The 253,026-nt window shown below is 40.4% G+C and overlaps 10 protein-coding genes, 1 non-coding gene and 1 pseudogene across 19 annotated transcripts; 6 read left to right on the top strand and 6 right to left on the bottom strand.

The window, feature by feature from the left end:
• Positions 1-26,735: 26,735 nt before the first annotated feature.
• On the top strand, positions 26,736-61,074 carry shisal1b (shisa like 1b). 2 transcript variants are annotated; one of them, XM_063877349.1, is made up of 5 exons: positions 26,736-26,980; positions 43,556-43,767; positions 47,044-47,260; positions 50,368-50,670; positions 57,496-61,074. In XM_063877349.1, coding segments are annotated over exons 2-5 (588 nt in total). In that variant the 5' UTR covers positions 26,736-26,980; positions 43,556-43,700; the 3' UTR covers positions 57,497-61,074. The 2 variants fall into 2 exon arrangements, with proteins under 2 accessions (XP_063733419.1, XP_063733418.1); XM_063877348.1 differs by lacking the exon at positions 57,496-61,074 and having other exon boundaries at positions 50,368-50,674.
• An 8,515-nt stretch (positions 61,075-69,589) lies between these two features.
• parvg (parvin, gamma) lies at positions 69,590-78,586 on the bottom strand. Its single transcript, XM_063910413.1, is given in 14 exon segments — positions 69,590-70,394; positions 72,384-72,456; positions 73,503-73,549; positions 73,552-73,603; positions 73,736-73,804; positions 74,103-74,164; positions 74,281-74,315; positions 74,390-74,445; positions 74,539-74,654; positions 75,794-75,937; positions 76,115-76,217; positions 76,837-76,901; positions 77,543-77,649; positions 78,337-78,586. Coding segments are annotated over 13 exon segments (960 nt in total). The 5' UTR covers positions 77,607-77,649; positions 78,337-78,586; the 3' UTR covers positions 69,590-70,320.
• A 597-nt stretch (positions 78,587-79,183) lies between these two features.
• On the bottom strand, positions 79,184-93,668 carry parvb (parvin, beta). 4 transcript variants are annotated; one of them, XM_063909388.1, is made up of 13 exons: positions 93,414-93,668; positions 87,440-87,529; positions 86,868-86,938; positions 86,640-86,742; positions 85,279-85,419; positions 84,568-84,683; positions 83,819-83,877; positions 83,685-83,704; positions 83,364-83,425; positions 83,207-83,275; positions 82,868-82,969; positions 82,698-82,770; positions 79,184-80,528 (listed from the first exon to the last, which is right to left on the bottom strand). In XM_063909388.1, exons 1-13 carry the CDS (start codon positions 93,520-93,522, stop codon positions 80,452-80,454), a joined length of 1,092 nt encoding a protein of 363 aa, XP_063765458.1. In that variant the 5' UTR covers positions 93,523-93,668; the 3' UTR covers positions 79,184-80,451. The 4 variants fall into 4 exon arrangements, with proteins under 4 accessions (XP_063765458.1, XP_063765459.1, XP_063765474.1 ...); XM_063909389.1 differs by lacking the exon at positions 93,414-93,668 and adding an exon at positions 90,784-90,900 and having other exon boundaries at positions 79,185-80,528; XM_063909404.1 differs by lacking the exon at positions 93,414-93,668 and adding an exon at positions 89,003-89,187 and having other exon boundaries at positions 79,185-80,528.
• A 785-nt stretch (positions 93,669-94,453) lies between these two features.
• Positions 94,454-100,827, bottom strand: hdac10 (histone deacetylase 10). The gene is made up of 20 exons (XM_063899500.1): positions 100,534-100,827; positions 99,502-99,636; positions 99,287-99,383; positions 99,099-99,196; positions 98,602-98,706; positions 98,452-98,520; positions 98,231-98,357; positions 97,638-97,703; positions 97,480-97,539; positions 97,297-97,386; positions 96,929-97,035; positions 96,789-96,856; positions 96,385-96,619; positions 96,147-96,237; positions 95,973-96,058; positions 95,810-95,866; positions 95,625-95,703; positions 95,158-95,346; positions 94,756-94,915; positions 94,454-94,640 (listed from the first exon to the last, which is right to left on the bottom strand). Exons 1-20 carry the CDS (start codon positions 100,590-100,592, stop codon positions 94,609-94,611), a joined length of 2,010 nt encoding a protein of 669 aa, XP_063755570.1. The 5' UTR covers positions 100,593-100,827; the 3' UTR covers positions 94,454-94,608.
• A 1,083-nt stretch (positions 100,828-101,910) lies between these two features.
• aplnr2 (apelin receptor 2) lies at positions 101,911-104,237 on the bottom strand. The gene is made up of 2 exons (XM_063912845.1): positions 104,074-104,237; positions 101,911-103,596 (listed from the first exon to the last, which is right to left on the bottom strand). The coding sequence occupies exon 2, from the start codon at positions 103,420-103,422 to the stop codon at positions 102,013-102,015; it is 1,410 nt and encodes a 469-aa protein (XP_063768915.1). The 5' UTR covers positions 103,423-103,596; positions 104,074-104,237; the 3' UTR covers positions 101,911-102,012.
• A 2,463-nt stretch (positions 104,238-106,700) lies between these two features.
• Positions 106,701-108,647, top strand: LOC134883037 (endonuclease domain-containing 1 protein-like; annotated as a pseudogene).
• A 493-nt stretch (positions 108,648-109,140) lies between these two features.
• On the bottom strand, positions 109,141-116,721 carry pus7 (pseudouridine synthase 7). 2 transcript variants are annotated; one of them, XM_063877334.1, is made up of 16 exons: positions 116,593-116,721; positions 116,285-116,398; positions 115,459-115,764; positions 115,279-115,363; positions 114,589-114,705; positions 114,351-114,495; positions 113,436-113,547; positions 113,271-113,348; positions 112,941-113,069; positions 112,064-112,189; positions 111,914-111,975; positions 111,674-111,834; positions 111,064-111,190; positions 110,766-110,867; positions 109,922-110,493; positions 109,141-109,701 (listed from the first exon to the last, which is right to left on the bottom strand). In XM_063877334.1, the coding sequence occupies exons 3-15, from the start codon at positions 115,752-115,754 to the stop codon at positions 110,360-110,362; spliced, it is 1,674 nt and encodes a 557-aa protein (XP_063733404.1). In that variant the 5' UTR covers positions 115,755-115,764; positions 116,285-116,398; positions 116,593-116,721; the 3' UTR covers positions 109,141-109,701; positions 109,922-110,359. The 2 variants fall into 2 exon arrangements, with proteins under 2 accessions (XP_063733404.1, XP_063733411.1); XM_063877341.1 differs by having other exon boundaries at positions 115,459-115,760.
• A 401-nt stretch (positions 116,722-117,122) lies between these two features.
• On the top strand, positions 117,123-117,196 carry trnat-agu (transfer RNA threonine (anticodon AGU)). Its single transcript has one exon. It is a non-coding gene; the product is annotated as a tRNA-Thr (tRNA).
• Positions 117,197-118,376: 1,180 nt separating this feature from the next.
• Positions 118,377-176,683, top strand: LOC134876073 (SRSF protein kinase 2-like). The gene is given in 17 exon segments (XM_063900921.1): positions 118,377-118,407; positions 118,640-118,706; positions 155,510-155,558; positions 155,561-155,672; positions 157,769-157,877; positions 159,780-159,867; positions 160,531-160,618; positions 160,828-160,934; positions 162,298-162,463; positions 163,923-163,948; positions 164,634-164,964; positions 166,361-167,350; positions 168,817-168,917; positions 169,417-169,524; positions 169,608-169,677; positions 171,554-171,646; positions 174,403-176,683. Coding segments are annotated over 17 exon segments (2,706 nt in total). The 5' UTR covers positions 118,377-118,391; the 3' UTR covers positions 174,588-176,683.
• Positions 176,684-176,781: 98 nt separating this feature from the next.
• adck2 (aarF domain containing kinase 2) lies at positions 176,782-181,615 on the bottom strand. The gene is made up of 8 exons (XM_063900932.1): positions 180,349-181,615; positions 180,073-180,219; positions 179,814-179,942; positions 179,332-179,427; positions 178,912-179,190; positions 178,198-178,326; positions 177,996-178,049; positions 176,782-177,655 (listed from the first exon to the last, which is right to left on the bottom strand). The coding sequence occupies exons 1-8, from the start codon at positions 181,210-181,212 to the stop codon at positions 177,515-177,517; spliced, it is 1,839 nt and encodes a 612-aa protein (XP_063757002.1). The 5' UTR covers positions 181,213-181,615; the 3' UTR covers positions 176,782-177,514.
• A 344-nt stretch (positions 181,616-181,959) lies between these two features.
• On the top strand, positions 181,960-220,010 carry si:dkey-82f1.1 (DENN domain-containing protein 2A). 2 transcript variants are annotated; one of them, XM_063875013.1, is made up of 20 exons: positions 181,960-182,020; positions 199,754-199,840; positions 203,009-204,040; positions 206,213-206,340; positions 207,678-207,790; positions 207,890-208,087; positions 208,356-208,449; positions 209,444-209,494; positions 209,624-209,811; positions 210,553-210,662; positions 211,366-211,435; positions 211,743-211,820; positions 212,519-212,659; positions 212,989-213,137; positions 214,713-214,890; positions 215,009-215,050; positions 215,188-215,293; positions 215,782-216,069; positions 218,618-218,704; positions 219,010-220,010. In XM_063875013.1, the coding sequence occupies exons 1-20, from the start codon at positions 182,001-182,003 to the stop codon at positions 219,039-219,041; spliced, it is 3,192 nt and encodes a 1,063-aa protein (XP_063731083.1). In that variant the 5' UTR covers positions 181,960-182,000; the 3' UTR covers positions 219,042-220,010. The 2 variants fall into 2 exon arrangements, with proteins under 2 accessions (XP_063731083.1, XP_063731093.1); XM_063875023.1 differs by lacking the exon at positions 181,960-182,020 and adding an exon at positions 184,862-185,219.
• Positions 220,011-220,530: 520 nt separating this feature from the next.
• LOC134859772 (transcriptional enhancer factor TEF-3-like) lies at positions 220,531-251,756 on the top strand. Of its 3 annotated transcripts, none has more exons than XM_063876475.1 (12): positions 220,531-220,724; positions 229,258-229,601; positions 240,167-240,231; positions 240,850-240,912; positions 242,282-242,416; positions 242,641-242,684; positions 242,977-243,038; positions 243,227-243,357; positions 243,693-243,866; positions 247,746-247,886; positions 248,855-249,007; positions 250,815-251,756. In XM_063876475.1, the coding sequence occupies exons 1-12, from the start codon at positions 220,708-220,710 to the stop codon at positions 250,926-250,928; spliced, it is 1,443 nt and encodes a 480-aa protein (XP_063732545.1). In that variant the 5' UTR covers positions 220,531-220,707; the 3' UTR covers positions 250,929-251,756. The 3 variants fall into 3 exon arrangements, with proteins under 3 accessions (XP_063732545.1, XP_063732536.1, XP_063732554.1); XM_063876466.1 differs by having other exon boundaries at positions 220,532-220,724; positions 240,850-240,921; XM_063876484.1 differs by lacking the exon at positions 220,531-220,724 and adding an exon at positions 221,809-222,026 and having other exon boundaries at positions 240,850-240,921.
• Positions 251,757-253,026: the final 1,270 nt, after the last annotated feature.

Raw genomic sequence — 253,026 nt, 5'->3', positions numbered from 1 at the left:
GCTGTTTTGCACTCCTCTGCACTCTGTCTCACTTCATCACCTCCCCCCTTTGTGATGTCAACAGAGACTCTTGAGCTGACAACTCAAATTGGTCTTGAGGAGAACAACAAATGCCATTTAAAACGGCAGCCTCTGTCACTGGGGAGTTTCGCTACATGTCTGCTGTCAAAGCCATTTGGGAAATTAACTGAAGAGTCCGAGATTTTTAAGGGCATCCGGTGGAAACTACCAGTAGTGCTGAGAGCAGGTTAAAGGCTTCTGTGTTTCGGTCTCTAACAAACCTGCATTTAAATTCAAATTGGGAATGATTTGGCTCACTTTTAACAGGCAGTCTGAGATCGATGGGCATGATTTAAAGTGTCAGGATCCCGTGAGGCCAAAGCTTTGCTCGGTGAAGCAAAAGATTCACTTTTGTGACCGCAGTTTTAAATGTAAATTAGAATCCTTACAATTAGCCCTGACAAAGACCCCATATACACATGGGTGGATGCTAGAGCTATCTGATCTAAAAGCAGTGTAAATACACCAAAGAACCAAACGGATTAAAATCTGACTGATCAAACCACCTCTGATATCTGAATTTCTGTTGTAAGATCCAGTACGTCACAGACCAGAATAGGTCATATTGAAGAGTCTAAATCATTGTACTGTGACTTATATTGATTAGTTAATTATTGAACATGTTGATCATCCGGCTTCATACTGTCTGTTGATTTATTATAAAAAAATTAGCATTAATGATTTGTAGAGTGGCTGCCTTATGGCTTCATAAATCATTGGTATTATTGACAGAAATCACACAAATTAATGCAAAACTGGTGGGGATGTAACTGTATATCTGCCATTTTTTGTCTTTCAGAATGTAGTCATGTAGTTTATATATCAATTTAGCCATTAAAGAATCATTTTAATGGCCGCTTTTCCGCTAGCTAATGAGGCTGTTTGTGTGAATGACAGAGCTAAACCCGTGGAGTGGCATTGCATCTGTCCATGCTCCATCAGTGTCATGTCAGCAGCAGAAATGATGCACGTCTCTGTGTCACAGCCGCACTAATTGGTTTGTTGACCAGGAATTCCAGCAAAGCAAATTAAATCTGAAATGTTGCTGATTTGCTTCTAGCAGATCAGATTAACAGGCTAAATTGTTGTGTAATACTGGAGTATACGCTCCCTGTTTTGTTATTATTCTTAAAAGCAACCCTAAGAGCACATATTACCCCTCAGCTCGCTATTCATGAGGGCTTATCAATTATCCATTTTAAAAGTTAATTCAGCGTTTGGCATTATAGACTGTTGCTCACAAAGTTGGAATACAATATTTTTCTCATGCAATGATTGCGACAGTGTGATTTATTCTCGATCGATAAAGTGTATATCTTCTCAAAACTTCATTCATCAATCTCTTCCAAACATATCACAGTGAAAATTTAATAGGAATAGAAGGGGAAGGTATTAACAGATAATATATTATTCTCACTTTATGGGCAACGGTGTATTGTGGCTGCATATGTTTAGAACTACGTTGACCACAAATGCTGTCGTGGATTTCCATTTAGGGAAATCATTTTCAGTATTGTATACCAGTCAGAAAGTTTGCAATTTTATATATATATATATATATATATATATATATATATATATATATACTGCTATGGAGACCACTTGAATCTATACCTCTACATGTATGACAGCCATTCCGGTGTTTGTTGAATTTCAACACAGATCAGTAGTTTATAGAATACAATAATAAAAAATAAAAAAAACATTTAACTCGAAGACAAACCTATTAATAATAAAAAAAGAAAATGCTGAAGTAGTTTTCATATTTTTTTCCGCTAGCTTTATATATATATACACAAATATATACATATATATACACACATATATTTACATATACATATACATTTATATATACATACTTACATACATACATACATACTTACATACATACATACATACATACATACATACATATCATTTTTAATCGATCCCATCTTTATTCGTGGTTTGAAATTGAAGAGTTTAAATGTGAAATTTAAACTACGCAAACACAATCGATCTACCCAAAATGTCAAAATGACGCATGACATAAGCAGGAGCTGATAAATTCATCAATACTGGCAGCTTAGTGATAACACTGCCAGCTAATAAAACATTGTCCTATTAAGCACTTTATTGTCTGGAACAAATCTATAGTTGACTTTTAGTACACACATTTTTACAAGCACATTTCAGCTATGAACACTGCTTCCTCACCCCTTTAACACAGAGTAAAAAAAAAGGATATTGTTCTTTCATCCCGATAAATAAGCTTTAAATGTTCCTGTGAGGTGCTTAAGTCTCTCAGTTTTAAAGATGTTCAGAGAGATGTGTGGGAGGCAATAAGCTGTGATGCTATATCATCATGCAGGTCCCAGCAGTTGCGCGTAGAAGTCATTGAAGGTCATTCATTACCTAATGCTCCTCTAGGTCAAAGTACATTAAATTAAAAAGGCTGGAAACTTGTTTCACCCCTGGGTATGTTTGGTCTAAACTTAACACCAGCGCGCACATTAAAACTGCGTGGTGTAATGAAATTGCCTCAGTCGTTGGAACAGTGTTCATACTCCATATCTGCCCAAGCAAACGAGGGAGATAATTAAAAGTGAAAAGAGATGGAGTACCATTTGCCAGACACCTTACCAAACTATGAGACCATCTATTAGGTTTGCTCGGCAGTCCTATCTTTGTTCATTTGTCCATTTAAACATAAATGTCATGAGCTAATATAAGCTACGACACAAACAGCAAACTCTTACTGACCTGAACTACCGTTTTATTCATGCCATGTCGGGTGTGAAAGGCGCCTCAGTCCAGTATTATGCAGACGCTCTAATGAATTTGCTTATAAAATTGTATTTCAAAAACAATTTCTGTTCCCAGAAAATTTCCGTTCCCAGAATATATTAAAAACTGGCCGCTTCATAGCAGGTTCACTGAGGAGTATTAAAAAACAAAGACACGGACAGCATGTGGATATGATATCATTAAAAGTTTCTGGTTCATACATTTCTAAACCAAATAATGCTAACTTCGAACCACATTCTCTTTATTTTTCTATAAGAACACCTGAATTTGGCCGACTCAATTGAACTCCCTGTGCACGAGTCATAGCTGGCCCTCTGGAGTGAATGTACCCAGAGTGTGGAAATTGACCTTTGAGTCATTCAAATAATTGACGGACATTGACTTTTTTGCAGAAAGACTGACCCTTCTGTGCTGCTAATGCCTAAATCACAAAGCTGTAACTGGAGTTTCAGGCTCAGCAAATCCACCCTTACTATGTAAATTCAGCCATGCAGTCAAAAGAAAGAGCTTTCAGAGAGGTGATGATGACCGTAGCAGCACTTTGTAGACAGGAATTTAATCCTGCTGGTACTGTGCAAAGTTATAGTTCTTCTAATATTGCAATATGATATTTACAATTGCACAAAGTTCTACATCTGAGGCAGGATTGTAGTTTTAGACTTCTTTGCTGCTGGCGTCCGAGAAACACAAAGAAAAATCATGAGGGTACAATAGTGAGGCACGGCTAAGACACATCATTTGTCAATCAATGTGCAAAACAATGGTTAACTTCCCCTAGCAACCAGGACAGCTTGTTTTTCACTGGCTACGGACAAGTGAGGGCAACACAAAACAAATATTTGCAATTCAGCTTGAAATGTTCAGCAATTTAAAATATATTCCTGGTGTCAAGACTTTAATGTGCCTTTGCATGCAGGTTGAGTTGAAAATAATTACTCCAATAGTAGCAATACATACCACCATCCAGGTTTCCATCTTTTCAAACCCTAGGGACTCTGCCTACATCCCACATAAGTCCCACAGCATCAGAGAAGCTGGGATAGAATTCACCTCAGTCCAAGGGTCATCATTCCTTGCCAAATACATACTTGAAATAACCGGGGATATCATACATCTTAAGACACAGGGGAAAACCTCAAATGTAGGTAATTGTGCCCTTCCAAACATGATACTACCTTGGGCAATGATAATGACATTCTCAAACACTAATACCTTTTTCTTCCCCTTGTTTACTTAATATAGATCTTTATGTTTAAATGAGAACCTCAAGAGCATTGGTTGGAAGTGTGAACACTCTAATGACATGTACTTACATGAATATCTAGTATATTTGCTCAGCCAAACATTGCTTTTGCAAGGAACAGAAAGACATGGGAATGTATTTTGCCTCATGACCAACGGTTGCCAATTTTGACTGCAAAGCCCTAATGTATTGATCCCCAGTTGAAAACAGCGTTTCAATAGGATTCCGATTTGACTCAAAATGGATTCAATACCCGAATTCCATTTATATTTAATATCAAACACTGACCTTTTACAAAACCTGGACTTTCAAGTCTTGCAGGATTATACAGCCTACATATTTAGGGTCCAAAGATAACCATTAAAGTGCCACCAGAAATATTGATTAGGCTCAATTAAAAGTACATTTCTGCAAATGATCTTCACGTACTTTCTACAAAACTAAACTCATTTCCAGTTTTATTTCAAGATTCGTTTTCTAATTGTTAGAATTTTCCATTTGCTTACAACTATTACATTGTGTTAGTCTATTGTTGTATATTGCATTACTGTCTCCTCCCCTGGACTAAAGGGTAATTGACATTAAATAACTTTCTTGAATACGGCCAGCTTGACTTTGTTGGCAGGTTGGCAGCAAAGGTCAAGCTAATTCTCTCTTAAACGTGAAGCGGGGAAGAAGTGGCAGGTATTAACATATTAATGGATGCTGCTCTCCATATAAATAGGCCTGGTGGATAGCTTAATTCTCTCACCAGTTAAAGGTCGGCCACAGTGCAGCTTGTCTGGGTTACATTAAGCAGAATACCAAAGACGCTAAAGGAATGCAGTGTTTTGACATCCAGTGAAGTTATTTTCACTCCTGTGTTTTTGTAGATTTTTGAAGAGTACTTTATGAAAGGTATAGTATTGTATACAATCTCTACATAATTTCGTGTTATTCTCAATGATACTCCAACATAAAATCCAAGCTCTCCCAAGTTTTATTTATTTACATACCCGCGACACGTTCCCTGGTGTGAATGTTTTTTTCATGCCCCGCTTCAATGGAAGCTGAAGCATGAAATACATTTTACATGAGCTGAAGCTAATCTGCGGCGGGCTGATTAGGTGCTAAAAAGGGAGTAATTCACCAGATAATGAATACAGCTCGATAAAAATGTTCTGCAAATGTCAATGATGACGCATAACCCCTCAATAACTGTCACATTTTTATTCTCCTTTTTCCCCTGGTGGCCATCACGTCTCCTCCCTGTGATTCAGAAAAGAATCAATGTGGGTAATGATGCCAGTTTTACAGATACAAAAGTGTGAAAAATGCATTTTAAACGCAAGAGCAGCCTTTAAACATCAGCAGCGATCTCCCATCAATCTGCCACATAGTAAAAAGAATGACTTCAATTTGGGTGACAGGGAGCAGGGTGCATGTTTCTCCCGTTTGCATGCTGGTTTCTAAAACCTCTCCTCGCAGTCCAAGAGATAATGATGTTGGATACACAGGGCATCCTTACATAAAACTGTCTGAACAAAGATGGATTTCTAACATTTAACAATGCATTCACGGGTTAGCTGAGAAAAAAGTCCAGCTGGTATCTCTCCAAACACACTTGGTCACACAGTCCAATCCAGGCAGCAGTGGTGGTGCCCATTGTCTGCTGAAGGCGAGGCGCTCAGGTGACATTATGACAGAAGCTTTTGTGTGCCAGTACTGAGACAGGTACTTTATTATGGAAAAGGCACAACGGCAGCAGCCTGTGGCTTCGCAGGGCTGTCAGCAAGAACCGCCGGCATGCACTGGCTGGGCAGATGTGACATTTAGGTGGCCCGCTGCACTGCTTGTCCCTGCTTTGAGCTGGAAGAGGAGATAATGACGTGGCTCACTCCCCTGGTTGGAGGTACACTATGTTCCCAATTCCACACACAACCTTTAACATTAATGTAACAATAGTTGTCACAGTCATTTATCATCACAAGCACACCTTCATGAGTTTCTCTGCACTCGTGTGGCCACAATCCCTCATGTCCTTGCTGAAGCTAGGAATCAATATTAAATGTCATTCAGACTGCATGCGTTCTCTTTCTTTTTCTGTGTGTTTCAGAACTGTGATGGGAGTGGAATTTGAATCAGCGGCTCGTAATTAAACAAAGAGTAGCATAACAAAGGCAGAAAACACGTTCTTGAGACTCACTGCGAGTAAGGGAGAAAATGAAGACTTCTCTCATTATCCTTGAACGTGTTCTGTACAAATAAGACTCCCTTTGTGTAGGTACGTGTAAAAAGCAAATTGCGGGAACACAATGTAATACGGGATTGTCGTTCTAGTTTTTGTCGGTTAATTGACATAGTCATTCAGTAAGGAAATTAGTGGCATGATTTATTGAAATTACACTTTAAGACAAAGCGCTGTGGCTGTATAAAGTGAGGTAACAATGCTGAGTGTAGGATACAATGCTGATGACTCCTTCACAGGCTATTTGGTGACTATCTTCTTTCCTTTTTTGTCTTCATACCCTGTAATAAAAAAAAAGTCTAGACTACCACCTAGATGTTTCTCTGTTCTTGAGATTGATACATCTGCAAAGATCCGATATCTTCTCCAAAATAAAACAATTATCAATCATGTAAACATCAAATCATGTTAAAGTCTCCTCCATTTTGTCCCACTAGTTACTTGGAAACAAGCAGGGAGGATATCGAGGCCCACTTCATTTGTGTTTTTCACTGTATGCGGTAGGTAAATGATGCTCTGTGCCCCCTCAGTCAGTTGGATCCTACTCAGATCAGAGCGGCAGAACAAGAGAAGCTGACTCTCCGTATGAGATGTGCGAGAGGAGGTGGAGGGGTGGTGTTGCTGTGTTGGGTTGTATACAAAATAGCGGAACAAAGTTTTTGAGTTGCTGAGACAGAGACGGAGCCCTACAGAGCCGTGGGGTTGCTATGAATCAGATTCAAGCCGTGCTATCAGAGAAGTCAAGCAGCTCATTATTACATGAAGTGCATATTAAAGGGGGATTATCGGAGTGGAAGTGGGCTCACAGCGTAATCCTCCTCAACAGGTGCAGGAGTGTTGATTACGGGAATGCAATGAGTGCCTCAATGATAGTTTTCCTCATTATGGATGCAGATAGTGAGGAAAAATCTGTTTTAAACATGACAGGTCTACAAATTATTGTAACTAAATTACCCAAACCACAATCTCTACACACAGCTTATAACATAGGACAAGGAACATATATATTGTGCTTTTGAACATTTTGGAAAAAGCAACCTCGTCATAACTATCCAGCTTTGAAAAAATACATTCGTTCCAATGTTCTTTTTCATTGCTGGAGTGAATGCTGAGTCAGTGTGACTGATTTCTAAATTGCTACGAGCACACGGTCGTTCTGAAGTCGTCTCCTCTGTTTGATTTAAAAAACATTCTCGAGGGGAATATATTTTCAGAGAAATTATGAATCATTATAATCATGAGGTGAAAACAGCAGACTACAGGAGAAACAGGGAAACCTTTTCTAACAAAAAGCAGCTCGAGCGCAACGAGGGCAATCCTCTACTCTATGGTTGTCATGGTAACTTTGTTAGACACTGGGAGAGATGAGGGATATGCATTTTCAGTCTTATTGGCCTTTTTTTCGCTCAATTACATAGTACACTTCGCATCTGTGCATGAGAGTATTTGTACACAATGTACATTCACACATTACCAGCGATCTGTGCACAGATTGGGTTCTAGACACGTGCGCGACATTTCTTGACTCCTTGAAATTATAGATTTCGACAGAGCAGCCAACCGATTGCAGCCTTTAGGGACCGGCATGTAAATAAGGCTTGTATGTGTCAGACAAGCTGTTTCAACATTACTAATCCTGCCATTTTGGTGAGGGCCCTTGCAGAGCCCAGCAGGACCAATACTGAACAAGCTACCAGATGGAGGCCCGACTGATGCATTCATGCCATAGGGCATGTACTGGCACAACGCAGTCGGGATTTGTCAGAAGTGGTGATAAATACATGGAAAGCTGTGGGAACCATTATGCCAAGAAGTGCTCATGAATTATACTTAGTGTAATGTATCAAGTGTACACAAAACTGCATGCATAAAGCAAACTCGTTCACATATAAACCAATACGAACCTTGTTGAAAATCAGTGTTCTGTAAAATACAATTAAAGCTGTTAGTATGAAGACAGGCCAGCTCGTCTAAATCAGCCAAGTTGTCTTCAGACATCATAGACCCACTCTCTTGAACCCTCTACCACATGAAATGTTCTTCAATGTGTTCTTTTAAAAGAAGACTTAAAACCTTCTCAATCTTTTTGTAAGGTTTGAAGTGTGAGGTTAATGAGTAAAACATGAATTCATAATCAAAAAGAAAAGCCAACAGCCTGCTGATAAAGCTATTGGTGATGTACTCAGCTGAGTTTGTAGTTCTGTTAGCTGTTAGCCATTGACCCTCTCCAAAACAGACCAAAATGAAGCAGAAGCTCCTACTGGTTGGTTAAGAGAAGTCAGGAATCAATGGAGGTGTACAAAAAGGAAAAAGGTCATGAGAGCACAGAAAATATTAGGGTATTTGGTCCAGTAGTGTGAGTTAGCCTCACAAAGACAGAGATATCACTGACACACACACAACCAAAAGATCTCCAGAGCATTATATTCTATGTTTCTTTATGTAATGCCTTCATGTCTTATATGTTCTTATCTTACATGTTTTTTTTTGCTGTTTTCTTAAAGCAGACTGTGGACTGAAATGCACTATGAAGCCAAGCTTATGGGAGCCACGTAAACACACGCCTCTACCAACACAACATCTTTCCCTAATCTACGGGATCACAATGGGAATTTTATGGTTATAACTCCCTCTCAACCCTGCCTGCTACGTTATCTCGGTTTGGACAGCTGGCAGTGTGGTTACCATGGAAACATGTTCAGTTTCTGACGGAGAGGGATAAGACACAGGGCAGTTTTATCATTACAGCTCAAGAGGAAACAATGGAAAAGAAATCTCAATACTTGTATGAAGGGCAGTTTTGTTCTTACAAATGAACAACTGCCGCTCATGATTGATGATGACTCACTGCCAGGAATGTGCAGCAGCTGTAAACTACGAGCGACCTCCGAGAAACTAATGCATTTCTGAGAGATATAACGTGTCTAGATTGCATGTTTTAACCGTTGACTAATTGCCTTACTGTTTGTTTGACTGTGGGCTGCACATGAAAACAGCCACAAGGCACTCTGCCCGGTTATTAGAAATACAAATATACCAAAAATGTTTTTAACAACCAAGAAAATTAGGGCTCGCACATAAGGTTCATATTTCCTCTTCCCTTTGAACTCCTATCAAACCTTCCCTTCGTTTTCTCCTTTTATCCCTCTTTCTGAATGGCAGCCATTTTGCAAACTAATGATGATTTGCAGTTAGATTCATAGGCTGGTTCAACCCCATTGTACCCCCTGTGGTGTAGAGCTGTAAATTGTTTGAATGAAACAGTGTGCTTATAAAACATATTAAAGTTTACTGTGGAGTTCAATGTGGATGATTGCTTTTAAGTCTAAACTGCTCCACTAAAAGGAAAACCTGCTCAAAGATTGTCCGTCAACTTTTGAGAAACTCTATGAATAAACTTACCATAATGACCATGTCCAGTACAGCCAATATGAATTGTTTCCAACAAATCAGAGAAACAGTGTCTGGAAATGTTATGAGGTTAGACTAAAGCACTCTTTTGTATCCCAGTCAGTTCCTAAATAAAATTCAATCCCACGTCAAATATAAGTTAAAGGGTCTTGAACATAATACTTTCAGCCGTCTGTAGTGTGCATTGACATTCAGATGGCAGAGCGCCTACTGCGGACACGCCTGCCACGTTTCAGAGCAGCTTTTCTAGGATTTAGAGAACTGATTTTATAAAATGGCTGTCATTATAAATCTTTAATGTGGCAGAGTGGTTTATGGCTACTAACACATGACTTTAACTGCTCAATGCCTGTTGAATCACCCTTGAAAATATTGCTTAATCTTGTTTTAATGTGACGTACTTATGTTCTATAAAAAGTCTGTAATAATGTAATCATATCTAGTAAAGAACGAGTGATTATTATGAGATGACAAAGCACATCTCGCCTGTTGGTTCACACAGGCTTTTAGATCAGGCCACACGTAAGCGTTCCTGACTTTAATGAGTATGACAGCTGTCTGAGATCTTCTATTACAAACAGTGTGGCACAGGTGTCTGCTTCCTCTCTGATTCATCCTGGTAATAATCTCTTTGACTTGCTGCTATTTCCAGACTAATTGATGTCTGAAAGCAAACCCAGTCAAGGTCCTAGAATAGAGCTGACTTCCACCCACTCATCTCGCAAGCAATCCATAGTGGCATTTGTCCAGTGCTGCTGCTCTCCTGTCGGTACGGGGGCAACATAAGACTACAGTATAGTACACTTGCATGAGTCACTACGGCCGTCTATTCGTGTCACACATACAAACACACAAGATCCCCCAGTGTGCATAGCAACATGAAAATATCAAAAGATGTTATGAGCAATTTTCTGAAATTGTCTAGAATCTGTGATGGCAAAAAGAAGCAGAGCAATTTTTCATTTCCTACAGAAGCATTTCAGAGACAAAACTTTCCCTCATGCTGTGAAACTGCTTTTGAGAGTGAAGTGCAATTGGACAGGAGGATGTCTGTCTACACGAGGGCTTTCTCTGCTGAGAGCAGATGAAAGAGTGTTATGGGGGCAAAGGTGGGCTGGATAACAAGTGGCTCCTCTGACCCTGCCTGCTGGCACTTTGGGCTATGTTCTTATTATACCCTCACCCACCCAGCCTCTCTGACCTCCCCCCTGTCAGCCTGTGATCCCTCTCACTTTTTTCCCCATGTGCACCCTTAGTTACAATGGTCGAAACTGGAGCACTCGAATTACAGTCTAGTGGAGATTAAAATAGCCAACATGTGCGTGTATGTGTGTAAGGATGGTACTGTTTTTGCGTCAGCCCTGCCATGGCAACCAGGCTTTGCTGGTGAGCATCTCCCCTTCTTCTTCAAACGTTTCCTTTCATTAACATCAGAGAAACCTGTCCACACCAATACTGCTAATTGGATTCTGTTTGCGGTGTGTAAGGTAATAATCACGCATCCTAACATGCAGACTTGAAGTAAACATGTTTAAATGCAGCACACGAGGGACAGCAGCGACTGACACTGGCACTACATGCAGGCTTCATTTGTTCCCCTGTCTCTTTATGTGCATGTACACGGTCCCTCTATTTACAAACCAGTCAGCTTCAGATATTACAAATGAGTGCCAGTTGGAGTTCTGTGAAATTGAAATGTAATATTAAAGAAGATTGCTGCAGTGATAAAGCAGAGGGGATGAACACTGTTCTTATTGACTAAATGATGTGAAGCATTGCTTTTTAAGTGGTACAAATCCAGGTAAAGTGTAGATTTCTGTGGAAGTGTTGGATGTGTTTTTATGCATTCAGAATATATGGAAACTCTGTGGATCAATGCACACATTTTAGAAGATGGTAAAGTCAAGTCTGCCTTTTCTTTGATGGATGTTGTGGTGGTCTATCAAGAGGAACATGAGGCTCCTCTAAATTCCACTTCTCATTCTTAATATGCCATTCCTGCATTTACTGGAGCCAATTTGAGGCAGCATAACAAGTCCAAACAGCGAACGAAAAGTCCAATATTCCTCTTATTTCTTAAGAATTATAAAGTCCTTTTACTGCTAATTACGTCACTATGTTTACTAGCCTAATTTGTGCTTCTTGCGTACGTGCCATGCAATGAAAACACACAAGAACAAAAGTTGCCGCCCTGAAAATGGACAATTAGCTGAAAAACTCTAAATTGTTCCATATAAATCGGGAAGGTTGGTAGTGTTTTTTTTTTCTTTGTAGGATGGGATTCATAGCCTAAGACTTTGAAGTATCCACAGCTACATATTAACATGGAAGGAGAGTCCAGTCCCAGCTGTTGAAATGTGTTGAAGAGCCAGAACTGTGAGTCCGCGCACATCATTTGTACTCAATAACAGCACAAGCTCTGGCTTCCTGTCATTCCTCTCTTTGTGAATTGAAAGGCATCAACAAGGCTGATATATTTTCAGCCAGCACTATAGGACCATGCCCAGCCCCCTCCCTCAGGCCTGGCTTCAGAAGGGGGCCCTGACATCCCACATCTGTCCTCTTTCAACCACATCGCCTGAAAGTTTAATTATTTCTGTTCGTCTGGCCTCTTGCCTGGGTCCGCATTGACATGGGAGACACAACCAGTAGCTACTGCCCACACTATCAAAACTTCTGAGGTCATGGAGAAATGAAAACCCTGCTGTTATGATAAGCTTCCTGTTTCCAAAATGGTTTCTCAAGTTAATAAAATAAATGTCACATACTTGTAATTCTTTGGTCAGATGCTGTAAGACTGATTAGAATCACATGTTTTCTTCTCCATAGTCCATTATATCCTTGCTCCATGTCCATCAATCGTTAGAGTTAATCCAACACTGCCTTTTACTGTCCATGTCACTCTTGATTTTATCCGGTCATTAACCCTAAATCATGCAGAATGTTTTTAGTGAGGTTCAGTGAGCACGCCGTATTTCTCAGAAAATGATTAAATGATGATAGGGACCGTGTAGAGAAAATTACACTGGTGTGGGTTCACGCAGCATATGGCAGCAGTGATATCGCCCACCTCAAGGAGACTAATAAAGAGCACTGCAGACTGAACAATTTACAACAAAGGAAGGTTGTTTTCAGTAAGTAATGTGCTTTTGGAATATATATTATTTTACTTGTTAATTTCCACCTGGCTGCTTGTATTCTGTGAAGCTGAAAGCAGCTGCCTGTCTATACCTGCACGCTGTCAACATTCATCTGCCACCGGCCCTTCAGCGAGCAAATCAAATTACACTCAGTTTCCTCAGATATTCAGGTGCATTTGTGCATGCAATTGACAAATCCTCCTTCTGATCAGTTCATGTTGTAATGGGTCTTTAAGGTTTGGCCACATTAAAAATCAAATGTTGAATGGTTTGTAAAATAATACAAGAACATTTACGAAGCAAGTCGAGTTTTAGGTAAAAATGTCTCCTATTTTCCGTGAGTCCAATGTGATGTCTACAGGTTGTTTATTGGGATCCACACCTTCATTAGATATATAGCTATAGACTGCTGGTTGGGGTAGCCAGATAAGTGCATTTGGTTATGAACAATGGACATAATTCTGTACATAAATTCTGTAAAAATGACTCTGGAAGATAACATTTCTGGGCGGGAGACAAACAAAATACTTGCCACAGTGAAAAAGTGGAGTATATTAAAGAAGGGATTGTGATTTTATCTGCTTTATTATAGCTGATCCATTAATATATACCAAAATTAGCCCTAATACTGGTAATCGAAATATGACACCTTGGTGATAAAAAGTTTGAAACAAGAGGGAATAAGAACCTGAAAGCATTACGCAATGTCAGCATGCAGTGGGCCTCCAATTGTTTGGTCATAGCCTGTGTGTGCGTGTGTGTGTGTGTGTGTGTGTAGGGTCTGTCTTCTGTCATGTTGATTTAATGTTCTCTGATTCATGACAAATCAAATTGAAATCACCTTGTCTGCTTTTTGCAAGCGCTCAGAAAGGGCAAAATAGTCTGTCTCTATGTGTGTGTGTGTGTGTGTGTGTGTGTGTGTGTGTGTGTGTGTGTGTGTCTCTTCTTCCTCCCACCAGCTTTAAAGCAGACACACATAAACAGAGAGACACAACACAGGCCCTGAGGTGCATTAAGACTGAAGAATTGACAGATGGAATCACACAGTGAGAACAGATGAAAGACAAAACACATTGCGTCTGTTCCTATGTGTTTGTGTGTGTGTGTGTGTGTGTGTGTGTGTGTGTGTGTGTGTGTGTGTGTGTGTGTGTGTGTGTGTGTGTGTGTGTGTGTTTATGTCAGTGTGAATTATCAAAGCAGATCCCGCCTTTCCTCGAGGCGATTCTAAAAACACTGTGTCACTGTTGGCTCAGCAGAGGTTTGAGTGTGAACACATTGCTATTATTAAATTTGCAGTATTCTTGTAAAGACCTCCAAAGCGTAAATGGGAAACACAAACATCTGGAGCTGAACACAAATGGCTTTTTTTAAGACCCTCACATGACAGATTATGGTGAAGTGTGACATAGAAACATAATTCTTGACTCATTTGACGCCACTTTGTGTAAGCCTTACGGTTGTATAACTGTATCATGTTGCTGAGTCATTTCACAGCTTTCAAAAAGCGTTCATCGGATAAATAATGAACAGGATATAACATATTTGCAAATCAGATTTTAATTTATCCCTCAGAACCTTGTAGAGTAATCTCCGAAAGCCCTGCAGGTGACTCAGCACCAAGGTCGATGACTCTTGAGCTCTAAAGTATGCATATAATTGTTGCTAATTCAAATATTGGCACAGCTCAAAAGACAGGAAAGAAGATTATGGATATCTGCTGTGATTGGTTTTGGGCATTTTGTGAGTAAATGACGTGCAAATGTAGCAGGTTTGTATTTATGGCGAATCCCTGGAAGCTAGAAAGTGAAGGAAACTTACGTTAGCAGAAAGGACGAGCAGACAAGCTGCTTGGGAACCATACAAATCTGCAAGCTCATGTTTTATTTACATTTGCAGATGTAACTGTTCCCTGGCTGTCAGATTTTCAGCTGCCTAAAACAGGCCAATTACAACCGTTTATCTAATATGGAGCGTTGTTGAGAAGTTGACAGAGGAACTATGTTGAAGCACTTTCTGTTAAAACCGCTATCATGTCAGTATGATATGGTATTTGTTCACTAAAAGAAGGACAATTAACGGCCCTTTAAGCTTTTGTGAGAAAGGGTTGGATACAGTTTTATAATAAAACAGAAAAGGACAATATTGTTTCAGACAAATCCTCTCTATGGTCTCCGAGATTTAAACGAGTACTGTTCAAAATGCAACGTATCTTGTTTTTGCAGTTATTTCTTGTGCTGTTTTAACACCATTTAATTGCTTTTCCCTGTACCCTGTGTTCTTTCGTGCCAGCTACTATAATTATATTGTTGCTTTCACAAATGATCCAAGAGTGGATGATTCATTACTGGATGATGTGACAGCTTTGTTTAGAGTAGTAATACCGGATGGAATAACAACTGCATGATTTTATGATGACTACCAAGGACACCAAATTGGAGAAAATAAAGGAAGGAAGCTCATTTAGAACAAATGCAGCCAGTGTCCTCTAATAGTCTCCACTTTATTCTATAGTATCAAAGGCTTTTCTGTGGATGCATATTGACTCCTCCAACAGAAGAAAACACTTTTTGTTTTTCTCCTCAGGGACTCAGAAACTCCACATTGGTAGGGGTTGGGTGTTTTACTCAAGGCCACTTAGGAAAAGCGAACACTTTATTTTGTAAGTTTGGACTCCAGCTGACAGGCTTTTTCTTTAGTGCACTTTACAGATATAACAAGAGTTACATTTTGCTGAACTTTTACTTGAAACAGTTTTAAACTGTGGTATTTTTACTTTAACTCGAGTCAGAGTACTTCTTCCATCACTGCATCACAGCCCCTTAACCACAGGCAACCCCTTTGTTGATGTGCCAAATTCACAGGTTAGAATACACTGGTATCATGAAGCAGAATTGCTGTAGCTGTAGTTTAATGCAGTTTAAAATACCGCGTACACTGAACAAGGACAGTGGTTCAATTACTATTGACTTCAACTTTGAGGACAAATAGAGATCTGCCCCCCTCACAGAAAGAAGTATTCTCTGTACATAGTGCACAATTGTAAAAACCCTCCCTCCTCTGAAGACGCGTTAGATGACAGCGAGTTATATTTGGCCCTAATCTGAAATTAACTTGTCATGATCGGTGCTCGTCATTATCTTACTGTCGTTCCGAAACAAATTGCTGAAGCTCTTCCACTCGTCGCTGCACTGCAACCATCTAGGATCATAACGGACTCTTCATAAATGACTTACAACATCCCTTGAGATCTCTGAAGCTGTAGGTCTACCTCAAAAGGAATTCAATAAATACCTTTCATTTTTACCTCTTTGTGAGAAAATTACAATTGTAATATCTCCCTTGAGTTCAACAAGCCTTTCCAGGTCTAAATCCGAATCTGGGTATCAGATCCTCGGGGGCCGAAGACGACAACATCCAGCAGACGAAACAGTCCATTATGTTGTATCTGAGGAGATCAAATAAAAAACGAGTATGTTTTCATTAGATCAAGAAAACATCAGTTGGTAAAGACACACATTAAAACCTATAAATGTAGCTGCATTTAGACAGCAAACCCTAACATCAAACTTAACATGGAGTCAGCCAGTATGGGATACTCCAGAGCCAGAATGAAGACAGAAAAAAAACATCCACTTTGCAAATGAGTAAGAATGGTTATTTGTGATTTAATGAAATGCCATCTTCACTACACTTAGATGTTCAGTATACAGGCTTCAAACATGCACTCAAACCATCACCATTATGTCAAAATGCCACAGAAGGTCTAGTGAATCAATAGTGTGAATGGATCAGTTCATGCATTATTCAGGTTATATATAGTTTGATGTTTCGCCACACAAAAGGCTATTCATCTTCAGTCCCTGCAGCTACAAGAGCTTTACAACACGAGAGGATTAACCTTTACTGTAGCAGCACTACATGTTTTAAGAGCAACATGGCTCTCTCACTGATCATAGATCTGATTTCAATATTCTCAAATTAGCTGCTTTTGGTGTCTGATGCCTCTAATTACAGCAGAGCCAGGCATACTGCTCAGATACTAGCCCTAGAAATGTCACTTCTTCCTTTTAACAATTAGAGCAGAACCATCTTTGTACAACCAGAACCAACTAATGTACCTAATTGGAGCTTGGGAAAAGTATATCCGTTTCCGATTAAACGGATCAAGTTTCAGAGAATTTAGCTTCAGGGTTCAGCGCATGAGAAGACAGTAGGGGGATTTTGTAATGCTGTCACGCACTCTGAGGTCAGAGGTCAGCTCATCAGTCACAAGTAGCGTGCTCCATGGGGGCCCACTTACATAGCAGGTCGCCTGATTTGATGCAACTAGACACACTCTTAGACACAGGAAGCCACTCACACACACAAGGGGGCTCTTGAGTTTGACTGAATAGCTGTCTAACGACCTCGTGCAATCAAATCAAACAGTTCTTATGCTGATTGACTATCAGAGTGCTGACAACTACTCCTTTAATCAACAAAAGTTTCAGAGACAAAATCTTTTCCACGGAGGACTCCTCTTTGATTATCTGATTTTCTAAATGCAGCTACGTACGGCACCAGAGTGTTTTTAGTTGATTTAAGCATCTATTTTGTATATAATGACTAACCCTTTTCAGCCCTGGATTCTAGCACTTCACATCAACAGGTTACAGAAAGGTTTGAGGATAAGTGCAAACTTTATTTCTAAAATGATTATTACGTTTTAGTTTCCAGAGAATAAACTTCCCACAGAAGTTTTGATTAGGTGATATACACTGCCTGGCCAAAAAAAAGGTCACACACTCTAATATTCGTTGGACGGCCTTTAGCTTTGATTACGGCACGCATTCGCTGTGGCATCGTCTCCACAAGCTTCTGCAATGTCACAACATTTATTTCTGTCTTGCATTAATTGTTCGCCAAGATCTTGTATTGATGACGGGAGATTCGGACCACTGCACAAAGTCTTCTCCAGCACATCCCAAAGATTCTCAATCAGGTTCAGGTCTGGACTCTGTGGTGGGCAATCCATGTGTGAAAATGATGTGTCATGCTCCCTGAACCACTCTTTCGCAATTTGAGCCCGATGGATCCTGGCATCGTCATCTTGGAACATGCCCGTGCCAGGGGCATGTGCCAGGGACCCGTGCCAGGGGCATGTTCCAAGAGGGAAGAAAAAATCCATTGATGGAAGAACCTGGTCATTCAGTATATTCAGGTAGTCAGCTGACCTCATTCTTTGGGCACATAACGTTGCTGAACCTAGACCAGACCACCTGCAGCAACCCCAGATCATAGCACTGCCCCTACAGGCTTGTGACCTTTTTTTTTTGGCCGGTCAGTGTATTAGATATTTAGTTATTTCATTATATATAGTCAAGCTTTGGAAAAAAAGCTAGGTTTTCTACGGATGGTAACCTTGATTTTATATATATAGTTGAGGTTAGGCATTCGGAGGATCAGGGTTATGATTGGTCGTGGTAAAACTAGTCTCATAAGCATTTTCCGAAGTTTTCGCACATTTTGATTGGTGGATGGTTTTTATAAAAATACGTGATGCTCACAGCTTCACATATATTCAATTTTAAATAAATGTACAACCCAACACTGACAGAGGGTTCTCATTGTGATTAGGTTGGTGACAATCTGTTTTACGAGTTATCTATAAATCTGTCCAGGAAAGACCGCAGTGTGGTGGCAGTGTTGTAGTTACAGAGGAACTTTGGAAGATCTCGTCCCAACAGCAACAGTGTGTCATTTGGCTGTTCCTGCCATCAGCTATCACATACTGATCCATTTTAAGCTCCTCTGGATAAGTATGTCTCTAAAAGCCTCACATATAAACATTACAGAAAAAGTCCTTTGTAGTGCGGACGGTGTTTTGTGCCCTTCCTGTAGAGGACTTCCTTTGAAGCCTCAATGGACTTTAACGTTTGTGTCATTGAGCTGAATAACATTTTAACACCATGACTGCTCCAATGCAAAATCCTTACTGCTCCCAGAAACAGAAGTGCAGATGATGGTGTATTATTTATTTCAGTTACCTGGTTTTCATCCTGGTTATCATTTTCATATAAGTTTATTCCAGTAAGAAACTTTATAGTTAGGTACAGGGTAAGCATTTTTAAATGTTTGTGGATTAGTATGTTGGCCTGAAGGAGTGTTACTCAGTTTCACCATGTTTCATCAATATTCATTCTTTGGCCAAGGATACTTGCTGGTAAAATAAAGTCTACCACGATACGATTTTGCTTCAGGGAGCTATAATCTATGTATATGGGACAATATCTTATGCCCATTTGATTACAAAAAGCAACTAAAATATGTTTCGCTAATTGTATTCATGGATTCTTCAAGAAATCAAACAGAAAGAAAATTATTCTTATTTGGCGCTAACTTCGGAGCTAACCTTAATTAGCCTGTGGATACCACGACACAGTAGCTTAGCGTGAGTCTTGAGGAGTTGTAGCATTTATTCACTGACAAATAAACAATACACCTGTTGCACTGATACACCCAGGTTTAAGTTTACTGCTACTGTACATCACAAATACCCTCTCTTTCAATGCAGACCAATAAACATTAAGCCTCTAGCACTGCTATCTACTGACGCTAGCAAGTCTTGCTGACGGCAAAATGAATCAATGTTTTTAATCAATCTGGTCTGGGCTGAAACTCAACAACTTTTGGATGAATGGTCATGAGATTTTGCACTTTTTCACCTATCTAGTAAAACCATACCATTCTTGGTTTTAGAGGATGAGCATATTTTGTTTATGTATTTATACTGAATGCATGTTGTTTGTCTATTACCAAATCACAAAGATTTATTGACAGACTGTCTTCAAACCAAACATGTTGTTAAAATAAATATATATCATGTTAAGCTTATCACTGTTTTTAACACACTGCCACCTACAGGAAGGTGGGGAATATACATCAAAGTGTTGATGTCTTTAAACGTCAACTCAACTCTAAAAGCACCAAGGCTAAGAGCAGATAAACAGAAATTGGATACCAGACGTTGCAAGGTTGAAAAGCCCTTAATTGGGTTTCTTGGAAGAAGGCGGACATGTTCAGGTCGGGAGGTCAGTTCGTGCCTTTATAAAAGACAACAAATACATACTGTTACACTTTTGGCTTCATCTGTCTGTTAAAGTGATGGCATTCAGACGTAGGTTACTTTAACCTTCATGTTTCTTATGGCGACATTTAGACATAACATTTAGAGGAAGATTACAAGACACAGAGCTGTGAATCACCGCCTGAGAGGCAGAGTAAGACTTCCAGGTTTGATAGATTTCACTGGGGCAGAGATAACAGGAGCCTCTCAGCCGGAGATTTGCAGCTTATTGTTGCTGTTCAACACTTTTTTGCAATAATGCTAGAATGATTTATATTTCAACCTAAAGTCTTGGGAGATATCCAAAGCTCCTTATCTGGTTATAATTCACAGCAGCACATTGTTGTAGCTATCAGGGTTGGCATGGTACTGAAGCTGGAGCTACAAAAAGCTGGGAGGGAAAGCAGAAACTTTTTAAAGTATCATTTGATGAAAAAAAGATGGAGCACAAATTAAGTTATTTGAGATTTTAAAACATTTGTTTTCATTTACAATACTGAAGGCAGCATTGCTTTTTGAATACATATTTCCTTCTGCTCGTTAGTGGATATCATTTATTCCTTATAACATCTCTGAACTAAAACCAGATTTGTATCTTTAATTCTGCTAATTATTTCCATTTATCACTCCTCTCATTTCTCTACTGGGGGCGTTTGTCATTGATCCCAGGAACCTTAGAAGCCAGTGACTGCCAGTTGTACAGGCTGCCGTCCGAAAGCACTGATTTATTTTATTATCAATGCTGTGAAGAAGAAAAATCCTTTGCAGCCAATGGTTCTGCTACAAAGTGCTTATATTTCCTGCATTATTTTCTCACTAATTATCTTGACCTAGACTGACATCAAAACCATTAATCGTTGCCAAAGACACGGTTGCTCTGGAGGTAGAAAGCTATTCAATTTGCAGAAAAAAAGGGCAGGATTGTTGTTCTTCTTAATTAACACAACACAGAAATAATGCCAGTACTTTATGACAGCATTAACACACTCTCGGCTGTGTCGGTGACAGTGACCATGATGAGAGAAGTGTGTTACTTTGCTTTGGGGGGTTTCCACATTAGTAGTGTTGCAGATATCAACATAAATTCATCTTGAAAGCTTTTCCCCAAAACCTCATACAAAATGTACGTGGACCTCAAATGTCATTAGTCTGTATCGTTTGGCTGACAGCTCCTCTCCCCACCGAGACTTCACACTGTTCTCTGAGGATGAAAAGAGCAGATATACTATTGACGGCCTGTAAATATTTTATGGAGTTGTTCTGTGTTGTCTGACATTTCTCTCTGCCTCGACATCTTTTGGGTATGTTGGAACAAATGATTTTAACAGCCTTGTTCCCGATTTATCTACCATTATAAAAAGTGGACACCGACTGCTGGCACACAATTTATAAATGAGTAGTATGTGGCTACAAAAGTGGTCATTTGGGTTATGTAGCAATTTGTCCATTAAAATTGATATGCATGTCTCTTCTGATTAAATCCCCCTAGTGTCTCCCCCCCCCCAAACACAAGACCATTTTTCTTATGTGTGTCACCCCTAAAACTCTGGCAGACTAAACTTTTCCCTAATATTTTAAGTTTAACATACATAAAGGTTAATTATGATAACTAATGTAAAGAATCAAAAAGTTCATATTTCTGTCATTTCAAAGACCAAATTTGTCTATCAAGCTTTTAATTAAATACAACTTTAGGCTGAAACTAACAATAAATGGGGCGAAGCCTGCGAGCTAGTTCAGGCAGTCAACTCGAGCACCAATGATGCATTCGCACATAACGCCCCTCGTCACTCTTGCAACCAACCAAACAGTCTCCTAATCTGGCGCTCTATTTAAGCTGTTGGATCTGCCTACCTCTGCCCCGACTGCTGTTTCCACGCTGCTAATGTGTTCACCTCGCTGCTGCTGCGTTCACGTTGGCGATGCTCGCCTGCCCCACCACCACCCCAGTTTCCTCCCCAGCTTCCACCTGTGGGCTCGGGGGGATAGATATCTAATCATCACTCAATGTTCTATGTTAATATGTGGAGCGATGAGGCCCGAGCCTAGACGCCAAACTCAAACTATATCCTGCTTCTAATTAACATATTAATGAAACACGTGAGTGGCTGACTGAACTTCCATTATTGAGTAAGTTCAAGTATCAATGAGTCATTTGAAATATCCGACAGGAAAATAGCAATTTCCCTAAACCAAAAGTTACATTTTTGAAATTACTTGTTTTGTTCAACCACCAATCCCTAATGCATAGATATTAAATGTACAATAACATAAACGCTGAGAAAAGAAACAGAGAGTCTGAAACCAGTGAGTGTTTTTGGATTTTTACATTAGAGATGACTATAGATTTACCAGAAATTAAAACAGCTCCCTTTATTTCTATTTCTAGATTAACCAATAGGTGTATGACCTTACTTCAGTCATTCAGCCATTTGAATAACAATTGTTTTCTAAATGACAAGTAAAAAGAAACGATGTTGCATTGAAGAAGTAAAGTAGTAACTTTTTGTTGTGTTTTGACGCTACAGATATTAGTAACTACATGATGATGGTGAAATGCTGTCAGAACAGAAGCAGTAACCTCGAAGCTGACCTCAGTCGTGGCAACGTGATGAAGGCTGCACAAGTTTGAAGTTTGGACGGAGTGACTCTTGAGAGCAAAGCCCTTTCAGTGTGATGCCAGGACTCATTTGTCACTGCCAATCCAGTCGGAGATGACATGAATTAGCCCTACCACTGATTCACAGAAAACAGTGCCAGGTATGACTCAAAGGTTGTCAGAGACTTCTGCTGCAGTCAAAAAAGTTCAAAGTAAGAAAACTTTAGGCTTTGAATATAATAAAATCCATCCCCCAAACAATAATTTTAAAATGCTGTTTAAAGTCATTTTCTGCAACAATAAAGGCTAATTTCTCTGTGTGTAAGAATGCGTATAATCTCCCTTTGTAATTCCCTCCAGACGTTGAATCTGGGGAGAAATGCAGCGTATCAGTTTAGAACAACAAGCATTCAAACAAGGCCATACAAACAAATGCCTGTTAAGTAGCACATTAGTGTGTTCACTGGGTTTGTTTGTTTTTTGGAGGAGGAAGAAATTTGATTATCATGCTATTTTTCAGACGTCTGAGCAGTGTATGACTTTAGTCTTGTAATTGCTGATGTTAAGTGACACCCCGTTGCTTTCAAGATGGGGGTTAAAGCTTTGCAACGAGCAACACTGCCTTCGAGGCAATTAAGAGGACACACTTCCCTGAAAGGAGGAAAAGCATGCAGAGCCACTCATCGTGGGATTTTCCAACAGAGAGCTGATGCTGTGTTGCCTTTTTTTCCTTTTCGTAAAAGTTGTGTCAGCACCAGCATGTCACATTCACATGAAGAGGTGGAGGTGGGGTGTCCTTACCACCCTCCCCGTAGTGGAGCCACTTTTCAAGCTTATTATTTATGAACAACACTGAACTGTAACTCATAAGGAAGAGTACGTGCTCATTTGGGTAATTTAATGGCTGGTTTTCTCTTCTTACCTATTGAATTTAATCAAAGCAAAAGCACAACAGCACCCAAATGTCCAAAAAGGTGCATCTTGTGAATGGTTGAGTCATTAAGAAGCAGTAAGGTGCACGTTTCTATTAGTAGAATCCATCTCAAGACGGGGGGACATGAAATGACATGTATGCATTTGCCTAATTCCCAATGCTTCCTCTGACCTCCATCTAGTGCGCTTAAGCAGGAACCCCTGAGAAAAGCTTGACAGCAACATTCACTCACTTTATTATCACGGGACTACAGTCATCAGCAGCAGGACACTAATTCATAGCTGGGCTACATTTTGCAACCTATATTAAAAATTATATAATTAAATTGTTCTGTAGAGGGGAGGCTGGGGCAAAGAGGAAAAAGTGACAAAGAGCATATGGAAAAGCCTTTTCAAAAAGTCATTTCCCTGCACTTGGACCATATAATACAAAGCTGAGCCCAAATCTCTTTTGTGTAGATTAAAGTCACATCTGTATCAAATACCCTGCTGCTTTAATGGTGGACTGTGTAAGCTGATCTTCTACATTTATGGATCCTCCTAATAAAACATTCAAAGAAATCTCCCGGCGTTTGGCTTAAAGCAAAAAAGGCCACGCTAGACAGAATAACTCCTATCATCTGAATCTCTGAGGGGCGGCAAAAACTTTGAACAGAAACACAAAAGGCAAGATTATTTTTCATCTGTGACGAGGTAAGGGTACAATACAAAGCCGCTTGTATCATTAATAAGCCCAGTTATGTGGAAGACCAACTCCTCTCAAGTCATGAATACACCCCTGCGGTGCGGCCGCTGACACAGAGGGCACACACCTGGAGATGAAAAGGAAAAACGACTGATCTATTTACAGTATGGAAGACAGTCAGTGTACTCTGTTTCTGATCTACAGTCATCAGAGGTATTTTCATGTGACTAAGTGCCGCCAGCAAACCGTCCGCACACATTCCCTGCTTTGCATTCATTTAACATGACCTCATTTCCTGAGTACATTTCAAGCCACTCAATATTTCATATGAGTTGTAAGAGAAATGTGTAATATTTACTATCCGGCGCTGTGGGTGAGCGTTCCATATAAAAACAGCAATCCTGGCAAGAGTTTCATCACAGCTCTTCTCTGTGACAAATAAAATCATCCCTTATGGTTTTTGTGATGGTTTCATGTTCATGTGTTCAGGTCACATTCAGTACAATATGAGTTCTGATTTCAGCCAGCTTTTAAAGTCTTTGTTTTTGCACTGAATGTTGGTAACAAAGAGAACAAAAGATGGCCAGTGGATGATTGTGCTGCATCAGAAATGACTCTGTGCGTTAGTTACTTCCTCCAAACACTCAGTCAACATCTTTGCTGTGCATACTTCCTACTGGATGATCATCATACGGCCCGATCTCGCCTCAGGCGTCACAGTCACCAGCTCCCTTTGACAGAAACTGTCCCTAATCAGAGCTGCCCCCTCCTGCTGCATGTTGCCACATGTCCCAAAGCAACACCCGCCAGCCGAGACCACACAATACCCATGATGCACCACGGGAGCACCTCTTGCGGCCTGGTCAGCGTGCAGCATGAAGATGACATGGCCATATGTTCATACCCTTGGGTTTTCCCGACTCTTTGGTGTGAACTGTCATGGTGTGGCCATGATTCATGACATCCTGACAATTTATCAACTGAATTAGGGAAGCTGTCAGGTTGGCCCCTGAATCACCTTTCAGTGATGCGTGTGACCCAATTGATCCACCGCTTCGTGTGCATATTGACCCAATATGTAGTGGACTCAGGGGAGACACTTAGGCTCTCAGGCTGCCATGTTACATCAGGAATGGGCAGCACACAGAGGAAAGACGGGGAATCACCGTTACAGCATGTACTATACACACAGGATGAGCTAGACCCAGCAGCAGGGTAATAATGGTTCTTCTTTACGCCTGTAAATGTTACAAAACCAGTTCCCAGTAGTGTTCCGTTCAGTGACGTAATACCTGCAGGCTTTGAGAAAAATTGAATTGAAGTTTTGAATATAACTAAGACCGTTTTAATTTAATTCTGATCTAAGTTAAGCACAGAAAGTGTTGATGAACATAGCTGGGAGGCAGCCATGAAGTGCCACAATTCCATAGTGACCTGGAGCAAGTCAACCAGCTCTTTGTTGGCACAATTTACCAGCACCTGTTCTGTCAACTCCTGTTTTTATAAGCAAGTGCAAAAGAGCTGCACTTAATGATGAATTTCTTTATAAAATTAATCAGTTTCCCCTCCTCCCATATTAATTAGTCTGTGAACTGTAGTCACAGCTTTCCGTAGACCAAAGGGAAGCCTTTGAATAGAATTAAAATAAAATCTGAAATCCTGACTTTTTACTTTCTAGCGTTGCAAATTGTTGCATTTAGAAACTCAAAGTTGCAAAAATGTGGTCTTTATTTTTTGCTCAATTACTTGAATTAATTGGTTTTCTGAAATTGATTAATTTAATAGTCCAATCTTTCAAAATTGGGTTCAATCAGTTGATACTAAAACTGCCGTTGCATTGATCGTACTCATATTAATGGTATTCTGTTTATTTCTGTTTCATATTGCTTCCTCTGGCCAAACACAGGGCAGTAACAGATGATGGTTGTGTACCATGAATGTAATTTTCTTTCGTACGTGACGAGTCGTGCAGTTTTCTCCTCAGCGTATCAGTTTGTTTATGCTCCTGACACTATGTTGCCTCTGTTTGTTTGTATGTTTGTACAGTGTGTATCTGAAATGAAATTGCAGCTGATTCATCGTCAGTCGAACAACCTCTGGACAGGGGGTTTGGGGAGAGAGGATATTAGATGAACTCTCAGAAGGATTCTAACAAATGAAGATCAAGACACAGAGTGAGATTGTGTATGCAACGGAGGGAGAGAGATTGAGGTTTTTAAAAGGCATTAAAATGCAGAGTGAGGGAAGTTGAGCAGAGAACTAACAGGAAGTATTTTCCCTCCAGAGGAAATAAAGTATTGTTACAGTAAAATCAGCTGACCTTGTGGTGTCTGTCGGGGAGGAATGCATGCATAGGAGACAGACAGGCAAATAAACAGGAGCTCATGTACAGAGGATCTCCCATCAGCGCACACATACACACACACACACACACACACAAGCGCTCTGTTCCTCCCTCCCTCTCTCACTCGCCCACTTACTCAGTATCGTTTCATCTGTCTCTCTCTCCCTCTCACACTCTCAGTTGCTGCGTTCTGACGGATGGGGATACACTGCCAAAGGAGGACTTAGGGGCGAGGAGAGAAGTGTTTCTTTTCTTCCCTGGTGTGTTTTCTTTTCTCTTCCGCCTGGCTTCCCCCTCATGAGCTGTTAATTCCAGCCCCAGTTACAGAGGATGAGGAGGATCTATTTGTGAGGAAGGGCGCAACAAAGGAAGAGGGGAAACAAGGAGCAACAGGGTGGTACATTTAGCCGAAGAGACCCGTCCCTATCCTCCAGGCTCGAGCAAAGGTGAGTGAGGAAAAGCTGCTTATCATTAAAGCAAACACTGGCTGCTGGTATTGTTCTATCCTCTGTTCTGTACGTTATCTCTAACAAGACATTTGCTTTTCAAAGCTTTTTATGTGCCTTTCATCCCTTAGTGTCTATTAAGGCTGAATTAAATGTCCTCACAGAGCAGTTCTTATAATTAAAAGTCCCTTTGTTAGATTTTATTTTAAGTCCCCAGGTCAATTAGGGAAGTTTCACTCTCGGTCAACACGACTGTATAAATTCCCCGAAGGCATACAGTACAGCTCTCAGGTGGAGTCTCGCTTTTAAGTGAGGTAACAACAAGCGAGAGGAAGGAAAAGGTGAGGACAGCTCGTCACTTTATACGGGAGGTAATTAAGCGGGACTGGCAGCCGGTAACTTGGAAACAGGCGTGCGGGAGACGCATGGTGGCACATGATAGGATTAAGAGGGAGCGAGGAGCAGAGGAGGAAGGAGATTCCCTTTGTTTATTCACACAAGAGTCCGCTCCTCCTGTGAAAAAGCCCGCTCTCGCTCATGTGTATGTGCGAACACTGGCCCAGGGGCCGCAGGTTTGAGCTTTGATTATATTGCATGACAAGGAACATTGTGTGGAACAAGTGTGTGAACAAAGAAAGTGTGTTAGTGGGTGTTTGTGGGTGTGTGTGCGTGCGTGCATGCGCATGGACAATACGTCTCTTGGGTGTGTATTGGAAGAAGTGAGCCTCTAAGGTAAGCCCACATGTTTAATTAACACAAGAGGAAGAAATCAGGCATGCTTTGAATAGTCAGACAAAAGGAGAATAGCAACAAAAAATAAATAATCACATTATGGCTCATGTTGTGGTTCCTTGTTGTGATGCCTGGGTGAAGCATTGTGTATTTCTTCACTGAAAGGATGAGCAGTTGTGCGTGCGATGAATGAGCTCCCCGAGGACTTTGTCAAGCTGTATTTATTTACAGTAGGTGATCGTAAAAAAATTCCTTGAAGACCTTTAAGCTCAACATTTGTAACAAAGCCTTCCAGCAGGTGGGGTGGAGGGCGGGCTGATAAAAAATGTATCAAAGCAAAGTATTGTGCTCTCAGTATATACACAGGTGGAGGCATGTAAGGCAATTATTCTGAACTGTGTGTGTTTTGACACAAAAGGACAGATATTACACCAGCCTAAGCCATGCTGTCCATTCATTTCAGTGACAGCAAAGTGTTGGTCCACAGTCAGCAGGATGTGTTTATACAAAAACCCCTAAAGTGAAGCTTTTAAAAAGGGATCATTAAGCAGCGGACAAGTGCAATGACCTACCCCGCTTTCTGTTTAGTCTGGACCTTGTGTGTTATACCTCCATAGCAGGGACCAAAGACGAGACAGGTCGGGACAGTTGGGTCCGTCCACAAGTCGACAGCAATGGGTAATAGGGCTAGACAAATAATCCACATTTTATCAAAATAGTATCGTTTGAAAGGCATACAAAGAAAAAAATTGGTGATAGGTCTACAAACAGTATTTAATCACTTAATAAAAAGGTTCTTTTCCTTGTGTCACCTTGACACACACACACACACACACACACACACACACACACACACACACACACACACACACACACACACACACACACACACACACACACACACACACACACACACACACACACACACACACACACACACACACACACACACACACACACACACACACACACACACCTCTCTGACTTTTGAGCCATTGACATTGAGAGGGTCTTAATATCTAGTGCACATTAATTCGCATACACAGTGTACGCAGGCAGAGTTACACATACACACACACACACACTCTCGCACCAGGGGAGGCGTAGCAGGGAGAGGCGTCGTGACCGGTGGCTTGGCAGAAGCCCTGAAGGTGAACATTTGGAGTGAGGAGCATTTCAAATTCAGAACAGATGATCAAGCTGGTGGAAGTGCAGAGTCGCTGGCGGCACCAGATGCAGACAATCTTTTGGCAGAGGAAGAGTTTTTGGTGCCTAAACATCACAAATAAAAAGTCAGAGGCAAGAAGCTGAAATTATTACAACTGCGTTATCGCTATCTCACGGATAGCGATAACGCTATAACCGGTTCTTATCACGGTTCAGATAAGGCAAAAAAAAAATAACCCTACTCTCAGCTTTGGAGAACGCTGTTTTGCGTCACTGCACACAACCCTGCCTTATATCCAGACGTATCAGAGTGCAGAAAGCGAGGTTATTTAGGAGCGGGGACAAACTGAAACTGTATTGCAGAGTCTATTTTTTGGTCATGGTGAGATTGAAGTGTGTCCCCAGTTTATCACATACAAACAGAAGACCATTTTTTGGCAGGAAATCGAACATTCCCCCAGTATCTCATATTCTCAAATTCCTCCAGTGTAGAAGAGTAATATCCGTATAAACTATCTTACCAAAGGTGTAAGAGCGACATGAACGTGTTTACCAGCTCCTTATCACTTATGTTCGGCTACATAACACTCTATTCTGTCTAATGTATTATGTTTAACTTCCAATAACTCTTATAGAAACACTTCCTTAGTGACTTCCACCCACTGAAATATGAAATAGAAGCATATATTCTAAATTAAAAACACCGGAGACTGATACCTCTGCTACACCTCTTAATGGCCACAAGAGGCAGAAGGGCTAAACTGAACCAATAACTAAACAACTCAGGTTTTCACTCTCAGTTTCATTGTCCACTTGACTTTAACCCTTTTAGCACTTTCACTGCACTTTCCCTGCTCTGTCTTGAGCTGCGGGTCTTTTGTGTAAAGATGGGTTTTTTTGTATAGCAGTTTAGAGCTGCAAACCACATTGGCCCGTTTGTGGGTAAACCAGCTGAAGCCCTAACGGGAGCACAGCAACGAGCAAAGGTCAAAATAATTTTAATAGCACTGCTTTTCTACTACCATATTATAACATAAGTTGACCATCATCGTTGCTTGTGGTGGTTATTTCTGGTTTGGTACAATTTTCTAGGCTCAAGATGAGGTCTTCAAATAGGCTGTATTTTTCGGGCCAACAGTCCTTAACATACAAATACTCAGTTATATCACCATCATATAAAACAACAACAAAAATCCATACATTTTAAAAGCCGGAGCAAATGCTAATCAATTAATTACCAATTACCAAAATTGCTGCCGATTAATTGATGGACATTTTGCAAGTAATCATCAAGACCTTCGGTTGAGGCTGAATGTTACCCATTGATCTTCATTTGTCTTTGCCTGATTCTCTTCTAACAATGTCAGAAGGTGACTAATGAAGTTACCATGATATGAACACGATCATTTTTCTGAGTGTGTTTTATAATTCAAATCTAACTAAGCTTAGTCTGCCTGAACTCGAATACAGTGTCTTGGTTTGTTTGAAAATCTGTTTGTGCAAGACCCAGAAAAAACTGCCATTGTGAAAGCCTTGAAATATATTCTGTGTTGGCTTTCCCGCTCTTCTGAGTCTCATCTTTTGGTAATGATTTCAAATACAACTGCAATTTAAATATCAGCTTAAAGGCTAAAAGTAAACCAGGGAAATATATTGGTTTTCACATCTGAACGAACAAAGGCTTCAATTTGCCTTTTTGAGTGCGCTAGATAACACTCTTATCCCCCCTCACTAAAAATCATTTTGAACTGTTTCCAGCCAAGTGTATATCTGATTTATAACTTTGAAAACGGCAATGGCAGCCAAATAATAATATACTTCACTCACTACAAACAGCAGCATGTCGTCACTGAGCGTGCACAGAAGTGTCTTGTTTTCTGATCTGCAGTGCAGAAAACTTGGCATTAATTTGGTTCATCTGGTCTGTCATCGTGACATCTCTCTCCCCGGGGTTCACAGCGAGTTTCCCAGCCCTGGGCTTGTGTGTGTGTGTGTGTGTGTGTGTGTACAGTATGTCTTTTTATATTCATGCAATTATTTGTGTTGATCTCTGTTTGTGCGCCTGGTGGAAAAGAAGGAGTTCAAAAGAGCAGAAGTGTGTGTACAGTATGCATAGCGCTGTGTGTATAGGTATGTGTGAGAGAGAGGCTGACAGCAGCAGGTTCCTTGATGAAACGTTGCTTTTGATGCCGGCTTCTCCTCCGCATCAGATTCCACCTAACAGATGATAATTTAGCGACGCACATCAACACACAGTGCCTAGGCTTTTCCCTCCATGTGGCCCCTGTGTACTCTTCAATGCTGTAACCATTAGATGCAGAGGCAGAACGCCAACTAGCATTTTCTGCTATTATATTGTCAACGTTAAGATCTGTAGCACCCCTCCTCGTGCGTGGATATATCCCGACCTCCGGGCTAACTGCAACACCTACAACACGGAAGTCAGATCTGTCTCTGCTTGTTTGCAGATGATAAAACTCCCATTTAATGTTTGCACAAAATGTCAATATGTCGAGATGCAGTATTTTCCTCTTCGATGTGTGTATGTACAATGCTTTGAAGTGTGTTACTGTGTTATTTTGGGGGGAAGGGGATGTTTTCTTACTGGCATCAGGAAAGCATTTCTGAAATGAGAGGCTGAATGTAATCAAAACTACAAGCTGTAGAAATTCAGAGACCCGGGGTGTGTGTGTGTGTGTGTGTGTGTGTGTGTGTGTGTGTGTGTGTGTGTGTGTGTGTCCAACACACAAAAAAAGAAAAAATGACATTGATTCAAACTCCCTTGAGACGTTTGTAATATTGACCGAAAAGAAACTGTTCAATCACACATGAATCAGGAGGGAAATGTAATACTGCCAGATTTGATATGCAAATTCTTATTTATGTTGCAGTATTATTGTTTATCCCCATGCATACACAATAAGCTCCATCTGTTTATATTGGTCTTTCAACAATTAAATTAAAACCTTAATTGAGGGAGGAAGTCAGGGGTCTTTTCTCTTGGGGGATTTTAACAGAATAACCATACTATTGACATATGGGCATGTACATGTTTGCATGCATGACCCCGCTCTAAATCAATCATCATTATTTCTCTGACCTTCGACCAAATCAGCTTTTCCACATGGCCTCCTCTTCGACTTGTGTTTGACCTTTCGGTGATCAGTGTTACATGTGACCTGTGATGATGATGGAACGACATCGTTCTTGCTTTGTTTGTTGTCTCAGAAGGAACATGTATGTTAGAGTTGTTGACACACTACTTTATATTCTGATGGTTGTCAGTTCATCTTACACATTTCAGAGTCAACCATTTACTTGCATTCGTAAGACCAGAATGGTAAAATACTTAAAGATAATACTTTATTTAACTAGATAACTAAAAGAGCTGGAGACCCATTTTCAAGATGTACCAAACGTGTGAAAACTAAACATACCCTTCAGGTCTTAAATATATTTGATATTGCTGAATTATTAATACTGATGCATTTAAATGTAAGCAGCTTTTTAGTATTATAGCATTTTGACGTGAAACCGTTAAATCAGCTATACTATTGGGTAGTATTATCTATTGCAATAAACATTATGCCATAACTGATGTTTTGAAGGTAGAATCTTATCATTTTTCGGGTAAAACGTTCTGTGGTGGAGTAGAAGTATAAAATAGGAGAACATCTAGATATTCAAGTAAAGCAGAAGTACACCAAAAAGTACAATGCTGGTATGCTACACCACTGTGGAGCCGTGTAAAACAGGTTTCTGTACTTCGTTTGAGAGCTGCAAACAAATACCTTTTGGCAGACAAGCGACAAGTTGTTTTTGTCACACTTTCAGCTACTTTGCCAGCAAACACAAAGACAAATTTAGATAATGCCAGTTTATTTTTATTTATAGTTCTTATTTTGTCTGCACTTTAGCATTGTTTATTTCTAATCATTTTCTTTGCCTTGTAATGTATTATGCTGCCGCAACACAAAAATGTCCCAGTTAGGGAAGTCATTCTTATCTTTTTATGTAATCTATGTTATAACTTTAAAGAAGGTTACATTACAATACTGTACTGTACTGTACTGTACTGTACATGCACCTACAACAGGCATATAGTACAGAACAGCCAGTTCAACACCAATACAATAAGGTTCATGCCTCCCAATCCACACTAACTGAAGTGCTCTGCTCTCAACAAGGTCCATATAAAGCTGTGTGTCTGCGTGGCCTCCCCCTCCGAGGTGTTGCAGGGAGGGAGCAGATACGAGTGACAGCAGAGATGCGTGGGGAGTGGACGAAGGGCTAAACGTCGGTCAGTGTCAGACAATGGATGTTGATTACAGAGCTGGAGGTGCAGCAGAGCCTCTGTCACTTTGGCTCAGCCGTGCAACATGAGGAGAAAAGCTTTTATCACCACATAAAAAGAAAATATATTTATATATATATATATAGAAATATATTTTCTAGCATAGGCTTTTCATGGGTGAAACATCTGGCTCTATAGCAACTAAATGCTCCACTATTTTTCTTCAATAATAGCTAACTATTGTCTGCTGTCTGGAGCCGAGCAGGTATTGTACAGTGAGCTTATAGTGGTTTATCACTGAAAACAACCTCATGGTGCAGTGGGTACACAATGATATAGAGGGGGAAAGTTAAGTTAATAATACCTGTGGGCTGAACAGAAAAACTGAAGTGTGAAGCTCTTATGAGGCTCTTTTAAAGCTTAGGAGAGCTTCAGATTCAGGTGGGAAATACCAGTTAATGTATCACTACAAACACCATTTTACATTGTGTCATTTGTGATGTTATTACAAAATACTTGAGTCAATCCCATTAGCTGAAGAGACACATTTAAAAGCTCCAAACATTTCTGGGGCACATTCACATTATGTTCTGAATAGTTTGACTAATAGATGGAAATGAGACACCACAACCATTAACAGCTTTAAAATGCACAGAAAACATATGGTTATTTAATATCCTTGTCTCAAAAAAGCAATACCTCCTCCTCTGAAAGACTATTGTAGTACAGTAAAGAGCCAGCAGCCATCATGGGAAAATCTCGGGGGTTTTCGCCCTCGCTCAAAACAGTACATTATTTCATCTTTTTCTTCCCAGCGGTGGAAGACCTCATTGTTAAAACCGAAGACACATTGACGCTGGAGTTGGTGTGAAGCAGGAAATGCATTAATGTGGATAAAAGCTGTGTGTGTGTGTGTGTGTGTGTGTGTGTGTGTGTGTCTGTGTGTGTGTGTGTGTGTGTGTGTGTGTGTGTGTGTGTGTGTGTGTGTGTGTGTGTGTGTGTGTGTGTGTGTGCCTGTGGGAGATAGGGCTTGTGTCTCTTAAGTCAGCCATCACTGAGCCTCCTGCTTTACATATTGTAATTGCACAAATCATAAAATCCTCATTACATGGGGTGTAAACTCAACTGTTATGTGTGTGTGAACATTGGTCTACATTTTAGCGCTGAACGTATGTGCTCACCATGCCGACAGAGATAATGTATTACTATAATCCATGAGTCATTATGGGCTCAAATGACTATCATATTTTTATACGCCTTGTCTCGAAATAATCCCTTTCTCCAATAATGACTAATAATTTAAATATATGCAATAATCACGTCCACGTGTTATCAGTAAATAACAGCAGGTAACTGCTAATAAGAACATTTCAAGTCACAGAAATCATTGCTTTTAGAGGAGACTTCAGAGATTTAGCAGAAATGTATCATATTAGAGCTCATGGTTGAACTCACTGGCATTCAGGGAGCATTTGAGGACATTATAGGAAGTTATTATTCACAGGAGATCCGCCAAACTCCTGCAAACCTGAGTTGAGCTCACTCTCCGTGGGTCAATATCAGGACAGCCTAATTAATGAGGTGCAATCCCACTACGAGGGCCAGTCGACCAACACTTCCAGTAATGATTCCTGGAACGGCCCTCAAACCTTGCATTTTAAGGTTTTTCTAACAGGCAATATAAACCCGCTGCCAAAACACCATTAGAGTTTGGATGAGGAACAGTGTGGATTATTATGGGTTCTCATCGGAGGTATTCTTGGCAGTACAGTGCGACCGCTGCCCTCATGACCTCTGTGACCTCAAGGTGTCCGAGAGCTCTCCACGTCTCCAAAGGGGATCTGTCAGGGCTATTTCTGGGCTATGGTCTGGGGTGTTAAACCTCTTAAAACAGACTATTGTTCAGGAGGGTTATCTGAGGGTAAACCCACACCATACGCTGTGTCCAGGAAACTATTGGATCAGACACACTCAAAAAAGTCACTTTGGATTATTATTTTTCCTGGTATTTATAGTGCGTTGACATTGGCAACGTGAGACAAAATAAAAACTGTATCTTTGTGAATTTGTAGCTACAGTATTTCATATATTGAAGTCTACAATATACAGGTTAATGTCACTTTCTCCATTTGTCCTTTGTTGCCTGCAGCCATTCCTCTTTATGTTTAAAAATGGTATTCTTGTTATAACAGTTTCAATTTCTATTCCATAATTGTTTAAAACTTTCTTGCCACATTTAAGGCCAAAGACCCTTTTTATATATATACATATCCAATCACAAAGAGATCATACTTTTATGGGAACAGGGTGTAACTTAAAACAAATCAAACAAGATATATCTCACATTAGTGGTTTTACTGTTACAGGCCTGTTTATTGTTTTGGTTTATTAGTACTGAATACCGTGAGATAGCTGTTGGACCAGCACGATATATTTTTGCAAGAGCCAACTCTCAGTTCAGTGTAGCTCCACAACCAGGGTGGTCTGTGGAAACCTAGAATATTAATGCACGCCAAAGGGGAGACAAGTAAGATTCAAAACACTGCTTTGTTTTATCTGCAGTTCTGTCATGCATTAATGTCCCATGTCATAGTTTTCTCTTTCTTCATTTTTGAAATTCCCACAAGGCTATTTGTCTGTGGGTGGAAGCTATTTTAAACCCAGGGGTCAGGCAGATGATGACGGGGAGCGTTTCCAAGAGAAACCAACTGAGCCCAGAGTGGGGTGTAAAAGCAAATGCAAACAAACAATGCTGGCTTGTGTCTGGGAGATACTGGTCTGTCTGTCTGCATCACAGACAACTAATACAGGATATGTCTCCCGAACCCCGGAGCCAAAACACGTCCAGTTATTCTGCATGAGTCACAGCCCCAGTTACAAAGAAAACTGAATTTGAGGTCTATAGTGGCGATGCGTTGACAGATGAGGTCTCTGTGTTTCCTGCAGGCTGCTCAAACCTTGACGGAGCTGCGATTGTTTGGAGCTGCTGCTAAGGAACAATTCCTGAAGTACTTCCTAAGGCCTTGAAAGTGACATTACTGCCACAGCTAGTCAAACTTAACTGAATCTTTTTGATCAAAGCAATTCTTGTACACTGAAAGATATGCTGCTGCACAGTAGGGTTTCTACTGAAGAATATTTTCAAAAATCTGTAATTCATAGACTACTTTTTTAAAGAATCTATGGATCGTTATTATCAATAGTCTGTCAAATGTTAACAAATCCCTTCAGTGACATCTTCAAATGGTATATTTTGTCTGCCAAGCAGTCGAAAGCTAAAGCGATAGAAAAGCAAAACCCTGGTTCGTTACTAAATGAACCTTGTGGAGGGATTGGTTAGTGAAGTTTTCAGAGCCAGAATAAACTTTTGACTGATAGTATAAGCACTGAAACAGATTCGATGTATGAATTACTTTTTGAGATGTCTTTAACTAAGTTTAACCAACAATTCAGGAAATACATACCAACTGCATACCTACTATGTTAAAGTCAAAGCTGATGTTGTCTTACACATAAAAGAATGATTCCATCTCTTCAAAACAGTGAGCTACACGGCTTAATCAAACAGTGGTACATCAGAAGGGTACACGGTGTTAGCCGGTACCCAAAGCCCAGTAATATGGTGCACCCTAGTAAGTCAAGGTTGGAAAAATGTACATGAAAACCTCTGCGACAGTGCTCCCCATCCCTTTTTACATGTGAACCCTTCATTTAAAGTGAGTATTGCTAATTTAGCTTGGTTAAAATGCCTAACAGCCCAGTGATTAATCAACTTAGTATTTCAGTGCTATCAAAAGACACTGCCTTTTCCTGTGATCCAACGTCAACAACCTTACAGTCTCCCTTACAGCATCCAGTGATCATCATGCTGCATCAGAAACAAGACTTCTGCAGATCTGCATTATATTAAATAGGTCTCTAAAAAGTTTCATCCCCCAGCTGACTTTGAGACCTGGATTGTATAATGAATTCAACTTATTAGACTCCAGTAGATGTCTCATTAGCCGTCTCTCCTTCACTGCATGCATATATTTACCGCCAAGCCAAAAAAAAAACAACTGTTTTCTTCCTGTTCATTTCTGATTCTGTCAGGAATAGACTCCTATCCTATCAGCTGCTGGATGATACTTATCCCTGGGGTGTTCTGACGTGTTATAATTATCCCTTTCACTCTTTCCATTTGGGGTTAAAACTTGAGGAAAAGGATCAGTTTTATTCTCCCATCACCTTGGATTGCTTATTCAAGCTGAAATGAGGCTGGAGCAGTGAACCTGGTGGAGGTTTATTTCCAGAGGGATGCTGATATTATCCACTACAGAAATATCAAATTAAAGTCCTCCTACAGTAGATTCTCCTAATCAATGTGACACTGTTTTTCCATTACTACAAGGTATTACTGAAGCTTCATAGGAAGAAGTCAATCAGAGTTAATACTCTGGTAAGATCTAGAGAGATACTCAGACAAAGACTTCTATTATTTCCAAGTCTGCCTTTGTGATCCAAATGGATGATGGAGTAAGAACGGTTTCCATCAACATGACAGCTCCCAGCAGGTAGAAACACAGCAAGCCAGCAGCAGATGAAACTTTGATTACAGTTCTTCTCTTGTGTTAAGCTTACAAACCATTACCAAGTCAAAAACAGTATAAGACCACCCATGTCGTATGATAGCTGCGCTCCACAATCCCATTATATTGCTGTATTAACTAAACTCTCCACAACAAGCTCTATGGCAACCCTTCTGTGTTATTCCCCCTTTTCAGATTGACTGTATTCATTTCCTGTACAATACACCGTTGGTGCTAATTATCAGACGTTAGATCTTCTGTGACGTAAATGTCTCCCAAGCAACATCAAGCCACCAGGCCAAAACACATTTCTGCCTCTGGGTTTAATTTACAATATTTGATCTGGAATATTTATTCAGGTGACTGATTATATAAACCAAAGAACCACCTGTGTCCATAAGTCAAATTTATGTGCAGCGCTGAGCTCCTGGTGATACAGCGCAAAAGTACAAGCAGTGATTCCCCTGAGAGTGCTTCAACTGCTTGTTATGCAAAGCTACTTGGGACTGTCTATTTGTAGCAACTAACAAAAAAAGACAAATACTAGATTCAGTTTTTATGGGTAGTTAGGAAATGTCTTATTCACTTTTTGTACCTTTTTTTTTTTTTTTACACTGATTTTGACTATTTAGATGAATAAATATACCCTGGCCCTTTAGGCCAATAAACGGTCTTTACAAGAAAGTACACACTGAGTCTAGATCATATTCCAGTAATATTCTACAGCAAGAGGAATTGTTTTTGACCTACAGTCAACTTTTTCGAGGAAATGAGTTCCAGAAAGATGATCCTTCCTAGTGTCGGACATCGGTTATGCAAGAAAAAACATGTTCAGGGTTTTCGTGTTTCAAACACGTTTGCATGGGTTATTTTTGTGCAGTATGCGTGACGGAGATATACTATCGTTATTGCCGATACCAACCATTCATTTCCGTGGATTATGTAACCTTTCCACATGAAATATACTTTCTTTTTCAGTCTCATTACAAATAAAGTAACGACCTCTGGGTATATTTACCCTTTTATTCTCTCAATGAGCTCCACGTATTGAAGTATGAAAGCTTTTTCCAGCTGTGAAATGAGAGCTATGGTATCATAAAGTTAAAGGGAGATAAAAGTTGACCAAGCTCACCAGCAGTTTGAATTCTCCTTTTAAGACAGTGCTTCCCATAATAATTGTGATGAAACCAGTTGTGCGAGAGAGGAAAGGTAAAAAAAAAAGATATTCAAAAAATGATTGAAGAGGCCCTGATGGTTAAATATTTTGATATAAAACATCTCTTCATTGTTTTATGTTACAAAGAAACTCATTGAGGTGCACCCTCTGACGGGGGGCCTGGTTTACATCCATGCAAAACGGTGTGAACATGACTTGGTCTTGTAAGAAACTCAACATAAACCTCTGACACTAAGGCCTCAGGCTGCCACTCATTGAACATATCGCTGAACACAATTCAACTCTCTGTGCCAATGGTGATCATTAGATCATCGCTCTAAATCTCCCAACATGGGCTGGTATCCTAATGGAGCTCTATTGGGCTGCTGAGTGAAGCCCTAATTTCATCACAAGCGAATGAAACCCAATTTATTACGATGACAGTCAAAGGCAGCATCAATTAGGCACGGGGCTCGTCGCAGCAGAACACTGATCGGTATTTGGACGCGAGCCCATCAGCAGAACCAGATATGAAATGCAGCCAGACACACACACACATTTCCCCGGGTGAAGTGGGAGTCACATCTCTAACCTGCACCTCAGTCCCGATGTCCACAAACTTGAGTGTTTTAGGGTGATTGATAACACACATTAACAAGGATTAAGAGCCAGCGTAGCAACAGACAGTATTTGTGTGCTCTGAGGAAAACACAAACCTAATAATGAGGCAGAAATATCCCACTACTATCATCCACACAGGAGATAAAAGGTTATGTTAATACTCAAAATGACAGGCCTAAATGTTTTAACTAAAAATGAAGGTAAGTTGAAGCAAGAGAGAATTCTCAAGTTGAAATCCTGCCTTTAAAAACTTGAAAGCTTCTTAAATAAAAGACTTAGCTGGACTAAATAAATAGTGATGTGTAGAAAGCACAATAACATGTTTAAAGTTAATGTTTGAACAAAGATAAGACTTACACAAGACTGTTCATGAGATGAGGAGACGTAGCATATCACTAATCTTAGAATAATCAAACATCTTCCCCTGCACATTCCCTCGTCAAACCTCTGACAGATTTTGGTCTTCTGCTGCGTGCTCGTGATAAAAAAAATGCAGTTATTTTCAAAGTGGTGGCTGTAGTAATTGGTCACTTAATATTTCCTTCTTATATAACAATAGAGTTATATGTGTGCTTTTGGTTCGCTAGGAATGCGTTCATTTTTAATATTTTTCCTCTAATGCAGCAGCAGCCGTTACATTTACTCTGAGTGGCTAACCCTGAGTTGTCATGGTCTTAATGTATATTTTATTTGGATCTCAGACATAAACAGCAAGTAGCTCCATCTGTGTTGCACGCCTGTTCAGCGGCGCAGTGTGTGAGCGATACACGGTGTACAATGCTGTGTATTTACATGTTCTACTCCACTACCATCAGGCTCGTTACACAGACCCTTCAAATCCACTTCTTCTTTGCAAACAAATGCAGCGCTGTGATGACGTGAACCTTGCCCTTGGACAGACAGTACAGCACCGGCAGTAACTTCACAATGATGGGACTCCGTGTGACCGAATACTGTGTTGTAAGAGACAACAGCTGCAGAAGGGAACAGGAGTCTGTGCAGAGGGGGACTTGAGAAGATGGGAATCCCTCGTTGAACTGCACATGTTGTCAACTGACAGTAGACTACACTCAAGCTCTCGCCAGAAGTAAAAAGAGAGGAAAACATAAAAAACGCCACTTTAACAAGTCTCCTGGGATCTAAGCTGCCTGGCTTTCTGAAGAGGGAACAGCTTGTCCGATCAAAACGCTTTAAAAGACTCCAGCGGAGGCATCCTGCTGTGCTCCACATACATATTCTGTCCATACGGTCTATGGAACAACTTGTATATTGGTTTGATCGTGTGCAACCCGTGCTGTTTGGATTACGTAAGAAAGCGTGGCAACAAGAGGGAGCTCGAACACATAGAACAACAGTAACTAACACAGCAGCTGACAGGCAGAGGGAGTCTCCAAGGTGTTTACACAGCTTTACTTTCCTCCGATACATTTGTTTATCCAGGAAGGCACGATTAAACAGCCACAAGTTTTTTCAGTAAAGCTTGATTTCACATTCATGCTGCTACACACCATGTTAATAACCAGCTAGGGGCTGCATCTCCCTCTGAGGGAACACAAATATATATCTATATTCTCTCAGGGGAAACCTCTTGGTTACTGAGAACAGGGTTTAATTTAGTTTAAATCGGGTCAGGTAGGATCCCATTTTTTTGCTGCAAGTCTAGGGTCTCTGTGTCCATATGTGTAATACCTATCTAAGCTCCATCAGACGTGATCATGTGATGTTTTAAGATCCTTCTAAGGCTGTTTGGTAATTTGGGGTGAATCCTAAGGCTTAAAGTACACAGATCAGTATATGTGGCCCTTTTCAGATCAATCGTCTTTTCAAGAACATAGAAAGTATTAATGCACATAGGGTTTTTAGAGGTGTGCATCACCCATCCTTTTCTAAATCTGAAGACAGCTATGCCCGCGTTCTGCACGGATTAGCCAGGTGTGCAGTGATGTGAAAGCTGTGAAAACTGTTAAGTGCTTCTTCTCTCACCACATTCTTTACAGCCTACTTAAAATCACACCAATACTTTCTGTGCAGCAAAGTATATACAGTATATAGTATGGCAAATATACATATTGGTGGGGAATATGTATCATTGCAGCTCTATGGTAATGTAATCACCTGTGTGCACCACTAACTAATTCACCTTCATCTTCTCCTCTTGATTATACCAACCACATCATCATCATCCCAGCTTCAAAGGTAGATGCTCTATGAAGTGATATATCACTTTGGGATTCTGACATGGTGAAAGACGATCACCTGTTCATGAGAACAAAAGTGGTGTCTAAAATCAGATTTCTCTGTACCACACTGCACTTTTTCACCAAAACATCTTGCAATCATTGGAGAAAAAGACAAACAGGTGGTGATGCAACATCAAACTGGATGTGATCCGCCATAGCAGCTCTTCTAAACTTCTCGTTGTTGCTCCATATATGTGGGTTTTCTTTCTGCTGTCGGCTCGTCAATAATTCAGGACTTGAGTTTTGTTACACATTCCATGCAGTTTCTGCAGAGAGAAGGTTTAACTTTCTTTGCACAAACTTGCAGCCAAAGCCCTCGGGGCCTTGGGGTCATTTGCAAATCTTGATTCTCAAGTTGAAATTGAATCCATGTCATAAATATTGGAGATTTTATGGCTTTAAAGGAGCAAATACACATTTTTCCAAACCATTTGAACACTACCTGGTATGAAGCTTGTGCAGATAGCTGGCTTTGATGTCTTGCATTTTAACCACCCTTAAATGTAAACAAACCATCCATTAGAATCCCTGTTTTCAGGCTCTTGCTGGGTTCCTCTGTCACATGTGGTGTCACTGATAACAGCTTTCAACATCAAGGTGATTCTGAACTTTACTAAAGTAAAGCCACTGCTAAATTCAAATGGTTCATTGACTGAGTTTGTAATAAATTACCATAAATATCACCCTTAGCTTATGCATGGAGAGGGACTGTTTACAAGCAATGTCCTCCGGTACTTTAAAAGGAATAATTAGCCAAAGAACAGGAACAAGCGTGGCTAAGCACAAAGTTACGCCACCCCATTAATCTATTTTAGCAACAGTGGAGGGACAGCTGTGACACAGCTTTAAATCGTCCCGAGTGATAGATGAAGAGTTCATGAACTCCCAGGATGCATCATTTACAGGCAAACTGCTCCTCAGCAGTTCTGCTATCAAAACTCTGTACTCTGTGCTGAAGGAGCAAGTTCTGTTTGGGTTTAAAAAAAACATTTCTCTAAGAAAACCACATTTTGCACTATAGCATTTCTTTACTGCCAAGTAATGTTACATAATGAAATATCTGCTGGCTATTAGATCATTTATTTTAAACTTAGTGCTCAAAAGGATCAAGTTCTGTATTCAATATTTTGAAGTGCTGACATAATGCATTAGTAAGCATTATTGTTCTTCCAGAAAGTCTGAAGAAAGGCGGCATTACTGATGCAACTCACTGTAATGCTTTTATGGGTTATCCGTAATAAAAAATAAAACAAATATAAGTATAATGTATTTATCATTGAAAAGTGAATCCTCTATCTGGTGATCTACATGCTACCTGATTATGAATGCCAGATCACACTAACTATTGCTATTGTTATGAACTGTTTGAAAAACAACAATAAGTCTTTTACTTTATAGTTGCTGATTAATCTTAGGTCAGTCAACTAAATAAATTAATCAACCAATCGTTTCATCCAATTGCCATATAATTCCCAAATCTTTCGGCTATATTTACAACAATACTCTACATCTACAACATGACATTTCCAAATCTAAAGTGCCAGCATGAAGTGCAAACCTCTCTGCCTGTCTAAAACAGAAGAAAAATGTTGTCACTATTGGGATTTTGTCCGGAGTGCCAATTTCAATTCAAATGAATGCCCAAGTCATCATATTCTCTAAACCTGAGGACAGATTTCGGAAGGCATGATGGGAGCTCACTGCCAGACAAGCTGTCCACACAGTGGGGAGGAACTTCCAGAAAGCTAAATCAAATCTCTTAATCTTTCCTCTCTCTGCTTGTCTTGTTCCCATCAGGAGTCCAGACTCCCAGCGGCAGCAGCCATGTGAGAGGAGCTGTCAACAAGCAAAAGATGCCCAAGCCCAGCTAAAGCAGAGCAGCCCCCACCCCCCCCATCCATCCCTCCTGCTCCTTCCCTTCTTCCCACATGAGGACGAGAAGATGACTATCACCAGCCGGCAGTCCTTTAATGTCCTGACGGTCATCTTCCTCCTGCTGTCCACTGCAGGTCTGTAAAGCTGTGTGTGTGCTTATCTGTCTGGCTCTCACAAGTTCATATTTCTTTAATTACATGGGCCTCCAGACACTCGTACAGATTTTCAGAGTGTTCCTAGATTGTATAGGCGTGCTCGAAGCAGCATCTATAACTTTGGATGCTCCAAAACGTAACAGTACTTCAATGAGTCAGCCAGCACGGCCATGAAATAAATACAGAAAAAACAACCTCAATAAACAGTTTTAGTAGGAGGTAGAAGTTGACAGCTGATGGGCTGAAGTTAAGTCAGAGACACTAAACTTAGAATCATTTATTGCCAAAAAATAAAGTGTACTTGGCAGGAAAAGAGCTAAACCTCAAGGTGCTGTGTAAACGAGGCCATGCTGCATAAAACGGTGAACCGAGCACATTATAACCTCAAAAGATACAAAGGGAAGAACCCAGCCAACACATCTCTCAGATATGGAACATACAGTACATTATGCACAAGGGAAAAGATGCCAAATCAAGTTAAAAAATTGACAAAATGGGGCAAGAGGAAAAAAAGGAGGGAAAAAATCAGCTCAAAAGCTAACAGGAGGAGAAGGTTGGAATAAAGCAATAATCATCAAAGTAAGAAAGGGAAGTCTGTTCATGTCCAGCTAATCAAAAGAAAAGTCACTCTTGTTTTAAATTCAGCATATCTACTTCAAATGAATTTATCAGCCCACAGAGACGGGTGTTATACCGGGATTTCCACACTTATCACACCCCATCTAAATACGTTTTTCTATTTTCTTCTCTGAATCCGATGATTAGAAGGGATTATAAAAGAAGATTTATTTATTTGAAACTAATGTCAATTCAATTGTCATTCAGCTTCCGTTTTATTGACAAATTTGCCTAAAAACTACAACATAAATGTGGAAAATATAGTGAAAATGTACATTATCAAGTTTGGTTTGACCAACATTAACAACAACATTTGATTTACAAAGATAGAAATCAAAGAATAAAAGCATATCACAATAGAGAAGCTAGAACCAGCAGGATTTTGATTGGTTGATTGATTGAACACATTGTTGTCCTATTGGTATGCTGATGGCATGCAGAATTTCTAACAGAGTGAAGTCATAATAAACTTCATGTGTAAGCAGCGACTGATGTTCACATGTGGATGGTTTTTAGCTGAGTGCTGGAGAGGTAGCCACAGGCAAGCCACGTTGAAAGCCAAGCTGTTAACTGTATCCTAAATATTAAGAGGTGTTAATGAAATTAAGCAGTTGCATGTGTTTACAACGGTATAGTTTCCAGCAGCTGTTGTTCATTTAAGAATCCAGAGACTTTCCTTGAACTATTTTTTTTTTTTTAAAGCTTTACATTTTGCGTCATTAGAGGTCTTTATGGTCCGCTTCCCATGTTGAGGGCGTCTGTTTCCTTACTGCCAGTACGTATACCGACAAACTGCTGACCCCTTCTTCACAAACAAGTTATAGGGTATAAATAACACGGGTTGATTGCAGAGCCATTGGACACCAATCAAAGGGTCAAATAAACAGTTTTCTCCTTGTAAAAAACACCCTGAACTCTAATCCTCCTGTGTCCTTCAGCACCGCTTCATTTCACCCCCACTGATGCTCCTGGCTGTCAATGGGAAGATGGCTGGCCACACCGAGCTCATTATAACCTGAAAGAGCCCTCTCCTTTCAAATGCTGATCGCTCCCTGTCTGAGATTACTGAAAGACTTCTATCACCCGGCAGCATAAGTGGACCTTGAACTAAATCACAGCGACACTTCTGCCAGATTTTAGGCTGCCCTGATGAAAGGAAAACACGGACGATAAAGACAAATCAGTTAGAGTAAAACTAATCTGGATGCACTTCACAGGAAACGGCAGGATTTTATTTATGTTTAGACTGAGAATGACCAAGCACAAATAAATCAAAGAGATTTATTTATTATGGAATCAGCAAATGACGCACATAAATAGAGTCAGATTGATCAGCATGGCTGATATCATCATAGGATTTAAGCTTTCTGGACCAGGAAATTACATCAGAGTATCACATAAAAATATATTTACAGGTATTTAGTAGCAATATAACCATTACAGTCTGGTCTGGAGCACACATGTTATTTTGACTTTAAAATGGCCTTCAAAGATATGTTGTTTACATTTCCATCTTCCAATTTCAAAGAGTAATTTAGGATCTGGATGTAATAGTCTCAAGTCTTTTTCAGCTTTTAAAACAACTCTCGGGTTGTTTTAGATACTATTTTCTAGGATAATACAATCTAAATTATCGTTATCTGATTTGTGGCATATTTTGTGTTATTATTTGTGTCTTTTTTTATGTTTCTCAGTACTCTTATTGTTCTTTATGTTGGCCATGTTGAAAAAGAAGAACTTTATTGATTAAATAAAATAAAATAACTAACCAGCAGTTTCTATATTAAACTATGCTGCTTACAGGGTCTGGACCATTCAATCTTCGTCTTAATATAGTAATATAAAGTAAGAGTCTCCAAACAAATGCTGATACTGATTGGTTTTGAAGGCTTGTGGGTACTTCCTGTTCCACTGCGATGTACATTTACTATCATCAGCCCCGTAAACTGACACTAATCATATCTGGTTCATTTCTCTGACAGATTGGTCTCAGCTGCTGCTAACGTGGATTGTTGATTTCATTTGGCATTATTGGTTGCCAGAATTTATATCAAAAACAATATTGTTTTTTCCTCCCCCCCTTTGAGGCGGAACAGATTTATTTTCTTATGAAGGTGCAGGCACTTGAATGTACCGCTAAAAATGAATGCAAAGGAGTACCATTTGTACAGCATAAAGGGTTTCCATCCAGAGGCACTGACCCTATGATTGCATAGTAACCTAATGATTAAGATTAACTGAAGGTTTCTGAGTCACTGTGTTCCTTTAATAATAACTGATCAGGTCCTGGGTGCTTAACGCTTCAACTCCTTTCTGATTATTTTTGAGAGTACAGTGTGTTTTTTACTGGTTCTAATCCTATACTATTACTATTGCATTCAAGTCACATTTTCTCTCAGGATAAAGAAAAACTAAAAGCATTCAGTAGTTTGTCGTTGAGCTGCTGCAGTTTGAAACGTATTCCCTCCAGAGCCGTTTTTCATCAATAATTCAAATAAGGTATTGTCATTTTTTCAGGGAAGAAAGAAAAACACAAACCCCAAAAGGTCATGAGTCACGATTCAATGTGTGACTGTGTTTTTGTTTCCTGCCATACTGATGTACCATCTTAATGTTTGTCCTTTCGCAAATCTACAGCCCTCTCAGCTCATTACCGAGTGTGTGAACCGTACTCCGACCACAAGGGGCGATACCACTTCGGCTTTCACTGCCCACGCCTCTCGGACAACAACAAGACCTACATGTTCTGCTGCTACCACAACCACACCGAATTCAAATACTGCTGCAACGAGGCCGAGTTCCAGATGATCATGCAGGTCAACCTCACCACCACCACAGCTGGTTACGCACACAAGTAAGCAAAAAAAAACAGTCACGCTGTCATGTGGCCCCTGAACCTCTTCAAGCACCTTCATTAGTCCTATTTTCCTTTTCTGGTTCAGTTTGAAGTTTTGTTTTTGTAATATTTTTATTCAAATACATTTGGTACATTGATAGGAACCACAGTTACAAATGTTACAGTTCAAAGCTACTAGTGATCAGCTTAGTCTCTACTATTGTACAATAATTTACAAGCCATACATAGTTGATCTTCACTTGAAGGCGTAGCTACATTATTTAAACCACCTTCATACAGTTTGAAGTTTGATGATGAAAAACATATTCAAGCCTGGAGGATGTCATGTTTTACAATGTCTTTCTGTTAAAGTTATGCTTGTGGACCAACAGGGGGTGCTTAGAAATGCAAATTAAGTTAATAAATAACTTTTAATTCATTCAAACTTCACTTTTTGATAAGGTGGCAGCCCTAGCTCAAACTGTATGCACTCATCAAGCCCTGTGACCAAGGCTGCTAATCTAAATGTGTGGGTTTAGTAACATTTAAGAAATGGCTTTGGATCTTGACCAAATACAACATGATTATGATGGGTGGTCAGGTATGTTGGAAAACAATTAAATCCATGGAGGAATAAAAACTCAAGCTTTGCAAGCACATGGGCCAAAGAAAATGCTAGAGACTTTTTGCTTGAATAACGATTCATTTACTATCATCACGGTTTGGAGTAATCAATTGACTGATGGCTTCAGCTGCAAAGCAAATCAGGCATTAGACTGAATAGCTACTTAGAAGCCTTCATGTCCAGAAGCAATGAGTAACATTTTAAGTGCTTTATTATTGGTTTTATTGTGGCCCTACTCAGAAGCTAATCCGTTCCTCTTTGGGCTATGATGAAATTCCCACCAAATTGCATGGAATTGTCTTTTGTAGTTTTTGAGTTATACTGCAATAATAAAAAGAAATGGGAAAACAGGCCAGCCTCTATGGCTTGTTAGGGATAATAAAGGGAAAATAGGTTGTGCTGAATCTTGAGTAGAGTGTTTTGGGAACAGCCTCAAGTGGAACAAACAGCTTCAGATATGACACTTCCTCAGATCCTATAAAAACAGCTGGTTATAGTATGCCTGCTCACAAACGCTTCACTCCCTCGACAGTATCGCGCTCATTGACACTGTCTGCCTCTTACTCAGAGGGTTTGTTGACATCGATCCGCATAGAGGCACTGACACCGGCACAGAGAAGAGCAGATGCTGAGAGCAGTTGTTGTGTTGTGTGGAACGCCTCCACTTGATCTTTCCCAAAAGGCAGGTGTTAAGTGCTGGCTTTTATATTAAAGACCACATGGTATCCTTTCACAGTGTAGTATGGACACCTGCAAGAATTGTTAATAGTTTATTTTACAGCACACACATACGTACCTGCCGACATGCTCATAGTCATTTTCAAAAAATCCCAATTTGGAATTGAAGTACATCTATGTATCCATCCATCCATCCATCCATCCATCCATCCATCCATCTATCTATCTATCTATCTATCTATCCCTCAATTTATCCACAGATTTAAGAATGAAGGACACAGACAAAAGGATCCTCTTGTTCTCAGCTCTCAGCCCTGTGTACTAATGCCCTCCCAGCATGCCTCTGTCTCTGATGGTTCACACTGCCCTGCAGCAGGTCATGATATTTCATTTTAGTGTCAGATGGCCTGTTATGCCACTCTTTCATCCGGGCTCACTGGGGCGAGGGGACTGCAGGTCTGATATTTACCTCTGGCCAAGCGAGTTAAACAGGCCATAACTGCTCTCTGCTCACACAGCATGGAGAAAATGTTATGATAGCTTCATATTTACTCCAGTTCAAGGTAACAATGAAGGCGTTTGTCCTCTGAGGGTTTCACAAGTCAGTGCTTTGTAGCTCTCCATTTAGTTGCAGAGTAGCTGAAAAGGATGCAGAATCAGAATAGATTCACAGTGGAAGAGGAGTTATTGCAGAATGAAATATTAGTAAAGCAACACGAAGAACTGCTAGAAACCTCTGACAGAAAATCAATTGCCTCTGCTTTCATTCTCTGAGGAAGCCGTGTAAAATATTGAACAACATTTGTTTTAGTTGTGTGTTCATGATCGATGAAGCAAAGGACTGTGCACAAATTCTTGCTAACCTCCAACCCAATAACACCTAGTGCCCCCCAAATTACCTGCAGACACACACTGTATTATAAGTAAATGTCTTGAACACAGAGGCGAAGAGAGGCAAAAGAAACATTTACTGTTGCAGAATGAGCCTGTCAAGGTGCTCATTCAAGCACCGCTGATGTTCATTTTGAAGCCACATATTTAGATAAATATCCGAAGGCCACATGTCTTTTTCAGACAGGAGCAGATTCACTTTATTTACTCAAGTAGAAAAACTTGAACTTCACTTTTATGTGAGAGTTTCAGTCAATACAGTCAAACAAATTGCAAACTGTGTTGTACATAAAAGATGGCTTTCCCTCTTTATAATTCTCTATTTTAAAGTACTTTCCTGTGTGATCTCTGTCTCATTCATTCTGTGTAATGGAATCCCTTTCAATTTGTGTGACAATTTCCAACTTGATGTCCTCAGCACCACAGATACAAAGACATCACACCCAGATATTTAGCAACCCTGTTTTGGCAAAATGCTGCTTCTCAAATTTCTCGGGAAGCTATTTTAGTGTGTTAACCTTGCTGTGCTTTATGGCTGTGGGTGGTCTACAATAAAGTTCAAAAGTACCACATAAATCAGGATGAATTTAGTAAAAAAAAAACAAAAATGTAGAAGAGTTGATGAAAGGAGAACAGATTTAGGGAGCCAGTATGAGATGGATTTAGAGGGGTCTTGTGCTAATGCCTTTGTTTTGCAATTTCATTTGTGGAATTTTAAAAAGCAGCAGATGGAGGGTTTCTTCAAAATGTATTTAACTAGTTTTTAATCAAGGGAGCATTTGGCAAACATTTGCATCTGGCAGCTCTGATGTAGCTTTTGGGATGTAAGGGTTTCTGGATGGTATACCTCTGAGCATGCGAGTGTTCATCACCATCTTTCCCAGATTAATAATGCTAATACCCCCCCCCCCCTCGTCTGTCTCTCCCACAGTAATTATACAGCCCTGGTCGGTGTGTGGATCTATGGCTTCTTCGTGATCGTGCTGCTGGCGCTGGACTTTCTCTACTACTCTGCCATAAACTATGAGCTGTGCCGGGTTTACCTGGAGAAATGGGGTCTGGGAGGACGATGGCTGAAGAAGGCTCGCAGTCAGTGGAACAAGTCCATGCCGGAGGAGAGTGAGACCCCGGCTCAAGCCCCGCCCATGGTCTCCAGCCACTACCAGCCCAGAAACAGCCTGAGAGGGGAGAGCCACAGCCCCACACTCCTGCCCTACAACACCTCCACCGCATGGTGAGTCACTGTTCGTCACATGACAACCGCCAACCTGCAGTTAGGCATGCATTTCTAATTCGAAGCTGCAAGAATCAGCAAATTGTGAGGTAAGATTTACATCATTAATCACCTGGGTAACCACAGCTGGTGACTGCATGGAAAAATCTCCATGGGAGCGCTGGCAGTGTGCAAATAATAATGTGTGCATTACAGACAGGTGCAGAAGCTGGACAATACTGTAGGGATTGTAGATGCTTAGTTACTTAGTTAATATATACTTTTAACTATTTTTGTCAAGTCAATTTTATTTAGAAAGCCCAAAACCTACATTTCTTCTTGGGGGTTCATAGGACATCCTGTAACCAGTTTTAGTTTTGTTTTGTCTTTAATGGACTTCCTTCAGCAAAGAAGCCAAATCAGGTCTGCTATTAATGCGTATGTTACTTAGTAATTAACATCACAGTGATGGCTGTTATTTTGTCAACAGAAAAGCCATCAGATGTAAAGTATGCATCATCATTAAAAGAAGCAGTTTCCAGTGAGTAGGATTTTCTGCCCTGACTTTATATTATTCTACTCTAACAAGCAAGTAAGTGCAGAGACTTGTTATTTAAAAAGGGATTCAAATGCCCCTATAAGAAATGTTCTCTTACTACATTTCTTTTTTTAGACGCAGGTTCCTTCTGTGTCTCATTTCCTTGTGTCTGTTTTTCTTTGTACTGGATGTTTTGTTACGTAGAGAGAGCAACATGGCAGGGAACAGCGTGTCTAGCAGGACAAATTAGAGCATTTCTTGCATACTTTTCCCAAGCCAACGGGGAGGAAGCTCAAACATCAGGCTCCCCGTTTACTCGAATTCCTTTTAAAGATACACACAGGACACACACACACACACACACACACACACACACACACACACACATGATAATAGTCTACCAGGGATAATGCTAAATCTGTTCCTGAAACATAGCAACTCACTGGAAAAGAATTCAGTCATTTCAATAGCTTCCCTCGGAGTGAGGGAAACAGACTTTATCAATATTTTAAGAATTCTGCCTCACCGCCCACTAATGGATACTTTTCAGCGAAGCATCTGATCTGTATTTGTCTTTCATCTCAGAATAGCTGTACTGCCTCAACATCAAGATCCTTTTAATGGACACATTTGGGTTTTAAGTCTGACCAGCTCATCAGGGAGCTGTCATCATTAATGAATGGACGAGAACAGAATAATGTGAAAGCTGCGCTACCCACCAGAGGCCCCTTACTTTTATTTAACCTGAAAGACTTGATCTGAGTCACATTAGAGCCCTTTCACAGAGTTGCTGTTGCAGAGCATCATCTCCTGTCCTTTCCGTTTATCTTTTTTATTACCTTTGAGAACAGTCACAGGAGTCTCAAGGTGTTTTTGGCTGCATGTGACTGTTGTTAAAACATACAAGATGATTTACGATGCCAGGAGGGAACGGTAACATATAACAGCCGCCGGGAACTTTTTGTTCTTTTGGCAGACAGTCTATGATACAGCCACACGATCATAGAGTCAGACATTTTTGTGCAGACAATTTTTCATGCAGTTCTCCATCTGCAGCACTTTGCTATCTGTTAAACTGAGGCTCAGCGTCTCTTCCTAGAGGTAGACATCTCTCTTGGGTCATGATAATTTAATGCGGGCAGAGGTTTGACAAATGGCTTTAAGAAGCAGTCTGGACTGTGTGCGCCATAGATAGGGGAGCTGAGATGCTGCAGAGGGATCCTGGGACTGCTTTACTGGTGCAAACATGGTTAACTAACACTAGACATACCCATGGAGCCTCCTCATTAGACATGAAGTCAGTTCGATGTGAAAGGACTCATCAATCCTGGACTGGTGAGGTTGACCTTTGCTGGCAGCTCTGCAGCTTTAACCAGAGGAAGTCTTTAAAATGGTGATAGAAATTGCAGCAAAATGCTCATTTATAAAGTGGGGAAGGAAAATGAGAGAATGTAAAGTTCATTGTTATTCATGCGGACAATGACTGATGGGAAATACTTACACATGGATAGCGGTGTGGGCTTTTTAATAAGCAGGAGCAATTCAACAAATAGCTACGAATATTATTAGATACTCCCCGTCAGAGAAACTGACAGATACTGGGAGCTAAATTAAGTCACCAGCAGTTTCTGGGGCAAGAATAGCCTAGAATAGACTTGGGCAGTCTCACAAAGCGAACCACTTCTCACAATCTAGATCATTCTTCTGTGATTTGTTTAATGTGTTAAGTTACAATGGGTGATACTGTATGTTCACCACAGCTGATGTTGCCCACACAGTGCGTCATCACATGGCCCTTGGTTTATTTGCGGGGGTAGAGATCTTCATCCCCCAGAGAAGACGTAGGGTAATGGCTCAGAAAACTGGGTCCACTTACAGTTGAACATCTGTTGGCCAAATGTAAACAAACAGAGATGGGGTCAAGTCCCACATCGGGCGCAGCAACATCTAAAAACAACCCAGTCGCACAGCAACTGAGGAATCCAGAACAAATGGTAACCAGTGCAGCGGAGAAATCCTCACAGCAAGTCAAGTATCAAAACGTTTTTCCACATGCATGATCTATTTCCTCAGAGAAAGTTATGCCGGCTGGTATATACTGCTAGAGCTCAGTGTGGGCGTCCTGCGAAACCGGCATTATCTTCTCACTGCGGATACCCTTTAATGAAATCTCATATTCATTTATTTTGTACCAGTTTGAGCAAATGAAAGAAAGTTAACTGGTGTCATTTTTCCTCTATGAGATGTGCGACCCAGGTGAGAGAAAAACCACAGGTCTCCTATGCCAGACATTGTGGTCACTTGATTGGAAGAATGCGTTGTTTCTTTATCAGCAGGAAATCGACAGCAGATGGGAGTTTACCCACAGGGTAATGTGGCACCTAATGGCAGCAACATCCCACAATGATTGATAAGAGGTATAACTATCACACAAGGCACTTCAGCAGTTTAAAGAAAATAGATCCATACATCCACTTATTTGTGTTTAGGTGGCAAATCATACAAAAGTAAAACTGCTATTAAATAGATTTATTGTTACAAATGCTCAGAAGACACCTCCAACTTTCCCAAATCAGAGACATTTTCTCTACAGTAAGTGTTAAAAACCCTTTTGCAGTTTCAGAGATAAAATAGTTTGGTAAAATAAACGATACTTTGTTAAAAGCATCCACCTTTAATCTGTGAGCTTTAGACCTCCACACAGTGTTGCTAGTTTATTCTTTAACTAATGAACATTTTGATATGTTGGTTGGCAGATATTCTTACAATAAGACAGAGCCAGGCTGCCAGTTTTCAGTCTTTAAACTGTGCTAAGCTATGACATTGGCACAGGAAAAACAACCATCCCGGCAGGGCTCTCACGTAACCCTTAAAACGGCGATAAACTCAGCAGCTCCTGCTTATCGCCATTAAGTGCCCTGCAGCACTGATTGGTTGTCCACTCATGGCTATTACGACATTTAGAGTTTGGCCGGGATCCCAGTTTGTGCCAACCCTCTCTGCCTAGTAGTCCACATCGAGAAATAAGTGGTGCTGGGGAGCAGCAGCAACATCTGGATAGCTTGACTGCAAAAGAAAAAAGCTGGCAGTGAGCATCTCTTATATTTTTTACTATTTTACATTCCTTGTGTAGTTCGCCCACTCTGACACTATCCTCTCTCAGAACTGCAGGAAATGTCTGATCTGCTGCTGTCATTTCAGTCTGGCTTTACTGCATATTTTAAAATCAAAGTATGTCTTTAGTCAGTGCCGATCAAGACTTGCTGTGCAAAAATAGCTCTTTATAAATCAAGATGAAACATAAGCTGCCCCTTAAGGAAGTTTGTTGGAAGAATTGAGATTGTGACCTGTCCATGGTTTCCCTGCTTAACATCCAATGTCAGCTGGGATGGGCTCCCTATTATCCTCCAAGCTGCCCTCAAGCTAACGGCTAGTTCAACCTTGGTTTTAATGTATGCTAAGGATCAGCCAGCAGTGCCACAGATAAAAGTGGGAGGATTGAGATGTTGGGCAACATCAAATGGCACCACTGGCATCAACCAGGACACGTCAAAGAGTCTCTTGCAGATTCATAAATCACTTGGCACCAAGTTGCAGCAGCAGCACCTCGTGCCAGTAACCGCCCACTTACTCAGGCTTGGTATCTTCCTGGGCCAGCTGAGCTTAGCCACGGTTCATGTGATAATGGCATCGGCCGACACATTCAGTAAATACCTGACTCACCAGCAACCGTAACACTGCAGTCAGACCCCTGTGACTCAGCATTATCACTCAGTCTAGTGAACGGAGTCTCCATAGCTTTGGCTGTAGGTAACCATCTCAACACCAACATTAAAAGCTCTCAGTGGGGAAATGACACTTCAGACAGCTGCTGAAACAGCATCACTGTTTCCCCTCTCTGTCAGACCGTGATCAAAGCCTCCTGCATATTCACATCCATCTTTGAACTCATTGGTTCTCTGGTAATAATAGAATTGTGCATTATGAAATTATTCCTGGCCTGTCCGTCCACAAGAGCAGCATGCCAAGACCTTGTCCAATTAAAGCCACACTATCCATGTGGTGTGAGTTAATTAACATCATGGATGCTACAAAGGCAGCCAGGGACTGCTGAAGGCCAAAATGAACGAGCAGGAGAAAAGGATTAACTCCTTTAAAGTTGAAATGACTTTTGGAATGGCCACGAGCAAGTCAGGTAGCAGCTATTGATATTTTTCTATAACTATAAGATCAGTTGGCATACGTTTACTTTGCATGTTGGTCATTTTTTCTCTGGAGTGCATTGCAATAAAGTGGAAATGTTATTTTCCCATCTACAAGTTGTATTATCTTGGGTGACAGAATTGGGTGAGATGTGGGATGTGATTCATAGTGTTGGGGTGGGCTGAAAGTATTTACAAGATTTACAGACTTATAAAATATTCCTGTAAATCTGATTGCTTTTTGAAAAGCAAAGCTGCCTCGTTTTATTGTTTTTTGTGTTTTTCAGGCTGATTTTCCAGCCAATACGCCGTTATATAACAGACCAATGTGGATTCTGGTACCGCCCTGGACTGGTTCAAGTCCTATCTGGCAGACAGAACCATGTGCGTAAGCCTTGGTGGTTCCGAGTCCCGCACTGCTCCGCGGTCATATGGGGTTCCACAAGGTTCAGTTTTAGGGCCACTGCTTTTCTCATTGTACCTGCTGCCCCTGGGTTCAATCCTGAGAAAGCATGGTATCTCTTTTCATTGTTACGCTGATGACAGCCAGATCTATGTGCCACTGAAGAAGAAGGATGCTTTCTCTCTGAAACCACTTCTGTTATGTCTTGAAGACATTAAAGCCTGGATGTCCATGAACTTCTTAAAATGTAATGAAAACAAAACAGAAGTGATGGTGTTCGGTCCCAGTGGCTCTTGTGAACCCCCTCCTGTTGACCTGGGCCCCTTGGAGCACTACAGGAAGCCAACAGTCACAAACTTGGGTTTTAAGATGGACAGTGACTTTAAACTAGACCGGCAAATTGGTGCAATAGTGAAGTCCAGTTTTCTTTTTAAATCTTGGGCAGCTGGCAAAGGTGAAGCCCTTCCTTGCACATAAGCACTTTGAAACAGTAATCGACGCCTTTATTACATCTCGGCTGGATTACTGTAATGCACATTATCTTGGAGTCAGCCAGTCCTCCCTCGCAAGTCTCCAGTTAGTCCAAAATGCTGCCGCTCGCCTCCTAACTGGAACACGTAAAAGGGAGCACATCACTCCCATGTTAGCCTCCCTCCACTGGCTGCCTGTGCATTTTAGAGTCCATTTTAAGATTATTTTATTTGTTTTTAAATCTTTAAATGGTCTCGCCCCGTCTTACCTCTCTGAGCTGCTCCATCCTTACACTCCTGCCCGGCGCCTCAGGTCAGCTGATCAGCTGCTCCTGGAGGTATCAAGGCCTAAACGGAAGCTCAGAGGGGATAGAACTTTTTCCGCTGTCGGTCCTAATCTGTGGAATGACCTCCCATTGCACATTAGAGAAGCTGCCCTTCACTGCCCATTTTTAAAACTCGTCTTAAAACCCATTTCTATTCCTTGGCTTTCAACCCAGCATGACACTATGTTTCTGTATTTGTTTCATTGGTCTTGTTGTTTTGATATTGTTATTGATTTTTTATTGTTGTTTTTATTTTGTTTTTGTGTTTTTATCCATGTGCAGCACTTTGTTTCAGCTGCGGCTGTTTTTAAAGGGCTTTATAAATAAAGTTGAATGATTGATTGATTGATTGATTGATAATTAGGCAACCCAGCCGGATCAGAGACAATTTCAGTCATGCAAAAGACCTATGTCCACTGTTTTTCAAAAAGATCTGAATATTTTTTTACAAACAACTCATGTGGCAACACAGTTTGATTTCATGACGCAGGCGTGCAGTCGGGGCTTAACATGTCAGTTAGGAGAGGATGAAGCAATGATAAGCCCTCCATTTCTTAATAGTGTTCACTCTGATCAATTCGTTTGACATCCTTGAAATGTCTAAGTATCTAAATATCCTAGAAAGCTTGTTCTTCACTTGCCTGGACATTTTATAGAAGCAACAAATCTGATTGATTGGTCTAGAAAATAATCAGCAGATTAATTATGGAAATTGAAAGAATTAGATACACATTCCATACTTAAGTCAAATGATAACATCCACACCATCTTCATGACAAGGCAACTCAATCTGCTGGGATATGTCCAAGTTATTGTGGTTTTGAGCTTCAGAAAGGTGAATTTTGGGATGTGATTTTTTGTCAAGAATAAAACTTAACACTCAATTTCTGTTTTTCTTCCTGAACAGAACGATGCTGCATGTGAAGTGGACACACTGAAGAGTAGCAACACCTTGTTTCGTTACGTGGTACAGAGGAGACGCCCCACAGATGCACCCTCTCTGGACCACAGACTCAAACACCAGTGGTTGGTTAGCCATATGTAGTAGTGAGAAGTGACTGCTGCCCTTTTCTAATGAGCACAAAACCCCCTTGGACTGACAGACTGATATGGCAGTTAGAAACTCAGCTGAACAAATGCTGCCGGAGACACAGAGGAACGTACCGCTGCTGCCATGGCGAGGAGCGACACATTGAAAAGCTCACAGGTGTTCGGTGATCCCCTGAAAAGGCTGCCAAAGCCTGGAGCAGCTCCGACAGATCCGAGCCGAACTGGATAAACTGTACCCACAAGAAGCAAGGAGCTCATCTTTCTAAATATAACATGTTTATTACACTGCTGTGTCAGTTTGTGTTCAGTAGCAGTTAGACACGGTTGTGGGGTTATCTATTTGGTGATTTATTTATGTGAACTAGTCAGAGACATATATGAGTGGTTGACATTCGGGAACATGTAACAGCTTAGGTTGATGCTGAGCATCTCACTTAGAGTAGAGTGTTTTTGTTACTTACTGAAAACAGACACAAAATGTCTCTGCAGCCATGTTGAAAAACAATATCTTGTACGAAATATTTTAGTCTCCTTTCTGCAAAACAAGTGTTTTCTCTATATTGTAACGTGTCTGACAAGGACACAAGGCCATACAGATAAACTGTTGTAGATCTAAAGGTTTTACATTAGGTCATCAATATTTCTCTTTTTTCGGTTTAGTGATGCTGAGGAAAGGGATCTCCACTCTCAAAAAGTTACTCATCCAAAACATTATTGAGGATCAGGGATGCCTTTACAACAGCAAAGAGCTTCATGCTAAGTTAAACATTAATCTTTGGCTATGAGCCTACAGACCCATTTGAGAGCATTCCTTCTAAAGTTAGTGTGAAACAGTAGCCTCTGGAAACTCATCCATTGACTTGTTTGCCCTTCCTCATTACCGGAGCTGACTGAAAAACAGCTCCATTAGCAATATGAAGTAAATGAATATCCATTTGGTTCCATTATAAGCAGGGCTCTTTATCTCACACTGGTAAGAGACAATTGCAAGCGATAAGCCACAATAAAAATGTAAAAAACCATTAAAACCCCCTTTCACTGTCAGCAATAATGTACAGTAGCTTAATCAGAAGGATGACATGGTGTGTTAAAGTCAGAGGCGCCTGTCCAAATGTGCGCTAGGTAATCATTGAGGTGTATCGCACGAGCTTTCAGGAGGATTTTCATTTAATAAGGACTCAATGAAATGGACATACAGTATTTCAGGATAATGAACTCATATCAAAAAAAGGTCTCCAACTTTTTCTCTCTTGACTTTATAAAAAAGGTTAAAAAAAATCATTATTTCCAAGAAATACTTTTACATTAGAGCTGAACTTCTTAGAAAATAACAACAACAGCCCGAGACAAGGTCCAAATTCCCAATAATTTGTAGTTATATTATCTGATATTATTGAATAAAGATGATACTCCTTTCCGTATATAAATCACTGTTACTTGATTATTTACAATTGTCTAATTGCAATTTTTTTCTAGGGGCCGCAACTTAAGGTGAATAATTACTGAAGTCAGGCAATTATTATTTTCTCAATTAATTAATACATGATATGGTCTATGAAGTGTTCCAAAATAGTGAAAAATCCTTTAAACAATTTAGAGAGAGAGAGAGCTTAAAATAACTTGTTTTGTACAACCAACATTTTAAAGATATTCAATACATTTTATAGGAGACAAAGAAAAGCAGCAAATCCTTTCTGAGATGATGAAACTAAGGACCTGTTTTGCAAACATCAACCAATTGATCAAGAAAATCCAGTTAGCTGAACAATAGATAAATTGACTAGTAATTTCAGTTCAGTGATTTCCTCGTGCTCAAATAACTACTGAGATAAATGATCTGTAATCAGATAGGTCTACTAGACAAAGCAGCTGTGGGTGCCAGACTGTATATGAGCGGCAGCATGTGAAGAGCAGGTGGACAGACGGTACGTCGGGACAAGGTGTCGGTCCCAATCTTGCATCTGCAACTGGCAGCTGCTGAGCCTTTATGTCATATGAATATGAAATGTCCTCGCTGAAACAGGAGACGCCGTTAATAGTTAAGAGTGGGCCATAAGCCAAACATGAGACTTGGGGTCTTGCCATCATATTTGTCCTTTCTATGTTTCATGAACCCTCTGAACAGAACTCTGGTCATGGGCCTCATCCCCAGTTATCAGCAATAATGTTCACATTTGCCGAGTTGTTAAAGCAAGTTCATTCACATTCAAATGACTAAAGTTTAATTGCGTGTGCGCCCCAGCAGACTTGTGCTTTCAGGGGCAAAGAAGTAGGATGTGTCCATGTGAAATAATTGGCCCAGGGATCAGCAGTTATATATTAAACGCTCTTGCTCTCTGTAGCTGCCTCCTTATTCCCAGTGTGTGAACAGAAGAGGCAAACAGGGAGCCCTTATGCTGGATAAGTGGGGGAAATGTAACGCAATGTAATGTATCTAGAGTATATAGAGTATGTAATGGTTTTCAGGGTTTACTGATCTACAATAAAAGGCAAAGATGGTGTTTCCTTATCCTAAATAAAGTTTAGTCACACGCAGGGAAGAAAAACAACTTCATTTTGCCTCTGACGAGCAGTAGCAGGGTCCGAAAATTGATGATTTCCCGTATTTCTTAAAATGTTAAAAATTGTGATGTTTCCTGTTTTGTTTAAAAACAGTCTTGACTCTGGCCTGGTTTGTGATGATGTGGTACTGTAAATCATATCAGCTCAAACATCTTCCCAAATAAACATAAAACAATATATTAAAAAAATAAAATAAGGATGGGAAGAAGAGAGCACACTCGTGTTTCAGTCTCTCCAGGTGGTCTGGTAACAGTTGCCTTACAGTTGAATTCCCACCTGTACACAAAAGCTTTGTAGTGGTTGATACCTCACTTTTTGGGTGTGGTGGTGGTGATGATGATGTGCACCACGTTCTGTCTATGTATTTAGATAGAATGATCAGTACCGTTTTCAGTTGGATTGTTATTGCACTTGTTGACTTTGTATTGTCACGACAGGGAGAAATAAAGTTTTATCTTTTCCAGTGTGTTTAAATCCCTGTGTCAGGTGCTCTTTCCAGAAATGAAATACTTATTTCTTTCGTTATGAAGGTCAGAAACCAACGAAGCTGAGTAAAAGAGAAGTCCAAAGTAAACAAAGACGGTTAGAAAGACATAACTATTTATGTTGTCCTTTACACACAATCATTTAAAAGTATATCAATAACTCATACATTTTTTATTAAAATAAAGAGTGACCATTTAGTAAGTAAGAGCAATGAAAATTGTATTTGTTTTTTATCTTGATTGAACTGATAACAAATCTAAATAAACCAATTTGGTTTTTTTTAAATGGAGTGGATCAATCGACAAAAACTACTCATATTGTGTGTCCTTTCATGTTGTCCTTCACCCCCAATGAATTGACTAAATAATTAAACATTACTCTTATTTGTCTTCAGAATCAGAATACTTTTATTCATCCCAGAGTCTTGTCACCATGATTGGCACACATTAACTCATTTATCTATTTCATATTTTCAGTTACTAGGCGTAAGAGCATATAAACAGCACTGGTAGTTCTTATAATGTTGAAATAATTCATAAGTCATAAAAATAAGACACCCCTATCCAATACTTCACTGATCATAAATCATTTGCCATCAAAAGGGGTGCTTTGCATGCATGATGCTGTGGTTAAAGAGCCTATCATGCCGAACAGCTAAAAAAATAACTGATTGCAAATGTGTTAAACCCATCATTTTCTATCGGGAGAGTTAGCAGGCACATGGCACTGTTGTGGAAGCATGTTGCTACTTTCCCAGTAAAGTTAAGTCCAGTAGACAGGTGTGGGTCTGCCGGGCTTAGTTTTTTAGAGTTTAGTATTGAAAGTCAGGCAGCCCAGCATGCATGTGACGGTGACTACGATTATAAAGTTAACAGTAACATTATAGATGTGAATGTAGCACTGTACTGTACTGTTAACCAACGGCTTTAACGTTTTTATTTAGTATATTAATTGATCGAAGGTAAAGGAAAACAACCATCAAACTATTTTCTATTTTAGTCTTAACTCAATTGAGGTCAGAGAGCTTTATTATTGAAGTAGTGTTCATAACTCAACCTTTTGCTACCTTTAATGAGTCAATACACCATGAGATGATTCATCCAGTCTTCAAAGCAGTGACCCTACCATGCGGACACAGCCACAGCCAAAACTGGCCAAACATCATTAAAGCAAAGATATGATGGTGAAAAAGGCGAGACAGAGAGTGACAGGCCTGTCAGACCTCCACCTTGCTTCAAATAGGACACCTGCTACGCGCTTGCGTCAAAAGCCCTCGGTATCCAAGAAGTTCGTTATCAAGTTGTCAAGGTTGATTTGAGCTTTCCTAATAAGCTCTGACTTCTACTTTTACCCAACCCTCATTCACCTCTGTCTATCATGCTGCCCAAGTTCTGATCAGCAAACTACTTCACTCTCTATCCCCTCCATCTGTGTCCTCCTCCTTCCAGTATGCCACTAACCAATGTTCTTCCCATCTGCACATATGAAACCAATTGCTACCATCCATCACCATTTAAAAACCATTGGATACATTTCCACTTCCTGCTGTTATTGAAGAGTCCGAGATACATCCTGCCAACATTTATCTATTAAAACTCCATTAGGCCTTGTCTCTCCGATGCCCTGTTTGCTCAGGCTGGATCTTTTGTGGCACTGAAACCGCATTAAGATCCAACCAAAGTAGATATTAATGTTTCCTGTTTCATGATGTCCATTAAAACCAGAGGTAGTGGGTGCCCAAGTAAAATTGTAATGGTGGACCACATCTAAGAGATGCATTAGAACAGAACAGGATAGTGCAAGACTGACTTAATGTTTTGGGTATTTTGTTAGCTGATATCAAAGTTATGTTGTTGTCTAACACAGAAAACTAATAATGAACTTTCAACAGGCCGTCGAATGGTGAACTCTGACCTCTGTTTTTACTTAGCTTTGTTTACTTATACATTGTCTCACATTGGACACATTGCATAGTTACGACATGTATCATTTACTTTTTAAAATATTTCCCAAATATGTTTTTATAACTACTCTAGGGGAAACCAAAATGTAAAAGCAAAGGTAAAACATGTAAAAATATCTCAATGACATAGTGAGAAAGTCCCACTGACATGCACTACTTGTAAGTGTGATGAATAAACATTTTGCCCACGCTGCATCTACGAGATGCAAGTCATTAATCTGAAGAGCGATTGACCTTTATCAGACTTATTTCAAGTTATTAGACACCTAAAGGGTCCTTCCCACATTTAAAGAAAGCAAAGATTATAGAAAAGTCAGACAAATCGTCACAATTTTCGCAGCAGAAAATAATTAACCGTATTAAATTAATAAAAATGATATTCTTGATTCAACTGAATGTAATTATGATACAATGACACAGGAGCTCAATAGTAAAGATGTAATTGATTTGTTGGTTCTGAAGAATAGTGACGCAAGCTCTCATAAACTCATGGCTTTCAGTTAAATATCTCTAAAGCTTTGATGAATATGCTATGTGTGGCAACAATGTGACAAAAGCCATACTGAACTCCCAATGAAACCAATATTGCAGGATTATAATTATGTGAATGGCTTGTGTGTGCAGTCATGCTAACAGCCCTAAAGCCAATACATACAATTATTGTCTACCACAGACCATAGCAATGAGCAAAACCCATGCTTCAAAACAAAACAACAAGAAAGCAACAGGGACATGTGCACACAACAATTCAACCCCAAAGACGTACCTAAAACATTGTTCCCCACTAGTAAACCAACAGTATACAGTAAATGTAGGTTTTGGCCTAGTTCCAAACACCCACCAAAGGAAAAGTAACTAGTATTAAATACCAAAACCAAGAAAAAGCAGCTAGTAACTTATTGAAGCTTACCTTAGTGACGTGAAGCAGTGGCAACGGGATGGTTTTTTACGACGACTATGGAGCAGACACACTGTATTAGTGCTAACGAGCTACAGGGATAAATGCTTTTGTCTTGCCCAAAACATTTTTTGTAATCTATAAATCCGTCTTTAAATGACAAAATAAGGATGCTTGTAGGTCAGCTTACTTGTAATATGATATATTAGTGGTAAAAGCGTTACAATGACGTAAAGAAACGTTAGCTTAATTAATTCCGAAATAGATAGGTGCGCTAAATTACGTGTTACTATGGCGATGGCATTACCCGCCCTGCTCTGACTCTGATTGGTTGGTCCACGGCCCCTGCCTGACAATGGTGTTTCTCACGTAGCACCATAGATTGTATAAATAATGGACGTAGTATCCGTGACGTCACCCATACGTTTGTGAAGAGCCGTAATGAAGCTCAAAGTGGGCGACTCCCACCCACGACATCTTCTCAGTCTACCTCCCGGCTAACCAAAATAAGGACATAGGCTTGGAGCTGAAGCGGGCGTGGCTACTGAAACACGCCATCTAGCTCGAAGCTACCAAGCTAGCGAAGGGCTCCAAGCTAGGCTACATGCTACCGTATGCTACTACTCAAATGGGGTAGTTTTCTCCAGCGGCAAGGTGGCTATCATACGATCCCGTTTAGTATCGTGGGCGTCTTGCTCGAATGCTAACCCACGGCTAATTAGCTAGCTAACGAGCTAATCTAATAAGTGAGCAAACGATACTTTATACATTCTATGGAGCAGACACACTGATAATTAGTGCTAACGATGCTAAAATATAAATAAAATAATAATAAAATTTCACTTACCGAAAAACTGGAGACCAGACTTCTTGGACGGTCTGTTAGTACAATTAATCGCACAGCAAGCCATATTATGTCTGATATTTGTATTCAAAAGGCACCAACACCACCAACATGTCCGACAGGTCAAGTGCAGTGACTGTTAGCGGAGCTAGCAGAGCAGACAACTAGCAGCTAGCGCCCACTGACGGCGCTAACCTGTCAATCAAAGCCACCACTCCCTTAATTATGCATACTTTTAAGCCTTAATATAATTAAAACAGTAGAGTTATATAGAAATGCACCCTCCTCACAGTTGTCATGAATAGGGAAATTAGCTATAGAGACCAAAAGCAATTTCTGTACCACACTGTAAACATGTTTATTTCTGCTGTAAATGTTGGCATTTTAACATGGGGGGTCTATGTAAATTGCTCTGTTTTGGAGCCAGGCCACGCGGCCATTCGATGAACTGCAGTTTTTGGCACTTGCCCCTTGCGTAGCACGCATTAATATAAGTATGTCAAATATTTGTACACATCTTTACGTTGGAGAATGCAAGGATTAACATTTTCATTGCGATCTACTGCTTCTCTGTAAAGGTTTATACATAAGAAATATTATATAATTACGACACGGTGAAATACTTCAACTCAAGTAAAAGTCCTGCATGCAATACCTTTTTGGTAACTTAATTATTATTAGTATATCAGCTGACATTTAAGGTATCAGAAGTAAAAGTCATTCTGCAGTCAAATAATTCCTGTCCATGTTTTACTACACCTGTAATAGGCTATTTAGGCTTAGTTTTAATATTGAAAGTAGGAACTAAATTCCCAGTTTGTAATATCAGTAGAGGAGTGTGATAGATAATGTCTCTGGTTGCAAAGGACAGCAGGATGTTGAGCAATACTTCCAGGGCTTGTTTGTGCACTCTTGCGGGAGACAGTCCCAGACGTTGCGTCTAAAGGAGATGTAAAGTGGTCGATATAAAATGAATTAAGGCACAAAATGGAACAAATAACCATCAGGATTCACCCATCAACATATTTTATTTAATTATGTACTCATTAAACAAATTGTTAATTTTGAAACTCATCCTTCTTATCATCATAATTACAATAGTTTTATTGCATGTCATTAATTTCACACTGCCACACTGTTTTCATTTCACAATGCCATTTCCCCCACTTTGCTCATTATGACAAAGGCAACAGAGCCAGTAAAGCAACTTTTGTGCCAACTTTTCTTGGTCAGACATCAGTAAGTGCTGTACAATAAAAGACAAAGGCATAAGCACCATTACTAAAATGCTCCAAAATGCAGAAAGAAATTAAATAATAAGCAATGTGTTAAAAATGTTATTTTTTTATTTCACATTTTTATAACATATTTGTATCAAACACTTTATTGTTTATTTGGCTATGCAGTGTAGAGGTGGAGTATCTAAAAATTAAGCAATGAAAAACTGTGTTTATTTCAAAGAATGAAGGCAAATACCTTTATCTTAATCCTTGCTTGCTTATTCTTTTCTGTGTGCCAATTTTGTATGTATCTGTGTGACTCTCCGTCCATCAGGGAATTACGCTTAGAAAGACGCCTGTGTTTGGTATCAGCAGCTAAAGCCTGGGCTGCCTTTAATTAATGAGGATGGGTCAAATTCAGAGGACAAGTTTTTCCCAGGAGGATTAGTGGTTTACAGCCATAAAAAAATAAGGGTAAACAGAAGTTAGTTTAAAGTTTTTTTATATCCTCCTGGGTCATAGCACCAAAAAAATGGAAGGGTGGATATTCAGCATAATTTATTTCCAGCAAAATAACAAGCTTACTCTTGGGAAAAAATAATGGGTTGTGTTTTTTGGCAGAATTCAAATGTCACCATGTATTGTTTTTTTAATGGCAAAAAAATAAATAACATTAAATAAATGTTTCAGGATATTATTACATTCAAAAAATGAAGGTCTTTGTTTGCGCTTTGTTTGAAGATGGACTTCATGTGGCGACTTATGATACAGTTCAGCTTAAGACGTTCATACATTTCATAAAATATAATAAAATACATTAAATCTGATAGAAATTACAACTTTTCTTGCAACATGGGCATAATATTTTGTAAATACATATAGAAACCACAAGACATCTTTTCATAAAATGAGTAAATGCTGATTTCCCTCCTGCTGTATTTATACACACCTTTTCCTCTGCCTCCTGCTCTACTATAAGTGCTTTTCAAACATAATCATTACCCCTTAATGATTCTTTAGTTAAGCGGCTCACACAAAAGGCTTGTTATTTTCTAATGCCAATACACCAAGAGTAGAGAGGCAGTGCATAGTCAGATATTGTAGGCGTCTTTGCTCTGAAGTGTTGGTACTAAAAGGGTTATCGGTTTCTTAAGATTTAAATGGTGCACCCAAATCAATACAGGAGGTAAACTCTAAGACATTCTCACAAAAAAGGATTATTTATTATATTATTTCTATTTCACATGAAGGACATTCCAGTTATTTTAACCTTAATTTACCTTGTGCTGCATTTTAACAGCAGGATATACTATAAAGTATGCCACAGGATTTACTCAACTCACCAGTTTGCTTTTGGTTTTCCATTTGCAAGGGTGGTGGTTAACACCTGGTTTAGTTTTTTGTTCCACCTCCAAGCGATCTGAACCAATACTAGAAGGTGGGGTGATCTCAAACGGGTCAATTGTGATCGCAATTTTTTCCTTTTTCATGTCACAGGAGTTTCATACAGCGTCACTATGATGGTCAGCTAAGGATCCATCCTTCACTGAGGGTACTATCTGCATGGGAAGGCAAAATAGAAAAAGTACTGGTACCAAATGTGGGTTAGGTCAGGTCAAGTCAAGCAGAACCTTGCACAGGAACTGACACAAAAATAAGTCAGACTTTTGTTCAATGACTCCTTTCAATGTTTCCCAACTTTAACCATTATCAACATTTGTAAGGGATTTTTCTATAATTATTTATTTAGTTAAACTTGTATTTATTTTTCTTGCAAACATTACAAATGAAACCTTCTTTCTACAGTAGTGAAAGTCTCTTTGAATGTACCCCTCCTGTCACCTCTGCTGTGATAATGTATACACAAATGTATAGATAGATAAACAATTGAGCAGCTGAATCCTCAGAGTGATGCTGATTTGTTAGCTTTGCTCCCCGTTTCATCCACAGAGTGATGCATCTGTTCGGTGTGACAAGTTAGGCAGACATTACTCATGTTTTCTGTCAACATTTTGGATGGACTCCAGTGGGTTTGCAGAGGGACATCATTTGTTTTTTCCCAAAACAAGGAGTCTGTTTATGAGAAATATATGGACAGTATCCTCAAAAGTAATATTAATGGTTTCTATATAACTCAGTCCTGTGCAGTAATTGTCATACAATGTTGAAATACGGAGGTAAAATGGTGTCCTGATGAAGGAAGAAGAAGGTGTTGTCGTTGGAGGAGAACAGGTTTAATCCCTCAATTGTTTTCCTGAAATGTATCCTTGTTTGTTCCGATGGATTAGAAACCGGTGACAGGTTAAGCTGTGACCTTTGAGCTGATATGAATACAGAGGCTAAAAGACATTAATCTCCCTTGACTTTCACACACGCTGATGTGTGTCTTAAAGATCATCCCAAATGCATGTCAAAGCCACACAGATGTTGGCACACACTGTTCACACATTGGGATTCATCAGGTTTGTTTCAATACTCTGGGCATTTACACATCCTTGCCTTGATTGATTCAGGATGCAAGCTGAAAGGCACAAATATTCACAGATGTTACTTTGAACAAGGCATACAAGAGAAGTGGAATTTTCCTTTACAGCAGGTTTTTAATAGATATACTTGTATCATATCAGCAAGCACATAATTGGTCAAGCTGACAAGTATGTATGAAATAAGACTGTTACCTGCTACCTATAAAGAAAACAGCTTTTATATATTTTCATGAATATAGTTCATCCGATGTCATCTTTCTTTTAGAACACTCATTTGTCTCTGCACCAGACAGCCCATTCAGTGGGGCACTTACACCAAGGTTTAAGCATTCATTGCAACAATGATATGCATTTTATGCTTTGCAGTGTGTCCCTGAGCTCAAAACCCTGGAGTAAACAACATTCACATTCAACCTAATGTGAATATGCGAGGAGGTAGATGAGGTGAAGTGAGAGACAGGAGCAGGAAGATTCATGTTTTTTGCTTCATACAATGTTAGAGATAGGAACAGAACATAAATGATTGGCTATGTTATTACCATACAATTTGTATTTAAAGGTGCCTTAAAATGCATAGATAAAAATGTTGTTTTATTTCAAGTGTCTTCATACATGGTTTAATGAAGTACTACAATGGGGTTTTCCTTAAATAAACCTATATCATATGTGTTTTACATTTCAAAATACAAATGTAGTGTGAAATCCCTCAGGTCTAGGAGTCCAAAAGGTTATTCATTGGTAAACAGAAAGAAGCCATTTTTATTTCATGATACTACCCATTATAATGGTCAATTTACATGGTTACCACGAGCAACACGCACTTCCAATGTCTCTTTCTGTCTGTTTCCACCCGACTGTGAAACAAATTTTATGCAAACCTTTTGAAATGTCAGGGGAAATAAAATGTGAATCCAGACTGTTTTCCATCACCTTGGTGGAAACAAATAGATTGGCTTTGTGAATGTCAACAACATATCTGCATTGAAACCGGGGGAACTGAATAAAAAGTGTGCAAATCGTGGTTGTTACTGTTTTGGTGTTTGTTTAACCTCAGACAAAAACACTGAGGTTCACGCTGCAATTTGCTCATACACAAGCTAAATATACCAAACTAAACCAGAGAGGCAACGCTGGTGGGATGTTATAATTTAAAAAGTCACGAATGGTGTGCATTTATTTCAAACACAGAAATTACCCCTCTTTGCAACACCAGAGGATAATTGAGTGGATTTTTCCAGTGCTAGTCCACTTTTTTATTTTTTATTAAACACGTAACTAAAAGGCTTTGATGAAATCACATCTATTGTCTGGCTCTCATTTTCGAGCCTCCCTCCAAGGCTGCCTGCCGCACTCTATCCACATGTGTGACATTGAGTTGTGAACAATTCATTGGCAAACAAAAAAAGGGAGACAGAAATGACAAAAGCCTCCACAGACTACAAAAAGAGGAGGTCGCAGCCTGTCAGCAGGAACACATAGAGGAAGCAGAGAATACATTCACATTGTTTATTTGAGAGGAGGCACTCAAGGACGATGGTTTCCTAAAGCGAGAATTAAAAGGGCCATGTTGCAGCGGTGTCAAACTGAAATGGAAATAAAGTGGTGTAAAGAGAGCAATATATGGTTGAATAAAGGACACTGGGCTTCACTTACATCCACACCATGTACAGTATGATAGAACCAAATTAAAGTGTTAATAAAGAAGGATCTGGAATCATTTCCAGGAACCAATATAGTCCTTCACAACTGTACTTTACAGATGGTTAAATGGCTTCAGAAACGACCTCCCCCCACATCTTAGAGACATTAGATTAGGAAAGCTGTGTCCAACAATTTCTGACTCTTTTTCAAAACCAATGATTGATTATTCACACCCACTTCACACAGAGATTGGTCAGCTGTGTGAAGGTGAGAAAATACTGTAAGCAGGGCTTCAACTTCCCTTTCTAGCTCCTATTTCACCCTTTACACAACAATGGATGTCATCTTTCATAGAGCGCAACACTATGACTGTCTTCTAGTAGAGACAGCTTTAAAGTGTTTACCCATATATTAAATGATATCATACCCCCATCCTTTCTTATTTTAAAGCAGCATGAAAGCATCCGCAATATGTCTTAAAAAAACATTTAAATAATATACAGTATTTACAGAAGAAACCACCAGCTGGCCAAACACTTCCACTCTGTTTGTTTTCCAGGTTGTTGAGCTCCTCTTCGTCTCTCATTTCCCTTTGTGCTTCTTGAACAGAGCGTACAGGACCTTCAAGGTTGCAGTGACGTCCTGAGACACGATATCTGTCAGGAAACATTTAATGTGTATTTATAATGCACCCACCAAGTCACTAATGCAGTGAAATGCTTTTACGAATATTAGCTAATAATTAATCACAAAATCCATCCTTACAGGCCATAGATCAGAAGCTCAGAACATTGGATGGAAATTTCATCAATACGTCCTTGGTATAAAATTGCACTCTGTTGTGAGAGACAGTAACTGAATGAAAGTGACATTAAGATGGACTCCACCATTGGATAACCCAGTTAACGCACACAGCACGCTCCCATTTTAGACCCTTAGTTCCTCTTTCCATCACAGCAATTATGCCGGTAATTAAAAAGGCACAAAAAATTGATTAAATTAGCCCCTTGCTCCTGGCTTAGATTAATTGTGCTCATTTTTACATGAACAGATATCATGTTGGAGATTTACTTTACAATTACAGGCTGTATGGCTGGCAGGCAATATTGTGGGGAAGTGGGGAGAACACGGAGAAGGTCTTGTCAATAATGGATCAGCAGGGAAGTGAAGTAGATCCAGCTGATATTGATTGATTCACACACTTAGATAAGTCGGTACCTCACTGAGTCAGTCACTCTATTTCACTCTTCTTCCTTTTTTATTGATTTACTCCACATGACCAAAAGTGGAGGCCCAAACATTACATCCATATGTCATTGTTGATCTCAATCTCTAAAAAAACCCACAGGCTTTAACATGCTGCAATAACAGTCTACAACACGCCTTTTATGCAGGATTTATATATTTTATTGCAACCTGGAGGCTGGGATTTGCTTTCATTCAGCAACAGGAGCATTACCGATGTTGGTGTTACAGTTCATCCCGAGGGTTGTTTGTCGTCAGGGCTCAGTGCAGGCTTTTCAACAACAAACTGGGAAAAACATCTCTTCATAAACCAGGTTTTGTGCGTGTTAAAATATTGAAGGATTTTGATATTTATTTTATTTTATGTTTTTATTCGTTTTTTAATAAACTTGAAGTGAAAACGTACTTAATAGGTGCCAATTCTGTTTCCCTATTTACATTTTTAGTTCAAATAGCGTGCCAAGAACTATATGCTCATGTTATTTAAACCAGAAATTCCCCAAAGATGCCCACAACGTAATGCTCTCACAGTTGTGTAATTATTTACATGATTGCTAATACTTGTAAGTTTATGCCACAAATCATGAACTTCTGATTTTACGCTTAGAAATCAGATAACATGGCAGCTGCAAATTTAAACTGACAAACAGGAACTTTAATGAGGACTTTTTACAGATGAAATCAGAATATTTTTCGGATCTGTCTGATAACTAGATACAGTAGCACAGCTCATAAATACAGATAACATATCTCCCGTAACACACACACACACACACACACACACACACACACACACACACACACACACACACACACACACACACACACACACACACACACACACACACACACACACACACACACACACACACACACACACACACACACACAGTAGATGCAGCCAAAGTAAGAGTTTAAATCGCTGTGTCTATCATTGGGCACCATGGTCCCCTAGAGACCGTTTCCCTTCGCCTCTCCTCCCTAAAAGAATGATGATGACCCTGGACCGAGCCAATCATCAGCAGTGATACTTATCGAGACACCAGTCCCACTCATTTATATTCCGTAAGCAATTCCATCTTTCCCTCCAAAACACTGTCAAACCCACACTCCAGCGAGCACTGTGGATTAACTCCAACTACCGGCACAACAACCCCCCTCCCCCTTCGCCTAATACACAAACTGATTCCGGCGTTTTCCTGTCACACAGATAAATGCCCCTGATATTTGATATCATCTGAATTAGTTGCTTGTCTTGGAGCTCTGCTGTTTTTCTGTTGCAATCATTTCACTCGCCGACACTTCTGTGTTTTCATGGTCTGTGCCTGGCATTTTAATTTGAGTAAAATCTGTTGTCAACAACGCAGAGTGTGTATAGATTATGTGTGTTATTTCCTCACCTTGTGGATCAATACTGGACACTTTCAGGCCTAAATCATTAAGGAGGTCCAAAGCCAAGGTCACATTGTGAACCTAGAAGGTCGGGGATAAGAGAAAATGTCAAACACTTTGTTGATGAATTTTTGAATGTAATGTTATATCTGTTTATTTTGTATTAAAATAAACAGCACTGACAAATGGGTAAAAATACAAACTGTATAACTGTTGCTTTAGAGGACAGTATTTGTGAGTAGTAAAATGTATAGCCAACAATCAATTTAGTGGGAGAAAGAAGTATTTATGATGTTGTAAAAGTACAAAAGTATTCGCTTAAAATAACTAAGTAATAAGTAAAATAACTCATCATGTATAAAGGTTAATTTTAGAATAACGTTTATTATATCATTGCACTGGATTCATTAATATATCAATGCACATAAACATGTCCTATTGGTTGAATTTGAAGTATTTATGATATCAAAACTTAATATTTGGCTGTTAAATGGGGGGGGGGGGGGGGGGAATTCAATAGAAATGTGGCATTAGAGGTCATCATACAGATATAATTAGCACATATTAAATCTATTTGAGATATTATCTCCCAAAACCTATTATGACTCAGGATATGAAATATTGTGTTTGTATCCTGAAGCTTTTTAGTTTCAAGATATCAAATGGAGTGTCCCAGTGTCTTTTTCATACTGTAGTAAGTTATTCATTAACTCTTCATATCTATGATAAAAGAATCATAACTTTTTCATAGACTTGTCCTAAATCTTCAAGTAAAGTGAGATCAAAGATATCATTAGAAGTGACACAGAGGTAATTATGCATCTACTTTTATATGGGAATAGTAAAATATTAATTTAATCATATCTTCTACTGTAACAGGCCCGATTTGAGATCAGCCTTCAGAAATGTAGCTTATCTTCCTGATGTGGAAAATTAAATAACTTTAAATTAGAAATTGAAAAATAGTGTTATGATCTTACAGTAGTAACTTTGAAATAGAACAATCATCAATAATCTGTGAACACCTACAGGCAGAATAATGATTACAGTATCAACTTTCTGAGGATTATTTCCCCTTACAAAGTATCAGGAAGCTACACACCATCCATATTGAATTCATACTGTACCATCTCAGGCTGACTGACAGGTGTCAGGTTGAAGTCACAGAGCGGACGAAGAAGCCTTCCAGCTGTCCGATCAGCAGCAGCAGAATCACGCCGTCAGCAAACTAGACAGAAGATACACCAGATATTGGAAGGTGATAAAATCCGGGGAAGGTTATATAACATCAGGGAAGGAGTCTTTTATTATTGGCCCTAAACAATGTTGTTTCGCAGATTTTTGTTGTGGTTTTTTTTACCTGTTTGTCCATTTCGGCCACCTGCAGACCCAAGGTTTTCATGTTCTGGTTGACAAAGTATAAAATAGCCTGTAAAATATAAATAAATAAAAGGTTAGGCAGTTTAAGATACATGTTGATCTCATTAAGCTGACATATTAATGTATAAAAAATGCTAAATTCTTAAATAAATTAATTAAAAGGAATCAATAATGAGAAGAATTGTTTTCAAACTCTACTTGAAATTGCTATTTGGTTTAATTACTTACTACAAAATACCAAAGAGGGAAATGTTTCAGGAAACATCTTTTTAGTCTTGACACCACAACAATTGCTCTTTTACCACCGGTGGAGATGAGAGAGTTAACTGCTTCTCTCCTTATTGTACCTTCTTCACCGTGTTGACCTTGTGAGCCTCAAGCTTCAGCAGCTTCTCGATGGGATCTTCCCCTGGGTAAAAAGACAGCCAGAAAAATGTGTCAATGTCAACGAGGGCTTAAATGCTGCTACAACGACATTCAAAATGTCATATCGGCTCCACCTGCGACACTTTTTTTTTTACCCACTTTCATTCTTGCTGAGGAAGTCTGAGCCTGCTTCCCTGTTGAAAAAGACAAAAACATATGAGCTGTTTTCAGACATACACAGAATCACACGGGACAACAATCTGCCCACCTCTCGTCTGTCAGGGCCTCTGTCTGTACATCGGATTTGATTCCAGTTTTGCTCACCTGCATGAAGATAAACCAAAATTGAGAAGCAATTCCACAAGGTGTGTTTTAGACTAAGGTTTGAAGCAGGGGGGGAAAAGTGCTGAAACTCACCTCCATAACAATAACTTCAACGTTCACATTGGGAGGCAAATCTAGATCAGGCTGGAAAGTTCTCACCATGGCAACCAGCAGATGAATAGTGGCCAAAAGGTCTTTGTTGTGGATGACTGACAGGCGAACCGCAGAGAACAAAACAAACACACACAAAAAAAAATGACTTGCTTGCTCCTGATATGACAGATATCATCACCTCCCAGAAAAGCAACAAAGACAGGCCAAAAGGATTTGAATCTCATGCATAAATGAACAACCAAGTGAAATCAAAAACAATACTGAAAACTTGAGATACAATTCTTAAAAATAAATACATTTTAAGCCTATTTTTTTATTACATTTTTGGTACTCATTTTTCAGCAATATCAATGTAATGCATTTGTACAATAGGTACATTATATTAGTCTTAAAAGGTCAAAACTCCAGCTGAATGTACTCACACATTGTGAGAACAAAACACATCAGTTGATCTCACAGTTAAGTTGTTATTTGTTGCTGGAGTTTTGACCCCTTCAGACCTGTCTTTCTACCATTCGAAGCCTTTTGACACTACATTCACCCACACAAGGGCTGACGTACTGTATGTCGTGCCAACCTGCTCATCAGGATCTAATGTAATGCAGATTCACACACGCTGAAAACAAGGTCTGTGCCTTCGGGTGGAATTTGGGGTTCAGTATCTGGTCCAACGACACATCAACATGCAGACTAGAGGAGCAGGGGTTTAAATGGCTGATCTTCTGATAAGTGGATGATCCCCTCTGTAGATAAATGTTGGTCATTATACTTCTTCACCTGACTTCCGCCTTTGCTGCTGTAACAAATACTACAGTTGCTGAAGGGAGTGTAAAAAAAAAGAACAAGAACAAGAAGAAGAAGAAGAAGAAGAAGAAGAAGAAGAACAAGAAGAAGAAGAAAAAGAAGAAGAACAACAACAACAACAACAAGAAAAAGAAAAAGAACAAGAGCAAGAAGAAAAAGAGCAGGAGGATACTCCTAGCTTAGTGTTCAGCTGCTTATAAAATAAAAATTGGGGCTGTTAGTTGGTTTTCTATCCAAGCACAAAGACAAATAATCCACTGACAGGTGACGAGAAACAGAACCCGATCGTGTTTATCTCCACCAAAGTCCCTCACAGTTGGTGTAAGCCAACATGGCACCAGCACCAAATCCTGTTGTAATTTAAAGTCGATTGCCAGAAAGGAACATTTGTTGCTTTCGTTGATGAAGCCCAGTCAGCTGCATGACTCACGTTTGACGTTCCACTTGATCCGGCTGTCGTCCTGCAGGCCCAGTCTCTGGTCCAACTCCTCCAGGATCATTCCCAGCTTGCGTATTTGGGCAGGGATAGTCAGTGCCATCTCCTCCACAGACACATGCACACCGGCCAACCTGGCTGTGGAGATCCAAAAAACTCTCTTTATTATTATAGTTTTACTGACAATGACTGTCAAGCTTTATAGCGAACAACAATGGCAAACATTGGTTATTTTTCTAGCTTCAAATTAAATGATTAAATGGAAGTAAGCAATAATATATTACAGCACAACCTTTCAAATGTGCATTGACTCACACAGCATGTGATGAAGCACCAGACCGTCGTACAGATCCTCCTCCAGACTCCTAACCACTATGTGCTCTGGTTTCAAAGTGCTATTGATCCAATTTACCAGTGCCTACCAAAATACAATGAATCACACAGTCAGATACATCAAACAGTGCTTGCATACATTTCAAATGTGTAAATGAAAAAACAGCATGAAACCTCCTTCTTTATTAATACTGTCCATCGATTTTCAGAGATAATACGATCCTGAAGGGGATGGAAATCATGACAAATACAAAATACCCCTTAGCTGATAAATGTATTTGTTTTTGTTTTCCCGACTCTACATCATACATGTCAGGCTTATTGTGTTATTTATTAATTCACTGCCGCTTGCATGAAGCAATCGTGCTGCTTCTGCTTTTCTAATGTAAACCTTGTTTTAAAGTCAGAACCAGCAGACTGTGCCGACTTCTCACTGTGGCTCTCACATCTGTCTCCCATCACCTCTGATAATTATGTTCATTAAAATTTCACTGATCCTTCCACCTCTCTCCTTGAGGCAGATATTATTCATGCTCTTCTCTGCACAAATATACATGCAGGCTCTGTAATGTATTTTCTGAGTAGCATTCATCTCCAGCCCACTCAGGACACACTCCCTGTGAGGTCCAGGATGAGTTCTGATGTTACAGTAAATGTATAATAGAAGATAGAGATTCAGATAAAGCTTATGTAGAATGTCTTACCTCTTTTAGCTTTGCAAGTGTGGGATCTTTTAAAGACGTTGGCTGAATGAGCTTCTGCTTCCCTTCTGTGTGCATATACAAGTCCGTCAATGACATTTTCTTATTTTATAGACTTTTAAATGTTAAAACGTTGTAATTAACAGCTCTTTTATCATCCTAGAACGTCAAATATTTTATTTATTGAAAGGCAACATCCCTAGTGTTTGCGCCTTCAATGCAATATACACATATACTTTACACTTTTAAATGCGTGCCCTACATGCATTTTTAATTTCATTTCCATACGGTATGAAAAGTAATTAGCTGCATTCCTGAAACTTGCATGAGCTGTGAAATAAGTCATACCAAACATACATTGTGCATTATTGTTCTTTCATATTCAAACTATTGTAAGAAAAGTTTTGCTCATACAGCACACAATGACCTGAAAACAACAGTTGGCAAATAATGAAGATACAACAATTGATGTGCATTAGAAGGATTAACCAAATACAGTCTGCAGGTTACAGAGGGTAACTCAGAATAAGTATCTTTTCAATATTAAATGATCTTAAACCTTCCTATTTCAGGAGGAACTATTGCAGCCACTAAGAACTAGTTCAATGCACATGTAGTTGTGAATATTTCATCAAGACAAACGTAATGTATTCAACAAGTCTTGATAATCATTGCCTGATATGAAGCCGTTTACTGAATGCACACATACCCTGAAAAGACTTGATGTCCACAGTCTCTTCCTCTTTGTGACACTCAAAGACGGCAGCCTCCATCGCTTTTCCTCAGGGTGAGATTTTCAACACCTGTCAGCGAAATCTGCTGAGAGAAAGAGCTTGAAAATAACCCAGAGAATAATAAAGAAACACTTTTTCCATCAACATGTTTTGCAGAAAGTCTCTTTCAACAACGTCTCAGTAAGTGTCCTCAATTTCAAACTGCTGCAGGGTAGTTACTCGAGACCAGCAGCGGAGAAGCTGAGTGCAGCTTATTGTTGCATGAAAGTCTTGTACCTCTACACTTCTGTTTTCCAGGTAAAAGTAAAACAGTCTTATACCCAATGGATTTCTCGAGTTGGGTTTTGAAAGTTGTTTTGTCTGAGGGTGTTAATAGTTAATCTCTAAAACACATCAGAACTGGTGAAAATCTTGTGAAAGTGAAAAAGGAAGATGGTTAATTTCCTAACTTCCTTTTGTCTTTTTTAGCAGCATGCTCAACAGATCAAGTACTGTAGATACCCCACAGATCTGCAGGGCTTTACCTCACATTTGTGAATCACACAGTAAAAGACAAATGAAAGTGAACACATAACACGCTCTGACAAAACAGACGTGACCTGGAGTGTGTCAAAGTGTTGTTTCCTGTATCAGGAGAAGAGAGAAGCTACCGGTGGTTAGAGAGGCTTTTCTTCCTGTGTGTTTTGTATATGTGGTGCTTCCTTTTCCTGAGGTTGACAGTAACTTTTAAACAAGGTCATAAACAATAAGTATTTTTAAATAACCTTACCTTTAAAACTCTTGAGAGCGATTCAACAGAACTGGGTGACTTTCGCTGAAGTAAGTTCCTTATCTGATGTCAACTCCACAAGCTGTCAAAACAGACGTATAAGAAGTGGAGAAAGCTGCAATCTAACAAAATACCACCTCCTGTGAAGTGTATCAGCGTAAAGGGTCTGACTGCACTCAATTTCAAAGCCCTGCTTGAAAAGAAAATAACATGTCACAGGGTCGAAAGGGAAGATACTGTAAGCACAGAGAGGATGTGGCAAAGAAGAAGGTAGCACTTCCTCTTTGAGATACTCGTTTTTCAGATCAGGGCGTTAATGTTTTGTCTGTGTCACGTACTGCATTTGAAACTTTAATAATAAGTAGATTTAGAGAGAAAAACGAACAGGGAAGGCTCTTGGTGTGCCAAGTGTTTTGTTTGGACAACCGCACTTCAGGAGGGCTGTCAGAAGCGTGACACTCAGAGGCCTGAAACACTCAGACTCAACTCACACATCTCCATCTGTGAGCGGATCAATTTGCTGTCGTCTGGTTTTTCAAATTCTCCATTCTCCAACAAAAAAAACAGAGTAAGAAATACAGACAACACAACAAAAAAGCTCTGCATGTGCACCAGCTTTGTTGGAGGAAAGAAAAAGGACCACCCATCAGCAAGACGAAGGGGCAATTTGGGGGATGTGGAAGGTTACCATAGCAACAAAGGAACGAGACAAGAAAATAAAAGGTCTAAAATAAACCTATAATTCCTTTAGCTAAACCCAAATTGCAGGAATTGGCTGTTCCAAAGGCAATTTCGCTCAAAAGGCAAAAGCAAATCTAACCCATCACACTAGTAAGAGACAAAATGAAATTCTCATTCTGTTTGATTTCAGGCATTTATTTCTCGATAGGCAAGATAATAAAAAAAAAACGAGAAATGCACAGGGGTGAGACATCAAACGCAAGCGTGGTTTAGATTGATTCATCCACTCTCTTAATAATTCATCCCCGGCTTTAAAATGCATGAGTAGCCATGCATGGTACATCTTAGCACATCTCCAGGTGGCACAGCGGGCTCTGCTTCAGGAGAGCCGAGTGAGGGTCCAGACCTCCTCGGAGACTTGTATGAAAAGGCTGGGTCAATACAAAGGTACTCTGACTCCTGGCTCTCCTGGGGCTGAGAGAGCGCACAGCACTTAAGGCAAAACAGCAGCAGCTCTTACGGCTTGAAAAGTGATGTGCATAGGTCAGAGAAAGAAGGATCATTCTTACCTCAGTTATCAAGTAAAAGCAAATATATATGTATATATAGCTGTAGTAATATACAAACAAAGCATTTTCAGATATCATATAATATATAACACATCGCATTTTCAAGTTTCTTAAAGGAATAGAAAGAGGAAATAATACTTATTTACTTTCTTATCAAGAGTAACACGAGAGGATCAATTCTCACCACACACATGAAGCTACAGTTAGCTTAGCCTAGCATAACAAATATAGCAGAGGGAAACAGCTCTGCACTAATCATACAAAAAACAGCAAGTAAAAGTGTATTTGGTAATGAGTTACAACAAGAATTTGACTCTTTGATATATGTCTTACTTAATACTAAGATAGTCTGCCATAACAACTCAGAATTTCAGTAGAGACGAAGCCGCTTCTGGCTCTTACATTAGCTTAACATTTTGTGATATCGATCTTCTCATCAAACTCTTGGCAGTAAAACGAATAGGTCCATTTTCCCAAACTATACTTTTAATATTTACAGAAATGTGTTTTAGATACTATTTAATATATAACAGTATTTTCAGTTATCAGTTTAACACAAATGTTTAAACAGTCGGCCCTCATTTATTTATCCTGCGACGGTTGTGTATTTAAAAGGCTGAAAGGTTGCAGGGTTTTCTAAGTTGCATTTAATATTTAAAAAAAGGAATAAATAAATACTGACATTTGGGGAAGATTAATGACTAACATTCAGGGCCTTTTCCGGCTTCTTCCCTGGGTCGTTTAAGTCCCACATCATTGTGGGTCCCGGTTGGGGTTCTGCAGTGTCCAGACTGCTACGCATAATATCAGCACAGGCACAGAGCAGCGTTCAGAATTAATATCAGGGGGGTGAAACTGGAAAAGTTCAATCAGAGTTTTTGTAGTTTGTGAAAAGGTTGTAGAGGACTCTGAGGGTGGACTTGAGGTTCAGGTTGACAACATCTGGAAAACAAATGGGAGATAAGAGACTGTATTAGAGTTTGACAAACATGTTTTTAAGGGGGATCCTGGATTAGACCTTTGATGGTCACAAAAACTAATCTTCCTTGAAACACTGAAGACAAATGATCTTCGCTGCCATAAAATCATATTTACAATGCAAAGAAGCTCTCACTGTGATTGCTGTTGAACTACTTTTCTTTAAAGGTTATTTGTAATTTTAAACAGGAAGCAGGGCTTAGAATAGCTCATCATAGATCATATGATGTATTACGTCTTACAAGGAGAGATTCATAGGAAGAAAAATCATTTCTGTTCTCTTCATCAGTAACATGCTGGACTACATAAGTGCTTATTGTAATACCTCATCACATATAGGACGAGGTTAAGTTATTCAAGCCAGACATCATTTTGTTACAGCTGGGTATTTAAACTGAGATGGATTAAGCTCATTATTGTCACTGTTGATATCATTAAAAGCAACCTGTAGATATTCAGAAGCTTTAGCAGGAAAGTAGGAACATTATATAACTATGAAGATAATAAGTATAATGTCCAATTGTGTTTTGGTGGGAAGAAATGTTATCCTTTTGGCAAAAAAAACTAAATGTGTGTAGAAGAAAGAATTTATACAGCGTGGAGAGAAACAATATTTATACATTTTGAAAGTTAGCACATACTGGTTGAAGATTCACGATATAAAATCAACAGCTGTGCAGCATAATACTTAGTTGCTATCTCCATGGACTGTGAATAGTGCAGTTATAATAAAATGAAGATATATTGACATAGATAACAGGAAATGTTAACAGTAGTTTGAACCAAAGGAATTATAAAAACAGAGATCAAAAGCAAAAGTATGTGCAGTAAGTAGTAACATATATACTGTATAAGTAAGTCAAATAAAACTGGGTTGCCGGATATGAAATATGAAAGAATATGGGACAAGAATATGGAGCAAAATGTGAATATTTTAAGTACTGTAGCTCTGAGAATTATGTAACAGTGGATTACATTGTACACTATATATATTTAATATTCCTAAAAGAGGCCGACAGTAGGATGAGCCCCAGATGTTCAAACAGATATTTATGGCTCTAACATCATACCATGGTCTGGGTGAATACTCAATTCTGACTGGCTGCAGGATGGCAACTGGTACACTGCCCCTCCTTACTTATTGATACCGTTTATAACACATTTGGATATATAGCATGCTAGTTGTGTTGTTAAACATACAGTCAAAATATATTTACTTTGAATTATGCAAGCACTACGTTAGATTTTAAGGCTCATAGCTGAGCAAATGGGGCCTGAGTGGATAATAAATATTTTGGGATGGTAATGATCAAAACCTCACATGATACCAGGGAGTTATGGATTATAAAAAAATGAATGAAAGCCTTTCAATTTAATTTTTCTGTGGCAAGTGACCATGTTCTAAGTGGGAGAAAAGCGGTTTTCCATTATCAGGAATTAATGGACTCCGGCTCCTTCCCGTTATCAATTAATTCCGGATAATGGACACTTGTCGGGCATTATTGTCCCTTAGATATGCCGGGATTGTATTGTGATGGAGACGATTTCCGTTCTAACTGAACAACAACAAAAAATGGAATATATTCTTCTACCAATATCATATCCTTCGGCTTACTGTAAGTAACAGTTTCTGATTTTAATTTGAATCCTTCAGTGGAGCAAAATACTGATTACAGTTTAAGTACGTGATCAGTCAACTGTATTAGATCACGCTCTGAAAGCTATTTCTGTAATAGCATTTCCAACTCTACAGGGGGTATGCAGAGTAAAATGGGTAAATAAAATGCAAATCTATGAGACAAATAGGGAAACGTGGGGGAAAAAACGTATAGTCGTCAGAAAATAACTACATAAGTCAGATCTAGATTTTTGGGAAATAAGGTTTAATTATCTATATAAACTAACAAGTGTTGCTCATGACCAAATGAACACAGCAACATCTATCCTGTATAAGAGTTTTAAGTGTGAGGCAAAGTCTCCATCTACTGGACATCTTTTAATATGACAGCTACTAAAGGACAACCATTAAACTTATAGGGTCTTTTCAGCAAGTAATCTTGGTTAGCCTCCATAAAATCTCATCTGGGAAACTGTCTTCTGATCTTGTAATAACTTAATATGTCTATAAAATACCTTCTGGTCTGGCTTTGGGTTTCTTCAGGCCTCCATCCTGCATCAGCTCAAAGGAAAACGCCACATTGTGGACCTGCAGGGTAACAACATGAAAACTCAATATAGTGATGAGTTGCTAAAAGTTTTCCTATTCGACTGACAATTTCCACTTTTTGAGGAGGTGTACTCACCTTCTGTTCGAAGCTCTCAGGAGTGAGGAAGAAGTTGTACAGAGGGACAAAGTAGTCTTCGAGCAGTCCCATCAGCAATATCAGGTAGACGCCATCAGCAAACTGGACACACACACGCAGGTATATGCAGTATTAATGTCTAAATGCACGAAAAATTCACAGCAAATACAGTATTTAACTGAACAAGTAAAACAGAAAGGATTTTTTTACATGCACATTAAGTGATGATGAGAGGAATCAAATACAATATTGGAAATAAGATTGTAACAGGATACTGACTATGACCATTTAAATTTTGACTGGATCACAAGGCCGTAGATAAACCATCAAACCTCTTACCTGAGATTCCAGCTCAGTCACCTCCAGGTTCAGCTTGTTCAGGTGTTTGTTCACAAACGTGATGAGAGACTGGAAACAGGATCAACAGACTGTTAATCATTTTTACCGCACAGTTAAATAACTATCCATTATCATGCAAAGGAAATGTCTTTAATACCGTTTTAACAACGTTGAGCTTGTCAGGTGCGTGATCCAACAAAGTGTCAAACGCGTCTCTCTCTTTTGTGGAAGATAAATGATTCAAAGGTTATATATACTTCAAGTAACAATACGACATTTGGGGAAATGTTAAGGTGTCAGAACAGATGAGAAGATCAATACTACTTTCTTTTCTGTCAGGTAAATGTATGTCTACAGCCAGCAGGTGGTTAGCTTAGCTTAGCATAATGTTAAAATGCAGAACTACTTCTTTAAGCAGGGAAATAAATAATAGGAAACAATCATGGTAAAGGGTTACTACTGAGTCTCTGATACTCACCAAACCTTCCCATCATCATTCTGAAAAAGATTTTAAAATACTTTATTTCACAAGAAACATTAGAAGTACTTTAAATTACAGCATTGGTAAAAAGGGAACAGTTGAGGATACAAATATTAAATATCAGCCCTTACTCTGTGGTGCTCGTCAGCTCCTTGGTCACAAGAGCCGTCTGCAGGATGCCCTCACGTTTCTGCTCACACACAATCAAGTTATTACATGACAGAAGAACTAGAACTTTCGATGCACATTGTGAACAGTATATGTACAGACGACACAGACAGATAATGAATGATGGCAAAAAACTGAACCTTTATCCATCACTATGGTGTGTATCCTAATTATATTATAGTTTGGGATAGGTCTTTGTTATGTTTATGGTGTTTTGGGTTGTTTTGAGGTTACACTTTGGTCATTTCTATGATGAGATGAACATTGTTTTGTTAAATTAAAGACACACTTCTGTTAAATGTTGGGTATATTCTGCATTATATGTCTTATGTTGTTTGTCTGTCACTTACTGATATATTTGCCTATCTTTAATAACAAATTCCTAATCTCAGTGAAGGTTATATAAAAGTTTAACTTGACAATCTTGCAAAAGGATCACACCTACAAATCGGGCAATGGGCATGATGTTAAATTTCACAGACATTAAAGCTTGTGTGTTCGTTCATGCTGCAGCAGGTGTCCCAAAGAATCCAGCTTGCCATGAATACACACAGAACCACAAGGTGAATACCATCAAATCCACCAGCTGTACACTGTTGGGGCTGGTAATTAAATGAATAAAAATAACTATACAGCTCCGTATCCATCCCTATGTTGCTGCACATAATGATAATGAATGTTAACCCTGTTTGAGTTTGATGAGCCACTTTACCTTGACGACCACAACCTGCGCAGAAACATGCTCTGGCAGTCTGATTGGGGCCTGGAAGTGCATCGCCAGAGCCACCAGCAGGTAGACGATCGCCACCAGGTTCTTTGAATGGATAGCTGTGGCAGAAAATCAAATCAAAGGACTGTAAGCTGTATGCACAATCCAAGCTAACATAGGGGGAAAGCAATCTTCTAAAAATTAACGTAACATCCTGCTCTTATCAAGAGGCAGAAAGGTAATAAAGCATGAATGAATTTAGCTCAGTGGGCTCCAGCAGGAAATCTGGAGAGCTACTCAAAACCTGAACAGGATTAAATATGTTGTGTAATGCAAATCAAGAGATTATGTGTTGAAAGGGGAGAACTCCAATAACTTTGCAAATGAAATTCAGGTAACTTGTCACAAGGACACAGCCCGTAAAAACAGCTGTCCAATGTTTTGTGCAGTAAAATGGCTTGAGACTTAAGATTTAAAATAAACCCTGCATTACAAAGTGGAGGTTTAAGGGGAATGGGATAAAAAATGGCGGTATTGCGTTGTATTGTGAGAAATGATATCTCTTTAAACTTGGCCCTAATTCAGAATAAAAGTGAAGAAAACTCGGCCTCTGTTATGACCTTATTTAAAGTTCTGTCTCTTGTAAATTCTACCAAATCATGGAAGTGCTTAAACGTAACCACTAGAAATCTCTGAAGTTGTAGTGAAACTCACAGTCCACACTCCACTCAATGGTCCAGCCATGAGGCCGAAGCATTTCGTTGACGGCCTCCAAAACCGTCAGCAGCTTCTGCTTTTGGCCGATCTCGGACTGAGTCACCTCAGCCACGTTCAGCTTCCTTCCTGACAACTTTTCTGTCAACAACATGGGAGAGGAAATATTAGATCAAAGTCCGGGAAGTACATCGTGTCTCATGGGACAGTGTTGCGTTAAACTGTAGCGATCAATGGAAGGCCATTGCTTCAGGCGGGTCTTACACAATATGAGAGGAAGAAAAACTATTTAAGAGCGGAAAAAAACTTAATTTATATAAAAGAAAAAAGTTGTGCTTTACCCAAAAACAAATGTCATGCCCTTACGGCATCAGTCGGCCTACACGTTTATTTTATTGGAAAACAACGACACGAGGAACTTGAAACGGTATGTGGGGGCTTTAAACAACAAAGACTCTCTGATGCAAGCAATAGAAGGAAGAAGGCTTTAGTGAGCTTATCTCAAGGGCGTGGGCTCAAATATAAAGAAAAACAAACCAGCAGCACCGGGGATCTTCTCATACATTTTTCATTTTCATTGCAAAAACTTCGCTTTAGCAAAGGCGGTACAACAAAGGGCGGTACAGAAGGTGCAACAGTCTTGAAGAAGCGTGAAAACAACAACAGCCTTAACAGGAAATTATAAGAATCCCATGTCTCTTAACAAAAGGTTTCCTGCTGTGTGTTTCAGTTGTTGTTCGTGACACTTCTGCAACATACGTGTCAGTCCTATTTGTATTACCTGGCTTCCGTAAATGAATGTGCAAGTTCTTGTCAGTCTGCAATAATAATATATACGACAATTGAATTGAATTATATTCATTTTACAGACAATTTTGTTTAAAGAACATGCTTTTTTCCAATCTATAGAGTAACAAGTGGAGGATTTTTAGGATTTGGTTTGCTCTTGCTGTTACAAATAACAGACACAAGGGGGAAGCACTAACAGACTTTGAAGCCTTATGAGACAGCGCCATAGTTAACACAACCGTTACTTTATTATATTGAATTATTTTTGACTATTGGCAGAACATTTGAGCAAAAAGGCAAAGTTTTGGTCATAACCTGATATCGAAATCAGAATTTGAAACAAAAAATCTTTACACCAGAGCCACTGCATCAAGTTATAGCTTTTTTTTTCAAAATGGTTGGTGCTGCCTGTTTCTTTAATTGAAATAGGTTTGTTTTATAATAAAGTCTGTCTGTAACTTCTTTTCCAACAAAATTAGGAATTGAAAGCGTTTTAGTGCTACGATTTCTTCAAGTGCTGGTAATTTAAAGACGTTGTGAGAGTTAGACTGGCAAAGAAACCAATTTCTCACCAAATAACTTCTGGAGAACTTGTCCATCGTAACAATCCTCCTCCAGGTCTTTGACAATGATCCTGTCTTCCTCCAACTCACTGTTGATCCAGTCTATCAGGACCTGGACAAAAATCATGACGCAATCAAATCTATTGTCTTTTTTGTGCTTTTTTTCTTTACATTTTCATCTCTCTGATTGCGCTGAAGAGATGTAATGCTTGTGCACAAAACATGATCCCACACTACCTTCAGAAGATCCTTAAATTTAAGATTCTCCCGCGATGTTGGGTCCAACATGATCCTCTCTGCATTTTCCTCTGGTGAACATAATATAAGAAAAAAGAAGTGACTTAGTTTCGGGTGAAAGTAAAAGGACCTGTATCATTTCCTACACACATATCTCCCCCCTTCAAGCAGACATTTTTATCTCACATAAATACAGATCTACACCCACAGACACACACTGTTTCTATCACTCTCATATCAACTGTGATTCACATGGTTACTTAGGGCTAAGGCTCCCCCCACCCACTTTCATTTCCTGCTACTTAGATGTCAAAGTCCCAATAAGGCACAGTGTGTCAACATATTCTGATGTTTCTCTGTGACCTCAGTAACATCTGATTTGAAACACAAAATTCTGAAAAAGTTGATCATGTTGGAAATGCAAATTCATCAACAGCTCAAATTCCAGTCATAAATACACACATTTCCCACATTCAGACAGATAGTAGTGTTTAAACACAGAATATAGAGTTTATATTCTAAATAAGCTGTGGTTACATGCATACTGTATGTGTGTTTGTGTGTGTATATACCCATCAGTGTGTCCTCCGGATGGATTTCTGTCCCTGTGGGAAGCATGGGAGCATTGATGGCATTCTTCCCCTCCTCATGGAGATCACTCACTGGTCAGACAAGAATACACACAAAAAACATGAAAGACAAGAACCGCTAATTAAACAAAACAAATCAACAGAAAAAGACTTGATATGAAGGAGGCATACAGTGAGGAAAGCAAGGTAGGGAGAGTGTGGGACAGAAATGAAAGGCATCAAAGAAAAAACTTGTGAGAATCACCGGTCACAGCATCAGTGCACAATCACCAACGGTCCCTTTTTGGGAAAGTGGGGTGTTACTTTTGAATTGATTTTTGAGTCAATTTGTTGCACGTTCTCCTCACCTACAGACTCTACTTCAGTCACTCCACCACCACTCTTCTCAGATCAGTGTCAGTAACTGTAAGAGTGGAACAAAATGATATTTTCTAAAGATTTCTCTAAATCTAAAGGGGGGGAAAATGATAATGCCTCCAGGAGCGGCGTCTCTGCCTCAAGTGAGGTCATTTGAGTCAGCATGCGTTGGGGGGGATTGACCTAGAAGAAAGTTTACCAGACCTGTGACTTCTCTTTTCTGCTCGAGTCTAGCAGCTTATTAGTTTCATAAGAAGCCACAAGCATTTAAAATCTGATTCTCAGACCAAATTGTAAGTGGTCAGTGTAATCAAACTTAAAATGAATCTAAAGTGAGAACATAATGTAAACATTAGAGCTGATTAAAGGTGACAAGGCACAGAAGAAGTAACACACACTTGGCATTGAATAAAATCAATGAGATGCTTTTACTTCCGACTGAAGAAACACTTAAGGGATTTAAGGCTTTCTTCCACTAATGGCCATAGTGCTTTTATTCTCCTATATTTCAATTCGTACAACCTACAACTGGCTGGACAACATTCAGTGGTCAGAAATCTGTCATTTTATTGACATTGCTATTTTTAAAGTCTGCAAGGAAAACACAATTTGAGATGAATTTGAGCTGTTTTTCAAATTAAAAGCATGTAAAATAGATTTGTCTAATAGGGATATAATGAAAGCAAGTCTAGAACTGCGTGTTTGTGATGAAATCTTTACTTCAAAGCATGTACAAAGAGGATATACTGTACATATTTACACCGGGAGGAACGGTCCCCACAGATTTCCTATCTGATTCAGCCGTCCCATAAGAGCTGAATATCTCACTACAGATCAGCAGTTTGCTTTGTAATTACAGAGCCAGCTCGCTGCATTTCATCATAATTGTGCTGCCTTCTTCCCCCCGCTGTCCATTTGACCGCATAACTGCTGCTGGCACTTCACACAGTCAAGTACAATTTGGTATAAAATGGTATAATTTATTATGGCAAATTTCTGCAGAATGATTAATAGTAGTGAAAATACTTCCAATATAGCAAAATCTCTCAAAAAGACAATTACGTACACCTTGCTGATCTCTTACAGCAACATTAGTCGATATTAACCTGCAGTTGCACTAAGGTTACATCTCCTGCTTCCCCATTACAATTGTAAGTTCCTCAAAGCCCAAAATAAATACAGATTTACCTTGTTTCTTCCTCTTAGTCCCACACAACAGCCCCGCCATGTCTATAAACCTCTTGATTCCCAACGACGGCAGTGAGCTAAGGTAGAAAATGTAGAAGAGTGTGTTTGTGTGTGTGTGTGTGTGTGTGTGTGTGTGTGTGTGTGTGTGTGTGTGTGTGTGTGTGTGTATGTGTGTGTGTGTGTGTGAGAATCGTAGTCGGTGGGACTGGGCAATGGCAGGGGCGTCATCACGTGTTTATTTCTGTCACAACCCTCCACCCCACGACTGCGGTCCAGTTACAGGACATGCTGAGGGGTGTGTGTGTGTGTGTGTGTGTGTGTGTGTGTGTGTGTGTGTGTGTGTGTGTGTGTGTGTGTGTGTGTGTGTGTGTGTGTGTGTGTGTGTGTGTGTGTGTGTGTGTGTTTGGGGCAGGAATTAGGACCACACTGGACATAAACGCACAAACAGTGGACTGGCAGACTGACTTTGAGAGGTAGAGTGCTGGCTTATCCTTTCATTTTAATCTATATAAATGCATTAAGCATGATGTCATTTGATTTCTTAAATGAGTTGTATAAATTGCATTCTAGTCATTTCACAGCAATCTGAGAATACACTTGTTTCTGTGGATAACAGAGCATTTAAATGGAATACGTTTTGCTGCAGAGGATCATAAATCAGGCAGCAGCTGTAGTCCTGTTAACAGAATTACACTAATTCAATACAAATCAAAGCCTGCAGTCAAGAACATTTATCTTATGCCGGCTTCAATGCACAAATTCATTTCAAAAGCTCCTCAGAGGTTCCTTCAAACCAGTATGGAAAAACAGCAAGAACATATGGTCAGTTTTCTTCTTTGCTTTAGAGATAAATAAAATGTTCTAGATGTAATCAGTGAGCAACATAAACAACAGTGTAAAGCAGATTGAAATCGACCACGTCTTGTTTGGTTCCATTACTCCCATGGGTGGGAGGAGGTTCACTGTGGCACAGGGGAGGTATAAATAATGCAGCAGTAAGAGGGAGGCAGGCCGGACCTTAAATATAGCCGCTCTGGTTATTTACATCAACTCAGGCACCAGTGAGTCACTGGGACTGTTCCACTTTGGTTGAGACATAAACTATTATTACTTAAAGTTTATTACACCTATTTTACTTAGAATTTTTTATTTAGCTACCAATGCACTATTTATCTTTTTGGGTGATTATTTTTGAAATGTAAGGATAAAGGATAGTAGAATTCAAAATGTAGAACGTTTTTTTTTTCTTTCCTACTCAAATATTTTAGAAAATAGCCTTTTAAATGTTCTTAAAATGAGGTATTATGAATTGTGAACAGGATATGAACAAGTTATATATATCTTTGACGTTTGGGTGCCGCAGTGTCTCGTTACAATATCGCTCCACATACTGCAGCAACAATTGCTAATAAGCACATATTGGTCACTACATCAGTGACCAATCATTGTAATGACTTGACTTGACTGTCAGTACATTTCTAGGATAATGGCCTTGAATATAGCCAAACAAATGATAGAAATTGCCCAAAATGTTGCTTTAAAAAAAATAGATATTTCCATGGTATTAGCCATATGATGCCAAATTGGTCTACTGAAAAGCAAAAGATGGTAAAAATATAAAATGCATCTTATCTTGGTTTCATTTGTGCCTTTTCTTGATGAATGCATTAAATATTAACCAATGGAAAAAGTCTCCTTGTTTTGGTAGAAGTAGCAAATCAAAAATAAGTATGTAAGCGAGCAAAAAAAGGTTAAACGGCAACAACAAAAGGACAACTTACTATTATCAGCCTCCATCCTGACAATCGTACCTTAGTTCTAGTTTGTATTTTCAGAGTGCAGATACTGTTCTCTCTAAGATAGCGAGGATGTGCCCTAAAGTTAATCCTCTCAGTCTTTATAAAGAAAAACAAAACGTGCTTTTTTTATATACTATCAGTGTTGCAGCCTGTTGCTGACAAGGGGAGTTGAGCCTTGTCAGAGAAAAGCAGACTTCCTTTCAGTTTATCAGGATATACCAAGAGAGCAATGAGCACCCAGTATCTGTGTAAACTAGGTCTTCACTTGCAGGAATCTGCGCTGTGTAAAAAAGAAAGTCCAGTAGCCTTAAGCAACACTTACTTTAAGTGTTTAATACTAAACACAAAACATGTAAGTGTGGTTACTAAGGGGTGTCACATTTGTATAATATGTCCATGTCTTAAAGGCACTATTAATGATTATTCAGCAAATGTGAAGCAACTTTTCCAGTGGCAACTCATCTCTTGGGTGTTCCCCTTAAAGAATATAGAGGACCACACCCAACTGTAACAGAAACCAAAGCAGCAGCCTGTGAGACCACACACTGGACTACACCTTACATGCATTACTATTGTTATACTGATTTAAAACTATAACATCACCAAGACCTTCTAACTTTAAAATGACAGTTATAAAATGTATCATCTGAGCTTTAATCCACTTTGACCACACGGGGGCACTGTGCTCCCACAAGATGAACTCAAGCACCAGCAATGAGGCTACAAGGGAATCTCTTCTGTACACACTGCACAACTTATTCCCTGCACTACTGAGCAGTATATGTTGGCACCATTAAGTTCGAGGGACCACCAAGGGTTTTTTCTAGGTAAAATGGATGTGGACACTTAAAGGAACAGTTACAGATTGCTGTTGTAAATTCAATACTAGCACAAAGGGAAAATACTGACATTACATTTTGAAACTTCATCTCATTAGTTTTCCTTTCCCAACTTTTACCTATCCTCTACACTGAAGTTAGGACTAGAGTTATTATGAGATTTTCTACTCATGTCCAGGGGGTAAAGTTGCCACTCCTTACACAGCTTTATAACGGTTTAAATATCCAAATTTGAGCAAGAAATCTGCATTATTCTTTAAAGGGGCCCTATCATGCCAATTTCCACTTTCACATTTGTATTTAGTGGCTCTACTGTGACATTTTTCATGCTTAAATGCTTAAAATGTGCTATTTTTTTCTCACTTTTTCTGAAATGATATCCCAGTCTGCTCTGATTGGTTGGTTGGCCGGCTCTGTTGTGATTCATCAACAGCTCAGAGATGTCCCGCCCTTTAGCCTATCACCTACAATGTGCTAGAATTACAACGTTACAAAGAGATGTCACTATGTTACGTAAGTGACAAAGGAGAATAATAATGGAGGTGTTTCAGGCGGGGGGGGGGGGGGGGGGGGGGGGGGGGGGGGATTTCAGCCTTTGCAGACCATTTACATGCACAAAAACCTATGTAAAACACTACAGGAATGGGAAAACCCCAAAAAGCATAATACTGCAACCAAGACCACCAGTGCTGACATATTCAGTCTTAAAACACAGACAACTAAAAAATGATAAAATGAAGAATTTTATTTTGGGAAATCCTGTTACCATGGGGCTCATCTATGAACTGATTATCAAAATGAGTCAGTGAATCAGCTGATTGATCAGTTGTTTCAGCTCTTCTGCACATTATTACTGCTGTCATATTTGTCTTCAACAACTGAAAATGACTGTCACACTAAATTTAGCAGTTTGATTTGATTAAGATCAAACTGTTAAAACCTTTCTTAAAATAGGTGGAAGCTCATGTCTTTTTAGATGTGTGGCATTTAATGCGGCTACTGAACAATTATTAGGTCTCTGTCCTGCTGCTGGTGGGCCTCCTTTAATGGAGATTACAAACACATGGCTGTGAGCACAAACACAGGACACACACACAGACACACACAGACACACACAGACACACACAGACACACACACACACACACACACACACACACACAGGCGTTAAACCTTGCAGCTGTCTGTTTTACCACACAGTGTCTGGCCCAAGGGAGGGCAGAAAATAGTTTGGCCAACTGGAAAAGTAGGACAATAACACAGAGGGGGTTTGATATGTATATGTTTAAAACAGTGACCCTGTAACAACTTATCTTCATTACTTTGCATTCCTGGCACCACTACTGCATCTTTTTTGATCTATTTATGTCCATTATCTCATGGTAAATGCCTGTGGAGTTGTTCAGAGGAAATGGGCTCACCTCTCAACCACTTCCAAAGAAGTATCACCATTATAGTAGGGCTCAGTATCTTAAATATTGAAGCTATAATGAATTTTGACACAATAAGAATGAGGTTATAAATCCATAATAAAAACTACTTTAAAAATAAGGATAAAAACATAAAGAAAGGATTCATTTAAGAGAAGGAAGACACTATAGCCTACTGTAGATGTCTTTACATACATTGTGTGGAGCTCTGCATGATTTGAGTGCTTTGATTCCCAGAGGGGGAATATTTTAATAGCCCATCATGTGATTGCAGCACCATGGACAGAAACCCCAACAGGATAGAAGCCTTTGTTTTATATTAGAATATCAAGAAAAACAACTTACCTTCTTTAGACTTTTTCTTCCTCACCAGGGTTCCTCCTAATTTCCCCAGGAAAGACTCGTCCTTTTTCATTTTTGCGGGCTGCGGGGTCGCAGATGTGTTCGCTGACATCTTTCTGTATGATGCGTTTGTGTGCTCTCCCTTAATGTCTGTTAATATTGTCACTCCCAAAGATATATAAATATGGTTACTCCTCCCTGTGGTGCGTTCAGGGCACCGGTGTACAGTAAGATTCAGCAGATAAAATTCACAGGCAGACAACACACTGAAGAAGGCAGAGCCGGTCGGGCATCAACAGACCAATGACTCACATGTGAGGGAAACAGCTTCATCTGCGCCCATGTTTACCGACGGGTCACCCCACAGCGCCCCCTAGAGGCATGGGTAGGAACAGGGGTTTTCATCGTCTGGTTCTTAAAAATAGACAGTATTATACTAAGCAAACATACTATAATATATAGTAACATCAATCTGGGTTTTGGCAGATATTTAGTAACTGAATACCGAAATAAAAATCATCTAAAATCTAGTACCAGCAAGTGGAGTAAGCATGGATTTACTTAGAAGTACTGAAATACGTTTTTAGATCACTATAATAAATTAGCATTTCTACACAACAAAAATGCTCAAGTAGTAGTCCTGCACTCAAAAAGAACTTAAATTAAAATACATACTACTAATACTGACCATGCAGAATGGTAAACTGTGAAAGAACAGTGAAAATGTAGTATCTCAGAACTGAAAAACATACTTCATTTTTTACTATAAAAAAATGAGAAAATAAACAGTAATTGACTATGATAATGTGGCAACGCATAAATGAGAAAATGATTTGAGAGTGAGAGATTTGAGATAAATGTCAAGAAAATAGAAATTCCATTTTTGAAATGTGAAAGGAAAAAGAAATCTTAATTTTTAATAACTTAAACATGTATTGTCCAGTATCAAAGATGTGAGTGATGTAAACAAATCTCTAAAAAGACAGAAAAAAATAGTTGTTAATCAAAAGCATTACAAATAAAGTAGACAATCTATCAAAAGGTTCATGTACAAAAATCTTTTTATTTTAGTGACACAGCGGGAATGATTGAAGTTTCGTTTGGACCATAAAATCTAGCAAAAATACAAAATGTTTCAACACCTTTGATTATCTTGCATCAACTGATTTCTTTGAAAAATAAATGAACAGGATTTGCTTCAGTGCTCTTCGCCTCTTCCAGTTTCTGGTGCTGTTTTAGGAGACAGAAGTTTCTATTATTAAAGTAAAGGTCATTTTAAACTCTGTGGATGTCACATTATGTGTCATGTTGATTTATGATGCTGCTGCTGCTGCTGTGAACTCACCTGTAGTCTGGAGCAGCTTCCAGTCCACCTGCAGTCTGGTTCTTAATCCCTCCATGGACTCCACGTCCTCTAGTAGAGGAGCCTTAATCTTCCCCACGGAGGGGGCAGCCTCCCCCAGGAGAGAGGAGGCTGTGGGGCCAACATACGCCCTCTCACCTTCCTGAAATTATAAAATGAATTACACACTGCTATTTACATCTCCCCAAATCTTTAAATGACCTTGGAAAAAGTTTTAAGCATCAATTCAAGATAAAAAGGGTTATGGTAGAAGTCGAGTTTTCTCTGAGCTCTGCATTGAATAAAAACTGAGAGCTTCTTCTCCACGTTTGGTTCTGACCCTGGGGACAGACGGAAACTCTGTCCCAGTCTGTACTTTTTTACAACCTGCTCCAGCCTGCTTACCTGCAACAGCACCAGTGTGTGTCCTTGTGCGAGGCCCTGCAGCAGGCCTGTTAGTTGTTGCCACGCTCCGTCACACAGTCCGCTGTCTGGAGTCCGTGCCAACAGGACCAGACTTGGGTCATACTCGTATCCCAGAGGCAAGAGGAGGCCCAAAACAGCCTGCATGAAGCCTGACACATCACTGCAGCCCTGTGAGGACAGACAAAGACACATCTGTCATACAACAAACACACATACATACCCTGCACTTAAAACACTCATTTACAGAGTGGTACAATCATGACGGCAATACTTCAAAATATACAATATTAAATATTCCCAAGCTCATTGTTAATCTAGACTTAGGGGTCATGATGTTGAACCAATGGTACATTTTAAATATATTACTAATCATCATACAATCACGTAGACAATAACAGAACTATCCAGACTATTGTATCCATTGCAAGAGATGTAATATACAGTACCTTCTTCAGACACACAGGAATATGATATTTGCTTTTCTGTTCCTCTTCCTTGTTGCTGAAGTGCACCAGGAGTATTGTCCTGAAGATAGAAAGATTTCTGTCATCTTGGGGAAACATTTTTATTTTGCTCAAGAGGGACAAGTTGTGTGACAAAGTTAATTCAGGGAGAGACAAATTATATTTACCCATCCTCTTTGTAATGAGCTGGGACCAGCACGTCTCCAACACATACAACCAAAACTCTGCATGACGAGAAAGTGGTAACAAGTTCATTAAATATGAAGTTATTCAAGTCATTTTAAAATAAACTGGGACTGTACACACTGGATTAGCTCCACAGTGCTTTACCGGTTGCTGAGAGCAATTGCAGCGTGCTGGACAACACAAGTCATCGCCATGGAGACGTCTTGGACCAGAGCCAAGCCATTGCAGATCTGAAAGGCGGTAATTAAATATAATGGCATCAGCTTGGAGCAGATCACATCCTGGCACTTAAAGACACAAATAGTATCCGGACTGTACCTCGTTCTTCTCCATTTTCTCCACGAGGGCAACAAGACTGGAGAGGGTTGTGAGAGCATCGCTGTCCGCTGCATCTCTAGGGAAATTCTCCCTTATTGAAGAAAAAAGTACACATTTTTAAATAGAAATCAAGGTGAAATGAGGATTTGAAATGTTGTTTTCAATTAGGTTCCCTCTCTGATAACTCTTCCTGTGCCATTACTAAGAAATAAAGCTGATTACTGTGTAATAATGGTACCTGAGTTTGTTGACTATGACCGGGTCCTTTGATGAGCTGAAGAGTTTACATCTGTCTGGGCAGGACACGCCATCAGGGAGGACTAAAGCAGTGCGGACAGGAGCAGTGACACGTTTCGGAGGCTCGGGCCACACCTCTTCTTCTGCTTTTTCCTTCTCTTCTCCATTCTCCACTTTTTCTTCTTCTTCTGCTAATTTAAGACGCTTTGTGCTGACATCAGAGGAGGGGTGCTCAGCTGGAGAAAGACGTAAAGAAATCATTTGTAAAGTGGTGAATAAAAAAGTAACCTCTGCTTGAGGCTACGTTAGCCGCTACTAGCAATATGCACCTGAATCTGAGACCAAACTGTCAGAAGCCATGTTGAATTGTGGGTAAGTTCCTCATTCCATATGTGGATGTTATACCTGCATGTTTGAGGCAGGACCAGTACTTCCTGTGAGCTGATCGGCTACAGTGAAGGGACTCAAGTGCACTGAGAAGAGAAAAAGAAATGTATAAAACATATGAAACACAGACACAACATCTAAAGGAGGATGAGACCCACCTTTCACAGGGACCATCGAGGTTTGCAGGTCGAGGCGCAGGATCTCCAAGCAAAGTATGAACTGTTTGACACACAGACTGGGGGAGGGAAGTCAAGTTGTATCCTCCCTGGAAAATAAGCACACAATACAACTTTTTACAACAGAATTTTCCCTCCAACAGAACGGAAGCAATATGCAAGACTTTCCCTTGGCTATTACTATGAAAAGTTACATAAATATGCTCAAGTAAAACATGTATTTGTATGTAGATTAGAAACTTGGTTAATAGGCCAAACCCAACTAATTTCTTCTTCAGGAAAGCAGGTGTTAGTGAGTAGGTGAAATTGTTTTATATCCATGTGTTGATATTAAATGTATGTTGACTGACCTCCAGCACAGCACACACTTTCCCTCCTGCGAGGTTCATCAGGAGGTGCGTGAGGTGGGCAAAGATATCCGGGCTGGCACACATTTCACCCTGAAAATAAAAGACAATCAAAATATGTTTAGGACATAGCAACAGGACATAAGTGCACACTCATAGTCAGCTTTATTATTTTATTTTAAGTACCTCTGGGTCACCGATGGCTGAGTCAAAGCCTGCACACACCAGGACCAAGTCGGGATTAAACTGTGTCAAAGATTTGGATCGTTAATTATATAGTAACGGTAATAAAATCACACATAAGTATCAGTTAGAAAAAATGTAGTTTCGTAAAATTGGCTTACCTCATATGCGACTGGCAGGAGCATGTGACAGAAGACTGAAAGATAGTCACTGTTCTTCATTCCCACCTAATATATCACAACGGGAGCTTATTATGAAAACATTCAAACACATAAACATGAAAGCAAATTGAGATAAGTATCAAAGGGATGACATTTAATATTCAATAACTTGATTTGAAAAAACAGCTATTTTTTTCCTGGTTTCAGTGTTAAAAATCAGTAAAGCTACTTGTTTGTTTCATTGTGTTTACTGCAAGTTTTACCTGGTGGACAGACAAAAAAGCAATTTAAAACATCTTGTTGGGCCCTACTAACTTATGATAAGAGTTTTAAAAATATTACATTAAATTATCCTTTAATTCACTCATTTATATTAAGAAGAATTAACTTGAGTTGAACCCTTAATTACCCGTCTGTTCTTTGATTTTATACAAAAATTAATAATTTATATTAATGTCAAAGCAGAGAATCCAGTTTCAACTCTCTTTCAACTTATTATTTTAGTCAATTCAAAAGTAGTGTCAAAGATTAAGCAATTGATGTGGCATAGCAAATAAAAAACTGTGACTTTAACTATTTCTGTGGTTACCTACTTTGTTCCACGGTACATTTATATTGAATCCTTCTCCTTTCTCTTTGCCAACATTATCGTAGTCGGATTCTCTAAGTTGAGGCCAGAATTTCTGATGCTCGTAGCGGTGCCATGAGAAGTAGAGCACACTGTGAATAAAAATGTAGAATGCATAATTTATAATGCTGGAAGAAAACATCAACCTAACGATTCAGGATCCTTCAGTCAAGAGGAATGACTTACCCAGGGTCATCTTCAAAAGAGTACTGCACCCCTTGACCGTGATGCACATCCCAGTCAACAATCAACACCCTGAAAATATAAAAATAAGTCAATACGTATATTTTGGCCCAACTTAGAAAGAAGGTCTTGCAAGAATTAACAAAAGAATACCTTTTAACCCCATGTTTTAGCTTGGCATATTGAGCTGCTATGGCCACATTATTGAACACACAGAATCCACTGGCAGCACTGCGCATACTGTGGTGTCCTGGTGGTCTGTGAAATGAAAGAAATGTCAGGATTCATTTCAGTAACTGATCAATTATTAAGCCTTTACATAACATTTAAAAAAGCCTTATGACTTAATGTTTGGTTTATAATGATATACAAAGTAGTAAAAGAAGCCAATTTAGAATCTATAGCTAAAATCCCTGATCTACTAAGATTTAGTCAAAGATTTTTTAAAGAAAACTATTAACAAAATATTGTAATGAATATATGCACAAGTTTCATCACAGGCAATTGATATTTTACTGATTTACTAAGTGACACTGTGCAGTGTTTAGTTTGGCATTAGTAAAAACAGAACAAAACCATCAACCATAACAAAACAGAGACTCAAACACACTCATTGAAGCATCAGCGTAAATATCAGCTTGTTTACCCACCTGACCAGAGCCATGCCGTTCCTCACCTTCCCCGTCATCACACTGTCCACCAGCTGCAGAGAGGCGCCTGCAGCCAGCTTGGCACAGTGATAGATGTTCTAGGACAGAAAATGAGAAAGCTGAAAACTAGACATTGAAAATATTCATAGCTACCACTCAGTAAGAAAAAAAGTATGTTTGTGACTTACAGGGTGGAAGTAGACGTCCCCATACTGCAAGGTGAACTCCTTCAGGTCCTCCAGAGTCATATAGGGGGTCTTCTTCACCGCCTCCAAGTACTCCTCACTTTTAAAGGAGCAAAGCACATGTAGCTGAGGGGTTTAAGGTTATTATTGCATCCTCACACAGAGGAAGAGCAATGAACTGAATCAAGTAGACCCTGTTTCTTGACATCAGGACTGACCTGTGGACCAGCAGGATGTCTTCATCCGTTGCCTCGCGGACAGGAACAGAGACGCATCGATCAGCAAGACCAGAGTTTTTCAAAGCTTCGTAACTCACTGTCAGACGCTCAGGTACCTCGATCTTACATGCAGGGCTGGATGAACAAAATTATATAAATAATATTCCATGTAGTATGATATTAAGATGAATATTTTTGTATTGTTCAAATGGATGTTTTGATCTGTAACATAATTTGTACATGTGTTTTTGTCAGACATTTTTCTTTAATACTTATTGAACACCTGCTTCCTAAAATACCAAGAAAAATGAGTTAGGCTCAAAACCATTGGATACTACCCTGAATAGAAAAGACAACATTTAGAACAGTATTCAAACGGAAAACATATTAAATGTACAATAAATGTGTCAAAAGGACCATATTGCAGACACAAAGAGCCGATTATCGCCTTAAATATTACTATGTAATACTGGTCAACAAATCCAGCTATTTTGAATAATAAAATGCGAATTGTCAATAAACTGGCACTACGTTAACATAGTAATAAGAGACATCCAGCAATGGATAGAAAACTATCTACTATTATTATTTAGATAAGAATCCATAAAACTGTCCATAATCAAAGACTCATTTCACTCCAGGGTGGTAACAGGCCACTCCAACCAGCCACTACCGTATGCGAAATATACTTTCGAACTTTTTAAAAACTAAATACTTATAAGATGAGGGTGCTCCTGAATAACCGTCCGGGCTAACTACAACAAACCACAACTCTAGTTCCTATTGTTACTAGGCACGAATGGATCACTCGTGAAAAAACAGTTTACTATTTCCTGCACTCCGTTAGAGACACATTTGCTAACCATTGACACCCTTTGGACTCAGTAAGATAACGTTACAGATAACCACGTTCATTAACATATTGTTAGCTCATGTTAGCTGAGGCAAGCTACAATAACTTTGACGAGCAAACAACTTTACACCAAATCATAGAGAAATTGTATCTTTACGCCACTCATGTAGAATACTTACTCAACCCAGAGCAGTTTGTATTTGGTCATCTCCTCATCGTAAATCAATGCTGTTCCCATCTTCAGTTCTTCTCGGAACAGTCAAGCTACAGCACATATGACAACAGTGCAACTTTCTGTAAGTTAGCAAGGTGTTCCTAATATAAGCTGTGCACGAAGAAACTCGACAGAGAACCAATGAGCTAAGCTGCTGTTTTCAGAGGTTCACCAACATATGCATAGTTTACTGATACCAAGAGGCGCCCTTTCTTTCTGCATGAAAACGATGTGGACATCTATGGTGAGGCTGCTGGAGGTTATCAAACTGTTTGATGGTGCACTACCGCCACCCTCTGGACGGGGTCTGGTTCCTTTAAATGGCAATGTGCAATACATGCACGTACAATAAGGTCTTATTACTATGTGCAATATAGTGCCTTTTCATGTGCAATCCACACGTGTAAATATTGATGCTCGATCGTGTAGTTATTTCAGCTGTATTTATTTATTATCATCTTGTTAAGCCTCTCTAGCTTTTAAGGATAATTTCTTTTAGTCTTATTTTTTAAATGTATTCTATATATGTTGCACCTTCAGGACCAGCACAAAATAAATTACGTTGGGTCTTAACAATGACAATAAAGTTACTGAATCTTACGAGAATTCAGTAGTAACCTAGTGCATTTTGCAGCATATTGCTGGTAGTTCAACTATATTCACATTTGCACAGTGATTTATTTAAGTTAGGAGTTACATGACTATTTCTGCCATTTTCTGGCAGGTCAATAACTAAAACTACGAACCCGTTTGAGACATTTGACATTTGATTTAGGTTTGACTTCAATCTGTGGACCTTTGCTGCATTTAAATATGTGTTTACTTTTCTTGGTTGGGATATAAACAAATGCAAAATATATTTCATATTGTTTTTTTGTCAGTTTTATTCTCTGGATGTAACATTATTATATTTAAACTGTATTTTCTTAAGCTAAATGTTCAACTGAACTTATTTAGCTTGCTGAGTATAATTAAAATATATTATATTGTGTTCCCTTTCATTTGAACCACATGTATAACATATTAATAGATGCACTTTATTTTCTCACAATTAAAAAGACAAATGCTTGTTTACATTATTCATAGTTTAATAGAAAAAAACAACAGTGCAACCCAAGTCAATAAACAACAGTATATTGAAAAATATAAAAACAGTTCACATGTCATGATAACATTTGACAAACAACTATCTTTTAGGAATGGTTGGTACTTTCCCATGGGAAATATGTAGATTGGAATGTAAGCCCCTTAATGTTCATTTGATAAGGATGTTTATTTAGAAAATATCGACCTTTGACACAATGTCTTCCAGGGTCTGAGTTAAGTCCGCTTGTAAACTCAAGTCAATTGTCGATACTGTAGAAAAACATATCGTATTCAACCCTTCTTTATTGTCAACAAACACATTGACTTCATGTTATGTTTAAGATATGATTCTTTCATTTCAAGCAGTAATCTCAGGAATCATCCCACCCAGCCTCTCCTCTTCTCCTGCCTCTGTTCTATCTGCTGTTTCCTCCTGTGTTCTTGTGGGGCAAGCTGAACTCCTTTCCTCTTTCTCTTCCTCTCCTTCACCCTTCTTTCCATCCCTTCCCTCTCCTTTCCTCTTGCTTGACCTGCACAACAAGAGAAGAGCTCCCCTGCACCTCTTCCTGAACGAGGGGTCGCATGCAGCGTACAGGAGAGGGTTTAGGCAGGAGTTGAGATAAGCTAAACAGGTGACGTATGGCTGAGCAGCCAGTAAAATCTGATCCAAAGAACAGGAGTATGGGACATAACCAAACTCCAGCAGCATGGAAACAGTCTTATTAACATGTAGAGGCAGCCAGCATAGGAAGAAAGCCATCACTAATGTGATGATGACCCTGAGGAGTCTTCGCTGACGCCTGCGGTCAGGGCGAGGGCCCCGTCCAAAATGTCTGCTGAGGAGCTGGGCCAATGAGCAGTAGCAGACCAGCAATATGACAAGAGGAAGCAGGAAACCAATAAGAGTTGATTTAAGACTCAAAGCAGCCGCCCACCACACCTCTGCCCTCTCTCTATCCGCCTCCTCCAGATCTGTTCCAATCAGCATGGAGTAATCCATCTGGCAGATGAGAATGACTGATCCAGAGTCAGCGGTGGGATGAATTTGTTCATAATCATAATCAGACTCAGGGTCCACCTCCCTGACAGAGCGCAGCAGCAAACCAGGAAGTGCTAGCACCCCTGCCAGCACCCACACCCCTCCAAGTACCCACAAAGTCCTCCTGGGGCAGCTCTGTGGGGCATGGTGACTGGAGTGGTGTCGCCCAGTCAGAACCCAGTACCGCTCCACACTGAGCATGCTCAGGCTGAACACGCTGGCGTACATGTTGAGCGCCGTGAGGAAGCTGCTGATTTGGCAGAGGGGTTGCCCAAAAGGCCAGTGGTAGCCCATGGCTGTGTACACCGCCCACAGAGGGAGAGTGACCAGGAAGCAGAGGTCAGCCAACGCCAGGCTGGCTATCAGGGAGTCTGTGAGCGAGCGGGGAGGACGGGGGATGTAGGGAGGATGAGAGGAGGAGGTGGAGGAGTGAGAGGAAGGTCTTTGTTCTGATGAAGATACATCTGCCTTCTTCTGAGGAAGTCCACCAGTGCTGCTAATGCTCTGCTGTCTGGTTCTGAACAGGCCGGTGTAACAGGTCTTTCCGGTTCCCCTTCCATCGGGGCGGTCCAGGTAGGCCCACAGCACCAGTCCGTTGCCGAGGCAACCAACCAAAAAGGCCAGCAGGTAGACGGACGGGATGATGGAGAAGGAGGGAGACCAGTCGCTGTAGTCGCAGTGGAAGAGGGAAGGGGGAGAAGGAGAGGGGGAGGTGAAGAAGTCTGACATCTGTGCGTCCGTCTCCTAAGTTTCTATATAAAATGAATCACCATCAACATTTCTTGCATCCCAATACTGAAGCAAAGAGTCCAAATGCATCCACTGGTACTATTGTTTCTGGGCCAGAATTCCACTAGCAGATGGGTCCCTTGTTCAGGCACCCAGAAGGTTTAATTGGATGATCTGAAAGTTAAAAAAAAAAGAGCAGTAAGATTCTCAAACTTTTGCAACAGGCACAGATACTGTCCATACTGGTCCAAAAACTGACTTCTTACTAAGAATTCTGTCCAGGAATTTTAGACTAATGCTGTCAGAGAATGCTGTAAACAGACTTGTTTTTAACATGCAAACAACAAAAAGACATCAGTGCATGTAAGTTGTGTGTTTCTGTCCATGCTCATACTGTTTATGTTCTCTTGTGCAAAGATGTGGGATGAGTTGGTGACTTTATAACCCACTAATACAGTAACTCCCATTACATTCAGTGAAGCAAACAACCATTGCCAGGCATTGATACATTAAAGTAAAAATAGCAGCATGTGAATTGTATGTCTGTTCTGCATTTCTTTTTTGCAAGATTTGGATTACAGCTTTTATAAAACATCCTAGCTCTCTTAGACTAAATGAAAATATGCTCTTGAGAGGAATTATGACACCTACCTCAGGCCACTTCATGAGCTTCAATGACAAAATCCTATTTCGAGATGCTGTGATGATGGTAGGATGATCATTGTGGAGCAAAATGCAGCCCCTGTCCCCTCATCCTGTCTTCTCTTCTTTCACTTTCTCTCTGTGGCTTTTCCTCCTCTTGCTCTCTACATCTATACTGAGCCGGCTGAGGAAGGTGTGTCTTCCTCTGAGTCTGAATAGATAGCATAGTCCTCCATAGACACATGTTCACACATGCACACACCCCCTTTGTTTCTTAAACCAGACCACCCCAGCAGAGACTTACGAGACCTGCAAACAACCCACCCACTACCTAAACACACACACCTCCCGAGAGACACAATAACATCACCCATCCTTCCCCCCTGCAAACACACACAAACCGGAGAGTCACAAATAGACACACAAACAGATTTCCCACAATCCTCTAGGCTGCTCATATTCTCTATGCACATACAGTACACAAATGTGTGCAAACATTAACTCACTCTTTTGTTGTGATCACATGTTCAAACACACACAGTGTATACAGTGGTTAAATGTAACAACCCATACAAACAGCCCTCACTTTCCCTAACAGAGTCAGAAAGGGAAAGTGGAAAGGGGAATGGATGCAGGATTGCCTGCATGAATATATTTAAAGGGCCTTTAAACCATTCTTCTGTATGAACCTGGTTTAAAAAACACAGCTGTGTCACTGCCTTGACTTCACTTTTCTTGAGCATATGCTACTTCATACTTCTACTCCACTATATTTTAAAGGGACACATTGTACTCTTTACTTCACTGGATTTACTTGACAGATACAAGTTAAGAGCAACTTTGATTTCACCGCCTAAATTAAAAGAGTGTTTGTGTTAAAACTTGGCAAATTTTGTGACACCAGTCATAGTTAAAGCCCTGACAGGCCATATGCCATCAGAGTATCAAATGTTATTTCTTACACCCGTACATTGTCTCCTCTTCTCTGCATAGATGTTTTAAGTATCATAGTGATACAGCAATTTGCAAACACAGGAGAGATAGTAGTATGGCTAGTAGGGCTGTCATTCAAGTTTGGTCATCTTATCAGAGTAATTGTTTAGATATGTGGACTAAAGGTGGAATACAAATGAACTTAATAAATAACTGGACAGTTAAGTATTCAACATAATTGAGAAAATAGTAGATATTCATACTGACCAGTAACAACAGCAGAATACATTTGTGCTATACTCAAATTCTGACCATACACATACTATTAGAATATAGAGAAAGAAGAGTACAGAAATCAGAATCAGAAATACTTATAGAAATTCTTTATTTATCCCAAATTGGGATTTAAAATGTTTAGATAGTTTTTATAAAGCTTTTGGTGTTTTACGGCATTTTAAAGTACTGTTTCTGTTTTATCTAATCTTAGACATTTGACGGATGGACAGAGGAATGGACTGATGGACACTTTAGGTCAGCATGGGGTTACAATGTAAACAGTGAAGATGTCCCGATAGTAAACAGGAAGTGTTTGTTACCACAGGGGCAGAGGTCACACTGCCATCAACTGTTGTTATGGAAACAGATGTTTCTAAAAACATTCCAGTCTATTCTCTCACAGAAACATGGAGCGCGCACACACACACACACACACACACACACACACACACACACACACACACACACACACACACACACACACACACACACACACACACACACACACACACACACACACACAGAATGAAATAAAGGCAAGAGTCAACACAACTGTTTCATTGAGAATCAAACTGCTAGCTGAGCATCACAGTGGGAGACAACAGGGGGGAAGGAACAATAAAATACAGTATAAAGATCAAGTGTTGATCCCCTACTTTTCTTTTTAGGGCCACCACGACATTTTGAGATTTCTAGTACAACTATTGCCAGGAAATGTGTTACACGCAGCTCTGGTCCCCTCAGGATAAATACCCCTGCCCAGGTGATGCCCTGATATTCAATTAGCACCATTATCATGTCAAATACTTTTACTTATGACCAAATTACTGCAAAAAGATTGACATTCTCCATATATTTTTGGGTTGACCAGCACATTTATAGCAAATACTCAGTGCATGCTCAGTACATTGAAACATGTGATTTTAAGAGAGGATCCATTAACACTTGTAATAGTTAATGATTTCTGGGGCTAACACCTAACATATTCAAAGGAGCTTGGTGGTGAAATATCCAGCAGCTTTGCTCAAATAAATAAGTATGATCTACCAAGAAGTTGAGAGTGAGTCCTTTAAACTTAAAGAATCCATTGGAAAACGGTAAATGGAGCAATATGTGTGCTGTGAAATAAAGGTTTATTGTGTCTACATTCTTCTTGATTGATAGTTTCCTTTATTACATGTTCAGTTTTGTTTTTGGTACATGGATTACTTAATTCCTATATCATTTAGATTTAAAAAGATGCCACTTTAGCCAGAATGGCTCAGAAATTAGGTGTGTTTGAACCGCTTTTAGACATACACGTACACTCTGAACTGTGCTGGCCATCGATGGATTTTCATACATGGCAATGGTTTGGCTAATGTGCATAAGATAAGAATTTGCATAATATGGCTGGGACAGTATGAAGCACAGAGGAGGCAAAGTCCACACAGCAGGAGGACGTTTCCACGGGATTAAAAGCTCTGTGGATTGGAAACGGCACAATTTTGTGATGATTGTCTTCAGAGCGTATCAATCGATCATCTTTGTTCTTGTCATTGTGATGGCAGGAGCAGAGGTGAAGGAAAACATCTCTCCTAACTGCAAACAGTTCCTGTACATGGGCACGCTGCCTCGAGGGCTAAAGGAGAAGTCTTTTAGAAATATTTGCCAGTACTATGCGGGCAAACCACGATACGTCACCCTGTACGACACCTTCAGCCACATCCCCATTTATTCTGCATACACCTTCAAGCGCTCGGACGGCTCCAAAAAGGTAGGACGTGCCTTGGATGTATGAACCACAGGTAGGTTAAAGCATACTGTCCTATGTTTATGATAGAATAGTTTGAATCTACTTACTTAAACATACATTTTTGTTTTTATTGAGTAAAATGTTTATCTCCACAGCTCTCCATAGTGTCTGATTCACGTGAGATGCAGCCGTTCCCTTCAGAAAACCTTCACAAGAGTTTTGAGGATGCTCAGGCCGTGCTTGAAGACTACTCCAACAGTGTCATCTTCGAACGTGGTCAGCTGAATCCGGACGAACACCAGGCTGACATCGATGACAAAGCGGCCACCTACACGCTGACAAACGTGGTCCCTCAGGTTCGAGAGTTCAATATTGGCCCCTGGAAAAATCACGAGCACACCATTCGCAGGCGGCTCAACAACTACTGCCGTGGCACCGCGTACGTGGTCACCGGGGTCACCACCTCGGGGCACAACATCCGCCGGCACAACATCAACCGCCTGGGTATCCCCACCTACCTGTGGTCGGCCTACTGCTGCATCAATTTTGACCACAATGCACCGTTCTCCGAGCGCTCAAAGTTTCCTGCGTTTGCAGCTCACGGGCTCAACGACAGGGAGGATAACAAGGTCCAGGAGATGACGGTGCAGCAGCTGGAGGACTACCTGAAGAGGGTAACCTATGTCGACAGCTCTTTCCAGATCTTCTATGACAACTGCGTGGCTCTCAATAGTGCTATGCCTTAAAAGAATGAAGATGGGTCAATGTAGTCATGTAATTGGAGTGAATAATCAGAATTATTTAAGCTAATTTTTGCAGTTTTCTGGGGTAATTAACTTGTTGCGCAATGTCTGTTTGATCGACATTATAAAATGTAGCATATATTCGACTGCTTGTTTGCAGATTTAAATGTTAGTCACATCGTTAGAACTACATTTTCACTTTAATTGGACTGATCTTTACTTATTTAGCTTGGTCAAAGTGTAAATAATAACCTGAAGGGTCCTCTTACAAACTTTCCTGAGCACCATTCGCTGGAGAGGATGTGTTGGAAAGCTCTGAAAAGCTACTACTGTAAGTGGACCTTTGAGCTTAATATTTTTCTCTAACATTAATTAATAAAATGATGTTGCATTTGGTACATTAACAAGTCTGTGTTGTGCATTCACTCAACATGAAATCCCTAAATGGTTGTACTCTTCATTCACTCTAACCTTATCTGATGTTGACTTAATGACTGGGAATTACTCCAGCATCTGTAAGCCTTTTGTTCAGCACGGACAGATTAGACCAACAGTTTTACATTTATACATCCAGCTTCTTAACTGCAGCACTAATATACACTTCTAATAAAATAACCCTCACAGACTAATTCAGTTGGCCAATTTTTCACACGTTACAAGAATATTCCCATACAACGAAAAATAGTTTTACATGTTGATGAATTCATTCGTTTTTCTCTGATAATCAAGCTCAGAAAACAGTCAATGCTTGGGTTCAGTCCCTTTTAGTGGTCCCATCTTTGTTTTTTGTGGCATCACCTTTTCTTTACATTTGGATCTCGTGCCATGACATCTGAACTACAAAAAGCTATATTGGGTAAAAAAAAATAGTTAAGAAATAAAGATGATAATCCCTCTTCCAGAGCTTTCTGGAGTTTATGATTACTTTCGGTCCAGATCTGGTAAAATCTCTTTTGGTACAGCCTGCCATAGACGCTACAAATAGTATCCAAACATAACAATAAAATGATCCAAAACCAGACGGGCAGACACAGCCCGAGGGGGGAAGATTATTAATGTAACTGTATTTTGTTCGAGAGGGTATCTGTACACTGCCAGCTGGCGGATCACAGTGCCAGATGGTCAGCTCCACTGTTTGACCACCAGCAGACTGATACAAGTCTAAAAAATATATTTCAAATCCTTCGTTGGAAGCACAATTAAGTCTGATTGCCAGTAGAGGGAGACAGTGTTTGTAATGTTTGCTAGAAACCTTCCTTTGGGAGTACAGTTCTAACAACCATCAACAACCATAGTGATATTGTTCTGAATATTTTTTTTAAACGTGGAAAAAGAACAATGATTCAGATCAGCATATACACAATACTGAATAACAATCAGAGACAACACTGCATTTTATAAACTCAACATTTTTTAATGTCTTGCTTCAAGACTCACTACATTCACACATTTCGCTCAGGTTAAAAAAACAAAAACTCCTATTTCTGTACAAAGCTGCGCACTCTATGCAGCAGCATCCTGTTAGCACAAGGTCTTCATAAACCATTTTCAAATATGCTGAGTCATCGCAGGACAGAAACACTTAAAAAAATTTAATAATGGTAAATTGTTGCTCTTTGTACTTCAAAGAAATAACTGTTTGGCTTCACATAGAGCCAAATCTCTCTCCCACACACAGTCACACACAGTCACACACACACACACACACACACACACACACCACTTAAAATGCTCACAAGAGTAAGAAGCCACAGTAGTAGGAGCTTTTCAGCCTGCAGCAGCAGTCCGGTTTGAGCTAGAGTGTGTTTTGGCCTCAGTTAAACCAGGTTGTGTTGAGCTGCGTCTGTTTCTTGATGCTTGTGTCCAGCTTGAGGACTTCTCTGATTGCCATGGTAGCGTAGGTTGATGGAGGCAGGGAGAACTCCATCCTCAGAGCCCGATGCTTCCCCTCTGTCGGACGAAGGGGAGAAATACAGTGAGCTCAAAAAGGACTGTCAAAAAAGTAGGTTTTGTGATGTGTCGGATCAAAATTTCGGTGAAATTCGGTTTAAATTGATGTACCATGTAGTGTAGTGTCCTATCCATGCTACAACCGTGTCCTAAATTAAATGTTCCTATTACATTAGTTAGTTTCTATTTTTTGGTACAAGGGAAAAAAAGGTTCATTTACCTTTGTTGAAAACAGGAGCAGGTTTCTTCTCCAGTATCTCAAAATCACTATGCACCAAGGAGATCCTGGGGTCATCATACTGATCACCTCCCTGCAACAAACAGAGAGGAACACCACAACACACCGGGTTAGAGGAATCACAGAATAACTTAAGTAAATCATTCAAATACCTGCAGTACACAACAGTCTCTGTGTTACAATATGGTTAATATTACAGCACAAGGGCTTTGTACAACATTGCTGATTTATGAAATAATATACTGTAGGAATTGTGACAATCAATTATCAGCTAAAAACTCAACGACAAAACTGTCCAAGTGCTACTGATATTAAGGTGAAACATCACAGAGAAGAAACATTGCTTGCTTGTTTTTAACCACAGACAATGATGAATGATGTCCTTAGAGCCCGCCACAATACTGGTGTTTGATTAGCGACTCACCAGCTGACATCAGTGGGTCTGATGATGATGCGTCTGTACGCTCCAGCCAGAGAATAGTCCTTCACTTTGTGTCTCATGTTATCGATGTCCAACCCGTCTGCAGTGAGCAGCTCTCTGTAACCTTTACCCACTGAAAAAAGATAGACACAAACATTAGAGACAAATACAAGCTCCGCTCTAAATGTTCCCTTTATTCATTTTTTGTAGAAGATTTACGTGAACTCTGTTTCTCTGATTTTGCCAAAACACACTTACTCATTTCTTTCAATGAGCTTTTTATTAGCAGTTTTTGATTTAAGTTTGATCCATTTAGGCCTGTGGAGCTTAAAAGCCGTTTCTCAGTTATCTTTTAATGTCGCATGCTAAAAAATGTACTCCTAGTCACCAAGAACACCTTCTTACCATGATGAGTGGGGTAGATGACATCAAACCCAGGAAGTGGCATCACGGTGTCATGGATGGAGGTAGTCTCAGCCTCCTCTGCAGACAGCACATGCGCTGTGGCTACACGGACATATCAAAACAGAACATCAGAAGGCAGCTTTTTCATTTTGTGAACACTAGGCCAATATGCAGTTTGAGGGACATTTTCAAGGGTCCGTTTAGTCTGTTTGAGTTATAAAACCCCAAAAAACTTTCGGGGCCTGTAGAACTCTAGTTTGAGCCATAGCAGACATTTCATTTCAGGGGGTCTTCTTACTTCCTTTGAGCACCAGGTCCCCCTCCACAGCCTTCAGGCCGAAGGCATCGATCCTCCGGCTCACCATGGTGTTCCACACCACGCTCTGGTAGCTGTGGATGTACATCAGACGGTTGTTACGAGGGATCTGAAAAAATAAGACACTCATCAGTGAATATCGGAAACCTGCTTTATTTACATGATGTTTTTCCATAAAGGGTTTAATAAAACAGATCATTGTTATTATTTGATATATTAGGTTTATTTATTAACAGGTAGCATAAGGCTTTTTAAAATAACAGATTGAAATGTAACACCCATTTATTACCTGGTCTTTTACCAAGAAAGACATGAATACTTTGACAACCTTCTGGATTATTTGAAGGCAACAGAAGACGATCCATTTTTGAAACTGAAAATTGTATTTAAGACTATTTTAGCCCTTTAAAAACCCTCTTTTAAGACTAGCATCCTGATTCAAACTTAGTTTACATTGATATATACACATCAGGCATTTTCACAGTGCAATGATCTTATTGTCATTTTGGTTACAAAAGCACTTTGACTGGCTGCTTCATCTATATTTTGTTGCACCCATAATTAGCATCATTAATAAAGGAAAAGCACAAACCATTCCAAAAGCAGTCACGATGTTCTTTTTGCCATACATAGACAGGCCTCGCAGCAGCTGCCCCTCCACACAGCGCTTGTTGGGAAGCTTCTTCAGGGCTGCCTCGGGGTCTTGACTCTTTGCCCACTCCTCCCTGCAGCGCACCAGGAATTCTTTCTCCGCTGAACAAAGTAGCAGATGGAGTTTTAGATACTTTTTCATTAGAGCAGACAAAAACTGCGTGAGAAAAAAGGTCCTTACCTCCAGGACGGGGCTTCAGAATTAAATCCACCACCTGATTCCAGTCATTTCTTAAGATAGCCCTGCACCAAAACAAAAGGAGTAAAATACTTGAATGAACCCTAATAACCTAATCACAATGTATGTCAGCATCCCTGTGTTTGACCTTACTTGCCAACTTGTTGTGTAGGCACAGCCGTGGTGCCAAAGCGCTGCATGCCGTAGTAGTTGATGAAGCCCGTCGCCTTGATGGACGTCATGGCCTGCTGGACCTGCTCGTCTGTCCCTGAGATGTTCCTGATTTACAAATAAATCAGCAAATAAAACCGTAATGAGAAGTACATTCATGTATCACTGAAGTCAAGACCAGACACATTATGCCTGAATAATTTCAATGAAGGAGTATTTTCCCAAATGAAAGCTAGAAGAACAACATCATGTTTCAATTTAAACAAAAACGGGACACAATATTTAAACCAGAGAATTTATGCGTTTTAAATGAAAAAGGTATGAACATGACGAAGTGATTTTACTGAAAGTTCTTTTTGGGTGAGTCATTGTATTGTAGACATGGAGGATGTTAACTAGTCCATCTGGCCCTTTCATGACAATATGAGAATTTTGGATGACTAGAATAAGGACAAGTCTTAACATGATCGTGCAAATATCCTGCTTATATGCAGTCAAGATACTATCCTGCAGAATAAAACTGAAAATGAGAGAAACAGTGATCTTATGTTTCAGATGGAAAGCGACAACATTATTTATATGGGGTGTTGACTACTACAAAAGCTTTGTTTTGATTGCTTTTAAATTCTCTTTTTATCATAATTAAAAAAGCAGATGGGCCATGGTGACCTGCATTACTTTTTGCAGAATGATGAATACTGCAAATCAGATATCAGCCATCAGTCTAATGTAGGTTGTTTTTGGTCTTTATATCATAAGAAAGCACTATACAATAACAACATACTTGTGGGATACACAACCCCTGGTTGGTTACAGGTAACCAGCTTAGTTTACCTCTACGTAAATACCCTCTGCTGACCTGATGACAATCGTAAAGTGGTTGCCCTGCAGCTCTCCCAGCTTCAGAGGGTGGTTTTTGTAGCAGAAGTTTCCCAGCTTCAGGTTCATGAGGCACTTGTTGAGGTGAGACAACCTCTCTGCTGTGATCCTGAGAGGACAGGGACAAAGTGTATTTAATTACTAATCCTGTTCAAAATGCTGCTCAACCAGAGATCATCTGCGTAGTAACAGCAGGAACTCCTCCAGCACTGACAAGATGCAACATGAACTGCTTATTCAGAAACATACACAGACAAAATGAAATGAAAGTAATTAATGTTATGATAAAATGAAAGCATTACACACTCACTTGAGCACAGCGATCTCCTGCACAGTGATGGCTCTCTTATCCTTTGTTCCCATGTAGGAAAACATGTTGGGTCTTAGCCTAGAAAGACACGCATAATTATACAATGCTGCTTATTTCAACTGGTTAATAACTGTCAATCTGTCTCTTATTTTATTTAATACAGACCTAAGGAACTTTGAAAGAACATTGATAGCATCCATGGTGTCCTTGTTCTCCTTGTAGAGGACAAAGTGGCAGAAACTGCCACGGTTTTTGGGCCAGAAGTGTTTCCTTGGAGCTTTTATGGACACAGAAAAAAAGGTTGCAATTAAAAACAAGAGTAAAAACTGTTGAGCTAAATAATTCACAGATTAAAAACATACAATACACTTTTAAGATTCTAGGTCAATCTTAACAGATGTATTTCCACATGGTGACCTTTATATTCAACAAATCTATGATTGCGTATAATAAAAAGGGGGAATGTTCAAATGTTAATTACTTAATGAAAGAGCATTTTCCTAGGAACCAACACCTAACTCCGTGTGGGCTTTAACCACTTCCTCTGAGGTGTGTGGAGAATAGGTTCTTACCTGCAGTTGCTTTGACTTCTATCCACCAGAGAAGAGCAAAAGGAGGATAGAATAATGTTACTAAGTAAAAGATGTTTTAAGACTGTGGGGTGAGATGTCAGGGATGAGATCTCATGCATGTGCCTGAGAGTGGAGCATGGTATTACAATGGTTTAAGCAACGGTGCAGGTTTTTTCAACACAACACAATTGAATCTCTTCTTCTATTATTTTCTTTTATCGTGTTCATTCTGACCAACCTAAGTCAATACCTAGAAATCAGCATTGCTCTGAAAGATAACCATAAATCTACTTGTCTAAAGAACACTGCGAGTACAGATCAGAGCAGAATCATGCAGGTGTCTTGGTCATGCACGTGCATTAGTGCATGCAAGACATTTTTCTGCTCTGTAGACATGCACTGCAGCAGAAGAGCTGAATGTAGACATATTAATAAACTAATTCACTGTTCAAGAGCCCTGTCCAAACAGTGTAAAGCTGACGTCTGGTCCCGTGTCCTCTGCACATACCTGCTAGAGCTTTCTGCCCAGCAGCATGGTAGGCCACGATGAACTTGCGTCCGTCCTTCTCTTCGGTCTTTGTCTCAATGCCAGGAAACTGTGTCTTGATGGCTTTGTGCACCAGCGTCCGCTTCTCTTTAGTGTCATCCATCACCTAGAGATGTTAAGAGAAGAGACAGATCATCACTTATAACTCCCAATGGGTTTTTGGGGATCGTAAAAAGGGATCCAGGAAGTGTGAACTCACCTCAATGGAGACCTCGCCCTCTTTGTTTTTGAAGAGCTGCAGCTCGCCAAGCTTCTTCTTCTGCTCTTCTGTTAGCACGTCACATTCCTCTGGTTTTGGCTCAGCCTCTGGGGCTTCCTAATTTAGAAGAAAGATTTAAAACATCATTTGATAGTCGCTTCCACAAAGATTTCCTTTGATAACAGGGTCAAAGTAACAGAAGTTATTTGTATCACCGTGTGTACTTGTATAATGAATTTAACAGGGTGAAAACAAGAAATAAAACTGTAAATGCTTATTGTCCACTGATACATTTAGCCATGATATTAAAAACTCAATGATAGTGTTATAGAGAAGCTAAGTCAAGTTAACATGGAACAATATCACAAATCTGCCTCGGGTTTTTTTTTACAATCTGTACAGCACACAGCACCCCTCTTTAAATGACTTGCTTCAGATAAGGATAACATCCCCCAAAAAACCCATTAACAGGGGGAAATTGAACAAAATCCCTATCAGACGGACAAATGCCACAATATGTTTTGTACAGAATTGACCAACATGATAAAATTCCAATTGAACAATTTCACACAGACAGAAATAATACATAGAATGTGAACATATATGAGAAAGAGGGATTCAGGAGGATGTTAAGCAGCTTACAGGTCTGCCTAAAAACACTGGTGATTGACATGTTATCCAATATCTTACCTCAGCCTCTGCAGGGACGGTGAGGTCATCTAAATGCACGATCTTGCCTTGTTTGTTGATCTCATGCACCACAAAATCTGAATATCTGATGACAAACCAAAAACAAATGATCTGTTAAACAACCCAAACTGAAACAAATAATACCAATACATTTAATATCTATCCATCTAAAGGACTAACCTTTCCTTCAGGATTCCAGAGAAGCCCTCATGGTCACTGACATACCTCAGGATGCCCACATCCAGCTCAGTGAGGCCATGCTTCATCATGTCTGCAAAGGTTTCACCCTCCTCCTCTCCATCAACCGCTTCGCCATCAGGCCCTTCCTCCTCCTCCTCCTCATCTTTGACTGGAGGGCTTCCATTTTTGTGATCTTTCTCAACTTTGGGTTTCTTTGAAGGTGTGTCTTTCTCTACCTCCTCCGGACAGCCTCTCTTTTCTCCAACCTGGACGGTGACATGCTCAGGCTCGGCCATCAGAGCCTAGCTGTGAGAACAGAGAATTAAGACCATAAAAAGGGTACTCTATTGAAAAGTACACCTACTATAAAAAATAATCGCATAATGTCTGCTGAATAAATACAAATTGGTGCCAAGAAGAGAAATAAGTTTGACTATTTTTATGTAGATATATACAATGTAAATGTATGCAGACTATATTATGAATGTTATTGTGGATGCAAGTATGATTTGTCAGCAAGACTCCTGAATCCTTGCTATATTTACAACATCGACCACCATGTAAATAAGGTTATGTTTTTTTTAGCGGTCTTCCTCTTTCTAACGACCAAAACAATAACTAAACTGTGAACCAAAACTATGAATGCAACCTTGGCTTCATTTGCATCAGTTCTTACACTATGTGATGACTAAGCGATAATATTTAACTGCTGCATTTAAAACCACTTCACCTGCAGATGTCTCGCATTGCAGTGTTTGATTGAGTAATGACAACAAACTGAGCTCACATCACCGGCCTACAAAACAATGCGATTGAAAGGACTTACAGTTTATGGAGCTGAGGTTGCAATAAACAGATGTGGATCAGGGTAACTCTTCTTGTTGCACAGCTGCCAAACACTTGCAGGAACTTGTAAACGGAGTGGAGTTTGATGAAGAACCTGGAAAGACATAATGAACATAATAATGCTGGCAACTCAAAAGTTAGCAAAGCAGCTAGCGCATTCGCATTCTCGCGTTTAGCTAACAACACTTGCTAAGGCTAGCATTGGTAAGAGCAACGCTAAGCTAATACGTCGGGGGAAATAAAGCAAAAACAAATGTTGTTTCTAGACAAAACTCTGATGCAATTTACCTGCTTCTGATAATATTCAATACGGACAGCCTGAAACACAGCTTTACCACACGTGTGTGTGTGTGTGTGTGGGGGGGGGGGGTTTATTCCGGAAACAGATCCTACCATAGAGCCCGCCCACTGCAAACGTTTGGTTAAAGACCTGTCAATCATGCAGCTAGTTTTGGCACATAATAATACAAGTAAAATAAATGGAAAGGAAAAACAAATCAACACGTTTTTATTCAAATCAAAACACATCCAAAGCATTGCAGACGTGTACAAAAAATACATAGGGGAAGATACAATTAAATAAAAATGAAATGTATAATTAGAGTGATAACCGACGTACAATTTGCCATTTTTTTTAGAAAGATTTGATTGTTTTTGTAGAATATTTGAATCCACATAAATTTCCCCCATATTAATCGGTTTTAACATTACAAGAAAAAACACGAAGTCTAATCAAAATGGGATCAACCTACTTCAAGTTTAACAATCCCGCAGTTAATTGGAGATACAGATTAATTGCGATAATAGACTTTAATATCGGCGTCGTGGCTTAGATGGTTAAAGCGCCTGTCTAGTAAACAGGAGATCCTGGGTTCGAATCCCAGCGATGCCTTTTCACCAATAATAGACATTAGACGCCACAGATCTCTTCAATGTGCGAGGGTATTGGGAATAGGGAATTGCAATGGTAAGGTGAACCAATAATAAAGACATGTTGGATGTATTGAGCAGGAGTAGTTACCCTGTTTGCAATCATATGACACCGTAATCTCTTCTGAAAATGTCACCATATGTTTCCTCCCAAACAGACTATCGTTTTCTCTGTAATGCTGTTCATTTTTGTCTTTGCCATAGTGAAATACATTACAGTTGCAGCAGTTACTTTATTAATTCATCAGTCTTTCAATGGAAAAAGGTTAGCAACTACTTTGGTAGTTAGTGGAGCCAAAGGCACTGTATCTTAATTGTCATCAAGTAAAAGTAGAATGTAGCATACAATGGAAATACTTAAAGTACCTAAAACATGTACTAGCCTACCATACCTAGTTTCACAGTGGAACAGATGGAACATATAAGCTACTTTTGTAGTAGGAAGTCTATGGGTTTCTTCCACACAAGCATCACTGTTGTATTGCATCTAATTTGAATTCACATCAGGTATGACGTCTTCTTAGGTTTGTCTAATTCTCAATAATACAGAATAAATATGTGTGACATCAGCTATACCAACACATTAAGAATAAAGCAAGTTCAAATGTTAAATATGAATTGTACCTCAGTAAACAAAAATAAAAGTAATCTCAGTTCATTTCCACTAATGAGAGTCAATTATATAAAGTTCATTTTATTTCATGTTTTTTAATTGAAGTTCAATATTACCTCTATTTGCTTCCTTCTTTAAAAAGTAAGAAAACAACTTTTATGGTAGAGTAATGGGATAAATATGTTAAATAGGTAATTCCCATAGGCTAATACACATTTTGGACTCGTTATATTGTTAAATATGATTAAATTGAGGAAAATATGTATTTGTGCAAATTGGTGCAGGTCCAAGAGGCCACTGCAAACGACTGCCGCCAGAGGGAGCGCGCGTAGAGGTTAGTGTGTTAGTTTGTGTGTGTGTGTGTGTGTGTGTGTGTGTGTGTGTGTGTGTGTGTGTGTGTGTGTGTGTGTGTGTGTGTGTGTGTGTGTGTGTGTGTGCGTGTGTGTATGCGTGTGTGTGTGTGTGTATTTTTGCGCGAGAGCGACAGAGAATCCGGCTGCTGCCGCTGAGCTGCCCGCTCCTGCTGAGGGGAAGAGGAGGAAACATGAGCTCCAGGAAAGGTGCGTATCCCTCAGCCTCTAACTTGACCATGCTATCACACTAACTGCCTATATTTTTCATGGAAGGTGGTGGAAGGTACCCATGTCGCTAACCTACCGGGGCACACCAAACGACCCGCCAGCTTTAAAGCCTAATGATGAGTGTTTGTTCTCTCTCCCGGTCCCTCCTACACCCTTCCCCGGACTCGGACGTTGGTCATGCCCGTTGATAAACCTCACCTCACCCCGGCAGTGATGGCCATCCAGGCCAGAAAAAGGAGGCCGAAGGGGAAGAAAGACAGAACCGGTCACCATCGGAGGTAAGCAGGGCGGCGGCGTTTGATGACTGCACGACGTGGGGAAAGTAACGTGTTTGTTTGCCGGGGTTTGGTTCTCTGGCAGCGGGTGTCTCACCGTGTGACGCCGGTGGTGCTGCTGGTACGTCGGCAGTATAGACTGTGCGCACATATGGCAAAAGGCGTTTACTTTCAGCAGACAGAAGGGCTACTCTGGAGTGAGATAAGTTGCCATTTTCGTTAAAAAAAAACGACCTCACTTCCATACAGTAGATTCATGCCTTATTTTGCCTCTCTTGGGTTCCACTACTGATGGCCTCCTGTCCTGAATGATTATTTTGACAGGGGGTTGTAAAAGTGACAGCTCGTTTCTTTGCAGCAGTACTAGACTGATAAGAACCAAAACACCTCCCTCTATCGAAAAGCCTATTTGGAATCTCTCACATGGGGCTAGATTATGTAACTTTTGTTGAATTTGTAAGATTATTGTTTCCTAGTGTGTGTCTGGTCGTATTAGGCAGTCTTGCAGATGCACCGGTGTTTCAGCTTGATTTCCATGGTGTCTGTGGTTGCATCTGACTGGAGTGTGAGCAGCGCAGTGTCTCTGTAAAGTGCATGCGAATTGGAGTGGGTAGAGTGGGGGCTTACTTCATGGCACGATGCTATTGGAGCGACGTCACGGCAGCCGAAGAAGGCATCAATTAGGTGATACCAACAGTGTGCCCACCCCAGGGGGCTGCTGTGTGTCTGCTGCTAGAATGTGCTGGATTTCCCAAACACCTGCACATTCAAATAGATCAGACAGATGTGTGCAAAAAGACCCCCATCATAAAGCCAGTTATTCTGATTTTCATTAAGACAACAATACGTCAGTGGTGAGGAAATTCAATATGCTGGATTTCCACCTATTTCAGGATGTTATTATCCCTTAGAAGCAGCTTTCTTGTCAATAACAAATGAACTCAGTGGTAGCTTGAGATTGGTGACATGTTGTGGATGTGGCCTTTTCCCCAGGGTATGCTCGGATATATACAGTAGGGCTTAACCCTGTCGGGGATTAAGCAGGGACAGAAAATGAGTAACAAAATGTCTCTTGATTCAAGATTATACTTAAAGATAGCCACAATAAAAGGAGTCTACCTTGAACCAGTGATACATTTTATTATTAATACATCTGCTCAAATGTTCCTTATTTATAGTTTGGTCTATACAATTTCTCATGATGTGAAACAAGGAATATGCTCAAATTATTACATTTGAGGAGCTAAAACCAGGTTGAGTTTGCTTGTTAAATGACGTCAAAAATAAATTGATAAAATGTCTTGTTATTTTCTGTCGAATGACTGTTTATCTCAGCTGTACAATGAAGCAAATTACATAAGCTCATCATTTAGCAGATGCTAATCCAGGCCGAGGTCACCGTGGTATCAAGGCAAGTACACACACACACACACACACACACACACACACACACACACACACACACACACACACACACACACACACACACACACACACACACACACACACACACACACACACACACATACATAAAGAAATACTTTATTTATAAGAATTAGATCTTCTTTGATCCAGAGTCATGCCTGGCCTCTGCTGAAGGGCTTCACACAGCTGAGGCGAGCTTTGTGTTTAGTAACCAAAAACACACACACACACAATTCCAACAAAAATAGGCTTTCATTTTCAGAGCAGTGTGTACTCAGGTTCAGTCGTTGCATTGTCACTCAACTTTTATCTCTTCTGATTTTAGGCTGATTCCCATGTTTGAACTTATTCATTCAGACCCTCACACACGGATGCATCTACACACATTTCACAACCCTAAGAAGTGCACACACACTGACTGGGTGCTATCTTAACATACATAGTCTTAGGGAGAAGAGATTTAATCAAAAAGTCTAATGTCTTTAAGACTGTGATCTTAGTCACAGATGTTTTTGCTCTGCACTTGTGTGTGGCTCCTTCAGCAACTTTTTCCTTTTTTGGTCTGTTCACCAGGATTGAAATCCTGCAGATGTTTAAGTCCTTTTGTTGTTTTGGCAATCATGCTTGCTTACCCATTAAATGCATCAATTGCACTTGCATGCCTGGCAGATTGTGGCTGATTTGCTACTCTGTTTTTTAGTTGACAAGCTCTGTAAGTCAGTCCACTCTTGGGTCCAGCCTGAAATATCAAAAAAACTACAGGATGGACATTCATGGTGCCCTTAAATTCTACTGACCTTCCCTGACTTTTCTCCTAGCGCCATCAGCAGGTTGACATTTTTGGTTGTAAGGGTAATGTCCTGACAACCATTGGATGTATTGTCAGGGAAAATACATCTAACTAAAGGTCCCTACAGGATCAATTATAGTTGCATACTGCTTTTGGTGATCGCCTGAATCATGTAGTGCCAACTTCAACTTGAATCAATCATTGACTTTTGTCAATGTCATCGCAAACAACCTCAGCCATACTCTGTGTTTGGTCGATATTAGCAAATGCTAGCATGCTAACAGGCTAAACCTATATGATCAACTGGGTAAATATTACCTATAACTATAAACAACTTAGCATGTTTTCGTAAACATTGAACTCAAAGCAAAATGTATTTCCATAAACTATTAAGGCTGAATATATTAAAATGAGCATAATTTAATCATTTTTGAAATATATAAAAAGCACCTCACTATTATTAGACGAGTTAATGTAAACACTTTATTTGCCGATGCACTAGAGTGATGACATTGACAGCTGTTTTATTTACTGAATCTGTTACAATCAAAGGATGACGGATTAGTATTTTTGTATCTGTCACACAGTATCTCAGACACCATTAATCAGATACAAACATAATAAATGTTGTTTGAGTTTGAAGTTACATTTTTTAAAAGACTAAATAAAACAGTGATAGCTGTTGGTTACTGATTTACCCAGAGGGAAACAACCCCATCTCTGCAGGAACACATGCTCTTTTTTTGTCGATTAACATCATCAGCACAAGCGGTGGATCAGTCACATGTTGGAGTGTGGATTGCTGAGCAGAGCGTGTTTGTAAGCAAGACACTGATCTTTTGGCCTTGCAGCTACAAGTGTGTTCTTCAAAGCCTTTTTCCAGCTTTCAAAACTTCTCTTTAGGGTGCTGACCAAAAACTGTGTACTAGGCTGGAGCAATGCCAGAAAGATTCAAAGACACCGTTGTGATTTGTAGGCGCAGTCGGGCTTTGGTATTATTTCCTTGGATTTATCTTCTAAAATAACTCTGTGTGTGTGCAGGTATAGATGTGCAGGGTCTGTAGGTGGAGAATGGAAGAGGCTTTGAACTTGGTTGTGGCCCAAAAGAAAAGTTCATACTAAGTTCACTTTGATATACTATCTCCAGCTTTTGCTTTTTCTCTTCTATTGAAGTTTAGGCTTTTGCCCGCACACTGTAATCTGATCCTATCTCTATACTTCATCAACTGTAAGTGGTTCCTTTAATCTATCTTGATGATCTGGATAAAAGTATTATATAATATGTTTGTCAGTTAGTGAGTCAATCTGTTTGTGTGAGAGATATTCGATAGGAGTTGAGGCATTAAAAGCTTTCTGCTATTGAGCCTGCTGAGTTGTTTTCTGATCCAACAGGCTGAGGAACTTATACTTGTTTTACTCTTAGATTTAGCAATGTCCATCAGAGATTTTCAATTCGTTCAGCCTATAGTCAGTGGAGACATGCTTTTGTACAGGGCTGCAACTATTATTATCAATCTACCAATTTTATTTTGAGTGATTAATTCATTTTTTTCTGAAAGCAGCGATAAATATCAATCCCAATTTCTTAAAGGTCGGGGTAACATTTTCAATTGTTGTTTTTTCATTCCAAATCCAAAATTGAAAAATGTTCAGTCAACACAACATGAAGAAAATATATATTAGTATTGGTGTTCATGTCCTCCAATAAGTAGTCGGAAATGTCAGGCCAGGTTTGAGGTTATGACCCAAAAGAATCCCATTTTGGTCAAGCTTGAGTCTACGGACTCCATTGACCACGGGAAATCTTTTGATATGTGCCAAAAGCAACCAAAAGTCAGCGTATACTCAGTCAAAGTCAAGTTAATTGAGTGAAGCCCAAATTATTTTATAATGTGTTCCAGATGCGTTTACAGTTTAGAAGAGAGAGGAGAGTGGGGAGAGGTGGTAGCCTGGTCCTACCAGACTCTCGTACTACACTTCATTTGTTCTGAAGGGAAATGAAAATTGAGAAGTACGTAGGAGGCCGGAGCCAGGCTAGAGAGATGGTGCAAAGGGGGTGAGATATTTAGAAAAAATGCATGTTGACAGCAGCTTTATAAATGGAATTAATGTATTGTAGCATGTTTGAATTTGATATCTTTTGAGCTACATCATATACTGTGTGTAATCGGATGATGATAACTCTACTTCAGTATTTAAACATGCAAATAAACAGATTAATGCCATGTTATCTTCAGTTCTCCCTACAGTTTGTTAGATCCCAACCATGTCACTTTGTTTTTAGTGGGATTTGTTTAACTAATACCAACAACTCATGCAAGGTGCTGCAGGAGCCACACAGGACAACAGTTTTCATTTCTCTGGAAGGATTTGTTTAGCGAGGGATCATAGCTTTTACACCTTCCCTTTTATTTTTCTCACTCTATCATCCCTCCCTTTATTGAGTTATGGCTGTCACTTGAGATGAATGGACCCGCATGCCCTTTGTTGTGCATGTTACCATAGAAACACTGGCTCTATGACTCTAGAAGACAAGTTGTAATAATAACAGAGCGAGTCGGCATGAGTACAAGGAACAACAATGATTAATGGCAGGGTAGAGATGCATATTTAATGACTTAAAAATAAAAAGCTTCTGTATTTAGGCCCTTTACGGTAACGCTTCGTATACATATGCAAGGTTCCTGCAAGCGTTTGACTTCCAAGCCTTTTATTGACCTTCGACCTGTCATCCATACGTGCAATATGTAGCCTTCCTCGGCTGGAAATCAACCTAACTTTCCACCTCGATTAAAGATGAAACGTTTGATCTGCCTGTTGAATACAGATTGAGATGTGTTTCATGGTTTTTAAACAAGACAATGACAGTTTATGTCAGTTTGTTAAGTGGCTAATGCTTTGATGTGAATTGCCTTGTAGATTAAATACATTTGGATAAGCATATTTAAACATGCTGGGGTTGTGAAGGTGAAAGATATAGAAGCAGCAATAGATAAATAGCACTCATTAGTCATAGCATGGCCGGCAGAGCATTGGTGAGTCTAAATGCTAATATTCTTCTTGGGATATATATCTGTCAGCGAGCAGTACCAGTCCTAGCATTATGGACCTTTCTGCATGAAACGAGCTGACTCTAACCTGAGTAATGTTCCCGCACATTGCCCCGTAAACTGCATTGATTGTCTGGGTTTTGCACAGCCCGTAGTCTTTGACTGAAGATGAGAGTAGGCAGCCAGCTAAAGCACTGTGCAGAGACTCAACAGGGTTTATTCACAGGCAGCACGCAGCAAGCTGAATCTGGAGTCTGTCACTACTGAAATCACACGTTGGTTAATGCTAAGAAACAATGGTGTAGCCAAGTTTAATGTCTCCAAAACAATTGATGGAAGTGCCTTATTTGCTATTTCTCACAATTAAGAAATGTGCTTAAATTAGCTTCACACTTGAATGGAAGCATTCTTACTGCAATATGCAAACATATGTACACGTAGCATTGTATAACATTAGTAAACAGGCTTTATCTTCAGCGCTTTGTGCTCATACATTCTCCATATTTTTCTGAATTCTGTCATTTAGGTTTAGTTTGATTTAAGAACCGCATATCACCAGTGTGTGTGATGAGAATTACAGTTCATGTTTGGTGAAGATAATTACTTTCTAGCCAAAGGTCTGATGAGAAAATCAAATCAACTCTCATTTAAAATGAAGCTTTTGGGATGAGATAAGATAAACTTTTATGGATCGGGAAGTGAATGTGTATAGCTTGAGTTAATTTAGCTTAATGGAAGTTAGTTGGCAAATCAACCTACCATCACCTCTTCATCACCGTACCAACGGTCCTTTAGAATATCAAGTTAGCATTTATGCTGAGCTAAGCTGGCTCCAACTTCCTATATTTAAGTTACAGACATGAGCGTGGTAACAATATTCTCATCTGTTTTTGTCCGTAAGGAAGTGCAAAACTGCCAAGCCCAAAATATGGAACTACTGCTACGATTGCTTTAGGCTCTGTAAATACAGTACATTTAGTCATGTATTTTTTGTTGATACTCATGTGTACGATCAGTTTGGCATGGTGATTCATGATGCTTTATTGATTAGTAAGCGGTAACAAAAAGGTTCTCTGTTAATGAATTGAATCGATTCCCTTGGGTGCTGGGAAGTCAACCTACTGTAGCTATCGATGAACACGAGTGGTCAGATGTGTTATTTCAGGAAGTAAGCCCTGCTGGATTGATAGTTAGTATGTAATGAATTGTACAGGCTAGCAAGGATTTCAGAGACTTGATCTTTGGCAAGCAGATTTGTACTGCTCAGCTAATAAAGCTTCCCTCATCAATACTGCAGCCTGGATAGATGGAGCTGGTGCTGAGAGCAGAGCATGTGAGCTGCATGCAGAGAGAGAGAGAGACAGAGAGAGAGAGAGACATAGAGATGAAACGGGGGGAGAGAGAGAGACAGTGAGAGGCATGCTGAGATCTGGATAGGTAGAGCAAAAGATAAAGAGTGACAATAACAAGGTGGAGGACTCAGAGGGAGAAAATGAGACTTTGTGAGCAGGTGTCTGGCCAACCAACAGCGACGGGAAGCTGGGGATGGAGAGAGCGAGTGAGGAAAGTGGAGAGAGGAAATGAGAGGATGCCGTAGGGCAGCTGAAGGCAGGAAACAATGGTTAGTGAAAAGTGCTGTGTTGGACACAAAGAGAAATCACATAGGTTGTTGAATGGCAATCAGGTACATGTAGAGGCACTGCGCAGAGATCAACATGTTGAAGAGGCTCAGTTCTGCCTTTTTGGAGCTTTCCCCTTTTTGTGTTATAGGTTTTTGTGCATGTCAATGGTTTGCAAAGGCTAAAATCCCAAAGCTCCCTGAAACACCCTGATTGGACACCTTTATTTACTTCTGTAACATAATGACATCACTATGTAACACTTGCGTTTATATTGATTAGCACTCCAACACATTGTACGTGATTTGCTATGGGGCGGGACATCTCTAAGCAGTTGGCCATTCACAACAAAGGCAGCCAGCTAACCAATCAGAGCAGACTAGGCTGTGGTTTCAGACAGAGGGTGAAAAGAGGTGCGGCACAGGAAGTATGAGAAAAATAAAAAGCTTTACACAGTAGAAATACAAATATCAACCTGAAAATTAGAATAATATGTCCTCATTAACTTACATGCAAATAGAGCCCATAGTTTGGTTTGTCTACTTTTGAATTCCAACCTTTCAAATGTGCCTATACAAGTCAGACCTGCAGGACAACAATTATGGATTCCTTTCAAGGACTGGGCCTTGACTGGAGATAGAGTTGTGTTTTGGTATTCATTATTCGCTGTCATAGAGGAGCGATCCACACCCACTGTTTGTCATGACAGGATTGTTTGCTTTAACAAATGTAATGTCTGCCTGAAGCCTAGACTCTGAATTGTCAGTTGAGCAGAATTCATCACTATTTGATGCTGTGTTTTGGTAGCGTACTGTGGGTTTTCTTCTGAAAACAGCCTAATTTCCAGCAGCAGCAGGCAGCTGCTAGAAATGAAGTGATGAGTGCAGTGAGCCTGAACAAAGCAGACGTTGCGGGCTGTGAAAACCAAACAGAATTTGCTGATAAAAGCCATAGAGCTTGGGAGAACTGATGTTGGGATACTCTGTTGATTCTTCACTATTAGGAAGACCTCTTAAAATACACACTGTCATTTCATCCATTTGTGCAAGTTTAGGACATTTAATGCAGCGTCACTATCAAATTGATCTGTATACATTATTCGCCTGTACATCTAAAACTGCATATGGGAGGAAATCATTCTGACTGATTCCTACAGTCTAATAATAAATAATATAAATCCCACATAGGAATAGAACTGTGATTTGTGGACATATGCTGTCAGAGCGATGGGCTATTCTCCCCACACATCATTCATTGTTATAAACTAAATTGTAATATGATATCAGCTGCTTCCTCTGTGTTGTCTGAGTAGGAATGATTTCGTCCCTGGTGGCCACGGTGCCAGTATTATTGCCGGCTGACTTGCTAATTGAATATATTGTAGAAGTAGGTCACTCGAGAAGGTGTTTAGTAGGACCTCCTGAAGAGAAGAACCTAATTTAAAATCTCTAATTCCTGCAGCCTTTAGTTGTGAGGCATTTTGGTTTCATGAGTCATCAGGTTCCCTCTGGACCAAATGATGAAGAAGGGTAACGTTGTATTGTTTTTCAGCATTTTAATCTCAGTCAACTTGATTGTTGAATATGCCATAGGTAAAGGACAGAAATGTGTCTTAAAACCCGGAAATGAGTTTACCACTTCCATACAAACTTAGGTTAAGACATGCTTAAGAAGTTTTCATGTTTTGTTTTGTTCTATGACATAAAATACCCCAGTTAATACCCCAAATGTTGATCTCTGAAGCTTCTATGTGTCATAAAACCCCCCACAAAAAATGGAATGAAAAAAAAAAACCCCTATTGCTTTTTGTCGATGATCGAAGTCCTGATCTCTCAGACGACAATGTTAGAGTTAAAGCCAAGTAGTAAAATACCGAAATACTTAAGAAAATAATATTTACCAGTTCAGCGAAGAGTCAATAACAAGGCACAAAACAAAGTAACAGCAAGTACAGATGAAAAACAGGTCACTTTTCTAGAGGATGAGTGTTATTAGCAGCAGTTGGTTGTACTATTCTGTATAAAGTAGGTATAGTGCTGAGTGTGTGTATGTGTTTGTATAAGAAAGTAAGTTAGAGACCAGAGGGGAAGAGGGTTCAGCATCCTGACAGCATGTTATCATGAAGTGAACCGCTCCTTTAAATGTCCTCGTCTAGGAGGCTTGTTTTAAGGACTCGGCAGGGTGGATTTTTCTGGTGGATTTCACTCTCTCTTGTCAAAGTACATGTTTGAGTTTGAGCTCTTTAAGGATTTACACTCTGCTTTCCAAGACAGATGGCCAAGATCCCAGCAAATCTACCGAGTTGATCAGACTGGAGGAGCAGACAGAACAAGAGTGGATGTAAATAAGGCGGGTTACCATGTTAGGAGTGTGTGTGTGTGTGTGTGGTCCAAATAGGAATTATTCAACTAGAGACAATAAGCACTGACTTGTTCCTCTGATGAAATGCTTCTGAAGTGTTGTCCAGCAGGCCAGTGGGTCATCATAGAGGGAGGAAGGGAGGATGGTAATAGGGCATGTAATTCTGTGAGGGCAAGATCTTCTCACAGTAGGGGAGGTTGAACACTGCACTGTCATTCTCCACTGCCACCTCCTGGACAAATGGGAAGGAAGGATAGTGCTTATGAAGTTGCATTTCTGATGAATGTTATGTCATATTTTCAACCTTTAAATGGTATTGTTGTACTGCACCCTTTCTCAGTTTTTCAATCTAGCACAATTTAATATATTTTCTAATTGCAAAACAACCAGGTAAGCAAGCCAAGTAAATCTTTTACTGTATACCTTTTTATTCTGACGATTATAATAAATGCTTGTTTTTAACTGAGACATACAAGTGGACAACACCTCTATTTCACATGTTCACACTATTGTAGAGACAGCACAAATGGAGGTTGCATTGGCAGCTTTATTTCCTCTTTTCTTGAGCATAAAGTGTGGATTTTTGTGTGGATTTCGACTAAAAGTGTTTTTAATCTAAATGCAAAGCCAGCGTACTTGCTCTAACCCTCCCCCCCCCCCCGCCTAAACACTGTTCCTTTATGATTATCTGAGCATCTATTCACACTTTTTCAAACTCACTCTATGGCTTTTAAAGCATATATTTCATTTAGGAGTTCTTTAGTATGATCACACTTAGGATCTTAATCTCTTCCTGACATTGCATGGGTGTAGGAACTTGATTGCACCCCTGCATTTAACTTACTGCAGATCACTTTAAGAATAAAAATAGTTTGACATTTTAAAAATAATCCAGCTCCTTCAATGGCCTCTGAGTGCTCGGCTAATAGCTTTTGCACAAAGTGAACTACCACCAATTTCAAGTAATTGCCCCCGTTAAAAATAGGAAAGGAAACCAAAAGCCTCATGGAAAATGAAGATACAGTTTGATTTGATGATGAGTTACCAAGATGCTGCCCATGTCGTCAGTGTGGTTGGATGATTCAACACATTTAAACATTTGCCCTCATTTACTCACCGATAATCACAGATGATGTAGCGAAAGCAGACGCAGGTACCACAGCGCAGAATCAATACTCTTTCCTTCTGTATCGTATTGCTTGTGTTGGCTGTAATCACCACTTCCCATGTTTGCCATCCAGACACAAGGTATTTGTTTGGCTGTGTATCTTTGCAGTTCACTACCCCAAATCTCTGGAGAGTGTGTAAATGTGTGTGTCCCTCACGGTCCATGCATCGCTCGTCCTATCAGGGGTGTTGCTGCCATTGTAAACATTGAGTAATTGGCTCGGAGAGAAATCTGCTGTCCTCTTTTAGCCTCGCGTTGCAAAAGTGGCATGAAATTCATGTTAGAGTACACAGTTCAGAAGCTCCTAGTAAGGTGTTTATTTTTCCAAAGGTTCTTATGTGTAATTATTATATTTTTACTTTTTTGAGTTGTGCAATGCCTTGTAAACATGCTTTAACGACATCATTTCCCAATTTGGGATCATTAAAGTACATCTAATCTAAGCTAAAGGCAAAGGTGGGTTAACATCAAATTGGTCAAAGAATACAATACATGTACCATCATATCTGACAGAAAAAAATCTGCACATTTGAATTACTTTTAAAAGATTTATCAGTAATCAAAACAAGCCAGTTCAGCTATTTTTGTGTATGTAACTAAAATGTCAGCTCTAATTAATAACCTCTATACCTTTTTAGAGATCTGTGTTTTACTTTGTGTTTTAATCAGTACAGAAAATACATTAAATGTATTTCATGAAAATAAAATGTAAATAACAACATTGCTAATTACTACTGAATTGACCTATTTAACAGAGTTTAATATGGTGCAACACAAATCCAGATACAGAAACTCAGACTAAAGTAGTATTTATCTATATTTTAATCCAGTTTGAATCCTGCAGCATGTTTTTCCTATTACGAGGCATATTTTCCAGTCTGCCTCTTTCCTTTGACTTCTGTTTAACTCCACTTGAACTTGAGGTCTATAATCTATCATGAAGTGTAACAGAGACATTTAACCACCAGTCTCAGTCTATTTCAGTCACATTACAGCAGTACTTCTGCTAAGTGAATTATAACTCTCATTGTGTTGACATAACGCACGCTGGTGACTGCAGGCCGGCCTTCCCTCTGCCCCGCTGCAGGGTCTTATCACAATGCTCTGAAGCTGGAAACACAGGCCGTTCATTGTTGTACTTGAACGCCCCTTTAGCACGCAGCCAAAGACTATTTTCTCTACATGCTTTATGACTGTAGTGGGAAAACTACCATTTAATGTTTCGGTTTATCCTTGTTTGGCCTCCCAAGGTGTGGTGTTTTACTTTCCCCTGATGTCCTGTATCCCATAATGAATGTATTGAAGAGTGCCTTGTGTGCTGGTTTGAGTCTCAGGGGTGTAGTTCTTATTCTGTCCAGTAGAGGGTAGTCATGTCCTAGTTTTTAGTCCTGTAGTGAAAGCATTCATTGAAGGTAAATGTCGAGTTTTACATTTCAGATTGTAAAAAGATCACTTTTTCCCCAAAAAACTTTTTTTCCAATGTAGACTTTTAAAAATGTCCCACTGTTCTCTCATTCATCTAACTCCTTCTTCATGTGGCCCTAATCATGTTCACACTTTTTGTCTCCCAATTCTTTTTCCTTTTCTTCAAACATTATCACTTTTTTAAGGCATTTATTTTTTAAGCTAGGATGTTATTTATTAACTGTAAGATAATGTGTTAATAGAATTCCTGCATGTAAAAATTGCCTTAGTGTTGGACATAAATAAGGTTAACATTGGATTTATAATAATTTAATAATGACAATAAAAAGTTCCCATCAAACATTCACAGAGAAAACAACTATTTTTTATCATCATTTGGTCATTTTTAATATTTTCAATATTTGCTTTTCAAATAGGAGGTTTTGCCGCTTTCTTTGTCATATATCTAATTGAATTTAATTGTGGTCTTGGACTTTAAGAACGTCCTTTCGGGTGTTTTCACTTATTTTCTGACCTTTTTAAATACAAAACGGGAAGAACAATGCTCCCATCAGTGTGCATGCACTACACTGATTACACACACCTGTATCTCAGTTAAGGATGCTGCTGGGCCTGTCTCCTATTAAGACATTTTGTGGATGTGTTTTGAGAAAAGTGTTGCCTGTGTGCGATCTAATCTAATTAAACACATCAGCCCAGTGAAGCAGCTGGGGTCAGAGTGCAGGAGGAGAGGGCGGAGGTCCCTCATTCATCATTAAACACACACCACTTAGCTAATGAGCTCTCACCTTCACACTCACACACACACACACACACACACACACACACACACACACACACACACACACACACACACACACACACACACACACACACACACACACACACACTCACCCTAAAACAAGACCAGATGCCATTACTGGGTGCTAATCTCAGTTTTTTTGTTGGTATTGTCTTTGGGTAAATTGTATACAGCCCCTCCCTCCCCCCTTTATCTTTCTCACCCACTTTGTGCACACAAACATCAACACACACTCTTTAACTTGCAAAGTGCACACATTCAAACATATTGCAGCAGAGTGCGGTCCCTGGGGTAATGAGGCAAAGAAAGTGCAAGCTGCTTACCTGTGTGTGTCTGGAAGAATTACGAGCACTCAACACTGTGTGTGTGTGTGTGTGTGTGTGTGTGTGTGTGTGTGTGTGTGTGTGTGTGTGTGTGTGTGTGTGTGTGTGTGTGTGTGTGTGTGTGTGTGTGTGTGGTGTGACGTGACGTGAGTTAGAGGAAAAGACTGCAAAGGCCAGGACAACCATTGACGCCCATGACTCGTCCAAATGTCTGGAATTAGGGACTTTTTATTATGGAATTGCGTGAAGGTGAGACCGCTCAGGCACCTGATCTTGTGCAAGCTCCATCACTGTGATGGCTTACTGAGGCACAGATAACTTATATGAATGTACACATTTTAATTAGGTACATTTCATGCATTTGAGGAGGCTTTCCGTGTGTGTTCAGATTTCAGTATCTACAGGCTATATCATGCAGTGGGAATTGTAGAGTACCATAGGCGAGTGTTCCCCATATGGAAGTCTGTTGCCCAGAAAAAGTATCTGCTGTCAGGCAGACCTGGGGCTATCAGTATGTCAATCAATCTGGACATTGACCACACAGACACACACACAGTTCAAGATAATCCACTTGGTGTGTACTGTATGTAAATATGTGTGTGCTTGTGTGTCTCTCCACTTGGAGGCAGTGTTTTCTTTGCAGGCAGTTACAACAAGGCTTCTGACACAAAGAGCAGCGTCACTGTTAACGTGGAAGCTCCTTAACACACACACACACACACACACACACACACACACACACACACACACACACACACACACACACACACACACACACACACACAGCAATCCATTGTGTATGCATTTGTCTTGTCGGTATGATTGTGCTTTGCTGTGACTTCTGTCAGTGGCGTCACTTGTGTGTCTAAGTGTACTGTTTGTTCGAGGGGAATTTGCAGTGTGTGTGTGTGTGTGTGTGTGTGTGTGTGTGTGTGTGTGTATAAACCCCTTCTCTCTCCCCAGCATCCACCAGGCAGTGAGGAGAAGTAGGCCGCTTAAAGATAGCTGCCGGCAGCCTCAATACCGGCTCCCAAAATATATCTGCTCATGAGAGTCATTATCTCCCTCCCTCCCCCATCTTTCTTATTCTTCTTTGGCTCCTTTCTGCTTATGAAGATGAAGATGACAATCAGCCTTTGAATTTGCCAAAGATGCTCCCCTCTGTGAGTGGTTCTATGTTGGAGCGACTGTAAGCATGTGTGTTGGTGCATTTTACAAGCCTTTCATTTAAAGGGACGTTATCCCCATGTGACATCAAGTTGTCCCGCTGCATTCATCAAAATTACAGGGTGTCATTGCGGTGCTTTGTCACCAATCCCCTATTCTCTGAGCTGCTGGATACATATGTGTATAAGTGCATCTCAGAAAAATGTGCATCTTAATCACCGTTGAATCTTCAAATGTCCAATTCTGTCTAAAAACCCCCAACTATTCAGTTTAAAATCATATTTAACAGAGAAGGGCGATGCCTATTTGGTGCATTGATTATTTCAATAATAACAGATTATTTGACCAATTGTTTCATTGCTTTATGTATTTACTTGAGCTTTCTCTCCTCACACCTTTCCTTATTTGATCCAACAACATGCAGGTGAGATTAATTAACACCCATGTTTGTTAATGTGTTTGTGTTACTCGGGATTTGTGTGGGCTTTTTCCTGCATTACATCCAGTTGGCATTGCAACATCCATCCAGCACCCTCCCCCAAACTCCTGTGACCCCGAAAGAAATGCGTATGTGAAATGCACAAATAAAAACTGGAGTGCGCCCTCTCGTATTAGTTCAGTATTCCTCTTGCTGCCTGGATGCGCCGAGACCCAGTGTGTTCTTTACACCCCATTGGCCCACATCCACGGAGAATGAGGACAATAGTTTGGCTCAGAGACATGTGTGCCTAATGTAGCCCTTTTATGTGGGAAAGTGGGACTGTATGGAGATCGGAGAGAAAGGGGATCATTGTGTTCCTGTTTTCTTCCTTTCTCTATCTCTCAGGCATGTCTCATGCAGCGATGTATGAAAATGTATTTGTGCAAATTTAGAAGCCATAATACACCCATATAAGGCTCTTTCAATAGCATTGTATAATGTGTTTTATTGGAATTATATTGTGATGGTATGACTTCATCTTCAGTCATCCAAATTAATAGTTTTTAATCAAATTAAATTCAGAAACAAACAAAAATATATATATATTTTATTTTACACATTTGAAGACTATTGTCAGATGCATCATAAAACAGTGGAGCTCTGTTGCATTAAAAACCGTGATTTTAAATGAAAGATTGCACGATTGCCATTGTCATATGTGTGTGTATACTGCACACACGGTACCTCTAATGGCAATCAATTTGAAATATTTCCCTAAAAACTAAATATTTCAAATCAACAATAGGGGAAACGTACCCAGAATATGAAATATATGACAAAACAAGATTTTCCATCACATTAGTGGAAAATCAAGCAAATCTAATATTGCCATAAAGCGTCCGTGCATATTAATTTGCAACATTGCTTGCAATGACCTACAAACACACATAAATATTAGAGCACAGCTACCCCCTTAAATATTTAGACAACTCTGTTGTTTGACAGCATATAATCGCCTTTGAGTCCTTAATGCATAAGTCTATATATCACTTCATTCATTTGAGTAATCACCGATTAGAGAGAAAGAACCGGTAAATACCATAAACACTGTTACATGTTTCCTATTAATACTTCCTAGTCAGTAGCATTAACCCCAGGATGCCCTTTTTAACCCCTGCTGTGCATTTTCACATGCACACACTCACACACACATACTGTACATATAGATTGCGCACATACTCCTGCACACAGACACCAATATTGAGGTCAGTTGGAGAGCTAGAGACAGACCCCCATCATGGCACACCCTGCGGCGACCTCACTGTGAGCTTCACTCATGTAGAAGAAGATCCATCTGCCTGGAGAGATGGCGAGGAAACAGAGACGGACAGGGGTGGAGGCAGAAGAGGATGAGACAAACAAACAGCATCCAAAATAAGACAGAGGTGCAAATGGGGTTTAGAGAAATGGAGGAAGGATGCCAGAAAGAGAGGAGATGGGGGTTGAAGAAAGGCAGAACTGTGCGGCGTTGCCCTGAGATACAGGATGTCGTAATAAGGCAATTGGGAGAGAGAGTGTGAGAGAGAAAGATAGAGGGAGGGAGGGACTAATTCAGAGGGGAAATAAGGGGGAGGAGAGTGCCCCTCGAGGAGAAAGACATTAATGTTCCTGTTGCTGTGAAAAGCCAACACCCCTGCACTTGCGCAGAAAGTGGAACATTCCAGCTCGCTCTGGGCTCTGTTGTTGTGCAGAGCTGCAGAAGGCCTGATAGAGCCAGCTAGACAGAGAGAGAGAGAAGGAAAGTAGGGGGGGATAAATAGACAGAGACAGACGCACACCGTGGATCTAGAGCTTGTGAATTCATTTCATCACCCGGGTTCAACCAGCGACACCAAGGGAGGAAGGACACGGAGGGAAGAGGAAAACGACAAGGAGCTTCAGGGAAAGTGAAAGAGAGGCAAGGTGAAAGAGGAGAAGGAAGGAAAGGGAGGGAGGAAAGAGGCTGGGGCATGAGGAGGGGCGCCTGATTGACATTGCTGCTCTCGCTATCAGCTCGCACACACACACACACAGACAGATGTAGGCAGACACACACATTCAGCCGGATTGTGCACTGGACAGTTGCTGCTCTTTTTTTGGTATCCTTTTGCAGAGCCTTGTCCTCCATCCTTTCTTCTCTGAGCGAGAGGACAAGAGAGTCAGAGAGGAGGAGGAATAGGAGGAGGAGGAGGAGGAGGGGAGGCAATAACCCTCTCCTCTCTTTTACTGAACACACAGCAGAGAGAGGTAGGGAGAGAAGAGTACAAAACAAAAGAGAGAGAAGGCAGCTTTCTGTTCTATTTCGCCGTCTCCTGTGGTCCCCTCGGCCAGCGAGCGGCTAACAGGCACCGCTCATGTCCGTGAACTCGGAGAAATCCTCGTCCCCCGAAAGGTAACACCTCCTCACCCATCTTCCCTCTGTCTGTATAATTTCATCCCCATATATCAGTTTCTCTCTGCCTGTTATTTTGTATTCTTCCTCCGCAACCCCCTCATCACCTCCATGTTGTGTGTCCTTTTTCCTCCTGTCTCTGTATCCTAGGCTGGTTTCTTCTATTGTCTGGGTCACATCAGTCTGACTGTAGCAAAATAATAAAAAAAAACACGCAGTAGTTCATTGTGGCATGATGCTGTAAGCCTGTAATATTTCACTTGGCTGCTAAACAGAATATCTCTACACATGCATACATGTACAGTTACACACCATCATCTTAAAACACACACACTTCTATGCAGAAATACACTTGAGCTGCTGCTGCCTTCAGTGGCTACAACATCTATGACAACAATAATAGGACACACACACACACACACACACACACACACACACACACACACACACACACACACACACACACAGTGTCTCTTCATGGCGCTGGAGCACAGAGCTTACACAGCAAGAGTGTCAACACACGTCAACATTAGCAGCAGCAGCAGCAGCAGCAGCAGCAGTGCATCTCAGCAGCGATGCAAGACAACAGCTAGCCACATGACGCACCTCAGTGCATAGCTATACTGAACAATGGCACCTCTGGAAGCCACACATCTTTCATACATGACACTCAAGCAGTTGCATCATAGTTTGACCAGGTGATATGCATTGTTTATTTACATATTTACAGATTGAGAAGCAACCAATGAGGATGTTTAGCAAGAATAGCAAAGTCACAAGGCCTCATCAGTCACATGGCACACTGTGGGTTATTGCAAATACATGTAGACCAAGACACACACACACACACACACACACACACACACACACACACACACACACACACACACACACACACACACACACAGGAACAGCATCCTTCTTTCTATGACGAGCTTGTGTATCCAGGCTAGCTCTGGATAAGTAACAATTCCACCCTTGTTATTAAGTAGAGATGAATTGCCTCTTTAATCATTTGTACCTATTCATGTCAAATTAGACACTCCCATGCAGACTGACAAGATCAAAGTGACCACTACTTTCTTTTTCTTTTTCCGGGACGTGTGGATAATCCAGATTTCGACATTCACTGTTGGTGCACTGGATGTGGCTTTATAGCATGGGACTCCTTTTGTTTGTAACTCAATGGATTGAGAACATTTTAATTTTGTTCTTGAAAGACAGAAGTGTTCAACAACAAGGCTCTGTTCTTGGTGGTTTTCATCTCTATTTTGAGCACGATTCAGTCAGAACTGTGGTGTGTCGGAACCTCTTTACTCTATGCATAAGAGACCATATCCATTCAGATTTAATCGGACCAAGCCCACATTCCTTTTTCAGTGTGCAAATGCGGAAAGAGCTCGATTTGACGGGTGCTGGAGGGTGAGGAGCAGGCAGACTGGATGACTCAGGTAGCCACTGATGCTGTGCCAAATACGATCAGGCAGGGCCGCTGCCATCCACACAACGTAGCGCCAAGCCCCAGACTGGCACACTCAAACTCAGCACAGTGGGCAAACACATAAGCAGAAGAGAATGGACACTAACAAAATCAGGCATTATCACATGGGCATTTGGGCACAGAGGAGAGCAGCATTTGGCAGTTTGGGATGGAAATGAAGTGAAGTTTAATTTGGAGTAGTAGGAAGTAGTAGTGGATACAGATACGTTCTGTAGTAAGGCATTTAAGAGTGAATGGATAGATGGAAATGATCATACTTATTACTATTTAAATACTATATTTGTGTGCTGACCTGAGGCATACTCATTCACTTAAATATAGAGGATCATCTGGCAGCCCTGGTGCTGTGAGGTTTGTGGATTTCATCACACGGCTAGTTTCTCCTTCCTTTATTGTTTGGGTCACAGCCGTCTGACTGTAATTAAGAATAATGCAGCGGTCCCTTGTTGCACGGCAGGTAACAACAAAGCGCTACACTCATACACAAACTGCTGCTCTGTAACAGCTCATATAACAAGAGCAACAAAGCATGCAACTGCCAGTCTTATCAAAGCTGAGAATGGCTAGACAAATATGTAACTATAACTAGTCATACGGTTTTATCACCATCTCTATCACAATTAATTCCCAGATACTTGTTAACGCTTATAATAGACAAGCTGATTAAAACCTCCATGCTCAAATTTGAATGCCACACGCTGTACTGAGTGCCAAGGATCAAAGGGGAAACCGCAGCTTTGTGACCTTCACATGGACATCTGGGAAGCCTTTTGGGCTCGATACGTCCAGATAGCAATCACAGCAGGTGTTGCTTTCAATAAAAATCCGGACATTATTATAATATCTATTTGCAGAAGTTGGCAGCTCATCATTAATATGGCAAGGGAAATGTTGGAAAGATCAATCTTGCTGAGATGCTAGTGCAGATGATGATTAGATGACGTGCAGAATTCTGTGGAAGTCACTTGTTGGTTAATGAAGTGGTAAATCAACGGTATGACTCGTCGACTGTTATTGGTATCGGTTAATTACTGATAATTTGTAGCAATTTATCCATCACAAATGCCAAGTATTCTCTGCTTTCGGTTTCTCAAATGTGAATGTTGCAATTTTAGTTCTTTTATCTCTGTATATTGAATATCTTTGGTTACAAGATGCACCCATAATACAATTTCTGGTTTCTTATTAAGAGGTTATAGACATTAGATGTATGTTACACTTAAAGCAGCATGACCTGATTTGAAAGTTTGACCTGGTTCTTTAAACTGTGGTCATTTTAGGAATTATTGGTGCCATTTCTCTGTCTACATCTGCCCCCAAAGGCACCATGAATACACACACACACACACACACACACACACACACACACACACACACACACACACACACACACACACACACACACACACACACACACACACACACACACACACACACACATTTGCACACAAACAATAAGGCAGCAGGATGCATTGAATAGCCTATGTTTTTTAAACCAAAAGGATGGATGGATTTGAGCCTGAAAAGAGCAAGAGGCGGCACTGCGACGCGTTTTTTTTTGGAGCACTTGCATTAAAAAGACGATCCCTGTTGTGTAACTTGGCACTTGAGGCATGACTGAGATGGATGGAGGAGAAGGAGTGTGTGTGTGTCTGTGTCTGTGTGTGTGAGTGTTTTGACATCCTTGTTGCGTGGGAACAGCTTAAAGCTTCTCTCTGAAGGGTGACAGCACGTCGGTTTAGGTCCTAACCAATGCTGTTGGGTGGAGGGCTTATGTCCTTTTGAGGAGATTTCTTTAAAGGATTAAGAAAAAAAGTTTTATAAATAAACATCCAAGGGTCAAGACTTTAAAGCTACAGGATTGTAGCTCTTGTAGCTGATAAGAGTCCTGAGAGGTCAGGAGTCAACCTCACTGTCTTTTATGCTGATTTTCTCCCCTTTAGTCAGTGTGTATTCTGGGGTTTTCATGCTTACAGGTGTAGTACTTACAGAGGAAAAGTTCATGTCCTTAACTGTGCATGAAGTAGATAGAAAGAAATGACGGATGAATGGTTTGTTTACTGTCTGAAACCAGCTTGCAATTCATATGCATGATTTGAGCCATGTTGCAGCAAGACAAAGGAAAAAAGGAAAAGAATAACAAAGTCACAGTGAAGCAAACGGTTTCTCCCAATAACTGATTTTAGATATCAGATGGCATAGATGCAAATACACACACACACACACACACACACACACACACACACACACACACACACACACACACACACACACACACACACACACACACACACACACACACACACACACACACACACACACACACACACACACACATGCCTCCAGCCATTTCCCATACTACCTAAACATTTCCATCTTGTCTCCTCTTTCATCTAGTTCACAGCAGGTGAAACGCCAGTTACAGGATACATCCAAATACTTTATGCAGCCTCCTTCCTGCCTTCCTTTTTTCCTCCTTGATTTACAGCTCTACCCTAGAGGTTTACTGATAATCATGAGAAAAGTACACATATTGTAATAAGAAAACCAACATTTCAGTACCTTTCCAGCAAAAACTGCAGACATTTGTTAAATATGAGGATTTACAAAAGATTAAAAAAAGATTATTTTTTGCAGCCCTAATTCAGTTTACTTTCTTGGAAAGCAGTACATATTTGATTAGGTAAGCTTCAACCAGAACAGCTCTGGCATTTTTATAGAAAAATGAGTTGACATTTCCTGTCGATCCAGCAATCAATGAATCATCTACTTGTCTAGACTTTCAGAGTACACCAAATCTGCGTATTAGCAAAAAATCTGAAAGAGATTAAACATAAGCAAAAGATAAAAGGGAGGATAAAAGGGCAGATGGAGCAGCAGAGGATGCTTTGTGGAGTATTGGAATGTGTCCAGTCAGTCAGTAAGCCAGGCCAATGCAGCAGAAGCATCACATCCAGCTCTGGAGGATCGTATGACGGCAGCTATCACATTCACGCCGTATATGTAGATTTGACTGGCCTATACTGCCTCCACCATCTTCTCTAGTCCAACTCGCATCCCTTCAGACACACACAGGTCTCACACACACACACAAACAGGCACACACAGACATGAGCAGCCCCCGCCATGCAGCAACATGACAATAGCTAATGAAGCGTGGCAGGGAGCTAGCTAGCAAACTAGCCGGTGTGCCCTCCCTGTCTGGCTTTCTGGCCTCCATTATCCCACCAACCCCCCTCTTATGTCTGGAAAGAGGCAGATCATTGCCTCGACTTTCTCTCCTGCCACCTGCTTTTCCCTTGGCCTCCAATCTGCATTTGGCACAGGCAGAAAAGGAGATGCATGCTTTATTTTTCCATCACTCCGAGATCTTTCAGTGACGTAGCAATTGTAAATCAAAAAACATGTGGGTATTTGTGTAGTCGAAACTACTCTGACATTTTCAAGCCTCGCAAACAAGTCTAACCTGAATGCATAGCACGACTTTGTCCCTGCAGATGAACACTGGAAATTTCCGCCCTGCTCAGCGAAATCCTATGTGGTTAATCAGTAATAAGAATCACTGACTCAGGAACAAGACACCTCACGAGTAGGGTGTCCAACGCGATCACCATGGCGATACCCCTAAGGATTGGGTCATGTGATCCTGGCTGTGGCACATGATCTTACGCGAGTGCCTCGGCAGAATGTCAGACGGTGTACTGTAGGGTCAAAGGTCATGCTGTAGCTGAAAAATCTATAGATTGCGTGGTGATACTGTTAATGTGATGGGGGGGAGGAAAGTCCCACATCATGTGAAAAAATGCCTGATCAGCAAAAATGCAAACAAGTAAAATTAATTTATGACACGAATAGGGTGACAGAATGTGAAACGAATAAGCGTCATGGTTGGTAACTCTAAGTGTGTTTGTGTCCAGCGCTTCCAGTCCCAGCTGACTCAGTTTGTTTACATAAACAACATTCCAGTCTTTCCTGTGCTTTTTCGCTCGTTAGATTGCTCACTCTCTTCCCTTTCTATCTTTTCACTATCCCCCTTCTCTTCCTGTCGCCGCTTTCTTTTCTTTCTCACGGTGTTGCATCCTTTTTCTTGAGGTTTTCTGCTGGAGCCAGATCTCATGCAGTACTTGACTTATAACTAGTGGTGGCATGGGTGATGTTATTTTGACCGACGCTAGTGAAGAGTTATCAAACGAAACCTTGATCAAAATGTGCACGACTTGCTGCATCTGTGTTACAATGAATTACAAAAACTACATTTCATTTCGGCACGAATAAATGAATTGTGTATATTCCTAAAACAATCCTACTGTAGGTCCATAAAGTGGATTGCTAGCAGGATTATCGTGTAATGTGGAAACCGTGCAGAAAGAGGATCATATTTGGTTTTGGTAAGCAATTCCGACAATGCTTATAATAGTCTGTATATACCTTTTATGAAAAAAGAGATTTTCAGAGAAAGTAATGACTGAAAAAAATCACTTTTAGTTTTTGTCTCACTGTGAAATGGCTCTGAGCTGCAGTGTGGATAGTTAGCATGCAGCTTGAGCCGTCCTCTCATTATTTTACAGCTATCTGCCATCAGCATATTAGGCTTTGTGGAGTCGACTTTCCTGCTCTGACACCGTGTAAGTTATACTCAGCAGAAACAGGGAAATGGAAGAAAGATGGAAAATGTTTATATTTGTTAGGGGGGCGGGGGGGGGGGGGGGGGGGGGGGGAAGAGGAGCATTGGTACAAGTATAGCCCTAGGAGAGGGACTGCAAAGGAGATGATAAAGACTTGCTGGAGTGAAAAAAAAGGACCAAGATAGAGACATAGAGGGCAGAGAACAGGAAAGGACAGCCGAAACCCCAGGAGAGAGCGGGTGGAGGCGGCTGGGGAGCCTGGGATTGATGGAGATAAAAAGCAGAGTGAAGATGGAGGGAGAAGATGGATGGCTCTCTGCAGACTTGCGCAGTGTGTTGGGTAATGCTAGGTCACCGGGGGACTAATCTCTACTGATGCTGCAGCGTTGAAGCAGTGGAATGATAATGGCCTGTTTGTGAATGTTGGGGGGGGGGGTGGGGGGGGGAGTCATGTGTCTGTTTGTGCGGCTTTGCACATGGATGTGTGTGTGAAAAGATAACACATTTGAATCTGGAGGTTCCACACACACACACACACACACACACACACACACACACACACACACACACTGAGTCACTCCTCGTTGCAGCATAGCTAAGAACAACATCCGTCTGTTGTGTCTGAGAACACCGATCATCTGTGGTCCCTGCCTGCAGCACGGTCATGGGTGTTTTTACATTTTATTTATTTTTTATTGACCTACATCAGCTCTGAGTGGGAGGGGTATCTAGGTCTGTGGACCCTTGAAACGCTTCCAGATTGTCAACATGCCAACTCTGCACACTCTGCTCACACCCTGTAGTTTAACATCGGTAAAGTCACAATGCAAACACGGTGGTTTTCTTTCTGGTGACGATAGCGCGCACTGCTGAGCTAGGTGTGGCTATCTTGATGATGGTACTTTCCCCTGTGATCTGCAGAGAAAGTATATAGGAGCTATGGGTCTCCATGATATAATGTTCAGAAATAGAGAAAGATATAATACACTTTGTTTGGCTTCAACAGAATGAATGTAAGTTAGGATTTTGCGGTCAAGGTTGCAAGTAAAAGGAAAATTCTAGAGCTGAAATGATTTGATTAATTTGATCTACAGAACATTATTTGCCAAAGTTGATAGTCAATTTAATGTTGAAGTTATTTTACTTTCTGGTACAAGCTTCACTTTTCAATATCTTCAGTTTTATGTAGTTTTTTCTACAAATTCTGTTCAGTTAACATATACAGCCGTGGAAAAAATTAAGAGACTACTCCAAAGTTTTCTTAATTCTTTATCTCTACATGTTTGGCAGCCATTCCAGTGTGTGTTGAATTCCAAAACATAGAAAAATTGACAGTAGTTTATAGAATACAATGAAACATTTTAAAAATTTAACTCAAAAGATGTACCTATAAAAAATAAAACAAGAGAAACCGATAATGCTGAGTGGTCTCTTAATTTTTTTCCAGGGCTGTATGTAAAGTCATTGAATAAGTAAATCCAACCTGCTTTGAACTGAAGCTTATTGCGAAATGACACATAAAAATATACTTATATAATGCAGGCCTCTTGAATACAATAACACATCCCCTGCTGCCTTTGTGAAACATATGACACATAATTATCAAAGAATTGAACGTATAGACACGTTATTTCTTTGCGCACAAAATTGGATTCAGGTTTATTCGGACACTCAATAGCATAAGATACTAAGATAGCTGGAGTCATGTTACCTTACACTACTTTGAGTTAGTTCTAGGTACATATTTGTTTGTTTAAAAGCAGTTGGATTTAAATAGCGAGCCCACATTTTACATTTAAAGTTCTCTGATGATCTTCATGATATCCTGAGCTGAACTGCCAGAAACGCAGGTCATTATTTTTAATTAGCTCACACTGTTACAACACGACACTGCTAGTCTTTCTGGCAGCTCTTACCAAACTAGCAGCCCCCATTCTACTCTGCATTAACAGCAATATGTAATGCATGGACATCAGACACACTGGTATGCTAATGAGCTGACAAATCATATGGTAAAGTATATTCAGGAACAGCGTATGGGAGCTTAATTAACAGTGGATGTCTGTTCAGAGTGCTCAGAGTTTATTTAAGGTAACGAGTGTGCTGTTACGATGGACGGGTGCTAATTCATTCTGGGTGTTGCATTTCAGATCAGTATGAGAGATATCGTGTGGGCGTCTGTTCGTGTGTGGAATCAATGATCTTGATCTATGTTTATAAGACAGTATGTTTGTGTATTAGTGCCTCACACACTCTAATCTCAGCTGGGCATTGAGAAGGATCCTTGGCAGGTGGGTGTTATAGTGCCATGTGACTTCTGCTGGAATTCAGGGCTAGGCTCGTCTTGTCCCTCCACTGTTCAACCCCAGAGTCCACAGCAGAGAGAACGATCAACCGTACGGTGTCCTCTGTTTGTCCGTCCACCACTTTTTCTGACCGTATGGAGTTAAGCTCGTCTCTGACCCACAAGAAGAGATGGGGTCTGGCTTTGTGCGTGCTTCGTCTGCGCCACAGGGCCCTCCGAAACAGGTAGAGGGGGATAAAAACCAAGAAACATAGAGTAGCAAAGGAGGTTTTGAATGACAAGATTAATAGAAGGAGTTGGTGGATTGTTTCTTGACATTTAATTTAACAAGGTATTGCTTGTTTAGGTATTTGCAGGGGGAAAGGTGGCAAATGGAGGCTGGACTGACAGGACGAATAGGCTAAATAATGGGGTTATTTTTATGTGTACAGACCTGGGTTGTTGTCATTTTTGTTCCTGTACATTTTCTTACCAGGAAGTCCAAATGTGCTAAATGTTCTTGGGCTTCACCTCTCAAGCTACCTCTCATTTTCGGCGGAGGTTGATTGGGTGTATGGAGTCAGAGAGGAATACCTTTATATGCAACTTGGTCTTTAAGAGCTTTCTTGAATAATGAATTGACTATCTTGAGAATTTATTAAATGTTGGGATGAAAAAATAAGACTTTTCAAGACATCATCTTGGACTTTTCCCTTTATTTATAGTAGAAATAATCACGTATGTTTTAAGAAAGAAGAAGCTTTTATCGGTGCAACATTTATCTTGGTTTGGATCTGTGTGTGAAGGAAAGATAAACAGTAGGCAATCTGTCTATGGAGTGTATTTTCAGGCTGAATTTTAAAGATAAAGATAAACATGCCTGATTTAAAATGAGTGATCTAGTTGAACCACTCATTGAAATCTTTGCTTTTTGTGTTGCTCTTGACAGATGTGACTCACTTATTATAACAATGTGGTTTGAATCCAGTCAAATCATGTTTCTATTTGCAGTCCTGAAAACAGCAAACAAGCTTGCATGTGTCATACCAGAGAAGGTGCAATGATCGTTGCTATTTCTAAGTCATTCATCTCAGGAACACATAATCGCTGGAAAAACATCAAACCAGCATTTCAAATTAGGATGTATTAATATACATATAGCATAGAATAGTAAGACTTGAATTCATTGCCATTTTGAGGATATTAGGTAACACTTTACTTGAATGGGTGTTCATAAGACTGACATAACATTGTCATAACCATGACATCACACCTGTCTTAAACATGAATGAATACTTATGACAGTTGTCGTTAAGTGTCATTCGGTAGGTTATATCACTTTTGATGCAAAGGTGACATTGTTTGAGATGTCCTTGTTAAGACAAGTTGACATAAACCAAGACAACAAAACCTGTCATAAACATGTCATAGCAGACATCCACATATGACGGTTTAAGATATCAAGCTAAACGTTTTTCTTAAGTTTGACAGTTAGGTCTGCTATGACATGTTTATGACTTACTGAATGACACTCAACGACAACTGTCATAAGTATTCATTAATGTTTAAGACAGGTGTGATGGTTATGACAATATTATATCAGTCTTATGAACACCCATTCAAGTACAGTGTTACCGGATATTACAATTGGACAACATGTTTGAGATTTTGGATACGTATTGTAGTTGGAAAAATGTCCATGTTTCGGCTCTTCCTTTGATTGACAGGTCTATATTATACTGTATTCTAGTTCTAAGGACAGCGTTATATACTGTATATAGAGCTCACTAATGGTGACATTCACTTTGATTGGCAGTGATTACTAGAAATGATTTAGAGCCTGCTTGAGAAAACTAATAACGTTATGTTACTTTTCAAAAGGATTATTGTTACGTCGCTGGAAATGGGGCTTTTGCTATCAGTCAAACCCTTTGGGAGGGGTCACTGCTCATAATTAACAGTCACATTAAAAGCAACAGAGGAATCACGTTAGGTTGATTGGACTATTGTCTTTGGTGGATTGGGTTTCCTTCATGGTTTGATGTCACTTGATGTCAGTTTTATTATACAGGATTCACAATAATATGTCATATAGGTACATACTGCTGGTAATTTGGTAAATTAGGTTTATTTTCCAAGCTAATTCAAGTATATGTAGGGTTCTGATCCCTTTGCATCCTTGCTACCTGTCAATCATGTCCATATCCTTACCATTAACAGCTAAAGAACACTCTAGATTGAGTGAAGACAGTCTGATTTGTGTATTTACTGTATTTCCTGTGTGCATATTACAGCATGTTTGTAATAGCATTTCATATACAGGCACATGGCTTTTTGTGACACTCTCGCTCGCTTGTGTGTGGGCGGATGCAACCTCAATCATACCGGGCTTTGTAGCCGAGAATGAGTGCACTACATAGAAAAGAGCGAGGAGGGTGAAATGCATTGCACAAGGAACAGCAGATACCCTATGGCGGTAGGATGTATCTATACTAAGCAGAAGAAAACATGAACCCAATGGCTTTTCCTACACCACAGCACACTTAAATATAAAGCATAGATATGTTCTTGGTGTGCATGTGTGTGTTATTCTGGGTTTAGGGATGCGGATGTTGTTTTTAGGAGATAGAAATGTGCCTGTCTTAGTAGGTTTGCAGTCATGTCACTTGACTCCCGCTGCCTCAAGGCTTTGTGTGTTTGTGTACACATCCATGTAGGGCAGTGCTCCTCTTTCCAAATGCAAATTTTATTCCAAGTCAACTGGTTTGATCACAAGGCTTTGCATGCAGCCTTGGGTGTCTTTGTGCTGCAGGTTTATTTGAGCGCACCCACATCTTTATATTTGTGCGTTGTACGGGGGATTGTATAGATTGCGCCTATTACTCTTTATCATCTTTAAGTGTGTTTGCATTTGTGCCCCTGTGTATACGTGTACACTATGCATTATACATCCGCTGTAGAGTTCAGTCAATGCAGCGTTAGCATGTGGTCTTGTATCCATCGGCTGCCTGTGGGGAGTTTGAACAACAGTCGATTCAGCCTCTATAGATCGGTGTGGCTGAACCCTGCAGCACAAAGCGGAGTATTTCTGTTTCTCTGCATCCATTAATTTCAAGCTACAGTATTGAGATTAATCATGGGAAGATGCAACCCCATTACAGACGTCAAATTATAGCTTACAGTACTGATTTTTATGCTGTTTAGCTGGTGCTTTTATCCAGAGGCACATGGTGGGAAAAAGAAGCAGGTCAGCGTCTTGTGTAACATCATCTCTGCAGAATGGATATTGATGAACACATTTGTTGCTATGAAATACATGGATTTTTTTTGTTTTGTTGAGTACACTTTGCATTTCTTTACAGAACTATTACAGGAGCTCAGAAAAAAAGAGGTTGATTCAAATATCTAAACCTAGAGCATGGCAAAATAATAAAACTGCATGAAAAGTTGTGTGCAACTGCAGCTGTCAAAATGCTGTGACATTAAGGAGCATATTTTGGTATTTTAGGCTTTTAATGATAATACTTTTCAATTGATCTGTCCTCTGGGGAACCAGTGAGATTTTCCCATCTCTACCGCCTTCTCCTTGATGGCATCTTGGAAATCATTCAGGAAATCAACATCTAGCTCCAGTCTTGCTACAGTTACAGTTAACCTTATTATGCAGTTTCAAAATTCTTTAACCTCTTTGCATTATTCCATTTAATGCATCTGGTGACAGAGGAGTCATTAGAAGTGGAGATCAGCAACACATTCCCATCACACAGAGCACATTGTTCCAGCACAACTTTGCTGCTCTTTACGTGGTTTACCTTCAGGATCCTCGCCAAGCTTGATGGGCTGGATGGTTTTGGAAAGCGCGTGAGAGGTCAAACTCTGGTCTCTCCATCTGACAAAAACACAGATGTTTCTTAGCCGAGGCCTCATATTGTTCAGTCTGTCTCTTCATGCTTTGTGAGTTTAGTATTACAGGTCATGAATCACTGAGAGCTTTGTGAAATGCTTACATTGAGGTTAACACAGGAGAAGTATATAGCCTTTACACTTTGGATCATAGTCCTCAGTGGATATTTGAGGGAAGCCCAAACATTTTGAGTCACTTTAAAAAAGATACACAGTAAGAATGGTGGAAATGCAAACTCACTAAAAGGAAGGTTTATAAACATGAACACAAACCAATGCCATGTTTTAAGTTACAAAAACAAGATCTGTTATGATGATGATGATGATGATGATAATAATAATAAGCTTTATTTATATAGCACTTTTCATACAGCAGGTGCAGCTCAAAGTGCTTTACAATAGGGCACACATCACAACATAAAATAGTGTTTCAATGATAGAAAGTTTGGGATTTTAGTTCAAGTTTTAAAAATGATAACCCACGATCAAGGCTGCCACGAGTGGTCAGTAAGGTCATGAAACAGCCTTCTTTTATTATTCCATGAGTGACTGAAATATTCAGGTTCGCGGGGAATAAGAAAGGATGTATGGCCTTACAAAAAAGATTTTGGTTTGGCTGCATCAATTTAGATGTTCTAAAACTTAGGTGTTGTGACAATGTATGGAAATGAATAGCTGGTGGTAAGAATCAGGATCCTGCCGAGCCATACTATGCAGATAGAGATAATGTGGGGGCAGCGCGGGCCGGTGACGATATGCTGTATCCTGAAAATAACGGTGAGATCTCCGCTCTCCGCACAGACACATACTCTGGAGGAGAGGAGAGAATGAGTCAGCTCCCCGACCGGGGCCAAGATGGAGGGACGGGAGAGGATGAAAGATTAACGATGAATCAATCAGAGGTAGAGACTGTAGGAATGGTGTAGCGGAGCTGAAGGACACCCGCGGTCTGAAAACCCACGCCTTAGCATTGAGAGTGGAGGACTGTGCTCTTGTTGCTAAGGAATACCTGTTACCTTGGTGATAACGAGAAGTGCTTAAGGATGAGTCATCAAGTGTGAACTTGAGAGAGGTCAAATCTTCTATACGGCCGCTCCGAGGTGTTTGAACGCTCAGGGGTTTCCTGGGGTATCCAGCTGTAATTAACAGCATCGTACATCACTGAGGGCAGGTCGCAGTTGGCATGCACATTTTTTTAAAATTATTAGCTCTGATTAATCTTGAAGCACATGTAGAAAACTGCAGATCATATATATTTTTTGTCTTTTCAATCGAGATCAGGGAAATAAAAAAATAATTGATGCAAAGAGGATATGCCATGAAACAGCAGGTTCAAGATACATTTAGGTCTTTCCAGAAGAACATGCAGATGGGAATATTATATAAATATTGATTGCATTACTGTATGTATTTTGGCTGGCTATAGCAGAAACGACGAGCTTGACACACACAAGGCTGTCATAGTAACTCGTTATCACTGTTTACATTTTTTCATGCTTGGTATAGATATGTCTAGACTCAGATTCAGAATAGGTGAGAAGGAATAATCAAGCACAGTGGCATTTTTTTTCAAGTGGTTCATTCACTTTTTTGGGGGGGAGATGGAGGAGTCGCTACACAAGCAGCCAAAAACAAGTCGCAACACAACAACAAAAATATGTACCGACTGGAATACTACAGTACAGACTGATTATCATTAAGATTTAGACACTGATACTGCTCGAGCCTCCATACCTACCTCCATCACCTATTTGAAGTCATTAAATACTATTAAAATACATCATTGACCCTTTAGTTTATTTGGACTCCGCATACACCACCCAACTACTGTACATACTAACCCAAAAAAATGGAATAGAATCGGAGGATGAAACCCTCTTTATTGTCACATACATGCACACAGCAGAGCACACACAGTGACATTTGTCCTCTGCATTTAACCCATCCTAGTACTAGGAGCAGTGGGCAGCTATTGTGCAGCGCCCGGGGAGCAATGGGGAGGTTGGAGGTGTCCGGTGCCTTGCTCAAGGGCACCACAGCAGGGCCTAGGAGGTGAACTGGGACCTCTCCAAGTAGTAGTCCACTTTCCATATTTCATATCTGTTTGGGGACTTGAACCGGCGACCCTACGATTCCCAGTCCAAGCCCCTACTGACTGAGCCACTGCTGGACGCTGCTGCTGCTGGAATAAGCTACAGTGCTCTGTTTAAATAATTATTTGGCCTTTCAGAAATAAACCCTGACCATTGCTGGCTTTTTAAGGCTAATACGAATATTGATTACAGATCTTTTGTTTTAAAACAATCACCAAAACAATATATTTGCAAAGCGCCAAGCTCTAACTTCATTGTCATAATGCTGCCAGAGATATCTTGTAATTGTGGACACAAAGCTGTATTTATATCCAAATAAATGCTTGTTTTTATGGGCAATACAGAAGTAGTTTTACCTCTTTACTGTTTGTATTTTCAGTGCAGGCTTGACAGGTCAGCGATATGCAGCAGCAAAAACGTTCAGACATAATAACACAGTGAGCTACGACGAGGAATTTACTAGGAAACATTGCTTTACGATTGGTGAAAAACCCAGTCGCCTGTTTCCATCTGTTCCCTGTGGACTAAAATGCTGTATAACGCATGTTGGACCCAGAAACAAAGTGCCACACAGTTGAAAATGTAACACTCGGGCTACAGATGCCATTGCAAGGCGTGATGGTGGAAATGCTGAGTCTAAAAACGGGGTGTGTGTGTGTGAGTGTGTGAGAGTCTGTGTGTGTAATTGTGTGTGTGTGTGTGTGTGTGTGTGTGTGTGTGTGTGTGTGTGTGTGATATCTGTCCACACACTTACACTTGTGTCAGGAGCAGCCTGGGCATGTTCACACACAAGATGTCAGAAGATGAGCAGCAGATTCTGCACTCACTTCCTATACTGTACAAAGTCATTAGTGCTGAGAGTCACCTGTCTGAACCTGTCGAACACTAGAACAGCTTTACCTGTTTCAAAATAGCAATTAAACCAATACAAATAGTTTAGATGTCCATTAAATATGTCTTAAACATGCATTACTGCAGGAGTCACAAATAGACATTGACTTCTCCCACACTGCTCCGAGGCGAGGTGATAACACACGTGCCCAAATACGCACAATTGTTTATGCCATACTGAGGTTTTTTTTATTATACACACTGCTGGGTTCATTTTGTCCTTCCCCAGGCTGAACAAGCGCCTGGTATATGTGCAATGAGTTTAATGACAGTGATCAACTGTTAGAGACGTACTCCTTTATGGTGCGCTTGTACAAAGATAAAAGACACAAGGCTAGAAAAGACTTTGCCTTCTAGCTTGTGCCGTATGTGTTACTCTTTAAACCATCTAAAGTGTAGATGTTTAGTTACAGGGCTCACAGTTCAATTGAGAGGGCGAAATGCGAGCTGCCGTGCATATTTGAGGTATAAGCAAACCCTTTGGTTGAGGGGGCAAATTGATTAAGCTAGTGTGCAAATTACTGCAAGTAAGTGCAGGAAATTGATTATTACACCTTTTTAACCAGAGGAAGGAGCATGGAAAATGTGACACCCTGCATACTGCTGAATCTGAGTCTTACATGTTTGGATTTCTATTTGAAAATACTGATTCTGGTGGTTTTGTTTATAATAGTTGACATATCGAAACCCTGATCCCTGAAGCATAAAGACATTGCAGGAATTACTAGAGGATATCAAACAAGGTCACAGTGTTTCATATGTATTATCTCTGTACAGTTCGGCAGTGAAGTGGTTAGAAGGAATGAAAGGATATGCAGTACACAAGAAAAAAGGAGGACACATTTCACCTTTACACAAACAAAAAAAGCAGGAAAGAGCAGATCACAAACAGCATCTTAATTTGTAATTACACAATGACGCACTGTTTATGAAGGTGATGACCTTGGCCCGCTGTGTTTGTGTTCAAAGATGAGTTTGTTGTCATCCTGTTTTTTCCACTCAGCACTCCTTTATCCACCTCCACCTGTTATTTAGTAGAATTTAAAGTGGGTCTCGGTGTGGATTGAACTACGTCCACGTTTGAGGCAAATCTTGCTTTGTTTGGTACATTTCCTCCCTCATTGTGCCCTTGCTGTTATTTGTTTTCCTCCTGTCTCTCTCTGTTTCTGTTTCTGTTTTTTTTTTTTCTTTTCTTGTCTGCTGCCTCTGTTTTTCTCAGCTTGTGTCTCTGTTTTGTTCTTACTGGTCTCTCTGCTTGTCAGCCCACACCTCTCTTTCTGGCTTTCCACCTCTCTATTTGTCTCTGCTTGTGCTTGTCTGCCTGCCTCTCCCTCCCTTTTCTTTTCTCTCTCTATATATCATTCTGTCTCTCTCTTTCTGCTTCTGTCTATATCTTACTTATGTCTTTCTCTTTCTTTTTTATGCCCTCCTCTTTGACACAGTGATCCCCTTCCTTGTGTCTCTTCATCTCCCTCTCTTTCTGATTTCTGTCTTACCCCCTTCGATGCATAGTTATTCTCTCCCCGTCCTTCCCCTACACTACCTGTCTGTCTCTCAGGCTGTGGCATCTTTGCTCTCTTAATGTTTTTGCTGCTTGGCTGGAGTCCAGGAAGTTATGGGAGGCTAAGTGTTTGTACAGCGAATGGCAAGATGAGTCTTATAGACGTGATGTATGACACCCTACGTGACTGCTTTGGTAAAGAAGCAGCATCCTTCTGCAAGGACACAGCCCTGTGCTGCGTGTGTGTGTGTGGTGTGTGTGTGTGTGGGGGGTTGTGTGTGTGTGTGTGTGTGTGTGTGTGTGTCAGTTGTAAAACCACAATGAGAAATCTCAATGCCAAGTTACAGTATGTGCTGTCCTTCGCTCTCCTGCATTGGAGGAACCGCTGCCGTTGTGTGTGTGTTTTTGTTGGCCTTGCCACCACGTTAACGCTTTGTGTCCTGGATCATCCCCCCCCCCCCACCCCCCACTACCTTCTTGCTCTGCAGTTGCCATGGCTACGCACCAAGAGGCTCCATCATGTGTCTGAGCCTGTGACCGCAATTTCATAACAGCTCACAAGCGCTGGCTTTGTGTGTTTATATATATTTATTTCTGTCTTAATTTAACATTTGATCATGCTACGAGTACCGTGAAGTGACACTGAATAAGGAGTGTTTGTTGAGCTCGGTTCTAGTCATACAGAGACATAATTGAAACATCAAGTTGTCTTAATGTGAAGATTTGATAGAAACCTGATAAGTAAATGCTAGATTAATAAATGCATTTTTCTCCAGTACTGATGAATGTGAGAGCTACACTCTTACCCTTTAAAGCACATGACATGATTTGCAGATGTAAGAGATTGTGACTGGAGAGCTCATGGGACAGGAACAAAATCAAATGTGCAAGTAACTGTATTCTCCAATCACAATAAATGCAGACACGTGTTTTCAAGGTCAATAATAGAGTGATTTCCTCCTGGTTTTATTTGAATAATAGTGTCAATAGAGGTTATAGAGGCCCTGTTATACCTTTTGGGGTATTCCCTTTCCTGAAGTGTATTGTGTAGGTTTTGGTGCATAAAAATTGGTCTGCAAAGGCTAAAATCCCTAAGGTCCCCCCCCCCCCCCCGCCAAAACGCCTTGATTGGACTCCTTTGTTTACTTCTGGCACACAGAGATATCTATGTGTAACACTCACGCTTCTATTGCATAGCGCTCCAACACTTCGTACATGACAGTCTAAGGGGTGGGACATCTCTAAGCAGTGGACCAATCACAAAAGAGCCGGCCAGCTAACCAACCAGAGCAGACTGGGCTCTGGTTTCAGACAGAGGATGAAACGAGGTGCTGCAGCACAGACAGCATGAGAAAAATAAAGGACTTTTTGAACATTAAAGCGTAGAGAAATGTCACAGTAGAGGAACAACATATAAATATGAAGCTGAAAGTGAGCACAATATGTCCTCTTTAAGTTATTCAGGTATTTGCAATTAAAAAAGCTAAGAATAGTGTGGGACAATCAATGTAATTTGCATAAAATAAATGTCTTGTCGTAGACCTTCAGAATAATCTTGTTCCCCCTAGGGGTGTCCCGACCTTTTACTTTGGAAACACTGCTCCAAAGCATCCATGAACAGCAGTAAACAGCAGTTTCATTAAAGTGATACCGTGCAGTAAACCTTAAGGCAGTAGTAGTTTTACAAATATGAAAAGCCCCATAGTTTTCAGTGTCTTTACAAATGAGCACACTGGCAGGTTTGGTGGGAAACAAACAGGAACTTTACAGGCTGTTCCCAAAACCTCCACAAATAGCCATTTCCTAAAGCGAAACCCTGAACCCCTGCCTGATCAATCATTGTAAGTCGCCCTGGATAAATGCCCAAAAAGTAGCCGGATCTGGAGAAAGAGGCAGCCTGTGCTCTGCAGCCTAATTTATGTTCCCTCTCATGGCCTCAGTTCCATTTTAGACCAGAGAAAAGGAAGTGGAACAAGGCTTAAGACTGACTGTGAAGATCAACTTTCTAATCTATCTATCTGTCGTTAGATTATATCATTTATGATGGCGTAAATGTCATTGATCGTGTCGTACATTTTAAGAATACCTGCAACATACCGGTAATACAACATTATTCCGAATTTTAAGTCAAAATGTGTTTGGATGCATTCCAATTTTTCTGGTGATTCATGTCTGAAGTGCGTGGTGGGCGTTGATCGGTTCAACCTGACTGTCTGAGCCACAAACCATACGAGCCCATCAAGCAACGCCTCTTATGTTTTCGACAATAGTTCAGTATTAACGTTTATGGTTAATCCATTCAGTCGCATTGTAATGCAGATTCAATGTTGAGAAATCTGTATCTCTAATAACACAAGTTGAATGTCTGTCTTAGCATTGGATCTAAATATCTTGACAATAATACTTCTTTTTAGGTACGGTTTAGACATATAAAACAACCCACAATATATCAATTGACACCAAAGTGACACCGTTTATAATACGGAGAGGATCCAGTTGTTGGAAGTGGTTGTAGTTCTACTTTTTTGTTGATTTAATTGTGTCTTAAAGGTAAAAGGGCTTTGAGTTAAGTTCAGTTGGCCAAACAAAATGAATCAATTAGCTTGGTTTTTATCTGTGTTTTCACCACAACAATGTTTGATCTATTATATTATTTATTTCTGATGGGTTTTTGGTTTTGGAATCATATCAAGTTTCCGGTGTTATGATGTCTTTCTTCTTCTGCCACTTTTATCTTGGACAAAATTGGACCTGTGAAACATCAAGTCCTAAGCTATTTTTTTTAAGCAAATATGAAAGTTTTCTTTGCTTTTATATTTGCTGGATGATTCACTTTTGAAAGAAGCCAGTCAGAGGCAAGTTATTATTTAGTCATTAGTCATCTGCACCTAAAGCTTAGTCTAAAGTTGGCCTCACCGTGAATCACAATCTCAACGATATCAGACATGTTCATACTCTCGAGTTTGTTTCCTGTAAAAAGTTCCCTGAAAGGTTACCTAACTGCATTTCCTCTGCTGTGTTTGCAGGCCTGAGACCCAGCAGAAAGCCCCGGTGACTGCCCCTCCTCCCCCACCTCCCCTCCACCTCCCCCTCCACCTCCCCCTGAGCCAGCAGGGCCCCCGGAGCCGGAGGAGGAGATCCTGGGCTCCGATGATGAGGAGCAGGAGGACCCCGCAGACTACTGCAAAGGTCAGAACGACACACACACAGACACACTCACACACACTAAAATCAGGTGTTGGAGGAAGTACTCAGACTTCTAACTTCAGTAAAAGTAACAGCAGTAAATTATAAAAATGCTCTGTCCTGCATTCGAAATGTTACTCAAGTAATAGTGCAAAGACTTGAAGATGTTCAAAATACGCCAATTCCAGAATAAAATATATGACTGATTTTGACTGAGCATTAGTGATTTACTCAAAGCTGGTAAATGCTGGTATTTCAATGTCTTGTAAACTGCTGATGGATAACTTAACCTATATTAATATATTATTATTTATTTCTTAGTTTATTTATTAGTTTTGAATTAGCTTATAATCTTTATCTGAATCTGTGGAGTAAAAACATCAAAATTGGCTTCAGAAATGTAATGGAGTAGAGATATAAAGTAGCATAACATGGAAATTCTCAAAGTTCAAATACCTAAACAAGTACAGTACATTTTCTTAGTTGCTGTCCACAACTAAACATCATCCGCCCCATCCCATTAATTCCACACTCTAAATCTGTCGTAGAAGAAGGTCTCACACGTCTCCTCTCTCTGCTTATGTCTGTGATGCTTTCCCTAATTTCTCCTACCGCCCTGACTGGCTATGCAGCAGTGTTGTTGTGTGTGACGCTTAGTAGTTGCGACACTGGCATTTCAAGGTTGTTTGGATTTGATAACTTCCTGCTGTGTCTCAGGATGCCACAAGCTATTCTGTCATATAAGAGGTTCATTCTCAATACAATGCTCAGTTTTAAAATGCTACGCCTTTCCTGTAATCACTGTGGCCGTTACACTTATCATTTGATATCTTTTAGAAGAAGTAGCATTTTGAACATTTTATTTAGCTGAAATCTAAATAGGCCATGATGTCCTTTAGGCAGAATATACTTTGATATATCATGAAGCTTTGGAGGAAAACTGTGTATTTTATGAGGTTGTTTTGAATGAAACCCAGCCAGACTGTCTGATCTCAGTAAGATGAAAGACTAAAAGAAAATGTTCACAGTTTTTCTGTCAAAACAAAGTGTCTTTCCTCACAAAGCCTTTTATGTTCTAGCCTTTTTATTTATTTCTGAACATTTAAAGACAATTAAATACCATATAATGCATGTTGTACCTCTTTAAGAGAGGTGCATATAGTAGTATATTAATATGAGCAATAGTAGTATTAATCGTGGTTCTGTTTGTTTCTACATATGTTGGCCTCTCCTACCTTCTTGCTATTTTATTCAAAATGACACGACTCACTAAGTTTGTGATCAATAACATACACATACAACAAATGTTGCCCGGGCAAGCATGACTGGTTGAAGCATGACAAAGAATAGCTGAATTAAATTGTGTTTAACCTCCTTATCAGCGCCACCTGTTTTGTTCACAAACCTAAAGATGAGAGACACAAGAACAAAGGTTGTTGTTCTTGAATATCTTTTATTAACACTGTGATAGTCTCTTCTGAAAGGCAACTACAATTCACCTCTATAAAGTCGAATATTCTTACTTTAACCCAAATTACAGATGCACATACATTCATTTGTATATTTCTTGATATTCTTGATGTAACATAATAAATAACTGTTGTCACATGGATATTTGTATCTTAAAATGGTTCAAACATCAAGTAGAATCACAAGGCTTTGTCCTTTTTCAGCTATAATCTTTTCAATTCAATGTTAATACATATGCCCTATGGATTAAGAAAAGATACATAGTGGGGCCTAGATTATTTGATAATATACTATAATTAATTTCTGACAGGACAGAGGGTCAATATGTACGAACAAGGCAACATATATCTTATAAAACATAGTATACTAGTAACATTTTTATCCAGGATCAGGACATAAATTGATGCGGGCCTCAATTACATTTGTTGTGAAAAAAAACCATCTCAAAATCCAAGGTGACATCTTGAAATCACTCTTCCTCTTTTCTGTTAATTAATCCAAAACACTTCTCTCCCATCTCATTTTCTATCAGTTTGACCTCCCTTACTCACTAATGGATTTCATGTCACTGACTGGTTATCTCTAACAGCCGCTGTAACCTTCATCCTCTCTCTCATCATCTCTCCCAGGAGGGTACCATCCGGTGAAGATCGGGGATTTGTTCAACGGGAGGTACCATGTGATCAGGAAATTGGGGTGGGGCCACTTTTCCACCGTATGGCTATGCTGGGATATACAGTGAGTCACACACACACACACACACACACACACACACACACACACAACACACACACACAGACACACACGCTCACACATGCACACACACCACAAACGCGTCATGACCCAGAAAAAACCCTCAACACACCCTGTCACCCTCACACACACACACACACACACACACACACACACACACACACACACACACACACACACACACACACACACACACACACACACACACACACACACACACACACACACACACACACACACACACACACATATGCACACACAGGCTCTTCTTGCAGTCCTTGACTTCACCTTGATTTCCCTCTCATACACACATTTACTGTAAACCACATACACACACTGCACATGCACCTGTTGACACGAGCTGGCATGTTACAAAGATGACGGTTGCAACCAACACCATCGTGCGCCGAGACCGCAGATATTCCTTTGCACTATAATGTTGTTTCTTATGTGTTCACGGGGCAGCTAGGGTGGATTGATGACAGTATCGTCAACCCAGTGTCACCTTTCCCTGACGCACGCATGCACACACACGCACGCACAAACTCATTTACTCATGTCACTAGTGTTAATTACACTAATGGTGATCATAATGTAGTGACTTGGAGTTAAGTTACTTCACACACACAACAATACAGTTAGTCACAGTCCTTGACTAAGGTTATATTCAGTGTGTCTACAACTTTACAGTTTTGGTGTAATCTCGCCCTTCTCATAGCGTCGTTGTCGACCACAGCAGGCATCTGTGTGACTGTACACTCTCTGTTCAGGACCCAAATAGTAGGCGAACACAGTTAGCACCTAGTTTCTAAACATAGTGGAGCATTGAGCAGCTAAAGAGTCAGATGGGAGTTGGTAGAGACCAAAAATAGAGCTAAGAGAGAGTTAATACTGGATATGTTTATGTTTAATGGCCTGAAAGTACGGTGGCCGACAGGTGCAAATGCGCTATAACGGCCCAAAACATTTCCATTAGGAGAAATGTGCTGCAGCTTCAGAAACTATGCAGAACGCATGCAAAATTAAGAAAACATCTCCACTAACTTGACAACACACGCGCAGCATTTAGAAAACAACCACCAACTTGCTGTTAACTAAAAGCGCTGCATAAACCAAACACTGCAAATAAAAAAACGCTAAAAGACGAAACCTGGGGATACTTAAAAGTGATGCACACAGCTGGGACCTGGACCAGAACGCTTCGGGGATCAAAACGTTTTTGTGATTGCGGTGTTTAGTTTATGCAGTAACATTTGTAAACGCTGTGCATGGGTTGTCAAGTTTGTGACGATGTTTCTTCATTTGCATGTATTTTGGCTCTTTTGAGATCTTATATTTCGACTGTTTCTGAAGCTGGAACGCCTTTCTCTTATTGGAAATGTTTTGGTCCGTTTTAGCACGTTGGCACCTGTTGGCCACCGTACCCAAGTGGGCAAAAATCAATATCAGTTATCATAGAGAGCCTATGGGATTTTTTAAGGTGAATATATACAGTTTATGCATTATTTATTTGTATTAAGTCTCGTGTGTGTGTTCTTTTAGCCACTTAGATTAAATCTATTATTTTGCTTTTAAAAAAGGTGATAATGTCTTATATACTTGGCACCAATGGTGATCTGTACATTAGGTCAGGAGACTGATGAAAGGAAGCTTGGTCTTGGTGTGTTGGAGAAGACATTTGATAGACTTTTATCATCAGCATTAATGTTATTTAGGTTACAAAATGCCATATTTGTAATTATAATGTGGGTCTTGGGAACAATGGCACATAAATGTGTAAAAAGGCATTATAATATTGGTCACTGATATTTATACTGATGCATAAATCAGCGTTATTGGCTTAGACGGTATGAAAATGAGGGCGTGTTTCTGTGTTTGTCGTTACAGAGTGAAGAACTTTGTGGCGATGAAGGTGGTGAAGAGCGCCCAGCATTACACGGAGACGGCCCTGGATGAGATCAAACTGCTGCGATGTGTGAGGATCTGAGCAATTTGACATTCAAGTGTTTGGGAACCTTGCTCTTTCCTCTCCCTTTGTTCTTTTGTTTGTTCATATTTTAGTTTCTTTCTTTACTCTTCTTAGGAAACTTTTTCTACTCCAGTTTTTCATCTTCTTATATCCTTCCCTCCTCTGTTCCTCTCTCTTGACATTCACACCTTGCATCTCCCCTACTCTGGTAACAAGAAACACTAAAGATACGCTGGTCATTTATCTTTCATGCTGGGTGCAGAGGACAGTGACAGTTCATTTTTCAGCATCTTTACCTCTCGCATCCCTCGCCTCTTCTTTTCCTGCCCTCTTTTCCGCTACCTTTATTCTCCTTCATCCAAATCCACCTTTTCTTTCTTTTTTTATCTTTTAGAATCAGAGCCAGGATCACAACCAGAAATCCTTTTTAAGTCAGTCCAGTGCAGAAGAAAAAGGCACATTTAAGTAAAGTTAACACAGTGTATTTAGACGAAAACACATATCAATAAAATCAAATAAGTACACATGCATAGTAAGATGTTTAATAAGTATCAGCATTATGAAGCAAGTTCCATGTACTCTTTCTCTGTTCTTTGCTTTTATTCCATCTGCAATCAATCGTTTCCTCCCACGTCATGTTTTGCTTCATCTCTGTGTCCTCCTCCCCAGGTGAGGGAGAGCGACCCCGCAGACCCCAACAAGGACATGGTGGTGCAGCTGATAGATGACTTCAAAATCTCTGGAGTCAACGGCATACGTATCCCAATCAGAAGAGTGTGTGTGTGTGTGTGTGTGTGTGTGTGTGTGTGTGTGTGTGTGTGTGTGTGTGTGTGTGTGTGTGTGTGTGTGTGTGTGTGTGTGTGTGTGTGTGTGTGTGTGTGTGTGTGTGTGTGTGTGTGTGTGTGTGTGTGTGTGTGTGTGTGTGTCAGAGATATAGTATTGTGAGTCCTTGACTGTCCATCCCAGATGTGTGTATGGTGTTTGAGGTGCTAGGTCACCACCTGCTGAAGTGGATTATTAAATCCAACTACCAAGGTCTGCCTCTGCCATGTGTCAAGAGTATTATTAAACAGGTAAAGAGACACACACACACACACACAGGCACACACGCTGCATTTTGTTGCTGTATGAAGATCATGTATACTTTTGGCGTTTAACACACAATTACTGACTGCATCATGTAGCCACCAGTGACTCCAGAATGCCTTAATTGAAGTGAAGTCTATGTGGGGGAAAAACAAGTTTTGTAATAATAAAACTGACAAAAATAGTTCTTAATGAAACTTATATTAAAAACTAAATCAAAAAATTGACGGTTTATGAGGAGAACAGAGGAGAAATTTGCATCATTACAGCAAAAAGGACAGAAATAGTAAAAAAAAAAAACTGTTTAAAAAAGGATATATATTATAACAAACAATCAAAATAGGAAAAGATAAGTAGTTAAAAAGTCAATTGGAACATATAGAAAGCAATGAAGTGGCAGCCTGAGGACAATGATGATGGATCAAGCAGTGGCTTCGTCTCTTCAGTGTTCCTCTCCTAATCGCTGTCTGGAAAAAGACATGCTTATCGAATGCAGATTTTATAATATGATAACAAATTAAAACATAGGAATCAATCCAACGAGACATTTGACATAACTGATGATACATTGTGTTTTTTTAAACAATTTGATCACGTTAGATTCTCTTTAACAAGAAAGATGACATGCTAGCTTCACATTTGCAGTTGGCAGGATTCTTCTTGTTCTGTGAAGCTGTGGTACTTTTAAATCAGGCAAAATTAGCATTTGTGTGTCATGGTACATGCATGTGTTTTATATGAGTGAAACTGACAGTATATTTATTTAGAATTCCTCCGGGGGAAGAGGTTAAGAACGTATTCACAGTCTGATTTGAGAGTAAAGGAGGATACACGGTGTATAAATATATGTATAATAAAAACAAGAGACAAATTCCCACCCATTACTCAGTCCTGATAATACATTGCATTGTGCACTTCACACTCCAGTACCGCTGCCTTCATAAAATGCAGCGCTTTGAAGCATTTTCCCCTCGGCCACCTGATGAGGATGTGAAGTAGTTGATCCGTTTCAGCCGCTGCCAGCCTCTCGACAGCCAAACGGGAGATGAGTAGAAAATAAATGAGACCGTTCCCCGCTCTCAAAGCCTCTGGACAGCATCAAATGAACAGTGAAGCAAAAAAACATCAACAGCCTCTCCTCTCTGCCCTCGGAGAATGACCAGCATTAGAAGAATGGGTAATCTGGCTCTGAAGAAGAGAGAATGAATGAAAGGGAGAGAGATAAAAAGGGAGTATTGAACAGTGGAGAGGCCTTGTCTGCAGAGTGTAATAATGCCTAAACAACGATGTGTGAGCATGTTTCTCACTGATAGAATCTGTGTCTGTTTATCTGAATGTGTGTGTGTGTAGGTCCTGCAGGGTCTGGACTACCTCCACACGAAATGTAAAATCATCCACACGGACATCAAGCCGGAGAACATCCTGATGTGTGTGGATGATGCTTTTGTTAGGCGTATGGCCATGGAGGCGACAGAATGGCAGAAAGCTGGAGCCCCCCCACCCTCCGGATCAGCAGGTAGACTCACAGACACTCACACTATGTCTGTTTCATAGAAAACAGTGCTATATTTTTCAGAAAGTTAGTTTTGAAGTGGCTAGGCATGCTAGCTTTTGCCATTGATTCCAGTCGTTATGCTAATCTAACAGGCTGCTCATTAGGTTTATATTTGGCGTACAGACGTAAGAGAGAAGTCGATATTCTAACTCAGCATTTCTTTCGTTCATATTTGTCAATGTTTTAACATACTGATTTTTCCGTCAAACGTCGCTACCAAGTTAGCATTGTGTCACCAAGGTAAATTAAAAGAGAAAAACTCAACTTTTCCGAAACTTTCCGAAGTATAGCCTCTGTTGGTGTGTAGCTTGTTAGGGAAGAGCTCAGTACATGTAAGCTCATTTGAGATGGGCGCAGAAAAACATGAATTCTAAAGGCAGTATTAAATATGTGTGTGTGATATTTATAGTGAAGAAAAAACTGTCCTTGTTGAATATGGAATAAAGAAAAAAGGGTTCACAGAGGAGCTTTTTTTTGCCAGTTTCCAAGCAGAGATATTTTTTGCTTTTTCATCTCCCGGCGCCAAGTTCCCCCACTGAAAGAGAAATCCAGTTGTACAAAAATAAGTCTTGACAAACTCTACATGAACCCTGTCCTCCTGGTGAACCCCCGCCCCCCCCCCCCCCATAAGCTGTCAATTGCTTTCATCATCCTTTCGGAATCTCTCTGAGCCTTAGGGTAACCAATTATACTGCTTACATTTCTTCACAATTAAAGTGAGGGGTATAACCATCAACTGTCAAAACAGAAGGGCTTATGGTGATACAAACTGCCTCTGATTGAAGAGACAAAATAAATCAAATCATTTATCATCATTTAGAAATGGTTATTCAAGCTAAATATTTCGCTTACAGTAACTGCGCGTTTCAGTTTATTTAGGATTTCCTTTTTGTGTTTGATATATCAGTGTACTTCCTGAACAGCTGACTGAAACACCTTTTAATCTTTAACATTAAAATGGTTCAGTCCATTCTTAAATTAATGTTTAGTGCACACTTTTCTGTTGAGCGTGCACATTAAGAGAGCATTAATGCACATTTGATTGATGATTTTCAATTTGATGCTGTGTTCAAAATTGGGCTTATCCCTAAGAATATTTTAAAATAACATTGATTGGTGTCAGATCATTGAGGTTAGAGAATAGTGGATTACATTCTCAGGCATAAGAAGAATAAACCATTCATTTTACAGACATCTGGGACAAGGAAGTAAGGCTGTTGGATTGTGGAGGAACTATTTCTTCATTTATGTGCAAACTTCACCTACAGATTCTCTACGTGTCAGGTCTATAAAAAGGCAACTTGTACCTAACCTAACTATCTCTTCCCGGAGAGTGGAGTATTGAACTCGGTGTGAACTAGGTTGTTTGGCTCATTAAACTTTGAAGCCTCTGACTGTTGTTTTTCTTTATGCCTGTCAGTTAGCACAGCCCCGCAGCTCAAACCGGTGAGTACAACAGATGTGAGTATAAAACAAGAGGAATGCACACACACACAAACATAACACACACACACACACACACATTGTTAAAAATAAGGCACATAGAGCATTAAACACTGTTTGCTGTTGTTCCTGTGACTGCTAGAGGCAATTTGACGGTACTGAGTGCAACATAATATCCGTAGGCAATCCTCCAAATCTCTAACAACAGTTATTTTAAACTTCTACAACTGTACTTTATCAAAAATGTTAGTTTAATGAGTCCCAAATTGATGAGTTTGCCGCATTTCAGACTTTCAGAAATACCTTACTACATGCAGTTAAACTAGAAATGTGTTTTATTGCCGGTCCCCATCAGAGGAACTTTTTGTGACTGCTTTTTTCACCTAATAAAAATTCAGGGTCTTGAGAGGTTTTTTTTTTTTCTCAAACCGTAACCACTTGATCCCAGATTTTAGATGAAAAAATAACAATATTTTGAGATGCATAGCTTTCATTGGACTGCGGTGATGTGATATTTAAAAAACAAGTAAATGAAATGTTATAAACATACAGTGGAACTTTCAGTGATTCACAAATCAAAACACACAGTTCCAATAAATATCAATGCTCTTTATTCCCTGTCATGCCTCCCTTTTGTGACTCTCCATCTCCCTCTTCCTCTGCTGCCCGGTTTTTGTTTTTCTCCCAGGTGGGAAAGATCTCCAAGAACAAGAAGAAGAAGCTGAAGAAGAAGCAGAAGCGACAGGCGGAGCTGCTGGAGAGGCGGATGCTGGAGATCGAAGCGCTGGAGAGAGAGGCCGAGAAGAAGGAGGAGAGATCCAAAGACGGGGAAGAGAGAGGGGAGCACGAACACACCCCGCGTCCCCCGCAACCGCAGCTGGGCCCCAGTATGGCTCTGGGGGAGAGCGATGACGACGATGATGATGAGGAGGATGGGGAAGATGAGGAGGAGGAGGAGGGAGGAGAGAGGGAGAGAGAGAGGGAGAGGGACAGGCCAATGAGATTGACCAATCATACATGTGAGTAAAGTTTCTGTTAAGTGTTTAACTAATAAATTGTTAAATTAGAATATGATATAAATGATCTCTTTATTTTAAGCTGCCCTTTTTTTCTGCTCATTTTCAGGTTTATATTTGTTTTTTGTTCCTCTAATATGACATGTCTCCATGCTTTACTGTTCAAAAAGCTCTTTATGTTTTTCATACTGCCTGTGCTGCAGCACCTCTTTTCACCCCCTGTCTGAAACCAGAGCCCAGTCTGCTCTGATTGGTTAGCTGGCCGGCTCTGTTGTGATTGGTCAACCTCTTAGAGATGTCCTACCCCTTAGACTGTCATGTACAATGTGTTGGAGCGTTAGCCAATTCAAGTGTTACATAGTGATGTCATTATGTACGAAAGTAAACAAAGGAGTCCAATGGAGGCGTTTCAGGCAGCGTGTGGGAGAGAAACTTTGGGATTTTTGCCTTTGCAGACCATTTACATGCACATATACTTATATAACACACTACAGGAAAGGTAAAACCCCAAAAAGCATAGTAGGGCCTCTTTAATATGATAAATAGCGTGATTTGATATTTGATAAATATATATTTTAGGGCAGACCTGGTGGTCTACTGGTCTAAGTTGTTTTCTTTTTGTTTAGTTTCAATCAACCCAACACGTTGAGTTTATCCTTAAACTAATTCATAGTTTATTTGTCGAAACAAGATACATGCATAGTCTTTATTAGCATTGCATGTCTTTACTTGATATTGAAACAGTAAAATGTATTTTGTATGACTGTATCAGCTTACACAAAGCTTGCATTGGTTGAATCCTCTTTTTGATTCTCCTCTCGTTAGAGGGAGCTATGCTTATTCTGATTTGCATCCATTTAAAATCACCAGTATGCTATCTTTAGCTCATTTACTGCTAACGGTGTGTTGTGCAATCCTCTCTTTCTTTGTGCAATACACTGCAAAGGAAAAGTGAGATACATGCAGTATATAGGTTAGGCTGCTCTTTTTTTTTTTACTGTACTGTGTACTGGTCGTCAACGACTTGAAAGTTGATTTTGTAAAGCGAGTGCATCTTCAGCCTGAGTGAGTGTGTGAGTGTGTAGTTCCACGCCGTCTGTCAGTGAATGAATAGGATGTGGATTGGCTCCAACTGCTCTGCCCACGCTAGTCACACTGTGTATAGGAGGCAAGGTTGATTCACAAGAAGAAAAAAATAGAAACTCCGTCTCCCTCCGTCTCCCTCCTCCACCTTCTGTCTCCTCACCTTCTGCTTCTTTTATTCTCCTCTTCTTGTGCCTCCTCTCCAGTCTCTTTTCATGGTTCTTTTTTCACTGCCTACACGTCTATGATTGCGTCTATCTCTTCTTCCCACCCGCTTCCTCTCTTAACTGTATTTCCTCTGCTCCTTCCATTTAAGGTGCGGCGCCTCCCCAGGAGCAGAACGAGGAACTCCACATCAATGAAGACGACCCGGATGAGGAGGTGGAGGAGGAGGAAGAAGAAGAAGAAGAAGAAGAAGAAGAGGAGTCCACGCCTGTCGCTGAAAAAGATGCTGCCACTTCCCCCACAGCGAAGGAGGGGAATGGAAATTCAACACAAGCAGAGGTAGAGGAGGATGGGGAGGGGGAGGAGGAGGGCGGGGAGGAGGAAGAGGAGGATGCGGGGGAGGAGGAGGAGGAAGAGGAAGAGGAGGTGTCAAAAGGAGCTGAGGAGGAAAATGAGGAAGAGGAGTTAGAGGAGAAGGTACAGGAAGAGGAGGAGGAGGAAGAAGAGGAGGAGGAGAAAGAGACTGAAAGGGAGGAAAACAAAACAGAGGAGCCAAAGACGGAGAGCAAAACCCAGGATAATGAGGCAGCGGTAGAGGAAGAAGAGTCAAAGGAGCTGGAGGGGGAGGAGGGGGAAGATGAGGAGGACGAGGATGACGATGACGATGACGATGAGGAATACGAGGACGACGACACGACCACGGAACTCCTCACGGAATCCACCTCCCCCATTAAACCCCAGAACAACAAGAGCAATTCGGCCAAAACCAACGGGCACGTTTCGTTGGGATCCGAGGGACTGAAACCGAACCCTGACAATCCTCCGCGTCCCTCCTCCACCGCCGAGACTCTCTTCTGCCCCCTAGTGGAGTCCGAGCTCAGCTACACCGACAGGGACCACTCTCTCAGCTCCGGGTACGAGCTGTACAACGGCGACCTGGGCGAACCGGGTCTGACCAACGGTGGCAGTAACCGCCCTCTGCCCGTCATGCCTCTCTTCCCCGAACTACCCCTGGATCCTTTGCCGGGAAACCCCATTTCTGTCGGGATGGTGGACATCGGAGCAGGCCCGTCACCCAACAGCCCCACCGCTGATCGCAGTCGCACTGTGTCGTCGTCCAGCACGGGAGACACTCCCAAGGGTGAGAACATTGACTCACACACACACAGATCTATATATTCACACATAGTTACTGATTTACAGATGTAATGAGTCTTTTTAGGAGCTCTAAAGTGTTTAATATTTAGGGGATAAAACCAGTTAACTTTTGTGCTCTTTAAGTGTAAGTCTCTTTAACTTCTCCTCACTCTCACACTTTTTTCAGTTTTCAATTATCATTTCTTTCCTCCAATTTCTAAACTCTCTCCCTTTTTTTCTAACAATTTAACTATGTAGTCCAAAATAATAGCAACCCGAAAAAGAAAAAAAAAGCGTACTATATTTCTTTCATTTTTGACACAAGTATCACATAAAGTCCAATCTGATTCAAAGTGAGAAAATGTAGGCAATTGTAATCCCACTCTTTGCGGTATAAGCTACAGTTTGAGTGGGGCTTTTTAACTTATATTAATTAAAGTTATTAGAGCATTATTATAAAATATGCAGTTATTTGCAGTTAATGGATTCTTATATTGAGTGACACACAACAAAACATGCTAAAAAGTATTAAAAAAGCAACTTCTGCAACAGATATGATCTACGAGTGATGCCTTATTTCTGCTTTTTTCTTAATGTAATAGATGACATTCATTCATAGACATTATTCAATGTGTGTGTCTTGCAAAGCACGTGTTAGGCTGTTGAGCTTTTCTTGAAAATGTCTCTTAACTTCTCCTCACTTCCACACTTTGTAGTTTTCATACTTCTTTTTCTCCACCAAATTGTAAATAGAATTCTATGGAGAATAGAAAAAGGGCAAACCTAAAGAGAAATATTTTTTAGCTTTCTGTACTCTCAACATTTTTTACACAGTACACACATACTTTACAACTGTGTACGAGTCCAATCTCTTTCAAAATGTAAAAATCTAGGCAATAGGAATCAAACTCTGAGTATTATGAATAATTAACTGGACATTGAGTGGAGCTTTTGAACTTATATTTCAACTTCTTGCCAAAGTCAGCTTTAAAAAGGTCATTTGAATCTATATGTGAGAAAGAAAAAAAGGTAAGGTGACAGATCAGCAGAAAATAAATACCCATAAATGCCTATTTATTTTTATATCTGATGCGTAATAGCTTCCTAAGAAGATAATCCAGTTGCTCATTATTATGTTTCAGTGTCCCTATATCTCCTCTGGGTATTATAAATGACTCAGCACCACCATTACTCATCCACCCACAGCTTTCATATTATTATCATTAAACTTTGACTCTGACTTTCTAGCTCCAGGGTCACTTTTAGGATCACTTTACCAGAGCCTCACAGGGATTTTAGGCCAGAAACAACGCTATAAATATGTCATCACGACTCAGTTAGGATTGGATTCCTTGGTGAAAAAGCTAAAGCCCCCCTGATCCATCATAACTGTCTATTACTACATAAGACTCTTTTAATCTTGGCTAAATATGTGTGTTAACCCTGTTCTTTTCCTCCCTCTTCTCCCAGTTAAAGCCCGAGCTGCGGATCTCCTGATCAACCCTCTAGACCCGCGCAACTCTGAGTCTATTCGAGTCAAAATCGCTGATCTTGGAAACGCCTGCTGGGTGGTAAGACATCCTGTAGTGTTTGGAAATGTATAGAACTGGATTTTATGAAGTATTTTTACATACTGTCGAAGCAGCCGCACAGTGGTACAATTATTGTGATTGCATATTATGAATATTGACATTCAAACACTTCAAAATCCAGTAAAAGTTTGGTTTGAGTAGTTTGAAAAGGTAGCTTTTGCATGTTTTAAACAAATCCTTTTTATTCGTTAAGAAATGTTCTTTAAAACACTGATCTGACTCTTTGCCAGTCATTTATTAACCATTACATTTCAATTAAACAGTATATTTACAAACCAGAATCACACATTATTATTATTATTACATTTCAGCTACGTTTAATTAAAAAGGTGGCTTCACATAAATGAACAAGACACTAGGGGGCAGCAGGACTCATTGTTGCTAATGATATATTCAAAACATAAATGTGTTTATGGATGCACTATTAGGGATTAAGGTGCTAAACACGTCTGTAAGGTTTGGTTGTTTCCCGTTGCAGCACAAGCACTTTACGGAGGACATCCAGACGAGACAGTACCGCTCCATTGAGGTCCTGATAGGAGCGGGTTACAGCACGCCTGCAGACATCTGGAGCACTGCCTGCATGGTGAGGACACATACATACAGTGCAACGCAATCCTTTATATCAGTAAAGACTCGATTAAATTAACTATATTTGGTCTTTTGCAGACTTTTGAGCTGGCTACTGGAGATTACTTATTTGAGCCCCACTCTGGAGAGGACTACTCCCGTGATGAGGGTGAGTATTTACATGTTTATGGTGTAAACACGCAGATTTTAATAAAACATATAGAAATTTAAAATACTTTTATGTGTTCCCCAGGGGAAAGTTGTATTTAAAGACTTATGTTGATTCATTTTCATTTACAGCATATACTAAGGTATTAAAGAGCTAATGTTAACGGAACATGTGTAATGAACCACAGTTATACAAAATAATGCCTACATGTTTCACAGTGTGTTCTAACTTAAAGTTTCTTGTATTTTTATATAAAAATGTGCGCAATTCAATCTGCTTTACATTTTGTTTTATAAATTGAATCTATTGTCCAGATGCACTGCCCAGTCACAGCTTCAAATTCATTCACTTACTTAATTTACTTGTCATTAAGTTTGAAAAACACTTAATACAAGTGCAGAAACTGCGATCAGATTTTTAATCTTTTTCTTTTGTAGATTGTACAGTATGGCCAGTTTTAAGCATGCATGTGTGGTTTTGTCAGCATGTCACCCACATACAAGTGAGGATTTTGTTTCTAACCATGCATCTGGACAATGGACCAAAACTGTCATAGACCGATACTCATTTATTCATTATAAATTGAAAACGTACAAATTGATAAAAATGGCCAAAATGAGCTTAGTTTAGTTTAGCTACCCCCTCTCCCCAAATCCCCCTATCCACTGTCAACTGTAAATTCTGTCCTTTTATTCTGCTCCTATGCCTCCACTCATCGTCACCCAACTGTGTTTTAGATCCACAGACGTCTCGCACAACTCCAGTCATCGTTCTTAATGTGTAGACTTTTGCAGCATACCAGATCTGTTTTGTAGAAACAGTAGACAGTGACCGGAGCATGTTACTCTATAAAGAAGAGCAGTCCCTGTCTGTGCACCTCATCCTCACCTCCATCTCTTTACCTCCTGTGAGCTTTGATCTCACCAGCTCATTTTGTCATTTTTCTCATTGCATGTGACACACAGTTAACCTTGTTTTGCATGTTTGGCACAGGCAATAAGCCAGCGTCAGTTCTATCATGATTTACCCCTTTGATCTCCCGCCATTGAGGCCGAATAGGAAATCTAGCTTCGGGTTTCACTTCATTCAACTCTGAATCTCATGCATGTCTCTTTTTATTCCAAGGCTGATTATTTCATTTCATCACCTCTGCTGTGGAGGCACAGCTCACTAACACAGGTTTTTCTCCTTTACTGTCTGTGACTTTCTCTTTTTTCCTTCCTTTTCTCCCCTCTTTTCATTCCTCCCCAACCCCCTCTATGATCTGTCAATTCCCGTTTTATTTTCCTATCCACATTCTACCCTCTTTTCAATTCCGTCTCTTTCATCTCTCCTTCTCTTTTATTTACGTTTCCCCTTCCTTCTTTCTCTTTTTCTTCCTCATCCTTCTGTCTTTCCCCCTTTTCCTCCCTCCCTCCCTCCCACCTCCCTCTCTCCTCTATAGACCACATAGCCCACATCATAGAGCTGCTGGGCTGTATTCCGAGGCACTTTGCGCTCTCCGGAAAATATTCCCGGGAGTTCTTCAACCGAAGAGGTAGCGCTGGCTAAAGAGCTGGTGGGACTGAGACACACAGATGCCTAAAACGTGCAAACATGGACACTAGATGACAGTCGGGACCAATATAAACTTGAAGATAATGTTGCGGTGGATTAGATTTGGATGTATTCATTAAAAAGTTTGACTGAAATCAGTGGGAACAATCTCATAAAATCCCCACCACTTGAAGGGGGTTAAGGTAGCTGTGTGTTCCATGCAGCACCCGAAGGCAGCATTGTGTGTCAGTCCCATACAGCCCGCCGTGTAGATGTGTGTGTGCATGTTGTAATGCTGAATCGTGCCTGTTCCCTCTGTGATGTATGTGGTGGTGGGCAGACCACATCGCTCTGATCATGGAGCTCCTTGGGAAGGTACCACGCAAAGTGTTCGCTGCCGGGAAGTTCAGCCGAGAGTTTTTCTCCAAGAAAGGTAAACAACACCGGGACAAGGGTTTGTCAGGCGTAGGGACGGGGAGCCTCATGTAGCTGTCGTAGAGGACGAGCTGCCTCAGTATTCTAAATTAATTAATTAAATTAAATAGTATTGTGTCATCATGAAATTACCACATTGTATTTGAGTTTCAAGCTTCAGATTTATGTGCATTTCTCTTCTCCTATAAGAGAGCATTTTCATGGATAAATAGGAATAGCTGACCGAAAGAACTCACAATACATAACAACTAAATAATAAATGAAATCTACCATGACCTAAAATAAAGGCACGTGTTCATCGGTAAAGCAATTTAAAACATGTATTACAAAAAAGTCATTATGAATTCAAGCAAGTTTGGATTCAAAGTAAAATTAGGTTTTGCAGATTTTGTCGTACACCTTTGAAGTATGTTTCTTATGTGTAGTATAACAGTGGTCCTATATAATGAAGTCATAAGAAAATAAAACGTTCAATAACATTTAGCCCAAAGGCATAAATTGTGCCTTTTTGGCAACAGTATTTAGAAAATATAATTAATAAAGTCATACCGATTGCTCCTTTTTAAATTTAATTTACAAAAATTGAGGAAAAATAAGACATTTATTCACATGTTTTATCTTAATATGGATTTAAACAAACCAGCATTAGACTGTAGGGTTGCTTTGCCTGGTTATGTTATGTTTTAATAAGCAGTATACATTTGTAATCCAGAATCAAAACAACCAATTACACGTGAAGCAGTTCATCTCTACAGATTGTATTTCGAAAGTTAAATCAATAACTTAATGGTTCCTTCCACCCTTTAAAGAAGAAAGTCATCTATTCTAATAATAAGATTACAGTGGCAGGATTAACAATGACAGTACTCAGAGAACAGCGAGGCTTTACTGCACCTCAGGTCTTAAATGTGTCTCTGACTCCGCTCCTCTATGAGCCGGTAAGTATATGGATCTGTGTTTGGTACATCCGATAACCCTTTCTCATTTATTCTCTTTTTTCCCCCCAATCTCCTTCCCTTTCTGCTCATACATTCTCTAGAACGTGTCATGAGACCTGAATATTTTGCCTTTGATGTTGTTTCTATCTGTGCCTGCACTTGATGTCTCAATGTTCTCCCTTTCATCCCTCGGCGCTCCGTTAATCTGGTCTGACTTTCCCGCTCTGTCTCTCCGGGCTTCGGCTGTCTGTGTCTCGGACGTGCGGTGCAATCAAGCGGCTGTGTCTCCTGGTTTCCTTCATGCACACTGATGGGGGTTGCAGTAAATACATTGGTTGGAGACACAACAATTAAACACTTTAATAAAGCCTAAATATTATATAAATATACAGTCATTTGCGACGATCAATGTCTGTAATAATAGAAGAAGAAAAAAACACTGAATCTTCGTCAGTACAGTAAAAGGAATCTCAATGGTTTCCTTTCTCCCATCTCATGTTCTCCAATCAGTGTATAGGAAGGAGAGGTTACCATGGCAGCCGTGGTTTGAACTGACCCTTGGGTCTTGATCGCCTCCATCATTAATCTTCCGCTCCCAGACAATCATCTTTTTCCTCTATTGAATAAAGAACAACTTCCTCTCCTCGTCTGTTTCCATTACATCGGCCCTTCTATCTCTCTCTACCTGTCGTCCTCTGCCTTCGTGGTTTGCAGCCAATAATTCTACAGGTAACTTAACCCCATCATTACAGCAGCTCACTGTGTAACACATGTTCACACTGGCAATGATATTAGCGAAATCGGCTGCTGTAGTGTTTGGCTGGAGCCTGCAGAATTATGGGCTGCTTTGGCCTCGAAATCAGTTCACCCAAAAACCCAAAGAATTGACTTTCTTCTTGTGGGATCTGGCCCTGCAGATATTCTTTGTTTATTTGCACAAAATATTGAACAGCAACATCTTTTTAAAGATCTGATCCTAGTCACTGTAGGTTACAGGATACCAAGTCCTGTATAGAGTAACAACCTACCAGCTTTTTCAAGAATCAATACACACAAATACAGAATCTGTTTTATGTAAGCTCATGTTCCTACAGATCAGTAGCTGCTTTTAATTATTGAAAGGTATTGATGGTGATATCTGTAATTCTGGCCCTGGGATTGTCAAAGTTTATGGTACCTATATCCGTACCATGTATACACTTCACTGTGCACAGCTTTTAATAATGTGCTTTTGGTAAAAAAAAAAAGATGTTGCTGTTCTTTTTCTCTAAATGTATTGATTCTATGCTGAGAACAGCCTTGATTAAATATATATATATATATATCAACAAAACAAAACCAACAAACCTGTTTACCAACACAATGACCTAATGGGACATTTATATATAGTTAATTTCTTTCTTAAATGGCTTAGTAATTTTATAAAAGCAGGGTAGTTTTTAGCTTACACTACTTTAACTGGTGTAAAGTGAGTACAGTAGTTAGGGACTATTTTCGGCTGTGTATTAATACACATTTGGTGGTCTATTGTATTTTTACAGCAGCCAGCATATGTAGTGTTTACACACAATAAACCACCGAGTCCATGTTCGTCATAATTGAATGAACATCTTAGCTATTACAAGTTGTCCTCAATTAATTGTAGGTTTTGGGTGATCCCTGTTAAAACAAGTCAAAAGTAACCCTTAGAATCACCAGTCTTATTGAGTTTTTGTTTGTGGAAATTCTGGTGAACCGACCCTGTATATTTCGCCCCTCTCTTGTCTCTTCACATTCTCATGCTATCACTGACTCTGCTCTCTATTTCCCCCTGCAGGCGAGCTGCGACACATCACCAAGCTGAAGCCGTGGTCCCTGTTTGACGTGCTGGTGGAGAAGTACGGCTGGGCGCACGAAGATGCCGGCCACTTCACCCAGTTCCTGCTGCCCATGCTGGAGATGGTTCCCGAGAAGAGGGCCTCGGCCGGCGAATGCCTCAACCACCCCTGGCTCAACTCGTAGCCACAATCTCTGATCAGATGCCCTCCTCCCTTTCGTCCCCCAACTGTTAGCCCAAACATCACCCCCTGGTGGCAGCCGGTGGAACAACAGCATGGAGAGAAGCTAAAGATAGAGTTGGAGTAGATGATTAAGACTTATTCTTTCCTGCCCTATCCCACACAGCCATTTCTTGCTTATCTGAGTAGGCTTAAATTCCACACACAAAGCCCCTCATCTATTCCTAAAAGGAATTCAAAGACAAGCTTATGGAGATAATTTGACATAGTAGCTGTGTCTTCCAAAACATCTCCCAAAAAGATCATTTAAAGATAGATGCTGCTCACATAAAAGGGAGAGAGGTCTGGGAAGAGAAGTGCTTTGTTCTGCCGTGAAGATATGAGCCAGTCCCTTCCATCTAATCTCCTATGAATTCTCAGTTTTAAATTGTTTGGATCCAGTCATGGATCACTGAGAGCTGCTGATCTTTTCGATGACGTGAAACAAAAGTCAACGAGAAGCTCCATCTGCCATGACCTTAATGTAGCCTGGGCCTCAAAGGCATTTGTGTTTCTGAGAGAGAAAATGAGCGCTGTGCTTAAGACCTAACGTCATAGACCCTTCTCTCTTTACCGCCCTGTTGTCCTTCCTTGCGCTCCCTCACCCTGCTATGGAAGGACGCACCCACATCCACATCAGACTTAAAGTTTACACCCTGATTTCTTCCATAAATCCAATCCCAACAAGCTCCTCCTAACTGTTTGGGGTCCCTCCTATCCCCCTTGTAAATGAGCGTTGTGCTCCTGCCGGAGGCCACCTCAGAGAACTGGAGGGCAGCCAGTCCTCCAGGGGGTGCCACACTGACAGTTGCCACTCAGAGAAAGACTGACAGAAAAAAGTGCGGGACGAGCATTAAACAAAATTACAATCAATTCAACACGGAGGAGGACTGCTTGGTCTTAAAAGACTATTTTTAAAATGCATGGAGAGAGTGGTGGATCAGCATGAACGGATATGACAAACGGACGATGGATGCGATGTTTTATTTGTGCTGCTTTCTTTCCTCTCTTGGACATTCTGTTATAAAGACTTATGTTAGGATATTTTGGTGCCCCCTCATCCCTATATCTTGGTCCTCTGCCATCATTCCTGAATTCTATTCCCAAGAATAATTCTGTTGATTCTGTCGTGGCACGTTTACCTAATCTAGCCAATTGGTACTATTCCCCCTTTTTTCCCTATAGAGGAACCCTTTGATCCCTTAACTATTCCAGAAAGGGGATTGTCACTTGGAGGTTGCACTTTTCTTTGTAGATGTCCTTCAGGGATTTGAAACCTTTGTACATAGAACTGAGATCTGGCAACGCAGACAAGCGACCGTGGACAAAGTTTCAACACACAAGCATCATTCCAAAAACAGAGGCTGTCGTTGGCATATTTGAACTTCCTGTGACACAGTGCTCCTGCCCTGGAGGGATGTTCAGACTGAACTGTGCCACCTGGTGGCTGATAGAGAGTACTGCATTGCCACACACTGCTGCTACTCTGTGCCAACGCTCCGAGACGTTCCACTATATCTCTCCACTTAATCTCTATTTCTCTGTTACACACACACACATCATCACAATTAGTCCAGTTGCCTATTTTTCGCAATAAATGAAAAAAGATGAGTATAAGTAAATGGTGAGATATTTTTAAAAACTATTTAATTCATTAAAAAAAAGAGGAAAAAAAATAAAACAACTTTTCTCTGGTTGTTGTGACCGTGACATAATCTCGTCTTATAATGAGGTGATTGTGTTTGTCTTATAGAGATGTTTTGATTTTTCTTTTGTCATCGTTATTATTAATTATTATTGAAAGATTTTTTTACACAGTTGTCACCTCTCCCCTCCCTCCTTACTTGAACAGTGCTGCTCTATCTGGGCTCTTGATGGTGATAAAAGAAAAAAAAGCAACAGTTTTGCAATAAAGGGTATGTGATGAGTTTTTTTGCACCAAAAACCTCCTGATTTCACTCTTTCAGCCATGCTGACTGTTCTTCCTGATGACATTGACAGAAACGCGTCTCTTGTCTGTGTTTTTCATTGACAGATTTAATAAAATTGTAAATTAATGGACCCTGTTTCCATGATGTAATGAACGTATGCTTTGAAGCTGCACCAGTCACTAAAAGATACAAAAACTTACAATGGGTAACAAAAAAAACCCCCATCAATTAACATGGATTCCCTTTTTATTGAAATGCATTATTCATAACATTATTCCCACTATTTTAATGGAAAGTTGAAAGTCATGGGTCAGATGTGTGCACAATGACACTTCACTTGGTCATTGGAATAGTACATTGTTATTCACACTGGAGCAAATATGGCCCATTAGACAACATTACCTCGGATGCAATAAAACATAAAGCAATAAAAGACATCTTGAAATCAATATTAGCCATTAAAAAAGTTAAACATGCATCGGAGAGCCACAAGGAATAGTCGCAGTATTTCCTCTTATATCTTAAATCACTACAAATGGTCTCTGATGCAATCTGAGTCTGAGTCCATTAGCACTCAATAAACAAGAGACTGCTTCGTGTAAAGCACACACTCTGCTTCATTAGGCTCAATTAGAGGCGCCTGGAAGATTATTTTCCTCTAAATGAAACGATAGTACAAACACAGTGTATGATGAAACCTATGAGAAATGGGAATACAGCAAATTAAAAACGTAATGAGGTATTCAGGGCACAGCTAAAATGTAGTGATGTTGGCACCCACAGTAGCAACCGTAAGCTTGGAAACAACCATCACTATAGGTCAACACAGCACTCACATGTCTTCATCTATAGATCTACCATATGTATCAAATATATAGAGTGTAGGTGCTGGGTGTGTTACAGATGCCCAGTGTGTGTGATCCATTGTGCTTAAGCGTGTGTGTGTGTGTGTGTGTGTGTGTCAGAGCCTTGAGGTAAAGTTTTTTAGCAGCAGAGGTTTAACCATGTCCAGGATGTCCAAGTTTGGATCGAGTGTCCTGCCGAGGCCCTCCAGCACCATGATGGCAAACACAACGGAGGCAAAATTACTCTCCAGCTTCACCTAGACAAAACAATCAACAATGAGGTTAATAGCTCTGCGACCAGCTTTCTGCAACAAAGCTGGTACACATATTAAACCCTTCCAAAATTACACTCGTTGAAAGATAGATTTGAAGACCTTTAAGTATAGGATTGCTTTAGGGATTTTTCAGTTAGAATAAACAACAATAAGCTGTTTTAAAAACTGCATTGCTACGTCCCATCAGGGATTCAAATGATATGTTCAAGTCCTCCTCTGATGTCAGATAAGAGTATCCTAAGTATAGCATTCAAAGCTACAAAAAGTCGTTTTTAAAAACAGATTTTGTTTTTTAACATAAACATGTAACCTGATATTTTACCTTGTGTTTGATGAGTAAACCAAAGACTCTGGAGAGCAATTCACCCACTTGGAACTATAAACAAACAAAACATCATCAATAGAAATCTTTAGTGACTTATTTTCTAACACAAAGAACCGTAAAACCAACCAACATCTTTAAACTGTGTATGCAAAACAATGAGTATATAACACTCAGAAATGTTTCAGAGTAAGGTTAGTACCTTTCCCAGGGAGAGGGTTTTGCTCAGAGCGTTGTCCACCAGCTGGGCCATCTCCTTCTTAAACTGCGGCACGTCTCGGCAATCATTGGCCCGAGCGTGATTCAGCAGCAACTCTGCCACCCGCTCGCCCTGAAAAAAACCAAAAAAAAAACCATGGCAACAGCAAGTCAAAGCTGGAGGGTTTCTTTGACCTATAGATCTCATTCCTTTCTTGTTAGCCATTTTAAAGCATTGTTAAAAAGGTCAGTAAGGGCTAATATAACTAAAAAGTGACTATATAATTGTAAAAAATAAATAAATATAGTAGTGTGTAAACTCACCTATGCAAGGTTTCAGTTAAACTAGCACAGGCAGTTTGGATGCTAATTAAAACACTGCTTGAATCCCATCTTCTACATGATATGCAATCATTTTATGTATTTATGTCATACAGCTCTGGAAAATATTAAGAGACCACTCCAAATTCTTCTTAAATCTCAATCTCTACATGTATGGCAGGCATTCCAGAAATGTTGTCACTAGTTTATATAATACAATAAAAAGAAACACAGTTTCAAAATAAAGACCTTTGAAATCCTTTTGAATTCTTTTTTTTTAACTCAAACACATACCTATAAATAGTCAAACCAGAGGAACTGATCATGCTGCAGTGGTCTCTTATTTTGTTCCGGACCTGTAGTCCAGCACGAAGCTTCCTGTGTGTTCCCTCATTACCTGATGCAGCACCACAGCAGTGAACACAGCCTTGAGGTTGGCCAGATCGTGCGCGCTAAGTTGGGCTACGATGCCGGCATCCAGCAGCACCAACTGCAGTGGACACGGCTCCGGTCTGATGCTGACCACCACCGTGTCCCACAGGTCAGTGAGGGTGGTCTTACCATGAGCCTCCCCTGAGACCCCAGCAGTGTCAGTGGAACCAGGGAGAGGCCCGGAGCAGTGGACCAGAATGTTCCCGGGGTGGAGATCCCCGTGGACGAAGTTGTCCACAAAAACCTGGGGAAATTTTTTTAGATGGAGACAATGTAAGTGAAAATACAACCTCACAGATCTTAATCACATTCATACAAGTTATGAAATAAGAGTAATGGTAAAAAAATAACATGCAAAAGATATCCAGCAGGTGACACATCTCACCATCTTCAGCATGGTCTCTATTCCCATTCTGGCTATTCTCTGCTTCAACTCCTGAGGAATATCAGATCTCAGGTAGTTGGATATGGGCTCACTCTCCTGGAAACAAAAGGTTAAAAATAAACAATGCGCGCATCATGTATATGCTCCATAGCCCCTCTCTGAACTGGACATAAATGTTATAACTTGACATTTTTACTCATTTTTATTTTCAGTTCTTATTATTTGTTATGCTTCTTCTTATTGTATTTCGCTGCTGCAATGAAAACAATTTCCCAGTTTGGGATTTATAAAGTATTTCTGATTAATATTTAATTAAATTAATTAACAATTATTCTATCTTTCCTGGAAAAATACATTTCCTAAAGAAACCGATCTTTCATTAGTTACAGATTTGTACGTTACATTGCACATTTGCAGCTTAATCTACCTAGAAATCGTGTTTATCAGTGTTTTGTATAAATCTTTTATGCTTCTGTACTCACTTCAAATGTTTCCACTAAAATAGATCTGGTAACAAAGGGTCGTAACGTAGTTGGGAACTTGACATAATCCACATTGCGGAAATTTTCCTGGAAACGCTCGATGTTCCTGGCCTCAAAACGGAGATCAATCTGAAAAAAGGGTTCATTACTTTATGTATCACAAAAGACAAATGGGCTCATACAGTATGTGCAATTTAACAAATAAGGTTTATTGAATAATTCTGTATTATTAAAAATGTAAGGATCTGAACTTTCTTACCTGTTTAGTCATTAGCTGCTCAAACTCCTCTACTATCTCACACAGACTGAGCCACTTGAGTCCAGGCAGGCAGTGCAGGAGCCAGCTGCCCATTTTCATCAGCAGGATGTCCATTTCCACCTGCCTCCTGACGCCTGGATGAATCACCTGGACAACACCAGAAAAATATCTGCTGCTAGCAGGCTAATATAGTCAGTCAGCACCGACATACGGTAACTAAAGGCATGATTCGGACGTGATGCTGTTTTGTGATTTTACCGCTTCCTGTGATTTTACCTTGATCGCCACAGGTATCAGATGGCCCTTCTCTGTGCTGCTCTCCTCTAAGCGACCTCTCTCCTCGTAGCCCTCTTCCTCCTTGCTCCCTCTCCAGAGCCGTTGCACGGACCTGACCACTCCTCCCAGCCCAGGGATCTCCCATGCCTCCAGTAAGTCGTCTTTCTCCATCTCCTCCACCAGCGCATGGAAGGCTGGATCCTCCACCTGGTCTGTCCTCGCCCAGCCTCTGTACACCTGAGCCACACATCCTGAACCCACGGGCTCTTTGCTTTCAATGATTAAGACTCTCCTCCAGCCCTCCCCAAAGGCCCTCTTGAGACACTGCTTGGTGTGGGTCCAGGAGTGAGGGCGCACCTTTACGTGAAGAGTGGAGAAGCGCTCACAAAACTCTTGAGGGAAGATGTCTCGTCTGGTGCTGGCCCACTGACCTAGCTTGATGAAAGTGGGACCAGATGTCTCAGTGACCCACAGAAGAGCACCCAGCCAGCAGGACGCCCAGCGAGTGGACAGAAGAGTCAAGGGGGAGAGGAGGAGCAGGGGGCCAAATTTCAGGAGTAGGACTAATGCACGAAAGCTAAGGCGAAGAAAAAATACCAATTTGTGCACTTGGACTTTGGCTAGGGACTTCTTGCCTGCGGTTGGATGAGGAAGAATGGCTTCCTGGCATCTGGCAGCACAGGGTGATGCATTGACTGCACCCCAACAAAGCAACGTCACCTTGGGTATCTGAGACAAAATCTGCCCTCTTTTTACAAAACAAGCCCTGGAGCTATGGATGAGCCTGGTTCTGGTAAAGCAGCCTGCTTTATGGAAAGTGTACCTCAGGTTGAGAAGGATTGCTCTTGCTCCAAAGTAGGTCATTATGGCAAAGGGCTGTCAATCCAAAAGGAGACTTGTTTTCTCTTATATTATGAATCACCTCTTTGTAAAATCATCAGTTAAATATGACCAGCCAAAAAAACAAGTGTAGTCTGCATGTCAACATCCAAATCCCACGTTTAATGGCAGGAAATCCACCTTCAGAGTCTAATGCTACAAGAATGTTTTCACTACAAATTCATTTAACTTACGGTCGGTGTATATTCCTTTACACGAAAGGAAACTGAATTGGTTTAGTTGGTCCAGTTGTTGAAAAGTGACGCATTTCATGGTTCAGCTTTCTCAGCTGTTCAGCTATACACATGAAGCATCTTTGATATCACCTCAGAACATTACATACAAACACATCCATGACAGCCAATTCACTTCCGTGTACGACGTAACGCCAACGAGATCACGTGGCTCCGTCTTAAAGGCGCAGGGTCATCAGATAAACGTCAACCAGCTTTTTTGTGTGGTCGATTTTATCATTCATTCTTTAGAACTGATTATTTTTTTTCATTTTGATCCCTTTTAAATATATAGCTGTTGTTATATCAACATAGCATCGCGAAGCCTACTTCTCTGTGCCTTGCATTATGGGGTCTGTGATGTTCTTTTTGATATATAAAGTTGTGTGTAAAAGAAAGGCCGACACACGTTTAACGAGAGGTTTTGGGATTCCACGTCGATGCCCTTTAAAAAGCAGCTCAGTTTTTGTCAGTAGCCTAATGTTATTTGCCGTAACTGCATAGACATTTTCTCAAATAGATGGATAAGAAAACCAGCTGATGAAACTCGTGGATTTACGGTAGGCCTGTGTCTAAAACACCTGCTACAACGGACACTCTGGAACTTAAAAAAGCCGGTAGCACATGCTGCACACTTTTGATATGACACGAACGTGCGTCCGAGGCCTGTCCTACAGATGGAGACATATCACACGTTATTATGGATGACAGCTCCGTTTGTGTCCTCTCTTTCCCTACCAGAGATTAGAAAGGCCCAACTATGAGTGCAAGCATACCTTTTTTTAAATTATTTTGCACGTTTCAAAAGTATTGTGCTTTAGAAAAGAAAGTAAGGAGATAACACGTTGTAGTCATAAACACGTGTGTTTTAAGATGCCTTTTAAAAATGGGCAGTGCATTGACTTCTGTGAGACTTTTTGGTAAGTTGAAGAGCAAACGTTGAAGGTAACAACCCTCTATACTACTATAGGGAACTAAGGCTTCTTTTCACTATCCAGTATTTTCTTGGTTCATTGATAAAAAAAATTCTATAAAATGTAAAATAAATTGGAAAATGCCCATCATGATTTCTTAAAGCCGAATGTGACGTTTTAATTGGTGGTTTCAGCTGATCAGTACACAGACACCTAGCAGCATTTAAAGACCAATTAATTAAATTAATACTTGATTATTTGATAAATAGTTTCAGTTTTAACAGATGCAAAAAACTGACAACTCATAGGAAATGGTCCATTAGAACACATGTAGGCTGTACAATTAAATCAACCTTTAATTAGTTTAATTGCTAGTTTCAGTTGTTGCTTGTAATGTCACTGAATAGCAGAGTTACCAGTGTGGCCTTAGCATGAATGGAACTGGCAATACATGGCACTTCCTGATAGGATACTCCATGTTTTCTTGAACATAATTGCTAAAAGATGACTTCAGCGTTGTATTTTTGTTGGAGTATTGTTATGGTTGGCAACATTTGTTTCTAGGTCATGAAGGAAAGGAGGAGGCAGGGAAAAAAATACACCCTGGGTTTGATTTCATTGTCATTTACTCTTGCTTAAACCAGAGATCTTGCAATCAGCCCAGTATGCGACGTCAAGGACTGAGAACTTGTCCAAGCCATGTTCCCAGTCACGGTGTGAGTCCCCTGGACAGTGGGCCTGGTGTGCTCCCAGGATCCCATCTGTAGCCCTGATAGAGGACTCTGCAACACAATAAGTTAGGATAAACGCCAAACAGATGTTACCAGCCCCCGCCTCCTGCCCTGTTCCCCCCACAGCTATTGATGGACAAGCCAGGCTTTTTTAGATCTCCCTTGCATTTCAAAGGAGAGGTCAGGGTTTGGGCTCAGAGGTCAGCAGAATGGTTGCCCTGCAGAGGTGATGTTGTTAGATACTTTATGAATACTGCTCACTGAGATGACTGGAGGAATGCAGCTGAGGCCCCTATAACTGCATTGCTATAGCCTAGAGATAATTAGCTGTATGGCACATCTGTAGAGTAATAATACCCTGATAGAAAATCAATTGTGCTCCTATAGTTTTCATGTGTGTCTCTGTTCTTTTGTGTGCAAGCTTTCTTTAAATGTTAGTGTTGGAAAGAAACTAATTACAGTACATTTACACATTTGCACAAGTAGTATACTTGAGTGCAATTTTAAATATACTTTCACATACAGTATAAGTAGGATTATTTTTTACTCCTTGTGTGACTAGTTACTTTGCATATTTGGATTTACTTACAAAACACATCGTTATATTTACTATGATGCATTGTTCGACAGCTACACCACAGCTTTTTTGTAATTACTGTAAGTCTAACAATTCAAAATCCAGACATATCCAATTTGCAACCACAAAATACAAACAAAACCAACAACGGTAATGTCACACTGAAACCAGGGGATATTTAGTATTTTTGCATAAAAAATAACCCTGAAGGTTAAGCAGTTAATAAAATTGGCAATTTATTTTTGTAGATGGACTAAACTATAAATGAACAAACTAGTTCCATCTCAATATGTAATCTTTTGCCCTTACTTTACTGAAGATACTTTATATCACAATGTTCCTTGTTGAAATATTGAAATCCAGAATGTCACTCTTCAGTCAAATGAGCGGTGTGCTGTGCATCTTTACATACCCGTATGTTTATAAATAATTATAAAATATGTCTCATTTAAAGATTAAAGGCCTCGATAACTTTCCATAAACATACATTAGTAATAATAGACTCGCCCACGAGGGTCTGTGGGGTTGCACAGGTTAATTATTAATCACACTGGTCATCAGTATGCATGTCCAGCCTTGTTTCCTGCTCTTTCACTCACTTTTTTTCCTCCACTCTCTCCACAGAGGCATTGAGTTACTCTGGGCCCGATGTTGAGCTGAACTCCTCGGTTTGTCTGAGCAGAGGTCAGCGGTAATCAACCCAAACACTGCCAAACCACTTTCTGTGTGAGGAGAGATTCACTGTCACCACACGCAGCACTCACCACTTATGCTGCTACACTACTTGTATTTGTTGTTGTTGTTGCTGTTGCATGGCACATGTGAACCAGTAAACAAAGTATTGGGAGATAAAACCCCCTCATTGATAGAGGAAGAGATTGGGCATCTTTAATTGGTTCCCCAAGGAAGCTGTTATTTATGTCTTCAGTTGTGTTCAGCTTTGCCCCTTCCTGCTCCATTCCTCTTTTTTTTTTCTTCTTAGCAGGACACTCTGTTTCCCCGGCAACTAGGGCTCCAATCGGCTGGCCAGCTGCAGATTAGTTCAGCGGTGGGGGGTTTAGGTGGGTGGGAGTGAATGTGGAGAGGGGGGGTGATGATGGAAAATAGAGAGAGAGAGAGAGAGAGAGAGAGAGAGAGAAAAAAGGGGGGTGGGAAAAGTTTGAGAAGGGGAGAGAGAAAGGGAAGGAGCCAGCGTCATTCAGAGATAGGAGTCCGAGTGAGTGAGTGTGAGAGCTGGGAGTGGAGAAGAAGCTGTAAACAGTTTAACCCCAGAGGCTGGACGGGAGGAGGGATTTCCCTTGACTTTTGTGGCCTTTTCAAACTTTTTGTGCGTTTGGATCTGCACTCTGTGTCTTCCTCTGTGTGTTTATGTGGGAGCTCCAGGCAGGGGCTATGCAAAGTGAGAGAGGGGGATAAAGGAAAACTACTCGGAAGGAAAGGAACCATGCAAGTGGATGCTGTCTTCTGCGGGGTCAGGTTACGCAAAATGAGAAACTACTCCAAGAGCACTTCATCAGGGCTCACCCAGCTCAGAAAGGTAATGTGAAGAGTGAGACTGTCTGTGTGTGAAGTGTGTTTGGATGAAGTTTTAAAATGTTTCCTAAAAACCAGTCAGCAAATTTGGTCTTCTTTCAATATAGTGATTGTGTCAATATACTCTTGGATCAGTTATAGCTAAAAACTCAAGTGACAGCAAAGGGATCTGCTCAGTCTCGGCTCACTCATATTGCTTAAGGGTCCATCTTCATGCTTGTGCATCAACTTCAGTGTCCATGCTTGCGCGTGACCTTGAATGTGTCATCATGCATGTGTGTGTCCATGTACAGAATGTAAGTTTTATGTATGGTAAGTGTCACGATGTGGTTTTGTCTGTGTTTATTTGAGCCTTGTTTCATTCTGGATTGCCATGGCTCCAGTTTAAGTATGCCTGAGTGTTGCTCAAGTAGCCAGTCTCAAACTGTCTGCAACGAGCCCATTACTGCTGCCCACAAGAGACCCATCTGTACCTCACTGATGCATCTGAAGCCAACTCAGTGGCTGTCAGCTCTCATCTGCTTATTAAATCAAAATGAAGATAGTTTGGTGAGCGTTTGGAGGATAGTCAGCGCACACACTAAGACCATCACATTCCTAACCGGCTTGTCGAGAGGGAGCAAAGAGGACAGGATAAGTGAGATGAGCATTCTTCCCTGTGAACAAAGGCACCTCTTCATGCAGAGTCCCAGAGCTTGTATTGCTGTGAGGAGGCAGGCAGGGGTAGAGACCTCCCCAGGGAGGACAGGGGAGTTCAGGTGGCTCCATAAAGTCAGCTTTTCCAGGATTATGGGTTTGTTTGCAGATTCATGATCAGGCAGGATTGAAACTGTGCAGCTGGTTTCAAAGTTCTACATGGTACCTGTACCTAAAGCTGTTTAACGGACAAATATAATGCCAGTGGAAATTTGAAGGATGATCTTAATGGTTGAAAGGCTGTCTAAGATATGAGATAGTGTTTAATGTTAATGGCAGGTTTAACATTTCCATTTTACCTTCTGCATTGTGACCTCGTATATATGCTGATGCACAGGAAGTGATGCATCTTGACTTTTCAGTAACAACAGTTTATTTGGGATATAGAAATGCTGGACAATAATCATGAGCAGAGACAAAATAACAGTCCTCCTTCAAATTCTGTCTTTTAGAAAGATGAATGAATGAAAAATAACAAAATCGCCCACACTGTTTGCCGAGTGTTTAGAGGAAGCAGCTGTAAGGAGCACAACAATGACCAATCCCTACGAAAGACACATCAAAATATAAAAACTGTTGATCAGGGGATTTGCTGTTTGAATGTATCTTGAAATGAGTTGCTATGTTCCAGGAGAAACACATGTACAAGGATATGGACATTCAGTACATCCCCTACTGAAAAAAGCATGTTAAATGTACCATGTGGACTTTTCTTAGGTAACAAACATGATTTATTTTCTGCACAATGCACTCTTAAGGCCTATCAAGGATATTGAATGATTTGTCCTTTCCTATAAGAGATTTGGGAACTTCCAAGAGAGGGAACTGCAGGAAACAAGGATTACTTTTACAGTACTTCTCTTGACTTGTTTTCTTTATTAGACATGGCTGGACTCGAGATACAAACACTATATCATCTAGGTATCGCTCTACAGTGCCACCAGTGGTTAAAAAACCCAACGGTCACCTTTAAGTGTATTACACATCCATGTATCTGTGTGATGTGACTCAGCCATATCACTTCATGTGAGATAACTGATGCTCTGTTGCATGTCATAGCACAGGGCAGCAGGAATGTCTGCTGTGTCCTATAAGCAATGACCCTTAAGAGATGGTTATCAACCAGCCAACATAGTCCATCTCAGCGGCTTCCTCAGGCCTTTTAGTTCAGCCAACAGGACTGGAACATTTGATTTAATTTGCTTGATAGTAACATCAGCTAAAGTGCTCTTTGATTCAGGTCAGGAATTTACGTGACTAGTGTAGAAAGCACAGCCTCTTAGATTCAGTTTTATTTTTCATATTGGCATAAATGAGCAGATTCAGCACGTCAGTAGGAGTTTTACAGCCACAAATCAACATTCCTCTGCTCTCCTGTTTCTGTCTGTCCTTATTTACTTAACGGGGTAACGTTGGGACTTTATTGAATTGAGACAGGCTGACTCTCCGGCGCTGTGAGGGGAAGGTTTATAGAGCTGGAGATAAAGACAGAGGGACTGTCTGGCTGCTAGTCAGCAAGGTAGTTATAAGTGGGCTGCAATCTTGTAAAGGGGCTCTGGTTTGGAGCCATTGTGTGTACCAGTGTTACCATTGCACACACACAGAGGTCTGTCACTTTGGGTCAGTTGTTTACATTCTGAGGCTAACTGTCTGCATGACTGTCATGCAAGACAATGTGCACTGTGGTAGAAAAAAGGGTATTTGTGTGCTTTGTGTTCATCACTCTTGTTTCTTTTCAGGGCATTTTCTCCATATTATGCTCTTTTCGCACCAAAATATTGACAGCCTGATATTTATAGCATTCTCACCCAATGGCCATCAATGTTGCACTCTCTGGGACTCTGACATATCAACACATGAGTTTTTTGTCTTATAAGTAGGCATGTCTGAAAAGGAAAAAAGAAAACTCTTGGAAACACCAGATGTTTAGCATCATGAGTCTGTCATCTATCACAACTGAATCAGCTTTCTAATTCTTTCCTGGAATTAGCTGAAGTGGAGAAAAGTGTTGATGATTGGTATGAGTCACTAGAGTGCAAACTCGTCTAGGAAAACAGTGTTTAGCTTCATAGTTGCTATGGCCTTAATTTCAAAGAGCTATTACCTGTTTGCATGTAGACATGATTTACATTCAGAAAAATGTACAAAAGTTATTTGTACTGTTTGTGTGTGGTTGTGTATTGGGATAACAACGTGGTAACATTTGGGATTTTTCCCCGTTAAACTGCTTAATACATTTTTGTCCTGGGCTGTATGGTTTGTTTTTGTATGTGTGAGTGTTTGTTAGTGGATGCAGTCAGTGACATCTGTCTTCCCTATTCTTTTCCTGCTCAGAGAAGTGACAGCAGGCCTTTAGGAGGCTACAGCCTGTGTACCCCTCCTCTTACAGGAATTAGCTTTTGACAGGCACTCTGCGGGGGCGGCCCGCAACTTAAAGACCCCACCGGGTCAATCTCCTGCCGTCCCCGAGCTGCTGCTGTCACCACGGTGACGCGGTCTGAAAGAATGTGTCCTGTGGTGACGGTGAAAGAATTCCTCCTGTTTCAAAGATATGGTGGGGGACGCATTGTCTGTGATGTTGGTATATGGCCATGGATTTAGTCATGATCAAAAACACCCCTAACCCCTTCCTCACAAACACATGGATGCATTGATAATGCATACCATCCTAAACACCCATAACCCCTGTCCTTGTAAGTGTCAAACTAACGCACATACATACATATGCATGCACAGATAATGCATACCACTGGATACTGGAAGCACTTATCCAGTTGGAATCTGGCCATGTTTTTTCATTAGAAGCTCCCTTACAAACACATTTATGCACACACTCTCTGTCTCACAACCTTTCCCTTGTCTCTCTTTCAGGCAGTGTCACTCTAAGTGTCTGTTTTTGTATTGAAAAGAAAACTAACCATGGATTCAAAGAAAAGGGTTTCTGCGACTCTTGATTGGGACATTTATCAGGACACAGCAGGCCAAGAAGATGTCTTGCTGCGTGGTTTGCACAGAGTACTGTACAGATTATGGATATTTAGCAGAGTTCACTCTCAGGGGCAAAGGCAGAGGCAGCTAGAGTTTGTTGGCAGTGTGTTTATTGTAGACTGAGAGAACCATCACAGAAAACCAATGCTGATGAAGACTATCCAAAAGTTTACGGCTTGGCTTGCCTTTGCAGCTCGTGCCCACTGGCAGTGTGCGTTGGTTGCACGAACCCAAACACACACGCACACTACAGAACACACACATGCAGGAAAACAGGCACGGACTCAAACACAGACCTGGAAATGCACAGACACATGGAGACAAAGACGTGCCCACAGACAGATGCTTGAACATTTACTGCAATGAACATGCATTTACCATTCGTTTGGCATCACCAGCTTGGAAAAATAACTTGTATTTGGGGAAGGCTGCTGTCTGGAAAGGAATGCGTCCATCTGAGTTCAAAGTCTAACTCTAATGTGGCTGCACAGCTCGTTGATTTAGGCTCCGGTTGCCATGTTATAATGAGCATTCCAAGCAAAATAAAAAAAAAAGGTTATTGCATGCTTTGTTAGTTTGGTTATGTACTGCGTGTGTTTAATATTTGAGATGGAAAAACTCTAAGAGCAATGACCTTTAAATCATCATTCTACTTCTCTTTTCATTTTCTTATTTCCCCTGCAGCCATGACTGAGAATGAGAAGAGTTGTGTTTACCTGTCAATTTAGGGATCGGCTCTATAATGAGAATTAAAACATTGTCTGGGGGTCCATCCAAGTGGAACAACTTAATGAGTAGATAGTTCAGACACAGTGCAGACACAGAGGAGCTTTGATCACACCAAATCATATCTAAACACTGTGTTGTTAAGCTCTAGAGCTGGGAAAGTAGTAGTTTTCTCTTTGTCAGTCTCCAGTGTAAAGGGGGTTGTAATAATCTCATCATCCCTACAGTAGAGTATAGCCTCAAGTTGTATTGACGGTGATTGATGTGAGTCTACATCGGTCTGACTTAGCTTTGTATAGATGTCTAGTTTGGATATAAATAGGCTCAGTAACATAACCAACAATCAAATGTAACTAAATGTTGTATGTTCTCTGTGTTATGTTGCTGAGATTAAGAGAAACTTCCTGCATTTTCAGAAATATTTTAGCAAGAAATCTTAATGCCATTGTATTAAATGTACTCTGTTAATTTTTTAACACCGAGTGAATTTACATCAACTGCAACATACAAGATATAGAGATACAATAAAAGAAACAAAACACACAAACAAGCATGTTGAGGTTGCTCTGCTTCAGTCTTTGAGAACTGCATTTAAACTCCAGAGTATATTTGCCATGTGTTGAGTACAACTTGTCCTGGGGAGATTGGAAACGCACACCTTTGGATCGGTTTAGTTTGGCTTGCTTTAGCGGTGCTAAACACCCCTCTCCATTTCACTCAGTTTTTTGTCCACTCTTGGCTCAGCCTCCCAGTTGTCGGTCACAGGGTGTGTGGAGGTCAAAGACTTCGGCTCTGACTCTGACTCTGGAGTTTACACTCCGGAAGAGCACTTTCCCAAGCTCTCGCCTTGCTTGGTTCCCCTGGGGATTGGCGAGTGAATTATAAAAATCTGTTTCTGTGCAGGCATGCAGGGGAGCAGGGATGGGACGGGGGAGCTCTGGTGGGAATTTTCAAGCGGAACCCTTAAAAGTGAAGGGGGAAAAACAGGAAGGAGAAAGAGAGGAGAGGATTTGGGCTTGGAGCTCAGTTCAGAGACTGTGGCTGGGAGGAGAAATTTGATCCGGGGCCCAGAGAATAATGTTAGTGTGCTGAAGAAGGCAGGTTATTGTTGAAAGGGTCTGTAGGTCCGCTCAATGCTGCACATAAACTTTGGCTGAGCCTGTTTTACTGAAACAAGGTTTTACCATTAGGTTAAAAAACCCCATATTGTGTTTCAGCACAATGTAATATCAGATGCTGTAAATACTGCTCGCTGTTGGGCACTTTTTTTTCTTGTGAATGACGGTGTACGCAATGAGACTTCCTCAAGTGTAAAACCCAGGCCCTTTGAGAAATGTTAGCAGCAGACAGGTATGGTCTGAGGTGTATGACATGCCAGGTCTGTCTCCTGTATTAGAGAGCATAATGAAACAAAATACAGCTTTGATTGCAGACGACAAAAGGTGTGTGTGTATCACCTGGCATATTACCTGTGGCTGTTTATGAATTACCTCATACATTTAAATTAATCTCTGTCTGCCAAGCAGCAAAGCTCGATGCCAGGAAGAGCTCCATGGCTTCTTTTGTTTGGCAAGTTTTACCGTCAATGGCCTTACTTACTCTGTCAGTGTTGATTTATGCTTGCGGCAACCACAGTGCTCCAACCGCAGGTGTATCTACACCGAGGTCTTGTTTCGAGCTGCCAAATGAGCCGGTGGTGTGCACTAATTTGTCTTTGGAAGGAAGGGAGCTGAATACAGGAAAAATTGAAGGGATAGCAGACTTTCTTGAATCAGAATGGCTTTATTGCTCATCACATAACCATCTCTGTGTGGCTTTGCTTAAGCGTGGCAGTGCTTTGAAGTAGTGATATGCCAATTGTTCAACTGAATTTTGATTGGTAAATATTTAAAACATTGTCATTTAGTGGGTAAGCATGCTTATAATTGTTATTTACAAATGAAGAGATATTTATCTAATAGTTTTCAGACCATTAAACTCAACCAAAAATGTCAACGTCATGGTGCCACTATAGGAAATCAGGGATCATCAAAGTCATTCGATTAAATCATGTGAATGTTGGCATGTCGTGTAAAAACTGCTAGACCGGAAGACTAGAAGGGCACTAAGGTGAATTTACCATTGGGCTAACCAGTCATAAGTCACTAAAGCATTTCATAGAGGACAAATCCTTTCATAGCTATCCATCCAATAGTTGTTTTTGGGATCAAAAGTGTAAGTTTGATTGAGGTACTTACTGATTGACATCTGACATTGCCATCCCTTAAGCCTGTGCTTATAAGGTTTAAACATCACAGATACAAAGAGTAGAATCTGACAGTGCAGTAAGTCGCAAAACATTTTAAAATAAGTCATTAAGCATCACTTAATCCGTAGATGTTGCTGAAGCGAGTGTAGTGTTTCAGCTGCAAATACCAAATGTTTGGGTTTCACAGAAGCACTATTGGATGTGGTCGTGTAGACCAAAGTGAGAGCTGTTTAAAAGCAGGCGCTGGGATGTGTTGGCACGGACACTGGTCTGTGGAGCCAGCGGGGTAATTGGGAGCAGACTGGGGATGAGTCAGGAGCTCTGCTGATGGGAGCTTTCTGTCTGTGGGGAGGAGGAGCTGACATGTCTGTGGGAGTCTACGGACAGATGCTCCGACTTTGCAAAGAGACGTAACATGACACCCTCACCCAGATGGGGGGATAGATAGAGATTTGTTTGCTCTGCCTCCAAGACAGGTCCATCCTCCTCCTCCACCTCTGTTTCTCTTCTCATTGTGATGATTGTGTTCTTTTCTCTGGTACACAGGCTACTCTTCTCTTCATTGAGATGGTAAAAACCTCTTTGGTGAGTGGTAAGAGCAATTGTTGAGATGGAAGAATTCATTTCCAATTTTCCACTAGGTCAGTCCAGATTTAAAACGCTCCTCTGTGCTTTGAAAAACTCGCATATCTTTTTCAATTATCCACTTTATTTTCACCACTTATCAGGCCAGTCTCCCCTTCCAAACTTGTATTTCTAGGAGGGCTTATCACTTTGAAAACTTTAGGGCATCATTAGCCTGCAAGTCACACCATTTGCAGTCAGTGGAATGTGGAATGGAAGCTACAAACTCCAAAGGAAAAGGGAGACCTCTGTTTAAAAGCCTGTGGTTAAACTGTTAAGGGGTGGTCATTTGTAAACTCTGACAGGTGGAGCGAGTGAGAAGGACTTTTTTTGGAGGATTTTGCTGAGTTCATATGGCGCTTTCCTTCCGTTTGCTGCTATCCTGACCTTGTGGTAGTCGGAGCTGTCTCATTTATCAACCACATGCTTAAGTTTGTACTGTAGGGGCGAGTTCTTAAGCACAGCCTTGCCAAATGTTTGATGACTTCATTTCAGGAGGAACAGCCAGTCAGTGTTAATTCAACTTCCTGCAAGTTTCACCACACTTCCTGTCAGTTTGTGTGCACGAACACAAACAAACAAACAAACAAACAAACAAGAAAATAACTATTCATTTCATGGATAACAAACCTCCTAAATGCTGTAGCATTCTGTCTCTTGGTTGTGTCTGAGCCCCATAATTACATCCATAGTGGCTTCCTTTGTGGCCCCAGTTATAATTAAGGTTTCTTTATACATTTTCTGAGGTAATATTGTGACCCATTCTTCCAGCTCCCAGCGGGATAGACTGTAGACAACAGGCCATCAGAGTCTCAGTTATAAGCGACAACCACAATAACAAGAAGTGCTAAATATGTGACTTTAGAAATACAACAATGCACACTGTTGTGTTATATCAAGCATAGATTGATAAGCAAAAATACATGCAGGGAGAAGGGAATTGTTTGCGGTATCCTCCGTCAGTTCCTGTCTGGTTCTGTTGCTAACCCAGTTTCAATACTGTCTCACATCCATCCTCTGCTAACAATGGAGGGAGCAGGGGGGAGACGTGGAGGGGCAAGAGGACACATCTCAGCAGGGCAGGGGGACTATCATTTCATTTGGACAGGACACTGGGAAGCAGGATAGCTTGTGCATGTACAGTATTGTATATTTGTGCATGTCTTTTGCCCCTTAAGGCCAGCTGATAGGCATCTTTACCGCTGTACTTTATACAGCGCGGATCCCTGTGGTCTGTGGTTGGATATAGAACGGGTAGATAAGGGTGGAAAAGTAATGTCTGTGAAAACAGAGAGATAAAAAGATGGAGATGAGAGAAAGGTAAACATGGCTTGCAAGGAAAATTGATAAATTCAATGAGTGTGCGGCTTCCAGGCTTGTAAAGCAGTTTCTGGCTGTCAATCACATATATGGGCAGATACACACACAGATACAGGCACACACAGTCATGGATTTGGCCTGTTTGGCTCATATCCAAGACCTTGCTATGAAATCAGCTTGGGAAAGCAACAGGGGCCCTGAACAGGACACAGAGACAGAAACAGAGAGAGGAAAAGAGAGAGGGAGAGACTGCCGAGCCCAGATAAAATTCCTTTGTTTATTTGCCCGTCCCTCTCCTTCCCTCCTCCTCTCCATACATCCTTTCCTTTACCATCAACTCTTCCTATTCTACTTTTTCAGGAGCCAGGGAAAATCCTGCAACTCAAGGTAGAATGTCGGTCATTGTGAAATCCCCATATCACTCAAACCAAACACTGAGACCTGGCAACCTGCAAGTGCTAAAACAGAATTGGTTGTACATAACTAGTTCCTGCTCCAGGTCTGCAGAAGGTAAGTATGAAAGGGAACGAGAGGCTGAAAGGATTTTAAAACAGTCCCCCACCATCATTCCCTCCTATCTATCACTCGCTCTTCCATCCTACTTTTCCCCTGAACTCCATGACAGAGTGGGAATGAAAGAGAGAGAATGAAAGGGAGAAATAAAGAATGAAGGACGGTGGGGAGGAAAAAAGCAGCCAAGTTTGCCATTCCAGAAAGAGCAGGCTAAATGTGCAGTGGTGCATTAAATTGATTGCAGGCAGGGCTTTGGCACATGTGAACCACATCTTGCAGGGGATAGGGTCCTCAACTCAGCGTGGGTGCGGAAAGAAAAAGAACAAAATAATTAATCTTTCCCTCGCACTATATTATTCCCATTTTGAGCTATCGTGTTCGCTACTTTATGTAAAAGGATGAGAAGCGGTTTAGGGGCTGCCTGTTTTTGGTTGCTTTCTGTATTTTGTTTGACTCCATGTGCTGATAACTGTGAAATGCAACGTGGGCCGCGAGCAACTTTGCCCTTTTTAGGTATTTCGAAATGACGGAGAGCAAAAGAGAGAGCAGTTTGGGGAAGAACAAGCAAGGGATAATGATGTCATGGTGTTAGCTTTTTTGGCTGGACAGAGGGATGGAGGGACACAGCGATAGAGAGGAGGATGAAATCTTTAATGAGAAGCAGCTGTTGGGGAGAGGCCGGCCCCCAGAGCGCTATAGCAGCAGCCAGCAAACAGCCCGCTTACAACAACCCAGAGGATGATAAAGCTACGAAACACTGACAGCACCACCTACACACTGCGTGATAAAGTTACATCTCCGACAGAAACTCTTGGTGTGATTATCACCAAGAGTCAACACCTAAAGATAAGTGGCACAAAGAGCTCAACAACAAAGAGAGAAAACCAAAAAGGCTGACCGGGATTTTTATTTTGACTAACTCATAACTACCCCATCTTGAAGAACAACTCATTAGTGGAAAAAGTGGTGTGTGTGTGTGTGTGTCTGTGTCTGTGTCTCTGTGTGTGTGTCATCACATTGCCATTGAATGAATCCAGGCTGATTATTTTTAATCCAAATTATTCCTGTGATTCACTATCAAACGTTTAGGCCAAGTGTCATCTATTAAGGGGGCTGCTTGTGTATGCCGCTGAGTAATCTGTGTGCTGGCCAACATACTGTACACAAATGTGCCAAGTCTTTGTGAGTCAGGGATTCATCTACAACTATGACTAGATCAAGGTCAGTCTTAAGTATTTATTTCAATCAGTTTGCCAGATGTGTGGAGCTTAGAGTCTGTAGATGTAGAGGCCGGTTCTACGGAGAAGTGTCTCGCTGGGGATCTGATATCTGAGGACCCATTAGTCTGTGAGCCAATGAGAAAACAGCATAGGGTTCCTATATGTCATTTACATCTCGACTCAAATGGCTCTTCAGAATTAGACGAGAATGATTTGCTGCTATTTGAACATGGTGTTTCTTTCATTTAACATAACTACTGGAAATGTTATTTCCTTTGTTGTACCAGTTTCATGGATCCTTTGCTGCTGGCATTGTCATCATTCAATTGGGCTGATTGTCTTTTTGCCCTTTGTTCTAATGTGTTGTTTTTCTGTCTGCTCATCCTTTGCCACAACAGCTCAATGACCGGAAGCCTCATTGAATTGATAAATGACTATATGATAACATTAGCCTATTAGCAAAGTCACACTTTACATGAATAAATGCTGAGCCAGCTGTGCTGTTAAAACTGATGGAGAAGCTATTCCTATATATGCAAAAGGTTGATCAGATTTGGAAATGCACACAGCTATTAGCCAGGTAAGAAAGTAAGCCAAGTTCGAACTTCTCTCTCATTCTATAGCTCCTTTTTTCTTTTACATTCTCTGCCTACTTTGTTTTTCAGTTTAGATGGGTCAAAACAAGACTCATCTAAACCTTGTTTTGGGTCAGAACAAGGGTAACACTATAATTTGCTTACAGGAGTGAATGAAAATGTGCACAGTTAACTCCATATCAAACAATTATCATGTCTGGCCCCTCTGTATCACTGAAAGCTTTTCACACACCTTCACATAAGGCCATTCGTTACAGTAGCCTACCAACAGAGGTCAGAATATGCAATGCTAATAGCTCTGCTAATAACCACTGTATAAAGATTAGCCCATTTGATACAGCGACTCCATGGTGTCCAGTGTTACCCTTAGGTCAAAAGTTGCACAGTTTGCCACACGTGTGAAAAATACCAGAGTTGTCTCCAGTCAGTATCACACTTGCTACACATAAACCCTCCAATGGTTCCCTTTCTCCACTTTCCACTTTGCTTTACATTTCATGAACAGGTGTTGAAGGCTGATAACTAAATTGTAATAATTACAGCACTATGGTTCATCCAATAATCCCAAAATAAACAACAGCATCCCTCTCTCAGTGGTTTATACGAGTACTGTACATGTTTATAAGATGAATCTGTCTGTGTCCATCCGCATATGGAAATCTTCCTCAGTGTTTGTTATGTAATTGATGCTTGGCTCTGATGGCCTGCCTCTGACCCTGAGTGCTGCTATCTCTACCTACTAAAGGCCTCAAGGCATTCAAGATTGTGTGCTGCTCCCCAAGCACCAATCCTTAGTTATCTTTCAAGGAATATATTTGTGTTTTCTTAAAACCCAATGACATTCAACAGGTGTGTTTCAGGGGTATTGAAAGGTAGAAAGATCTAAAAATGGAAAGTTATGAATTTCTTTGAATACGAGTTATTTCCATTCCAACACACTTTCCACTGCCGTCTTTGTCACCCAGCTGCTGAACAATGCCACTTCCTCTTTCCACGGCCTGTCACACCTCACAGGGCTGAAGGGGGCAGTTTCCCTGTGATGTTTTTATTGGCCTCAGCAGATGGCTTCCCTCAGCCTCTGCTTTGTTATGGTGGCCATCTTTGCTCTGAGGGTCAGGGTTAACAATAGTTGCCAATAGCTGTAGGACACAAAAGCCTTCGCTGCTCCCCAAAAAAGAGTTTCCTCAGTAACCAAACGATGTAAAACTAACAATGCTGTCAAATTCAGTGCTTTTACGAGATGCCAAGACACTACTGCTTGTCAGGTTCAGGCAACATTAAGGAAGCCTTGTCTTGTATACATGAGTCAAGTCTGGGATGTGGTCAAACCTAGAAAGTCAGAATTTTGTGAAAATACCAATTTACCCTTAAAACCGAATCTCCCCTGAACAGCACGTTCCGTTTTGGCCTTGGTGCTCCGAAAAAATGAAATGGGACAGCCTAAAAGCCTACACTATTTTCACAGGGCAACAGTATACTTATATTATTCTTTGCAATATCCACTTTCCTCTTTAGTTTTGACAACCCCTGTCTCACCAACCCCCCCCCCCCCCCTCATATCGTCCATCATTCCCTCCCTCCGTGATATCCAAAACCCTTCCCAACCTAGAGAAAAATTAAACTGTAAAACTAGGAGGCTCTATACATTCTTTATAATCCCCCTTGCCCTCCCCTCTTCCCATGCAGGATTTCTGTTCTTCATTTCTGCGTGGGGTTTTAGTAAGGAGAAAGGAATCAAGAGGGGGAGGACGGGGGGGAAAGAATTGGTTGATGTTTCCCCTCAAACATGTGACCCCTGCTCGGCTCACAGCTGAAAATAATTTGGGCCTACAGACCAATGGACGTCTGACGCAAACCCTCCCCCTCCTCTCTCTGGGGGGTTGATGGGGGGGCTAAAGACAAAGCAATGGATGGATGTAAGTTGAGCCAAAAAGAAGTTGAAAAAATGACACATTGTACTTTAAGGAGACATCATGTCAGACGAGACCGCAGCTTTTCCACCGTGTCCATTTGTTCTTTCATTCTGCAAGAGAAAAAAAAAGGAGAAGGCCAGAGTCGTTCCAAAACACTGGACTCAGAGGGCCAATTATGTTGTTAACTCAGGGAAGAGTTCAGCTATTTGGCTGCATTTTTCTACGTAATCTTCTGAAATTGTGGCTTTTTTTTCTGACTACCAGTTGGGACAGCAATTTGTGGAATTTGACTGAAAAAGGATCACATTCCCTGCATAGTCCGGGGGCAATGGAGAGAAGTGTCAAAGTTAGCTAACGCAAGTTTATTGGGAAAGAATTGGAGTGGGGGGGGGGGGGGGGGGGGGAATAGGCCTGGCCGTGCTCAGGAAATGTTTAACGGCCTACGGATACCCTAAAGTATCCCAGCACATCTGGTTGAATTCACACACACCACTGAGTTGGTCTGCAGTAAGGGCTTTTTGGCGGGTTGTGTGGATCTATAGGTGTGTTATTATATGAGGTTTTGTGTGTGTGGGTATGCAGCCGGGTGGCAAAGCATGTATCGGTGTCTCTGTGAATTTACTTAAGAACACGGGAGAATACCTGCCAACAGAAGTTAACCCTGACCACCCCTCCCTCTCTTATGTTAACTGCATCTGTGCCAGACAGAGGCTCTTCTGCTCCATGCCAACTCTCCACCAGCTTTAGAGGTCATGTACCTTGTGCTAGCGGCTCTCATTCAATGGTTACCTACGTTTAGTCTTCCAATGGCTCCAAGTGGATCTGGTTTTATTATATGCTGACAAATGGACCGAATAATGATTTCTCCCCTCAAAGTCATCTTGGCACCATTTGTCCTAATGAAGAACAGAGAGAAATGTGCAGTGCTGGAAGAAACAGAAGACTTTAAGGAAGTTATTTTCTAAAATGGAAGGAGTTTGCGGAGAGGATCTGAAGTGCAAAAACAAAACGTGTACGCTGTAGTTAAAATCAGTTCTGCCGAGTACGAAAAAGCTGAGTGACAACCTTTAAAACGTTGAACTCAGTCCCCTTCTTTGTCTTCCAGTTTCCAGTGATGTTTTTCTAATGGCGCTTGTTACAATGTGATTTTAGTACATTCCATACTTTTCCCATATTGCCACATAGGGGCTGGGGTTTACGCCTGTGGGCTAGCAATTGTTAACGTCTTGTTTTCATCTGTTTCCTCCAATTTTATCAAGTGTGGGGATTTTTTTGTTGCCAGTTTTGGAGGGATAGCGTGCAACCTGTGAGGTCTGAGTTTTTCTAGCCAAAGAAATGAGAGGTTTGAGCCTTTTGGTAGTTTACATTCATACACTAGAGTTAGATGTTTTTTCTAACCCTAAGGGAGTCCTGTGGAAGCAGCTCTTCTTTTAACCTAGATTTAATTTGTCTGAATATCAGCCTCTTTTAAGTATCAGCTGCATATGCATAGGTAGACTGAATATTTCCAACTCTCTAAATGCATTCTCCGTAAAAGTTTGACTTTAATCTTGGCAACTACAAACTGAGATATTGGTCTGTTTTGCATCCTCATTTCTTTACCGGTAATCAAACTTTCACCATCCACACAATGCATTTAACCCATCAAACAAACATACTGTCCTAACTGACTGTGTATCTTTCTCTGTGTGCAGGATGCCAGCTGCTAGCACCATGACCGGTGGGAGGGCCCTGCTGCTCTGTACAAACACTGACAACTGTATCTACCAATCAGTCAACGGGTAGGTTCCTCAAAATCCAATCAAATATTTTAGTATTTTCTAACAGTAGTTGTAATAATTACAGTCCAACATTACATCAGTGCTACAACCAATACTATGGGGATGGTTATTTTTGTAAATGGTACCATCAAAGTCTCCTTGAATCAGGTTTTCATAGCCACCACTTAGACTGAAGCTCTTTTAAACATCAGTCTCTCATTGCCATAATTACTGATTCTTCTAAGAATGACACAATTGTCTAGACAGAAAGATTCCTCGCAGCTGGTATTTCTATTGTTTCTGTTTTATTTTGTGAAATGTTCCATGCTGTTGCTTTCCATTGCAATCTTTCTTTATTTTTAAACTCGAGGAACATTTCCTCCTGTTTTATACCAAAATGTTATCCAGCGATGCAATACAATACGATCAGCTAGTGGAGAAGCTAAGTAGAGGTTGTTCGGCCTCTTTTGTCTTTGTCTATTTATAGTCCACAGAAAAAACTGAGACGTTGACTTTGATTAAATGTATTATGTACACACATTTCAAATAACTCTATTATGTTAGTTTAAAGTATTAATATTAAGTTGAACCCAATATTTTCTATTAAAACTTAATATTATTATTGCTTTCAACTAACCCAATACAATTATGTGAAATCTGTTGACATAATACATTTAATTAAAGTCAATATTTCAGTTTTTTCAGTGGAAGAAGCCAAGTTTATATCGACTTTGTCAAAGTAAAAGTCCTAACCAATTTATATGTTGACCATTAGATAAACGCTTATTCTTTCCTTCCAAGCTGTCCACAAACATGCTTAGCCAGAAATGATGGTGAAGCCATAACATACTGTATACTTACAGTATTTTATCTAATGACCCTTTTGCTTTTAGTCGAAAAAATCTAACTGCTGAAGGATGCAAAAAAAGCAGTGAGCCTGTAAAGCCACATGTTGCTTGTGCCTAAACATCACTTTTCCCATCCTGAAGCTCCGTACTGCTCTTAAGCAAGCTGGAGACTCCCCTTTCCATGCGGGTCAGCAGTATAACAATAGCAGGGCTGGAGTGCGGGGCATAATTGGCCATCTGGCATCTTGATACTGTTTCTGCCCCCCTGCTGCCTCTGTCTAATGCCTCGATGACCACTCTCCATAGTCCCTTCTGTCCTCCTTGCAATATTCATTAGATCTTTTTTAATTAAAATGAAGGGATTTTGGTTTGCGACAATAACAAGGACTGTGGAAGGTTTTAATGTCTGTAGTTTTTTTGGTCCCATATGAAACTGTGGCTACCATAGCTCATAGGTTGTGTACATTTATCCTGGGAACTTGTCAAAAACGGATTTGCAGGAACATTAAAATACTGTTTATCTCTGTTGTATTGTTCTGCCCATTTCCAACCCTTTCTCGTATCCTCTGATCCTGTGTTAGCTCAGCTGGTTGGAGATGATTTTGTGTCTCCTTCCCCCCTCATCTTCATGTTCCAGCCTTTCTGTCTGTCTTTGTCTCTTAATCACAAATAAGTGTTTTTTTTGAGACGAGGTGAAAAGCATTATTAATTTCCTCCTCCATCTGCTCATATTTTTCTTTACCTCCACTACTCGAGACCCCTGCCGACTCCTGCACTTGGGTTTTTATTTGACCCAGTTTCTTTCCATCTGTTGCTTCATGCTTACTAAAAACTGCTGTTTCAACCGAGGTACTTTAAAGGGAAAAAAAAAATGCGGATGGGGTCAAGATAATAAAACCCAGACCAATTTGAAAGAAAATTACTTGGTTTCCTTGTTGGCCATATTTTCAACATGGGATTTTATTTTATGTTTTTAATGGTCTGTAAGGAAACTTGAATCGGTAATTTCCCCCTGAGATTTCCTCTAAATTGCATGACTGTTGGTTTTGACATCCAGCAATGTCATCAGAAGTCACCAAGGCTGCGTTTCCTCTGTTTGTTGGAAATTCAATCATTTGATGAATGGTCTTGGGGCCCAAAAAGTACGTTTTGAGGGGTGGGAATAGAAAATAAAAGTCGCACGTCTACACTTCCGCCTCTTTCCTTGTCTGTGTATACATTCATCTCTTCTCCACAAATAGCTGTGTAGCTGTGCGTAGCTTGTAAACTTTGACCCCGAAACCCAGAGTTCAAACAGTCGTGACCCAGTAATCTTCCAGGAGTGACTCACAGCGAAAACAGAGGCACCGAGCAGACGTCTGAGCCCTCTTTACAAGAATTATTGTTTGCCTCATCAAACAAAGATCTATTTGGACTTAACTGTAAGTGCTTGTGTTGTGCAGCCAATTTAAAGAGCGATGGGGAACACCATTCTCAGCTATGTACACTGAAGGCAGCAAATTACATTTCAAATGAAGTAATTGCACTATAAATTATTAGAGTTGACAACAGTGCAATGCATTTCCCCCATCTGTTTGTCTAGTGTGAATAAGTGCTGTTGTGGTAGACAGAGAAGACTCTTTTCAAATGTTGTCTGTTTGGGTTTAGTTGTGTACGTTTCCCCTTTTCATTGTACGTAAATGAAAGACCATTCAAGAAAGCTTCAATATCTTGATTTAAGAGGATGGAATCACATATTTTCCTACCAATTATAAATAATAATGTCGAGCACCGTTTCCATTAGATTATTAAGCTATGGTTCGTCTGAATTAGCAAATTATTGATGTATGGCAATCTGTATTTCAGCTAGGTTTTCAGTTCTTACTGTGTTGCCCTGGTTTGACAAATGAACTCCTGTAGCTAAATTAAAAGACAACTCATCTACTCTCAAGCAATAATGTATTGAATTGCTCAAATATATACGTATATATATATATATTAGTGTAGAATAGGGTCAGTAAGCAATTTCAGAGGGACCCAATTTACTACTTTACAGACATCTTGATTTTATTTATTTTTATTATTGTTTGCAATTTTTGTTAAATGCTTATTATCAACTTATCAGACAGTTTTATTCTAATTTACTATGCTTTTTTACATATGAAAACAGAACCATACATTTGCATGATTTTCCTTTTGTTGTGTGTAACCTCTGTATGTAATTTAAGAAGCTTCTTGTGGGCTCATGTTGGCTGGGCAGCTTTTGGTGAACATGTATGAAACTTGTGGTTTGTCTGGAACGCTTGTTAGCAAGTATGTCAAGTATGTCTGTTGACTTTTCTGTGTGTGTGGTTTTATCCAGGCTCCAGTGCTGTGGCTTGAAGGTCGGGGAGGCTCCGTCGTCTGCGGTGCCCCAGCGCCAAGAGGTGTGCGGGTCACCGGTGGACAGAGACAGGACCACTGTGTCCACCAAGCGTCCCCTCTCCCCCTTACTCAGCCTGACTGACAGCCCGGCTCCTCCTGACACAATGCTGGCTCACAGGAGAGCCACCACCACCGACCGGCGGACTCCCAGCATCGAGAACGGGCTGTGTGGCAAGCTGAACAACAACAAGAGCCCGGCAGCAGCCAAGACTGCGAGCATTCGAGATAAGATCTCACAATGGGAGGGCAAAAAGGAGACTGCCCCCTCTTCTACAGGGACATGTCCACTGATCACGACAGAGAAGGACGTTGAGACAGTGAGGAAAAAGGAACCCAAAGCTTCAGAAGTCCAAAGGACAGATAGCAAGAGGTTTGCTAGTTGCGACAGACAGGACTCAGGAAAGGAAAATGTTGGAAAGCTGGGGGATTCAAGGCCTAAATCTCCAGACGGCCCATCAAACAAGGACAAGGAAGTGATCTTAGAGAGGGGATTTCGGGCTTCCAAACCAACAGAGCAACCCAAGGACAAGAAAAGTGTTTTAACTCATGTTAAGAAACTGGAGAAAGCAACAAAGGATGTTCCTCACAGACCTTCACTGGCATTTCCAGGGAATTACTTCTGCCCTCCTTCAAAGGAGGAGCTGGAGGAATCAGAAAAGAGAGCCGGAGAGCCCATTTTTGGGACTTTGGAAGTTGTTCGTCCTGGCAGTGCACGGAGGAGGAGGGATGGGGATCCAGAGAACGTGTACAGTGAGCCAGGTACTCCGTCTATAAACCCTCTACCTAAACCCCAGAGAACCTTTCAGCATCACACCCCTCCCACAACCCCAACTTCAGGCCCTGGCCTGGGGAAAGGAAGGAGGAACTTGCCCCCTCTGCCCTCCATTCCTCCTCCCCCTTTACCCACGTGCCCACCACCTGGAGTGTGCAGGAGACCCTGGGCAGACAAAGCCCGGGACAGTAATAACAGGTAAGAGAATAAGCGCTCGCTGCTTGGCCAACACATGCATTTTTTCTCAGCTTACTACTTAGAAAACACGCGCCTGTATAAATAAGACCTATGATGCACCAGTTGTCACAGACCTTTAGAAAAAACAAATTTCTCTTATAATTTTATTGTTGTTAAACGCAGCCTCCATTCACGTCAATTCATTAAGAACTTTACTGTGGAGACATACAGGAAAGTTATCTTCTCAAATATAAGTAAACAAAAACTAGTTATGAATATACAATTGGTCAAATGGGGAGGAAGTGATCCTTTAACTATTGTCTTATTCCAAAATTCACAAAAATGCAGTATTTAAAGTTGCTTTTGGAATCGGATTCATCCAGTGATGGCTCTGGTTCTCCTCTGAACCCTTCCCCCACCATCCACGAACAAACTCTTGAGGTGAAACAACATTTCCCACATCTGCTGTAAATCCAAACCACCGATGACATCATCCTATTTCTAAATATCCCAAAGAATGAGCTCATTGGTTGGATCTGAGGAATGTACACATCAACTCGACTCATTACTCTTTCCAAAACTCATCTGGAAGAGGAGAACAACATGCAAAGTGAGTCATGTCAAAGAGGGCCTTCGCTTTGTCAAGAATTCATGCATTGACAGTAAAAACGATTGTGCAAGGCATTTGGCTTTTATTAGGCAGTTTTTCGGGGATTTGTAATTATAAAAATGTGTGTACTTGTAAAGTCGGATCCAGAAACTGAATCACTTCTCGTGCCAAGAGCAATTACTATGTTGGAATGTACCAGGTCTCCTTAGTAAGATTCAGAAGGTTGTAGTCAGACGAACACATTTCTGCAAGGAAACCCAAAAAAGTGTGAGCTCTGCAGTATTGGAGCACATCTATTGTTCCCTTTCTGCAGTGGTCTGAATTCTTGTTTGGAGCTTGGCTTGAGTCTGTTGCATTCCATACCATATGTGGAGGCCTCATTCTGCTCAAGTGTGCTATGTCAAGCCCTTTGTTTGGTCAGGCTGTCTCTCAGTGTCCGCTGCACTGTGCATTTTTGTGCGTGTGAATGAATGCACTGCGTTGCCAGTTTATTAGCTACACTTGGCTTCATCTAATTCCGTCCAACAGCTCTGCTATAAATCATACTTTTGTAAAGCATGCAATGTTCAGTTTATGTTTAACTCAGAAAATAGTTTATTTAACTTCCTGATCATTTACTTTTTTAACTTTCCTTATACATCAAGGACTTTGCACAATAGTTGACATTATTATGATGGACATATTTGGTCAAAATTGTTAGTTTTTACATGAAGCTCCTAAAAAGTGAAACTAAAGTGACAGAGAAAAAAGGGCAAACAGAATCACAAATCATTCAACAAGATGTGGCACGAAGAGAGTTTTGTGTTGTACAATATTTGTATTTGTCGAAATAGGGTGGAGCAAATACTTTTCTCTATAATTAATTCCAAAAGAGCAACAATAAATATGATACCCTTAAGAAAGAGGCTTTATCTCAGGGCTGCTGCACCCATAAAAGAGTGTTGTATAGGTTTGTGTGCATGTAAATGGCCTACAAAGGCTAAAATCCCAGGGGGAGTATCTCTCACACACGCTCCTCCCCTGCCTCCATTGAACTCTTTTCTTTTTACTTTCATAACATAATGACAACACTATGTAACACTCGTGCTTCTATTGGCTACCGGGCCAACAAATTACACGTGATAGACTAAGGGCAGATCAATCTCTAAACAGCAGAGCCGGCCAGCTAACCAATCAGAGCAGACTGGGCTCTGGTTTCGGACAGAGGGTGAAAAGAGGTGCTGCATAATACGAGACCTTTTGGAACATTAAGCATGGATACATGTCACAGTAGAGGCACAAAACATGTGAAAGCATAATAGGGCCCCTTTAATTGTATGTGTGCATGCATGTGGGAATGCAGTCAAACCACAGATTCTTGTGTGCACTTCATTCTTCTTGGCTTTAATCTTTGGCAGTGATGAACACAGATGTGGTCGTTGAAATGTGTCAACTATCAAATGGTAGTTGACACATTTTCCTGCTTGGCATATTCGACATTCTGAAAAGCACCAACGGAAACGATCAAAAATCCATCCTTCCTCCTCTCTTTCTTTTATATCTGCCATGCAATTTCTAAACCTTTGTAATGCTCTGTCCTCCAGGAAATCCTATGAATTTGAGGATCTGCTCCAGTCGTCCACAGAAGGCTGCAGGGTGGACTGGTATGCTCAGTCCAGGCTGGGCCTAACACGCACTTTATCAGAAGAGAACGTCTACGAGGACATAATAGGTAAAATAAAAAATACATACCAACATACAGTATATAGTATTCAATGTCTTTGTCATTAAATAAGCAAAACATCCAAAAACAGTGTTCAACTTTTTTGTTTCTATCCGAAAACATTGTTGTATACTGTACAATAGGTTTTAGGTTGTCCTATTTTACCATACCCTTCATACACTGCACGACCTTGTAGTTTAATTTCTCATATCAGCGTGTGTCCTAGCAACAGAGGTGATGAGGAGGCCAGGCTGTCTTTACTCTGCTCCGGTTTTAATTTAGAGCCACGCTGCTTAACTTTTATTAAAAATTATACAGCAAAATGGGAGCCACGTTCCTACCTTATTGTCTGCTCCGTTATGCCAACCCCACCTAGAGCGTGCGTGATTTCATAAGGTACAATAGCGGCGTTGTGTGAGGTTGTGCTTTAGAGGTCGGCTACTGTGATTGTCAGGCGCATATGAGGCGCATAACTGGCAATGGCTTCAATGGGTCTTTGGTTTTCATCCCAGAGACCAGTAATGAGTAAACGCTTGTTAGCAACAGGCAAATTAACTTTAATTATATCTGAGTGATGCCGCAGCTTATTTTGGATTCTTTTATAGTTTCCTTCTTCTTACAATAGTTTTTTAAACATCAATCTATCCCCAGTGTCTCATGGGTAAAGTAACTCAAACATAAAGCAGCTTGGGGATTTCCCAGATATAGATAGGGATGAAACGTTGTGATGTCCTCCCTGGCATGTCATCAACCTTCGCACGCAAACCAGGTTCTCGTCAACACACTTTAAAAACAATCCTCATGCCAGACAGTGTTTTCAGATTGGGAGGAAAGCAACTGTCACCACTACATGTATTCAGACACACACTATGGCTGATGCACACTCACATCTGCACAGCTGAGCACTAACACACTGTGGAGATAAGTGTGACGTAACAAGCGATGTGAAAAACAGTACACTGACCCCTTGTTTTTGTCAGAGGGAAGGAGCTCCTCTGACTCCTACAGCTCACATCTGGTGGAGGGATTGATAGAGCACAGGAGGAGTACAGAGAGACAGATACAAAGACAGAAACAGGTTTTTTTTTTATGAAACATCCTCACTACTGATCTGCAGTTGGGGTCTGGTGGCTAAAGTTAGCATTAGCTCTGCAAGCGTATTATCAAAGTGAAATATGAGCTGAGTAAGCAGACTCTGGAAGTTCTCTGCACATCTGGAGTAGGAATAACCTGGCAAAACGAATGTGACTGATAGTGAAAGACAGCTTTATCAGCTTATTGGCAGGATGTTGTGTAATCAAGGTGACATTGATCAGTTTTTTTAAATATGTTTTTTTCATCTGAAGATCCTCCCTCCAAGGAGAATCCCTATGAAGATATAGAGCTGGAGAGAAGTTGCTTGGGAAGCAAATGTGTTTCACCTGCCTCCTCTTCTCCTGTCCCCGACACGCCAACTAAGGTACCTAATCGCCAATAGCACCATATAAAAACAAAGTACATTTCATATAAAGTAGTTCTGTACTAACAACCGTTTTTAATGTATCTTTGACTTCCCCAGCTCTCTTCCAAACCGGGCTTCTTCAGGCAAAATTCAGAACGGCGAAGCTTCAAACTCCTGGAGCTACGTAAGACCGGCAGGGACACTGGCTTCTCCTCTCCCTCCCGCATCAGCCCCCCTTCCACACCCAGCAGCCCTGACGACACCCCTTGCCTCTCCGGAGACCCGTACAATCGCAGAAGGAGGAAAATCCCAAAGGTACGGGAGTCTGAGAGGCCGTTTTGCTGAGCTCATGTGGCTCTGTCTGTGATTTACGGTTCCGGGAGGTCCGGAGCTGGTCCACTCATGCCGCAGTCTGGGGATGAGTAAGAAGGGAAAATGTTCTGATGAATATTTCCTGTGTGAAGTATGCCCAGAGGAAGGCCTCCCAGAAGCTGTATTGAAATGATCTAATGAGGAGCGTGGCTGACTTTGTTTATTAGTTTAACACGTTAAAGATGGACATTTTTTCCCCCTACTCCTACAGATGGTGCTTAAAATCAATGGCATCTTCGAGGCACGGAGAGGGAAGAAACGAATGAAGAGGGTTTCTCAGTCGACAGAGTCCAGCTCAGGGAGAGGTGAGTCAGGCCACATAAATTACATTTGTTTCACATCAACTGTGAATTTAGTACAGCTCATTGTAGTCTTTTTTAACTTTGCTTCACTAAAAATCATGTCAAGCTCCTCAATGCCTCTTGTTTGTTTGTCTGTTAGTTAGGAGGTTTCAAACATTTTTAAACGGATATTTGATTTTTTTTAAAGCTTTCTTAACATTTAAAGGTATTTATAGAAACATTCTGGCACAAGGAGTCCATGATTTGCTGGCACTAGAAATAATTTGATATGGAAGGAAGTTTTTTTTTGGTTTATGCACATAAACAAAAACACACCAGTTAAGCAAATCACAACAAGATACATAAAAGACATACCACCACTGCAATACTAAAACTAGCACACACTAACAAACACAAGTATTAAGAGTATGTAAGTATTAGTATTAATTAGTGTATTAGTTTAGCTCAAGCCTTACCAGCCCCTAAGTTAAAAAGCCAAAATCAAATGGGCACAATTAACCTATAAATCCTAAATCAATCCAAACTGCTAAATGTGCGACACGTTCAATTTCAGATTTTTTTTAAACAAATAACAGTTGTATATTTTTCAGTTTTCTGGGCAAATGTTTGTTTGGTTATGACTACAAATGTAACTTATGAGAAAAAGGATTGAAAAATAACTGAGTTCACTGAAGTAAAATGTTATCATCAATACCATCAACACTCTGCAGACCAGTTATTCAGATTACCTCTCCTACGACTCTGCCCAAAAAGACTTTACAGGTCTATCCCCATAAATGAGACGATCATATGTATCCACTTAGTTTTATGGGCGGAGTAACATTCTGTGGTCAGTTGAGAGTGACCCGTGTGTGAGAGGAGTGTGTGTTGGTGTGTGGTGGAGGCTCTAATGAAAGCAAGGAAAGCAGATTCATGTGCTTTTAGTTTCCTGTGATTGTTATTCGCAGTCTGCTCACACTCTGTTTTCCTCTTTCACTCTTTCTTCTCTTTAATTCAGTAACGGATGAAAACAGCGAGTCGGAAAGTGACACAGAGGAGAAATTAAAAGGTAAAAACACACAGATTGAACTGCAGATGTACATGGTGGCCTCACAGTGACCCTCTATGCATTTACTGTTTATGTGTGGAAACATGCCATGGATGTATTTGCATAAAAACTGTCTCTCTGTTCCCTCAGCTCATAGCCAGCGCCTGGTGTCCGTCCAGTCCATGCTGAGGCAGACGGGGCGGTACCGGACCTTGGAGAGGGATCTGATGGAGCTGCAGGAGAGGAATCTCTTCGAGTACTTTATAGTTGTTGCGCTCCACAAGACCAAGGCTGGAGTCCCATACCTGCCTGAAGTCACACAGCAGTTCCCTCTCAAGGTAAACAGGGAGACACATTATACTGAAACACTTTGTCTCACAGGTGTTTCACCATAGTAAGACACCTGAAACTTGTTGGTAAAAGAAGACGTGATTGTAGATATTATTATCCCCCCAAAAATTTCTAGTTTCCCAACAGACCAAAGGCAATAATTCAACCTATGGTTTATGAGCACCTGGTATTGACTCTTCTGGGAAAAAAAACTGAGGGAATTTTTCTCTTCTGGGAAGAGCAACAGCAGGTTTCATGCAGTAAAAAAAGAAAGAGCCTCATATATTTAGAGCAGTGGTAACGCGTAATAAAAAGGATACAAAATAACCTCAGTTTCATCACAAAATACATTAAAGAGAAAGTAGTTTCAGCTGATGTTATCCAATATGTGCAACACTCCTCAATTGTGGTATTGTGATATGGGCACTATGTTATTATCTCATTGACTTCATTGACTTACCTTTGGCTATAGTCATATTAACTTCAAGCAGAGGCACTTAAATATTATGATAAAGAACATTTAGCATTAGGGAAAGATTGACAAATGTCTAAAAATATGTTTAGGTTATGTCAAATGAAAAGAAGACCTGTGCTTTAAGTGATGCTTTCATTATTGATTTCTGTGTGCAGATGATTTATTTTCAGTTTCAGATTGACTTCAGTTTAATATTAGTCTTATAGCAGTATAATCTGAAAGCTTTGTATGTGAAACTTAAATTATGTCATATTTCATGTTTTTTTCCATTCAGCTTGAGAGGAGCTTTAAGTTCATGCGGGAGACTGAGGACCAGCTTAAGGTCATCCCTCAGTTCTGTTTTCCTGACGCCAAAGACTGGGCGCCTGTCGACAACTTCCCCAGGTCAGTCCCATTCTGACTGCACTTCATACATATAAAAAGTGAAACAAAACAGGGACACAGGAACTTCCCGGCACAGTGTTAATGACTCAGCTGTTGCTAATAGCCACTTGTTAGAGAAGAAGCTGAAAGCCCAAAATAGTCAATGACCTCTTGGATTGTATAGAAGTCTGTTCCTTCTTTAATGATTAGGTGCTGATGGTAGCAACTGATTACAGGGAGAGATGGAGGATTTAGCACCTGGTCTGTTATTACAAAATCCCCCCTCTTTGTGTAATGTTAAAAAGTGTCTGTATTACCCAATACCTCCTAGCTTAGCCTCTCAACGTCTGCATTGTTCCGAGAAGTGATGAAGAGTGTACTGGCTAATAATTACCTAGAGACAAATGTTCGATGGTTGGGGGCGCACCAAACACACACCTGCATTGAACTTGCTGACACTCTCACCTGTCAAGAAGGTCGTCATCCGTCAATAAGTACCTGTCAGGCAGAGATAAGGGAGATTTGTGAGGATATTTGCAGTGTAATAAGCCTGTCCCGGGGCTCTTCCCCGCTCAAGTACAAAGTCATAACTTTGTTTGCCTGAAAACATCGAGTCCAAGCGTTTCTGTTTCCACAACAGTCTTGCTTGCATAAATCCAACAGCTATACATGTTTTCCAGCAAGTTTGAATCATCTTTTGTGTGTCCCTTTTTTTCATCTCCAGCGAGACGTTCTCATTCGTCCTGACGGGTGAGGATGGAAGCAGGCGGTTCGGCTACTGTCGGCGATTATTGGTATGTTTTGGTATATGATATGCTCCTAAAATGATGCTTTTATTTTAAATAGACCTTCAATATAAAAATGCTTATCCAAATGTAACCCCTGCTTTCAACCTTTTTTCTTTTTTGTTGCTTTTATTGTGCAATTTCAAGTATTTTCCACTTATTTCTCAACTTTTTCAAAGTAAAGTCTACAAAGTCTCTGCAAAACAAAGGCTTTGCTTTGCTCCATTTGTCTAATCCGTGTGGTTATACTTGGGTGAGCAGTCTTGTGACACCACAGGGTTTTGAAGCTGTCTTTTTTCTTGCTTCCTTTTCACAGCCCAGTGGTAAAGGCCGGAGGCTTCCTGAGGTCTACTGCATCGTCAGCCGCCTGGGCTGCTTCGACCTCTTCTCCAAGGTAGATATATCTCGCAAAGCATGAACAGAATTTCACAAAGTCTGCCCAGAATCACGTGTTATACCAAAGCATACATACAACCCCACCCCCACTAGAAGAGCTACCACCGTCTGTCGGCTCTTCTTTCCCACAGAGCGGTGCAGTGCTGGCTGCAGTACAGACGCACATGTGAAGTGCAGCTGATGTGGTTACCGCAGTGGAAAAAGGTTCCCTGTATTGGGCCTTGGATTTACATGCATGTGGGCCTGTGTTCTTATAGATGTGCAGTGTACACGTGCAAATGCTAAAAGTGGGGTTTGTAAATGGAAGGGTAACTAACTACAGTCTATCTTCTATTAGATTAAAAGCTGCCTCTACATTGGAAGTACTTATTGCTGATGATGTTCTGAATGTGTTTCATCTGCATCAGATCAGCTTCATTAAAGTGTAATGCTATGCAGATGTGTCCTCTATGCATGTAGAGGGGCACACATGATGGTTTCAGGCTGTGAAAAAAAAACGTGTTTTTAATTTTGGACGTGGTGCTCCACTGTTTAAGTAAGATATATAAAAATCAATTAAAGCCTTAAAGAAAGGCAATAAAATTGAGTCGTATCCAGTATAAATCATCCCCTAAATCTAAAATAGAAATACCTAAATAACAGAAAAAGGTCTCATCTGTACACTCATAAATATTTGTCCCTGACTTTGTTCTGCAGATCCTGGATGAAGTGGAAAAGAGGAGGGCTATCTCCCCGGCTCTGGTGCAGCCTTTTATGAGAGGCATAATGGAGGCTCCCTTCCCTGCTCCAGGAAGAACCATCACTGTCAAAAACTTCCTACCTGGCTCTGGGACAGAGGTTTGTTTGTTTCTTTATTAAGTGATTATGGAGGAGGATTGCCCAAAGCTCCAGGGGCTTGGAAAGGGACATTCTCCAGGCAGCACATTACGTAATCTCCAGGCAACAGATCATATAACATCCCAGTATTGTAAAATACACAACTTGATCTATCTAATTATAATGAAACTAAAAGACTGTGGGATGATGGTGGTGGAAAACCAGTAGTTTTTTCCCCTTCTCTTTTGGGCAAAACCCATATGCAATAAATATTATCTAAATAATCATACGTGACTTAATGTGTATGTACATAAGTATCTTATATTCATTTTTCTCTTCCTTTCCTACAGGTGATAGAGCTGTGCAGGCCTTCAGATTCTCGACTGGAACATGTGGACTTTGAATGTCTCTTTTCCTCCCTGAGTCTACGTCTCCTTCTCCGAGTGTTTGCCTCTCTACTCCTGGAGCGCAGGGTCATCTTCACCGCCGACAAACTCAGGTTGGCTCCAGCAACATATATTCTGATACCCAGCGGGGTGGTTATTCTGCTTTCCGACCTATAGATCAAATTTCCAGGTGCAACAGGCATACCGTTTAATAAATATGCTGTGATCGAGTTATCACAGGAAGTGTTGTGATGCTGTGAAAGACCAATAGTAAAGACTTTGAAGGATGTGACAGCGAGACCTCAAGTCGACAAACAGTCTGAGGAAAAGAAGATCCCGACCGAGTGTGAGAGGAAGGAATGCTGTTATGTTATACAGTCGCCTGGGGAACAATCACTTCTTCTCCGGAAAACTGTCATGGATGCCAGATAGAAGGAGTTAGGCTTCAGAGCATGACTCCAGACCGTACACGTGTTCAAAGTGACGTCATCACACCCACACTGTCCATGTAAAAACTAAATCAGTTCAGATATAGGTTGAGAATTTCTGTGTATCTCATGTATGGCTGTTTCAAAGGTAGTATAAGGAGCATTTCTCACCAGCGCTCATAAGCAGATCACGAGTCGTTTGCACATTTTCTACTGAACTGTGGAAACTTGGCCTCATCAATCCATTTTTTAATGAAATAACTGTGAGCAGATGCACACCCGGGAGCGATGCAGTTAGCAGCGGGGGGTGAGTGTGTTTGCTGCCGCTGTATAGTTTTTATAAGTGTTACATCACGCTCCCAGAAGAGATGCTTTTTCACATTTCTCTCCGGGTTGCAACTGGGTTTGTTGGAACAACAGGAATAAAGTTTTAACATAATGTTCCAAATAAAGAAATGATTGCAGGACAGATTTATTTCCTGCAGGAGGGGGTTAGCACCATCTTGTGGTAGAAGCTAAACTCCGTATTTTAGATTTTCAAAAGAAAACACCCACACATAGGAACCAGCCTTTAGGGAGGTACTGTACTTTGCCTTTTTTTGTAGATTTTTTAGGCTTTTTATACTTTTTGTATCATGATCACTCTCTTGGCCTGCTATACTTAAAATTCATAGCTGAATACAGTAAGTTCACTTAAATTGTGTTTGGTAAGGTGCTAGATTGTGCCTGCATATTAAAAGATAATAAACTGCATATTGTATTTATGAAGTGTAACAATACATGGGTATGAGATAACATAGTACTATCGTGATAAATAATAATAATATTACTAGGTTTACAAGTTTATTCTTGACGTTGGGAATGATCTCAACACAAGGTCCTTTTTAGGTGGTTATTCTTAAGCTTTCCTTTTCAGATGAGTTTGAGTTGCTTTGACATTATATTTGAGTGTTGTATGTCTTTTAAAAAATGGACCTCGAGTCTCTTCAATAAAGCTGATAGATTTATTTATATTATTTCAATTACCCTATAAGGACCCGTCATACATTCAACAGCTACTGAATAGCTGCATTGTGGTGTAATGATCGTAAAACTTCCATTATTACTGAAAGTGTATATTCTATCTGAAGTTGAAATTGCAGTTTTTTAAAGCCTAGTCTTTTGTTCTTTCATAGATATTATGTTGATGCCAATGATTTGTCGTTGAACGAGCATTTACCTTTTCCTTTCCCTCTCTCTTTTTTCTCTTTTTCTCTGCAGCACATTGTCTCAGTGTTGTCATGCAGTAGTGGCTCTACTCTACCCCTTCACCTGGCAGCACACCTACATCCCCGTGCTCCCACCCTCCATGTTGGATATCGTCTGTACCCCTACCCCCTTTATAGTCGGCCTCCTCTCCAGCTCCCTGCCTCGACTCAAAGAGCTGCCCATCGAAGAGGTGCGACACATTTCTTTGTTTGTGAAGTACTGACTGCAGTGCCCTTGATTCTGGGGCTTTCCTCCTCTTAACAATAGCTCCAGGAAATGACTTCACTCTCCCTCTGCTCTCCCCTCAGGTCCTGGTGGTCGACCTTGGGAACAGTCGCTTCCTAAGACAGGTAGAAACACTGAAAAATCTGTCTATTACCACATGGTGTCCTTTTAAACATGTGGTGGTTCTACCAGATGTTATGCAAGATATGTTCAATCACTGCAGCATGTTTACTGTGTTCACATCTGTGTATTCACTTCACAGCTGGATGATGAGGACTCCATTCTTCCCCACAAGCTGCAGGCCGCTCTGGAGCATGTGCTGGACAAGAGGAAGGAGTTTGCCTGTGAGAAAGGAGATCTGCCAAATGGTAAAGAATGGTGTAAAAGGCCCATATATTACAATGCTTTTACACACTGTCTTTAGAAAATGTATGTTTGTTGAGTGAGTATCAGAAGTACCAAACACAGTGCTGTGAAAGGATCAAGACTAAGGATGAAAATCGTTTTTTCAGAACATTTATTTTGTAGTTTTTGTGGTCTAATCTTGTTTTTGTGGCGTTCAAGTGCTCTTGCCTTTTTGTGGCTTGATATCCAGGTTCATAAAGACTGTAATGTAATGTGTAAAAAGTGAGTTGTATGAGAAGGGGAGTATCTGCGAGTTTCCAGTTAGTAGGGAGTTTATTTATCTGCTTGCTGAGTAAGCTTGATTTTAAATGATTTGGCAAAATAGTTGTTGAGTCATTTGTATTGATCCATCTTTTTACAGATACTGGATGTATCATTATTCTTTTGTATAAGGCAGTACATATGCTAATCTTTCTTATTCATTTATTATCCCTCCTTTATCTCATCTCAGACTCCAGCTCGCTCAGCACGGTGGTGTCGGAGGCCTTTGTGCGGTTCTTCGTGGAGATGGTGGGTCACTACTCCCTCTTCATGGGAGGTGGAGAGCGGGATGATGAGTCTGTCTCCTCCTCCACTTCGCCTAGCCCGTCCTCTTCCCCCTCCTCGTCCTTTCAGCGTGAACAATTTCGCAAAGCGGTCACGTCCAAGAGCTTGAGAAGGTTCCTGGAGGTGTTCATGGAGACCCAGATGTTCACCGGCTTCATCCAGGAGAGGGAGCTGCGCAGGCAGGGCCTCAGAGGTAAAGTATAAGCACCGGTTGAATACTCATACTTATTGTTTGTACGTGTGAAAAAAGTGCTGTTATCAAAGTTCTATTGAAATTCTAGGATGAACTATGATTTTTTTTGTTTTATCCAGAGTTTCTTGAAAGTCTTCCTATTTTTTAACTATGTAGTTGTATTCTGTTGCTATGTATTCTCCTCAAGCCTTCCACCATATCACATGGTCTTCATCAGCAGAATAATTATGCCCAATTGTTGATGTTACTGTAGATGATCAAACCTTTAATGAAACCAAAATTAGAGATTGATTTTTTTTTTTTTTCAAATATTTGTATTTAAAAATCAAGAGTAGAGACAATGATGTATCAGCAAAGTTACATAAGATTTTTCACTGTTTTTGTCTTTTTTAAACGCACAAAACAAAACACCCCACTCCCAACCACCCACCCACCCCGACTGGACCCAAACAACAATAATAATGACAACAAAAACAAAAAAAGGTTTTAGTAACAGGTATCTATAGATAACTACTCCTAAATGAAGTTTAAATACAAACAAATGAATAGGATCACAGTGAAAGAAAGTGTGACTTCAGAGCTCTGCCTGTCAGGCTAAGTATGTTATAGTGTGGGCCCAAGCCTCAAGATTCCATTACTGACTACTTCTAACTTGGTCAGTCAGTGTGCCGGGGAGTTCTCGAAGATTACTAAAGTATGACAAAACTGAAATTTGTCTAAGCCTCTTATTGCAAATGTAATCTTCTCCAAATGTAAAAATAGCATTACATCTTTCAGCCATTGTGCTGCAGTGGGTGGGATATTTGATTTCCAATTAAGTTATATTTGTCTCCGCACAAGCAAGGAAACAAATGCCGTGATGTTGAGTTGCTTCTTAGTCATGCTTGTGTCTTCATTTGGTACACCAAATAATGCAATCATTGCACAAGGTAGTAAAGTAACTCCAAGGACATTAGACAGTACATCAAATATGGCAGACCAATACCCTGTTAGCCTATGGCAAGACCAAAACATATGTGTCAGGTCTGCCACACAGACATGACATCTGGCACAACTGCTATCAACATTTGGATAAAAGGAGGTGCTATTATTCACCGTATTCAAAGCTTCAGACCAAATATCTTCTGAGATCTCAGTTCCAAGTTCCTTCTCTGAGCTAATTTTGATCCTGTCCAGCTTGGCATAGTCCATTGACATGATCATTGTGTAAGAGCGTGCTGTGAAACCCTTCAACCAAAACGAAACATCCAAAATTAAATCTACAAGTGATTTAGTAGGAAGGTTGGGAAACTGTGGGCTATGGGTCTTAGCAAATTGACGCGTTTGAAAGTAGCGAAATAGGTCTTTTTGTTGGAGGTCATATTTAAGACGTAAATCATTGAAACTAAAAAAGGTTCCATCTACATATAAATCACTGAACCTCATGATCCCTTTTCTATGCCATGATGCAAATGTCTGATCCAATTTGGCTGGTAAGAAGTTGTGGTGGTTACACAGCGGGGTGTAAAACGAAAGAGTTTCCCTCGCCTTGTTCTGCCTCCTAAATTGGGACCATATTTTAAGAGTGGAGATGACAACGTGTTAGATGTAAACTGTAAAACCTTCACAGGAAGATTTGATGAAATCAGAGCAGAGGGATGACGATATACATGACATGCCTTCCAGTTCACACCAGTCTGTATCTGGAGATTGCATCCAGTATGATATCTTGTGTACGTTTGCTGTCCAGTAATAGCCTCGAAAGTTCGGCTGAGCCAACCCGCCTTCTGCTCTTGGTTGTTGGAGGAACTCCTTCCCAATTCTAGGGCACCGCCCACTCCATATAAATCCAGATATCATTTTATCAAGCTGACAGAAAAAAGATTTTGGTAACAAGATAGGACTACATTGAAACAGAAATAAAAATCTTGGCAGAACGTTCATTTTAACACAGTTCACTCTGCCTGCTAACGTCAGATGTAGAATGTCCTATCTTTGTAAATCTAGTTTAGGTTTAGAGATTAGTGGGGCAAAATTCCCATCAAAGAGGTTTTTAAATGAAGGAGTTATGTTAATACCCAAATATTTAAATCCCGACCTTGAGATATGAAATGGCAGCGCATGGTCTGGGATTTGCATAGCTAATTTATTCACAGGTAAACATTCACTTTTTATTAAGTTAAGTTCGTAGCCTGAGATCTGACCAAACGTATGCAACACTGAAATAATTCTATTGATACATTGCAGTGGATCTGATATATAAATCAACATATCATCTGCATATAAGGATAACCTGATTTCCATTCCCCACCTACTTATACCAGGTATAGAGGGTGTTGATTTAACTACCAGGATAGTGGTTCTATTGCTAGTGTGAATAATAAAGGGCTCAACGGGCATCCTTGTCTGGTACCTCTAGATAGACAAACATTTGGGGAACAGAGATTGCACAAAATTAACAAAATGGGGAGCCACTTAAAAAAAAAGGTGGTCTTAAACTGGTGGTTCAATGTGATGACCTGTTAGTTCAATAAACTAACATGTGTATATTGTTTCTTTTTATTTACAGGTTTGTTTGAGGTGAGAGCACAGGAGTATCTTGACTCACTGCCAGGGAGTGAGCAGCGAGGAGTCAACAAGTTCCTCAAGGGTTTAGGTAAGATTTACTCTATAGCAGCAGTTCCCAACCTTTTTCGACTCAGGGCCCACTTAAAAATCAAATCATTTTCTGTTTTTAATTCATTAAAAAAAAGAAATAATAATAATTATAGTGTTTTGCTAATTATTTGGCGGCCTCTTTAGCTTCAATCTTATCAGTCAATACTATACAACCTTTGGAGACATCTATATGAAAGATTTTAAAATGTATTGCAGATTGTTAAACAGTTCAAATAAATAGTGCAATTGCTTGATTGTGATTGTTTCTGATAAGTTGAATTCACATCTGTTCCTTTTTTTTAGGAAACAAGATGAAATTCCTTTCAAAGAAATGATGCTTGGAGTCAGGATGTCGTGTGTAAAAGTATAAGAAAAGCAAGAACAGACAATGCTTTAAAAAAGAGGAGGAAGAAGAAGACACTTCCTGAACGTGGTGAATGTGGAGTGGAAGAAGTGCCTTTGGGGCAAAACAAAGGAAGACCCTTGAAGTGAACTGGACTCATAGATTGTGAACATGAGGAAATCTGTGTAAACTTAGGGTTTACCTCCCAGTTTAATTTGCCAGGCTTTCCATTATTGTTGTGAAGGGTTTACTCAACGTGGACCGAAACTCCCTTCCAACACCACAAGGCACTGTCTAAGAGTGTTTTCTAGACCTTTGCCTGGGTGTTATGTTAATGTCAATCCCTGCAGTGTGTTACTGTAAAACACAGCAACGTGTAAATGTTTTTAGGAACAGTGTTCTCCCTTTATTCGTCATAACCTCCTACCTACAGTATAAACCTGCATGAGGAAGCATCACTAAAGGTCCCATTTTGTACATACCTTCCTATACATTCCAAGTGTTTCCTATAGAAGTTTTTATAAATACAATAGTACAACTTCTTCACCAACAGGAGGCTTTAAGTTAATTTATATTCTTCTTAGATCAACTTAATCTCTTTTTAAAATGTCCTTCAAATGAGTGCAAGAAAAACTCCTGTAGTTTGTACAGTAATAGGCTTTATTTAACAGAGTCTAGTCCAGACTGTTTGTAGACCACTTTGGGTTGTTGGGTAAATGTACCACTGTTTTAAGTAAATTAAGTTTTAATGGAAAAGGAATGAGCACCAGAAGGAGGAACATGTGATCAACGTGAATACATCTCTCACTTGGGTTTGAGTACATGATTTGAGGAGACTTGATTTTGAAGGAAGATGTGTATCTTAGGCCAATCAGTATCAATGTGTTTCACTAGGTTTGCCTAAAACTTGATTGCAATTAAACTTTTTAAATAAAGTGATTTGAATGTTTTGAAAAAAATACATTTATTGTTTTCTTCATTATAACATACATTTAAAGTGAGGCCATGTACATCAGTTGTTGCTGGTGAGCCACCGTGTGCTAACTTCTTGGATCCTACACTTCCCATTATGCAAGTCAACATATCTCTATGGGGTCTTTCACTTGGCCCCCAATAATTGTAGCCTGCAAACCCAAAACAATAGACGTTTTGGCTTGTTATATTGAGTAGTACTACCTGAGACCAGTTAACCTGAGACCTTTATGTACTTTAACTCCCTTCACCTCCAGAGGACGCTGTCCCCATTTCCAATGCCCTCTTTGGCAAGTAAAATTCAATTCCCAAACAGAGAACATTTTAATTAAAAAACTAGTTGGAAGGTATAAACATCAAAAACATGCTAGCATAAGTACGTTACACCTAATGTGACACAGCTAAATCCTCACTGGCTGATTGTAGTACAAATGCACCTGTGCAGACAGGGTCCAGCTTCTGATAGGTCAGTATCGTTGGAGAAACGTACACCATGAGTCAAAGGAACTCTCCAAGCAACTCAGTGAAGAGATGATTGAAAAACACAAGTTAGAGAATAAAAACATGAACCTTTCCAATGCACCAATCCACTGGAGTAAAGTTATCAGTGTTTTCGAAATGGAAGGAGTGTGGCATAGCTGTCCATTTCTATTGAACAAGGAAGGAAGTATCTCCATTTTAGCACAATGGCGAATTTCAACTGGTAAGTCATGTGATAAATATGGTCTACTGGCACATAACTGGTGCATTTTTTATACAAAGGTGATTAATTAGTCAATTCATAACTATTGTAAAATGTAGAAAAGTTTGTAGTGTCGGAATAATGTTACCACGAACAAACAGCATGTCATACCCACAGTGTCCACTGGAGGTCTCCGTTACCCACATGTACTCATGTGTTGCCTCACCACAGTCTAAAGTTCAGAATCACATCTCAGACTAGCTTTATTTACTTGCACAACACGCCCAAATAAAGCTAGTACTAACATCTGCTTACCTGAGTATAAGGGGGAAAGTGTGCGAAAACTGGGACTGAGAGTCTGTTACAGTTGGCATCCCTTCCAAAACTGTAAAATAAACTAATAAAGCAAAAGCTAACTTACCTTAAACACCTGACAAAAGTGTTTACTTTAAGAGGGAACTTCGATTCTTCCATATTCAAAAGTATGTTTATAGGGCTGACCAATACATAAGATGACATTAATAAGCCCAAAGAAAAGGGTTATACAAAAACTCATGGCATGATCTGCTAACGAAAGTTAAAACATACATTTTTTAAAGTATAAACTTAAATCATTGATCTTAATTCGACAAAGTCTTTAGTCTAAATGTATTTTGAAAAAAACGACGGAGAAAAAACGTATCCTACCCTACTACATCTTGCACATTTTAGTAGCCTACCTGATTTAAGTCATTTGGACAAACTTGGTTAGTTGTTCATTTAAAACTTAGGTAAAGTGTAATCATCGTAATACTAACAAGAGAGGACATGAAAAACAAAGCAATAACCATAATTCTGATTGAGGATACAGTATAACAATCTAACCATACTTCCCCCCCCCCCCTTGCCTTCTCATTCTCATGTGTGTCAATCCTTTTAAAAGCAGTGGCTTGTACAGTCATATTTTATTCTTGATATTTCCTTCGCACTCCCCCCTCTCACTACCGTTTTGCTTTCCTTTCCTTTTTGGAGCCCTCCTCCCCTCCTCTCCACCCCTTCGTCATTACGCGTTGACCGGTCAGACCTCCCTCCCCTCCCCTCCCCTCCTTCTCTCCCTCCCTTGGTCTTTTTCTCTGGCTTTTTCCAGGCTTCATGTCATACCACGGCTAATTCCTGAAATTCCTGCCCTCCTCTCGCTTCAAACAAGCGGCTTCAGGAAGGAGACTAGGCAGCAGAAAACAATCAAAACAATAGAAACACATTAGACTGAGTCATTCTTAATTTTAAAAACAAATTATTATTCTACCTGCCTGTGTGTCAGTCCACTGACAAGAGTCCCGCCAGGTAAGCTCTACAAGTGTTTTCTAATATCTCAAATTGCTGCTCTCATGTTTAGATTCAAACTGCGTCTTCTGTCGGAGTGCAAACTTTCAGCTTGTACAATATGTAGGTTGTGGAGTGAGTATATCACGCTTTCTCTCTCAATGCTTCTCACTCACTGCCGGAAATAACATTCCTCAAATATCTGGCATTTCTTCTCCCAAATTCCTGCATTTTTTCCCCTTTAATTCCAGCACTGTGCTTTAACTTCCTGCGCGTGCAGCCGGAACTTTTGTGTTTTTGAAGGAATAACGTCACTGACATGCAGGCACACATTAGCGTCTGTCTGGATAAAGTTTTACATCTGCAAAGCTGCGATAATTGAACTGCTTATTATTAACTCGCACGTTTTATTCGGAGTGTGTGTACACTGGAAGTGGCTGAACATAGCATTTTTGTTACTATTATTGTTGCGTTTTACATTTTTAAGACATGATTTATTTGTCTTTGGAGATAATAAGAACTGCGTTTTAATGACATGATATAATCATTGTAGGAGAATGTATTATTTTACAAAGTAATTATGCCACAAAGGGGAAAATACATACATTTGAAAAAAAATATATTGTAATTTTAAAAGTAATACCGGTCAAATGTACTTTAAGTTTAAATGTAAGCTACTCACCATGCTGGCAAACGGTCTGTCAACATTTTAAATCAGGCTACTATTTCATTATTGTTAATATCCAACAGCAAGCAGCCTTTTAATGTTGTGGTTGATACTTTGATACTTTATACTTTATATATAATATTAATGTTTTTAATTCTGTTAAGTTAGACTAAATAATTACAGCTGTCAGATGGATAAAATGTCCTGTAACAAGTTTAGTTCCCTTTTCATTTCCCATCATTCTTTGATATAAAGTGATGTAGAAGTATACAAAATCTGGATACAACTGGAGGTTGCAAGAAATAAAAATTCATAAGCATCAGGCAAGTTCTGATGAAGTGTACTTCACTTTAAGTTGAGTAAGACTTTGTCATCAGCAAAAGAAAGCGTAACAAATAAAAGTAGTCACTTTCGGAAACATTATACTGTTATCCTGAGTGTGTCATTTGATTATTAGTTTTATTCATTCATTAACGATTTGATATTGTTGCTGAGTTGAAGTGGAGCTCATTTTAAGGCACTGGTATCAGTACTTATGTGTTTTAATTTTCCCAAACACAAGAAACATGATCAACTTATAAAATATGATTTAGAAATCAGCTCCACCTCAACCAACTACCTGATCAAGGCACAGCGTTCACTGCTCGGCAACAATCAACAATAATTAGTAATTGTAATATATAAGATTTAATATAACACTGACCGGGTTCATTCAGCTTCAACTTATACTGTGCTTTCACTTCAGCAAGGTTAGGGATTTTTTGGGCAAAGTAATATCTCTTGTGTTTCTGCTGTTAAGAAAACTCAACTAGAATTAAGTCATAAATGAGGTGTTTATTCACATAAGCCATACAGTTTTTCACTAATGAATGAATGTTTCTTTATGCAGGTAATCCACACTTAAATAAATTGTTGCCCTAGGTTTCCATTTAGGATTTAAGCATATCTTGTAAGGATAGCTTACACATGTGCAGCATTTCACAGGCTACTGTCTTTTATAACTTGCAGAGTAATGAAATGTTCAAAATGTTACTTTTGAAGATTACTTGTGGGAATAAAATGATACACAATTTCACAAAATTAGTTTAGTCTTTTGTGTAAGTACTGCGTGTGTGTTTGTTGTACCACGCTGAAGCACTGCAGAGCTGAAAAGGCGACGTGAGTGAATATTTTTGGTGAGGGTTCGATATGACTAACACGGGGCCTGCCAGGTTGAGTGCATGTGTGCGTGTGTGTTATGGTGTCCCGCAGGGCAGCTGAGGAGTGTGTTTTCCAGAGGGGCAACAGGTGGATTGGAGAATGGTGACAGCGTGACAAGGGGGAGGGGGGGGGGGGTCAAAAACACACCTGTCGAAGCCTCCTCTGAAGTGTCTGACAGCCAGAGGAGCTTGTGTTTTTTCAAGGCCTTGGCCCTTTTTGTTTTTCAGGGCTTTGGGTTCACTATTGTCTCAGATGAGTTATATTGTAACATGAACTCTTAGATTGTAGTGTATGCACTGCAGCATTTGTGTGTGTAGGTGGTTGCGACTGGGCCTAGAGGTGTGTATTTGTGTGGGTGAATGAGTGGGACAAGTAAGAAGGGAGGTTTAAAAAAAAAAAACAGATATAAAAAGGTGTGTGAGCAAGCATTTCATTTTGTTGTTTCAACCTTGTGTATGTTTGTGTGTGGAGTTGCCCTGAGACAGGTCCACAGTGCAGGGTTTCTTGTTTTTGCTGTGCTCATCCCACATAGTGATCATTCCTCCTCCGCTCGCACGAGAGAAACGCATAATGCCTCAGATATGAGCCTTGTAGAACAAAGACTTTCTGCACCCCCCCTTTCTCCCCTCCTTTTTCTACCAACAGTGCTCCTCACCCACAGCTCTGTGTGTGCAGTGTGTGTGACTTTGTTGTCCATTGATTCCAGCCAGTCTGTTGGATCTCTCTGTTGGATTATCTGCTGCGGATCTGACAGACCCTCACTCCTCTGTGGCTCCAACTCTCTGGTCAATGACTACAAGAGAGGACGGTGTCAAGGCTCACTCGGTCCGTTAGATAAGGAGTTGGAACTTTGAGATGTGGAAAATGTACAAATTGCAGCTTGCATATAATTTTTAGAGGCTGCTTTTTTAAAAATCCCCGTCTCTCCGTTAAAACAATCACTTGCTTTGGGGCTGCAAAAACGAGCTGCTGGCGCTACATTGTCATATGAATTTTTTATGGTGTTATTCTGGTTAAAACCTATTGTATACACATCCAGCTGGTACAGATTCACATTAGCATTCATTTTGTTTTTCTTGCCTCCTGCTAAATGTCAGTCCAATATTCCTCTTTTTTTTTAACCCGCAACATTTCATATCAATATTAATCAGAGGAAAGCAGTCTTTGTATTTGACATTTGAAAAAACTTATTTCTTTTGCCATTTCTTCTTGAAAAATGACACATTTATTAATCGACTATCAAAACATTTGCAGATTATTTTTTAACTTATTCTTTAACCAATGCTTACTTTGTGTCTTTTATTTGGCGCTGAGCAGGTAGTGAACAGTGGGTTTTAGAACTTAGTACTGTTGAAGTGTAGTGTGTTTTTTCTAAAGAGTGTGTGCACGTGTGTTTTAAGGATGCATTTTAATATGAAGATGAATCTGAAGCATTTACGCTGGTGTCTTTGTGTGTGTGCAATGCTTGTAGACTCCCACTGGTGCAGCCCAGTGGGACTCAGTGCCAGAGAACATGAGCTCTCAGCAAAAACCCAACAAAACAACAGTGTTTGTCTCCGCCGGCCTCACTGCGACTTTCCATCCCATAGCCTGATCCTCAGACTGTTTCCTGCCTTTACATTCCCCACCTGATTAGTGGAGATTGTGACCAGTTGAGTACACATGCTCACACACAGCCGAACTTATTTAATATATACAGAAATGCATGACCAGACATAAATGCAGTGTATAAGTGTAAGGTTTCTGGAGATTTTGAGCTCTGATTACATTATTTTAAATATTGATATACACTTACCTTTGCACTACTTCTTATTGATTGCTGATAAGGATTAAATACCAAGACTTTATATCCGTGCTAGCACCTCTTTGAAGATATATTCCGTCACTTGAGCTATTTGCAAATGTCACAATGCTAAAAGTCTCTCTGCAACAATGCTAACACACTGGTGGGTTTAATGTCAACTATGCTACGAATATTAGAGAGTTAAAGATATGTCTGACGGGAAAGCTTTAAAGAGATTCGATCTAAAACCAAACAATTGGACGGAGGGACATTTTGAACTGATGATGGTGCTAGATGAAAGGTCAGCTTGGGAGTACAACCATTATCCTGAGGGGACATAAGTGTGTGTGAGTGTGTTTGTGAACCAGGATTCATAAAAATTCATCAAATAGTTGTAGAGACATATCACCCAAAACTTCAAATGTCACCCTGCCTGTGGCACTTCAGTGGCAGATGAGTCACAATCATCAAATGTACAAGGACACATTGTCTGGGGACCATTAATGCCTTTAAAAATGTAATGGTTAACCATTTTATATTGAGTTTGTTTAGTTTAGACCAAAGAGCTGGCCTGACTGTTTTTTGGTCAATAATTGTGTGACATGTCTTTGATCATGTCTCTGAGTCTATTTAAGCATCTTTGTCTCGTGAGTGTGTGTGGACCCCTCAAGTGTTTTTTTCCTCATAATTTGATGCCATGAGTGTGTGTCTCTGTTGGTCAGTTTGTGTGACGGTAGTTGTGTTGAAGGGGGCAGTTGTGGGGGGTTACGTGGCCCCCTGACCGCAGTACCAGCTGGGGGATTATCCTGTTGAGCGGATCCAGGGAAGAGGGGCCTCGCTGGGGGTGACTGAGAGGAGGGAGAAGGGGGCAGAAGTTGGTAGGGGAGGGGGGTTAAATGCAAGGCTTAGGTTAATTAACCTCCTGGACACTTTGATGAAGGCACAGAGCAGCTCACTAATAGTTTATGGCCTCCACACATCTCACAGTGACCTACAGTGGCCCTGCGCTGGAGGTGCAGTTAGTTCAAATTCATTAATAAAAACAAAGAGTGGAAAAGTTGAGTTCATGTTTTGGGATTTAATAAATTGTGATTTTAATGCCATTGGCTCCCTGTCAGAGAACTGGTCGGCTCGTGATCAAGATTATGGCTTATTGTATTGTGCAAGAGAAGATTAGCTCATTTGAGGTTGTGTGTGACTTATTTCAGAAAGGTTGCATTTAAATTAATTTAACACCACTTTTTTTTTAATTTAAGAGTAATGATCGCACATTTTATATAGAAGGAAAAAATGTGATTTCTTGAATTGTGTTAAGTTATATTTTTTGTTTATGTATTTATTGATTTGAATATATTTCCTAATGGCAAATGTCTGAATTTACAACCAAAACTAAATTCATAGTTACATAACAGATCGCTCAAGACTTTTTATCTTGGATATTAATCTCATTAACTGAGCAGACAATTTTTTTAACGAGCTGTAAAACCAATCAGTTACTAAAAACTTCACAGCCTCGCAACAGAAGACCTGTTAACTAGTTGATTATAAACTATGTCACACCCACTTCAGTGTGGTCCTGATATATATCCAGTCAGATTTTCTTCTAGGGTCACACTGAGTTCAAAGCAACTAATGATTATTTTTATATAATATTAATTGACTAGTGGTATAGTCTAAAGGAGGATCATCAAGCTGAAACATGTCCAGACTTTTAGCTGAAGTTTTGAAGTATACAGTTTTGTCCCATCAAAGGACAAAACCCTCGAGGTATGCAATTCTTAATTAAAGTAACTAAATGTTCCAGCTATATATATATATATATATATCTGTAGAAGACTGAGAAAACTACATATTACTTCCTAATATTATCGTCAAAAACAATATCTATCATGTTTATCTCGACTAAATATAGCTTTGAGTTTGTCCAGTCTGCTCTCTAAGTTTTTGTTGGTGTTTTGTTTCTGTGGACATGATTTTATTTTAGCACTGTTTGCTCTTATGTCTACATCTGTAAATAAGTGTGTGTGTTTGTGAGAGAAAGGGAGGAATACATGTGGGGGGAAAGACTGACTGGCCGGACGCTTTGCAGGAAGCGTTGGGAACATCAGGGGCTCAGAGGAAGAGCGAGGGGTGGGGGAAGCAGACTGAAGAGTCTTACTCACTCCATACAACACACTGACTCATTGATATGAGCTCCTCAGCTGTAGCCTCACAATTGTCGCTCCCTGTACTGCCTTCACACATAACACACACACACACACACACACACACACACACACACACACACACACACACACACACACACTCATGCTTAGGATCATAACTGATGAAATGTTCCATGTTTTTCTTTTTGTTTCCCTAAATGGACATGGAGGTCTCTTAGTTTCAGAGTGGCAGGAAAATGACAAACACAAGGCTCTGTTTGTATTGACGCATGAGCTTTTTTCTTCACCTTGTCTTACCATCTGTGCCCGTTTCCATTTCTCCCCTGTACGTCCACCGAGAGGAAGTGGTGGCGTTGACGTCCGTCTCAAACTCTCCACCCAAAAGTATAAGCACTATGTGCACATCCTAAACAAATTGGCGTGGAGAGATAACAGGAAATTAAACCTTTGGAAGATAGTCTGTGGATTTTTCTGCGGATATAACCGCGTTTTCTTTCTGTCATGGAATTTCGAGTTAAACCTTTTAATGAATGAGCTGGTTATTGTTTTACTCCCACACCCAAAACAATGCACAAGCACATTAATTACAATCTCACCTGAAGATCTCTAAGTTTAATAACACAGTCAGCCGCACTGAGGAAGAAATGGGCAACCTAAAAAGCCTCCTGGCCTTAATATCCTGGTATGATCTCTAAAGCTCAAAGTGTGTGAGGATGGTGATCCCTCTTTTGTCTCCTCATTTTCTGGGCCCTTCATGTGTCCTCTGCTTTAATCCCGACACTAGGTGCCACCTTATTGGTTTTCACAAATCTTATTAATTATGTGAGCAACTTTTTCCTAATCAGGATTAACTGCTGTACGGCTGATTTGATCATCTACTGTTTCATATGACTGCCTTTATGTAGCAGCTTGGTTGTCACCTGCTCTTACTGATATTAAAGAACTTTATGATTACCTTGCAAGCCTTTATTTTTTGGTTCTCTTGAGTACATTTTTTTTAATCACCACTGGGGAAACTCCTCAGTATAGCCCACAGTCCATAAGGCAGTCCTTTGCTTTTGGTTGCACAAAACACAGCATTTAAAGACATTTACTTGGTTTCAGTCAGAGAAATTCAATCATTTATCAAACAAATGTGGAGATTAGTTGAGTGTTGCAGCCATATTAATTTGCCTATTTCAAGGCTAATGTTTTTTCTTTTTCCGGTTACTTTTGTTTTGTGAAAGCGTTTATGTTGGTCAATATGTCAGACCAGAGGAAAGAATTAATTATAAATATTCCAAATACTGTTGTTGACTGTTTTCTACACTGCTTAAGTAGCCTAACAACTTTGAAGAGCCTGAGAAATCCCTGTAAAATGTTGCCTTAATAATTGGATAGAAACCCCTCTTTACACAGCACCATGTCAAATTCATCTTCCTTTTTTTGCTTTCCCAGGTCTGCACTGCCACAACTAGACCATCATCATCTCATCTGTGGATTTCATACAAGCATCCCCACTGGTCTCTTCCTGTCTCCCATCATCTCCCCCAACCCAGACCCTCCACCCCCTGCTCCCTGGTCCCCTTCCCGTGGTCCCACCACGTCTGCAGAGTGGGTGCCGGCTCCCTCCCCCAGGGGTGGGAGTGAGGAGCTCGGGGATGGACTTGACAAACCTCTGGAGAATGATGCGGAGGGCGTGTGGAGCCCCGACATCGAGCAGAGCTTCCAGGAGGCCCTGGCCATCTACCCCCCCTGTGGCCGCAGGAAGATCATCCTCTCGGACGAGGGCAAGATGTACGGTACGCCCATCTCCCTCCTCCTACTATCATGTACCGTTCCTTATTAAATGCAACATAAAACATACCTGAAGATCAGCTTGTGTGAATAATGCTCTTTTAGTAAGACAGGAAGTCACTGGGCATCTTTCTGTTCCTGCAGAATATCACATTTGGTATGATGTGGTCGAGGAAAAAGCAACTGCATATTTCTGAATTTTTACTAAACTTAAAATCTATTTTCAAAGTTTAAACATTGCATTGTGTTTTACAAAATACTTTGTTCTGCTCAAAAGACACTTCAGGGATTAGACATTACTTGGGATATATTGGTCTTGACATTGAGACTAGTCTCAGGACATCATAGTCAAAACTTGAAACCTTCAAAACCAATAAGGATGAAGGAATCTCTGTATCAGATGTGCCTCAATAGACAAAACAACTCTCATTCGTCTGGAATGGCAAGATCTTACACTAGATCAGTCTCAGCAATTGTTTTTTGATAAGTTAAAGAGTCCTAAACACTGTAATTTAAAATTGCGCAACATTGTGGTAAAATCAAGTTATTGCACCGACTAATGGACCATAAATTATACAAATAAAAGCTTAATTTCCAAATGAAAGAAGCTATTGTAACTTTATTATCTGCATTGCAACAGTTACTTTGATTTAACCTCCTCTGATGGAGTGAAAACTGTTCCACTGAAGAAAGAGGGTCTGCAGACAGTTATGAGAAGACCAGAGCCATGCTGTAGGGAGGGCTTGTTAATAAGGCGCTAGGTGCACCTCATTAAAAAGCTCTCACTTTACCTGTGACCTCCAGGTCTCATCATTCTAGTTTTAGACAAATAATTCTGAAGATTGTGGCATTAACTCATTATCTCTTATTCAATGTGTTCCTTGGTAGACTTGCTTTGCTTTAGAAGAACATGTTTGGATTAAAACCAATGATCATGCTAAACATGCTGTTTTTTATGGGGGAAAAATAACCATTCCTGATACTTTTAAAGATGTGGATCACTCAGGATTCAAGTAGTTGATCAATGTTGACATATTTCTTTCTTTTTTCTGATAGACTTAAGATGAATTAAACATAGATCTGCAGTGTAATTGGCACAAGACCATCACCGCACACACACAGAGCCATTCATCATCACTGCTGTTTCCTGCACAGCTGTCAGCTACACTTGGTCCCATAGTGTACTGTGTAATGGCATTATCTGAATCAAACACTCTTAGTCGTCATTATTATACGTGTACGTGATATAAAGCTGCGAAGGAAAATGATACACTGTCATGTTCATAAAAATGTCTTTAACTAAAAGAGCAAGGCAGAGATTCTATCCATTCCTTAGCTGCATTTAATTTTTGTCTGCCGCTTCAACATACATTTGGGCTAGCCGATTGTCCCATAGTATTTCTGGCAGTGATAGTGTAGAGTACTTTGCAGTATTCCTAATACCAAAATTAGCCCACATCAAACAGGTTCAGAAGAACAGGGTTAATTCTCACTTCCCCATCGTGATTAAATGGCTTGGATGCTAACTTTGTGTTGTTGCCTCAAGTAATCTACCAGATATTTTGCTGGGACTCTAGCTGGATATCACACATTTATCAGCCCTCCTTTTTTAATTTCCTTTTAATACAATGCTTAAATAATAATGATTTGGAGTCTTAAAATAATTTAACTGCGGGTCGTCTCTTATTGAATCTTTGGGTAATGTCATTGCCAAACAGGTGTTGGGAAGGTAAAGGCACATTCCTCTACAATATCTTGCTGAAAGATGTTTGGTAACAGATGGCCGGTCCATCGAGGGTCTGTCTGACTGTTAGACAGTGTATGTGGTTGGTGGAAAATGGGCGGACAGAGGTAGTGGTGCTATCAGACAGCCTCTGTCATCACCTTGTTCTGTGTCTGTGCCAGACAGCTCCTTTAGCTGTTGGCTTTGCCTTCCCTAGCTTAGCCACCTATTGAGGTCACGGCCATCCTCTGATCAACACTTAAACCCTTATAAAGCCTGTAATAATAGTTGGAGGGGGGCAGGTGGCTTATTCTGTGTCACAGGGAGCTGGATGTGTAAAAGGTGGTGATGGTGGTTTTTTGGCAGAGCAGGCACTGAGGTGCCCCTTCCTCCCTGTGGGGGTCAGGGGCAGGTGATGTGCGCCAGGGAGCGCGTTGGCCCGCCAAGAATGGCATGTGCGCTTGGGAGCCCGGGGGTTCAAGGCAGCTCGGCTGTAACCCTAAACCAGAATAGACGTTTACCCTTTGAGCGCCTGGAGGGGAGGAGGATGGGTGGACAAATAAACACCAAGGTGGGCAGTGCTGTCTTGCATGGTTTCGGGGCCCAGCAGAACTCTCACACCTGTCCCGTGTGTGTTTATGTTTGTTTCACTGTGAGAAAGGTGGAGGTTGTGTCTCTGCTATTTCTGTGATTAACCTCCCTCAAATCTCTGTTTCAGACGCCCTGTCTCTTTTTCCTTTTATGAACACCCTTTTCTCCCTCCTGACAGTTTCTCTGTCTGCCTCTCAGTTCACCTCCAGCTGCTCTTGGTTCAACCAGAAAGCTTTGCGGCAAATCCAGATTTATGACTTGATAAATGAGGCAAGTGTGTGACCGTGCTTGGCCCACTGTGCCCCCACATTGGCCCGAAACAGCCCCATCAGCCCTTCTCCTGCAGCGCCCCTGTCCTCCCCTTTTATCACCATCCCTGGGGTCACAAGTGGCCCATAACCCAAGTCATTTAAGCAACCACAATCAATGCTGAGCCACTTTAAAGCTCTTTAATGTTAATGTTGTTAAAGCGCTGGTGGGGGGGGGGCTTAAATCAGGTATCCAAATCAAATATGAGCTGAGAATATCTAAAAGGCGAACATAAAATGTTGAAGCGAGAACTTGATGGTTTGAGAAATGCTATTTTGTCTTCATGTATGGGCTAAATATGGACACACAGACAAAACAAACTTCTAGCTAAATACTCTGATGGCTGAGAGCGACATACTGCGAATTTTAGTTTGAATTCCCCAGAGGAATGAATGCCATTCTTTGCTAAACAATACGATATTGAGTCTCCGAGCAGCGAAACAGAGGGAATGTGTGCTTCTTTCCATTGAAAATTCTTCAATTGAATGGAATGTTTTTAGCCCATATTCCTTGTAAATTCAGCACATTTCTTTCCCATAATGCTGTGCATAGCACTGGCCCTCTCGCCCATTACTCAACAGACCTATTAGCATGGTTATTAGGGACGGTGTCACGGATATTGTGGCGGTTATGTGCTCCAGTGGTAATTCGACATGCATCTGCCAAAGAAAACATTTCCTGCCTTGTTTGGCTCTCAGCGAGTGACATGCCCTGTGGTCTGACCGGGTTAGGCCTCATGCTGCAATAACGGAAAAAACGTCCCAAACTTGTATTGCAGTGTACGCCAATGTGCTGACAGCTCACACAGGAAGAATGTGGCACTGGAAATATGATTATCTTTGCTCTTTATTTACTGCCATGTATCTTCTACATGAATTTATGTACAGCTTTCACAACTGTAATTGTTTAATTTTGTGGTGTCTTTGAAATAATTATATAGTTAGCTGCATTAAATCTTTCAAAACATCATGTTTTATGCAGTTGTTTGGTTTTGTCACACTTGATTTCATAACATCTGTACGGGGAGCACTATTCTCACATTATGATGGGTCCCGCTTCCTGTATAAAATGAAAAACAGGTTACTTCATTGGACACAGTCGATGTTTCTCTCAGTGCGGAACTAAGAATACCCGCAACATGAATCATGTTCCCACTAAGCTTTGCTTGTGCAACATATCAACCCATTGTCGTTTTTTTTATCAGGCGACGTAAATATGTTTTCGCCTCAAGTCATTCTCATTAAGAATGTGATATAAAGGTCAGCGGAAAGTAACAGCGAGTCCTCACCCGGGTTCAAACACCGGCAGTAAAGTGAGAGATTTATCAGTGACCTTGACCTCCTGACCTTTGGAAGAAGCCTCTGGGGTGTGTGTTTCAAGTGGTTTTCCTCTCTAACCATGGCTCTGTTCTCTGCTTGAAGAAGTACACTTCTGCACTATGTTTAGCTAATAACTAATCGAATGGAATTGATAGGAACAGGTTATTGTATTACGTTTTTGTTGAAAAGGTTAGATTATTTAAGGTCATCACCTCTAAAACAAAAACCGAACGTTATATTCATGAAGTTAGGATTTATTGCATGACTGTTGTAATGCTCTTAGTTTAATGTATCTGGTAAACCGTCATGCGAGTGAACTGTATGCTCTGAAGTGACTTGCTTCACTCTTAATCATAGCATTATGATGTCTAGAAATGATTAAAAACATGATTTCTATCGCTCCACTTTACCGTCAAATAACTGTTCATTTATTTATGCTTTCAAGGAAATCTTTCCCTACTATTAGCAGACGAAGGGTTAGTGTTCAGTGAGATGACACACAAGCCACACGAGCAGGAAGATGAACCTGTTCCTTTATTTAGTCGTGACGCCTGACTTTCTGTCTCTCTTGAGATTCGATGCTCTCGGAGGGTTTTCGAGGAAACCTCATGCTGATGATGAGCTTCATCTTAGTCAATCTCTTTTCTGTCTTCTCTGCATCTCCCAGTGTAACCATAGGACTTGGTGAGCAGTGACAGCTGTCACTGTCAGTTTATGTAGACATCTCAGATAATCCAGGTGAAAGGTAGAAGGGTCCAAACAGGTCGGACATCTGTTGATCTGTCTAGGCTGTTAACATATGTTGAGTCGAGCCCAAACTACCTCTGCATAAATCTCTATAATTGCACATACGCTTGTGGCAGGTTATGTTAATTTAACATAACATCTGTGAAATGTACTCCTCTGCTAGAAATACTATACTTGGTTAGAAATCAAGAGCAAACTTCAGATTTGGCTCGGACAGCAGTGCCACTGCCCACCATGCTGATAAGTGGCGGACAGATAAGCAACTGCTCCCATAGTGTTTATTCATGTATTTCTTATGGAAGAATTAATGAATATACAGTGCATGCTAAATTGTTCGATACATTTTTTTGTATGTTCAGCTGACATTAATGTATGTGCACAGACAAAAAAAAGGAAAAGTGATTGTGCTTATTTCTTTAAAACATACCCATTCAAAAACAGCTTTCCATTTATAATTCAGAATGGCAAGAAAATGTCATTTTCAAATAATATATTTTTTAGTTTGAGCCTTAATGCTGGACTAGCAGCACTGTTGCATCATTGGCTCTATACTGCTGTAGTATTTGACTCGTTGCTGGTCCGGAGGCTTGATAGAGGTCTTTTCAGAGCTCAGTAGGCTGTGTCCAGGCTCTATCAGAGGGGAAATAACACCCAGCCAAGACATTCCTGAAGCCTAAATGTGACCTTTGTTTCCCAGAGCAGACACAGTGGGGCATATGTTGAGGGGAAACGTATGGCTGGCCGATGTGTCTTCGTGACCGATGTGAGAGGATGGCAGTTTGTACAGTAGGACATACAGGAACAAATGAACGAGGGAATCAGATTTAAGCCTTGAGAGAAGCTATAGCTTGCATTTGGTCAGAGCACATCGTAGTTTAAGCTGTCTGCACAATGTAACTAAAATACAGCCTCACACATACAAGGAACAGTGTTGTTCTACGGAGATGGCTGAATCATTTTTGTAATAGAGACGAAATGGGTGATTGACCAATCACTCATATGGTTGTCCATAGGTTCGTGTCAATATGTGGTGTTGTTGTGTAGACACAAACAGGACATGTGGTGATTTTAGAGCAGCAGATGCAGGACCCGCTGTGACGGTCAGTATTTAGGAATGTGAGGAATGCACTAGGCTGAGATGGAGATAATGTGAAGAAAGAGACAGAGACAGAGAGAGAGAGAGAGAGAGAGAGGGGCCAGGCCAGGCCAGTGATGACCGCAGCCCCATTCGGGAAGGGCAGATTTACGACCACCCAGACCCAGGGGTTGACTTTGGGAGGGAAAACTTAAGGCCCTCTTTACTAACCTTGTCCACCTCTTGCTGACCCCTGCCAACAGGCCGAGGGGGGCCAGAGGGGAAAGTTGGTGAAACAGTGTTTGAAAAGCTTTTTAGATCACTTTATTTATAAAAAACACAAAACAATTCAGCTGTATTTGTACTGAAGTTTAATTCAGTAAGAAATGTAGTAATAGTACATTAGTTCAAATGTGTAGTTGTGAACCCACCGATCAATAGGAAGACCAATATATTTCATTGATCAGGGATATTATAGAGATATGTGCTTCACCTCCCCTTTGACATTAAATAGCAATCTTTGCTTTGATCTCAGACATTATGTGTCTCTACAGAAGTAAAAAACAGTGTATTAATTGTTTGGATAAAAGGTAACTAGCCTTTCTAAAATATTTCGCCATCAGTTTGCAGGCCTCTGAAAGATATTGTATCTTCAACATCTACCACCAACAGAAATATTTTCAGATAATAATAATGTCTAAATTGCACAACCCAGCAGTCTCCCCTGAACTTCACTTTGAATTTCCGCTGCTGGGGTCAGCAACTTTTCATGCCCTTAAAAAAAGGTTTCCAGAATCATATTTCCCCCAGACAAGTCCGTGACTGCAGGCAGTGTGATAAACAACATCAAACTGTGGACCAGCGGGTGATGGTATAATGTTCCTACCAACTCTCCTGCAGCTTTGGCTGGCACAAGTTCACTGTCTGTGCTACTCTCATTGGATATCATGATCTCATCGCAGTGTGACTGTGTCCCCTCTCTGATCTCATGGGTGTGTTGGAGGATATTTTTGATGGGGCCCTTCCCCAGGCACACACACTAGGAGTGGCAGGGCATCTGATACGAGAACCTGAAGCAGAGCCCCTTTGACAGCCCATTAATGAAGCTGTTTACATCGTTTCAATACATACCAGGCTAATTTAAAGCAGGGATACTGTCCTATTGACACAACTGTTTGTCCTTTGCTCTGTTGTGGTGGAATACAGTTTGTTGATATTATTCCTGAGATGGAAAAACCTTTATTGTAGAATATGAACCTTGTTTTGTTTATTCTGTTGGCATTCTCACAGCTTTTACAACTCTCATTTCAACGTCTTTACTGCTTGAACTTGACAACTACCATCGTTTTCAGCCGGATTAAGTGAGACAACAACTTGGGCCCGGGAAAAGGTTACAAATTCATAACAGAGTTCCAAAGTGTCTGGCTATCAAAAGAGAAAAGATAGACTGGTTTTCTGTATTTATGAACGTTTGTAGTCGTCTGTGGAGACATGCTCTCACATCTGTGTCCGCTACTCTGAAAATCCCATTGGATACACAATGTACATTTTACTGTACACACAGGGAAGTTTCCTGAAAATGATTTGCTGGGAACTGGAAGAACTTACCACTGTATCGTGAGGAACACGATAGAGGCAACATAATGTTCATTTCAGGTGAAGTACTGTGAGCAATTTGGCAAAGCTCCCTGTTCGTCTTTTCAAGAGTTTGATTGCGAGTAACCTGGAACACTTTCTTAATCCCTGGGGAATTAAAGAAATATGCATTTAGGGGCTCGAACATTCAGCCGCCAAGTGCACCTCCCGATAAACACTCAACGGTTGAGGAGTTACAGCCCTGAAAGGAAAATAAGATTGAGACAGAATAAATGCTGCGACTCAACTGAAGAGTGTGTGTGTGAGTTTGTGTCTGTCTGTATGCCACTGTGTGTATAAACTGGAGTATAGGGCGTCTTAGAGAGGGGTTAAGTCCACAAAAGCCTCACACAAAGGCAGTTCCCTGTGTGTGTGTGTGTGTGTGTGTGTGTGTGTGTGTGTGTGTGTGTGTGTGTGTGTGTGTGTGTGTGTGTGTGTGTGTGTGTGTGTGTGTGTGTGTGTGTGTGTGTGTGTGTGTGTGTGTGTGTGTGTGTGTGTGTGTGTGTGTGTGTGTGTGTGTGTGTGTGTGTGTGTGTGTGTGTGTGTGTGGGCCCTAGAACTTCACAAGACTCAGTTCAAACTGTATTTCTTCTATTGCTCACCAAACCAGCACTGGCTCATTCTCATAATGTCACTCTGTGTTTAAATGACACGACTCTGATTGATTGATTGATGCTGCCTATGAAAACTTGGCTGACAAAGTCCATTTTTATATAACAAATCAAATGATAAATTAAAGTTTCAATCGATATCAGTTTACTCTATTCAACAAGCATGATCCAATTTGGCTTTGCATGAAATATATATGTATTAAAACATGTCTAAAGGACTAGTGTGGTTGTACTGCAGACATGAGGGCTTTGCTTTCAGGTGCAGAGAGACAATTTGAGTTGAAGTTTCTTTTAGAGGTATCTTAATAGATAATTCCAGTTTATGACAAGTTTATGACTTTTTAACGTGGCTTCCTTGAACTAGAGAAGGATTTTCCAAATAACATGCATGCAATTGCTGTAAGCTGACAGTATTTTTTGTTGACTTTGAATCCACTCCCAAACCAAATCAAAAGGTTGTAATAAGCTGGACTCGTCCATTAAGATACCTCTAAATATCCCCTGTTGATTTTCTAATCTTACTAATAGATTTAAATAGGGTGTACCATGGTTTAAAGAGCAGATTTCTGGCTGATAGATTTCCCCCCTGCTGAGAATATCAATTGGCAACTTTAAATGCTATCAAGAAGCATTACATGGAAATTGTTTGAGCAAACTGCGGTTCATATGAGCACTGGTAAGAAGCATCTGATCATTTTTATTGCCTGACAAAAGTCCTGAACAGGGTTCAGCCAAGTTTCAGGTTTCCACTTTTCACCGTACGGGGTCGCTTGATTGGTCAGTTTATGAAGTGTTGTGAGGTCGGACCCAAGCGTCACTATGTAAGGGAAAATGTGACGGGTTTGAACCAGGTTGTGTGTCATGACTGATCTCTGTGTTAATTCACATAGAGATGTTGTGCCAAGGGAAAAATCACCGTGTTTAAGAGGTGGTGTAAAGTCAAGCCATACTCTTGTATGACTGTGTGGGTGTTTGGTGCAGGAGAAATCTCCTTTGAGTGATCCCATGTATGCATGTTTAGCTGTGTCCTCCCTTTTTATTAGTATCTGCTTGTAAACATGCTGTACTCCATAAAACTAATGATTTTTTTCATTTTAATTATATAAATGCAACATTATATACAAGTTTCATGTTATCTTCTGTCTACCTAATGTCCAAACTATTGTATTGCCTACAACAATTTCTCAAACACAATGTGACCTAATTATTTTCCAACCAAGACTCAAACTCAAAGATATTTAATTGATCATTATGTTAAATAATGTAAGAACGAATACTGACATTGCTGAAGCTGCAATTAGCAAATGTAGCTGTTGTTTTTTTTTCCAATAAATGACTGAACAACATTTAAAACTTTTTTTATCATCTGTCAATGAACTAATCATTTAATTGACTTAAGGTTTCAGAACTATCTGAGTGTAAAAATACTGTCCATAATATAGTACATGGACCTCATGGCAGTATTACAGAGACCCACCACTCTACATCCTGTTTGTCTGTTCCTTACAATCTTAGGTATTAAATTAGAGCTTTACTTTTTGGGGGAAAGAGCCCTCTTGACCGTTGGCCTCCGCTGTAACCGGAGACTCTGGATAGGGGGTGGGGAACGAGCACAAGATTTACTGCGTGCGTAAAGGCATATTCCATAAACATTGACACACACACCAGCTGTCTTAGCAGACTGGGCCCCCTTTGGTCAGTGGCCTGTGCCGTGTCTGTCCCGCGTTCAGTCCCAGGATCGCGTGGCTGCAGCCTTCACCTGCTCGGTCAGTGTGACCCGTCTGTCAGCAGCCGCCGAGCACAGACACACACTCAGTGTACAGATACGTTCAGTACACTCAGAGGGTCAGGGTGATGCAAGCTCTGACTCAGACAGATGTATACACTTAAGGATATACTTACAGCTTTCAGTGTTGACAATAGTGACAGTCTTGAATCTTGCTGTAGGCACGTGTGCATATCATCTGTACGTGCATGCATGCAAACTCTTCAAAATATGTGCATATACAGACGGAGAACAAACATTTCTTTGAGCAGTTTATTTAACCTAATATACTTCAATGACCGCAGTGTATTTGCATACATATGTGGACAGAAATATACAGAGTGTGTGTGGTATATTTCTTAATTCCCACCGTAATCATGCAGAGCAGGCTCAATGTGATGAGTTAATATTTAGTTTCGGTAAACATTTGAATCCCTCCACACGTGCTCCTTAGTAGCCCCCGACTCTCAGTTCAAGTTTAACCACGAGAATGTGTAGGCAGTTATGGAGTTGTAATGTTGGAAAGTGCAAATATGAAAGCCCAAGATGACAAGATAAAAGTCCAGAATATATCAGATCAGATTAACAGCACAGCAGGAAACTGTGCAAATTTGGCAATTAACACACTATTGTATACCAACATCTAGTATAACATAAGGATAACATATTAACCCAGTTTCTCTTGTCTACAGTATTTTATTCCTGCTCCTAATTAAAAAAAATAAGGAGCAAATGGTCTTCCCCCTTCAATTGATCACTGATGCTAACATGCTGTGGTTTTCCGGTCCCTTACAGGACGAAACGAGCTGATTGCACGGTACATTAAACTTCGCACGGGGAAGACGCGGACCAGGAAGCAGGTAAGTTCTCTGCAAATGCCATTTAAAGCAGCCTCTATTTTTGAACCCCTCTCTTGCTGCTGAGTGATGCCCCAATATCCTGGGCACCCCCACCCCCGACTTCTCACTCACATGGAGGGCTAGAGATGACGATTGATTTAAGGCCAGGATCCAATGCACAGATGCTATAGGATCATGTGTCGGTGTTGTTTCTTCACCACCTCGTGGATCTGTGCTTGTTAGAGGGGAAAAGAAGCTGGGGAATACAGGGATCAGGGTGGGAGACTGAGGCGGGTCGGGCCAGGGATTTGGAACTCTATCCCCACTACGGTATCTGATACGGAAGGACTGATGTAGGGCCAGTGATGGATGTGGAGAGAAAGGTTTCCTGCTAAGTCATCTGGCAGACAGTGTGTGGGAATGAGAAGAGATGAGTGGAGATGAGAGGAGGAAGGGGGGCTGTGAGGGATCAGAGATGGATGATGAGACAGGTTGGAGGGATAGAGGGACACCTGCTGGCCCAACAGCAGTAATCTGATGCACAGATGTATGCCAGTGGAGGAAATGTATGAAAACACACAAGGTAATATACTTATATTTTCATAAATACAGAGTTTAACTCTGTGTCTCTGTCTTAAGGTATCTAGTCACATTCAGGTTCTAGCCCGGCGAAAGGCCAGGGAGATCCAGGTGAAGCTGAAGGTACGCTACGTGAGTCAACCTCTTTTTGTTCTTTTACAGTCACTAAATGTTTTGATGTTGTTCCATTTTAATGCACAAAACAAACAAAGGATATGTGGATTTAATCAAAACAACAATTGCAAACCATAACTTGTCGAATCCTACTGCACAGATTTCCCCTTGCTCCCTGCCAGAAAAAGAAAATGCTAAGGGTGTGATTAGTGTGTTCCATTTTGTCTATTTTATTCTGATCAAGTTAAACAGCAGCAGATGGAACGAGGGTGAAACCATTATTACCCCTATATTGTTCCCCCCATAATGAAGTTTCATGTTTTGTTAAAGGTATTTCCACATCCTGTTCTGCCATGTACTCCCACAGAGGCACAAACGATGGGATATTTTTAATTGCACACTCTAAATTGATGCTAGGTCTAAGTGGGATGCTGACACATTTCAATGAAATGTGAACGTATTTCAGGAAGCCTTAGGCTTAGTGTGCAGGATTATGAACACGTTGAACAAAACACAATTGTCAGGCTGCAAATGAATCCCTGCATTATTCCCTCCAGGTATTACATTTGATAAGTACCTCAATAAAAGTTTTCCCGGTACGCTGAGAGCTTACACATCCCTCTCCCCCCAGTACTTTCTCCGTTTACATTTCCTATCCACCCGCATACTTGCAGCCGCAGCAGGCAACAGGACTCTCCCTCACCTTGGACCGCGGCCACCAGGGTTCAGCTGGCAGCCCCAGCACCGGTCACAGGGTTGGCCTCTGTGACGGGCCTTTTAAATTTGTCTTTGCTGTAACTGAGCTCCCTGCCACATGGACCCCCCCATATTTCAGCTATGCCCTTGTGTTAGCCAATTCTGGGAAGAAGAATGCGACGTGTGGCCTTGCCCATTAGGGCTGGGCGGCAAGTGCTTGTAGTCCTGTGTGGTTTGGAAACTGCTGAAGGAGTGGATTCAAAAACAAGAGGCGTATCGCTTTACAGTAAAGCACAGGAAACACAATTTTGTCGCTCACTATTTTAAACTTAATGGCATTAAGCGATTTTGATACAATAATTAGCATATTAACACATGACCCGGTTCCTGCCTTGTCTGCCAGTTTGACCTCCAACAGAAGCTAGTTGTCATCACAGGCTTGCCCCTGCCAAAGCAATAAACTTAACTCTTGACCAAAAGGCCGCAGGCTGTAATATCACCTTCTCTTCAGCTCTCTTCTTGGCGCTTATTCACTAATGATGCAAGCTGGCCTCGGCTCCCTTCATTTCCCTTTATAGAGCTCTGCTAGTGTTACCAGTAAAAGTAGGGGCGCTTAAATGGAGTCTGAGTGCTCTCCCTTTGAGTAACTGTCTGTTTGTCTGGCTCTCTGTCCTCTCCATAGGACCAGGTTGCCAAAGACAAGGCCCTGCAGAGTATGGCCACCATGTCCTCAGCCCAGATCATCTCACCTGCGGCTTTCCAGAACAAGATGGCTCTCCAGGGCCTGTCAAGGCCCGCTTATCCCACTAGCGGTGGGGTGAGTCCCTGGTCATTGTCCCCTACATCATCTTAATTACATTAACCTGAAAGGCTGAGCAGCAGCCACATTTATAGAGAACATACCTTTTCCTTTAATAAGGAAAACATCTCAGCTCTGTTCTTCTGTTTTTGAAAAGCACAAATGAACACAACCCAATGTATGTGTAATAATGAGTGTAAAGGTGGAACTGTGTAATAGTTTGTACTTCCTTTGCTTCCCAGTTTTGGCACGGGGGGCTTTCAGGACAGCCAGGAGGACACGAAGAGTGAGTATAATTGGTTTCCTCCCTCTCTTTAGAGCTACAGTATCCAGCAGTCATTTGTAATATGTTCTGCTTAAAAAATCCGAGCAATTTTAGAAAGGGTATGAATCTGAGAATGAATTAAAACAAATCACCGTAATTATAAAGAAAACTCTTCAGCTGTCTGACATTCAGCATACCACTTTGCCCCCTGAGTCTATGGAGGTCAGGCGGTCCAATTAGTATGTGAGGTGGGGTCATAAGGCCGAGGCGGTGCATAACATGCCTCTCCCTTTTGTCTGTCTCGTCTCTGCAGCATTAAGCCCTTCTCCCAGCAGAGTTACGCCATGCAAGCGTCCGGCCCGACCCCTATAACAGGTGGGTGCTCTTTCTCCACCCTGCTGTGTTGACAGAGGGCTGTCATGCCGGCAAAGTGATGAGAACACCCGGATCATAATGAAGAGCTTGGACAAAGTGCAGAGAAATTGCTGCAATATCGACACATTTTCTTTGTAAGTTTTCAAATTGTTGCACATTTTAAGCACTCACTGCACTCTCGGTTGCAGGTTATGAAAGCACAGCAGGGCTGTCAATGTCTCCTGGTGCCCCCCCTTGGCAGGGTAGAAGTATTGCCAGCTCCAAGCTGCGGATGCTGGAGTTCTCCGCCTTCCTGGAGCAACCTCAGGACCCGGAAAATGTAAGTAGACTAGACAGGATGGGTGTGATCAGAAAAACGGCACCAAAACATTTTCTGTTAATATTATTTAGGTAGTAGATGTCCCTTACTCAGCATCTCAAAGATCACAGGATCGTTTTTACACATTAAATATATACAAACAAGCACAGCGCATAGTCATGAATGGTCCTGGAGAAAAAGGCCGGAACCCTTGAGACAGCTGATGGGATTTTGCAATACATGTGATTCAATGGAACAGCAGGCCCAATGCGATGTCATGGAGTGCAACTGAGCAAACTGGACATTTGTCAATTTTGGCACTGTTCATCTCCTGTTATGCACTTTTGTCTTTGCAGTTCAACAAGCACCTGTTTGTGCACATTGGTCAATCCAACCCGAGCTACAGCGACGCCTATCTGGAGTCCGTGGACATCAGACAGATCTACGACAAATTCCCAGAGAAGAAAGGGGGCCTGAAAGAGTTGTTTGACAAAGGGCCACCCAACGCTTTCTTTCTCGTCAAGTTCTGGGTAAAAAAATTACCATTTTATTTTAAATATAAAATCTTGGAGAAGATCCTGTTCAAATAAATCTAATGCTCTCGGATTAATTCCATCCAGTTCCTCTAAATTAAATGTAAAAATGCGTTATATGTTTGTTTCGGTCGAATACTCTGTGTGTGGTATGTTTCATGCATCACTAGAGCATATAATCCTCCCCAAGCCCTGAAGGTGAAGTGAGAGTACAGTGAATACTCTTGTTAATGTTTTGTAGCACCTGTTGGCTGTTAATGGTCTAGCGGTGTTAACTGTGTTGAGATAGCTGAAGCATCGGAGTTAAAGGAACTTAAGTGCGATTTAAAGGCAGAATGAATGGAAAGTCATTGCTCCCATGACCTGTTTGGGGGTTTATATGGATGCATGCATTAAGCGTGGGTGTATGTGTATAGGACTGTGGTGTATGTGTATATGACTGTGGTGTGTATGTGTGTGATTGTGTGTGACAGCAGCCTTGGGGAGAGTGGCAGGCCTGATCTTTCACCAGGGGAAATGTGAGACCAGGCACCTGTCTCTGCACTTAGACTGAGTCCAACCCTCACCCCCACCCCCCATATTCATATTTATAGATAATCCCCCCCCCCAAAACACACACAGACAAACACCACACCCCCCACCTCCTCAGCTCACCATTACACACTGAGAGCAATGAGAGTTTAAAGCATGATGATAAAATCAACTTAGTTTGAAGGCTAAGGGAAAAAAGACTGATGGAGGAGAGTGCGATATCGTTGAAACCTGCTGAAATGTGCAAACAGCGTGAAAATGGGTATAAAAAATGATCAGAGCGACTGAAGAAAGGTGTGACTTGACACTTATTTTATGCACCTCAGCTGATCCGACCAGCTTGCATTACCTCAGGACAAGACCTTTGGTATTTGTTTCATGCACATGTATAACAGGTTTCAAAACCGTCCTCTTTACCTCAGGTACAAAGGAAGAGAGCGGTCTGACAAAGTCATGAGATGTTGTCCTCAGTAAGGCATCATGTCTCTCAGCTCTCTGTCTACTATTACCTCTCCTATACTGGTGGACCTGCAGAGCTGTTTTAGTAGCAACCTATTCATTAGCCACAGAGCTGTTGTGCATACCAGGTAACCCAAACAAATCCAACCCAAGGGATGAGCTGCTGGCAACAGAGAAATTCACAGTGGAACAATGGCAGTCCTGCTCTTGTGTTCAGGGATCAGATCAGCATGCCCCTGCCACAACAAGGTCCAAATCTGACTCACAATATTACGGAGCTGTCTCCTCTTTTCCCATCGGGGATAAGTTAAGAATTAAAGTCAGCCACTATGTTTTGCATGCCTGAAATATATTTAACTCTCATTCAGCAACCATAGTTTCTCTGCAACTGTCAGGAGTAGGGCTAGAGTATTGGTGATAATCTGGTGATATGACATGTCAGCATGTTTAGGCCATAGAATGAAGAACAGAATCAGAATACCTTTATTCGTCCCACAGAGGGGGACATTTTCCTTTGTATAGCAGAAAGAGCCAAAGACAGCTTAATATTACCCAAGATACAAAAATATATACAAGAATCACACAATTTACAAAATACACAGACCTCAGAAACCATTCTGAGGTATAGCAGGCAGGTATATTGCAGCAACCATTGTATGTTTTCTGCACAGATCTGCATTTCCATTTTTTACAGTCCCTGTAACAAACAACCTGAACACAATTTAATTTTTTTGCTCAAGCAACAACATTTACGTATATCAGTAAAAGATTGTGTTTCAAAGCTAATGGTTCAGAGATCAATACGGTCACAAAACAAGATTTTGCGATGTGTGTATGGATACTATCATGCATACTATATTCAAAAATTAAACTACAGTGATTTTGTCTGGCGATGCTGATGGTGCAAGCCCAACATGGTTGCCATCATCCTCTGATCCACTTTGTCAAAAATGTGTTGCATTGAGGCCCCTGGTGATTTCCAAAGCAGATATATTAGCTTACATAGCTTTAACCGCACTAGCTCAGAGTGCCAAAGACCGTAAATGTCAAGTTCAAAGTGCCGCCGGTGCTTTGCAATCTCGTGCCACCAGATGGCTTTGTATGTATGACATTACCCATCTCGCATGTTTGACTGTCACATTATTTATTGTGGAGAGATAAAAGACATTGGTGAGTGACACCATTTTGGAAGTAGTCTTCTCCAGTCCTTGGAAAGAGCAGCTGGTCCAGCCATGGAATTTGATTCAGGGGTTGAGGGGAAGGAGGGGATGAGAAGCCCTCTGTATATCAAAAAAAGGGAAGCAAGACAGCAATACACTGCAAGAGATAGAAATAGGGACACAGACAGTGTGAAGAAGAGATGGGGATTGCAGGAGGAACAGCAGGTGCTATGTAAGCAACAAGTCATTCATAAATGAAATATCTCTCTTCATTCACGTCAAAGCCCAGTTGACAGTTATGACACATGCAACTCCCTGCTAGAGGAAAACAAGCTCATAACACTGCTCCCTCTCAGTCTGTTCATCTTATCGTACCCCAAGGGGGTCCTCCAATTCTCAAGGCATCCATGACAATACACAGAAATGCTTAAAAGAAAAAACAGCTGGGCATTTCAACGCCCTTCCTGGAAAAATAAACTGGCAAAAAGCTCCAGGCAATGAGAATAAGCAAAATGAAATCCTCAACACATCTGAAAACACGATAACTTTATTTACACCATCGTAAAAGACGAGAAGAGCCTATTTGGTGTGGCCGCAGTGGGACAACCACATGGCAGGTCATGACTTGGGGGTGTTCTGAGGTGCAGGTTGGCATGGTGACGGTGACAGGCGGCTGGCCCACCTCCAAAGCTATGGCGATCTAGATTGAATTTCCAGCAAACCCCTCTGTCGTCGCTGGCTGCCCTGCACCGCTCCACACCTTCCTCCCCACCCTCTCAGCGCCCGTGGCCCTGTCCTAACGGATTGTCTCACGCCTTTGAAGTGCCGAGGGAATCCGATTTGAGCTGGCTCTGTTAAATTGTTACACAGCTAGCCTGCCCACCGTGATCTAATCAGCCAATTGCATGCTGCTGATTGTAATTGGATGAATTCCCTCGCAGGCTGTTAGGGAAGCAGGGAATGGCGGTTCGGGGAGGGTCACTAGGCCCCAGGGATGAAGACAAATAGAGGAATTACATGAGCCAGGGATGAAGATGAACAGGGTGATGAAGGGATGAAAGGAGGCTGAGCGGTGTCTCAATGGCCCATTAGAAAACAGAGCCCGACAGGGGAAAAGGTAAAACAGCCCAGCTGTCAAATGGAGGAGACGACACCTCAGTCTGATCCAAAATCTGATTATACTCTCCTCAACTCAAACTTCAACTAGTTGGAGGATCAGATGGGTGAATCTGTATCCACATGAGGACTGCACTGCCTTCCAAAATGTATACACACACACACACACACACACACACACACACACACACACACACACACACACACACACACACACACACACACACACACACACACACACACACACGGATACACTTCTTGGGAATCTTGAGTCTGGATTTGATGGTGTTATACTGGGTCAACAAGGATCTGGCCAGTGAATGCCTCTTGGCTTTACAGTGAATCATTCTCAGGCTTTGTTGAGCTGTAACACTCCGGTTGATGCTTCTTAGTCACGCTGACGACCATGTTCTTTTTAATCCATCGCTGCGAGCGGAAAAGTAGACCCTGATATTTTGATAATTATGGATGCAGTGCTGTATGTCCTTGAGGTTTAAGACACTTAGTGTAGAGCAGGTTGGTGCAATCAAAGTTTCTTTTGGGTCAGATTGACAAATGAATTATTATTAGATGATCCTGACATTTAACCTGTGTGTTTTCTTTCCTGTAGGCGGACCTTAGTATAAACCTGCAAGATGACAGCAGCTTCTTCTATGGCGTTTCCAGTCAGTACGAAAGCTCTGAGAACATGATCATCACCTCATCCACCAAAGTCTGCTCCTTTGGCAAGCAGGTGGTGGAGAAAGTTGAGGTAAGATGAGGATAATGCAGGCTTTTAGGACTCCAAACTAGAGAATACAACCAGAATAAACTTTGCATTTATTATGAAATGTTTCCCATTTAAACTTGCTTAGTTTGTCGCCTACTAGCTGAATGGATTGGCCTTGCTGGAGGTCTGCGCTTTAGTTACTTTTATTACATTTTAGTTTCTGGTGTCAGTAGGATTAAGCTATCATAAATCCAGAAATTAAAACCCATCTTTTATTGGATTGTCTATTTGACTGTGGAAGATGTCCAGTCGTGTCAGTTGCCTATAAATGCTGTGAATAACATTCATGTCAGTTTCAAATGTTCCTTTCTTTTCAATTCAGATTTTGTTTGCTTCAGGTTTAGCAGAAAATGCTATGTTTTGTGATGGTAAAGATCAGTGATTGCTCAATGATATTTCAACATTAGGGGGTCATGACCATGTCAAAAACCACTATTATCACCCAGAGGAGTGAAGAACTGCTAATGGTGGAGATGGATTCCAGTCAATTACCACTGATTTGTTGTCAGGAAACTGACATGCTGAACAAATATCCCCAGTATGACTAACTGTTATGCTTCCCGTTAAATGGACACATAGTAGCCCTCCCCCACCTGCTGCTGAGGCACCGTTTAATAAAGACATACACATCCCTAGGTAAAGCCATCAGTAGACCACATAATGGTATTTAATGGCTTCATCATTTGATTACTGTTGTCACAAGAAATATGTTTATTGTCATATGTGGCATGCCAACTGCTGCATTAGGTATATTATATTACACATATTACAGCTCAGACGTTCACATTCAATGCATCCAATTGAGTTTCGGTGGAAAATGTATCCCTATTGTTTAACAATAGATTTCACATCTTATCCTTTAATGTATTTTAAATCTTTTTAAAACATGGTATATATTCTCAATTATTGGACTGTATGCTTTTATTGCGTGTTGTATCTGTTTTCCGTAGACGGAGTATGCACGTTTTGAGAATGGGCGCTACGTGTATCGAATCCACCGTTCCCCATTATGTGAATACATGATCAACTTCATCCATAAGCTCAAACACCTGCCGGAGAAATACATGATGAACAGCGTACTGGAAAACTTCACTATCCTGCAGGTACCTATAGCAATCAGGGATATACTGTATGTGTGTGTATAGGGGATGTGGATTTACTTTCTAAAATAGTATGTTGTTGTTGTGCTGAGATGTAAACTAGAATATCTAAGTCTCGTAAAGAAAAGCAAATAAAAGTATTTCCCATAATGTTACTATTGCTTAAGAAACCTTCTTGTAATACACCAGTAATGTCAGCCGTTTAACAACATCTATTGTTAGCAGACAGAATTGCCGACTGAGAAAATTAAGCTTTTTGAGTTTGTGTCAAGAGGCATAAACAGCTTCTCTTCACGTAAAAGGAATTTAGACACATGACATTGTCTGCGACACATTCATGCATTGAAACCCTCATTGTCCTTCTTCATTCATGTTGGTCAATTCATACCATTCTGAGGTGATAAAGCACACAGGGCTGCTGGTGTTCAATACCTGTAGGTTCTTTCAATTTCAGAGTGTTTTTTGCAGGCATCACACTGTCATAAAGGGTTTCAAATGGGAAAACTGTTTCTCTCTCTAAATAAATATGGTTGTGTTCCGATATTTTCTATGGGTAACCTTGACAGACTATTAGCAGCTGGTATGCCTTTTCACTACCTATGAACAGCATTGATAATGGTTTCTTGCTGAGTTGAAACATATTTTTCCATTTTACTGTACGTCAAACTTTTCTGAATGCACTGGTGTGCTCCTCAGAGTGGATGCAAGGAGAGAAGTGAATGGAGTAGAGTGTATCACCATAGTAACAAAGTGGTCCTCAACGCTACTGTTCAAAGACATTGGTGTCCTGTCCATTGGCAGCTGCATTCCTGCTGACTAAGACACAATGGCCATATTGAGCCCACACAGATGACTACATGGCAGCATGTCATTAAGTTACTCAATGGGCTGATTTAGCTCATATTAACCATGAACTGCCCCCAAACAGAAGCTGCTCACACAGGCTCAGACATGCACATACATATAAAGATAACAAATGGGTGCACTTTAGATTCCACATGGCAAGCACAGTGGATCGATATGCCTCATGTGTTCAATGATACACATGCTGAATTGATGAAGTTGTGTTCTTTCTTTCTCTGCCACTCATTTCCCTGCTTTTGGCAGATAAAAAATGATTGACTTCCATGAGAACGACATTTTGACCAGAGAGATCATTTATTATTCCTCATAAGTTAGTGTTATATGATTTAGAACATTTCTTTCAAAATGATCAGTACTTGTTTGTTGTTGGTTTGTAATCATTTTCAATATCATAAAGCCCAGCATAGTCATGCACAGGCATATATGTGAATACTTTGTAAACGTGTAATGATGCAGTTTAAGGATTATGCTGTATCAGGTCAATATATTTGTGGAGCTGCTATTAAAGTAAGCATCTGAATCTGAGGAGCAAGGGAACTAAACCATATGCTGCTGTCAGATTTGAATACAATTCCTTTTTTTTTGTTGCTTTAACGTAATTTATATTTGAATACAATGCAATAATGAAATCACTATGATTAAATCGAACATACCCACGTCCATTTCCTTTATAATGGAGGTCAATTCTTGACAAGGACTGCAGGAAGGCAGTGGATAAATAATGTGTTTTTAGAATTTAGAATGAATTTGAAACCTTGTTTTGATATATTCAAAAGAGCAATTTATGGATTGTGTATGATTGCAATCCTTTAAACCTTTATCTAAATATGAACAAACTTCACTGCAAACTATGAGTGAAGTAAATTAAACATTACTAGTAAAAAGAGTGCTAACCCAGGTTACCACAGTTTGACTGAGCAGGATCTTCTGTGTCTTTTGTCCACAGGTGGTGAGTAACAGGGACACACTGGAAACCCTCCTGTGCATAGCCTACGTCTTCGAGGTGTCCACCAGTGAGCACGGCGCACAGCATCATATTTACAGGCTAGTCAAAGACTGACATTCACCCAGTTGGGACTTACCTTCTCTAGACCCATTGTAGCACCTCAGTGAGCAGCAGCACTAAATCAATATCGGATACTTCCTCCGTAAGCTTAAAGCTGAAACCATACAACTCAGTCAGAAGCCCAGAGAAACACTGGCTTTGTCAGCATGCCCGGGAACTATATTACTGCTGAGGAAGAGATGGATTTGGGATTGTGGAAGCTGAAACGACCTTAATGTGAAAAGTGACGAGGAATAAAGAAGAGGACCATGATACACTGTGGTCTCTAAACCAAAGGAGCCAACAAGACCTGAATGAGAAAGTTTCCATTGGTGGTGTTTTTTCCATCTCATTTTACTAGTGCTTGTTTTTGATTTTAGATTATTTTACATGCATGCATGTGCAGGGGATGTTTGCTACAGAGCGGTTTGGCTGCCTCAGTGTGCCACCTAGTGACATAAATATAAATTAATGGGATAAAAAGAATACAAGTAGACTGACAGAATCCCTCCTTTGCACATACATGAAATATCACTGTTTTTTGTGCCAATCGTTTGTGTTATTTGATTAATTATGTACAGTGCCACATCCATCTCATCTAATCAGATTTATGAAGATAGAGGCTAAAATGATTTTAAAAAGAGCTATTCTATTCACTTTGTTTGATGTTTAATGTTAAATGTTTGTAGTATTGTCTTACTGTTTTTGATTGAAAATGATCTGACTGCAAAAGGCACATAACACCGCTAACTTGAACCAGATTCAGATCTGTAACCTGATTACAGAGGTTGACTGTAACCTGCCCTGAAGTGTCGGATGAATATACAAGTGTTTCTTACAAAATGCCTCTGTCGCTGAGTTTTTTATGCAGTATGCTGTGTGTTGGGGAGAGGACAAATGTGAATTTATTCAATACACATACTACATCTAGTTGATTTTACAGTATGCTTTTGATAGGCACTATTGTCCCACAATGCATTGCACAAAGTTAGGCTAATGGATGAGCTGCTCACCGCTGCAAAACATTAAACCTAATTTCAGAAGGTGTTGCTGCTCCATGAACATCAACACCAAAAGGTAAGACTAGAGCTGCAACTTAGAATTATATATATATATTGATATATTGAAGTAACCAATGTATCAAGTTCCCAGAGCCCAAGTTGATATCTTCAGGTAGCTTGGTTTGTCTTCACTTTCTGAAACCTAGATATTCCATTTACAAAAATGACATTATTGTTGTTTTTATGATGTAAAAGATTTGAGTAGCAGGAGCTAGAAAAGTATTGTAGTTTATCAAGCAAATATGTTAGAGATAAAATAAGTTAATCTACTGAATATCTTCATATTTGCATTTCACCACTATTTATCTGAAACGTTGACATAATGCTTTTACTTTTGTGTAGTTTAATATGCACTTTGGTTCAAAATTGCATTTTTAATAGATACCCAATTTGCACATTTTAAGTGCATTCTAAAGTTGGTAAAGTCCATTAATATTTGGGATAAAACTAATATTAGAATAAGTATAGTAAATTATAAATTGGTAGTGTAAAATGAAGACCCCTTATACTTTATTGCAGGAGAACACTGCCACCTGGTGGTGTTGAGACATCATTTTTTGTGTGTTTTTGTAGTAATGCTGATTATTAAATGCAGTCATGTCTGTTTGAGGATAAATACATTTAGTTTTTTATTTCAAGTTATTTTTACATAGTTGTTTCCCTCAAAAGTGCAGCCTATAGGCCCTGAATTCCATAAGCTATATCCAAAAAAGTGTCCTCTTTGAGCCCATAATCCCATATTCAGAGGTGGACACAATAACAGAAACCCTTACCTGCGTTCCAATTTAGCAATACTGCGAACTATTGCTTTAAAAAATGCTGCAGAAATTAGACAACATATATTATTAACTCCTCTGAGCTGAGCGTTATTTTTCTTTTTTCTAATCTTAGAAAGTGTACAGTCGTTTTGACTTTTTTTTTTATAATGTCATTAAATAAGAAATTAACTTTGCACCTCAGTAAAGCCAAACTGGACAAGAAGTCCTTTGCGATGTCATTTTGAACATCTTAACGAGCTCCATCTGGGACATATTTACTAAAGTATCCGGCTA

The sequence above is a fragment of the Eleginops maclovinus genome, chromosome 2 (assembly GCF_036324505.1).
Source record: "Eleginops maclovinus isolate JMC-PN-2008 ecotype Puerto Natales chromosome 2, JC_Emac_rtc_rv5, whole genome shotgun sequence".
Lineage (NCBI taxonomy): Eukaryota > Metazoa > Chordata > Actinopteri > Perciformes > Eleginopidae > Eleginops > Eleginops maclovinus.
This window is presented reverse-complemented; position numbering and strand designations above follow the sequence as displayed.

Coding starts and splice junctions, on each gene's coding strand:
- shisal1b (XM_063877348.1), top strand. CDS start 43,701: ATGACTATCACCAGCCGGCAGTCCTTTAATGTCCTGACGGTCATCTTC. Junction 43,768..47,043: donor CCTCCTGCTGTCCACTGCAG/GTCTGTAAAGCT, acceptor GCAAATCTACAG/CCCTCTCAGCTCATTACCGA. Junction 47,261..50,367: donor ACAGCTGGTTACGCACACAA/GTAAGCAAAAAA, acceptor TCTCTCCCACAG/TAATTATACAGCCCTGGTCG.
- pus7 (XM_063877334.1), bottom strand. CDS start 115,754: ATGGCCGAGCCTGAGCATGTCACCGTCCAGGTTGGAGAAAAGAGAGGC. Junction 114,496..114,588: donor AGGGCGAGGTCTCCATTGAG/GTGAGTTCACAC, acceptor TAACATCTCTAG/GTGATGGATGACACTAAAGA. Junction 110,868..111,063: donor GGACCTGGTGCTCAAAGGAA/GTAAGAAGACCC, acceptor ATGTCCGTGTAG/CCACAGCGCATGTGCTGTCT.
- parvb (XM_063909388.1), bottom strand. CDS start 93,522: ATGTCAGCGAACACATCTGCGACCCCGCAGCCCGCAAAAATGAAAAAG. Junction 84,684..85,278: donor CATTGAGTGGAGTGTGGACT/GTGAGTTTCACT, acceptor TTTCTGCCACAG/CTATCCATTCAAAGAACCTG. Junction 80,529..82,697: donor ACCCAAAGCCAGACCAGAAG/GTATTTTATAGA, acceptor TTTGTTTTCCAG/ATGTTGTCAACCTGAACCTC.
- hdac10 (XM_063899500.1), bottom strand. CDS start 100,592: ATGGGAACAGCATTGATTTACGATGAGGAGATGACCAAATACAAACTG. Junction 99,197..99,286: donor GGGACGTCTACTTCCACCCT/GTAAGTCACAAA, acceptor TTTCTGTCCTAG/AACATCTATCACTGTGCCAA. Junction 98,521..98,601: donor CTAAAACATGGGGTTAAAAG/GTATTCTTTTGT, acceptor TTATATTTTCAG/GGTGTTGATTGTTGACTGGG.
- LOC134859772 (XM_063876466.1), top strand. Junction 240,232..240,849: donor AGACGCGGACCAGGAAGCAG/GTAAGTTCTCTG, acceptor CTCTGTCTTAAG/GTATCTAGTCACATTCAGGT. Junction 243,358..243,692: donor AACCTCAGGACCCGGAAAAT/GTAAGTAGACTA, acceptor TTGTCTTTGCAG/TTCAACAAGCACCTGTTTGT.
- adck2 (XM_063900932.1), bottom strand. CDS start 181,212: ATGACCTACTTTGGAGCAAGAGCAATCCTTCTCAACCTGAGGTACACT. Junction 179,428..179,813: donor TTTTAGTGGAAACATTTGAA/GTGAGTACAGAA, acceptor TTTTGTTTCCAG/GAGAGTGAGCCCATATCCAA. Junction 178,050..178,197: donor AAACCCTCTCCCTGGGAAAG/GTACTAACCTTA, acceptor GTTTGTTTATAG/TTCCAAGTGGGTGAATTGCT.
- si:dkey-82f1.1 (XM_063875013.1), top strand. CDS start 182,001: ATGAAACTCGTGGATTTACG. Junction 211,436..211,742: donor GCTACTGTCGGCGATTATTG/GTATGTTTTGGT, acceptor TCCTTTTCACAG/CCCAGTGGTAAAGGCCGGAG. Junction 216,070..218,617: donor GCGCAGGCAGGGCCTCAGAG/GTAAAGTATAAG, acceptor TTTTATTTACAG/GTTTGTTTGAGGTGAGAGCA.
- aplnr2 (XM_063912845.1), bottom strand. CDS start 103,422: ATGTCAGACTTCTTCACCTCCCCCTCTCCTTCTCCCCCTTCCCTCTTC.